Source organism: Lathamus discolor, chromosome Z (genome assembly GCF_037157495.1).
Source record: "Lathamus discolor isolate bLatDis1 chromosome Z, bLatDis1.hap1, whole genome shotgun sequence".
NCBI classification, from domain to species: Eukaryota; Metazoa; Chordata; class Aves; order Psittaciformes; family Psittacidae; genus Lathamus; species Lathamus discolor.
Genome location: NC_088909.1, coordinates 69098933 through 69387290, shown reverse-complemented (window position 1 = coordinate 69387290; position 288358 = coordinate 69098933). Strand labels below are relative to the sequence as shown.

The 288358-nt window shown below is 39.2% G+C and overlaps 3 protein-coding genes across 4 annotated transcripts; 1 reads left to right on the top strand and 2 right to left on the bottom strand.

The window, feature by feature from the left end:
- Nucleotides 1-33542: 33542 nt before the first annotated feature.
- On the bottom strand, nucleotides 33543-68478 carry RASEF (RAS and EF-hand domain containing). The gene is made up of 17 exons (XM_065662370.1): nucleotides 68129-68478; nucleotides 52006-52152; nucleotides 51138-51228; nucleotides 48765-48860; nucleotides 47723-47800; nucleotides 46981-47096; nucleotides 46117-46185; nucleotides 45151-45235; nucleotides 43065-43156; nucleotides 40861-41092; nucleotides 39655-39792; nucleotides 39417-39564; nucleotides 38399-38480; nucleotides 37014-37128; nucleotides 36086-36205; nucleotides 35014-35090; nucleotides 33543-33651 (listed from the first exon to the last, which is right to left on the bottom strand). The coding sequence occupies exons 1-17, from the start codon at nucleotides 68476-68478 to the stop codon at nucleotides 33543-33545; spliced, it is 2145 nt and encodes a 714-aa protein (XP_065518442.1).
- A 52102-nt stretch (nucleotides 68479-120580) lies between these two features.
- On the bottom strand, nucleotides 120581-262151 carry FRMD3 (FERM domain containing 3). Its single transcript, XM_065661540.1, has 14 exons — nucleotides 262049-262151; nucleotides 199734-199838; nucleotides 187130-187172; nucleotides 179030-179108; nucleotides 166789-166886; nucleotides 165468-165591; nucleotides 153332-153419; nucleotides 152116-152204; nucleotides 149602-149665; nucleotides 148709-148797; nucleotides 147416-147490; nucleotides 145313-145381; nucleotides 139802-139923; nucleotides 120581-124046 (listed from the first exon to the last, which is right to left on the bottom strand). The coding sequence occupies exons 1-14, from the start codon at nucleotides 262145-262147 to the stop codon at nucleotides 123451-123453; spliced, it is 1740 nt and encodes a 579-aa protein (XP_065517612.1). The 5' UTR covers nucleotides 262148-262151; the 3' UTR covers nucleotides 120581-123450.
- Nucleotides 262152-277527: 15376 nt separating this feature from the next.
- On the top strand, nucleotides 277528-283398 carry IDNK (IDNK gluconokinase). Of its 2 annotated transcripts, XM_065663237.1 has the most exons (5): nucleotides 277528-277769; nucleotides 277903-277933; nucleotides 278273-278359; nucleotides 279889-279932; nucleotides 282043-283398. In XM_065663237.1, the coding sequence occupies exons 1-5, from the start codon at nucleotides 277633-277635 to the stop codon at nucleotides 282386-282388; spliced, it is 645 nt and encodes a 214-aa protein (XP_065519309.1). In that variant the 5' UTR covers nucleotides 277528-277632; the 3' UTR covers nucleotides 282389-283398. The 2 variants fall into 2 exon arrangements, with proteins under 2 accessions (XP_065519309.1, XP_065519308.1); XM_065663236.1 differs by lacking the exons at nucleotides 277528-277769; nucleotides 277903-277933 and adding an exon at nucleotides 277940-278146.
- Nucleotides 283399-288358: the final 4960 nt, after the last annotated feature.

Genomic DNA, 288358 nt, shown 5'->3' with positions numbered 1-288358 from the left:
TAGTATTTTCTTTCCAAAACCTGGGAGCAGCTGCTGCTTTTACTCCTTCCCTCCTGATCAAAACATGCACAACCTCCTTAGTCCAAAGAGAAGCTCTGTTCAGTTGGTACAGCCTGCCTGAAGCCATTCATTCTCCATATCTTCAGCTAGCATAGCATCTAGCCAACATTTTCATTGGAACAATGCCCAGATACATTACATTAATTCAGGAAACTACCTTTTGACAGTGAGCATTAGATTATTACCCAAGAAGTTTTATATATATATATATATATATATACAGAAAAGTAGCCAACTTTCTGTTACAAGTGCCCAAGGGCCACATTTTTAGAGGTGTTCAGGTGTCTAAATATTCATTGCTGGCCTGTAGGTTGTTTTGAAACCCTCCACCTTGATATCTTGATATCTTAAGATCAAATTTTTAAATGTTTGTAGACGCCTAAATTTTCTCATAGATACAGGTAATGGGAGAAGACAGGAGGAGGGAAACCTAGTCCATAGCAAGAAAAAAAACACTACAGAACAGAGCAATGCCAGCTCTTACTGGTCATGCCTGCATTTCTTCTAGTGAGCAGTCCACAGAGCAGCTGTGATCACAGCATGCTTTCTGTCCAAGTGGCAGCCTGCTCTGAAGTGTCTCTCTCTACATTACACCACCAAACAGACATACACTGCTTCATGCATTTTATAGGATGCCCTCTGGCTATACTCCAGGACATGTTTGCAGGCTTATTTTCTGTACAGGCAGAAAGTTCAGTCTTAATGTCACAACATAAACAGTTGCTAGCAACAGAGAGAAAGCCTATATGTGTGTAACTAGTAATGGCCAGATACCTCAGAGTTTGGCTTGTATTTATCTGATATAATAAGATGCAGTGAACTGCAAGACCTCATTTTCAATGAGCAATTTTGCTGGGAAAGATGGGGATGGAAATAAAAAGTAGTACAGCTAGCAAACAGGGACTGCAAGAGAGGACAGCAGATGGAGATCTCAGAGTAACCATGTGTAGCAAATGGGGTTACACTTCCTATGAACCTTTAAGCAAGACCCATGCTGTTGTACTCTCCCATACTCTGCTGCTCTTCTCTGATCCCTAATCAGGATGCTTTGCCAAATATGTGCCAGTTATAGGACTTCAGGGATGTTGCTCAAAAGCTTAAGAGGAAGATATGATCTAGTTTCTGGTTTTATCCCACCAAGTGAGGCCATTGAACATTTTAGCTTCCGGAAGGTGGTGCTTTTCTTTTGAAACTGGACTATCTCGTTCATTTCAGGTTTTTTAATCCATTTTTATTAGCTGTCCAATTTCAACTCTCAAAAAATACATAGGGATGTTAAAAAAATTCTTGCTAAGAACACTGTGTAAGTCTATCCTTTACAGTGTTTATACATTATACTTTAAATCTCTAGTGTCCCTACAAGGAGCACTTGTAGATGACATCAAATACTGCATACGGAAGGATGAGACAGCTGATGCACATGAAAGGACAGCTTACTGTTTTCAAGAACAATCAGATTTACACCATACTTCTAACTAAGGACATTACTTTTGGGGAATAAGCAACTGCAAGATATTATCTAAAGATCTGCTTTCTTTTCTGGAAGTCGACAGACATTTCATAAGAAGTGTCCTATCCAATCTCATTAACACATGAAAACAGAATTCATATCTTAGTTGTAAAAATACGTTAAAAACCTCCACAGATGTTATCTCACTGACAAATCATACATAAATTCTACCCTGGTTCTCTAGTATAATTAGAAATTTAAAGTACTTTGCACCACTACTGAAAATAAGTTCAGCAAACTACTTTAAAGACCAGGTTAATCTGTCCAGGAATATAATAAAAACTTTTTGTGAATAAAAGTCATTCATTTGATTCAGCTGGTTTTGTCTTTTACTTTCTGCAACTGTTTGTACTGAACTAGATTCTGATCCTAAAACATGAGATTAATAAAACAAAAAAAAATCTATCCTTCTTGTTCTAATAATTTCATTATAAATATCTGTTTCAGAAGCTCCAAAGTCATGCAGTCAGGATAAGAAGTTATACCACACTACCTGGTAAAGCAAAGAGCGCAAGTATGCAGTGAACCATAAACAAGAATTTCATCCACTGTATTTCTAAATACTGTAATTGCATAGCTTCAGATTTTGAAAAGCACTATCAAAAAGTTATGACTGAACACCACAAAGAATAAAACACTCCCTGGTTAAGACCAGTGGTTTTTGACTGGAAAATTCTTGCATTTATATTTTGCATAGATTCTGGAGCAGCTGCAGTTCATATTTTTTTGACTATGACAATATGCTGCTGCATAGAGGTCTGAATACAACCATTATTCAGATAGGTGCAATCTGAGTCAATATAAATCATCATTTTTGCTAATAACAGTGGAAAAAAATGGACAAATAGCATCACCTGAACCTTAACAAAATGCATCTTGTATTTGCCTCTCTACAGGCATTGTGCCATTAATGGATATTGAAACAGAGACCAGATGAATCTTATTTATCACTGCCCACATCACAGTAATATTTAATCATACCACCAAATCTAAATTGTTATAAAGACTAGAATATTGAACATTTATCATCTAAGAAATCAGCAGTAAAATTTTCAAGGACAACGGAAAAGAAGATGCTCTGTAACATCCATGTTTACCCTTACTCAGAATCTTCGGGGGGGGGGGGGGGAGGGAAGCAACATCCCAGGAGAAATAAAGATTAAATTCATTAGTTCTTCATGTGCAATTAACATGTTAGAGATACTTTCTAATAGAATACGTATGCTTTATTGAAGGGAAGATTAAATTGCAAGAACATGGTTGAGTGTGGAAAGACATTAGATTTCTTAACATCCACTGCCTTTGCATATATAAAAATAAATACTTTAGTCTCAGTGAAGCTAACATCCACTGCCTTTGCATGTATAAAAATAAATACTTTAGTCTCAGTGAAGCTACCTAGGCTCCTGGAAAACCTCAGAGGTTTTAGCTTGTCTAATTCTAACTCTGCTTCAGTTTAAGTAGGCTGCATCATTACTCTTTCTTTGACCTCTGAGGCAAAACAGGCAGTTCATTACACCTTTGTGAAGATGAAACCTTTCAGTGAAGTACAATAGGAAACAGACCAATCCCACACCTGCCCTGAACCTGAAAAACACCCCTTCCCTAAATATCCCATTTATCTGCTCCCTGGATTTAAACAGTTTGTAGTGCGTTTTGTATGCCTTGCCTACAGACCACAGAGGAAGAGTCTTTATAAGATGCAGAACCATGTTAAAGGAAAAGAAAAATCATAAAAAACATGAAGGATAATGTGTCCAAAACAACATCTGATTTTCCCAGTTGCAACATTTGGTCTGACATACTGCTTCTACCTTCAGTTTCCTGTCAAAACAAATAGAATAATGTGTATACATTAGGTCATCTAATTTCATGCAGACTTTGGAAACTAAGTGTGGGGAATTCACAAGGCCTCTCTTGGTGACACGATCTGAATAGCAACAGCCAACATGATATGTGAGTAAATTACTATTGGAGAATTACTATTTTTGAGGATTAAATAAGCATGTCTAGAAATTTTTGAATGTTTAGAAATTTTAGAAGCATTTTAGAAGTTAGTTGTTTTGAATATTTTGTAAGTGCCTAGGGTTGTGGTTTCTGTTGTATTGCTGATATTGACCTTGACTGTGTAGTTCACAGATTACCAGATAATTACAGGTTGTTAATATATCAATAAACAATTATCATCTAAACAACAGCAGTTGAGCAGATTTTTTTACCCCATGACACTAACTATGACAGTGTTTATTTCCCTCAGGTGATAACTGTTCCCTCCCAGGTCACAAAGGTTAAAGACAGTAGAAAGCTTCATGGATTCCTTTCAAAACAAGGACATTTCTCTCTCCCATTCTTCTTTTGCTCTAGGCCAGTTAACTCTGAGATGGAAGTGTTCCCACAGCTGAGCAACTGCTTCTTCATGATAGAGCATGCCACATACCTCCTTCCTTCCCAAGCTCTTCTAAAACTTGAGATTTTCAGGACCTCTACCCCACTACTAGTTAGCCAAACTATTGCCTTTTTTGCTGTGACCTGTTTTCTCTGTCCATTTAAGCCACTTTCCAACACTATGCACAGGCTTGACAGAACTACAAAACAGTGAAATTATGACACTGAAGAGTCTATAGACACTGTCCCAAACAGCAACTTCACTTAATTACACAGCATAAACCAGAATTCAGTCATGGTGCATCTTTCTTAAAATCATCACAGAATATAAATAGGCTAGTTAGCTTCCAAGTCATTCAATCCTAAACTTCTAGAGCAAAAAAAAGTTTTATGTTATTAGCAATTTCTTTATAAATATAAAGCAAAAAAACAGTGCTTCCTTACACTTAATTTAATAAGAATATTGCTTATGAGTTAAGTCTAACAGAACAGCATAGTAATTGCCTTATCTGTTTACTAAAATTGCATCCATCAGCTCCTTTAATTCTGTTCTCTCCAGTTAAACAAGGCTCATGCAGAAAACCATCTTATCTGTATTTTACCCCATCAATTCAGGAACAACGATTCTGCTATTGTCTTTTCTGGTTTCCACGTATATCATATTCCATCTCATTCATCACAACTTTAGATAATCATTATTCAGTCTATTACCTTCTTGCTTTAATTTTCATAGAAAGTTTTATAATCAAGAGATACTTAATTACAGCTTAATCACAATTTTGTTCAGGTAGAACAATTAAAAAACAATTATGATGCACAATGGATAGCATTCCAGGGCCAGGAAATGAAATGGTAGAGCACCACTTTTCCTTTTTCAGTGAAACAGCAACAGAGTCTTGATTATTCCCACTAGGAATATATGAGGAATATCCATTCCTCATATTTTTTTGTTTAAAAATTGCCTTATTTAGACCACACCAAGAATTCTCCAAAAACATGCCTATCACCTCTATAGTAAGCATTTTTGTAGTCTAAGAATTTCTGAATACATAAATTCAGAAACAGCTAGCATTTTTAATATTAACATAAAGCTGAGCATGGGGATAAGAAATACTAGAACTCAGAAGAGGAATATTTATTTTCATAGAAAAGACAATGTTAAGCACAAAACAAGGTAGTAGCAAGCATTTAAGGCACCATCTACTTGGAGACCCAGCACAATAGCCTGGTGAAATAAAGTCCTCAGGTAAAAGGAAAATGCTCATTCAGCTCAGCAGGCAAAACACTCAGGAGAATCTTCAGTATAGATACTGTAGAAAAACTTCAACAACTGGAAGTTTTACAGCTGAAATTAAGGAAAGGTAGTCTTTTACATCAAAAGATTTGGGTTAGCTTCCCATTATAATCTAAGGAAAGATCTCATAGGTCTTTCGTTAGCAAAATTGAAAACTTAACAGAAATTTCCATGAGGAGTAACAGGTATTTCCATTCTGATGTGGTAGAGCTATAAAGCACTGGGCTTCACTTTAAAAATATTTCAGTTATATATAACCAATAAGCAAAAGTTCTTAATGCAAAACGGCTGGTCCTTTACAGAATTCAAGTCTACATGTTCATTAAAGCAAACTAACTTCTACAGAGTAATGAAATAAGTGAAAGAAAACTAAACGGGGCGGGGGGGGATCAATTTTGCCCACACTGTTAGGGAAGAAAGGAAAAACCCTGAAGAGAAAAAGACTAGTCAATTATAATTTCTCGCCATCAATATTAACAGTAATTTATAGACCAACACCTTGCAAAGCAGATGAAAGAAAATGGATCTAACTTAATCTAGGTTAGGTAAATACAGCTGGATAGGAATTGCAAAATTTCAATGCAAGACCAAAGTTAAGCAATCAACTTGCATAGTCTTGGAGAATTCAATGCCAATATACTTACGTGGAACAGCCTCAAATATCTTAAAACAAGTTCTCTACATGCAGTGCATAAGAAACATGCCTGCATGCAAGACAATGTTAGAGATGTTTACACAATCATCCACTACACCCATTAATTTTCCCCATATTAAAACAATGTGTTAGTGAAGTGTCATTTACTTATGCCTTGTCTGTTACCTTAAGTACAGACTATTGTTTTAGACAAAACTGCTGCAACAGACCACATATTGGGAATGGGGAAAATACCAAGTACAAACCATGAACAGACTCATCTTTCCTGTATAAACCAGGTCAAGTAAAGACAGACATCAACCAGACTGCTTCTGGTCTTGGAAATAATGAAGCTTGTATAAGTGAAGTCACCGGAGAACAAAAATCACCTGTTCACTTTTAACAGTATCGATAACATCATAACTGACAAGAGAGATTTTCACATAGATTTACAACAGTGATAGTAGCTTCAAAGTTGTGACAGCTGTCAATCATATGAATGGAACTTTTGTACTAAAGGACACCAAACAGTCCCTACAGAAAAGGGGAAAAATCTTACTGCTGTACTTTTTGGTCCCTGAGAAATCCATATGAAGAGCAGGTGTATCTGCACTTCAGCTCCACCCCTTTTATGGTACAGTGTAAGCAGTGCCCTTCTCTGGAGAGAGCCACAAAATCCCAAGGGACAACTTTACCTTGCCATGTCCCATCATTTGGGCTTGCAATAGATGTATGCCTGACCTACTGAATTTTAAACCAAATTCCTCTTATTTCTCTCTAATGTTCTTGGTAACTAAAACTCATATTTAAGATGCAAACTGTAAGGTTCATAATACTTTTATCGTAAAGTTGAAGGGGGAATTACTGAAGCTACCATTATTTGTTTACTTAATACTAATTTTCATATATGACACCTCTCAATGAATCAGCAGTGCTAAATCTAGAACCCGCTGAAAATTATTCAGGTAAATTAATGGTCAGTTTTCTAGAATGTGACGCACAGTCAAATACAGTAAATGACATGTTCTATAGGCTTATGGCTTATGCTCAGTGATGAGTATGCATTAAAATATCTATTGAAGAATCACATGATGCTTATAGATAAATACCGAATGAAAGCATGAAAAAGACAGTGAGGCTGTATTCTAAAGTGGTAAAAAATAACAGTAATTGGTGGAGAAGCAAATGGCAGAGCAGATGGGGAGGATAGCAAGGTGTTGAAAAATTAATTAATGATTGAAGCATCTTGAAGAGGAAAACTACTTCATAATTGGTAAGTACCACCATTAATCAATTTAAGTTTTTGGGTTTTTTTTTTTCAAACAGCCTGTATACTGAAAGATTCCCCTACACATTGCAGAAGGATGTAATACCCTCACCATTTCTTTGGGATGAAGCATTTGTCAACTTATCAATAGGGAATACCAGGGACATGAAGTTCAAATGCAGAAGCTCTGTAATACCTTTTACATTCAAACAAGAATGACACAGCAAAGACGTTATGAAAAAGAAGGCAAGTCTAATGAGAGGTCAAGTTTGTGCACTCTTGTGCATATATGCACACAAAAATCCTATACAAAGGAGTCTCCAAGTGATTATTACCAGTATAAATACTGGCATAAATAGACGAAAAGTAAATACCGATATCTATTGTTGTGTTAAATATGAAAAGACAGAGGCTACAGAGGGGCGGCAATCAAGGTTTTGACCATGTATCTGTGCATAACACTTCCATTGTGACAAGGAGGATGGTGCTGCAAATAATTCATGTTCCCTGAATTATGATCACAGGTTATTTGCTGATCTGTTAAGACCTGACTGGTTACATATTCTCTTTGCTAGTTATTTTCCTGTAGTTGTCATCAGCTATCACCACATCATACATTCTTCAAAAGATTACTTTCCTCTGTAATGAGAGAAATGAGAGTAATGAGACAGGTGACAATGAGCTGGTCTCAATAAAACATTCATCTATGCAATGGAGGCTACACTCTAGCATTATTTAGCACACCAAAGATATAGTTCATAGTTGTAAGTAAATCAATGCTATGACATACAATTAGTTTTTCAACAAGCAAAAATTACCATTTTCAAACACTACTTAATTCCTTCTTTCACATTTGGAGGAGATAATCCACCAACATGGAATTTCTGCTCCAGTAACTACCCCAGCATGTGTTCTGCTGCCATTGATAGCAACATTGCCCTAGTTACTAAAACATGTCCAGCAGCTGTTACAGGACCTTTCCTCTTGCATTTATTTTATTATTTATTTGTTGGGGTTTTGTGTTCTAATACAAATCTGAACTGCTGAATACTGACACCATTTTTTGTGCAAGTTAAAGGTATGATACTTTAGGCCTTAGTTATCAGATATTTGTAGATCCTGGTCAACAGACATACTTACACTTGATCCAAAAGGCTAAATCCCCTCTCTTCAACCAACAGATTTGAGCAAAAAAGTCACAAAGGAAGATTACCTTGTCAAGAGTACATAAAGATTATTCTTCTAGCTGCTGCATTGTAACACAACTACTTAAAAGCCTTGGCAATTAAAAACTTCCTTTAAACAAACAAAATTAAACAAGAACAAACAAAAAAAAAATCAACTCAGACCCATAACTTTCATATCTTTATAGAAAAGAATTGCACACATCAGCCTTAGCTTTGTCTGTTAAAGAACTTGGATGCTGGACACATTTCACCCTATGCCACAAAATAATCTTTTCTTCTTGATGAAAATAGACCAAAAAAAAGCAGAAAGGGGAAACAAACTTTAATGGCAAGTCAGTACTTATAAGATTGTTTGGCCAGATGCTTGTATGTATCTTTTTGGAGAAAAAAAAACAAAACAAAACAAAACAAAAAAAACCCTGACAGCCAGTAGAATCAAACATTATAATTACATTACACTGCCATAATAAAGCCCACAAATATAATAAAGCCCCTTTGAAAACATAAGCAATTTCTCTTCGATAGTGTTTTTATCCTTTGATAAATTGCAAATTAGTGTACCTCAAGCCAATACTGCAGTCTTCATATAAACACACACTATTGACTTATAAGCTTAAGTGATTCCTCATGTACTCAAGTATTAATTTATATTTTAACTCAACTTGTCCTTCTGCTAAGAAGATATCAAAACCAAGTGACATGACTAAATCAAAACATAAGAGAAACAAAGAAAGGACTATTTCACTATCCATAACAGAAAAAAACTACTGGTTCACATGACAGGTCCCTCTAGGCTAAGTTCTGCCTCGAATACCACCTAGTAGTTAGCTTCTTTCTGACTTCCTTTTTTTTTTAGTCCCTTCTGATCAGAGAGAACTCTGAGGTTCTGAAAGGTGACACTCATATCCAGGGAGAAGAATTTTTTTTTTAAACGTAACTTCTAACAGAGTAGCAGGTGTGGTGGGTTGAATCCAGCCAACAGCCAAACACCAAGACAACTGCTTGCTTTCTCATACAATAGGGAGAAAATAGGAGAAAGGTGAGAAGGTAAAAGAAGTCCATAGCTTGGGCTCCATCTGTGACAGTGGTTGCTCAGAACAGAAGACATGGTTGGCTGTGCTGTTGAGAAGCAAAGCCAGCACAGGCTGAATCACCACTGATTCACTAGGGAGAAAATAGGAGAAAGGTGAGAAGGTAGAAGAAGTCCATAGCTTGGGCTCCATCTGTGACAGTGGTTGCTCAGAACAGAAGACATGGTTGGCTGTGCTGTTGAGAAGCAAAGCCAGCACAGGCTGAATCACATCATGAGTTACAACAGCTTACATGTGTATCAATTACAGTCTCCATCCTCTGATCTTTTGGACCAGGCTCCTGAGTTACTACTGCAACAACATCCACCCATTGCACCTATACCAGCACAGCTCCTTCATGGGCTGCAGTCCCTCTAAAGGCTTTTTATCTGCTACAGTATGGGTTTATTCATAGGCCACAGACCCTTCATGGGTGTTTCTGCTTCAGTTCACATTTGACTTCATGCATGTCTGATATTCCATTGAAGGAATGGCAGCAATGCCAGGGTCATACGTTGGCCCAAGTATCAAAAATTCATGTGTTATCAAAATTTTAACCAGGCAAAGTAAGATGAAAGCAGATAATATATCAAACTCCAAAAATGAAAGCCACCCACTAACAAGCCATAAGATCTAACATACAACAAGGTAAATGAGCCCCGTGGCAAGCATGGGAGCCTGCCAATTAACAGCTAAGTAGTAGCATACTACAATAAAATCTGATGTAATGTCAAACCCCTTAAGCCCCATGTTGTGCAACAAAAACTCCTGTGGTGGCTTAACCCAGGCCAATAGCCAGATATCTACACAGCCACTTGGTCACTCCCCTGTCCCTTGGGAAGGTGAGAAAATGGAAAGGAGGCATGAAGTATTGTGTATCAAGACAGACAGATTATTTAACAGGTGAAGCAAAAGCTGCATGTGCAAGCAGAACAAAGGCAGAATTTATTCACTCTTTCCCACGTGCCAGCAGCTTTTCAGCCACTTCCTGTAAAGCAGGGACTTAGCATGCATGGTTTTACTTGGCAGGACACAAGCCATAACCACAAATGTCCCTCAGCCTTTCCTTCAGCTTTCATTGCTGACCATGATGTTATATGGTATACAACATCCCTTTGGTCCATTGGGGCCAGCTGTCCTGGCTGTGTTCCCAGTCATCTTCTTGGCCATCTCCAACCTAGTCACTAAGGCAGAAAGGGGAGGGAGTAGAGTGAGTAAAAAAAGAAAGTCTTGAGGTGGGACAATACTCAGCAATAGCCAAAAACATTGACGTGTTGTCAATAGTATTTCAGTTACAAATTCAGAACACAAAACCATATAGCCTCCTACTAAAAGAAATTAACTTCACCTGAAATAGACAGGGTACAGTAGGGAAGAAGAGGCTAATGAATTAAGGATAACAATACTCTTCTGGTGAACCAGTAGTTTGCAACTTAAGGACTTCCTCAGATGGTAGCCTTAAGCATTTGATTGGCTAGCTTGTGTTATTATTCAACTTTTAACTAGAATTTAGAAAATTCACAAAATAAAAACCTACTAATCTCTTCTGAATGTATGTAAAGTACAGGCATACATTCTGTATGACAGTGCTACTGTAACTTCAATTCACAAATGAAAGACATGTTTCACCTCTACTGGAATGGTTCTGTCCAGGGAATTACACATGGAAATGAGATTTCAAGCCACTTACTGCATGCCCCACACCCACCACAACCCCACCCCGCCCCCCCCCCCCCCCCAAAAAAAAAGGTATTAAAAAAAAAATTATTTGCACTGCAAAGACAGTCTGCATGCATGCCACTAACTCAGGTTATCACACCCGACGTTACCAGACCTTACCAGACCTTTGGAAATCTTGGAGGTGTGGTCAGAATTCTCATATTCTACATAAAAGAGTTCAAGGTGAACTCAAAAAAAAATAAAGAAAGCCCATAAAGCTGGTGAAGCATGCACATTTTCCCAAACATGTGGTAATCAGAACCATGGCTCTTACAACCTTCCTGGCCACATGCTTATATCTCCTCAGTGAATATTTGCATTTCTTTTCCCTTTGATCCTTTATCATGTTCTGGGAAGCCCATCTTTTCTGCATTGATTTTCTCTACCATATTTCTCACTGTTTTATCTGTCCTCACACATCCTACCAGTTCAGCAAACTTGTGTACTCTGCCTCTTGCACACTCAGCATGAAAGCACATTTCATCAGTGCCCACATGACTTTAGGTACCCCTCAAAAATCTATACACAGATCAATCCCCTCCTATCACACTATAAGATCTGTATCCACAACAATTTGAATGGAAAATTTTGCATAAAACTATCAAATAGTTCCATAAAGCCATTTTGAATATTCCATCTTGGGTATTAGGACAGTAACGCATCATGCAAACGTATGATCTGACATAATTTCAGGCATTTAAAGAAGCAATAATTTTGACACATACTTTTCTCTCCCTCTACAACAACTTGCACTTCAGTTCTAGTAACATTTACTTTCATTTGTGTTGCAAGAAAAAGGAAGGTTGCATCACACGTTTGTTAACATTCTATCCCTTGCTTATAACTTCAGCAAATTTTACTAGTTAAGAGTGAAATTTTCATGCTTTTCTCTGCTTAAGGCTATATTAAATTTATTTAAATGTATCAGCAGAAACAGCTCAACCATTTCCCAGAAAGAGGTCAGTGAAAAAAAAAAGAAAATTTGTGAAACTACCTATATAAGTAGATGGGTTTTTTAACACTGCTAACCACTTTATGATTTTTATTCTGCAGAGGACGAGCAGGCAATCCAAAAGTTATATCTGATATCTTGATAAACAGATCTGAAAAAGCATTTGGGAAACACAGGAATCTTATTTTATCCAAGCTTTAAGTGAGATATGTATTCTAATTCTTTGCAAGGGCTAGCTTTCTGTCATGGTTTAAGCCCAGGCTGTAAATCAGAACCACGTGGTCTACTCCCCCCCACCTTTCTTCCCTCCACTCCCAGAGGGATGGGAAGGAGAATTGAAAGAATTTAACTCCCACGGGTTCAGATAAGAACAGTTTAATAACTAAGGCATAACACAAATCACTACTGCTACCACCAATAATAATGTTGATTAAGGAAATAACAAGTGAAGAGAATACAACACCTCACCACCCGCCGACCGATAATACCCAGCCCCCAGCAGTGCAGTAGCCCTTCCAGGTAACTCTCAGTTACCTCTTGGGCATGAGGTGCTGTGGTATGGAATACCTTTGGCTAGTTTGGGTCAGGTGTCCTGTCTCTGCTTCCTCCCGGCTTTCCCTCCTCCCTGACAGAGCATGAGGCTCAGAGAGTCCTTGGTCAGACTAAACATTTAAGCAGTAACTAAAAACATCAGTGTTATCAGTGCTGTTCCCAGGCCGGAAGTCAAAAAACACAGTGCTGCTAGGAAGGAGAATAAACGACTGCTACTGCTGAACCCAGGACACTTTCCTTGACACTCCCCAATCACTTAAACCAGACACTTTGGCAGTCTGTTACTTACTAGCATGTAAGTTGTATGAAAAATACAGTTTTATTTACGAAGGATAATACTATCCATTTTGCGGTATCTTCTGGTACAACCAAAACAGAACTAAGTCTTCTACACGCAGAGCTATAGCATCTAGGATGAGTAGACCATGTCTATATTTGATTGTTGTATCTTCCATGAGTTTCCCAGAAGTGTTATACCTTTATGCCAGAGTCAAAGGTCAATCACAGGAACTTCAGGTATCAGCACATCCCCAGCCCACACACACTAAAGATTCAAGTAACACTGTATCTCTAGCTACTTATATTAAGAATGCAAACAATAAAATGTAGGAATATCTCCTTGTGTAAGGCAAATCCAAGGCTGAGATGTGAACCATGAGTATTACATAGGCTTTGTCCTTTTTTTGGTTTCCCTTGATCCCCTGAAACTAGGGAAATTATTAGCCAAATCAATCAAACTACAAAACCTGCATCATTGCTCTGGTAGTCTAAAGGGCTGACAACATGCACTTGCTCTCTGAGAAGATTAAAATCTTTTTTTCTTCCCCAGACAGATGTTTGCACAATTGAGGAAGAATTATTATTCAGAAAAAAATTATTTTAGGCAATTTATTTGAGACCTCACAATGTTCTATTTTACATATTACTAGTAGATAGGAGATATTACTAGTAGATACCAGTCCACAACCCACATGCTTCTCCCTTCTCACTGCTGGGGATTCAGCTGTCTCTTACCGAAGGTAATCATGCTGTAATCAAGAAACCCTTAGCTGAGCAGATGTTTGATCAGGTTGGTTGTGGTGGACTCAGCCCCAAACCCACCTGACTTACCCAGACAGCAGAAACGCAGCTTGGACAAAGATTATCACAAGTGCACAGCCCAGGGTTTTCTCAGAATAAACTTGAGTTATACAATACAGACAGAGGTCATGCTCTATCCTGTACGTAGCAGTGTAATTTATACTGAATCTGTAAGGCGGGGAGAAGGGGGGAGAAGAGAGAGGGAATGAAAAACTGATCAGATAAAACTAAATTATACATAGAGTTTAGATTTTCTGTATTCCAGTTAATGCTGACTTGCAGCAACTTCCAAAGGGCTAGAAGAGCTGTACTTTATTGCACATGCTTAGAAAGAAAATCCTCAAGAACAATGTAGGAAAAATTGTCTTCCAAGTTAAGTCACACAACAGGAAGTTCTCTTTGGAAAAAAAAAAAAAAAAAGGAAGTTTAAAGTTCTTGCTTTGAAGTCAGAGGTAGTTTACCTTCTCATAGTAAATAGACAACAGATTCATCTCCATAGCTCAAGTAGATTCTGTAGGTACTTGTGAATAATTTCCTGAACCATGAGCGGAATAGGCCTTGAAACAGTGGTCCGAAGATAACCATTAAAAAAGGAATAGCACATATCTGATGTCAACATTTCCTGCTACTTAAAAGTGGATGAAGCAAATCTTCAATCTAGATTTCCATCCATTTTTTGGCAGACAGCTACATTTTACATGCTGGGCTCTGAAGAGTACTCTGGAGATAGTACAACCACCTGAATTGCTAATGTTTCTCCTGATAGCCTGTCTAACTGACAATTATTTGGTTGCTAGGGAGAAACTCCTTAGACACTCCTAGCCTATTATTTGCTAAATTTTGAGGAAGTAAACTGAGTGACAATAACAAGCCTGTAGACATTATCTAATAGATCCCACTGACTCCAGTAGTCACAGGTAATCCATGAGAAGTGAGTTGCCAAATGCCTGTCACATCTTCTCTAGGTTTAACCAGTACCTTTCAAGCCTGGACTGAATTCCAGATTAGGGGCTTAAATTGTTAGGCTTTATATCTATTAAACTCATTTGAAAGGCAACCCTTCTCCTTTGACATGCTTGTGGAATTACTAAGACCACAGTCTGAGCTGGAACTTTGGTAATATTTTGAGTAGACACAACTGGTAAGACTTTCAGCTTCAAAAAATCTACTTTCTTACTTGTTCAGAACAACCCCTCATCTGTCTCTGGGGCACACTGAAAGTAACTGCTGAACTGGAGATGCAAGAACGTGAATGGAGATGCATGTTATTACTGGATTAGTGGAGATGTGAAGGCTAACCTTCTATATCTATTACTCCTGCATTAACTTCTATCTGACTGAGTTTCACTCATCTGCTAGGACAGCCAGTTCAACCCAGTGAGATTAATTATTCTGGAGGACTGCTAATGGTTAAACCTGCTCTTGTAGGCTAATCTAGATCAGCATCCCATATGCCCTGTGTGACTGTACCACTATCATCTTGTGAAGACTCTGTTTAGGTCACATAAATATTTGCCTACCTGAAACAAATTTCACAATCAATTCCTAAAATACAATATCAATTAGGATTTTTTTCTTTACACAAGGGATTAAGATCTCTTCATTTACAAAAACTGTATTTGCCAATAATTCACATTTCAGTTCTACCACAACACACAGCAACATTTACATGAATTATAAACAACTCATTCAGTCATATTTTTCAGTATATGTTAAAACTTAATTAGCTTCTTGTGTCAACCTGATTATGTGTTTTTAAATATCTGGTTTTCTTATTTGCTATAAGTAAGCTTTTAAACACAAAATATACTAAGCAGCATTTCATCTGAATCATATCAAGGTTATTGAAGCATGAGGTCTACATAACCAGTGAAGCAGAAGTCCATGCTATTACATGGATAAATGCTCCAGAGTTACTGAAGCAACACAAAAACAATCATAGAAACATGTTTTTTGAAACCTCATAAGCAACTCATTTTGGAAAAAAAGTTTGTGTATGTGTACATACACATGAATATACACACACACACACATAAATACAAGTCATTTGACATCAAAACTCCAGAACAGATATACCTGGCTTTGATTAAAAAAAAAAAAAATCCACTCACCTCCTCCCCCAAAACAACAGAAAAGCCAGAAACCAAAGCTGTCTACCTATGAAACTTTAAAAAAAATAAAAAAATAAAAAAATCCTTACTTCCCTATGGTTTATTGCTCTTTTTCACATGTTCAAACAAAAGAGAAAGAACAATTCACAACCCATTTTAACTTAGTAAACACCATTACCTCACAGTAGCTTCAGCACCCACCATCTTACAAACTCCTACAGGGCTCCAAGGGGTTTATGTTCATGACATAATGCAACTCATACTCAGGTGATTTGGGATTAGACCCTACCTCCTGGGCCTGCATTCTAGATAGCCAAACATATACCCATGTATGTAGGGCCTGGGGGAGCTTGCTCCTCAGAGTGACTGGAGAGGTACTTCAACCCAGATGCCCCAGCTCCCAGTCCTGCAGCAGCTGCAGCCACCATCAAGTCTATCAGGGAGGTGGACGATGGCAGGGCTGAGGCTTTTCCAGATAGTGGACATGAACAACTGGCCTTGAACTCCTCCATTTAAAACAAATAAATAAACAAATGAAACAAAAACAAACAAAAAATAAGGCAAAAAAGCCACTGTAAATCTATGTGAGTTTATATGAAGCACTACAGCTGAGTCCTGCAGAGCTTCACCCTGCTCCCCATGCTATGTGTGGGAGCACAAAGCACCACCAACACTCAGATCAAGGCAAGGCTGAATATTATAGAGAAGCTGGCTGAGCATGACATTTTAGTCGTCTTCACCTGGCAATGCAGGAGAGCACACTTAGCAGCCTGCAGCCTTGATATCCTCTCGAACATAGGTCCTGTTACAGGCTGCCCATATAAATAGCACTCTCAAGGCCTCAATTTACCTGCTTTGTGCTTTCTGCCCCCGTATTTCCCCAGCCCTCTGAGCTTATTCCACTTCACAAACATTAATTTCCACACCACCCTCACCATGGCCTTGCTAGCCTGCAGCAGGAAAACATTTGCTCTCTCACCACAGTGTGGGAGGGGTTTGGCCCACCCCAGGGCCAGGGCCCTAATTCACCTCAGGTACCAGCTGCCAGGGTGTCCCAGCCTCCTCAGCCACACCTTACCGGCACTGGCTGGTGCCTTACAGGGCTGGGACCTCATAGGAGACTGGCAGTGGCTGGTTGGGGCAGATCCCTTTTCTGCCGTTTCTGTGCAGCATCTGCAAGGTTTTGATTCAAGCCTCTCCCCATGAACCCTGGGGCAGCAAACTCTCTGCAGCCTAGCCCAGGCCTCAGTGACAGGGGCACTGGGCTGTGGGGGTGATGGCAGGCCAGCTCTCACCTCAGCCTCCACAGTGAAGGCAAAGGCTACTGCAGCACCAGGCCTCTGTCTGATCCAGGCTCACCACTTAGTAAGTAGTTTTTTCCATGTTTGCAAGTGTTTTCCATGGCATACAGTAAGGCTAGCGTGGAGCTCATTTGTTTCCAACTGCAAACATTTGTTCATTACCCCAAGCTGATCAGCAGGGTAAAGAACGAACATTTCTGCACTGATGAAGTAGGGCAATGAATAAATACCTTGGGACTAGCCAGTCTTAACATTTACAGTTGTTTTAGTTAACTGCAGTTAATTGCTAATTACCCAACCAAAAATTCTAATCAGCATAGTCCCAAAGTGAAACCCCTCTATTTCTTATATTTTAATTATTTACTTACTAAAATTAATAAATTCAGACTGTCAATATATTTAAGAGACTCTTAAGTAATCTCTAGGACAAAAAACATAGCATACATTCCTTATTCTGTGCGTGGTTGTCAGTCAGAGGAGCTAGAATGGGTTTGGTTTTTTTTTCCTTCATTCAAAGCCCATAATGAAACACTTTTCATTACAGAAAACTACCCTAAGCAATTTGTTTTTACAATAATAATAAAAGACAAATGAAAGCAATCAAAGAATGAAACTAATCCAAGCACTTTTGCAAGGCAGCAACTGGCACCCATAGCCAGGGACATACCTGCTGCACCACTAACAGCAACATAACAGCCAAACCAATGTACTGCAAGAAAAATGTGCTACAAGGCAGGGTGGGCAGCAAGATTTTTGAACATGAGGTTTAGCCAGGGGGTAATTTTTACAAGCAAGTAATAAAACCGCTCAGGAGGGCTGTCTTACTGAAAACGTTCCTGATTTTAACTAACCTATTATGAATTTTCTGCTATCCTCCCCTGCGTTTTGACTGCATGTATTTCCGACGTGGGGGGTCTTCTGTTTCTTTGCTACTGGAGCCTAACCGGAAGGACTAAGCGAGAAGTGTTCGAGTGGACATTGCTGCCCTCTAGTGACTACACAAAACAGGCAGTTGTAAGAGTGCTGAGAAAGGTTTCTGTGCTCTCAAAAGTAATCAGTTGGGTGTCATTGACCTATAATAGAATTTTATGAGAGAAATCTTAGTTAATCTTAGCCTTAAAATGTCATCCGAATAAACAAAGAACTTGAATGTAAATAAATAAATATTTATGTAAATAGAATGTTTACTGCAATAAATGATCGCGGATTACAGTCAGCAATATTTTTGTGTTGCATTAAAATACTGCATGACAAGTAACTCCAAAAAGTTGCAGCTGCAAACAGGAAATCTATATTACATGACAACTAGTTCAGTGAACAAACCGGTCTAAATTATCTAAGAAACATTTTATGTGTGTGTTAGTGTTTACACTGCTGTGGGGTTTTCACATTAAACAGCATCAGACATTTCAACAAAAAACAGGATAAATCATAAATTGAACCACTGTCTTCATTCTTCATTCCATATATTATGCATGTGCAGAGTGGCCTGAAACTTCAGGAGGAGTAGTGTAAGATTTGTAAAAATTCAAATGTTTTTTCTTTTTGGGTGTTTTTTCATACAAAATCTGTATTTTATGGTAGACAAGTTCCAGATTTCCAGTGTTTTGTGACTGTGGTTTTTGTTCAAATGATAGATTTTAACTCTCATGGGACCTTGCTCTTATAAAAACAATGCTGAAAATCATACCCTTTAATGCATTTTCTTAATGCTCAAATCTCAAATCTCTTTGTTCCACCAGCATAAATACCAGTTAAGTGGACTAAATTATAATAAACTGAAACATCACAGTAAACCACCTCAGTGCAAACCTTGGTTTTCCTCTTTATATGCAACGAGCTGGTGGAGAACATCTGAATCCTACAGACATAAACTTCCAGTTAGACTTCACGATCATTTGTAATATAATCAAATTACCACAGCTAGCAACATAATCATGTGACTAGTGTAGGTTTATTGGTGGGAAAGGGGTTTTGAAGGAGTTAATGCATCATGTAATCAGTCTTGAGAAGCTTAACCATTGGTTTTTAAACATAAGTATGAGATGGTTGCTTTATAAAATTATTGCCGATTTCTCAAATTAAACGTCCTTAAACTGTCATTTCCTCCCAATAAAAAAAAGCTATTGCCACTCAAGTATAGTTGCAAATTAGAGAAAGTAATACTGTGCTCAAAAATTACTGTTCATGGTGTTCATCTGGTTTAAGCCATTACCTAGGCCTACGTTTGATGCTATTAGGACATTAAATTCAGCCTCTGACCAAATGAGATTAGAAGATAAATAGACGGTGTATTTATGTAAACCATAATATTTCCTTTTCCAAGTTCTCAGGTGTTATTTAAGCAGCATGCACCATAGGTAGTCCAGGGAAGCTTCTTCTGGACCTCACTTCCATTTCCCTTTGCTAAAACCCAAGATGAATGTGCAAAGCAAGAAGGAAAGGAAACAAACATGTTATGAAGAGTGAACACAATCAGAGTACATACCCAGGCCTAACAGATCAAAGTCAGTCCTGAGTCCATAATGTTGTTTTGGTAGTGCAAACTTCTTTTCTGTAGTTAGCTTCAGTGATATTCTCAGATTAATACTGAAAAGAAAGATCATCTTGTTCATCCACCTTTACAGTCTTTCAGTTTGCCAGTACTTCTTCATTTCTCATGCACTTAACGCTCTGACTAGGAGGACACATCCCAGTTTTTGGTTAACCCAAAACTACAATGCTCCAGGTGAATGTAGCAAAACTATTTCTTCTGTCATTAGCAACCTTTTATCTCTGGAATGAACCTGGCAGAATGGAGGGCACTAAATTGGTCAATTGCTGAGGTGAGATAGTGGTTTTGGTAGGAGGTTTGCCGGACTGGCCAAAGATGCTTTAAACTAGATGTGTTGGGGGAGGGGAACATCATTCCATCCCAACACACCCCGTCAGTTGCCAGCACCTATAATAAATGCTCAGAGCAATACAGAGACATTGCAGTTGCTCCAGCCAATGAACCGGCTTCATTTGGAGCTCAGCTCAGATTCCTCTATACAAGTGCCTACAGCACAGGGAGCAAACAAGAGGAATTAGAGATGTGTACACATCTACAGGGTATGATATAATAGGCATCACAGAAACATGGTGGGATGGCTTCTATGACTGGAGTGTTGGAATGGAAGGTTACAGGCTCTTTAGAAAAGACAGTCTCGGGAGGCAGGGAGGGGAAGTTGCTATTTATGTTAGGGATAGGCTGGAGAGTATGGAACTCTGTCCGGGAACAGGTGAGCAGTTAACAGACAGTTTGTGGGTCAGGGTTAAAGGAAAAACAGTGATGGGAGACATTACTGTGGGGACCTGTTACAGACCACCTGATCAAGAGGAATCTGTGGATGAAGCACTCTATATACAGATAGGAACAGCCTCACGCACACAGGCCCTTGTTCTCATGGGGGGCTTCAACCACCCTGACATCTGTTGGAGCAACGGTCCAACAAGCAGAAGCAATCCAGGAGGCTCCTCAATTGTGTGGAAGACAACTTCCTTCTGCAAGTAATGGAGGAGCTGACAAGGAGAGGTGCCATGCTTGATCTCGTGCTCACCAACAGGGAAGGGCTGATTGGAAATGTGATGCTCCAGGGCAGCCTTGGATGCAGCGATCACAAGATGGTCGAGTTCGAGATCCTCAGGACAGTGACAAGAGCGTGAAGCAAGCTCACTGCCCTGGACTTCAAGAGAGCAGACTTTGGCCTCCTTAGGAACCTGCTTAGTAAGGTTCCATGGGATATAGCCCTAGAGGGCAGGAGGGCCCAAGACTGTTGGTTGATATTCAAGGATCACCTACTACAAGCTCCAGAGTGTTACATCCCAACTAGAAGGAAGTGCGGCAGGAGGGCCAGGAGACCTCCTTGGATGGATAAGGAGCTGCTGAGAAAAATTCGAAGGAAGAAAGAGGTTCATAAAAGGTGGAGGCGGCCTGGGAAGAATAGAAGGATGTTGTCTGGGAAGCTAGGGACCAGCTGAGGAAAACTAAGGTCCAGTTAGAATTAAGCTTGGCTAGGGATGTTAACGATAACAGGAAGGGATTCTGTAGGTATGCAGCAAATAAAAAAAAGACTAGGAACAACATAGGCCCCCTTTGGAAGCTGTCGGGAGAACTGGCTACACAGGATTTGGAGAAGGCTGAGATTCTGAATGACTTCTTTGCCTCAGTCTTCACTGGCAAAGGCTCTGACCACACCACACAAGTCTTGGAAAGCAGATGCAGGGACTGTGAGAGTGAAGACCTTGGGCCCACTGTAGGAGAGGATCTGGTTCGAGACCATCTTAAGAACCAGAACATACACAAGTCCATGGGACCTGATGAAATCCATCCATGGGTCCTGAAGGAGCTGATAAATGAAGTTGCTAAGCCACTGGCCGTCATATGTGAAAAATCGTGGCAGTCAAGTGAAGTTCCCAGTGACTGGAAAAAGGGAAATATAACCCCTGTTTTCAAGAGGGGGAAAGTCCCAGGGAATTACAGAGCAGTCAGTCTCACCTCCATGCCTGGCAAAATCTTGGAGCAGATTCTCCTGGAAGGCATGCTAAGGCACATGAAAAACATGTGCTAAGGCACATGAAAAACATGTACTAAGGCCATGAAAAACAACAAGGTGCTTGGTGACAGCCAGCATGGCTTTGCTAAGGGGAAATTCTGCCTGATCAATTTGGTGGCCTTCTGTGATGGGGCTATGGAACTGATGGACAGGGGTAGTGCAGTTGCTGTCATATACCTGGACTTGTGCAAAGCATTAGGCACTGTCCCACATGACATCCTTGTCTCTAAATTGGAGAGACATCAGTTTGATAGGTGGACCACTCAGTGGATAAAGAACAGGCTTGATGCGTGCATGCAAAGATTTGTAGTCAATGGCTCAATGTCTGGCTGGATACCAGTAATGAGCAGTGTCGCTCAGGGATCGGTGTTGGGACCGGTCTTGTTTAACATCTTTGCTGGTGACATGGACAAGTGGGATTGAGTGCGTCCTCAGTAAGTTTGCGGATGACACCAAGCTGTGTGGTTTGGTTGATACACTGGAGGGAAGGAATGGCATCCAAAGGGACCTTGACACACTTGTGAGGTGGGCTGATGCCAACCTCATGAAGTTTAACCATGACAAGTGCAAGGTCCTACACCTACAGCTACAGGTTGGGCAGAGAAGAGATTCAGAGCAGCCCTGCAGAGAAGGAACTGGGGGTGTTGGTTGATGAGAAAATGAACGTGAGGCGTCAGTGTGCATTTGCAGCCCATAAAGCCAACCGTATCCTGGGCTGCATCAAAAGGAGCGTGACCAGCAGGTCAAAGGAGGTGATCCTGCCCTTCTCTACTCTGCTCTTGTAAGACCTCACCTAAGTATTGTGTCCAGTTCTGGTGTCCTCAACATAGAAAGGACATGGAACTGTTGGAACAAGAGCAGAGGAGGGCCACGAGGATGATCAGGGGACTGGAGCACCTCCCATATGAGGACAGGCTGAGAAAGTTGGGGCTGTTCAGCCTGGAGAAGAGAAGGCTGCGTGGGGACCTCATAGCAGCCTTCCAGTATCTGAAGAGGGCCTATGAGGATGCTGGTAAGTGACTCTTCTTTAGGGACTGTAGTGATAGGACAAGGGGTAATGGGTTAAAACTTAAACAGGGGAAGTTTAGATTGGATATGAGGAAGAAGTTCTTTACTGTGAGGGTGGTGAGGCCCTGGAATGGATTGCCCAAGGATGCTGTGAATGCTCCATCCCTGTCAGTGTTCAAGGTCAGGTTGGACAGAGCCTTGCGTGGCATGGTTTAGTGTGAGGTGTCCCTGCCCATGGCAGGGAGGTTGGAACTAGATGATCTTGAGGTCTTTCCCAACCCTAACTATTCTATAATTCTGTGATTCTATAAATACTGAGCAGCTATCTAACTAATAATCAACCCCTGGGACACACATGTGTACTCGTTTAGATTCCTGCACTGTACTTTTCTACTCCACCCTTAAGATCTTATCTGAAAAGAATCAGTGGTAAAAACAGCTACTCACATTTTCCTATCTGAAATCAGACAAATACCAACCACTCTCAAAGTGTCTACCACCTGGGCTCTTCTTTATTAAGTTGGCAGAGAAACTATCACATGATTATCTGAGAAGTTTTTTCCCTGAGACAGAGCAGAAACAGGCGCAGGAGTGTCAAAAGACAGAGCCTTTGAACTGGGATCACAGTGAGGCAGAAAGTGATGAAGTTTGCAAAACAATAGCTATGGATGAAAGAAAAATAGAAGACATAAATAATAATTGGAAGTAGGTGAATGTGAGGGGTTTAGAAAAGCATGGAAAGAGGATAGGGAGAGTATGGGATGTAAAGGTAGGCAGAGACACAGAACAAAGTTAAAAATAAAAAGACTACAATAAAAACTAGAAAATTCCATGACGTGGAAGAACAGTAAGCCTGGCCAAAACTGCAGGTCAACTTTTTCCATTCAAATATTCAGTTAAATTTTTTGGATATATGACTTTACTTCAAAAAGAAAATATTTTTAATGTCTTGATATATACTCAGTTGTTTAAATCTCAAATTTAAGATAAAAGTTTTCAGCAAAATCATATCAGTACCTAATCACCAAGGATATTTCATGCTCACATCACCTACTTGTTCCATTCACTGGAAGTGTCATATTCTATTTTGAATCAGTTAAAAGCTTGATGTAGGAAAGCCACTATACACGAGCTGCATGACTCCTATCCTCCCCAGTACTTGTTACTTGTAAATACACTTAAAAAGAAAGAGAAAAAAAAAGAAAGACAAGTCTTCCTTTAACATGCAGAAAAAGCTCTCTCTCTGTTACACACTCAAAATGATCTATGTATGTCCCCTTTTTAGGAAGGACAGATTTTATGTCCATCGTAGCGCTTCACTGCTCCAGTTATTCATGTTCCTCTTCCAAAAGCACAGCTATTCTGTGAGACCTGTAGTGCACAAATGCTCCATAAAGTCTTTAGGAAAGATACCATTTATTCCTTGGGTTTACCTTGCAAACTGCATCATTCATGAAAACTTTTAAAAAGGGCCATTCTGAGGCACTTCTGTACTCAAACGTTGATGCACATTCCCAGGCAGTTACAGAATAGAATGAAAAAAACCTCATAGTACCTTTGGCCAGCGAAGTGGTTGGGTCACCATCCCTGGAAAATTTTAAAAGATGCACAGATGTGGTGTTCAGGGATATGATTTAGTGGTTGACTTGGCAGTGTTAGGTTTTTGGTTGGACTCAATCCTAAAGGTCTCTTCCAACCTAAATGATTTTACGATTATGACTCTATGTACAAGGTAGTCCAAAGCACTTTGCAATAAAACACAAAAACTACTCTGTGGGTTTTGAAAGCAAAAATAGTTGCCAGTCAAAAGAAGCGTGACCAGCAGATCAAAGGATGATCCTGCCCCTCTACTCTGCTCTCATGAGACCTCACTTGGAGTATTGTGTGCAGTTCTGGTATCCTCAACATAAAAAGGACATGGAACTGTTGGAACAAGTCCAGAGGAGGGCCACAAGGATGATCAGGGGACTGGAGCACTTCCCCTATGAAGACAGGATGAGAATGTTGGGGCTGTTCAGCTTGGAGAAGAGAAGGCTGCATGGAGACCTCGTAGCAGCCTTCCAGTATCTGAAGAGGGACTATGAGGATGCTGGGGAGGTGTTCGGAGTCTTCATTAGGGACGGTAGTGGTAGGACAAGGGGTAATGTGTTCAAACTTAAACAGGGGAAGTTTAGGTTAGACATAACGAAGAAGTTCTTTACTGTGAGGGGGGGGAGGCACTGGTATGGGTTGCCCAAGGAAGTTATGAATGCTCCATCCCTGACAGTGTTCAAGGACAGGTTGGATGGAGTCTTGGGTGACACAGTTTAGTGTGAGGTGTCCCTGCCTATGGCAGGTGGTTTGGAACTAGGTGATCTTGAGGTCCTTTCCAACCCTAACTATTCTATGATTCCATGATTCTGTATGCACTTAGCAAGATAGAACCTTGGATTCAGAGGACATTTACACTAATGGGAAAAGATGACAAGAACACTGATGTCACTGCTACCTTTTATGAAACCACTACGAAAGCTCCTGTGATCTGGGATTTTAAGTTTTTTGATTTTTTAGGGGAAAGACAGCAGTTATTGTTTCACATACATATATGCATGTATAACACATGTTTATGTAGTTGCATATGTGTATATAGCAGAAAAAATAAAGGTATATATACTCTAATGTGCATGTTTATGTCTATATAGGCATGTATATGTATATACCTCTCTAAAACTTATTTTCTGGAATTGGAATATTGCTGTGCAAAAAGGGGTTACTCATCAATGCTTAGCATTACACTATCACTCATCTTTGGTCGCTTCAAATGACTTCAAAATAAATGTGGAGAACTGTATGTATTTTTCTGTATTTGCTGAAACTTCTTAGAGTAAAATTTATTTCATCTATACATATTTGTTCAGATTTCCACCAGTTTAACCTATGATACAGGTCAAGAAAGGAAAGAATTACAGAGTTGGCAAGGGCTGTGTGTGGTTCAGTTAGGATGTTTGTGGCACACAACTCTGGTTAGAGGCAGGTTTAGTGTTACACATAGTTTAAATACAGGACCATCTGCTCTCACAGTCCTGGTTTTAGATTGACATCTTTCACACAGTTGTTCCATTATTTGATCTATTCAGTACGTAGAGGTTAAACAAGTTTGTTTAGTGGAAACAATCCAAATCTCAGGCACTTTGACTTATACAATGATAATTTTTGTCATAAATTTACTGCAAAATACCTGAAGGTTTTCTCTGACACTCCAATAACAGTTACCTCTGTCAAGATATATTTGGGACATCAGAATGATTCCTTAAGAACTACAAAAGGAAATACTTTGCAGGAATGGATACAGACTAAAGTGAAAAGTTACTTTCAAGAAAAAACAAAAACAAAACCAAAAAAAAAACCCCGGCAGTATTCTGTTCTAAATTTGGCCTTTGCACTTTTTTTAATTCTGTTTATCTTAAATGCTTCCATTGCTATTTTATTCTGGTGCAAACATTTTTTTTCCTCATGGAAATTCACAGCAGAACTGGGGAGCAGAAAATCCAAGCGACTCATAAGGAGGATTTTCCCCATACTTTTAAAAGTCTGTCCTTGATTCTGTCTTTGATTTTTTTTCCCTATTTTTAAATCAGATCGAAAAGAGACCTTTTGCAAAAGGTAAGCAATAGCAAGTTCTTAGAAAGTCAGTTACTATTTGCACGAAGTCTCAGGAAAGTGTTAAGTAGAACACATCAGGTAAGTATTTTCAGTTCCAACCAGTAAGATCAACTTATGTTGCTGCACCTGTCATTTTCCTTGGATTAAAACAGTAGCTTATGAACTAGAATTCCCCACTGACCACAGTATCAGTAAAAAGCTATAACTTCTTAATGCAGGGCTATAAAAACGGTTTCGGATTACATGCTGATAGTGTCAGATATCAGAAAATTGTTTCAGTTTCAACAACAGTTTATAATTTGTGAAAATTATAAAGAAGGCCACATGAAGAACAGGTTACAGAAATAAGGGAGGAAAATACCTTAAGGGGTAAATTAATTTGAAAAATAGATTTTATGTCTTAATAATTTTGTGTTTTAAAAGAAGAGAATTCGGGCTTTGAACAGAGCATTTTGGCAGTGACACACACCCCATCCCCACCCCATCACTCCAGGGCTTATTATTCTGTGGCAGAAAGTAGCCTTAGCTCTAGATCTGGTCACTAAGCCAGCTGCAAGCTTAGAACACGACTTGCTCTCACACTATGACTGCTGTCCTGGACCACACTTTTTCTGTTGCTCTAACTCCAGCTAAATTGGAGGATTTATGCCTGAGAACATAATGCCTTTATTGACTTCAGAGTAGCTACAAAACCCAGCTAAAGCAAATCTAAAGTTCCTTGAGAACTATGTAGGAGAAGGTTAAGGTTTCACTCCAAGCGTAGAAACAACAAAAGATGCAGAATGTACTGCTAGCCAATGTCATTCTGAACTCATCAAGGAGCTCAAGGTATCAAAGCAAGGACAGATGTCAGCAGTACACAGGAAAGCAGCAGCTGTTCTGGAGCCTAAGAATATACACCACAGCAGTTCTGCCAGTAAATCTAAGGACTTAACTTCGAAATCTATGGTACCTCTTTTCAGGCTGTCCTCAGCTCTTTTTATTAGAAGAATATATTTAGTATTTTGAGAATACGATGAATATATTTGTACTTACTAAGAATATATTTGTAGGAAGATAGCAGACAATAAAACGCTTTTAAAAGTTTCCATTGGAATCAACATGGATGCCTGGGCTAAAAGAATTGTGAATGGAGTTAAATCCAGCTGGCGAGGGTCACAAGTGGTGTTCTTCAGGGCTCAGTTTCAATTACCTGGACAAGGGGATCAAGTGGACCTTCAGTCAGTTTGCAGACAACACCAGGCTGGGTGTGTTGATCTGCTGGAGGGTAGGAAGGCTTTGTGAGGCATCTGGGCAGGCTGGATCAAATGCCAGTTGCATGAGGATCAACAAGGGAAAGTGCCAGATCTGCACTCGGGCCACAACAACCCCATGCAATGCTACAGGCTGTGGGAAGAGTGGCTGGAAAGCAGCCTGGTAGAAAAGGACCTGTGGGTGTTGGTCAAACAGCCAGCTGAATATCAGCCAGCAATTGTTGATTTATGCTGATTCTGTGATTCTACAGTAACATTGAAAGTTGCCCATTTAGCTGAAACAGCTTTTAATTTGGATTTTGGGGCAGTTTTTTCTTTGACATATGGACCCCTATATATTTTCAATAGAAAAATGAGGTCTAGAGCCTTATGTAGAGCATATTTGCAATAGGTTTACTCCTTTTAGCTGTTTTGGTGAGGGTTTATTTCTTACCTCACCAACATCATATATTAGTGGTTAGAGTGGATAAAGCATCTCAGTAAACAGATACAGCAGCAGAATTTCAAGACCTATTAAGGACACAGAGTGGGAAACATCTCTCAGTTCAAATCTAAGTTGATGACTGTTCATTAAGCCGAAGAATTTGGAGGCAGTCAGCGATACCAGTGGTTGCATCACTCTTGCATGGCTTTGGCCACAGAAATCGGTAAACCATGATGACATTAAGCTGACAGGTCACAGACACTACGCTGGACAGCTGCTCATGAGCACTGACAAAAAGAAAATACACTGAAGAAAAATGGCTATTGAAGCATATTTTATTATGCACATATTATATTTATTATATGTAATTATAGCAAGTTCTAATACAGAAAATGTGTACTTTTTTTTTAAACATATATATGTAAAAAAATACAGTGAATGCAGTGATCTATAGTTTTGAGGAGGAATAAACTGCATGAATACCAGTTTTAAACAGTATAAATTAAAGTTTCAAAAGTTTTCACAATTTAGATATTTATACAACATACAGACTTTTAATAAAAGTTGGCACATGCAATTGGCACCGAATTTTTTCCTTATACTACTATGAAGATACATTTTTATTTTAAATACTTTACATTCAGCGGGAAACCTTCACAGCTTGGGTTTAATTGTTACTCAGCCACCTAATGACTAATTTCTTATAAACCCAGCTATCTATAGCCATTCTTAAAAAGCAGAAAGGCCTTCTTTTTAGAGTAACACATCTGAAGCTACATTCCAAATATCCCCAGCTATCTATAGCCATTCTTAAAAAGCAGAAAGTCCTTCTTTTCACAAACTGAGTAACACATCTGAACCTACATTCCACATATCCAAGTCAAATTTTCTTTTACTGCGGGAGCGGTTTTCTCACAAACCGTATAAAAGTAATGATGATGAATATTGATTCTACTAGTCTGAAGGATACCAGTAAGAAAGGATTAAGCCTGATAGTAATACAATAGGTGAGAAACACTAAAATAATGGGAGCTGTAAAAAGAATCTCCAAATCGTAAGTAACCCAGATGGGGTCAGAGGGAAATTTGGCAGGAGTAATGGTAAAGGGCATTTGAACTGTACATAAGATAATTGGTCCATTTCTTTAATTACCTAATACAGCAGGAAACATCTTGGAAGTAGGTTTCTTTGTTATATAATAAAGTGCCTTGACTATTTGAATATACATCCCCCTTTGGTTTACGAATTAGGGATCTTTCACTGATTTTTTTTCCTAAAAAGTTAGCTATTATTGTTGTACAGCAGTTGATTAGACGCAAGAAAAAGAAAGCCTCTTTAAAAAGGTCTATATATGAACAGATTCCTTGCACTAGCGTAGAACCTATTAGCTTAATTAGGGATCTGCATGGATGCACATCTACATGATACTCCTGCAGGAGTGGCCCATAGATATTTTCCTTCAAATACATTTTAACAGGCCACACAGATTTAAAACTGTAATTTATTTTTCTTAATAGAAAATTTTTTAGTCAATACAAAAAAGTTACACATAAAAATACTTCAACCATGTTAGGCCATAGCTATACTTCTAAGAATGATAAAAAGAAGCAGCAACTTGTTTTATTAAGCCACTATTGTATGTTAAACAGGCACAAAGTGGTTACTAGAACTCAGGGGACCAAAACACTTTTGGGGCATCTCACAGAAATTATTGCCTTAGAATTGTGTACTATGCCACAATTGAAAAGGATCAAAATCAATACAGGGTAAATAACATTTCTGTGTCAACTGAATAATTTATTTGCAGATCACGTGGAAAAACAAGGCCTCTCCTTTTCAAATAAATACACATATTAAGGGAACACATACATTAACTTAGAAAAAAACCTAAAAAACAAAGAACAACTGTGCAATTAAATGGTTGTTATGTACTAGACAAAAAACATTCAAAGTACAACAGTGCTACCATGTCAGAGCACATAGCTGATGTTTGCTATTTTACATTTTAGGTAGAAGACAAGGTAACCCTCCAAACCAACACAAAACATTATTCACTATTCCATGTATAAATAGATGCTTCAATTTATTTTTTTTTTTTTCCTCCATGTTCCTTTGCTTTAACATGAATTCTACACAGTATTATGTGAATATTCAGACTTAATGGAACTGATCATCATAGGATTTCTAAAACCAGTTCCAACACAGCTATAACTATATCCCCATTTGATAGTGCTTTTGTAGTAATTAAGACACTGACCATAAAACTTCACAAAGGCAAAACTTCGATAGCAGTTTCCAGCCTTGAATCTTATTTAAAAAACAACAACACTGTTTCAGAATAAAATTGCTTTACATAACAAACAAAAACTAGGGAGCTTAAAATGGGGGATTCAGTTTTCATAATTTGGCAAAATAACATAAAAGAAATGTTGGTCATTAAAATAAATGTAGAAAGTACCCAAAATAGCAATGGCCAAATCCTTCAGAGAGAGAAAAAACAGGTGTGATGGCAGGTCCCTGAACTCACGTCCTTCAACCAGGCTCTCTACAGGCATAGACATTCACATGGCACTCTCTATATGGTAAGAACCTTAGGTATGAAATGAATTACTGCACACACACACACTGCCAATTCTGGGATGCTGGGATGTGACAACTCTAGGTACCCGTAGCAACATCTGCAAGAGGTACCTCATAACAACGTCACTATACTGGTGAAGATGAGGCCAAGTAGGATCTAACACCCTACAAATACTGAAAGGGGAGTCACCAAGATCACAGCCGAACCCTTCATGGTAGCAGGAGAAGATATGAGGGGAAATGGCTACAAATTTGTGGCCACTTGGGAAAGCGAGGTTGGACATGGGGAAAAATTTTTATGCAGAAGTGGCGTGCAAGCATGGGAACAGGCTGCCAAGAATGATGGTAGTCTTTGGGGATTTTCACAGCCTGGCTAGCCAAACCCACAACTAACCTGATCTAAGGCTGGCAACAGTGCCGGAGTGCTTGGAAGGTTGAACAAAACCACTTCCAGAAATCCTTCTAACAAATTTACATGATTTTGTAAATTCAACCAAAATGTTTTGCTCATGCAGGTGTGTCAACAAGGTTTAGATTAATATATTTCAACTCATCTACTACAGGCTAAAACCACAGAGCTGTGGTTCAGGGGACACACATAGAACGCTAAGCCTCAGCCTAAACTCTACAAGTTAACCAAAGTTAGTAATGCTGAAGGAGCAATACTTTGGAATACAGATAACAGCTTATAATCAAGATCTTTTCTTTCTTTTTTCTCTGAGAAAATGCAAATGCCTACGTGTAAGCTTACACTTCGGAAACCAAGTGCTGGATCATCTCCCACTCTCTACTACTGCGTGCAGAACTGCCTGCAAATAAAGCTTACATGAATTCTACTTCCATTTCACTCCTTTGGAGAGAGAGAGAGAAGCTTTTACACACACACCAAAAAAAAAAAAAAAAAACAAACCTCACACAGAAAAGGCCCTCATCAATGCACTCAGTGTAGTTTTCTCCTCAGAGAAGCTAATTACAGCTGTAATTTTGTTGCTTAAGTAATAAAAGGTAAGCAACAAAACAAATCAACAAAAGTAAACAACAGATACATGACCAGGCATATTCCTGATACACCTATGTCTCCTTCATTCTCTGCCGCCTGCTCTAAGTAAGTCTCAGGATTACAGTGAGGCATCCTGTACTGCTGGGTGGGAGGTTGCAACAACCCTAAAGTATCCTGCGTGGAAGAAGGTAGTGTGTAAAGGTTTCCTTAGTACTACAGAAAGGAAAACAAGCATGTTTTCTCTTCTAGGTTTGAAGTACAATACAGTGAAATAAAATGCCTTATTCCTTTTGTCATTAGATTTCTCTGTCTTGTTAAGAACAGTCTTTAAGCTTGTTACCTGAGGATTAACTGCTCTGATCTAGAGGTTTGAAAGGATGCCTAATTACACTGCTCTTCCTACTTTAAAACTGTTTGTTCAGTTGTTGTTTTTTTAATCCTGAACCATGCTGTTTCTGAGAACTCCACATTTTATAAAACTGGTAATGCAGCACAGGCTATACACCATTCAGCTATAGTGCTGATAAAATGCAGTAACAGCTGCTTGTCATATGGGTTTTCAATCACTCCATAAAACTTTATCCAAGGTTTATTTACCAAGCTAGGTGTCAGCTTGGAGATGTTTTATTAATATACACAGAAAAGACAGAAACAACTTACTGGCTCTGAAGAAGCCCTACCCCAGTCCAACAAAAATTTGTGAAAGATGAGACGAACTGGATCATGATTGTTAACTGTAGAAATACCTGCAATTTTTACTACACTACAGGGTTGTTGGGAACTGTTATAAGCAATAATAACTTGGGGTTTAGAGATACTGAGACCTAAAGCTACCACCCACTCATGAGTTTCTCAGAGTTTACCTTGAATAAGACAAAAGAGTTTTCATTAAGGTAAGTGGTTGCTGTTCATTTCAGGGATTTCTCTTACTGAAGATTTTACACAGATCTCTGTGCATGTGCAGCAATTCTTTCACCTGCAAGTTTAAAACTTAAAAAAATGCATCAAGAATATCCATTAAAAGAGACTCCTCTGTACTACTACAATCTCTCAATTAGGGTCTGAATGGAAGCTATGACAAACAAGGGAAAAATTACTACCCGCATCTCTCTGTAATACTAATAATGATCTAATCTAAACAAACAGGCAGGTGCTGGATCATTAATTCATCTTGGTAATCCTACATTATCACAAGAATTATAGTCTCTCCAGAACTTTGAGTGGTAATGGTCCATGTAAATGTTTGCTTCACTTTTGAGCTGTGTAGGATCAGATATAAAGTCTACTTCTCAGTTCTGAATCAAACCCCAACTCCCAAATTAAATAAATTCTAACTCACTAGATTTTGCAAAATTTCACCAGAACCCTATGCACTTGCCACTGTCTTGACAGAGACCATTCTGCTTCGTGCCCTGAACTTAGGGCTTACCTGGATCTAGACAACCTTTCAATGTTTGCAGTTTTCCTGGGAAAGGTTTCATCAGCATATAACTTAAGACTTCCAAAAAACTACACAAGCAGGCACGAACAAAAAGATTAAAAAAATTGAAGCTGTAACATTTTTCTTTTCCTATGAGTAATATATGACATTAAAATGTTCTGTATGCAAGAAATCTTGAGCCCTTAGAGAAACAAGCAGGTAAAGATGATAAAATACATTACGATATTATATGCAGCAACAACCATAGCATTGATTTGACTTACACTGCTTTAAAAGAGTGAAAACAAAGCCTATGGGACAAACCAAGTGCACAGATGTGAATGGACAAAAGAGTCTGGATTTTTAACATGATGTGCAATTTCTAAATACACAAACAGATAGTCCGGTATAAAAAGAATACATTATTGAAATCCTTCATTAACCTTTTTTCTTTTTTTTTTTTTTTTTTTTTTTTTTAACATACAGGTCATTTAGGTCAGGAAAAGTATCTGTCAGTTAAACATTGCAACAGTTTTTCTTGAGCACTAATTTTTTGACAGGTGTTCCAGCCAGGCTGGTTACTGACTTTGTATCATCTTGATTATCACTTCGTTTTCGCACTTCGCTGAAAAGAAACACAAAAAACAAACAAAAAAATGCATTCAATTAATACATTTTCATTCATGCTCACTGTTCTGTTTCCCCCAGTATACATTACAGAGCTTAACATCATCGATTGCATAGTCAAAACTCTGGGGTTTAATGCGCAGAATCAACATGTCTCCTAAGTTTCAAACTTGGGAATCATATTGGTATTTCTGTACAAATCACAGCTAGTGCTAGAAATATAATAATTTCTGATACAAAATAACTCTCCTCATATTAGTAGAATAAATTCATAAAGTAGCTCTAAGAACACTGTATTATTCAACATAATGGTAATGAAATATTAATTTCAAAATGATGTGCTTCTTTCAAAGAATATAAATTACCAATACTTGAGTAAAGAAATTGCAGGCAATCATTCCAGACCAGACTTCTGGGTAATGTCTAGACGGTATGAGCATCAATGTGCTTTATGAAGAAAATTTTTATTTTTGAGATTCTGAAGAGAGAGGCTCCAAGTGGCAAAATGTTTCTTTATCCTTGAAACAGTTAAACAAAGTTATCATGTTTAAACATTAGAGATAATTTTCCAGCTATGATTAATGTTATAGAACTGTGATACATATGTTCTCTAATCTCTTAATCCATAGCTGCATTCATGGCCAGGTTCTTTGTAACATGACATTTAACAAATTGGCCACTAAGTTCACGCTGACATTGACAGACAAATAAATTATATTATAATCAAGACTTGTTTGAAAAGGTAGTAAAAGTGTAATGCTTGGCTCACACGTTATCACAGAAATACCTGGTTGCTAAATGGATCACAAATTCTATCTTTTACATAATTTAGAGAAAGGGACATCAAAGAATGTACATGAGATTAGAATGGTCAGTAATAAAACTGAGTATATATGTGAAAGAATTAAGAATTGATTATACATAATTATATGTACTTCAAATTAATTTAGGAAAGAATTAAGAAAGTAAATTCACCAGGTTTTAAAATTGTGAGCTCCTTAACTGAGCTGTAATTTAAATATTAATTATCAAGACAGCTTTGTAACATTAGCAAGCAAAAATGTTAGTTGATTAAACTAAGAAGAAATCCTACCTTGTAGTTACCTATAAAGATTTAATATGTTATTAATTTTAAAATTCTGTTTGTTGAATTTTATGTTGGTACAATTTTGGATGTACATGTGCAATGTGCATGATGTGCAATTACATAGTAATACACAAATGTATAGTTTACAATAAAAAGAATACAAAGAAAAATACAAAAAAATACAAAGAATCTTTGTATGTGTATTCACATATGTCCATTTCATTAAATATACTCAAGATTTGGTTATTCAAAAATAGAAACAAAGCTACTTACCGAGCAAGATGAAGAACTGCTTCTACAATATTAGATCCATCTTTAGCACTTGTTTCACAGAATAGTGCATTATAAGTCTGTAAGTAAAAATGAATGTTAAACTAACTAATCTGAAATAGTTTCCATGTGAATATATATATTCAATTACAAACAGTTTCCTCAACAACACAAGGAAAGATGCACACATTTAAATGAACAGGACTTTTATCTCACACTCTTCATTCTCCAATATGTTCACTTTAGTACTGTGAAAAAAATCAGCGATTACTTTCTAATTGTATGTTTTTTATATTCAGTATATTCTGAATTAACAAACTGAATAAACAACACATCATAGGCTTAATGTCCAAATTAAATCTTGTCCACAAGACTGCAAAGTAGGAAGAGAGTTGCTAAAACAGGTTACTGAATCCATTTTGTTTGCTACTTACGAACTACAGTATCTGGTATTCTAAGTGAACCAGAAATATCATTCAGACATGACACTTGCCTTTGTATAACCAATCAATTGCACAAGCACTCTGAAATTCAAGACATTAAAATTTCTATATTTTTTTTCTGCAAAATAGGGGATATGTGCATCCCTTATCCCCCATATAAATACATGCACAAAACTTGTCCAGACTTCTGTTTATAGCAGAGAGTTCTTTTTTTCTTTCTGCAGACATCACAGGCATACAAGATAGTCTCTTGAAGATGAAAATACTCCTCTCAAAAGCTGGACAGACACCAGCTAGGTGAAAGCCTCATATGCTCACTAGTGTGCTTTGTATTTGCACTGGCAATTTCTCTTTGGCAGCAGCAAACGTCAGTCTCCTAGTCCATCTACTTTTCACTATAAAGGCTGATAAAACTATCCCAGCCAAAAATTAAGTGCGGCTCAGTGAAAGCTGAGCTGAGATTTAGCCCAGTGAACAAATGGGATAGTTTTCATGAGAAATATCCACGAATCCTAATTACTACATTTAAACAACCAATCAGAAAATTACTTCTGTTTACTAGTTTCTCACATGGTTCTCAGATTCAAGTTTTGAAGACCATTTTATACTAAAGAGGTAGACTTGGACCTTACCATGGCCAGCTTTTCTCCATAATTTACAGAAACACATTTTTGTCCTTGTTCTGTAACAGTTTGACGGAGATCTGCTTTGTTACCCACCATCATAATTGGAATATTCTCATGAGTTGCATCCTGTAAAAAGGATTTTATTTCCTTATTGCTAGAACACTCAGGAAACAAAAAAGTAACTAGCATCATCATGTCATATTGATTTTCTTCCCACAAAAATAATTTTCCGCACTATCACAAAAAATGACAGATAATGAGAGTAATGCCGAGAATCATGAGCTAGGTCGTATTTAACATCAGCCTGCAAAGATGGGCTTCCCAATAAGGCATTCTGTACTTTAAGTTAACCTAATGGAAATGGTTACAATACCCAAATGCTGTATAACAAAATTACTATGGGGAAAGTGTCAAACCCCTGTAGTACGATTAAAAGAAATGTGTTTCAGAAGATGAATTAAAGATCTTGCTTAATTCTTTCACTCTTATTAAATGCTCCTGGTATGAGAGAAAAATGCTCTACATTACATGCAAATTCGTATTCAAATAAACAAGAAGTAATAGTAGAAAGAAATACTCAAAATTTCACTTGAACTATAGCTAATTTACAGAATCTAACACATTGGTTTAAAATGCAAAGACTCCAAGGAATACTCAAGCCATCCACAAGAGAGTATCTGAAGTGGGCTGTCATATTGATTTCAAAAGGAATTGAATGGGAAGAGTGTGATTACATGACACCTTTTTACACAAAATCATTTATCAGTTTTAGCACTAACTGAATATGTCAGGACAAATTAGGACTTCCATGTAGCTTTTACTTCTATGCGTGTTTGCAGTCTGGCTAAATCCAACATCCAGATACTCAAATTTTATAAATAATAAAGATAAAAATGCAGTGAAACATAGCTTGTAACTTACTTAAGGTTCTTACCTCAATCATATCCACCCATTCTCTCACATTAAGAAAGCTTTTTTCACAAGTTACATCATATAGCAGTAAGACACCATCTGCTCTTCTGAAGTATGACTTAGCAATACTTCGGAATCTTTCAGAAAAAGAAAATTTGCATAAGGCCACATCATGAAAAAATTATTCAATTTAACATCATTGAGAACACCACATTACTTTATTACACTACTGAGGAGGATTTCCTCCACACTACAAGATGAGTTTTCTCATAGCTTCTTTTGTAAATAGATCTTGAAAACTGCTCCTGTAGGCCTATAAATGTGCCATAAGGACCCATAGAATCCTTTCCTAAACATCAATCATAATCTTTTATATCAAAACAGAATTATAGTTTACCTTGTACCTATAAAATATAATCTGCTTTACAGTGGAATTTTGATTAGGTAACAAGGCTTTTTCACTTACATACAACTTTAGAAATTGAGTGGGTTATTCTGCTACATTTGAAAACATATGAAACCAATAATTTGGAATTAATTCAGTGACAGTCGTCTTTGCCACTATTGTAACACAATGAACTTAACAACCAAGGACAGCAACTAGGTATTTAAAATATATTTTAAAATAATCTTCATAAATTTATTCTGTGGGAGGAGAACAATTGAGCCTCTGACTACCTACTTCACATAATTACTCATACAAGCAAAAATAAACTCAGACAACCCAATACAAATAGTGGTCAATAAACAGATTAAACTGACTTCCAAGGTGTTAGATTAACCTCTTAACAAGCCCCAAAAGCTATTAGTAAAGAAGTAATGGCTCTCAAGTAAATTTGTCATAGGATTTTGAGGAAATTCTAAACAATAATTTGAAGGACCTCGGATATACATTCATCAAACTGTATAATGTCACCATAAGTCCTTTTAAAGTCTTCCGGAATAAGTTTTCATACCCTTAATACAATGCAAATCAGGATCAGGACATTCAAGGAAAGGAGAGGATGCTGAAGGAAAGGGAATCTCTAAGATAAAGCGTGTGCAGAAATACAGGTCTTTGAGGACAAAGAGGGAAGAAACAATGTACATATACTGCATCTTTTTGTATTGCAACAGAAGGGCACATGGGTTTAATTAATTAATGCTGTGGTGAACCACAACTATTTCTCCCTGCAGACAGAAAAGATTACCTAAGGTATCACCATGGCTAACAAATAAATGTTCCACATGTCATGGGTCTCAGCAGAGCAAAATCACATCTGTTACACACACTTGCATATGGCCAAACTGACTTACTGTAGGGTCATTTAATATTTAGCGTGTATTTTTTTTTACCTAGGTGGAAAAAGACAAACATCTTTTAGAAACAAAACAACTGAAATTATGTAAGTGCAAAGAATCACTAACCTCTCCTGCCCAGCTGTGTCCCACAGTTGTAGCACTGTAGGTTCTCCATCAACAATTAGTCTTTTCATTTGAAAATCCACACCTGAAAAGAATGTGCATAGACAAACAAAAAACATCAATAACCTTAAAAACCCCACAGAAAATGTCAAGTTATGTGCCATATACAAGTTATTTCAAAATTCATCTCTTTTAATAGATTATGAGATTTCAGTCATGAACATAGCCTTGAACTGCAATAATCCCCTGAATGTATTTATCTTTAGAAAAACATCTACAGAAATATTTTACACACATATTTTCCCAGAAACATTAATACAAATGCGTCATTATGACCAGCAAACAAGAACATCTCTATTTCTCTAAGCAGCTTTAAGAAAGAAGAGAAAATGTTTTCTAAACAGACTATTTCAAATGCCAAGAAGAAGAAAGATAAATTAAAACAAAAATCCTGACTCAGAGGCAATAAAACAAATATATAACTATGATTTAATTACAGGACAAAAATTAAGTATTTGGAATCAGTAAAAAAGTTTGTCAGCTGACAGCTATAATAATACACACAAGTCAGAAATCCCTTCAGCTACATTTAAACAAAAGCTTCAATAACACTTTGAAGAAACTGACACAAAAAAAATACTATAAAATACATTAAATGGTAGTATGAAATACTAAGGAAAGAGGAAAGAGCTGAGGACAAGAAAGTAATGAAAAATGTGAAAAGGATCATACAGACATTTTAAGTCCATTACACTCAAACTCCCTTTTCTAGTGCTTGATGTTGTTCAGGAATAGGCTTTGTACTTTGCAAAGAGAAACAAAATTACAGCAATACCCTATTATCTACTCCAGCCAGCAGTGAGGCACTTCTAACCTTTAGCACTCAATTAAATCTCACATCCTAAGAAACTACATGTGTATATTCATGAAACTCTGGCAAGCAACCACAGAGGGTACTCTTTTTACCCACTTCCACAGAACAACAATGAAATTAACTTTAGAATTTTAAGAACAACTATACCCAGGGTTGCACTCGTGTTGCCTCGAAATTCGTTCTTGCAAAGTCTCATAAGGAAACTGGATTTTCCCACTGCTGCGTCTCCAGCAAGAACAATCTTGTAAGCCTTCTCTGAACTGGGGTATTTCAGGGCACATTCGGTTGCATCTGACTGAAAATGAAAAGAACCCCTCTGTTTCAACTCATATAAAAAGTATTTTCCACATCAAACACTTTTTTTTTTTCCTAAAGAACTGGTTACCTGAGGGGTGAGAGCAGATATGTATCTCCTTGTTGACACAATTGAACTGCTCCGACTTACTGGTCGTGACGTCTTCCAGTCTAATACTGCACTGCTATCATCAGGACTGTATGCATCTTCATCCCTGATCTCTGGAACCTGAAAATACAAGCTAGTGTATTAGCTCCAGTAAGAAAAACACATATTTTTTTTTAATGGTACAGCTAAGACTGCTTAAAACATTTGTTCTTGCAGTTTGGATGAAACAGAGATAAATGACCAAATAACCCATGCAATTTTAGTTGAAAAACTGTGATTATTTTGTTCTTATTTACACTTGTTCTTCATTATAGCCTACATTTCGTCCTTAAATGTGTTTGCTGTTTGGTGTACATGCGTTCAGTACAGTATTCAGATAGAGAAATCTAATTTCCACATGGAAAATTCAGCTTAAAAAATAATTACAATAAATAAATACTTTATTTCAAAACTTATTTTACAAAAATAAAATATTTCTCTACAAGACATTTCTCTCTATCCTACAACAACAGGATTTAATTTAGCTAAAGCTAAATTAAATACAGCACAGCTGTAATCACCACTATTCATAGCATTTTTCAACTGAAAACAAACTAAATGTTTCTCCTAAATGCACAGCAAAGGATCTGCTTTATAAAACCCTGTGTTCTATTGTGCTTGATACTAGCCTTGCTACGCAGTCATCAGCAAAGCTCCCCATTTTACTAACAATAAAATGGACACAATACACATTCTTACATTTCTAAATTCTCTGAGACTTACTGTGTAAGTCAATGTATGCACTAACAGTATTCTTTCTCTCATAAATGTTTTTTCATTCAATGCCACAACATAGTAAGAGAAAGTGAACAGAAACCTATTTGACTGCTATAGTATTTGCTTTCCTATCGTTAGAAAATGAACTCCTGTCTGCATGCTGTTTGACAATGTTCAAAAAACACATGTACTTCAAAAATGAAGTTATTACTTCAAATATCTATCAAAAATGTCAGAAAGAACATTTTATTTAAAAGACAAAGAACTATTTAAACATTCTTAAAAAAAAAAAGTCATTAATCTTATTTGAATGCATACAAATACAATATTAACTGGCCTTTAGGGAAATATCCATTTCATTTTAAAAACCAGGAAACTAATTTTGTCTCCATCAAGGGTCTTTTTCAGAGAAGGAGTAAGGCTGGCACTTACGTCTGTATCAGAAGCATCACCACCAAAGCTTTCTTGCATACACTGTGACCTTGGAAAAATCCTTTGATGCCTGTATTCCACTTCTGAATCATACTCATTTGAATCTCTCAAGGTAGACAAACCACTGTCAAAACAGCTCTCAGGTAAGCTGTCAACTTCACAGTTAATCCTTTGCATAGGATCACAAAGGGCTAAAGAATCATAATCTTCATCCACACAAGAAGGAGATGATCTAATAAAGAATATTGGGGGGAGGGACAATTATTCCACAACTGTTTTTTCTAACAAAATCTACACCATTCTGGAATAGTCAATACTTAGAAACCCTAACTATACAGTTTAAGGCATACGTTAATGCCATTTTTGCCTTGCTAAATAATTTATTTTTCAATCCTAAATATGCTCAGATTAAATTACATAATCTATGCTATTGATGATGATTTCCTGAGTCTCTGTAAGAAAGTCTATTTATTCATACACAGAAAAAAATCAAAAGAAAAAGAAAAAATATTCAGAAAAATTACATACAATGAAGACATCTTAGGCAGAATATGACTGCTGATGGTTTAGCTATTTTTGGCTTATTCTAAGACACACAAAATTACCTTGATGTACTATATCTAATTCAAATGAATGCATTTGCTCACAAAAGCACACAGGCCAGTAAGTAACAGCTATAAACACAGAAAAGGAGGTAGCCACATTCAGGAGAGGAGTAATAGTGGAAGTCACTGAAACATGTTTTATTACAGTTTAGTAGGCTACACAAAACTTCAGGTTTTACACAGAAGTCCTTTCTTTTCCCTCACCCTTCCTTCAAAGACCTTTCCTTTACTTTTTTCTTTCCCTTCCCTTTCTGGATGCTGTAATATATATAGAAATACTTAAATGGATGCAGCAATGACAGTAGTATGGCTTATAGAAAATAAAACTACTTTTTATCTGTGTAAATGAATCCAGAGAAAATAAAGATTAATAGAGTCATTGTTAAAGTGGCCAATCTTTTAAAAAGGTTTACTACTGCTACAGTCATTATCCTGCTCCTGCAACAAGACAGGGACAGGCACAAATTAAAGTTAGGTAGAAAAGGTTTCCAAGTCACAGTGGAGAAGAGAGGACCAGTTTGGGAATGGATGTGAAGCACTAAACTACTAGAGCAGGCCAGATCAGCATCAATCCTTGTAAAGACAGTTTGCTGCCAGAGAGGCTGGAAGCTCCCAGAGCAATGGCACACCACAAGATACAGTGGGGAAAATCACCAATTATGAAGCTGTTACTGACTCAGATATAATCCCTCCTTGCAAGTGGCCAAATAGAGGTGACAGAGGCACCAATGTTCCATGCAGCAACATCCAGAACCATCTAATTTACATCCCTTCAAGCTAATAACTAACCACATCAATGAGAATGATATTTGCTGTGAAATATCACGGCATCCATGCTATTTGTATTCATGCACCTACTAGCCTCTACCAAATCACCGAAATACAGAAGAAGGGTGCATGCTACAACAAACTTAAGTTTGTCAGGCTTTCCCTGGAATAAAAGGTCTTTAATAGCCAATTTTTAACTTCACTGAAGCATGAATTCAATGCTGGGAATTTCATACCCACTTAAAGCAGGTTAGACCAAGATGTATGATAAGCTTAAAAAAAAAATTAAAAAAAAAAACATACCTACTACTGTAAATTGCTCTAAAACATGTTAGAATGCAAATCAATATCTCTTATTGCTGATCTGATGTCAGAAGACAAAGTACTGACAATGAACATAGTTTGGGACATTCATACATCTTTCTGTCTTTTGATACTACTATGTCATACCTGTTGGGAATCAAGTTTTATTCATACCACATGAATCTTCTTTTAAAGTAGTATGCATTTCTTACTTTTATGGCAGTGCAAGCATTGCACCATCTGGCAAATATCTAATAAATACTCACAGAGAAGGACATTAGGCCCACAAACCTTCGTAATAATAATTATTATTACAAAAGGAAAAACCAGACATACTGTCTGAGGATATGACCAAAAATGCTGATTTCCCAAACACTGAGTAAGCTAAAGGTCATCAGTAGATTTTTATAGTTTCTTGGAGACACAGAGGGGAGATTGAGAATCAGACTAGAATCAGGCAGCATTTGCTCTTCTGCGACAAGTGATGCCCTACCCTTTTTAAACTTAGTAAAAGTGAACCTAGCTTACCTGTCGTACCGTGAGTTTAGAGGAGACTGTCCACCATTAAATTTAGGACTGCTTCTAGAAATGGTACTCCCCGGTGATGTGTTTGCTAATCGCTGTGACAGATACATAGCAAATGCATAAGTTTGACGAACACAGTATAAGCACCTAGATATTTCATGAAAAAAGTGCGCATCACCAAAATTACTACTGTGTATTTTCATACATATTCAACTATTGATTTTTAATTTTTATATAGAACTGGATGTCAAAAGGCCAATTACATACAGCATTTTAGGCTACACTGTTACCTTAATACTGAAAGTCCTAGCCACACTCAACCAAAAAAGACAACTGAAATTCCAAGAGCATGATTTCATTGATTACATCTGAAGACTTTGAAATGCTAAACTTTGAAAAGTAATATTTTTTTTAAAAAAAGGCATGTTGACTAATAAAGTGAAATGGCAAATGCCACTAACTGAGCTAGTTTCAGTAGAGGTACATTCTAGTTCTTGAGTTAGTGAAGAGAAGGAGAGATCTCTAACAATAGCACATGAAAGCATAATTCGTACATTCAGCTGTTCCTTTACATGTTTATTCACTGGAAACAATTTCCTCTGTATTCTCTCTTATCTGCCCCCCTTACATTTCAGGGCATAGCAGACAGGAAATGGCGTCTTTTGTTGTATCTGCAGTGAACCTCTGGTAGCCTGTATCAGCAAAAGGCACTGGTGTTCACTGGTATGGTAAGCTGAAATAAAGCAGTGACCCTATTTTCCTCCTTCCTGTCCAGTACTGTCTCTGTGGGCCCATTATACTAGCCCCATCCTTCTAAAAAGTTAGCTACTTTCCTGATGATGTAAAGGCTGCCCAATCATTATTTTAGGAGTTTAACAGATTTCCCAATATTGCAAAATGGCAAACTTTTTGTAACTTTCAAGCCTTTCTTTCTCTGGTTTCGAGGGTCCAGAGTTACACCCATTGCAACAGATCCCCACATAGTTGTCCCCATATAGTCCCCACATAGACCCAAAAGGGTCTGACTGAGGTCCTTATTATCAGCAGTCCCTGCTACTCCATTTTCCCAGTGATTTGCCTGGACAAAAGTTTAAATTAGGTTAAGGCCTTGCTACTGAAAAAAAAGCAGTTTTCTGAAAAAGTGTGTTTTCAGCGGTAGGGCACTCCCATATACACAATACAAACATACTCCCTTTTGTCGTGGTTTAAGCCCAGCCGGTAACTCAGAACCACACAGCCGCTCGCTCACTCCCCTGGCAGGATGGAGAGGAGAATCGAAAGGGTGTAAAGCCCACAGGTTGAAATAAGAATATTCCAATACCTAAAGTATAATACAAAACTACTACTACTACCACTAATAATAATAATGAGGGAAATAAAAAGGGGAGAGAATATAAAACTAAAAGGGGAAAAGAAAACAAACACAAGTGATGCACAATACAATTGCTCACCACCCACCGACCAATACCCAGCCCAACCCAAGCAGTGATCTGGCCTTCCAGGTGACTCCCCCGAGTTTATATACTGGGCATGACGTGCTGTGATATATAATAATACTTTGGCTAGTTTGGGTCAGGTGTCCTGTCTCTGCTTCCTCCCGACTTCTTGTGTCCCTCCTCTCCGTCAGAGCTTGAGACACTAAAAAGTCCTTGATTGGAGTAAGCATTACTTAGCAACAACTGGAAACATTGGTGTGTTATCAGCCTTGTTCTCAGACTAAAGCCAAAACACAGCACTGCACCAGCTACTAAGAAGGAGAAAAATAACTTACAGCTGAACCCAGGATACCTTTAGCACAAGATGAACTGATGTTTTATTCACCTCATCAGATACATTTGGTCAGCACATTAAAAAAACCACTGCTTTCCAAAGCACCCCAGAAAGTAGCTGTGTTCTAACAAAAGTCCATTATTTCACAAAACATAAGTACAATCTAACTAAATTCAACTACACTATTGTATTCTCAGAGTGAATCCACTGAATAAAACTAATTTTTTTCTGAGAACCCACTGAAGTACAGACCAATTTGCATTTGGTGTGTTAATTCTTAAACATTCTAGTATAATACAACAAAATTAAAAATACATACCAATGACCTGTTGTACTTGCTGAAACTGTTTTCAAGTGCACTTCTTAAACCATCATTGCTGTCATGCAGCTTTCTATTAGCTGATCTAACAGGGAAATATAGTTTAACTTGCAAGAGTAAGGTAAACAGAACATTATGTAATTTATCACAAAGAAAAATTAAAAAAAAACCCCAAAAAAACTAAAAGAACCCTTTTGCCTTTCTTTACATTGAAGAGTAATGTGGAGCTAGAAATGTGTGCTGTACACTCAAATGATTTTACATTAAAAAGCACTGTGAAGTTTAGCCTACAATAAGTCTACAAAACCCTGTCTCTCCCACCATGGGCTGTGGTCAGCTGAGGGGAAAAAAGACACTGTAGGAATGGCCTCAGAAAACACAGCTATGGGGTAGTAGACTGGTACAGTCATTTCTGAAATACAAAATTGCTAACCTTTAGGTGCTGCTGAAGTGACTCTAAGAACAGGTGTGATTCAGCTGCTTGAAAGAAAGTGTATGTTCAGGATAAAGCATTTAAGTAAAGCTACCAGAAAACCTGCTCATTGTGACCCCCTTGAAAGCTAAGTCTGTGCACCATTTGTGTAACTGCATGCACTTAGTACTTTCCAGATAACAATCAGACAGGGAATTACTGGAGCAGCAAATTCAATAAAAAATAGGAGCCAAGTAATATAGCATGGATAGATTCAAATCTGATTAAGCTTATCATGAAGAAATGAAAATCAGTGAGGCTAGGAAAAGACAGAAAAAACAATGAAGAGTTAGTGGCTCAGTAACACAGGAGAGTTAGCAGCACGGTATCTTCTATGAAAGTTGAGCACAGTACCTTCTATGAAAATTGAGGCCATTTTAGTACTTTTATTTCAGATTTTTTTCCCAGGTTTTTGCATACAAAAATAGGTACTCCCAAATAGGTTAGGACATATATAAAGTTTGTCAAAAAAATCTGAATTACTAAGAACTTACTGAAGTATTTCAATTTGTCTTTCCAAATTATCTCTGTCTTCAGTATACTCTCGGATAATTTCTAGGTCTCTGAAGGAAAAAAAAATATATATATATATATCTCCAATAATTTTTACTTTACAGGATATATTTTTTTATTTTTATAGTATTGCTTTTGGCAGATGACAAAACTTAACAGTTAACATTTATAAGAGGTGATAAATATACAGTGGGGAAAAGATACCATTTCAAAATATGCATGAATATAGTTTTTCTATGTTCATATTTTTCCTGAAATACATAAAAATCACCTAGTAACTTCATTGATCTCTGCCATTATATCTCCACAGAGACTGTGAATGAAAAATAAAAACTCTACCAAATAGCTGTAAGAACTGCCACTTCTCCCCTTGAAATATCTTTTTTGTTATCAGAAGATAGCCACATAATGAAACTGTCATTTACACTCCTTTAAATTAGTACCTAGAAGCAGCTTCCATTCACTTCAGAAAAAAAATGATTGAGACTGATGCGTGAGGCTTCCAAAACTATTCTCCCTAATATTCACACAGATATTCATCTGAGTGCAAATAATGGAGGAAAAAACTGATGGTAACTTTGAATCACAACTGAAATCCCAGTAAAATCAATGGGCTTCCTTGCAAGATTATGAGAGTTTGCATCATAAACAGAACTTTCTCTGTATGAAACCTGACAAGAAAAGTAAACAGCAGTCATGACATACTTTGCAGGGTGTCGAATGTGTCCTCTCATTGATGGTAAATTTACGAAATAACAGTTACCAACTGCATACATAATAACTACTACATCAGACAACAGATATTTTTCCCCTGGTGAAAATATTATCATGTAGAAGTACCTTACCTCTCAGTGTTCAAAGTCTGATCAGCATACTCGGTTTTCAAGCTATCTAATTCACTCTGTAGAAAAGCTATATTTGTCTGTGCTTCTATGAGATCTGTCTTAAGTTTCTGATTTTCCTTAAAAAAAGAAAAAAAAAGAAGATATTACACATTAGCAGTCAGAGTCACCTGCATAAGCATGTTGACATAATGGTAAAACAAAACATATCAAAATTAAACTGAAATGCTCCATCCCTGATGGTGTTCAAGGCCAGGTTGGACAGAGCTTTGGGTGACATGTTTTAGTGTGAGGTGTCCCTGCCCATGACAAGGCGGGGTTGGAACTAGATGATCTTAAGGTCCTTTCCAACCCTAACTATTCTGTGATTCTATGATACAATAGAAAATCTGAGCATAAAGGGGGAAAGAAAATGGAAATCTAAATCAAGTCAGTAAGTTAGCATGCAAGAATCACTGAATTTTTATTTTTCCATTTCAGTTACACAAAAATGGGACTATATCATCTCAAGCCATTTCTAAATATCATACCTAGAATGTGTATGCATTCATGCAGAACAAGTTTTTTTCCAAGTTAAAGATCCTCATACACTTACCAACAACTTTAGAATTTTATTTTGTGGCTTACCAGTGCTAAATGTAAAAAAAAACCAAAACAAAAAAACCCCAAAAAAACCCCAAAAAAACTCTATTGCAGAGGCTACAATGGAGATTAAATTTCAATATTAACAATAATCGTCTCTTACCAGCAACATATCATGTATTCTTTTTTTCAATTCAACCACATCTTGCCTGTGATTTACATTCTGGGACTGCTCCTCCAGCTAGAAGAAAAAAAAAAAGCACAATTAATGTAAGCTATTGACTGTTCTGATTCAAAGTACATTAAAAGTAATATAAATCATATTAAATAACCCCTAAAACTTCTTAAAGCTATTAAAAGTTTTTAAAACCCAGGATTTTCTCAGCTACATGAGTAGGCAGTATGAGTAAGCATTCATGTTTCTTGTGAGAAATTTCCATTTCTATCAATGCTCTTTTAAATTCAATTCATATGAAGAAACAAAAATATATCCTCATTGGATGATATAATACTGGTAAAACTTATAGCAAAAAAATAATGTCAAAATTAAACCCAAATTACAAAATAACCCTAACCAATATTCATAGCCAAGATTTCAGTTTGCCTTAAGCTTAGGTATGAAATTAAAAGATCAGGTTGGAGCTAGGTTCAGGCTAGTATAACCAGTTACACTAGTAATTTCAGTTAAAATTAAGAACTTAAACTCACTTCTACAGTCAAGTTTGAGAGAAATAGCTAGCTGCTCTATGGCATTGTATTACTGTAAATGACTATATTTGAGTTGCCAATTTCATCTAAATCTATAAATTACAAATATTTGTTGGCAACATATTAGACTATTTCTAATATATTACAAATTTATACAATAATATTTATAATATATTACAAATATGTTACAAATACAAGACTAGGTAACTGCGGTGTTAACAACTTGATGAACCTAGAAAAATATTCAGCCACAGAATTTGGCCAGGGGTTGGTTCCTTTCCTAAATATTTCCATAAATTACACAGGATGAATGCAGCAGCACAGAATGACAACACAACGTAGAAGATTATTTACAGCTGCCATTTACTAATACACATCAAATTAAAAACCTACAATTTAAAAAGCTACAGTTATGATTATCCATCTTGGGGAAGGCACTTTGTAAGGTCTATATCTCATAACACACTTTAAAAACTCTTGCCATAACTTCAACTTACCATTTTAAGTTTTTTTATTGTCACCTGAAGATCCCCAACTTCAGTATCATACTGGCGCCTCAGCTCATTTAGTGCTTCTTCAGCTTTTTGCTTCTCCTGCAATATTTTTAATCTTATTAAAAGTTGAAAAATGTTTAAAATGTAAAAAAAAAAATAAAAAATAAAAAATTATGCATTCATCAGTTTGGAAACCACACACCTTCCCCTTAATGTGTGTGGTCTTGTCTTTCCATGGAGTAAACCTGCCCCTTCCTTAAAATACACAGATTCTGATTCTGTAATTCCAGTCCACTTCTAAAATATTCATAGAAATAGAATGGTAAGATGAAAGTAAAGTTATGGGCCAATTCAGTGTTTGTTGCTTATGTCATAGTCTCCTGTGCTTAGTTTTCTCAGTTCCTTAAGGAAAAAAAATAAAGAGAAATGCTCATATTTTATTGCACATGAATTTAGGTGTGCACTGCATATAGAGATGTAAACATACACACCTGTTTTTCAAACCAGTCTTCTGCGGCTCTGCATGAATTGTGCTAGCATTACTGGGCCACCATGAGTTACTTATTTCTGGCTTTCTTTTACATTTTTTCACTTAGAAGTGCTGGAAAGTTACAAGCTTATCTTCAGTAAAAAGTCTGCTGATGACAGTATCTTTAGTTTTATATAGTACTTGGTCTGAATATCAAACCAAGAACAATATTCTGAGTTTCATTTTAATCAACACAAAGATTTTGAAAGGAAGTTACATCAAGCATAATGAGAAAAATGCTATGTTTTGCGTGCTATAGATGACTATGTGTTTAACTCACTGCAGTCATTCCCTAGGGACTTCAGTGCACAGTTTCACAACACAAGAAACCAGAATGCAACAGCGATAACACTGACAATGAGACAGGCTGAGTTTTTATATGGAAAAAATAGCCATGGACTTAATTCAAAATTCAGTCCTTTCCTGTAGGTGATGCTGACATCTGTGTGTTAAATTGTAATAGTGTGTTAAAACATTAATCAAAGTAATCAGATTAAATTGGATTCTCTTACTGTTGGCACCTATACAGGACTCCTAAGTAGTGTTTGGTAACTATTTAATTCCCTTGAAGAAACAAAATACAGGATAGCCTCAATCTGCAAATACTGTCATGCAAAGGCAAGTGTCACTGTGGCGTGGCAGGAGTGAGATCATTCTGACAAATAATTCCTTTGAGTACAGGCATTAAGATTAATGGTTTAGTACAATCCCACAAAGTAAATACCTTACATTTACTCTCAGGGCGTTTTAGTAGGTGGAGTATGTGGAGCTAGGAGCTAAAGGGAACAATAAGGAGTGAAAATGAAAAGAGAACTGTAAGAAAAAAGTTACAGCCCATCTTTCATATGTATAGCTAGGTGTGAACAGTAAAATAGCAATCCATGCAACTCAATGACAGTTTGAGGACTTTTCAGCATGAGAAACACACGCTAGATGTGGATAATACACAGCAGATGGGTTTTTTATATGATGATAATACATAACTGTGGATGTTCTCAGAGTGAGTGAATACTCACACGTCCCAGTCATCTTTTTACAGCAATGAAAGAGTCTTCAGGGCTTTTCTCAGTGATTTACCACTTCTGCAGAACAAAAATTTTCCAGAGCAAATGTATTTTCTGAACATAAATGCTTAGTCTCTGGAAATGGAAAGTTTATCTCTACTGAGAGTGCATTATCCTTAGTTAAATATATTATGATATGCTTTTTTTTCCAGGGTGATAAATTTAACAGTGTATTTTGTTTCAAGGAAAAAAGTTACTTTCATGGTTTAGTAGGTTTTCTCTTATCTAGAAAAATATTCCATTTTCTTCAAATCTTTCAGAATAGCGTTTACCTTCACAGATCAAATACTGTGAACTGTTTAAAATCAACAAGTTAGCAGACTTTTGCATCCGATTCTGCAAATGTGAAAGAACCCAGACCAAGTATATAGACATTCAGTATATTGTCTGTCCTACAAAGCAATAATTATGCCCTCAGTATATGTTTTAATTAATGCATTTCTTACCTCCACAATTTCACAAACTGCTATTCTTATGCATATTATCTACAATCTGTTTCTAGTAATGGTTTCAGAAATAAGTATCTCTAGGTCACCATATTCTCACAAAAGAAAAAGACTTTTTTTCTTGGTTTATTACATCTGAGCAGCCATTCCTCTTTGGGAAAGCATTAAGAGAAAACGTGTTCGATCTCTTGGATAGCTTCTTTTCGTCCAGGCCCAGCCTTTGGCAGCTTTGAGTCAGCCCATCAGGATCAAAACACACATAAAAAAATCAATCCTGCTTAATACCACTGGGAGTTTATGAAATTATTATGAAATTCCGTAAATATAAAATACTCACTTCCTTTTTGACTTTATGCTCTGTAGCCTGTATCCGTTGTTCCATCTCTTCCTCCAGCTCACTGAGCTGAACTGCCGCTTTATCCTGAGCTCTAAAATTTAAAAGTAAACACTCTCTTAGCAATTGCCCTCTGGCTTGACAGAAACACTGTGTGAAACACATCTGCCTACCTCAGCTGAAAAAAAATTACAGATAGACATGGAAAGAGATTAAGGTTACCTAGACCTTGAAACTGGTATGGTTGGGAACCAAAAATCACAAATTAATTTGAAGATACAGGCAAATCAGATTCTAAATAACAGCTGACAGCTGATGATTAGTATGAAATACATCACATCTGCATTTTGAAAATTAAGCTACAGAGATAAAAGGCCCCTCCAGTTATTCACTGAAGAGACTTCAAAAGGATAACTGCAGCATCTTGCATCACCCATACATACAAGATTGTCCTGTTCAGTTTTGACAGTAGTGATGTGAGACTGCAAATGGTGAGTATCTACAACAGGTAAATACTCCCTTTGAAGCTGAAGAAGCAAAAATATGTTTTCTAAAATGAAAGTATAATGGTTATGGTATGCTAAAACTCAAAGTTACAGCCAAGGAAGAGGAGTCAAAATATTTTAAGCCATTAAACGTAAAAAAAAGAGCCAGTAGAACTTTGGTCCAGAACTTATCTAAATTATGAACATTTGCAAGCTGCTATATGGGCTTATGCACATGTGTGCACATAAGCTAACCTTTGAACTCAGTTTATGGAAATACTCCATATGACATATTTGGCATTAATTCCCGGTAGTTTAACCAAAAAACAAGTGTGACAGAGAAAAAAGTAACTGCATAACTGACCTAGAAACATAACTTGATATACCTTTTTACTGCGATGGCCAAAGTTTCCATCTCTGTGCTTTGAAGTTTGATCTCTCGGATGAAGTTCTTAATGACATGTTCGTACGGCTGTATTAATCTTGGTTCCACTATGTGTATGTTCTGATACAGAACACTGACCTGCTCTTGTCTGAAAAAGAGAGATACCATTTTAACTCACTGGGAACAACGTTCTATGACAAGTTTGAAAACTGTATTAAAAATTAAGATATTCCCCTTTTTGCATATTTCTGAAATTTAGCAAGTTAGATATGGACTTTGAACATTCATCAGCATCTCTGAGTTCTTCTAAATTATGTTTCCCCTTCCTGCTTCTCTGCTTTAATATAGTTACTGTAGAAAAAAGCCTTTTAAGTTTTTTTTTTTTGTACTTGTATTCATGGTATATTGAAGAGTGTGCCACTGGAATAAGCCATGTTGTATATCAAATTTGTTGCGGGATCTAATGTTAATCATAATCCATGAAGAATTTTATGGCTCTAGGAGTCTGCTCAAGAAATTAAAATGGATATGAACACCAACTACCCATGCTAAAATGGATGTTTTAAAGAGGGGAGAGGGAGGTGACCATATCTCCTTCAAGGAAAAAAAGTTTGATGTTCCCTCAGCTGTTTGACTTCTAATATTTACATTTCTTCTATTACTGCATGGAAGGGGTGCGGCAGCTGCAGGGGAAATGAGTACACAGCTCTTTGATTTAAAACAAACTGCTCTGGTCCAGCCAACTGCACTCCTCATATGGCAATATAGCAGACAAAGGAAAGTTTTCCAAGGAAAACTGAAGCCAATTGCCATGCAAATACACTGGAACCTGAATAGGTATTCAAGAACTTAAAAGGAAAAGGGAAGATCAGGTCTAGAAACATGGAGGAAGCATGCCAGTAGCAGCATATCAGTGGCAGAATGAAAACAAAAAATAATGTTTTTCAAGTTCTACTCTAACACAGTATCCAATATATTATGAACACATGACCTCTTTTTGTTGTTAAAGGAAAGCCTAGACTCTGAATTAATGATCCTCCTTGTTAGACAGTTTTTGTTTCCCTATCTTTTATGGAGCTAGTGCCATTTAATACCTTCATCATGCACATTTTATCAACAGTGTATATTCTCTACATTTTTCCCCCACATAATGCAATTCCATAGACAATTCCATAGAGTATCAACAGTGCAGCAGTCTGCTTCTTCTATGACCAATGTGATTTCCCCACTGAAGATTTAACTTTTTGTATTATAAAAGTACCATAATTGCTACTATGGCTCAGACTTCCATTTTAAACAACTGAAGTATTTCAGGACACCCACCATAAAATCTGTTTCCGGCTGAAATGCTGATGCTCATTTCAATATACAGAAACATAGCACCAGCACAAAGAAATACAGATTCACTGATGCCAGGGGCATTTCTGGGTACACACGTTTCTATCTTGCAAAGGGTTTCCTTTATAGAGCCTAATGATTTAGCCGGATTCAGTATTTCCATAAGTTAAACTCAGTGTAGTGCTCCAAATAACTTCTAACGTATGCACACAATTTCTTTTTCAAAATATATTTTAGACAGAGTTATGTCAAAGTTCAAAAACAGTCAAAACAATGCCCAGATTTATCTGAACATCAGATTCTACAAGCTATGTATAGATAATATACCAATAAAGAACTCTCCAAATTTAGATTTACTAAATTAATAATTCTTATTTAGAAACACAGTTAAGGACATTTTCTTTAGCAACACCTTTGCACTAAAACAACACTGACATTATCAGCACCATCAGAAATATTAAAACTAGGAAAAAAAAAATTTGTAAACTTAAAATCTTCCCTACTTTCACTCAATGCTATTACAACATACAGACAAGTGTATTTCTGCACTAAAAGGTTTACTGCAAAAGAGTGGTTTGGAACAGTTCTGATGATAATGCATATCACAAAATAAGTCAGAGGCTTGGGTTCACCAGATCTCAATTAAATTTCAAGTGTGCAACAGATCTGTAACATTTAGAAATGGATTTCCAAGTAGACGCAGCTGTGTTCAGTGTCTCAAGGTATCAACATTTACAGAATTCCTATCGCCTTCCCATTAGGTTGGGTAGGCTTGAAACTGGAACCTGGCTGTACTTCAAACATTACAAAACATATACTTTCTGTAGTGTCTTAATTTGAAATTCCATTTATTTTTTTATATTTGGAATGACAGCTAGCAATGAATACTGTATTTCATAAATTCCTAGCACTGCAGCAGCTGTCCTTCAGACCTGCATATTGCTCACCAAAACAGCCAATAAACTAATAATTTTAGACGGAAGCAGATATATACATATCTAGAATTAGCTGCTCAGGAACATCACTTCTTCAAACACTACGAAAATACACAGCATTCTTTAAATGAGTCACATGTAAAATAGAAACGGCACTAGCCACAATGAGATGGATAGTTTATGCATTTTCCGAGGCAGATAAATTAAGTACAATCTAGGTCAACACGTACGATTTTTAGAAATACAAAATACAAACATTAAATCTGTGTTCTGAAATTTTCTTTTTTCTTTTAAATTTCCTTTAAATTTCACCCATGAGATCCTTGTTTCCTAACCTTGCTAATAACCTTGTTTCCTAGAAAGCAAGCAAACAGTAGGAAAATTACTTGTTTCTTGATGATAACAGAAAATACACATTACTAGACCAAATGTTTTCCTGATTCTCTTTCAAACCTCAGGTCACTGAAATAGGGTTGCATCCTTAGGGACCTACATCACTTTTTTCAGAAGATTACAGGGTCATTTTGATACTCCCTATTTCTCACCCCATCTTGTACAGGATTAATCAGCTGGTGCCTTTAAATCAAATAAAGCTATATGCATAAAACTACATTGTACCTCAAACTGTACTACAAATCCTATGTTCAAAAATAGCACATGCATAATGGTAATACCAGAGGCCTCCTAACATACAGGGTATTAATGGAGTAGCAAAAATTGAAGGTACAGTGTCTTATGCTGATGGGAACAGAGAAACAAACGGTCTGGCCTTTTCTTACTGTATTTTGTACCAGAAGCAGAAGACATTTGTAGTGGAATATTTTGTATATCTGTAGTGGAAAGTTGCACCAACTTTCATTCGCTTTACAAGAATGCCATGGCCACTCCCTCTTGCAGCTTCTTTTCAAAGTGTATGCAAATACACATACAAGAACTGAAGATAGAAATCAGTACGTCCCTGCTGCCAAGACTCTACCATACAGCAAATCTGCTTTACAATGCAGAAGCACAGTCATTATTGTGAGAATTTACTGTCCCTCTGTGATATAAAAATCTCTTTGTATTTATTATTCCTCCTTAGCCCAGTGATCAGCTACCATCCAGATGGATTCAAAATATGTCAGTGACCCAGTTTTATGAGGCAGTACTTAGGTGTAAGAAGCAAAACAATACCCATACAACCACAACTATGCAGGATCCTGGAAAGAGCTGGAAGGCTCTTTTAGATTAAAACTGGCCACTAAAATTCTCAGTGACACTGACATAAGTGCTTGTATGGCAACTTTATGGGAAGTCTTTATTAAAAGCATGGCTCAATAACTACTGCAGAGGAGGAATTAGAGTCATGCAACAAAATTGATGAGACTCTGCTTAATCCCTTATGCCTTCAGCAAGAAGTAATAAATTTTCATCAATTGGGAAGACTGCTATTGATCTAATCACTCCAAGTATATGTGATGAATTAGCAGCAAGCTCACTGTGATAGTACTTTACAGACATACAAGATTTGAGAAGGATGAAGCAATATACCCCCCCCCCACTTCAACATGCAATAGGTATTTGATGATAAGAGAGGAATTGCCTCTTCCCATATTTTCAATCACTCTGTTTTCACATGCTTTGGTGACACCAGGATAGATTAGTTGGAATCAATATTGCCCAACTTGTTTGTTTGTTTCTAGTTCCCCTTGAATAAATGGTATTTCTTTCTGCAAATTCATTAGTTACTCAAAATTATTTATGATGGAAGATTTCACAAACAGATCCCACCAAGCTGACTCCTGAACTCTGAATAGTCTATCATTCTTCTGGACAAAAAGGCAACTAGAATACTCTTACTTCCGTTTCAGCAAAACTCCCTCAGAAATGCTCAGGTTTGCCCTTTAAAAATGGTCTTTCTTGAAATCTTGAAATCACTTAAGTGGATTTAGCTGCATCCCTTTAAGTTGCACGCCAATACTAATACTGTGCATTAGTATTCAGGAATATCAATACAAAGAGCATTTTTTGATATGGCATGAAAGAAACTGTCCCATTGGACTGTCTGGCACCATGCGTACACCACCTACCATGCACGCTTTTCTGCTGCCTCTACAAAGTAGAGGCACAAAACACTAATACAAAAAAGTAAAGTATTCTGGTCAAGAGCTGCTCTGGCTTTACCTTACCTCATTGCAAAGGTTTTATAATGTAAGCTTTCTCTAAAGTTACCTATTGGTGAGTGTAATTAGCCATTATTTGCATAACTTGACATGAGTTAACTCACGCTAAGTTACAGTACTCACATGGCTTCAGACTTCTGAGAGTATTACAGAAAGAAAGTAAAACTGCCCTGATGATAATGAAATTTGTATTACGATAGATTTTAAATACCATGGTAGAATACAGAAAGAGCAGAAGAAAGAAAAAAAAATAATAAAAACAACCCTGTAAATCACAGATATCAAATACTTAGATTATATTAAGTGGCATAATTTCATTTAACCCACAGAGCTATGCTAATTCCTATCAATTCATGTATTATCTTGGTTTGCTGAATGTACAGTGACCATTTGCCTAATGATCCACACTCTGGCTACCCTGGATTTGGAGAAGGCTGAGGTTCTGAATGACTTCTTTGCCTCGGTCTTCACTGGCAAAGGCTCTGACCACACAACCCAAGTCTTGGAAGGCAGACGCGGGGACTGTGAGAATGAAGACCTTGGGCCCACTGTGGGAGAGGATCTGGTTCGAGATCATCTTAAGAACCTGAACGTGCACAAGTCCATGGGACCTGACGAAATCCATTCACGGATCCTGAAGGAGCTAAGCCACTGTCTGAAAAATCATGGCAGTCAGGTGAAGTTCCTGGCGACTGGAAAAAGGGAAATATGACCCCCGTCTTCAAGAAGGGGAAAATGGAAGACCCGGGGAACTAAAGACCAGACAGTCTCACCTCTGTGCCTGGCAAAATCTTGGAGCACATTCTCCTGGAAAAACAACAAGGTGCTTGGTGACAGCCAGCATGGCCACACTAAGGGGAAATCCTGCCTGACCAATTTGGTGGCCTTCTATGATAGGGCTACAGAACTGATGGACAGGGGTAGAGCAGTTGACATCATCTACCTGGACTTGTTCAAAGCACTCAACACTATCCCACATGACATCCTTGTCTCTAAACTCGACAGACATCAATTTGATAGGTGGACCACTCAGTGGATAAAGAACTGGCTGGATGGTGGCATGCAAAGGGTTGTGGTCAATGGCTCAATGTCCAGCTGGAGACCAGTAACGAATGGTGTCCCTCAGGGATCGGTGTTGGGACCGGTCTTGTTCAACATCTTTGTCGGTGACATGGACAGTGGGATTGAGTGCGCCCTCAGCAAGTTTGCGGAAGACACCAAGCTGTGTGGTTCAGTTGATACGCTGGAGGGAAGGAATGGCATCCAGAGGGACATTGACACGCTTGTGAGGTGGGCTGATGCCAACCTTATGAAGTTCAATAAAGCCAAGTGCAAGGTCCTACACCTGGGTCGAAGCAATCCCAGGCACAGCTACAGCTTGGGCAGAGAAGAGATTCAGAGCAGCACTAAGGAGAAGGATTGTTGAGTGCTGGTTGATGAGAAAACGAACATAAGCCAGCTTCAGCATGCACTAGCAGCCCAGAAAGCCAACCATGTCCTGGGCTGCATCAAAAGGAGCGTGACCAGCAGGTCGAAGGAGGTGATCCTGCCCCTCTACTCTGCTCTCGTGAGACCTCACCTGGAGTATTGTGTGCAGTTCTGATGTCCTTGACATAAAAAGGACATGGAACTGCTGGAACAAGCCCAGAGGAGGGCCATGAGGATGATCAGAGGACTGCAGCACCTCCCATATGAGGACAGGCTGAGAAAGTTGGGGCTGTTTAGCCTGGAGAAGAGAAGGCTGCATGGAGACCTCATAGCAACCTTCCAGTATCTGAGGGGGGGTTACAAGGATGCTGGCAGGGGACTGTAGTGACAGACTAAGGGGTAACAGGTTTAAACTTAAACAGGGAAAGCTTAGATTGGGTATAAGGAGGAAGTTCTTTACCGTAAGGGTGGTGAGGCCCTGGAATGGGTTGCCCAAGGAAGCTGGGAATGCTCCATCCCTGGCAGTGGTCAAGGCCAGGCTGGACAGAGCCTTGGGTGAGATGGTTTAGTGTGATGCGTCCCTTCCCAAGACAGGGTTGTTGGAACTTGATAATCTTAAGGTCCTTTCCAACCCTAACTATTCCATGATTCTATGAATGCAGCTCAGAGGGAGTTGATGGAATTTATCAAAGAAGAGTGACTCCACAGTTGCTCAGTATCTTATATGTCTTCCCTATGCACTTGCCAGAGCAAGTATGCTATGTTACATGGACCTCTTGGTCTGACCTCAAGGGCAGTATTTTCAGCATAGTTTTCCACCAAAGACGTACAAAGTACAATAAGCTAGCAGAAAACTGGAAAGAATCAAAGGCATGCCAATGATGTTATGATACCACCCTCCCTTACTCACATGGGTAAGGGTTCAGTGTTTCTTTTACTGCTATTTGCATATGTTGTCCTGGGTCTGCTTTAGAAAGCTGGAGACTGATGAGTTGACCAGCACAATTTCAGGGCCTCTTTGTGCACAGCACTGTGAGGAGCACAAAGCAGCAAAATAAGGCAAGAGCTATTTCAGGTGGGAGCTGCCTGTGGGCTGTCAGGCTTAGCTGGCAAAGGCTGTATTGAAAGGTAAGAAGACTAGACCACAGCATTCCCCAGAAGGCCTGTTACTGCAGACCCTTCTGTGTACATCTATATCATTCTCAACATCATCCCTTGCCAGTTACTGACCTCTGTCTTCTTTCTTATCCATATTCATACCTGCAGACTTAAGGTCCCCAAACATTTTCTCTTTGTTTTCTTGACCCAGACATCTTTCAAGCACTAGGAAAATGTAGTTTCTATTTTTGTAGGTGCATGTAAAAGAGAAGATAATCATCACTACAGCTAAAACTTTATTTCATGCTGATTAAGTGCTCCCGTTCCTAAATTCTAATAGTCTCTTCCCACTGAGAAGGTCAGCTTGTAAAATTACCCTTATCATTTGCAGCAACTCTGTTCTGGTATGAGCATGAAGGGATGAAACATACAGTGATCTGAGATAGGTGGTTGGAACAAAAGAAAGATCAACCATTACACATCTGATGATTGTCCTTACACTTGAGACCAATAACCTATGGGTGCTACCAAGAGATGGAGAAATACCTTTTTCTTAAAAGCAGACACACTGGACATTCCACCATAAAAGATCAACCAAAACCATTTCAAATTGGAAGGATATATTTTTGCCATGGCTAAGTATGTAACACCTTCTCCTAGATTAAGTGCCACAAGAAAAAAATAAATAAATGAAATGTTAACAGAGTGTAAAATTCAAGGTATTTCTCAACCCGAAGCACTATGGGGCTTTTTAATGCCGTCTTTTTTTTTGTATCAGCTCCTTCAGAAACAGGCTGCATTAAAAAAAGACTAACAGATCTGCAACACCAAGATGGGAGAGCCTGCCCAAAGGCTCATTCCCAGGGAGGGGATTTTTAGTGTTTTCAAGGAACAAATACTGTTCCCTTCCTAAAGGCAGAGGAGTGATTTGCAGCCAGTGGAGCAGGAATGAAAAAAACTGTGGGACAAGGAGGAAAAATGAAGTCTGTGGAAAAGGAGAATGCTCCAAAGGATATGGTTGTGACAAACAATCATATGACAGGAAAATACCAGAAAACAAATGCTACAGTGCTAAAGTTATTTGGCACAGATGCTGTTCTGATTAAAGCAAAGAACAGAAGAGCAGTAAAACCTAAGTTAGCTCAGAAAGTCTTCTAGCACACACACAGGGCATCCCTCACACTTCCAACAGAGCAGATTTGTCAAACCCCCTGTCATGAGATGTATTATAAGACATCACTCTTAGAGATCCCGTCTCCAGCACTGTGACAAAGGGGGACACAGCATCTGGTTTTCCTCAGGATTTGCCTTTATCCAACTCTCAAGGGAACACACTTTTACTTCCAAGGAAATCTCTCTAGTGTGCATATCATGGCTCATCATCTCTTGGAAGTAAACACAAATTGCTGATAAGAGTTAATGCCGTGCTCTCTGTTGACTTTGGCAAAAATCCATCCTAGCCCATGACGGCAAAAGCGCAACAGGTTTTGCACAGCTTTTTATGCAGCAGAGCCCCTCTCCTTGTTGTTGCACAGCAGTACTTGCAATGAGCATTGCCTGCTTGCACAGTTACAGTAGCACATGATAAAAAAAGCACTCTTATCATGTCCTCCAGGTCCACATTTTCTATACAGCTCCAGATGACATGACTGGGGGCAAACTGTTATCATAATCACATTAGGACACTTTGGAATTGTATGGTGCATAAAATCTCACAGTCTGGCATCACTGAAATCAGAGTCCAATGAATAGTCAGCTTGGCCCAAATTACAAGGCACACAAGTAAAACAGGCCCCAAAATTGAAAAGTAAACCAACAAAATATGCGGGCTTTCAGAAGCAGAAGAATCTAACTTGGAATAGTGGTACAAACTTTCTTCTCCAGATTCATTCACCCATTCATGCTCATATTGCTCTTTATGTGAGAGAGCAACTAGAATGCATTGAGTTCTGTCTGGGGTCGGATGAGGAGCAAGTGGAATGTCTGAGGGTACGAATTAAGGGACAGACTGGCACGGGTGATACAGTTGTGGGGGTCTATTATAGACCTCCTGATCAGGAAGAAGGAGTTGATGAGGCTTTCTACAGGCAACTGGAAGTAGCCTCGTGACTACATGCCTTAGTCGTTGTGGGGGATTTTAACTACCCCAATATTTGCTGGAAGACTCACACAGCCAATCATTCACAGTCTAGGAGGTTCCTGAAGTGCATTGATGATAACTTCTTAATGCAAATGGTGGACATACCAACTAGGAGAGCAGCGCTGCTAGATTTAGTACTCGCCAACAAGGAGGGTTTGGTCAAAGTGGTGATGGTCAATGGCAGCCTTGGCTGCAGTGACCATGAGATGGTGGAGTTTAGGATCCTGTGTGGGAGGAACAGAATACCTAGCAAAGCCACAGTTCTGGATTTCCGAAGGGCCAACTTTGGCCTCTTCAGTCAACTGCTAAGGGAAGTCTCATGGGAAAGTGTACTAGGCGATAAAGGGGCTCAAGATAGTTGGTTAGCATTCAAGGACCGCTTCTTCCAAGCTCAGGATCAGAGCGTCCCAATGAGTAGGAAATCAAGTAAGGGATCTAGGAGACTGGCGTGGTTAAACAAGGAGCTGCTGGGCAAACTCAAGTGGAAAAGGAGAATCTATGGATTATGTAAGGAGGGGCTGGCCGCTTGGGAGGAATATAGGACAGTTGTTAGAGGATGTAGGGAGGCAATTAGGACAGCTAAGGCCTCCTTGGAACTCAATCTTGCTAGTCGGGTTAAAGACAATAGAAAGGGCTTCTTCAAATACATAGCAAATAAAACTAACACAAGAGGCAATATAGGCCCACTGCTGAACAAAGTGGGTGCCCTGGAGACAGAGGATATAAAGAAGGCAGAGGTGCTGAACGCCTTCTTTGCCTCTGTCTTTACTCCTGCAGACTCTTCCCGAGGGCCCCGGATTTCTATAGCCCCAGAAGGAATCAGGACAAAGGAGGAGTTTGCTTTGGTAGATGAGGATTGGGTTAGGGATCAGCTATGCAATCTGGACATCTGTAAATCGATGGGTCCGGATGGAATGCACCCACGGGTGCTGAGGGAGCTGGCGGAGGTCATTGCTAGGCCACTCTCCATCATCTTTGGTAAGTCGTGGGAAACGGGAGAGGTGCCTGAGGATTGGCGGATGGCAAATGCCACCCCAGTCTATAAGAAGGGCAAGAAGGAGGACCCGGGTAATTATAGACTGGTCAGCCTTACCTCCATCCCTGGAAAGGTGATGGAACAACTTATTCTTGACTCCATCTCTAGGCATATCAAGGATGAGGGGGTCATTAAGAACAACCAACATGGTTTTATGAGGGGGAAGTCATGTTTGACCAACCTTATAGCCTTCTATGAGGAAGTGACTAGGTGGAGGGATGATGGTAGAGCGGTAGATGTAGTTTTTCTTGATTTCAGTAAGGCATTTGATACTGTCTCTCACAGCATCCTCATAGATAAGCTAAGGAAGTGTGGGCTTGACGATCAAGTAGTGAGGTGGATCAAGAACTGGTTGAAAGGAAGAAGGCAGAGAGTTGTGGTCAATGGCACAGAATCTAGCTGGAGGTCTGTGACTAGTGGAGTTCCTCAGGGGTCGGTGCTGGAACCAGTGCTGTTTAATATTTTCATCAATGACCTGGATGAGGGAACTGAGTGTACCCTCAGCAAGTTTGCTGATGACACAAAACTGGGAGGAGTGGCTGACACACCAGAGGACTGTGCTGCCATTCAGCGAGACCTGGACAGGCTGGAGAGTTGGGCGGGGAGAAACTTGATGAAATTTAACAAGGGCAAGTGTAGAGTCTTGCATCTGGGGAAGAACAACCCCATGTACCAGTACAGGTTGGGGGTTGACCTGCTGGAAAGTAGCAAAGCGGAAAGGGACCTGGGGGTCCTGGTGGATAGGAGGATGACCATGAGCCAGCAATGTGCTCTTGCAGCCAAGAAGGCAAATGGCATCTTAGGGTGCATTAGAAAGGGTGTGGTTAGTAGGTCAAGAGAGGTTCTCCACCCCCTCTACTCAGCCTTGGTGAGGCCGCATCTGGAATATTGCATCCAGTTCTGGGCCCCTCTATTCAAGAAGGACAGGGAATTGCTTGAAGGAGTCCAGCGCAGAGCCACAAAGATGATTAAGGGAGTGGAACATCTCCCTTATGAGGAGAGGCTGAGGGAGCTGGGTCTCTTTAGCTTGGAGGAGAGGAGACTGAGAGGTGACCTCATCAGTGTTTACAAATATGTAAAGGGTAGGTGTCAGGATGATGGAGCTAGGCTTTTTTCAGTGATATCCAGTGATAGGACAAGGGGCAATGGGTGTAAACTGGAGCATAGGAAGTTCCACGTTAACATCAGGAAGAACTTCTTTACTGTAAGAGTGACAGAGCACTGGAACAGGTTGCCCAGGGGGGTTGTGGAGTCTCCTACATTGGAGATATTCAAGGCCCGCCTGGACAAGTTCCTGTGTGATGTACTGTAGGTTACCCTGCTCTTGCAGGGGGGTTGGACTAGATGATCTTTTGAGGTCCCTTCCAACCCTTGGGATTCTGTGATTCTGTGATATTAATTTAGTTAATTTTCCAGACTCTCCAATTTGCCAAATATCACAGAAAATTCACCTGACAGGGCTTAAAGGGATTCAGCTTATCCCAGAATGATCCCATAATACACAAGAATCATAGAATCAACTAGGTTGGAAAAGACCTTTAAGATCATCAAGTCCAATCATTACCCCAGGACTGCCAAACCCACCACTAAACCATATCACTGAGGGCCTCATCTACACAGTTTGTGAACACCCAGGGACAGCAAGACCACCACTGCCCTGTACAGCGTGCTCCAGTGTCTAACCACCCTCTCTGTGAAATTTTTCCTAATAGCCAATCTAAACCTCCCCTGGCACAGCTCGAGGCCGTTACCTCTTGTTCTATTGCTTGTTACTTGGGAGAAGAGACCGACCTCCACCTCACTAGAACCTCCTTTCAGGTAGTTGTAGGGAGTTATATGGTGGCCCCTGAGCCTTCTCTTCTCCGGGCTAAACAACCCCAGTTCCCTCAGCTGCTCCTCATCACACTTGTGCTCCAGACCCTTCACCATCTTCCTTGTCCTCCTCTGGCCCCATTCCAGCACCTCAATGTCTCTCTTGTAGTGAGGGGCACAGAACTGACACACAATTCAAGGAGCAGCCTTGAGTACAGAGAAAAAATGCACACAGGACACACAGTCCCAAGTCTTTGCTTTTTCTGATTTAAGGTCTTTGGCATTAAAATTTAAAATCTATTTTCTGGAAAGATTTTTGCCTGTAATTTACAGGCCTGTATTTACACAAATAACTGTTGTAGCATTCATAAGCGCAGGTTTTCTCTTGAAGTGCCAGTGGATGCTGGATTACTCTTTGCTCAGACCAAGGAATGGAAAAGCATTGTAGCAGGAGACTTTCACACATGCTTAAAGGAATACATGCCTATAGTTAGAACACATATAGAACACATTCCTTTAGCAGCACGGAGGGAACCTTTCAATCTTTTCAATATCAAGCCAGTGAGGTTGGCCACAGATTAAAAAAGAATGCAAGCACCCAGTAATACAGTGAAGAGCTAAACCCTCACAGTGCACACAGTACACTTGACCACTCACTGCCTGATGCATCAAATAGGTTTCTTACCCTTTTTTGTCTACTTCGGTACCATTGCAAATACTCACGAGAGGACAAACTAATTAACATGCCAAACTCTCAATAAAACAAATCTCCTATGGCTCACAAAGGTATGCTCCATGTGGCAATTCACTACATAAAAACCAAAGGCACTGCAACCTTTTGTGTTTAATTACTCATTATACCTGATATATATTTACTAAAATCTGACCTCACACATTTTATTGAGTCATCAGCCTGTAAGACTTTAGACTTTCCACTTTTTTGTGCTACAAACACAACTGCCCACTAAACATATGTAAAGAGTAAGACAAACAATACTTTGACTCATAGTGAGCCACTTTACCAAGAAATTTAACTGAACTTAGACCCAAAATATCTGTTCAGATAGGAAGGGAAGGAGCAACACTGAGAAGGTTCTCTTTGATGTTACACTTCCCATTTAACTGTAACTGATACAACCACAGCTCCAGGACAAACTTGGATGTTTTAAAGTATAAGCTAACAGAACTGTACAACTGATATACCAAACTACAGAGAGGCAGGATCTATCCCATAATAAAACAAAATTTTTTAATTAGCTAAATTCAAACTATGCTTATTGATTTTAGTACTTGGAACAAGGCAACACCTGGCAGTAAGCAATGCTGCATCTAATGTCTGCTACTACACTTAAGTACTGGATCAGGATATTGATCTCTCACTGGGTTTGACACATCATTATGGAGCTTATTTACAGCTTTTAAAAGCCCTGTTGCAGAAAGATAGGCTAAACCGTGTGTATTGGTATCAGTGAAAAATTTCCCCTTGATGTCCATGGGCACTCAGTCAAGCTCAGGAATGGTAAAGACCACAGATGTTTACTGCGTCATTTTCTCCTGGCTTCAGACCCGGTTTTATCTCATTACTTCAATCTGCTGTGCTTTGTTTCTCTCTATATAAACCACAATACCAGTAAAGCACATGTCCTAGCATTTTGCTACACTAGAGCCAGAAGGCACAGCATCTTGAGGGACTGAACCTTAAAATGATTGAGGTTGAAAGCACACATGAACAAGATAAAAATTATGGACAACAGTTTGGGCAGTTTCTTCTTTTTAATTACTTTTCTCATGGTTTTCGATGTCAATGTTACAGCAAACATATGAAGACATATGTGTGTCCACAATGTGAGGACACCAACTGTTTTATAGTATTGAACATAAAGGTGTGTTCCAAGCAAGGTCTGTACTGCCTCTCCCTAAAAAATAGCAACAAACTGATAAAAGCAATAAATATGTAAGATAAGTAACTCTTCTGAAGTACCAGTTTGTACTTTACATGGTTTTGTTACTTTCTGTTGCTTAAAATCAACCATATGCCCAGACTCCTCCAACAACTGCAGTACCTTCATGACCTGCATTATTACGTGGTCCTGATGATTTTACTGGGACTACTCACATGAAAAAAAAATTATACGTATGTTTGAACAAAAAAAGTTGCAGGCCACAAATGGAAAAAGTTGGGCCGTAACACAGATCTGCTTCTAGTACTTCAGGACGGGAAAGAGAAGGAACAGGGAAACAAAGGGCACACTGTTCTCCAGCTGACGTTTACACACACACACACACACACCTAATATAGGCAGCCAACTACCAAGGATGTTCAAAGCTATTTACAAAGCTGAACATGAATAGGAAGCATTTACATCAAATTACTGCCCAGCTGATACACATGTATTTAACTATCAAAATCTAGTTATGTTTGCAATTCTGATGTATAAGAATCATAACACATATGACATTTTGTCATGATGAATTTAACAAAACTTAAGGACACGTCTGCACAATAAACCCAACAAAAGCTATTCCCCTTCCCTCCTACCATCCTCTTAGACAAACAACTGGACTATATTGAAACTGTTGGGGCAAAGATAGTAACCTAGATACTGAGATAGCCTTACTAATCATAAGGAGGGAGATGCTTTCACATGCCACCACTGTTCATGAGTCAGATTTTTTCCATCTATTGAGTTTCTGTCTGGGTTTAGGTTACGTCACAAAGTGCTTCCGCAAATTTTCAAGTGGACCTTTCTTTTATTGTTTTCTTTCTGTAGAAAGCAAACTATGTAGCAAAGACAGCATCATGAACTGGGTAAGTAAAGACCATATGAAATTACTGATCTGTCTGTAAGACTAACCATTGTTATTCGTTCTTCCAGTCCAAAAAGAAAAGAACAGCTGATTCAGGCTGTGCACATGAGTAGCAAGTTAAGTAACTGAAAATATCTCTGAATAAATGTTTAATCTCACAATCTGAACACATTTTTAAAAGTGGTTAGAAACAAATTACCGGGGTAGAAGAAAATTTAAGGTGCAGGGTATGGAGACTGCTATGATGAAAATTTGCCACTGATTTGTTACAAGTTCCTGTTAAAAAATAAAAAAACCCAAAAAACAACAAAAAAAAAAACCCACACAAAAAATCCCCAAACAACCACACACACACACAAAAAAAAAAAAAAAACAAAAAAACCCTTAAAAAAAAAGGGGGGGGGGGAAAAACCCACAACAACAAACCTGCACATCTGATTTGATTTATACAAAAGTTACACAGAAACCAACATGCTTTTTGTTAGCTTCTCTGTATCTCACAGCCAGGACCCACTACCACTACAGGTTGACACAGTCTCTTTAGATACATCCATGTAGTATTTTTAACTGCCCCTTAATTAGCTGCCAAGACCTCGAACTCAGATTGCTGGTTTTCCATCTTAAATTACAATTTTTAAATTAAGCTGAATCACTCTATTTTTTATGGCCGGAATTTATATATTAATTTTGAGCACCTAAGGTTTCAGCCAGATTACTGCAAATCACCAAAATGTGCTTCTGCAAAGTGGAACCAGCTTGATACAGACAAGCCCCTGGTAACCTGGTTTAACCCCAAACTTAACTATACCATCAACTGTCTTTATTTCACTGACACTGAAAGGCTCTCACGGACTTCAGTGAGCTCCCCAGACAGCCAGCCATAGTTGGAGACAGGGGTGGTGTAAAAGGAGACGGAAGACAGGGGTGCAAGAAAGATGCTGGGCCCGTCAGGGGGGTATCTGCGGGAGAAAGTTTCGCGGGTGGAGCTGGCTCACTCTGTATCCCGAGCGCTCCACCGGCTAGGTTCTCCCACGTGGGGCACTGGTAGAGCAGCAGAGAGGAAGCAAGCAAGCGGCTGCACGCTGATAAAAGAGCTGGAAACGCTCAAAGCCGGGGCACAGACGTGGGGAGGGCGGTGTACGCCTGCAAGCACGGCGGGTGGGAGGTCAGCCTCAACTCTGGTACGGCCGTTCCCCAGCTGGGCAATTGCAACAACACCGGCTCAAGCTGCTGCCTCCCCGGAGGGCGGCAGAGGCAGCTTGCCACCAGACGCCCCTGGAAGGGTCAGCCCTGGCACCCTGGGGCCCCGGCCCCACGCCCACCGGGGCTGCTGTGCCTGTGCCGCCTCGGACGTGGCCGGACATTACCTGGGGATGTACCTCGCCTCCTCCCCGAGCCGCACCTCGAAGTCCCTCCAGGGCTGCTCCAGCCCCACGGCGGCGCACGCCGCCTCCTCCTCGCCCTCCAGCTCTTCGCCGCCGGGCCGCCAGCGGGTGGCGCCGCGGAAGCCGCGGGCGAACTCGGGAAAGGTGATGGCCCCGTCGCGGTCACTGTCGAGGCGCTGGAAGATGGCCTCTGCCTCGGCCGGCCGCACCCGCAGCTCTGCACACAGAGCCGCGAAGTCTTCCCTTTCGATGCGACCCGAGCCGCTGGCGTCGCAGGCCAGGAAGAGGGCCCGCAGGCGGGACAGCTCGTCCCCCGTCGCTTCGGGATCCATCAGCCGGGAATACTCTGACCGGGACGAAGCGGACCGGGACAGGGCAAGCCGCAGGCTCTCGGGCTGACGGCACCCCTCTCCCGTCGGCGCAGCAGGGCGGGCCGGTACCTGCTCCGCCCCGGTACCCTGCGGGGCCGGGCGTGGCCGGGAGGCGGGGGCCGGGCCGCAGGTGGCGGAGCGTTTCTGCGCCAGGTACGGGACAAGGCCGCGGGCGCCTCCGGGCGGCCCCAAGCAGAAGACCTGCGGGTGCCAGGCCTCGCCGCTATCCCGCCGGTGGTGCCGGGGAGGGCGCTGGTTCTCTTGCGCGCCGCTCTGCCCGGGGCTGCCAGAAGCGCAGGTACCGTTCAGGAGCACCACAGGTTAAAACCCCGCCTCACCTCCTCGCAGCAACAAAGGGGAGTGCTAGTGCTGCGCTGTCACTGTACGGTGTTAAATCTCATTGTCGTTTCCCAACAGAATAAAAGCACTTCTGCTCATGGACGATGAAGAACCCAGGAAGTTCTTCCAAAAACCAGTTTCCCTATGTCTTGGTGACTATGAGTAGTCTTGGAGTTCTACATTGCTGAGTACGTGCTCACTCCTGTCCCATCACCAGTAAGTTAGAAATGTGCACAGTTAAAATACCAGCTTAAACTGAAAATGCAAATGCTACATTCGGATCAGTAAACTAAAGGAGCGGATTTTCAGTGCTCTGTGTAGAAGAACTAGCGTCTGTCTTTCTTGGCAGAAAGACTTCTCGCTCTCTTGAAGCCAGACCCAGATTTCATTGCAGGCAGTTAAATTTGAACTGAGATTCCCTTCCTTCCCCCCACACTCACTCTCGTCTCTGTCTATCTGCAAATGTAAATTGTGTATACCAAAGTTGTGATGGAGTTAAACAGAATACAAATCCAACCGTCAAAACAGTGTTTCCTTATTGACAGAAACATAGCCCAAGGCTAACTGACTGATCCAGGAAACCACAAGCAGTCCAACTAACCTTTCATTAAAATAAATCACATGAAAACTCTAAAGTTCCCCTCTGCCTAAGAAGTGGGAAATGCTCTCAATGAAAATTATTATATTTATACAGTTTTTTATTACTATTTTGTCAGGCTTAGACAGAGTCAGCCTAAAATCCTGCCAACAATCTATCCCTAGTCAGTACAATGTGTTGTGAAATGTTCCCTGAAATCCAGAGAAATACAGCTGTCAAGCAATTTGGAAAAGAAATCTTAGCTTAAAAATGTCAGATACCTGAAGGACTTAAATTTGTTATTTGATGCATATTTGCCACTGTGTTTCCGTTATTCAGTTATAGAACTAGTAAGAGTAGGAAAGTGGTATCATCTTGAGATTCTGAGTCTAGCAAAATCTAATATTTTAGTAAAGCAGAATTTAACAAAAGTGTTCCTTCTGTTCTATGGTTGCTCATCTGGCCATTAAATTTTTGTACCCAAAGAGTGTCATGAGACCTTGTGAGTCTGATGAAGGTTTGTTCAGCTATTCAAAGAGGCAAACGTATCTTGCTTACACACACCAGCTCTCTGTACATCAGTCAGGACCTTCAGCTTTCAGTGTGGACAAACTCCTGAGCTGAGCTGGAACAGCCGTATACAGGGCTGAATGTGTCTTACTAGACAGACAGGTAGTTCCTGCGCAAATTAATGCGCTCACCTTCTTGTTTGCTTTTGTGGCTGCAGGTGTATGAATTGACATTTATCAGTAATCCTTATCCTGCTCATTCACTTATTCATTCTGTTGTATCTCTTGTGGTAGTAACTACCATGTACTGCTAAGTAGAGGGCATAGACTTTGGATACATAGCCTCCATCTTTTTTTTTTTTTTTTCTCTGAGATTGAACATCATCTTTTCCCAAACTTTTCTATATAACCGTACTTTTATAAGACTTGGGATTTGACCCTTCCACTGCAGAGGTCTGCATCTTTGTTTCATTTGAAAGCTTTATATTTCTTCCTATGTAATATAAGCAAATAATAAGGAGCATCGAAAACAAATTGAAATCTTCATATTAACATACTGTTTTAAAGCAACCCATACAAAAATCTTGCAATATTGCCAATGCAATGCCTACATGGGACAGATTTCTGCCTTCATGTGCAGGTAATCCCTTGTGTATTCAGTGGCTGTCATTGTCTTTGGCATCTCCCTTGTTTCCACTGTTACAGAAGTCGCACAAATCTCAGACACTGGCATGAAGTGCAGTGTGTCATTTAGCACTTCCATGGCATATATCCTGTAAAACAGATGATGCCTGCAGTGTTACACAGTGCCACGCAATCGGTGCTTGCTTAGCAGGTCACAGCTTGGTGAAATGGTCCTAACAACAGCACAGAGATAACAAATAAAATATAATTTGAGTGAGTGCTGAGGGCAGGATTCCCAGGAGGCAATGGCAAAACAGTGCTTGGTTCTGAAATTATGTGCCTATTCCAAAAGGATCTGTTCCTTCAAATCCAGCTCTAAATTAAATAAATATGCAAAACCAAAGCACTTTTTTCGTGGACTAATGGTTATGGTTATGCTGGAGAAGTTTTAAATTCATAAGTAAGAAACCAAAGCCACAAATACAAATATATCCCATGTGTAATTTTCAGTACTATCTGTTTTACTTCTCTGTGCCATGAAACACACAAGCTAGCTGGAGGATCTTTTCAGCTGAAGAGGCAGAACAGAACATGAAATCATGCTCAGGAACTTCAGGTTTGGCTAAGAAACACATGAACAAGAAGAAATTCATTGCATCACTACCAAAGTGTCCTATTATTCTGACTTAGAGAAGGTGCTTTTTGACAATGTGACAGAGGTTAAATGAGCAGGTTAGGAGACAGAGGAACCAGGAAGAGGAGGCGTGGCACACCACATGACATCAAGACCTAGCATCGCCTCAGAAAGCAAAAGAACCAAGGAGCGAGCTGATAGGGAGATAAGCTACAGAACTCTTAAATGCTGTTTAAATACAGCCTTTTTAAAAGCTTGTCTGTACGATCAACTGAATAGCCAGTCTGATGCTGAAATAACCAGTAATGACTGTTGTCCTATTTTGGAGGTGTTAGCAGTCATCCTCATGCTGCTCTAACAAGAGTACTCCAACCCCAGAAATAACAGAAAAAGATTGTTCTAAAGACATGCTGTGATATTGCCAATTTTCAAACTCTGTAATAGTTTTGAATAACGTAGGCAGCCAGCAGTAAATACTTCATATGAATGAAGTTCAGAAATCCATGAAATGGATTTCATCTTTTAGAAGAATGCTTTCATGATGATTTTCATAATACCTTGATTATTTTTTTAATTCTGTCCTACTTTTAAGCTCTTAGGAATCCTGACAAATACCTGGCTTTTAACAAACAAGAATAGAAATGCAAAACTGAGTGAAATGCAGAAGGAGTCACCAAATCCCATCTTTGGGTATGAAAGTAACACTTCCTTAGAAACAAAGGGGCAAATTAAACTAACATGGACAGATCCACAAGCATCCTTAGAAAATCCAGGCGTTTATTCCTTTGTCTTTTCAGTCCTACTAGGCTCAAAGAAAGTAAAGCTGCTAGATCCATTCTGACATTATTTTCTTGTGATAAAGCTGGATTGCTACAACAAATTGCTCTGTGAAGAGAAAACCCAATCACTGCTAATATTTTTACTATTTCTTTCTCCTTAGCGGTAAAATAAATTAAAGCAAAATTCTCTGAGTCCATTCATAGCAAAAAATGAAAAGTTATTCCGTGAACAGAGAAATAACATGTCAATGGAAAACTCATATATTACGTTAGATTATTACATTCTGCTTACTATTAAGAATTTGAATTTCACCATGGACTAAATATTCCTTTGTGCATGGTCATAGATGGTGAAACCCGTACTGATCAGTCTTCAGAGTTTCCTACAGCAGCCATAAAAAGAGTCACAGGTAACTCTGTAATGGACAGAATAAAGTAAGGAGATAAGCAAAATAAGCATTCTAGGCTTTTTTAACTGAAATATATACAAGTTTTCAGATACCTAAGCCTTTATCGTGTTTGAAATACTACATACTCTTACTCATTCTAGCAGTCAAAAAAATTACTGATAAAACTTCTCTGGTCTTAAAATAATAGCCATCTCAAGATGCAACTCCCTGTGTGCAAATCTCATGCACAATGAGCAATGCTGAAGACAGAGGATACATGTGTCCTTTTCAGGACAAAGATCAACAATTTTAGGTCAAACAGACATTTTTCCATCCAGTTAGGATTAGCTTTGACCTCTTACCACAGAGTGGTGCCAAAGTTCTTTCAAAAACACAACAAGGTCCATGTTTTCCTTGCAAACAGAAAGGTCATGGTTTCACCATCTTTCTACCTCCCTTTTTTTGCTCAGTGTGTTGGAACGTTTCCCTGGATACAGGAGAATCACATTTAATGCACTGGTCTGCCAGAAGCAAATTAAAGTTCCCTTTTCCCTAATGCAAGCCCTAACCACAAAGCTACAAGGGACAGTGATGGAGCTGAGAAGCACCCAGCTGTTTAAAGCTAATGCTCCAAGTATCTGTGTTTTACAGTGCATTATAACTAGTTAAAAAATTCTCTGGACCAGATGCTGGATGCCAGTTTTCCCTGTGCCAGTGGATCACTGATCTGTCTTTAATTTCTCTCTGTCCAATTCAAAAACCATATTATTTTCACAGATTTCAGGTAAATGGTACATATTCAATCATTTGAGCAACTGTAAGACAGCCTAAAGGACAGGGTTGCTTACATGGAGCAGGAAATATCTGAATCTGTTCTACAGAGAAGACTGAACCCATCTCCAAAGCTTCTGTGTAATGCACTTACCTTCAGCTTGCTCTATAAAGAAAACAGACACCATTAGTAATTCTTTCTGCTTTTTCTTGGGCAAAAGAGGCGTTCACTGTTTCATTGTGTGAAACTTTCTCACGTTCGTGTTAGGCAAATTCTGTGTATTGGCATCAGAGCAAGCCCTCAAAGAATGAAGGAAGAATGTCTCATTTCTGGATCCAAAGGGGATTTTGGCTCTTCAGCTGCTCATTGCCCAGAGGGCTATTGGACATGCCCACAACTTCAGGCTTCTGGGCATTTTGGTTTCGGAAAACAGAACTGACATATACCCCATTGAAAGTAGCATTGGATGGTGTCTCTCAGTAGCTTTGACTGCAACTGATAATTTCCATAGTGCCAGAACTCAGGCAAAGGCACAGAAGCTCAGCCTCCTACATTGTTAAATTGTTTAGAACAATCCCCCAGCGTTGGATGCAGTACAACTAGCATCTCCCAAATTATTTCTCTGCCCTAATGAGCACTGTCTGGGAGACAGGATAAACCAGTTTTAATGTGGCCACCCTGTTTTGGAAGGTAAGCCCAGTTTAATAATAATGAAGTGGACACTGCCATACACACTGGCCTCCGTGTCAGAGAACAGTTCTGGTGGGTTTAACTTACTAGGGTAGAAAAATATCCTGTTTAGGCCCTTTTATTTATGAAAGGTCAGAATAACATTTGATCTTGTAATCTTATTAGAATTTATTTCCCGAATATATAGGACTTTGAAAATTGTTTCATTTAAAAAGCTAAATAAATGTGAACACAACTAATTTGACATTTTGTCCCCTAAGGTCAATTCTGTATCATGTGAAAAATAAAATGAGTCCATTCAAAACCATTCAATAACTATTTATTGCAATGTGTGACCAAACAATATTGCAATAAAAGATTGGAGAGCTGGACAAGAAGAAAGGTGTAGTAAAGCATGCCTCAAGGATCTTCTGAATAGGAAAGTGTTAAAGAAAATTAATGGGGTTTTTAAAACAAAGGAAACTAAAGGTTACGTGACTCAGAGATGAAAAGTAAATCAAACAATAAAAGAATCACAAAGTTATAAAGTCACGTTAATTCTTCTGGAACGTAAGATAAAATACAATGCTTGTTAATCTTGAGGACAAGTGAGATTTCACCATAGCCTCAGAAAAAAAGACTTGGAAAAACATCTGCCAGAGTTGCTACCAATTTAAAAGATCCTCTTTTCTAATCACACAAATTACAGAAAAGATAATTCATCTCAGCAACATACTAAAATCAGTAAGGGAAAAAAAATCTATTAGATATTTCCTCCTCTAAAAAGTCACTAAAACTAGATTCACTCTCATCTGCCTCCAAAGCATAAAAGAAAACAATTATGTTCTTATTAGCCCAAATCATTAGCAGGCTTAATATACCCTTTTCATACGTGTATTATCTTGCAGACCTTCAAGAGTTATGCAACTGGAGAAGACACAAAAGTAACTATTTCCAATGTGTTGTTTTTCTACAGATGAAACTTCTTCCACAAATAGTATTGTACCAGCCTTTGCTTAGAAATCTTTTACAGTGTGTATACTCATGTTCTTGTATTAAATACCCAAGAATAGGTATGAAAAGTTAATTCTGTGTATGTAAAATAGTTGCTTTCGATGACAGGCTGATTCTCCTCCTAAAGCACCTGACTTCTGAAACACAAAGATAACAGTAACAACTGCTGCTCACTTGGCTTCATTAAGTTATGCTTTAGCTATGATGAGATCTAAGTGCTTTAGTTAACTATGCTACAGGGCTAAAAGCTGTTGGATACATCCATATTGTATTTCATACCACTTTACAGTTATGTAACAGATAACATAATGTGCTCTGCTGACTGGAGTTTTTTTAAAGCAGAAATAGACCATCATGTTCACCCGATGAGGGAGGAAAAATATATCATCTGAAATAGTTTTCAGCAGAAATGAGGACACCTATAGTTTCAAATACTCATCATGAACTGATAACTTTCAAGTTAAAACTAAGGGTGATCCAGTGGGCAATTTTGAATAAATGGGGGTAAAAAAAAAAAAAAAAATACCCAAAAGGCAAAAGAGAGAGAAATTGTTCATGAGCGATCTAGAGCACCATATAAAGTTTTGCTCTTAATTAAAAACTACTTGTTAAATGGTTAATTACAACAGTGTCAAATGTACATAATAATTCCTACTTTCATGATAAACTTTTTTAAAAACACGGCATTTAAATAAAATGCAATCTTTTGTAAACAAACTTACCCTTAATGAATTTCCGTACTATACAGTTTTTAAAGATACTGCTTAAAATAGCTACATCATTGTGCTGTAAAATATTCTGTCCTTGAGAGGTGTAATTTTGAAAAAGGGATGTACAACCTATTAAAGTATGTACTTTAACAACAGACATTCTGAATTACTATGACATGGTTATAACACACTGTAGTGCAGTCAAATACTTGGAAGTGTAATAAAAAATTGGTTGAAGTTTAAAAGCTAGCTGTGAATGGCTTAAAAATACATTTTGCTTTTAATGATGATGATGATAATAACAATAATGTTTTCATATTTCCCATTAAATTATCAGGATCTTCGTTGCTGACATGGACAGTAGGATTGAGTGTGCCCTCAGCAAGTTTGCCGATGACACCAAGCTGTGTGGTTCGGTTGATACGCTGGAGGGAAGGAATGCCATCCAGAGGGACCTTGACACGCTTGTGAGGTGGGCTGATGCCAACCTTATGAAGTTCAACCACGACAAGTGCAAGGTCCTACACCTGGGTCGGAGCAATCCCAGGCACAGCTACAGACTGGGCAAAGAAGAGATTCAGAGCGGCCCTGCAGAGAAGGACTTGGGGGTGCTGGTTGATGAGAAAATGAACATGAGCCGGCAGTGTGCGCTCGCAGCCCAGAAAGTCAACCGCATCCTGGGCTGCATCAAAAGAAGCATGACCAACAGGTCGAAGGAGGTGATCCTGCCCCTCTACTCTGCTCTCATGAGACCTCACTTGGAGTATTGTATGCAGTTCTGGTGTCCTCAACATAAAAAGGACATGGAACTGTTGGAACAAGTCCAGAGGAGGGCCACGAGGATGATCATGGGACTGGAGCACCTCCCGTATGAAGACAGGCTGAGGACGTTGGGGCTGTTCAGCCTGGAGTAGAGAAGGCTGCGTGGGGACCTAATAGCAGCCTTCCAGTATCTGAAGGGGGCCTATAGGGATGCTGGGGAGGGTCTCTTCATCAGGGACTGTAGTGACAGGACAAGGGGTAACGGGTTAAAACTTAAACAGGGGAAGTTAAAATTGGATATAAGGAGGAAATTCTTTCCTGTTAGGGTGGTGAGGCACTGGAATCAGTTGCCCAGGGAGGTTGTGAGTGCTCCATCCCTGGCGGTGTTCAAGGCCAGGTTGGATGAAGCCTTGGGTGGGATGGTTTAGTGTGAGGCGTCCCTGTCCATGGCAGGGGGTTTGGAACTAGATGATCTTGAGGTCCTTTCCAACCCTAACTATTCTATGATTCTATGATTCTATTACTTTGTTGAGGGACATAAACCTTTGACTTTATTGGTTAGGCTGCAGAGAACTGGGATACTTTCTACATCCTGCTAATTAATTAAAAAAGGGCAGAAAGGATGTTTCCTCTTTGGAATAGCTATTCTTTATACCTAAAATGAAAGAGGAGGCATGCAAAAGCATAAGGCAGTCCTTTGTGGTCAAGACGCTACACACTTGTAGGACTACCACTTCTGCTATGAAAATATCACTGTAACTCAAGAGAAGTAATACTAACAGGAAAAATTGCAGGTCTCTGCCTTGTGATTCCACTGCAGCTTAAAAGAAATGCAAGTATTCCACAGAGTTCACAATTATACATGTTAACTTCAGAACAAACTGTAAACATACACTGGCAACATGTGGCACTTGGCATTTCTCAGTAACTTGTTCTTCACATTCAGAGGGAATAAAAGTAATTTTCTCAATATTGACAGAAATCTTACTAAAAAGTGGAATGTATCTAAGAATCTGACTTACAGAAACAAGTTCCAGCTACTTGCTCACAGCACTACTGAACACATAACTGAAAATAAGAGCATATGACAGCAGAAAGTGAGATACGGGTAAGAAACTAAGGTGAAACTGTGAAAAAACTCTGTAGTGCATGTGCTGAATAAACACGGCCACATAAAGAAATTACAAAAAATAAAATTGCAAGACATTAAGGACAACCCTTGGATTTATACTGAGCTGTAGAAGTCCAAATATGAAAAATCAATGGCCCAGCTGCAATAAAAACATCACAGCAGCTTAAAGCTGAGAACTTCTGCCTTAATGACTTCCACAGAAGTGTAAGAGGGCTGCAGGGAAGAAGGATGTGGGAGGGAAGGCCCACTCCATCACATGGGTAAGGAAAGAAAAGAATTGCCTTTCTGCAGCATCTGATGTACTGAAGGCACAGAAAGCTGGAGCACATGGGAGAGCAAGGAGAAAGTTCCAGCTTTCTCGTATTTGAGCTCTTGTCAAATGCAATGCAGGTACATTCCACCCTCAATTCTAGATATGTGGTCACATAAAAATCCAGCTCCTAAAATCATGCGCTATCTGTATGGTAAGATCACACCTAAGCATCTTTTTTTTTTCTAAATCTGTCAAATGGTTAGAACTATTGCTTGATAAAATTTAGGGAAATCACTTTTCTCCTATATTTAAGATACATAATAACATTTTTTCTTCTCTTTGAATGTCAAGCTAAGGCAGTCTATCATTGCAAAATAAACTGGTGTAGTTATTTTAGACTAAAGCATTCATGCACACATACTGCTTTGTAAGTGATGCTGAATAAATGGAAACACCTTTGCTCTGATTCTTTCAAATACAGAGAGCTGCCCTTGGAGTCAGAAAAGTAGAAGGCATTAACAGACATGAAGGCACCTTAAAATTATTCCAATAATTTGCTATGCACAGCAAGATAAATATAATTAAAACAAACAAACAAACAAACAAACAAAACCCACCATGTAGTTAACACAAATACACTGTAATTCATTTTCATCACAGAAGAAAAAAAAATGAGTTCAGGATCAACTGAAAATTTCACATTAAATTACATATAACTGGATAACATCAAATAGAAATAAAATTATTATTCTGACAGTACTAAACTCTATTAAAAAACATAAAAGATATAAAAAATATATATATTACTATAGCTACTTACAAAACACAGTCTGGAATCTTAATAGATTGTGATTCAGCACAGGAAAAAGGAAATATAGTGAAAAGCCCTTTCACACTTTTACTTATTTTGCTCACTGTATTTTAGTTAGTAAGCACTTAGCCTTTTAAGAGATGGAAGCACGATGAAAAGAGATTATATTAATTATACCTGCCAGAAACAATTCTCTCAGCATGAAGCTCTGAAACCTGTGACGCACATCAACTCCATCAGAGAAGATAATCTTTTAAAATGAAAATAATTCTCTCATCAAGAATAAATTTAACTTGTTACAAGCAGAATGCTGAGATCCACAACTGTAAACAAGTGGACTGATAATATGTAGAATGCTCCTTTTTTGTCTCCAAATCTGTAAACAGATAGTTTTTTACTCCTGAAAAATAGCAGCTTCAAGTCCTGCATGAGCTGCATGTTTTCTATCTCTTGAAAAATGGAACTGCAATGATGGTATAAATAATTATATGCAACAATTCTTTTCCTAGACTTTCTAAATAAGAATACAGTTGCAAGAAATTTAGTCAAAAGTCATGTGGGGAAAGGCATTTTCCTCTTAATGACTGAGGGAGCTAGCTGTGGACGAGCCTGTGATGAAGAGATAGCATGAAATTGTTAACTACTGAAACTCTTGTTACTATTGAAACTATTGTTACATAGGTGAAACAAATCTGGAGAGTATTTTTTTAGAGCTCAAAGTCAAATCTGAGATTTGTCATAGGTGATATCAGATTTTCTGATAACCCTTCTGGAGTTAGGAATTTTTTATTAAACTTGTAGCTGAGTACTAGCTGAAAAGAGATACAAGCAAGTGTAATAGCAGGCTTAGAGTCAAAAAAATAATCTGCAAAATTGGGTACAAATTACCGAGGACAAAATTGTCATTAATTAGATACCATACTTAGGCAGGTATGATTAACTGCACTAAATAATGGAGAAACAACTGGCTACATAGTCATTTTTCAGGAAATGATCTGGATGTGTGTGACTCTGTCATCAATCCGTAAAAAGCCAGACCTCATACTGGGATCTATACAAATAAGCACAGTCTCAGAGCCACCTAACATAAACTTCCACAGTGTTCAGCACTACTAGGTTCTCAACCGGAGAACTATGCCCAATTTTTGGTATGTAGGTTAGTTGGGAGATTCCTGAGAAGAATAAGAAGGATTATAGCCTGGGAAACATGACCCTATTCCAAAGGTCTAATTAGAAACTTATCAAAAACTAGGGTTCCTGAGGAGTAGGGAACACCAAGCAAAAGTATAACAATGTTCAGTGTAAGAGGCTATTGTGTGCCTGGAAGGAATAACCTGTTGATCACAAACAAAATCTTTCTAGCAGTAAGGAGTATATTGCTGTTGGACATTAGAACATACCGTAAGAAAGCTGGATGGGCTACATCAGGATCATCTGTCCCAGTGTCCTACCTCTGATGGGCCAATAACTAATTGCATTAGTTATGATATTCTGCCTGGGGCAGAGGTTCCTCTGTGATGCTACAAAGGGAAAAGAAAAGCACAAGCAACTTGACAGGGATATCACAAAGACTGGGGTTAAGTGGCAGAAGAATACCTAAAATAGAAGAACATTACATCCAGTGTTTCAGGATAGACCCGTCTCTCTAAGTATGTCAGGAAAAAGGGAAATAACAGCTCTGCTTGAAGGTCCTCCAGCATTCTAGGACCAAACCAAAGCATCCCTGTCAGACCCCAGCTCTTAAAACCAGAAATTATAATCAGGCTCTAAATTATGCTAAACAGAGCTGTGCTGCAACTCTAGTGTGTGTTCTGGAGGATGTCAGAATTTTACTTGGCTGAGCCAAAAATTAAACTGTGCTACTAATCTGAAGAGGTCGCATAAACAGAGTCTTGTCAATCCTAGCATGTTATAGGTCACACATGCTAGTCATCTAGAGCATGTAGCTCTGCTTGGTTTTGCAGTCCCCTGAATCTTATATACATACCATATATATATGTAGGCAGATGCAGACACAAGCACATGTGGTTTTGTGTTGGTATTTGTCTTACTTACAAATGGTTTTGGGCAAACAACAAGTACACTAATAAAAATTAACTTCTTTTCTTTTTTTCCCCAAAAAATCTTTAAAATAACTATCAAGAGAGATTCCGTATCTAGAGAAATTTCCAAAACCTACATATTTGTTAAATTTCTACATACAATAATTCATCTGTGTATGAAAAAGCATACGGATGAATAATAATATATTTTGGTTCAACTCCATACATTATAAACTAAGAAGTATTTCATATATACAAAGATTTTACCAAGACAATATGTGGCCGGTACAAGCTTTAATTTTGATTTTAAATGGGAAATATATTAACACAGTAGCAACCACAAGGACAGCAATTACAATGAACTTCAAACCGTAAAATGTTTTAAATGTTTCTTCTTCAGCAGTAAAGCTTTACTAGAAGGAAGAAGATTTTTATCACAGGTGTATATACCAAAATTTCAAATTGAGAAGAACTGAGGTCACATTTAGGAAAGAAGTTTACGGTTACATATAGGGTAGTACAATGAGGATCCCCTTGTTAGAATCATAGAATCATAGAATAGTTTGGGTTGGAAAAGACCTTAAGATCATCAAGTTCCAACCCCCCTGCCACGGGCAGGGACACCTCCCACTAAAATATGTCAACCAAGGCTTTGTCCAACCTGGCCTTGAACACCGCCAGGGATGGAGCATTCACAGCTTCCTTGGGCAACCCATTCCAGTGGCTCACCACCCTCACAGTAAAGAACTTCTTCCTTATAACCAATCTAAACTTCCCCTGTTTAAGTTTGAACCCGTTACCCCTGGTCGAACTCGAGATCCTCAAGACATTGAGAAGAGCGTGCAGCAAGCTCACTGCCCTGGACTTGAAGAGAGCAGACTTTGGCCTCTTCAGGAGCCTGCTTAGTAAGGTTCCATGGGATATAGCCCTGGAGGGCAGGGGGCCCAAGACTGTTGGTTGTTATTCAAGGATCACCTGCTACAAGCTCAGGAGTGTTGCATCCCAACTAGAAGGAAGTGCAGCAGGAGGGCCAGGAGACCTCCCTGGATGGATAAGGAGCTGCTGAAGGAAATTCAGAGGGGAAAAAGAGGCTTATAAAAGGTGGAAGGAAGGACAGGCAGCCTGGGAAGAATATAGGGATGTTGTCCAGTAAGTTAGGGACCAGGTTATGAAAGCTAAGTCCCAGTCAGAATCAAATTTGGCAAGGGATGTTAAGGATAACAGGAAGAGATTCTATAGGTATGTAGCGAATAAAAAACAGACTAGGGACAACATAGGCCCCCTGAGGAAGCTTTCAGGAGAACTGGCTACACAGGATTTGGAGAAGGCTGAGGTTCTTAATGACTTCTTTGCCTCGGTCTTCACTGACAAAGGCTCTGACCACACCACACAAGTCTTGGAGGGCAGATGCAGGGACTGTGAGAGTGAAGACCTTGGGCCCACTGTAGGAGAGGATCTGGTTTGAGATCATCTTAAAAACCTGAACATGCACAAGTCCATGGGACCTGATGAAATCCATCCATGGGTCTTGAAGGAGCTGCTAAATGAAGTTGCTAAGCCACTGGTGATTATATGTGAAAAACTGTGGCAGTCAGGTGAAGTTCCCGACGACTGGGAAAAGGGAAATATAACCCCCATTTTCAAGAAGGGGAAAATGGAAGACCTGGGGAATTACAGAGCAGTCAGTCTCACCTCCATGCCTGGCAAAATCTTGGAGCAGATTCTCCTGGAAGGCATGCTAAGGCACATGAAAAACAACAAGGTGCTTGGTGACAGCCAGCATGGCTTCACTAAGGGGAAATCCTGCCTGACCAATTTGGTGGCCTTCTATGATGGGGTGACAGAACTGATGGACTGGGGTAGAGCAGTTGATGTCATCTACCTGGACTTGTTCAAAGCGCTCAACACTATCCCACATGACATCCTTGTCTCTAAACTCGACAGACATCAATTTGATAGGTGGACCACTCGGTGGATAAAGAACTGGCTGGATGGCCGCACACAAAGAGTTGTGGTCAATGGCTCAGTGTCCAGCTGGAGACCAGTAACGAGTGGTGTCCCTCAGGGATCGGTGTTGGGACCTGTCTTGTTCAACATCTTTGTCGGTGACATGAACAGTGGGATTGAGTGCGCCCTCAGCAAGTTTGCCGATGACACCAAGCTGTGTTGATACACTGGAGGGAAGGAATGCCATCCAGAGGGACCTTGAGACGCTTTGAGGTAGGCCAATGCCAACCTTATGAAGTTTAACCATGCCAAGTGCAAGGTCCTACACCTGGGTGGGAGCAATCCCAGGCACAGCTACAGACTGGGCAAAGAAGAGATTCAGAGCGGCCCTGCAGAGAAGGAACTGAGGGTGTTGGTTGATGAGAAAATGAACATGAGCCGGCTTCAGTGTGCACTCACAGCCCAGAAAGCCAACTGTATCCTGGGCTGCATCAAAAGAAGCATTACCAGCAGGTCGAAGGAGGTGATCCTGCCCCTCTACTCTGCTCTCATGAGACCTCACTTGGAGTATTGTGTGCAGTTCTGGTGTCCTCAACATAAGAAGGACATGGAACTGTTGGAACAAGTCCAGAGGAGGGCCACGAGCGTAATCAGGGGACTGGAGCACCTCCCATATGAAGATAAGTTGAGAAAGTTGGGGCTGTTCAGCCTGGATAAGAGAAGGCTGCATGGAAACCTCAAGGTAGCCTTTCAGCATCTGAAGAGTGCCTATAAGGATGCTGGGGAGGGACTCTTCATTGGGGACTATAGTCATAGGACAAGGGGTAACGGGTTAAAACTTAAACAGGGGAAGTTTAGATTGGATATAAGGATGAGGTTATTTACTGTGAGGGTGGTGAGGCACTGGAATGGGTTGCCCAAGGAAACTGTGAATGCTCCATCCTTGGTGGTGCTGAAGGCCAGGTTGGACAAAGCCTTGGTTGACATGGTTTAATGTGAGGTGTCCCTGCCCATGGCATGGGGGTTTGGAACTCTATGTTCTTAAGGTCCTTTACAACCCTAAGTATTCTATGATTTCAGCGTATTAAAACTCAGCCAAGTGCTTTACCCTCTTTTGCTTTTTGCTGTAGAGCTCAGGGCATGACAGTGAATCTGATGACAGCTGGCTGCCAAGGACTGAATTCCTGTAGCAGTCACATTTTATAGCCACAAACATCAAGATACCTGTAGATCTCAAAACAACTGATTACTCTCAAAGTATATCTGTTACAAGCACAACATCATGAGATAAGGAAACATGCATGTTTTCAGGGTGATTTGTATAGATTTACTGTGTACTTGAATAAAGCAAGACCATGACAGATGTATCAAGTTGATTAAAATGGATACACTCTACATTGATAGGTATTACTTCTCATTTCTGCTTTTATTATGGCTTCAGATTAAAAGAACTTTGTACAAAACCTGTTAATGAGAAGGATTTTCACTAGATCAATAAGATAGTTTCTGTAGAAAAGAATGTTTAATACGCTAAGAGACTGCCTCCACTTTGTCCTCAGGCTTTTATATATGCATATTCACTTTTGAGAAGAAAAATGCAATGACTCCCAAAATATAAATTAATTGTATGCAACCGAGTGTTATAGTTAATGTTCTATAAACAAGTTGCTTCATTTGAATTCTAAACGTGCGATCCACTACCTTTGCTTGCAATTCTCGTGCCTCATGAATGTCTGTCTTAAATCATAAGACAAAAAAACAGTGGTGAGTGTTCATTTGTGAATTACCTCACTAAGGATGGATAATAAACTTGGGAAGCTTACAACTATGTCACAACATATAGGATTTTAAAGCTCTAATTTACCAATTAAGAGCTAAAATTGCAGAGTAGTTACTAAGGCATGCCTTGCACCAGAATATATATATCATATGATAGAATAAAATTTATGCCAGATCAACACATCAAATAACACCATGAAATCCTGTTATTCTAAAGAGACTGCAAGAACATTTTCTTCCTGCTAGAGTCTATTATCATGTTCCCATTTGGAGGTTGTACACCTGAGCAGCATCTGTTTGCCTAAGAATTTCACGAATGTGAGCATGCTAGAGGGCTGTTAGGAAAGTAATGCTGTATTTTCTCTTTGATACTAATTCTCATGAGAAACTAGCAGGCTCAGCTAAAACATTTCAGTGTGGTTAATGAGCATGAGGAAGGAGCACTTTGATTATTATCATGAGGCACCATCAAAATACCCAAGACAGATGGACAGAAGCAGCCTCTGCTACCTCATCATTTTCTGTGGTTCCAATTACATAGAACTGTGCAGAAAGATAAAAGGAATTATGTGAAGTTACAGCTTCAGTGAACTCAGAATTTTGTAATAGAAAAGGGAAGCTTAACTGAAGCGGATGCTGTACAGTATCTCACTCCTTTAATGAATATTGCAACTGTTTTTTTTTTTCATTTACGTACATTGAAAAGGTGAGAAAAAACAAGATTCTGTGATAAATAGTAACTGCTTGACAGTATTCATCTATAAAATAATTACTTCTCCAGAAATTTAGTAATTAAAGTTTTGCAGTCTTGCATAAAATATCATGATTTCACCAAGGAAATATCTTTACAGAGTAATAACATAATGTTTTGATTGTTCATATCAAGGTAAGTATTTCTACAGAGGACCAGTATTTCAGCATTCTTATAAACACTGTGAAGGAAAATTGATGTCTCCATCTTTCTCTAAATCAAAATTGCTGAAAATATTGGACATTCATGCAGAGGCAGGTGGCTTCTGCCAAATAGGATGTCATTTAAAAGATACATGCTTTCATTCACTAGAACTAGGAACCGTTGATTCAGGACTTGCGTGCCACCGCAGTGACATCTCTGGTAAAGAAACCACAGTCTGCTTTTGGCACACCAGCAGCACCTACATGATTTTTCAAATGGCTGAAGTACTCAAATTTACAAGAATCAGATATGGGCAAACATTTTCCTTTCAGCTTTCAAATGTGCACATCGGCATTCATAAATAGGTGCTGAAGAACCCTAGGCCTTTATCTGTCACTTGTGAAAAGGAACTGAAAACTAGAAATTCCAGTTTAGGACACTGAGTCACAATAAAGTGGAAAACTGAATCTTTCACCTAAAATACAGTACACAGAGGTGAAACTAAATACGCACATATTCTTTAGATATGTGCCTACACATACCAGCCTAAAATGTCCCTACGAGAACTCTGAGTGGCAGATGAAAACAATAAAATCTAATAGCCATTCACACTTACACAACTTGTGTGTAGATAAACATTATATAGTTATCATGATACCTAACTATCATCAAAATGTGTGTGGCATTGCAGCCCTTTAGGGTAACCAGTTCCTTGCTCCTTGTAAAATTTGCTTTTGTTCAAGGAGATACTGTGATAACAAAGTGAAATACATTGTAGTAGCGATTAAGATCTAAATTTACAACACATATCGATTCCATTAGCATGTATACATAACACAGCCAGATCCTCACATCATAATATTTGTCTCCTGTAAGACAGTCACTGTCCTGACTCACCCAGATCACAACAACCTTATTGACCAAAGACCTCTAACAATACATTCTCTGTTGCTGAACCGAGAGCCATCACTATTTCCACACCAGTTAGATAAAATGCATAACTACACATTGTTTTAAGCTACCAAAATAAATATAGAAACCAATAGTTATTTTCAACAAGAGCCCTCATAGCAACAAATTATTTTATTAATAGCAAAATTACAGTTACAATTTATTTTATTAGCATCTGTGTTCTGTTCATTATCACAGGAAGCATTCACATCCTCTCACTGAGGATACATTTCCAGTTTCTACACCAACTGTGTTTTTTTTAAAGCTCTGTGTATTGACTTTCACTGATACACAATGAGATCTGGGAACTTACTGTCTTTTCTATATACTAAATTCAGGCTACAGATAACACTCTGAAATAAAGTGTAGTTTTTAGCACATGAATGACAGACAGGGTTCTTTCTGTTATAAAACATGTAGGAGACATTCACATGCCTTATATTACACCATTTCTGTAATTCCATGCCTACAGGCCTACAGAAAAAAAACAAGTGCAGACAGTACTGTGGATTCCTATGGGCTACACAAAATGCTTCAACTGCATAGCAAATATTGATACATAACACTGCAAATACCAAAATGTGCATATAATCCAAATAATGTAGATATAATTCAGACTGCACCTAGTTGTTTTAGAACTGAGGCAAGAGAAAGAAATCAGAACTTCCTCACCCCATTGAGCCAAGTTAAACTGAATGTAATTGTTTTCTCAGATGTTTCAGAATACATGATGAACGTACATGGGTAATGCTCAGGACTCTGCCACTGTGCAGTGTTGGCAGATCCAGAGAACCACTAGCCATGGACCTTACACATTTGACAGTTACAGAATGACAGTCAAACACTTTTAGTTTTTTAAGTTTAGTGAGAAGAAAATAAAATTACAGAAATATCACATCCAAGATGATTAATGCAAAAAGCAAAAAAATCCAAAACTTGTTTTAATTTTTTTCAGTTTTCTTTCTCAAAAATAGGCTGGACATGACGTATCAAAAAAGTTGCAAACGCCAACAGAGAAGAACTGATGACTTCCTGTCATCCAGGTCTGATGTAATGGGGAAGAAACACACAAAATAGAAATTTCTAAAACAAACCCAGAGAAGAAGCAGGTAGTCAAATGTTAGTCACTGTATCTGAATCTCCTTCCCGGGGTATCAGAATGATGGAAAACAGTTCAGGATATCTATTTGTATAATGTTTTCATCTTGACAGCCTGGTAGGTTTTATAGCTGCTTTCACACGGCAAATATACACCCAGATAAGAAAGCTCCTGCTCAAATTTATCATCAGAAGTTTGAATCTGCAGTGTGCTGGAAACTTTATGATGTGCTCATTTCCTGAACCTAGAAGGATACGAAAGAGAACATTCCTTCTGAGCAGAACTTTACCCTTACTATAGTATTTTAAAGCTTGTTCTTATTCACATTTTCCTCTGACATCTTTCCTTCTCTCTGATACTTTAAAATCTATTTTTAGAAACTTATTTGTCCCATATAATCATGATCATTCTTTTTTCCCTCTTCCAAATCTTTTCATTCCATGTTAGGAAGAAAAGAGACAAAATCAGTTATTTTGTATTCTCTGCCTTTGATGCAACTTCTACTATTTCTAAAAATTAGAGGAATTTTCCCTCTCCATGTACTGCATAACGTGGTCCGTCTCTTTTCACATTTTGTAGATCATTATGGTCTCTCCTATCTAACGAAATATGGGAGACAAAGGTATGAGCATATTAGTATTTAGTACAAGACACACATGTAAGCAAAGGAACAGCTGTTCTTTTGAAAGTGGTGAAAAAGAAGTCAGAGAAGAACAGTCAGGAACAGCAGTGAAACTTTAATTACAGGATATAGATCCTGGCTGGCTTATTTATAACTACATGTTTTGTTGCACTTGGCAACCACTTGCTCTTACTTGATCATGCAGCTATATGTAGACATCTAGGAAATGGAAGAAGAATTCAGTAGTCAAGTACTCTGCATATGTCTGCCGCCCCTGCTGTGATCAAAGCTTGTGTGCCGTGCCTCAACTAGCACTGAGCAAACTCTTAAGCTGCACTGCTGCAGCACCATGGAGTTGCACTGCAGCCACTATAAACATCCAAAGCAGCTAAATACATATTTGTGCAATCAGTCTGTGCTTCATTTCTCTCTGTGGTGATCCCAATGCTCAGCCAAACTAGTTTAAAGCCACTGGGGGTATGCTACCAATCGTGATGAAGAGGTTCCTGGGGTAACTGTGACTGAGTTATCCAGACCAGAAAAGGCCAAGAACTGCTCCAAGGTGGACAGGGCGGTGTTCTGCAACACTGCCTGTGCATCTCTGCTCTCACAATTCAAGCTAGGACTTCCACAAGCGCCTACCAACATCTCCCAGAGCAGTTCAGTGCTTTTGTTTTCTTTAAACTGTGAAATCCAGTTTGCCTGTGAAATGTATGGTGGCTACACAGATTGTGCTGTGAAAATCAGGCCAATCTTAAAGTGTCTCTAAAAATAACTAGGTTTAGATGTCCAACCTTGAAAGAGGAAACAGACTGAAAATTGTGCCAAAATTACTACAGAAAATACCATTGCTATTGTGTGAGTTAGAAAGGTCTTACTATTAAAATAGTATTATTTCACCAGTAACTGTATCTCCTACTTTTGCAGCTATACTGATGAGTTCACTTTTGCATTTCTCTCTGACTTTTCTAACAAATAAGAACATTTTTCATCCTCATCTGCCTCGAAAAATGTAAAACCGTGCACACAGACAAACCAGATTGATTTCTGAGAGGCACAGATGTGCTGAGAGATAGATGTGTGTGTAACATTGGTTAGTATCCTAATGACCTCCCTTTACACTAAAAAGAGGTTTAGTTCACCATTCCAATTCACTCTGAGAAACAAGAGTCCTGCCCAACGCTTTGATACACATTAATTTATGTTACTACATGCTACTGCATAGTACAAAATAGGAAGGACAAATGAAAGGTCAGCAGTTCATCATATAAAGACATTTTTATGTCATTCTAAATAAAAAATTCAGACAAATGCTAAACTAACAAAAAACATTTAAGCATCCTCCGTGCTTTGAAATGTACCTGATTTATTTACTGAAGAAAATCAGATAGGTGGGAAAGGTTTTGTTTCCATCATGCTAATTCATAAGACGCAATCTTTGCACAGAATGTTAAACAGTTTTGATGACAGTGCAGCTGACTACTGTTATTTTCCTTTTTTCTTGACAATGTAATTTATTTAAACACATGCACCATATAACAAAAATCTTGAATTATGAAAAAAAAAAAAAAAGGAAATTATAGTCTTCTCTGGAAAAAGCAGCACAGGTAATAATAGTTTCCATTGAATGATGTTACTACAACATCTGAAGTATGTCTTCCTTACCAATAAGTTATGCAAAATCAGAATTATCAAGTATTAACAATTAACAATATGCTTCAAATAGATGAAAACTGATTTGTGGTGCTCACCTTCTGGCAATTTGTTTAACTAAAGACAACTGACATTATTATGAAAATTCCCATAAATTTTTGCGAAAGGCAACTTTCAGGAACTATGAATTTTCCCTTGGAAAGACCATATATTTTCTGGTTTTTTGCACAGATAAGTGCTTTTCAAATTTATAAGATATCTAAGACACCATCAAACTGTGTGTTTGAAAGGATCAGGTGTTAAAATGAAGAAGGACATGATGCACTGCATAGTAGGCACTACCGCATGTAATACACACGGGCTGTCGTCCCCCAATAGAGCTTTTTTTTCTCAGAAACTTTGCACAAATTGAAAAGGAGTTTGGCAATTTGTACAGGACTGCCACACTCCTGGCAGCAAGATCCAAATTACTGTTCTGTATGGCTGCCAGGCATCTGGACACTTCAGGCTTCTGCATAAATAGAGATGACACACACAGTGGGCCAGCACATCTTGCATGCACTGGCCTCTTTCCACATGTTATATTTGTGTCTGTATGGCTAACACAGTATATCCAAAACTTTTTGTATTTACTACCCATGAGCTGACCACTATGGAGTATCTATGCACACATATCTAGTATTTCTCAATTCAATACAGGTAACTGAAAGTTTCACCCGATTATTAACATACCTGAGTGAGTAAAATGCATGACTTACTGGCATTATTTTAAAATAATAATTTTATTATGTGCTGCCTTTTGCACTTAAGGTAATGAAGGTGTTTTAATGTTTATTCATTTATATGATCCTCTGCAGCATACTTGATAGCAATAATAAATGGAATGTCTGATACACACACGAAAAAATCCAACAGATTTGCATGTTTTCTGACTCCATTTATTAGAAATACGTTCAATGACAAGCCAACAAAACTATGTCAGAGTACTCCTTTGTCACAATTTGTGCCCTTGATTTTTCTGTTTATTGTTTAACTATGACATGGAAAAGAATTTATTTTATCACAGGGTGACACACATATTCTTATACCTCACTATCAAAACACATTATGTAGAAAAAATATTTTGTTTTTTAATTACCAATATATATGAAACAGATAGATTCACAATATCCTTCATCCACTTCCTAGATCTGTGTATTATAAGAAATATATAAGCAGTATATTATTGCAGAAATTAACTCATCTTCTCCCATTCCCATGCATCTTGTTGCTTTATTCAAATATGTTAACATAGCTCTTACTGTTATAAATTTTATGTTGCACAGTGTTTGATTTTTTCCTGACTAATCACTCAAATCTAATGCTGCCTATGTACTCCCAATATAAAATTCGATTAGGTTGCTACTGAGGTTGTTACACAGCATATCAAACTGAAATAGCATAAAGCCAGGGAATAAGCTGATCATACATTTAGTCCTACTCTTCCAGTTCTTATTAGCTCTGTTACAGCACAGAATTCTCTTAAAGAAAAATCTGTGCAGTCTTTAATCGGAACAGCTTGATGGTGACATACTCAATCAGAACTGATTCATGTCATGACTATGTGTAGTTTGAATGTAAACATGGCTGGAACAAAACCTGGTCTCTCACAAGTGGTTGCAAGGACAGGACAAGCGGGGTATATAGGCTACTAGAGACACCAGAGAATAGGGAAATCACGATGGATTTGCTTTATCTCTTGACTTAAGTACTAGGGGATGTCACTTACATGTAATCTCAAGGCTCAATCTACACTTTAAAGTTCTGGCATAGCCATGTGTCTGGAGTGTGAAAAACACACCTCCAACCAGCTGCACTGATTAATGCCCCCAGATGACACAATCTGGCTATCAAAACCATTAGATTATCACCAGGTGCTATTCAGCATAGGATACTGCTTTATCATTCTGCTAAACAAGCACAGTTGCAGCAGCTATATCCCAGTTTCAGAAACAGTTATGGAAACTTTTCCTTGGAAGTTAAAGTAATACCCACCTTCCAGTGTAAACAGAGTCATACCCACATTTAACGACATAACACAGATGACAAAATTTAGCTGCCATTAAGTTGAGGGAACATTGTCTCAACAAACTGATAGTATCACTGCACAGGAATATTTGAATGGTATTTGATTTTTACCATGTTTTTCAGCCAGGATATTTAAAGCATCATTGACATCTGTCAGCAGAAAAACCCTGAAAACCAAAATGCTAAAAGGAAGTGCTATTTCTCCAGCCTTGGAAGGTAAAAAGAGATGTACACATGGACTTCAATAGTGCATGATGATATGACTTAATTTACACTTTCTCCTAAAACACTTGGCCTGAAAGAAGCTCCTGCTAAAGAAACAATTCCTGAATCGGTAGATCCTGCACAGCTATTTAAACACAGAAGTAAGCTGTTTACAAAAGATACTTGCATGCAGCAGGATTGTGCACCCTCGCAGCACAGGAACATTACAGCTTGTTACATGGAATATCTAGAGATGAAAAGAACAAGCAGTTTTGTTGCTGAGCAGTGCTGAATGATCCTAGAGGAAGGCCTTGGCAAAGTTTACTTCACTAAACATGGACTTGGAAGAATTGCAGTTTTTATCCTGCTGCTGTTCTTTAAATACAACTCTTAATCCTTATTTTTATAACCACACAAAAAACAATTTTATGACACTGTATGTTGTTCTTTTAAATGGGATTCTAGCAGCGCATTTACAAAATATATAGGTATATACATACAAGCCTATATACTTAGTGTACTATATATTTTCCACATATAAAGTGTACACTTAGATATGAAAATAAAAAAAGGAGTGTGTTTGCACAACCTTACATCTGTTTAGGTACTTTTTTTATATGGTGCAAAACTAAATGAATATTTTTGTAGGTTTGAATAGCACTCACCTTAACAAAATTTTAGCTGTTTATTGGTGTTGTTAACTGTACTGCAGCTGAGTTTCAGTTCAGTATGAGTTGAAGTTGCTATACCTCACTGTAATATTATAGCAGTGCCCTTGCTTGTGACATTCAAGGACAGAATAACTTGTTCATCAATTGAAGTCATTGTCAATGATAAGAAAATAATAGATGATAGCAAAAATCATATTTGTTTCTTTGGTCTACTGTCAATTTTAAGAGTTCAAAAATCCAAAGATAAGTTTAAAGCAGTTTTAATTCAACTTAAAATAATTGTAATTAATTCTATATCCCTTCTGTTTGTCTCCTGAGCCCGCAGAACTCCTGTTCTCAGGTGTGAAGGACAGGTATTGGTGTAGCTACAGACAGTTTACAGATTATAAATTGAACTGTGTAGCTACTACACTGCTATCTGTTAATAGTCAGGAGTTATCAGGCACGAGCAGTGGTCTAATAACAGCGAATAATCACTCTCCCAGTGCACTGGCACTTTATCTTTAGTTAGTTCTCAATGTGACAGCCCTCACCATACTCACTCTTACAGACAACCAGTGTGTATTTACAGTGTGTGCGAAGATAGGCAGCACCTGGGTTTGTATCTCCTTTGCCTGCTGTTCAAGCTGTTACATCCCCATTGCAATCGCCTTTGGTGCAGTGAAGCCTGTGGGACCTGAGCTCCACTCTGAAACAGAAGCCAGGTTTGCAGCTGATAATCATATTACGAGGCTGCTCCTAATCTCTCTTCACAAAGTAATCTGAAGGCCTTTGTAAAGTCCACTGAATGCCAGTGTCTGAGAACTGTGGCCAGGTATTATGGGCTGCCCCACTCAGACATCTCCTCTGGATTTTCTCTATTGAATGTTCTGATCCCTTGGCAACTGATTTATCTCTGCCTCTGCTGTGAACCTCCCATAGCCTGAAAGCAATTGTAAATGCCAAGAACTTTACCATGGTGTCACAAATCACTTCTCCGTAAGACAGAATAAAAAATGTGAATTTCCAAAGAGAAGAAAACTTTCATGTTGGCAGGAAACTCCTATTGTGCTAATTAGTAAAAGATTTATTGGCATTTTTGTATGAAAGAAAGTGCTGAAACAGATTTTTACTGCATTTTGTATAATTTTAAAATCAATTATCTATTAACGGCTCACCTATGAAATTTTCAAATCACTAGGTGCTGCAATTGAAATGTTTCTATTGAATAGGCTCATTGGGCTCCAGTTAAATATTTTAGGCATCCTCCTTTCTCTTGCTTTCACATTTCACATAATAGGTATATTAACGATCAAAAATTATATATAATTTTTAACTAAAATTCTTCCCATCTAACAAGATAATTTTGTATTTTATGTGACTGTATTATTAGAACAATTGACAGCTATGGGACATCTTCCCGGTGGCCTCTGAGAGCAAAAGTGTCATTATTAGCCCCATTATCAGTTAATAAATAAAATCTGAAACAAAGGGATGAATATGGGAATTCTTGAGTCTTCACTTCTTGACAAGTTTCATGAAGATAGTACAAGGAGTCTGTGCAGACTCAGTAGTGCCTGTATCACAGTATTGGTGCCTTGACTGAAAATTCCTGCCTTACAGCATTTCCTGTCATCTCCTAGTTAGTTTTAGCTGCAGGTTCTCTCCTCCACTGGTAGATTTTGCCACTGAAATTAGACTGAAGACACGCACAATGGACTGAGAGCTGCTGGTCAATACCTTCTTTATTCTTACATAAATACTCTTACTCTCCCTTCTTTTAGGAAAATGAGGAGCCACTGAATAAACAATATTGAAAGAAAGAGAACCAGATAGCCCGGGCCTGGAGTTCAGAAAGGGCTTTACAGCCAGGTCTGTTCCTGCTGCACATGAAGGAACAAGTCACTACACAAATGAGCAACCAGTCAGATTTTTTTAGGTTTGCTGAGAAACACTGGGGACAAGACCCAGTGTCTTGTCTAAACTTAAGATGCACCTCAAAGTCTGTGAATGAAAAGGAAAGAAAGAACCTGTCTCCCACAGAAGCCACTAGGATCCTTTCGGTTGAAACTGTGTTCAGTCTGAAATGTAGTTTTATTAGGTAGGAGATGAGAGGGAAATTGTGGAAGAGTATGTAGTCCAAATGTCATGAAACATCAATTTTCCAGCACCAGAGTTAAGAATCAATATTTCTTTTAAATAAAAGCCTACTAAATACTAGTAAATATATCCCAGAACTGCTTTAGCAGAATAGATTTTTTCAATTCACTGATCTGAAACTTGCAGAAAAAAGGGCATATAATGAAATGATTATTGCACAAAAGATGAGCTGCTGCGGAAATGAATTGAGTTATTCCTACTAATCCTCTATGTCTTAAACTAATTCTACTATTCAACCTACAGGTCTCATTAGGGAATAGTCAGCCACAGTTAATGTTCTGAAGAAAATTAGTTAATTTATACAACTGGCAATCTATTTTCAAGACACTTGCTTTTACTGGACACTTCGGGTTTGCTGCTAAAGGATTTATTCACTTTACTTGACTGGTACCTTGGACAGGCTACCCATTTTGGATGTAATACATATATGAAGCATGTTAAATCATTTGTCTATATTTTTGTATGTGCAACTGCATATTTACACGGTTGCATAGGAAATACCTATGTCTATATAGTCTATATAGCACTATTTTTCTTCCATTTATTTTTAATACATCTTCCACCACAACAATAAACAGTAGCAGCTCTGACATTTCAACAGTCAAGATGTCAGAAGCTATCTATCTGTTCTCTTTGCTCTTTCATTTTGTGCAGCAGTGTGACATTGCTAATACATACTCAGATTTGTTATCTAATCCAGACTAGCAAATCCCTGGCAGACCTCCTTAGTTTACTGTCAACTCAGTTGTAAGGAGCAAACTGCCTACAGCATCAAAAGGATCATCACTGAAAGCTCTCAACAGTAGATGACCAAGAACAAAGACTATAAAGAACTCAAAACATTTTCTCTATACTGAAACAAATAATTTCCATCTAATCTTTAAACAGATTCCAAACATTTCTTTCACTCATTTGCGGATATCTATAACTAATATGTTTCCCTTGATTGCTTGCAAAGAACAATCAGAGAACAGTGCCAAAAGCCTATTTAGTATCTCCTGTTACTGTCTCTAAGACTTGAGAACAGTGCAGAAAGGGGTTAAGTAGATTAAGAAAGAGTAGCTATTGCGTTTTTCTTTTTTTTTTTTTCTTTTCTTCACCAGTAATAGTGAAATTTGAATATTTATCTGAAATTTCTCCAGGAATGGAAGTTATTCTTGGCACACTAACATTTCTGGCTTCCTTCTTTTAACTCCTTTCAAACATAAGCACTACTTGAGGGCTTGTAGAGTCTTCCAGTACCACTTCTACCACAATAATAATGAGGGCTCTTAGAGTCTTCCAGTACCACTTCCACCACAATAACAAATGCTTATGCTTGCAGGAGAGGTTTCATCTGCCTGCTCTTTAAGAGCAGTAGCCCAGGAGGAAGCAAAGAAGGGCTGATCAATTGCAAACATTTAAGTTATTAAGTAGTATCTAACCTGTTTCTTCTCTACGATGCTGAGCATTTACCCATTTATCTCTGTTATCAATTATTTTATCCAATTTAATGTAGCTAATTTGTGCAAAAAGTGATGTAAATATTTCTCCCTCATTGTCTGTCAACCACTTTCCTGGTCCACCCAATATAACATCATTTTTTCCTTAATTTTTTTTCCTTAATCTTTCTCGTATTACCACTTATGTAGAATGACTTCTTGTAACTATTGATAAAAGTCTACCTATATGTCCTCTGAAGTACATTACTATCTTGTTAATAAATTCATTCAAATTTCATGAAACAGCTCCAAAAAAAAAAAAACCACAAGTTTAAAAACATCAAATTCTCTATGTCATCTTTTAGTTTTGAGACAGTTATCTGGGAAAAAAATATAGATCTGAGCCCACCAGTTTCACATTATGCTCAAGTTTAACTAACAGATTTCAATAAAACAGCCATTGAAATTTATTTTCTTACTACTATGAAGCCTTGGCAATAGACTTCTTTTACTTTTCTGTATTTCTCTGAGCACTGTGTGAATACCATCACTGTAAAATGGGGTTAAATGCATTTTTGTAGTGGTAGTAGATATGACCACCATTTAATTTATGTTTCCTAGAAATTCTAGGGGAAAAAAAATCAACAGAAACTAAGGAAAGTGTGTATTTATGTGAGTTATCTTTAAGAGGCTAAGGATGAAATGCTGATTCTCAATAAGCCTAATAGGAAAAATTCTGAATTCAGTACAGACCAACAGCATCAAAAGAGTTTTCAGTACATTCTGGTTTTATTCAAAATAAGAATTTTACCTGTTTAATCCTTCCCCAGTATCAAGGTAACATTCAGAAGTATACTGCATCAGATAACTTTTCACTTCTGTTGAACAGAAGTCTGAACACCTCTAACTAGTACAGAAAAATGCTCATGTTTAACTCTCAACAGGATCACCTGCTGAGTATCTTAAAAACAAAAAACGTGGTGACATGGGCTCCCCCTCGTGGCTATTTGTTATGAAATATTTTAATTTTATACACAAATCCCTTAAATTTGCTATGACTATAACAGATAGAAATCCAAGCAAAAGAATGTTCTGAAGTTAAATGCATTTTGTGTAAGAAAATGTTTTCTCAGTCATCCATACCATATCAAAACCAAAGAGTTCTTGAACCATCGTTAATATTGATCAAAAACAACACAGAATCAAAAAATTCTATCTATAAATTTTATAGCTTATAAGAATTTTATACCAATAGAAGTTGTGTACACTAAATAGAAGTTGAAGACAATTTTGGAAAGGAATAGGTACAGGTTTAATAGCTGTTAATGGTAAGAGAGTTTCAAAGAAAATGTCAGAAATGCATGCTTGAGAAATCTAATTCAAGTGCCTTAACTTATACTATCACATACTATCTTTTTCAGTGGAAATTGGTTTGCTTGGCACAGCAGTGTTTACCTTAGTGGCAGCTGCAGAACAGGTTGTTTTACCCTAACTTGTTTAATGTCTGGTTCCATGTGCCACCTACTGCCCACTCTGCAAAGCCAGGTCTTAGATGAGACCATCACTACAAGAGAAATTGCCGTCAGCATGCAGGACTGGTAGCAGTCAGTATTATTCCCATTTCATATAAGAAATGGAGATACAGAGAGGGTAAGAATTTTCAGTCTGCAATTACAGTGTCACATTACCAGTGACTTACTGTGTGAGCAATCCAGTGTACTGGAAAAGTTCCATGTAGGCACAAATTTTTCTTGTCTCTTTACTAGTAGCTATTCTGTACGCATTCAAACACAACACAAGTGTTCAAAGTGGTGCAAACAAGGCTGACATCATATCCAAGGGCATTAAGGGAGAAAGCCTTGCACCCAGACTGTAAGTGTGGATGCAAAGTCTCCTGCAGTTCATTCTCAATGTCCAGTGTTCGATTAATAACAGCAGTGTCCTCTGCCCCGTAATCTGTCCTGCATCATTTGTTAGATACAGACATACAGTGCTTGCCTAGGACTGACAGATATGGACTTTGTTGCTGGTAAATGTGTGATATAGACATGTAATCCTAGAGGCATAAGAGTTCATGTCAAATCAATGCCTAATCCTTCCCTTCTTGCACTGTAGAGGTACGTAATGTAGGTGCACCCACTTACCATCTAATTTGAACCTTCTCTGGGATAAACTGGTGAAGGCTGTTGTCTTGCATCCTCCTGCTTGTAGCAACACTGGAATAAAACCACCAGACACTTTTCTTTCTCATCTGTTTTTATACTATCACTTTCTTAAAAGTGTTACTTCTAATTTTTTGATGCATTGGAAAAAAAATTAAAGCAAAACAAACCAAAACAACAACAACAACAACAAAAAAAAAAGAAAAGAAAAAAGAAAAGAAAAGAAAAGAAAAGAAAAGAAAAGAAAAGAAAAGAAAAGAAAAGAAAAGAAAAGAAAAGAAAAGAAAAGAAAAGAAAAGAAAAGAAAAGAAAAGAAAAGAAAAGAAAAGAAAAGAAAAGAAAAGAAAAGAAAAGAAAAGAAAAGAAAAGAAAAGAAAAAGAGAAAGAAAAACAAACAATACCCCAAACTTTCTAGTGTTTGTTTATTAGTTTTGAAATGTTACAAGAAAGCTTAGACTACCTTGCAGTTGCTAAAAACTGAAGGTATATTAACAATTTCCTCTAGGATGTATGTCAGGTTTGGCATAAAGAACAATTCAACCTCAGTCATGCTCTGCTTACTTCCCAGAATATGGTCATGTTGCTCAGGTAGTTCTTGTCAACTTCATCCACTTCTAAATATGTAATGGTTTTGATGTCAGCTAATCAGTTCTGCGCTGCTTGAGCCTGTTCAATCAGGCCCTGTGTATCTGGGCTAACGAAGAAGCATAATAAAACCTTTCAAGTAAACTCACGGTCTAAAGCCCACTTCTCAGGTCACACTTGAGAACAGATGCCAAATTCTAAATTCATATTCTGAATTATCCCTTCAACATGGTCTTGATCCATCAAAGGTTTTTATCTAGGAAGGCTTTTTTTGACTTAAAAACCTTTTCTTAATCTTGGTCTTAAAAGGATCTTAACTCCCAGGGTTTTACTTTATTTCTTTCCAGCTATTCCTTTACTTCAAGTTGCTCACTGTGCGAAAGCACACCACTGTAGCTGACTCTGAAGCTAACTGTCCTCAGATGAATACATGGGACAACACAAGGCAAAAGCTGAGCAGAAAGGAAACCAAGTTTCTTCTAAGATATATCTAAACAAAATAACCCAAACACTTGTAATACACACTCAAATGCTAATGATTTTAATAACAAAAGTAAACTTGATTGTTACCACTGAAAAACTAACTTTAAAGTTTCAAGATTTCCCACGTAACTGAAAATTTTCTGTAAAAAAGCCCTGCCTGTGTTTGCAACACATTGTATATGGTGCCCATAGCAACCTCATTACAAAACATTGCTCCAGAGCAAACTTCCGCACAATCTGCGCCCAAAGCAATCGGTGTGACAAGACACTAATAAAGGTCACATTAATCATCTCCCCTTCTTCTCTGTTTTAAATGTTGTTGCTTTGGCTGATGATCCCACAGAAGAAAACCCTCTACATAAATATTTGAAGCAGCCTTTGAATTAACTGCTTAATTTTGATAACATACATACAATGCATTTCAAGAAAAAAAAGAAAACCAAATCTCTTAGACACATAAATGAAGGAATAAATGACTGCACTTTACTAGGCTCAAAGATGCAGAAGAAACAAGGTCTAAGATGACAAGAGAAGTGATGTTTCTGTTGTGAAAGGGAAATTCTAAGTGTAACTAATTTGTGACAAAGGAGGCCCAACTGCAAGAATGATAGAATCATAGAATACCAGGTTGGAAGGGACCTCAAGAATGATCTAGTCAACAGTGGAGGGGTTAAACAGGCTGGAAGTAGGAATGCCAGAGGCAGAAGGACTCCTTGCTAGGGAGTGAAGTTTCCCTTGTGATAAGAAACATTGTCTTCTTGACCACCCTGGAAATGGGAGCACTCAGGGGCCCAAGCTCAGGGCCACATTTGGGCAGCAGAGCTGGGCTGAGGAATGGACCCCCTGCCAGGCTGAGGCACCCTATGTAATCATCAAGGGATTGGTGCTGGTACAAGTATATATGAGGAATCTGCTTGTGATGCATCCCTGCAGACTCTATGTAGAAACATGTATAGCAGTGAGACTCTGCCCAATGCGTTGTTCATCAAATTTCTCTTTTATATTTTAAGCACAAACGTGTGCTTAATTTGCCTTGAGGGGTACCATAAGAACTTCCTAACAGTCATCAAAATTATTTTAAAGACGTTACTTAAATCTTTAACATACAATGGCTTCAGCTGGTAGGACTGCTCTGCTACACCTATCTACATTCTGTACACCAATCTATATTCTGAATCCAAACTAAAGCAGTACAGGATAATAGTTGATATGGTATTTCATGTGACTTTTTATATACTCATTATTGCATAGATCTTCAGTGTGCAGCAGCCTAAGTTTATACACTCATTCTAATGTGTTCTCCAGCCTGTTCTACTAATGAGAAGTGTTTGAGGGCTTTGCTTAGACATCTAGTTGCAGCCATTTCTGAATGCTCTTTTTTCCCTTTTTTTGAGAACCTACAGCTCAGGATTTCATGTCACAAAATTGTATTAAGATCCTATTATCAGTTATTCCCATTTATTCACGCTCCTTAATTCACAAAAGATGCAGAATCTGCTATTTCTCACCATGTGTGATATTTTTAACACCTTAGCATATATAGTATATTGTCAAGACAGTGCTTTGTTTGGAGACATGGTAAAATCTGTAAAGCTGCATTCATGTCTACAGAAACCACTGGTACTCCAAGACTGGTCCCAAAGCACCTCAAAATGCATGAAGCAAAAGAGATACCAGATAAATATTTTAAAAAATTGGTATTAAAGATGAAAGATAGCTTTATAGACAGAAAAGCATGGATTGCTCTTTCTAAGGTTGTGGCGTGTATAATTTAGTGTGGTAGACATACTAAAGTCGACTGAAATACTTAATTATGATTTAATAAGCTTAGGAAACACAGTCACTTTTATGTAGATAGCGTATATATGAAAAAGCACTTTGTTTTCCAGAGTTTGAAACTCAAAGATTTGTATCTTATAGAATCACTGCTTTTATGGTAATTATAAATATACACACAATTGTGTATACATATCCTTCTATGGGTTGCGTTTAGGGGAGCTTCATGTAAAACTTGAGAAAAATATGTAACTTTGGTTAAGATCCATTTTCAGCTGTTTCCTCAAAGAGGAGACAAGGAACAATATAAATGCGCTAAAAAAGCCTGATGTTCTAAACTATCAAATACAATTTAGTCACTCAGAGTAACACTATTTCCTAAAAATAACTGCCCAGTTACATGAGATTGCCCCAGGCTCAGCTCTCAAATCCTTGCCTGACAGTCTCTGAAAAATTACATTCACCATTACCACATATTGATAAAAAATAGATCTAAATAGCAAGTTAAGAACAGAATTTAAAAGTATGAACTAAACAGTAGAAGCAGAACAAGACCTGATTTTCAGGGACATAAACTCTAAACACCAAAGAGCAGAAACTAGAGAGAAAAGTTCCTCCATTCCACTCTTGCTGCATGATGGGAGTATTGTGCAACCAGCTGAGAGATTATCAATGAACCCAAAGCAGCTGTCTGCATTTACAAGTCCAGTGGAGTGAAATGATTTAATTATTCCTAGTTGAGCCTGATGAGATGGTATAGTTATCTGCTTATAGAATACATATGATAATCTAATATAGATCTGTATTTTTTTTTCTTAAAAATACGATACTCTTAAATATAAAATACATGCTAGTAACCCGAACGGTTGGACTAACCTACAGCAGCTGGTTAAAGAAGCCCAGGATCTTCATACCTTAGTATATTCAGAATACCAGCTCCCCCATCGTGGTGTACTTTCTGTTCCAGGAACTGGAAGGGAGCTCTGTTATGATCACTGTTTTTAACACTCGGAGTTTTTCTCTCAATACCAGCTTGGCACTAGCAGGCAGATTTTTAAAAAGCTGTCTTTGGATTGGCTTCACCCTTCTATTTCCCAAATCATAATCATACCAGTTAAGAAACTGGAACTGTTAAAGTGGAAAATAGCAACACTTATTGAACATATGAATATAGGAGTTTATTAAAATCTTAAAAATACATATATAAAGTACATAATTGTATTGTCATAAGGGGCTGAACATGATATCATGTTAGTCTGAAACATTAGGTCAAGGTAAAGACAGGTTAACCTTAAAGAGCCTTTAGCTCAGAAAAAAAAACCAGCTTTAGTTGTTAGAGGCTTCCTAGCAGGCTAAGGAACATCAGCATTACTTTAATATTTGCAGACTTTGTGTACGATTAGTAGCAGAATATTGATAGCATAGAAAGACACATCTGCTATAAATCATAACAGCGTGCCTTAATCAGTCTTGGAAAATGACTATATGTGCTGCCTTTGGAAGTCATACACAACCATCCTCACTACACTGAAGCTGGCAGCCTTTTTCCTATTTAACTGATCACGCACAAATGGAAAAAACTCACTGAGTTTTAAAGTTTCAGTTCTTCACAACATGCACAACAATCAAAGCAGAATGAAATGCAAGCACCAGCAGAAAAAACTTGGGTTTTTCCATTCCTGACTGGTAAGTTTGGTTTATCTCACACATGGGAGCCTAACACAGATCCTGCATAAAGGCCTGCTGGCTTCCTCTGTCGCAAGCTCCTCAAATGAAAAACCTGGAGTCAGGAGCTGCTTGCCAGCCCACAGGGCCCCTGCCTGCTGCTGCTGCTGCTGCCGCTGCCTCTCCCAAAGGAACAGCACGCTTGGTTGCTAGAGCATTCGTTCAACACCATTGAAATGCAACACCTGACGTTTGTTTGGGCAAGGTATTTGCTCAGGAATTCACCATGAGAATGTGAGAACCTGACATAAGCCATGACAGAGGTACCTACAGCAGGTGACCTGCAGTTTTATTTGCTTCCTTAGTCATAGCCTTGAGTTTCTTCTTTTTTTAGAAGTCCCCTCCCCTACTAACTATTCAGGTCATTCAGCGCATGTTAGTCTTACCTTGTTTTGTTTCTGAACTGTTCCTCTTCAGCTTTTGGATAGAAGTTTGCTAGTGCTTTTTTCTGATTACATTTTGAATTAAATTCTTGCGAACAATGAAACAGAAGCAATGTTTGACAATGGAAAATATTTATTTTCTTTTTATTTCTTCACAATAAGTTAAACTGTCCCATGGGTGAAATATTCTAGAAAATTGTGCAAAGTGAAGAAACTTCTGTTAAATGACTTACCCCAATCATAAATTAAAACTCATGGCAAAGACCTGAATCCAGATGTTATTAATCAGAAACCTAAAATTTCCCTACTTACATGTGTATATGAACCCTTGTGGTCAAAACCTCTGCTGAAATAGAAGAGCGAGGAAGACTTTTTCATTACAGAAAACCAGTCCAAGTAACATCTGTCATATTTAGTATGTAGATCAGACCTACCAAGTTGGCACCTGTTCTTCTGTAGCAATAAAAGCTTTTTTTTTATTATTATTGGTTTACACTCATGTACATACATTTATCTTTGTACTGAATGTAAGAGTATTTGAAGTATCTGGAGAAAATCCAAAGCTATTGTGTCAAGGTGAATTTAACAATTAAGATAAAAATACAACCGGGAGAGGGCATCTTGACAAGAAATCACTAACAAGAGATAAGTATGTGGGAATTTTCCTTAATGAAAACATTTCATTTACTGAAAAAATCTAGTTAAAATAATTTATAAGTCACATTTTATCAAGGATTATTAAATACTATTTGCAAAAGTCACAAATTTAAAATTTTAAATGGCTATGATTTTATGTAAGAATATTTAAAGAACTTAACTATACATGTGTTCTGGAAATTTTTTTATTTTTTCTTTTAAATGCATTGTACGGAACAAAATAAATATAGTAATATCTGTTGTTGTTTCATGTAATGCAGTTACTTAGCCATTACATGTTAGCTTTGTCTTGATTTACAATATATGACAAAAATAAGAGACTTTGCATGGCCTTTTTGTAATGCAAGTGGTTTAGTAAATTAAAACAGTTCTTCTATGTTCCAGAAAAAGTGGAACAATGGAATATTACCCTCCCTAATATGGAAGGCTGAACACACAGCAAGCCTATGCTGAATCCAATTTCCAGTAACACTAGGACTCACATAAAAAGAAAACCAGGGCATATTTAAAAGACTGCCTATTTTAAAAGACTTAAATAAAATTCTGAAACAAAGAAAGGCACATTACATTACACAGTGCATGTGACAGATTTCTGGTAAGACTATGCCAACTAAATTCTTTTCCATCTCCCCTTCAGATAGACATATATTTCTTTTAGCCATGAGCTGCATAATTATCAATACAGAGATATTTGATTCAAACATCACTTTCTACCACAAAACTCATTAGAGATTAAGGAAATCTTTACAGTTTATGGCTTCAGATATGGGTTTAATAGCCTACAAAACATTACATTTATTTATTCCAAAACTGAGCAAATTATTCATTTCCAAAAATTTAAAAAAATAAATTAAAATATTCACCCCAGTTCTCAATGGTAACCTCTTATTTACAGCAATAACTTTATAACATTAACACAAGTTATTATTTGAGTAAATACAATATTCACAGAAGTTTATTCTACAAAAACATATAATGCATTTAGATTTAGGCCTGTATTGCCAAATTAAAATTTAGGTCTAAACACTCGTGAATACTAGGTTACTTAGATTCTAAATAACTACCTGATTGAAACACAAAAATGTCATTAGAAGTTTTCTGTATCTGTCAGTGGTTGCTAGAGTATTTCTTAGAGATTCCATTTGATACTTCCCACCAGAGGGAACATCTTCCCCTTCTGCTTAGTGATCTTAATCCAGGTATTGTAACGTACTTACAGCACAATTCATCCCTTTCAAGCTGGTGGAATCACTGGCAGACTTGTGCATCCTGCTGTAGTTCTTTAAAGTACATTAAAGCTACATGAAATTGCAAGGCCTAGCTTATAAATACATTATCATCTCTGGCAGTCAATCCTTGTCCAGGCAAACAGGCATGCAAAGTCAGACACTGAAGAGGGGAGCATTTTTCTCTGCTTTTCAGATCTATTTTAATGCCATCTGACTTTCCTGAATAAAACATGGTCTAAAGCATGAACCAGAGACTCTTGGAGATAAGATCACTAGTCCCTGCTTTAAAAACTGCTTACCACACCCTGGAAGACAGCTATTTTGTAAAAACAAGGTGGAGAACAGCTTTGCAAGTGAAGACCATGATGTTACCATTTTCAAGTAAACTTTGGTGCTCGCACCTCTGCAGTCCTAAAGTGAGACTCTTCAGGATAGGCTCACCCCCAATCCACCCCCCACTCCCGCTACCCCCCCCCAGAAGAAGCAAAATAAAAGGTGATTTGTGGCCTTGCAAAACTTAGGGTCAAATGTAGTACTTTGAACACATAGCTAAGAATAGGTGTACAGATTTGTCCAATATACTGTCCTCTCAGCAGTCTAAGTGTAGTTTTGAAGTTGAGCTGTGTGGGATCTATATCAGACAATAAAAAAATTCTCATTAAATTAGTACATTATTTTAATTTGCTCTTTATTAAAAGCTATTAGTATGCTAATTAGCACATTATGCATTAACTAACATGAAGTGCCAAATATACTACTAAAATACACTGAAGACAAAAACATAACTAAAATCATGCTAGTAGTATTTTACTAAACATACTAAGTATATTACATACCTTAACAAATAGGTCCTTCTTTGCAGAGACAGTATAATTTAATTAGTTGCAAATCCATGTAAGGAATGAGGAACCACCCTAATAGTCGTATGAAGAATTTCAGGAATTCACTATCATGTTTCTTAGCTTATTGTCTCCTTAAGAAAAGTAATTAAATTTATATTATTTAGCTTACATTGAAGGGCTGCATACGCATTCCTCCCATTAAAATGTAAGTATGAGAAGATCCAAGCTTTTATTACATTGGTTATACTGATTTCATAATCAATCATATTTTTAGTCATCTACTAGACAACTGATATTAACAGCATCTTTGTGTTCATTTTAGCATCACACAACAAATGAAACCAAATGTTAATAACTGTTCACCTAGGGATATGATCTCTGAGAACAGCATATTCAGAAGAATTCTCATTCTATCTTCTTAAAGAGGTACACCGGAAAAAAATAATGCATGTATATGGGTTTACATTGCAAGGGTTAAAGAAGCTCTAGCTTTTCTTTGTCGTTGTTGTTAATATAAATTATTGCTGCTTTCCCTTATGAATGTACCAGCAAAAATGAGAGGCAAAGTGCAGAGTCATTTCTAAGCAGTAAAGTTCATTCAAAGGTCTTTTAAGAAGCTGATGGGGTTCTATACAATATTTGCTACACTTTTTCATACATTACACACAAAGATCATTCAGATTTGGAGGTCACATGCAATAAATACTGATGGAATGAATGAAAACAAGCAGCATGGGGATAATCCAAAAACATTCAGCTTGAGGAGTTTCAGTTTGTAGTAATATCACAATATGATCAGTAATACATGTTGTCAAAAAAAAAGTGAACTAAAAAATAGTATCAGCACACTGAAGAGCCTTTCTTTTTCCTTTTTAACTCCTCAGGAAAGTTTCCAACAGAGTAGTTCAAAAAGATGCATTCATGCGTATACATTAGCAACATATGCTCATAATGGTTTAAGAATAACCTGAGGACAAACACTGCATACACGATCTAAGTTTAGAGGAACTAGTTAAACTGTTCTGGTGGATGAGTTTTCCGCTGGAAGCTGTTGCTTGAATGCAATCATAAGCTTTTGCTGAAATGCACCATTTTGACAAAACTTTCAATAAAAAAAAATCGAAGTACCTCAAAAATAAAATGTAGTTGTCTTTCAAATATGTTTTTTTTTTTGCATTATTTCTTTTATTATCTCCCTATATGTTTTTACATTGAAACTTTTCTTTAAAACATAACATTATCATAAGGTTCTGACAATAATGCAAATTCTTCTATTTTGTGGAAAAACAAGTTTTCAGCTCCATCTCAAGAGAACTAGGATGAAAAGCAGGAAAAGATTCTGAAGAAAAATAAAGGTGACATGTCTTGCCTATGTCAAGAAACTGGGAGTGTTGCCACTGTATGTCAATAAATGGGACAGATTTCCCACTATGACCAAATACTGCTCGAGTAGAAAAGGACTACTTGCAGTACTTCAGTAATCCATCACCTTGTTATTCCAGTTTTCTTGCTGTATGTTTTATGAAGTCTGCAGATGCACAACTAGAATGGGAGAATGGAGGTAAAGCCACAAGTTCCAGAGTCCTGCTGCTTTTGTGTGGCTCCATGGGCAATAATTTGGTGAGGACACTGACAAGCATATCACGACAGGGCTGGACAAGAGCTATTCAGACAATTCCCGTGCACTCTGGAAACAGGAGCTTTCAAAATACCCCACAGGGCATATTTCAAAATACAGCTCACAGGGCCTCAGCCAGTTTTTTTGCACTTCACTTCCTGGTGTCATAAGTAACCTTAGAAGAAGGTGTACAATGAAGGAGGAAATAGCTATATACGTGCTTGTTATGTAAATATTTTTTCAATGTCCTTTTCCTCACATATTTTCCAAATAATTTTTTTTCTCCCACTCTTTTCCTCCAGTGGGCTTGATTTTCCTTCATCACTAGATCAGCTACTTCAATTTTTTTCTCCTTTTAAACTCATTTCATATTAGACTTGCCTCTAGTGTAAATGCTAATCTGAATCATGCTGAACAATCTCTTCCATTTAAGTATACAGGCTTTCTATTTCTAATACTGATTTTTAATATTCCCTGTCTTAAATATTCAATTGTCTACTAAGTAAGGGCAATGAAGTTCTGAGGCCTTTGAATAAAAATTTACCACAGACATTATGAAGACCTTACAGGACATTAACAGTACAGGACTTGTCATTTAAGATCTGCTTCAAGCAGACGGAAACACTGATTAAAAGAATGTACTCTTTGTAGTCTACCACCTCAGTGCAGTGTATGTTAAAACAGAGCTCTGACAACTGTAACTCGATTTCTTAGAGTTAAATTAAATCACTTTCAGGACAATTAAGGCAATTTCAGGACCTTAAGGGCATACACAATAAATTGGCAAACATCCTAAAGTTGAAGGTAAGGATTAAGAACTCAGCAGGGAGCAAAACTTCCCCTCCACTGTAAGTCAGCTGCTTTTTTAAGCACAGGTTCACAGTTCTCCACTACGTTATGCTTCATTAAAACCAGTTCTTGGCATCATGACTTGTAAACAACACCATCTGGGATATTTTGTGTATAACACAGAGAAAATCACTAACATTAATGATTAATTATACAAGCAACTTTTATGCGTTCTTAGAAAAAAAATCCTAATGCTTAATAGTTTAAATGTTATCATAGATTTTGTAAAGTACAGCAGAGTTAATGGTTTATACTTACAAGCATAAGTAAGTTCTGTCAGTAACACACAGCACGAAATAAGAAATGGCGATAGGGAAGACAGGTGCAGAAAAACAGGTCTTGTTTGAAAACTTACTTGAAATTTTTTCCAAGAAAATAGTCACTCACTCTTTCACAGCCTAAGTTTTCTTCCCGTGTAGTTCTTTTAAGAGCCAAAGACTTGGCATTCCCTATATATATCAAGGTCTAAATGTATATATGTATATTTTTTTTTAATTCTTCAACTGCTTTTTATTCTCCACTTCTAATTTAGACCACAAGAATGATAACTGTGCATTTCTTTTAAATATTACCTTTGGTGCTAATAAACATTATCATTATCCCAGTTGCTAGCATTAAACAACTAAACGGTTGACTCAAAATCTTAACTGGCACAGCAAGAAATGCAACTCAGAAACTTGGTTTGATAAAAACCAAAAGAAAACAAATAATTAACATTCAGAAATAATTTACAAATAATTTAGGCACAGAAACAACACTCAATAACACAGAAACTTCATCTTGCAAACACTATCTGATTGGGGAAGAATGTTTTTCTATATTTTTTATAACTGTTCTCGAAAACATGGTTTTTAGGTTACCAGCCCACAGTAATTTTCAAAGCAAGCCTCTCCCTCATGCTTTTCTTTGCCTGCCTTCTCTAAGGGTAATTTTCAAATATTCTCTGATTTATTTTTTTTTTTCCTCCTAAAATGAAGTTTAAAACCAAAGCTCTCTGGCTCATTTCAGACTCTCATAGTTTTTACCAGTAAGCCCTGTTCTTCCCCACGGGGAGAAAAAGAACAAAACATAAAAACCTGATCTGTGTAGGTAATGACGTAAAAGAAGATATCATAACAATACAGTGCTTTTAGGCCTGGAGACTATCTGGAGCTCAAAACCACTCATTGTGTGTTAGTATACATGCATAGGTTGTATGGACTACTGCCCTTGCGATCAAGGGTAAAGGGCTATTCCCAGGGAAGGTTTCCACAGTATTCTGCTCTCATTTGGCCTTTGGGCAACTTGCTGTCAGGTAACTCCTTTTATAGCAACTCAAGGCTTTTTCTGGAAGTAACAGGACACCAAGGCAACTTTATCAACTAAAGTTTTCCTATAGAATTCAAGAGAGTTGCCACATAAATTGATGCAGGTGAGAATTGTCAGGTTTTACTGTTTGGTGCAATGCTGCAGTGGCATTTGGACTGCTCGTGTAGAGATCAACAGTTGACAGGGCTGACAGGAACTTTTCATATGAAACTTGCTGGTGGAAAACATTGATCCGCCAGAGTACTGCAAAACATTGTTCTTTTTAAAGTACTTGATTGATTGGGGGGTATTGTTTAAAGTAATTGATTGTTTAATGTAATAAAAAAAATACTTTAGCTTGGCATTACACTCTTCATTGACTATGCAACTATATTGTCTACATTTCTGTTCCCTTTTTTTACATGTGTACTCTCTGACACAAACTTAACCTAGAGCCAAATTTTCCAAGTTAGTATCAAAACCAGCCAAACCATGCACAACAAAAACAAAACCAAACCAACCAACCAAAAAAGAAAACAAAGAAAAAAAAAACCCAAAAACCAAAACAAACAAACACCAAAAAAAAAAAAAATCCCACACAAAGCAAAATAATCCTTAAAGTGGTTTTGTGCAAGACACCTTCTGAAGGATTATTCTGTAGTGCCACAAGAGGACACTCTAAACCCACTTTTTTTAACGAGGACAGGCACTTTACAAGTTTTGTTTGTATTCGGTTGTGAATACAAATTTTGGATACCCAACAACAGAGAAGATAGAGGCAGTTCTTCCTAGTCACCAAATCTTAATTAAGCTCATAATTCAGATAGTAAATCATTAATAAAATTTCTTATTATATACATTTCAAAAATTTTAGCTCAACTAATATCTGTAGTCCTTTATTATTTATTATTTTGGTGCCATAGCCAGGGGGTTGGATATTTAGAACATGGGACTCAATCTGGGAGGCCAGGTGTACTGGAGGCTGGTGCAGCTGGTCTGAAAATCAAAGGGAAGAGGTGCTTTGGTAGAAGGTTTGCCGGGCTGGTCAAGAAAGCTTTAAACTAGATGTGTTGGGTTCCATCCCAACACATGCAGTCAGTTACCGGCGCCTATAATAAATACTCAGAGTGATGCAGAGATATTTCAGACACTTCAACCAAGGAGCCAGCTTCATTTGGAGCTCGGCTCAGATACCTCTATACAAATGCACGTAGTATGGGGAACAAACGAGAGAAATTAGAGATGTGTGCACGTATATGGGGATATAGAATCATAGAATCATAGAACAGTTAGGGTTGGAAAGGACCTCAAGATCATCTAGTTCCACCACCCCCTGCCATGGGCAGGGACACCTCAATTGGTATCACAGAAACATGATGGGATGGCTCGTATGACTCAAGTTTTGCAATGGAAAGTTACAGGCTCTTTAGAAAAGACAGGCCTGGTGGGCAGGGAGGGGAAGTTGCACTTTATGTTAGGGATAGGCTGGAGAGTATGGGACTCTGTCTGAGGACAGGTGAGCAGTTTACAGAGAGTTTGTGGGTCAGGGTTAAAGGGACAACAGCTATGGGAGACATTACTGTGGGGATCTGTTACAGATATACTGATAAAGAGGAATCTGTGGATGAAGCACTCTATAGATAGATAGGAAAAGCCTCACAGGCCCTTGTTCTTATGGGGGACTTCAACCACCCTGGTATCTGCTGGAGAAACAGTACGGCCCGGCACAAGCAATCCAGGAGGCTCCTCAATTGAGTGGAAAACAACTTCCTTCTGCAAGTAATAGAGGAGCCAACAAGGAGAGGTGCTATGCTTGACCTTGTGCTCACCAACAGGGAAGGGGTGGTTTGAAGTGTGATGCTCCAGGGCAGCCTTGGATGCAGCGATCGCGAAATGGTCGAGTTTGAGATCCCCAGGACAGTGAGAAGAGCGTGCAGCAAGCTCACTGCCCTGGACTTCAAAAGAGCAGACTTTGGCCTCTTCAGAAACCTGCTTAGTAAGGTTCCATGGGATATAGCCCTGGAGGGCAGGGGGGCCCAAGACTGTTGGTTGATATTCAAGGATCACCTGCTACAAGCTCAGGAGTGCTGCATCCCAACTAGAAGGAAGTGCAGCAGGAGGGCCAGGAGACCTCCTTGGATGGATAAGGAGCTGCTGAGGAAAATTCGAAGGAAAAAAGAGGCTTATAAAAGGTGAAAGCAAGGACAGGCAGCCTGGGAAGAATAGAAAGATGTTGTCCAGGAAGCTAGGGACCAGGTGAGGAAAACTAAGCCCCAGTCAGAATCAAATTTGGCAAGGGATGTTAAGGATAACAGGAAGAGATTCTATAGGTACGAAGCGAATAAAAGACAGACTAAGGACAATGTAGGCCCCCACTGGAAGCCGTCGGGAGAACTGGCTACACAGGATTTGGAGAAGGCTGAGGTTCTTAGTGACTTCTTTGTTTCAATCTTCACTGACACATGGTCCGACCATACTACCAAATCTTGGAAGGCAGATGCAGGGACTGTGAGAATGAAGATCTTAGGCCCACTGTAGGAGAGGATCTGGTTCAGCACCTTATTAAGAACCTAAACAAGTCCATGGGACCTGATGAAATCCATCCGTTGGTCCTGAAGGAGCTGGCAAATGAAGTTGCTAAGCCACTGGCCATCGCATTTGAAAAATCATGGCAGTCAGGTGAAGTTCCCGATGACTGGAAAAAGGGAAATATAACCCCCTTTTTCAAGAAGGGGAAAATGGATGACCCGGGCCATTACAGAGCAGTCAGTCTCACCTCCATGCCTAGCAAAATCTTGGAGCACATTCTCCTGGAAGGCATGCTGAGGCACATGAAAAACAACAAGGTGCTTGGTGACAGCCACCATGGCTTCACTGAGGGGAAATCCTGCCTGACCAATTTGGTGACATTCTTTAATGGGGCTACAGAACTGATGGACAAGGGTAAAGCAGTTGATGTAATCTACCTGGATTTGTGCAAAGCGTTTGACACTGTCCCACACGACATCCTTGTCTCTAAATTGGAGAGATATCAATTTGATGGATGGACCACTCTGTGGACAAAGAACTGGCTGGATGGCCTCATGCAGAGAGTCGTGCTCAATGGCTCAATGTCCAGCTGGAGACCAGTAACGAGTGGTGTCCCTCAGGGATCGGTGTTGGGACCGGTCTTGTTCAATATCTTTGTCGGTGACATGGACAGTGGGATTGAGTGCGCCCTCAGTAAGTTTACGAATGACACCAAGCTGTGTGGTGCGGTTGATATGCTGGAGGGAAGGAATGCCATCCAGAGGGACCTTGACACGCTTGTGAGGTGGGCCTGTGTAAACCTCATGAAGTTCTGTAAAGCCAAGTGCAAGGCCCTACACCTGGGTTGGGGTATCCCAGGCACAGCTACAGCTTGGGCAGAGAAGAGATTCAGAGCAGCCCCACGGGGAAAGATTTGGGGGTGTTGATCAATGAGAAGATGAACATCAGTCGCCATCAGTGTGCGCTCGCAGCCCAGAAAGCCAACCGTGTCCTGGGATTCATCAAAAGGGGCGTGACCAGCAGGTCCAAGGAGGTGATCCTGCCCCTCTACTCTGCTCTTGTGAGACCTCACCTGGAGTATTGTGTGCAGTTCTGGTGTCCTCAACACAAAAAGGACATGGAACTGCTGGAACAAGTCCAGAGGAGGGCCACGAGGATGATCATAGAATCATAGAATAGTTAGGGTTGGAAAAGACCTTAAGATCATCAAGTTCCAACCCCCTGCCATGGACAGGGACACCTCACACTAAACCATGTCACCCAAGGCTCTGTCCAACCTGGCCTTGAACACTGCCAGGGATGGAGCACTCACAACTTCCCTGGGCAGCCCATTCCAGTGGCACACCACCCTCACAGTAAAGAATTTCTCCTTTATATCCAATCTAAACTTCCCTGTGTAAGTTTTAACCCATTACCCCTTGTCCTATGACTACAGTCCCTAATGAAGAGTCCCTCCCCAGCATCCTTATAGACAATTGTGACTGTTCAGCCTGGAGAAGAGAAGGCTGCATGGAGAACTCGTAGCAGCCTTCCAGTGTCTGAAGGGGGCCTATAAGGATGCTGGGGATGGACTCTTCATTAGGGACTGTAGTGACAGGACAAGGGGTAACGGGTTAAAACTTAAACAGGGAAGTTTAGATTGGATATGAGGAAGAAATGGGTTGCCCAAGGAAGCTGTGAATGCTCCATCCCTGGTGGTGCTCAAGGCCAGGCTGGACAGAGCCTTGGGTGAGATGGTTTAGTGGGAGGTGTCCCTGCCCATGGCAGGGGGTTTGGGACTACATGTTCTCAAGGTCCTTTCTAAACCTAACTATTCTATGACTCTGTGATTATACAAAATTGTGTAAGCTTTGGATCTCACAGCTTTTTCTAATAGTGTGCTCATAACTCTTTTCTGAAAGCATGTAACATATTTTACATTTTAGTTACATGTAACTAAATGAGACAAGTGTTGGTCTCAGTGCAGCAGACCTGAAGTCTTGTAGAGACGAGGAAGGGGCACCTGAGGTAACAGGAGCCACCAGGGAAACATCAGCGAAACACTCCAAAGGAATTAAGAGGTGTTCCTCTTAAGAAGGTGACAAGACTGAAGGCCCAGCTGAAGTGCCTCTACACCGATGTCTGCAGCAAGGGCCACCAACAGGAGGAGCTGGAAGCCACCATGAAGCTAGAAAGCTACAACCATTATTGAAACTTGGTGTGACAGATCTCATGGCTGCAGTGCAGCTATGCATGTATGCAGGCTGTTCAGAAGGGATAGGCAGGGTGAAGGGATTGGCCTCCACGGCAAGAGAGGTATAGAGTGAAAAGAGCTGTTTCTGAAGAATAGCCATGAACAGGTTGAAAGCCTGTGGGTAAGATTCAGGAACCGAGGCAACACAGGAAATCTTGTGATTGGTTTCTACATCTACTTGGAGCCTTCTTACTCCAGCTACAGGATGCATAATGCTTTCCGGCTCTTTTCCCACCAGAGGACTTCCACCACACTGACATCTTCTAGAAAAGTAGTACTGTGAGCTGTAGACAATCCAGGAGAGTCCTGGAGTGCATTGAGAATAACTTCTTAAGACAGGTAACAGACAGCCCTACCAGGAGGATGCGACACTGGACCTAATGGTCACCAATGCAAGCGAGCTAATTGGTGATGTCAAGATTGGAGGCAGCCTGGGCTGCAGTGATCATGAACTTACGGAGTTCATCGTCCTGAGGGAGGTGAGACAAGCAAAGAGTGCTGTCAGGACCCTGAATTTTAGGGTCCAGTTCTTTAAGGAGTTAGTCAGCAGGAACCCCTCAGAAACCGCCCTCAGGGACAAGGACGCAAAACAGAGCTGGCAGATCTTTAAGGATACTTTCTATACAACACAAGAGCTCACAATCCCCAGGTGTAAGAAATTAGGTAAGGAAGGCAAAAGGCCAGAACAAATGAGCCAATCCCTGCTGATCAAATTAAAGGGCAAGAAGGAAATCCACAGACAGTGGAAGCAAGGAACAGATATCCTGGGAAGAGTATAGGAACACTGCCCAGTTGTGCAGAGATAGATAGGGTCAGGAAGGCCAAGGCACAGCTGGGCCTGAACTTGGTGAGGGATGCAAAGAATAACAAGGGCTTCTATAGGTGTCAGCCATAAGAGGAAGGTTGAAGAATGACGTGCAAGACTGTTAAACTGGTAACATAGGACAAGGAGAAGGCTGAGGTACTCAACAGCTTTTTTGCCTCAGTCTTCACTGTCTCTCTCCCCACATCTCTGAAGTGGATGAACTGCAGAGCAGGACCTGGGGAGGAAAGTCCCTCCCACTATAAGTGAAAATCAGGCTCATGAGCACCTGAGGAACTTGAACATACAAAAGTCTATGGGACCTGATGAGATCCAGCCCAGAGTCCGGAGGGAATTGGCTGATGTAGTTGCCAAGCCACTCCACATGGTATTTGAGAAGTCATAGCAGTCATGCAAGGTCCATGGTGACTGTAAAAAGGGCAGTATCATGTCTACTTTTATAAAAGGTAGAGAGGAGGACCCGGGGAGCTGCTGACTTGTCATCCTCACCTCTGTGCTGGGAAGATCATGGAACAGATCTTTCTAGGAGCCATGCTAAGGCACATGGAGTACAGGGAGGTGATTAAAGCCAGCATGGCTTTGCCAAGGGAAAGTCCTGTCTGACCAACATGCCTGACCTTCTATGGTGGAATTACTATGTCATTGGTCAATCGAAGGGCTACAGATGTGGTCTATCTAGACTCCAGTAAAGCCTTTGCATTCTTTTCTCTGAACTAGAAAGATATGGATATGATGGGTGAACTGCTCAATGGATGAGAAATTGGCTGCATGGTCACATCCAGAGGGTGGTGGTCAATGTCTCAATGTCTGGATGGACACCAATGACAAGTGGTGTCCCTCAGAGGTCCATACTGGACCAGTAATGTTTAATATCTTCATCAACAACATAGACAGTGGGATTGAGTGTGCTGTCAGCAAGTCTGCAGATGACACCAAGTGCAGCTGACACATCTGAGGGAATGGATGCCATCCAGAAGGACTTCGACACTCCAGAGGTTCGCCCTTGCAAACCTCATGAGATTCAATGGGGACTAGTGCAAGATCCTCCATCTGGGCCAGCGCAACTCTCGATATCCATACAGGCCAGGGAATGAAGGGATGAGGAGAAGGACTTGAAGGTACCGGTGGATGAAAGATTGGACATGAGCTAGCAATGGGCACATGCAGCCCAGAAGGCCAATCATATCTTGGGCTGCATCCAAAGGAGTGTGGCCAGCAGGTCAAGGGAGGTGGTTCTGCCCCTCTACTCTGCTCTGATGAAACCCCACCTGCAGTAGTGCATCCAGCTCTGGGGTCCTCAGCACAGGAAAGACATGGAGCTGTTGGAGAGGGACCAGAGGGACACAAAAATGGTGAGAGGGGTGGAGCAACTCTCCTAGAGGAGAGGCTGAGAGAGTTGGAATTGGAGAAGAGAGGACACTGGGAAGACCTTATTGCAGCCCCTTAAGACACTTAAGAAAGATTGGGAGAGACTTTTTAACAGGGCCCCTTGCAATAGGACAAGGAGTAATGGTCTTAAAGAAAAAGAAGGGAGATTCAAGCTGGACATGCAGAAGAAATACTTTACAGTGAGGGTGACAAAATACTGGCACAGGCTGCCCAAAGATGTGGTAGATGCCCCATTCCTGGAGACATTCAAGAACAGGCTGGATGTGGTTCTGGGCAACCTGATCTAGTTGAAGATGTCCCTGCTTATTGCATGGGGGTTGGACTACATGAGCTTTGAAGGTCTTTTCCAAACTAAACTATTCTATGATTCTACGATTGTTAGAAATTTGCTATTTCCATATCGACAAATATGTGGTACCAGTAGTCATATACCTTGTCTTTACTTGCTCAAAGCAACTAGGCATGTATACTTTTTTACATATTTCCTAATTACTTGAGAATTATATTTCTAGAAAAGTAAAACTGGGTTTTTAATATTACTGGTAGTACTAAAAGTGTTGAAGTAACTATAATGTCATTGCCTTATTATTTTACAGATATTTGCTTCAAATTTTTCAAATAGAGCCCAGGCAGTATTTAGAATATGTAAATTATACATTAAAAACACCTGGTGATGTTACAAAGTCATTGGTTTGTAACAAAAGCAATACAAACTCATACAATGTCTTGCTCCTTTACAGTAAACTCTGGTGGAAAAAGTGTTAACAACATGTAGATCCTTTCTCTGTTTTGCTTATTATATGATTTGCAGTAAGTTCTGCAGCCTGAATGGGAACAAAATCTATAGTTAAATGATTAATTAATTTCTTTATACATACACTTTAAAAATAAATTCATTAAGGGTAGAATTTTAGACAGCTGGTGATACTGGTCGTATTTGAGATAAATGTGTTTCATATATAACTTGATTTTAAAGTCATAATGGATTTGAGTAATACTGTTAACAATGCTGAGCAGGACTTTAACACCTTTATTATAACAGTAAGTTGGTTGGAGAGGGGGGAGGAACCTCAAATTGCTATTCAAAGCATCAAAATTATACTTTTAACTTTGGCTTTCATCATAGCAGCAATTGAGTGGGTGCAGCAGGCCACAGTTACCTTTGTCTTGACAAATATGCCTAGCTTCTGTTTGATCCACTACAACATTTCCAACACAGTAAATGTATCACCCTGTCACCATATCCCAGAAGGATCTGGATAAAGAAAACACAAAGAAACTCAATAGTAAAACCATCAAAGGTGCTCATATTTCTGAAGCATACCCATTTTATAGCTAATGATAATATCAACCACTTTCTTTTCTTTTCTTTTTTTTTTTTTTCTCTTATAACCTATATACGAGCTGAACACTTGCATAAGTGTAGCTGCAAATAGCATTACTCCTCGCTTTGTGTATCTTTGGAGAGAGCTAAAACCCCGTAATTAGCAAGGCCTTCTGGTGTACATTCGCAGTTGTAAAATGTTTTAGCTGGATGTGAGTTCTGTTTTATTAATGCTCAGTAATGATTATATAATTTCAAATTCACTGTATTCCTTTTTCTAAGTTGTTATTTAGCGATGAATAGCTCCAGCCTCTGGAAGAGAATATCTTGTGATTTCAGAGTCCCACGGATTGCTATATGTTAAATGCTTTTCTCAGTGTCCTGACGAGGAAGTCCTGATAACTCCAGAAGTCAGTATGCAAAGTACAGCCATAAATTCAGAGGTGCTATTCACAGGCAGGAGGCTATGACACCTACAGAACCAAAATATTTGATACAGATGATTTTGATGAAAAGAAGTAGCAGAGAGCTGCAGATGGAGAGTGTGCTGGGGACAGAGAGGGTAGACAGAGCCATGGGCTATGCTGAAGTTTAGTGCAATGGTTTGGATGTCCAGGGTATGCATTAAATTTGCACATGACAGAAGAGCAAGAAAGGCTTAGAAAATTACGATTTTGACAGGAGGAGCTCTGTGGGGTACAGTTGCCTAAATCAGAACAGCAAAATTGACTTTGATCAGAAGGACAATATCTGTGAAGAAGTCATGAGTACATGGTTAGCAACAGAAACTCTGTTTCTAGCCTCTGACCTCCCTTCCCACACAAAAATACCAGCTATACTACTGTAATGGCAAAGGCATTGCTAACATATTAAAAGTAAAGACCAGTCCTTTCTCTGTTTAACCATATGATGTCATCCTCGTCAGACACATTGTTTTATCTCATTTCTGAGGCTCCAAAATAACTTTTGGGGAAAGCAATGTGTAGTGGAGAAGGCGGGGTGAAAGAAGGGAAGAATACTTCCCATCAGTCTCCGGTGGAGAAAATTACAGGGATACAATAATGGTCTCAAAGGTAATACAGTTAGTAATACCTTTTCATGGGCTGTCCAAAGAGTATAACTCAGCTACTCTCACTTAACAGTAGGTTTATTAAAAAAAACAGTAGGTTGAAGTAACAAGAACAGATAGGCAGCTATGAAGCAAAGCTGACTCAATCTTATTTTTCACCAGCAGTTGATATTTTGTTTTTATGCAGACATCTCCTTACGTTGCTTGTTACAGTTCCCTGTGAACATACCAGGGTCTCAAGACTGAAATGGCACATACCATCAGCTAGGCAAAAACAGTAAAGGAATGGTGGTGGTCATGAGGAGATCATGAGATGCTGTGCTACTGAGTTTCATATTTCCAGTAGTTATATGCTGCTGAGTGAGGATTTCAGCTGTTAACTTAGATCCCCAAGACAAGTTCTAAGCAGACTTTCTGCTCAGATGCTTTTTGTATTTGACTTTGAAGAAGTCCTTTTCTCCCATACCTGAAGCTCATCTCATTATATTCACCCAGCTCTATCTGTGGGAAAAGGAATCTAAAGATTTGATCTGAGAAAAGCAAGGGACAAATTAGGCGACATTTTTAGTTTTTACTGCCAGGTTTATTGCACTAGAAGTTAACTTAAAAATACCTGCAGCCTTCTCAAAACTTCTCTTTAGGAAACTAATTCTGTGCATAATACTGAAAATCAGAAAATATTTTAAAGTGGTTCTAAACCAGACTTTTCAGAAAACACTACATGCAGCAGATCTTTTTATTAGAGATTCTAAATAGAATAGGAGTGCAGCTGGGAGGCTTCCCGTGTTCTTTCCTCTACAGTTCTTTCCAGAAATACACGCCCTATACAATAAATATAGGTAATTATTCTTCAAAGAAATGTAGCTTGTTTCACCTGAATTTCTAGTTCATTTAAACAAATTATATTTTCTTTATCTTTTGTGACTAGCAATTGTAGGTGGTATTTGTTCATCCAATGAACAGTGTTCATATTGATGAAGATACTGAGGGCCACTTCACTTCTCCAAAGAATCATTTTATGAGCTCAGCAAACACATCTGCATCAAAATTATAAGTAAGCTAATATGGGAAAAGACAGAATGAAATAAATATAGCAGGTAATTTTTTCTCTGACTTAGCTCTCCAAGATGATGTTCAATTGCCTCTTTGCAGACTGTATCTTTCTTATAAGATGCATTTGCACTGTCTGAGCTCCAGACCAACTTGATGTAAGCAAGCTCCACCAAAAAGCTACACAGCTTTGCTTGCGTAACACTCTAGCCAGATCTGCCTATCAAAAGGTTGCAGCCACATGTCTACGGCCAGGGCCTGACTTTAAAACCAGACTTCTCAATTAGTATTCTGTGTGTAGTAATTTCATTCTGGGGCAAATTTAAGAGTGTGCCCAACTCTTACATGGTAACTGGGCAAAGCATTGGTTAGTGGATCTGAAGCCATGTTAATAACATCCTATTCTAAAGCACTTTCCTAGTGTCTCTCCAGCTGATGAATTAAAGATATGCATGTTAAAGAAAATTGTAAGAGCCCTAAGAAAGCTGCACTACATCATGTACCAACTAATTCTCAGCGAAACGCAGTATTTGTGAAACATCTTTTACCATAATAACTGTCATAACTGCATAAATCTTTTCTCCAGTGTATTTTTATTAGGGTTTCCTGCCATCATATCAACATACAAAACAATCAGGATGTTGACATATAGAAATGTGAAATTCACTGTACAAAGATAAGGCTCAAGTTACAGGTATATTTTCCCCTTAGTCTCCATTAAATAAAACAGGTTTTAATTCTTCCCAGAGTTGTGTTTACAAATGTTAGACAAATCACAAAATATATTTCAAGTACATACATTTTACAATATAATCCAAACACAGACAGAAATACACAATACTGTACCTATAGATGCTCCATAATCCAAGTCCGTCATCCTCACCAGTAAAATACTAGACTGCTACTCTCTCTGAATACACACAACCATTTCCTTTTGCACGTAATACGTGGTCCTGGCCTCTACATTATAGTATTCTTGTGCCTTTTAGTTAAATTAGTTTGACAGACCAGAAAGTATCAAGAAGGAAGTGAAGAATTTTAAAAGGCCAGGCCTGAATATATGCACATGATTAGTAAAGGCAGGCACATGTGCACACATACACTTGCATTTAACCCTACATAAAACTTCACTGCACTGCACATTTTTTGAGATTATGTTCTCATGCAACTCAGCTATTTTCTGATAGAGTTAAATCAAGCATAACAATACGCCTACTTTTGGAATGCTGTAATTTACAGGGACAAGACTATATTTTAGAGCATAGGATCTAACTTTATTCTTTTTTTTTTTTTTTTTTTTTTTTTTTAATAATTACCAGACTTACACAGGAGCCTGTGTGGAACCATGTCTCTATAGTCAGCAGGATGACAGTTCTCACAGCCTTTACCACTTCAAATACCTTTTCTGACACCTTTATTTAGAAATAATGTGAGTAATTTCCCATTAAGGCCTAACATCTACTTTAGTTCACTCTCCATTTCTAGGCTGAATGATTATTACCTCAAGGGAAAGGAACATTTAGCTGCAAGTAGCACAAGAAGAAATATACATCAAATAACTTATCAGTAATGATTCCGGGGAAGAGACTGGCAAGGGCAAACACAGTCAAGAGGAAAAAAGGTGTTTAATTTAGCATTTGTTGGTTGGGAAATGAATAGGAATCCAAAAGTTTTCAACTGAGAAAGGGAACTCCTAAGCCTGTTTTGTTCCTTTAAAAACTGGAGAAAAGGGAACTGTTTTGTTCCTTTAAAAACTGGAGAAGATCAGAAGGTATGGAGAAATCCTCTCAGGAAATTGCCATTTTCAAACTTGATATTTGCAAAGGCTTACATGAGAAAACCAAGTAAAACTTGTTCACTGATACTGAAATGAAAGAAATTTATTCAGTAGGAATTAGAGATGCAGTTACAATGTGTTAAACACACATCTAATAAAATAGCCTCAAATATATCTCCAATTCATAAATATCTAAGCAGAAGAAAGACTGTGAGGCCAAAATCAGAGTTCCCTAGTTTAAATATGAAATACATCTGCACTAAGATCAGGGAAAGGAAGGCTAAAAGCTTTCTCTTCTTAAATACAACCTCTGTGGCATATTTGAGGGACATCAAATGTTCTCAGCACTGACAAGAATTACTTAAGCATATTCTCTAAGCTATGTTGGAATACCTTTAGTTATACAAATCCATGTTACATGAAACAGCATTAGATCATGTAGCTGGATTTGTAATAACAAGGAAAGAGGGTAAGTATACTACTGTAATATACAAAACGAAGCATATTTGTATGCACAGAAAACATGTCTTAGAGATTAGTAATGACGGGCGATTAAGATTAAGATGGATCTCCTAAAGCCTTTAATGGTGAGTCAGTAGAATACTTTTATGTCAACTGTACAGCCTAATGCTTTGCTTTCAAAAAGGAACATAAAACATGTTCCTTTTCCTCTTTTTCTCTATAATTTTTAAACGTAGGTCACTCACCTACTAATTTAACTGAGGGCTTTGGCTTTTTTTCTTCCTACTTACTATTATCTACTTTGATGTTATCTAAAATAATCTACATTTACACTGAACTCACTCTTTTCCAAAATGTCTCTATCTTGTAGAGACTTTCTACAGCACTGATAATATGTAAGACAACCTGACAGATAAGAGAAAGTACCATTACTTTCCTTTCTGCTCACTTCCATAAGCTTTACAACTGTGCCTTTCAGAAATTCTTCTGCGTACTTGGTGTCCTTTCACCTCCCCCAGGCAGCCCCTACTGAACTTGAGTGAACTTTCTATGTATTTCCCAAACCACAGTCTCTCTTTATAGACCTATATTAAACTTACTCATTCTGCAGCCACTAGTTTAAAAACAAGTCAGTGTTAAAACACTAAAAACATCCCACATTCCCTTGTGCATTATTCTTACCAACTTGTACATTTAAATAACATCCGAAGTTGTCTTTTGCTAAAAAATTACCAAATATTTTAAACACATAAAATTCTAAAAAACCAAACAAACAGAAAAACAAACCAAAAACAAAAACCCAGCATAAACATTGCTTGTATAGGCATTGGTTAGAAGACTGCTGCACTAAGGAGTATATTCAAAACAGTTTTTCTTTCAGTTTCATTGGATTTAGTGTCATGGATTGAAAGGTTACGGACAACAAAACTTATTGTGACCCCATCTTATATGATGCAATAGATGAGCAGGAAGTCTGAAATGCAATTAGAATACATCTTTTTGGTTACTGAAACCTGACCATAAAAGCCTATAGCTGAACAGGAAATTTAACAATGCAAAGCAAACTTAAAAACTTTAAAAATCTATGAGTTTATCTATGTGTGGATATGAAGACAGCTACTGTCTGGAACAGCTACTGTTTCCAGGGTCATCATGGAAAGCTGGCACTAACTGAAATTTTGAATATAGCCCTTAGTTTTACCATATTTATTTAAAATTTAAAAGCTGCCCAGCATGTCACGAATGAAGTTTATTTTGCAAGCCACCCACTGCCTAAGGGGGCAGTAATATTCAATATGAAACTGCTGAAACTCAGGTGTCTGACGAATTTCATGGAGAAAAGAGATCTGAAGGTCCGACTCCAAGAGAACAAGGAGAAGAGGAAACACAAACAGTAACAGTCCAAGGCCTACAAAGAGAAGTCTGGAGAAACTCTTCACAAAGGCATTCACCTCTATGTTGCCCATTAGAAAGTCACAGCTCCACCTAAGCGCTCTCCGAGCTTCTTTCAGTTCTTCCTCCTCTGCAATCAAAAATGCATTTTCATCTGCTTCCAGTTCCTCAAATGAATCTGTATCATCTTTCTCATACTCTACTCTTGGAGAGGTATCAAAGAGCATGTCAATCTCATCATCAACAGGAGTGGGCAGCAAGCTGGCGCTAGGATTGTATACCAGTTCTGAGATGGTTAAAGGTTCTTCTTTAATTTTCTCTTCCTGTTCAATGGCAAGATCAACATTCTCCCCAGTGTCCTTAACTGGCGAGCTTGAGGTCACTGGTACTGAAATCTCATCTTCCCTTGGCAGCTGGACACCTGAAAAAAGGAGATGAAAATAGTGATCCTAAATTTATGCCCTAAAAAAAACCCACCAAAATCCTCAGCCTTCCAATAGTATCTAACAGGGATTGGAAAGAAGATTCCGCAGTCATTTTGCATATTGAAACCAGACCATACACAGTTCGCAAAAATTGGAAAAGCCTTTTGAAAAGTACCAGAGGAGAGGAACTTCTCTACAACACTGCAGTATACCAGAGCCGCTTAACTTTGTCTGATACAGCTACTGCTAATAACAGTGTAACACAAAGGAGAAAACAGAACAGCTAATTTTCTACTGGCAATCAGACTTCTGATATAAATGAATACCTAGTACCTCTGAAGTGGTACTATTTGGTGGCTAATAACAACAACAACAACAACAACACACCTTCATTTCTTTGAGGTGAATGAGGAGAAAGTGATAAGGTTGGGAAGTGATAATGGCTGAGGTTGGGAATTTTTAATACAGCATGAAATTAGAAAGAGACAGATTAGCATTATAAATTCACATTAAAAGTTGAGAAGATAAAAGGAGAGGAAGGCTGACACACAGTATGAGGATTAGATATCATTGAAACAGAATGAAAATGCCTCATCACTTTTAAAAGCTCCCTCTCTTCATGTCTTGTTTTAGTTCCAGTCACCTTTCTACTCTTCATACTTATAGTCTCTTTTCCCTCTCCTTTAAACTTCTCTCCCTTACAGAAGAGTCTTTCTTAGCCTTACTGGAATCCTTATTTCTTACAACTCCTCTCTCTGCCCAAGTTCTCTCCTCTCAAAACTCACTCCCCTTTTTCCAGGCTAATACTAACAGCAGTAAGTCTGCACAGAAGCCTATGTGTTTTGTAGCTACATCAACACTGCAGAGAGTGCTGTTAGTTGTCAGTTGTAGGACTGCAACGGACAAGAGTCAGGTACAGAGCTCAAACAAACTGATGGGGAAAACAGTTTTAAATTTATCCCATGTCCAATGCTCATTACTATCATCAGATGCCATCTATGCTCAGAAGGACTATACACATTATCACGTGCAACAGTAATATATAGTAACACTTGGTACTTCTTATTTTGTGATGTTCTGCATCTCTTCATTCCTTAGTAATGGGTAATCCAAATGCAACACACAGATAAAGATTTAGTAGGTAGAACCAATATAATGTTACATGACTTGTCCAACAAGCAACTAGGGAAATTCACACCAGTGTACTATTTATAATTCAAATTAGGCTAATTTTTTATATCAGTGAAAGATCCGCAAGAGTGAACTGACACCATCAAAGATTCTTTTCAATTTTAACACTGTAAATATTAAGGTTCAGAGATTTTAAAACAATGTGGAATACAAGAAAATGCATTATTACAGAAAAACAAGTAATTAGAAAAACAGTACATCTCCAGTACTAATTAGGCTAGACATAATGGTTTTCAGTGTGAAGTAAATGAGTCTCAGCAAGCCCTATGAAAGTTTTCTATTAAAGGATGGAAAACATACAAAAAAAATTAAAGTAAGCAAAAGGCCCATTATGATCATATTGAGATGAGGGAAATAAAGCATGACTTGAACCTTAAGATGTATCACTGCTCTGCTGACATATAACACAGGACAAAAACGGAAAAGCAAAAATCCATATCACAAAGACAGCTACAATATCGGAAGATACGCAATTTAGGTCATTTTGGATCACAATTCTAAGCTACAATTTTAAATAGTAACTCAATTGTAACTGACCAAAATTCTGCAAAGAATCTCGCTTTGAAATAAGAAGCCTTATCACATTTTTTCTTGATTTTTAGGTACTATCTTGATTTTCTTGATTTTTAGGTACTATTCACTCCACTAAGATTATTCACTTTGTTGCTGAAACCTAATTTCCTTTTATTTGACTAGATAGAAAGATAATATTCTTGTGTCACTGGCTAATGATCATTAAACCAGCAGCAGACACAACTACATTTCAGTGAAACTGGGTGATACAAACCCTATCCTGGACTTTTTCAATGTTACAAATTTTGCATGTCTTGAATGACAAGGTCTTACCACCTCAACTTTAAATTTCTTTTTTCTTTTTTTTTTCTTTTTGTTATCTACCATAACTACCATGCTCAGGACAGGACGTACCCATGAAAATCTCAGTTTCATAACTGATACCAGGTCTCTGCACTACCAGGCCAGTAGACCTGCCCTAGGTCAGCCACAGGCACATGATCACATTTCTGCCTGATCCCAAAATACTTAGTATTTGCAGAGAAATCTGCCAATACAAAATCAAACAAGCAGATCAATATTTTGTGAAAAAGGGCTCCTGCGCTAGGAGTCACTTGTTACAACATGTCTTCATGGAAATACCTACCATAATAGCCTGTTGTATGTCAGAGTGCCTGACAGTAACCACAAAATCCTCTATGAGACCTCTGCAGCTCTGTTTGTTAGCATGTTCTTCAGACACTCAAAAGGTTAAGTAAGGTACTTGCTAAGTTATCCCAGTTTATAGACTTCCCAAAAATTGAGTGATCAATGACTTTTTAATATTTGATATCTTTAAAATCATACCGAACTTGAAATACCAGTAAACACAAGATAGACTATACAGCATATTACAGATACTTCTACAGTGCATTAAAAATTATACAAAACCTGTACACTAACTTATTTACATTTAATCACTCCTCGAACAAGCTAGCTTGGTCCTTACCTGACAAGACAACTCCCTGGATCCCCTTCCTAGAGCATGCTTTTATGTGTCATGTTGCAATCATTACAGAAAACCTCTTCATTACAGAATATAATCCTCGGGAAGTGTTTCCCTACGCCCTTCAGTAGAGCACATTAACCATCAAAATTAACTTTTCCTTTTAAGCCTTCAAAATGGCCCCAACAGATCTCTCTCTCTGTTATTTTCTTCCTGTTCTCTAAGAGATACACTGGCCACACCTCCAGGTGTGGTTTCACATTCTGGCTAAGTCAACCAAAAAGACAGTTTCTCCTCTGAATAGTCCACCGAGTAAAGCTAAACTTGGAAGGCAATTGTTTTTCTTCCTGGGTTAGTTCTCTGGTGGTTTTTCTTCCTGAAATGGGTTGACAGATGTTTTTGCAAATGTAGCACATTAGCAGGGAGTGCTCCTTTCACTGGGACTTAGCCGGCAGATCTGCATAGATGAACTAAACCTTGTCCTCAATAAAATGCAAATGTCTCCTTATTAGCTTAATTTGACTGCCCAGCTAACAATTCCTTACCTCAAGTACTCTGTCCTCTTCTATCACAGCCATTTTAGACATTCAACCTATTTCAGCATGAAACATATTTTGTGCTGGAATTTATTGTCTACACCACTCTTTGCCATTAACAGACATATCTGCAACAGTCATCAAGAGGAGGATACAAACTGATTGAAAGTATATACAACAGTGTATCACCACTAAGCGGTGAGAAGAAATTTGGCTGGATCTTTCTCCTAAGCATGGTGCAATAGCAGGTAATGCTGGATCATCAAACCATACTCTGAGTCATTTGAGGATACACTCATTCTATCTTAAAACATAAAAGCCAAAATTCTTAAACTCCAGAGCACAACATTAGGCATCTACACGTATCTTTAAATTTACAAGGACTACAATTTGATTTTCAAATATGCTTTTCACTTTCTCTTGAGTAAAAGGTAAATTGATCCACTTGCTTAGGGCACTTCAATATGGATTAAAGGACCTAATTTTAACCACCCAAATTTGAGAATCCTGGCCGTAGGCTTATCTATACCTGCTCAGCTGCAAGGTCAGTAACATCATCATGTTTCTCATCATAAAGAGGACAGCTGTGGCTACTGCAGAGAAAGGTCACCCCAATTTATGATTCTTGAGCCTTCTCTCCTTCTCCAGAGTAAATTCAAACATGCATAACATACATAGTGAACATAAATAAGAAAGATCATATTAACTTTCATTAAAACTGTATTTTTCTCAAGTATCTGGCAAACTTTTAAATTTGTGATTAACCTGTAGACAGAAGGCAGAAGAGGAACACTTTCAGATCAGGGGTTTTAAAAATGGAATGTGTCAAAGTTCCAGAGCGAACATTAACTTTATAGTCCCCTGTGTAGTTTGTGCAGATATGAATTTTCAACTTGTTCATGTTTTCTTAAAACATATTAAATCAAAGTAATTGCATTTTACATCAGCCATACACAAGTGTAAATAAATAATGTTTTAATTTTAAAAAACTGAAAACAGAATGGGCACTAACTGCTGATGCAAGCTCATTTGGTATTAATATATATATTATATATAATTTTTATATATATACACAAAGCTGTTCTTTTCATTTCTTCCTATGCGTTATAGCACCACAACGTTTCTAAGTGAATGACTGAGGAAACAATTATATATTAACCCTACTCAATGTAAGTCCACAGCAAAGTTCCAGTCATGTTGCAATATACAGATAAGTATGTTGGGCAACTCAGATTTTGATGGTTTGATAGGACATGTGTATCTTCATTATGACACATATAATTTACAATGCTTATGCAGGCATAAGAATATCGCATTAAAGCACCAAAATTCAAAATCACTCTGCAGTACAATAAATATTCCAGTGACCCAAATTTAAGAAAGGACAAGTTTTTCAGATTATTTACTTTTTGGACAGCCTTCAAGAAAGTCAGCTATCTGAAGCAATACAGACACTTTGAAACAAAAGGAAAAGATCCTCAATATCTTCCAATGAAAAAAGAGAACATAAAACCCAAAGCAAGTTGAAAGCTAATGTCCTTTAATTACTCTACAGCACTGGTGTAAATCCTTTACTCCTATCCATACATAACAATTATTTTGCTACCACCCTTATAGGAATAATGTATAATCTTTTAGGCTATATTTTGAAATGCCTACTATTTTTTAGTAATAATTGAAATTTGTATTGTGTTTAGATTTAAAGGAGAATGACTTGAGCATTAAATTACATATAATCAAGAAGAACTTCTTCCTTTCATTCTTCGTTTTATATTTTTACAGGCAGCTTACACTCCACAAGTCAGAATCTTTTAATACATATTATTGGAATATCAAGTAGACTAGCTCAATTTTATTTCTTATATTATACACCCCTAGCAAAAACTTGCTACACTTTTCTGGCAACTGGACAAAATTTACAGAGACAGACAGTTTTCATTATGCTAGCCAAAACTCAGTACTTCCCTTCCATCAAGTATTGGGATTGCTCCAAACTTCTAACTTGCTACAGCAGATAGGAATATGAACAGCTTAATAAAACATGACTTTACAGTGTTCATCTGCTGCGAACATGAATGTGCAAGAGGTCTGACAAAGATTGTCAGCTGCTAGTGTTTCTAAAGGTGCCAAAACCAGCAGCTGAGGATTAGCTGGATGAAGGGCAGCCCCAGCTCCACCATTCTTGAGAAGATTCAGTTGCTGGAAATATAGCTCCCAGAAAAATATATTCTCTGCTTATTTAAAAATTCAGTTCACACACTGTCTGGTGGCCAGATATACTGCATACAGCTTTACTGTATTGCGAACACAACTACATGCCTGTAAAGGCTTTGTATAGTGGAGAAAGGAACAAGAGTGAGCATTTTGTTCTCTTAAAAAGAGATCTGAAAAATTAGACATGGTCTAAAAAGAACAGTGCTTGGAATACTTCATGTACATGTGTAAATTGTATATGAAGTCGCCAGCCAACTGCAATTAGGACAGTTCCTTCTTATCCCTTTTACTACTTCCTCTAGAAATATTGTGTATTCCTTTGCTTATTTTCAATGTGGATAAAATTTATTTTATGAATAGAGTGATCTTTCAGAGGGGAGAGGGTGGCTTTCTCACATGAGCAAAGTGCTCACATGTCACAAAGAAGATGTAGGAAAGAGAAACAGAATCTAGAACTGCAGTAAACTCAATATTTCCCTTAACAGGATCTATATCAAAACAGAATCTACGTCACAGTCAGATGTGTAGCCCTCAGAAGTAGGAGGCCATAGATCTGTACCTTACCCACATCCTGTACCCACAGAAGACACCTGTTCTAGCTTTGCAAGGAGAATAACCAATGACAGTTTATAGTAACTCCTATTTAGGTAGTGGCCTGGCTTTCCACCTGGCCATTCCCATTTGTTTTACAAGAACTTCTTGTCACAAAGCCCTGTCACAGCTGCCAACTCACATCAGTTGCAAACAGTGTGATCCTGTGGTGTTACAACTTACCCCCCAACAGCGTTCAGCTAATGTCACAGCTAGTGCAGCCATTAGTTCTGTTTATAGGATACCACCCCACTTTTAACACCCTGCAAAGGACACCTAACTCACAGAGGCAGAAGCAGAACAGACCATTCAGCACAGTGGATGCTCTGGAGTCTGTCTCTAGCCTCCCTCTGACCTGGAAGAAGCCCACCCCAGCGTTGCTGACCTCCTTCCAGAACCAGGATTAAGCAGTGGAAAGGCTGAAGAGAGTAGCAGGAGGAGAACTGAGTGTCATGGGAGCAGGAATGAGAAGGCAAGGTACATTTGACAACAGCTCAGAGAAATCAGAGGAACTGGTGAAGGGACTGCAGCGCATCAGTGTCTAGCACCAGTCCAAAGAGAGCAAGGCTGAAAATAACTGGGCACTGATGTGTAAGCTTGGCGCCAAAGGAAAGGACAAGCTGGTCATTTCAGCATCTCCACTAAGCTTGGGGTGAGCCCTTCCAGTGCAAGACAGCGTTGTTCTGAAGTGGTAGCAACCACAGTAGGGTTTTCCGAAGAGTTGTGCTCCCTGCCATGAGTTTTGCAGAAGCTAACTTAAGCCCTTAGGTTTCATATCATATCATGCTGATATACAGGCTTTATGCATGTGTACACCAAAAGGAGTAACATCCTATAAATGGTACTGCAAAATCAAGAGTTTTAAGAATCGATGTAGCCCCAATTCACAAATCTGCTACTAGACTGCTGTCATCTTAGAATCATAGAATCAAGTGTGCTGGAAAAGATCTTTAAGATTATCAAGACCAACCATTACCCCACGACTGCCAAGTATCTATTGTACCTATTTGGAGCAAACATTTAACCTCTGAGGTGTAAGAAGACAAAATATGTAAATACTAATGCTTTTTCAATCTTGCTCTCCATTTTTGAATCAATGTTTCTCATAAACAATATAGTTTCCCCTTCATGAAACAAAGGCAACCAGGAGCTGCTGCTGCTAAGAGGTAAATCACTGCAAGGAACAGGTACTACTATAGCTACTGTGCTTACTGTTTTCTGATTTTCAGGAGCCAAAAGTCTGAGTTAATTATTCAGTTAATTCTTCTGTAAATACTAGTTTCTAAAATGAAGATTCAATACAAAGGCATAGTTTTATATAGGTGCATGGAAACTGAAATCTGTCAACCACATATGCAAAAATACCAAAATTAAACAGTACCACAGAAAGCACGGAGAAACAGTTTTTGAAATGTCTTAGTACTGTAAGGAAACAGAGACATACAGATTGAGAGAGGGACCAATTCATCTTTGGCAAAGGGATTCAGTATAAAAACAAGGGGAAAAGAAACAAAACCACAAACCAGCTTTGTTTTCGTTGCTATCCAAAGCAATATTGAATACTTTTTGTTCCTTGGATTGCACACTGTTATATGTAGTGAAATATAGACCCAGATTAGACTCCTTTCCCCACTGCACCCCAGTACTATTATTCAGTATATTAAATTATTCAGTCTCCAGAAAAATAAACCCAACAAAGTTATGATCTGGCAACCCACTCCAATGCAGTAAAACACTAAACTGTATCCACTACTGTATTCAACTGACATTCAAAAGCTGCTACCAAACTATCTGCTAATTTAAGAACTATTTAGGTTTGACAGAAATTATGACAAAGTACTTATCCACCTCAGTCCAAGAAAACTACAAGGGCAAAATCTGAGTCACTCATTTTTCAGCAATTAACAAAAGAATCCACAATTTACAAGATACTTCAACAAATGTCATTTAAGTTTTGTCTCATACATTCCCCATTTGCAACTTTGCTCCTGTCAGTAATTCGTCCTTATTCTCTGCTGTACTTGATGTAACATTGTCATTTGCAGGATAGTTCCATCCCAAGAGACCATTATTAGCATAAAAGATACGAGAAGAGAGAGGGGAGAAAGGTTTGAGTAAAATAAATGTAAATTTACCAGCCCTTCTGGCTGTGATCTTGGAGCCATGCCGCAGTAATCGAATGCACACTTCCTTGTTGCAGTGGTTAACCATCCGCAAATGAATGCTTCTCTTGGTTTGGATTTTTACAAGACATTTCACCATTTTGACTATTAATTCCTCTTCTCAAAGTCTTCTAAAGGCTCTACCCATACCAGCTTTGACCTTTCATTAGGTTCCCACTGAGTTTTAAGAGACTAACACAAGTCAGTCTCAATGAATCAAATGACATGCTCCTAACATGGCCAACAAAAATATCCCAGTGGGGAACAGAATGAGAGGTTATTTTTAAACATTTCCAAATGCCTCGTAACATACAATACAAACTTCCACAGCATCCATCTCAGTTAGCAGTTGCTAGCATAACAGCTGAACCACGCACAAGCATAAAAATATCCAAGGCATCAAAACATAGCACCATGAAACAAAAAGCCAGCATTTAGGATCTGTTTTTCAAAGAGTAAAATGACACTGTGGCCATTATTTTTCTGAAGAGCTTCAATTTAACTACTGATGTCGGTTCCCCACTGCTGCCTGGAAAGTAATCACATAAAATGCATAGATTCAAAAGAAAAAATCCTATGCTGTGCTTACAAACCTTAGTCACAAGGGAACTGATAAGATGAAGCCTAAAATCAAAGCTGATCTGCCTGTGTATGAACAAAAGAAAATTCCTAAGTTTGGGAAAAATGTGTCTCTGCATACGTGCTCCAGTTCCCACTTGTGGACAGCTACTAGACACATTATGTATACACCAGAAAGAAGTGATCTTCAGAAGGCTGGGCACCTTCCCTGACACAGTTCTGCAGAGATATGCAGGCTCCTAAAAAAGGCATGACGCACATAGGCTGGCTGATAACTTGCTCCAGCTGGAAGCTGGAATGCAACCACGTGCACAGCTTCAAACTGTCTTAGTGGGAAAGGAGCTTTTACTGGGCCCACTGAAACCACAGAAAGGAGATAAACTGGAAGGAGTGGGCATGTGGGGAGCCAGTCTCTCACTTCCCAGAATCCCTACCTTTAATATTTATGACATGTGTGCCATCTGAGTGCTCATTATCTGACATGCTTGTTTCCTCTACAACATAAAATGAATGATGTGCATGTGACTATGTGGGAAAAAAGGGGGCAGGGGAGAGAGCCCTGAAAAAGTGCATTTTACATAAAGAGATTTCTCTCATGATAAACATCTGCTTCAACGGAGCTTTGGGAAGAGTCCTTACAGTGGTTCCTCTGCCCTGCCTGGCCCCCATAATATGAAATTCCAGCAGTCCTCCTTTTTACACACTCCCCTGCAGGGGGAACTCTCCACTTCTTCCTTTCCTTCTCTGCAACCAGTCTCAGGAAAGATCAAATGCCCCTTTGCTTCCTATCTCCATTTTGTCACCACTTCAAAAGTAAGATTCTGTCTGCTTTTCTTTTTTCATTCTCACAACTGTTGTAACAGCCAAAAGAGCATTATTAAAATCTCACTTAAAAGCATTGAATATTCACTTTTTACACAGTTACAAGAACTGGAAAACACCGATTCTTAAAAAAGCCTAACCACCACCATGTTCAATATGCAAAGGACAGTCTAATCAAGGACAGAAGTGTCACTTGGACAACAGGAGGAATTCATGTTGATAAATAAACATTCATCATTTATGTTTCATGTGACCATGACCATGCAAAACAGAAATGACTGTGAGATGTCAAGTCACCACCCACAAAGCATGCATACAAAACTGAGTGAGATCTATGTTGAAACCTTGCAGCCCTCTGTTGCTACCAATAACTCTCAGCAAGTAAAGCACAGGCTTTGTCTCCTGAGAGAAAAAAGAATGCATGATTTGACATTAGCCGCACATTCTGTGTAATGGTTTGAAGATGTTTTTCCACAAAGATTTGCAAGACAAGAAGCTTGCTTCTCTCTTCCACAGCTGCCCAAAACATTCTGTATGAAAAAGAGAGCCAGCAAGACAAAGGCTCCTCTCAGTAGCTAATTGGTTTTCCAGCTCTTATCACTCTCCCCCTTCCTAATTTTCTACTTTATATAATACACAGCTGATGACTACTGGTGATAACTGTGGCAGAGAGACCCTTGCCATTTGTGAGAAGGCAGAACACAGCAGATGGTTAGGTAGCGCCTATTAAAACCAGGAAGTACGGTTTACGAAAGCAAAACCAGTCCCCTCCCAAAACCAGAAAGCTAAAACTGAAAAACACTCCTCAAAACTAGCATCTTTCCATCACAAACAGAAAAATTCTGTTCAAGAATAACAATTTCAATGTATTTGTGAAAAGGAGGTACATCACCTGTCTTCAGATTTTAGAGGTATCTTATTAAGGTGATGGGAGCGATGTTGTTTAGTTTGTGACAAAAGTAGTGATCTTATTTTGTAGACACATGGCATAGTAAACACCTAGAAATCTGAGAATTTGTAACTAAGCTACAAAGGAAAGCTGGGAGAGCTATTTGTTGTTAGCACTAGTATTGTTATCTTGAAGCAAAAGGTTTGTTTGTTAAAAAAGTTGGTTTCAGACCTTGTAGGGCTCAATTATATGGTTTGAGACTGTAAATCCAAGTTTGTTGAATACAGACATGGGGATGAACTCAGTGATGTTAAAACTCCTGAGGCCAGAACACTCTTTGAGAGAGTCCCAAAAGGTTGCACGACAAAGTGTGCAGGAGCGAGACCAGATTTCATTCCATTAATGGAATAATGATCCATAAATGGGAGAATGATCTCAACATTTGAACATTGCCAAAAACTAGTAGAAAATTGCATTACATTCAACCTGCCCTACAGATGCTCACTTTGGCCTCTACTAAATTTAATGGAATATTAACAGAATATTAGAACAATTTACCTCTACACACCAAAGAAATCTAAAAATGGAACTGCTGTTTTATTTAGAAAAGTCACTAAGAAATCTGATGAGCTCCTATACATTTACAGTATTTGTTATACACACACAGACACCCCACGTACAATCAGCTAACAGGAGTATTGCTGATGATGATTTCACAGGGAGAAGCTGTTTGATGCTGCATGATACAAGACGTTTCATGATTTTCTCTAATGTATTAAGATGAACTTTGTCTCATATACAGCAGGTATGATTTTAAAAATATGATTGTTGACAAGCTGTATATTAGTTCTAACCAGAAACACAGTCAGGACTAATTAATTTTCTTTTTCCAATAAAAACTGAGTGCAACATTGAGCTGTGCCCAGGGAAAGAGGTGAACTTGATTACCTGTAATAGTCTTCTTGCTCTACAGACATGACATGTGAACAGTTACTTAACATTATTATTTTGCTAGCATTTTTTAAGTATTTGTTCATATTTTTTTTCTTATGTGGCAAATTTTTCATGTGGTGTTGCCTCTGCTATACCCATAAAAGTTCCATATGCCTCTACTCTACAACCAAAGCTTACACAGCTGAGAACTCACACACAGATGCACAGACACACATCTAGTCTGGTAGTAGCTGCTGTGTGTTCATTCCCATACATGCTTTTAAGATGCAACAAAGACCCTGCAGTGTAAATGAAATGTGATTCCTGCCAATTAATTGTTGTCAATGCAATATTTCTTATATGTGAGTGACACACAAAAATAAGTTCTCTAAAGGATAAGAGCTCTCTGTACGCAACTCAGATGCACAAGCATACAGTTTCATATGAAAAACGAATTCTTAAAAGATCAATGAGGACATCAACTTTTTTTTTTCTCAGATACAGTACAAGGTAGATCAATTAATAGAACTACTGAAGCATGCCACTTTCCCTTTGGTTGCTCCAAAGGCAGAAGTCAGTATTACCAGGAAAATAATTCATGTATGAAACCTGAGCACACAGGTATCAAGTAACTTGAGTTTGCATCACTTTGTTAAAGCCACATTAATATCCTGTGACTCAGGAGGTGTGGGTTTGCCTTTTTTTTTTTTTTTTAATTATTTTTTTTTTAGTTGGACTACTCAAATATGTGAGGTCCTCTACTCAAATATGTGAGGTCCTGATAGCATCTGGTGCTGGAAAATCCAGACAATGATCTACCGCCTGCAAAACAACTGCCAAGTGATCAGGACAGGCAATAATCTACCTCACCAAATTAGATGGTGAAAGAAGGCAACCATACAATTCTTACATCAATACCAAAAAAAATACAATGTTTTCAACCGCTTATGGAATACAACCATGCAAAGGACCTAACAGGATCAACAGGAAGGGTCCAATTTTGCCATCTGTGACAAAGATGAATTTTGAAATCACACTTCTGGATACACTTAAAACTTCTTTAGGTAGGTGCCTTCTGAAGAATATGTTTTAGGTTCAGAACATAGAAATGATCTTCGAACCACACCTGACAATGACACATGTAAAATCTAATTCTCAGAATAACATCTTACACATGACAGTACTTTATGGTTGTACCTTTACAATACCATGCCTCTTTCTTCTGGAGATAGAATGGACATTAGTGCAAAACAAGAGTCAGTAACAAGCAGTGCGAGAGCCTGAAGAATCTTAAGCTGTAGCAACAAAGGACTGAGAGATGACCTACAAAAACTAAAGCACAAGGACTTGAGACTTGTTGAGACTAGTTTTGTAATTTGATAAAATATGTATTTGCTGATGGCAAATCTCTTAGGTAAGTTACATTACTATAATTTAAAACAGGAATAAAAACACATTTAGGTAAGAATGCCAATTCAAATCTTGGTGCTTAAATTAGTAACCAAATACCTGTATATGGCCTCTAAGTGCAGACTGAAGATTTACCTCTTGAAGAACGAGACACCAATAGACAAACTCAGGATATTTATGCTTGCCATTCTAATAAAAAATAAAATGCCTTTACTTGTTTTCAAATCCTCTTACATAAATGTCAAATGCTAAAGTAACTATTACTGTGATATCACAGGCATCTAAAATCTTTCTTCCTACAAACAATGGTCATTTATGAGCATACCCTTTCTTACATGTCTGCAAAACCACTGGACAATTTGTGCTTTTTTTGTAGAACAGCTTCACTTCAGCATGATAGCCATAGTAGATTTGTAAGACAGAATTTCATATGAGCTCCAGCTGTTTTTATTTTCCATCTGAAAGGATTATCCTAAGGAGAGTAAGGCAGGCTAAAGCTGCTAAAACGCCCCTTCAGACTCTGCTATTACCATCTTTGATGGCTTTGTCCCCTAGCAACTGGCAAGTAATTGGCACAAAATCATGTGAGAGTTTTTGTTGGTCGAGTTTCATACCACCCAGGTTCAGCCAACTCAGAGTTCATCTCTCCAGAAGTTTCAGGAAGAAGAGGTATTTAGTCAAGACACTGAGGCCACCATGGTTTTGGCCGTATATTTTGCTCATAACAGATAAAGACAGTTTAAAATTAAGAACAAGTAAGTTTTACTCAGTTAAAAGACAAAGCTGTGCATTCTCCTGAGTCTGCCCAAGGTATGCATATCTGATAGTTCCATAATAGCCAGGCCTGCTAATATGTTGCTTGGGCCCACCTACACAGCACAGTGCAGCATTCTATGAAGGTCTCGGCCACATCAGCAGCTGGAACATTGGTATGCAACCAGGAGCACCTTGCAGAAATATCAGCATTGGTCCTGGAAGCTGCATTAGCCAACCCACACAGTGAAGGGACATCTGATGTAGGTAGGGCTACACCATACTCTCAATAGCATCGGCAGGCCTTTTAGAAAGCACCCTATCTCAGCCCCAGACATTTAGAGAGATGCGAAGGCTGTTCACATGTAGCACACTAAAAAGAGTTTCCCAAGGCAGTTCAGTCATCCCCAGGGCTATCTGCCTCCCTTCTCCCTACTCCTGCTCTTGCCTTTGGCGTTGCACAAGACTTTGCCTGATCCTTTTTGGTAAGCCACTTAGAGGTTGAGACAGGAGTAGTGGGACATGGTACAGTTAGGAGGTTGGGGGGGGGGGGGTGTTGTTTTGATTGGTTGGTATTTTTTATTGGTTTGTTTGGGGTTTTTTTTCCTTTTAACTCCTTTTTCAGTTTCCCTCTGAGGTGATTAGTGCTAGTGCAAGGGAGAAGATGGGAGTCACAGAAGTGGACTGAGTGCATGTGACAAAGAGAGCTAGCATCAGTGCCAGAGAGCTGTGAGATCAGTTCACACTGCAATTTGGTGATATAGCCAAGTTCACTACAGGAAAATACTGTAAGAGAGCTAAATACTGTTAACGTAGCAGCTGGTAGTATTTAACTATGCATAACATTCTACAGGAAACCCATCAGCAAATGTTTCTGTTAAATTGTGGTAGTAATAACAATTTTAAAAGAAACATGACTTTCAAACTTAAGTAATACACATTTGAAACCAACACTCTCTGCTGAGCATACAGCAACAAGTCAGCAGTTTCCAAAAATGAGTGTCATTGCTCACAGCTGTGTGGCAGAGCAGTCTTACAAGCAGCAAGCTGTTGTTACTCTGAGGTCGTGGCAACTGCCTAGCAGGAGCACAGTGTTGGTATTTTGGTGCCAGAATGCAAATTATCAGATACAGGTATTTCACAACAGAGGAAAACAAGTACTTGTTAAAATTAACTGCATGTTTTGCAGCTCCTACTAGTAATTACACAGACAAGCTAACTCACCCTGTTCTTACTACATTCAGCGTTGAAGCTCAAGTAAGAACACCGCTGTTAGGTTTTGTTTGGTTGGCTTCCTTTTTTTATTAGGAAGAATGCAGTTTTCCTCATTTAAGATAGCTAAGATGTTCATACCATTCTTTGTAATGGCTGGGTCTCAAAAAGATAGGTGTTGAATGCTATTTTTATAATATCAAGGAATAAACAAATACATGGAAAACCTTGTTCTACAAAATACATTCAAGCTGATCCTCCAATAAGCTTCCTTTTTTTATTAGGAAGAATGCAGTTTTCCTCATTTAAGATAACTAAGATGTTCATACCATTCTTTGTAATGGCTGGATCTCAAAAAGATAGGTGTTGAATGTTATTTTTATAATATCAAGGAATAAACATATACATGGAAAACCTTGTTCTACAAAATACATTCAAGCCAATCTTCCAATAACATCCCTTTTGTCAATGACATTAAATTAGCAGAGAATCTTTCCTTCGTGACCTTCAAATAAATCCCTTTTTGTCAATGGAATTAAATCAGCGGAGGGTTTTTCATAACATTAGAACAGAAAGAATCTGAAAGTAAACTGAAGCAAGAAAAACAATGCACCTACCAGTAAACTGCCAATTTTTACTCCGGAGTAACTGCAGTTAGTATTTAGTAAAATTGTGCAATGCTGAGATTACTTATTTCCTGCTAAGCTCCTTTCACCTGACAATCTAAAAAAAGATTCTAAAACTGAAAGCTTAACAGCAGTAACTTTTCCCCCAAAATGTCTCTTGCATGAAGCTTGTTCCTTAAGCTAGTGATCATTTCTCAGTATAATGTGCTTTTTAGTGGACTTCTAATAAAAATTACTAGAAATTTTCCATATCCCTGAGCCAGTAACATACCTTTTTCGATATGTGTAACAACAAACACTGGTAGTGTTTGGCATGAATCAGGTAAGTGACTCACCTTCATCTAAAGGAGCCTCTTCCTCCTCACAGGGAGAAGGAAGGAGAGGTTGTAGAGGTTCCATGTTGATTATGAGTTGCTTGTTCCAGGAGGGAGAGCTGCGACTCTGGGTAATGCTGGTTCTAAAAGAAAGTGGAAAACAGCATCAGCTTATTCACAAGGAAACAACTGAAGTCCAATATGTGTCATCTTAGAATCATTTTGCATAAATTACACTAGGCTTTGAGCTACCATAACAAGCTTTGCATGCTGATCACTGTTTTAAACCATATTATGTTGAACTCTCAGCAGATATAAATCTTTCAATATCTGAAGTGTAAGAGAAGGTTTTGTGCTCGTTTACTTCCTTTTACAGAGCCTGACTCCTTCATCTTACATAAGATTTCAGCATGTTGCTCCTCTCCATGCTGCACAGTACACATCAGCATTCGGATTCAAGGAAGGTGAAGGTAGAAAGAGTACAAAACATTTTCCTCACGTTGCTGCATTGCCTCCAGTAATGAACCCCCAGGGAGGATTTGTTGTTATAGTTTGAGCACTGCAGACTAAAGACTAAAGCAGGAACAACTTCGTCTTCACTGTTTATCTCTTAACACATAGACAGTGCTCTCATTCTCACCTACCCTAGACACTCTCATTCTCACCCACCCTAGACACTATCTCTACGCCATGCCTCCAGGTGCTCAGGCTGGTTTTCTTTCTTGTCTAAGTTGGTTTTAACAGGCTTTCCTGGTAGCAGGTGTTGAACTTTCTCAGGGAAATTTGAGGAATGCTGTTGATCCACTTCAGTCATGAGGCTCATTAGACTAAAATCACATTACTGAAAATGTAAAATTGTTCTTTAGAATAAGTTATCTAAGACTTACATGATACAGGCCTGAAGCAAGAGTCCTGCAATGAATCTGAACCATTACATTATAAAACATAAAATATTTACTCCAGCAAAGATGAAAGGGAAGAGGATTTGACTTGACTTCAAATGTACATAGGTACAGTGCTGAAGTTTCACAAAATTCAAGTTTGCACAGTCTCAAAATTACACAGATTAACAAACTCAACAAAGTTCCTATGCAAGTGAAAAGAAGGAACTGTGTGTTCACAGAATCATAGAATAGTTAGGGTTGGAAAGGACCTCAAGATCATCAAGTTCCAACCCCCTGCCATAGGCAGGGACACCTCACACTAAAACATCTCACCAAACGTTCTGTCCAACCTGGCCTTGAACACTGACAGGGATGGAGCACTCACAGCCTCCCTGGGCAACCGATTCCAGTGCCTCACCACCCTAACAGGAAACAACTTCCTCCTTATATCCAATCTAAACTTCCCCTGTTTAAGTTTGAACCCGTTATCCCTTGTCCTGTCACTACAGTCCCTGATGAAGAGTCCCTCCCCAGCATCCCTATAGCCCCTCTTCAGGTACTGGAAGGCTGCTATGAGGTCTCCATGCAGCCTTTTCTTCTCCAGGCTGAACAGCCCCAACTTCCTCAGCCTATCTTCATACAGGAGGTGCTCCAGTCCCCTGATCATCCTCGTGGCCCTCCTCTGGACTTGTTCCAACAGTTCCATGTCCATTTTATGCTGAGGACACTGGAACTGCACACAATACTCCAGGTGAGGTCTCACGAGAGCAGAGTAGAGGGACAGGATCACCCCCTTCGACCTGCTGGTCACTCTACTTTTGACGCAGCCCAGGATACAGTTGGCTTTCTGGGCCACGAGCGCACACTGAAGCCAGCCCATGTTCATTTTCTCATCGACCAGCACCCACAAGTCCTTCTCTGCAGGGCTGCTCTGAATCTCTTCTTTGTCCAATCTGTAGCTATGCCTGGGATTGCTCCAACCCAGGTGTAGGACCTTGCACTTGTCATGGTTGAACTTCATAAGGTCGGCATCAGCCCACCTCACTAGAGTGTCAAGGTCCCTCTGGATGGCATCCCTTCCCTCCAGCATATCAACTGGACCACACAGCTTGATGTCATCAGCAAACTTGCTGAGGGCACACTCAATCCCACTGTTCATGTCAGTGACAAAGATGTTGAACAAGACAGGTCCCAACACCGATCCCTGAGGGACACCACTCGTTACTGGTCTCCAGCTAGACATTGAGCCATTGACCACAACTCTTTGTGTGAGGCCATCCAGCCAGTTCTTTATCCACCGAGTGGTCCATCCATCAAATTGATATCTCTCCAATTTAGAGACAAGGATGTCGTGTGGGACAGTGTCAAACGCTTTGCACAAATCCAGGTAGATTACATCAACTGCTTTACCCTTGTCCATCAGTTCCATAGCCCCATCATAGAAGGCCACCAAATTGGTCAGGCAGGATTTCCCCTTAGTGAAGCCATGCTGGCTGTCACCAAGCACCTTGTTGTTTTTCATGTGCCTTAGCATGCCTTCCAGGAGAATCTGCTCCAAGATTTTACCAGGCACAGAGGTGAGACTGACTGGTCTGTAATTCCCTGGGTCTTCCATTTTCCCCTTCTTGAAAATGGGGGTTATATTTCCCTTTTTCCAGTCGTTGGGAACTTCACCTGACTGCCATGATTTTTCAAATACGATGGCCAGTGGCTTAGCAACTTCATTCACCAGCTCCTTCAGGACCCACGAATGGATTTTGTCAGGCCCCACGGACTTGTGCACGTTCAGATTTTTAAGATGGTCTCGAACCAGATCCTCTCCTACAGTGGGCCCAAGGTCTTCATTCTCACAGTCCCTGCGTCTACCTTCTAAGACCTGGTTGGTGCAGTCAGAGCCTTTGCCAGTGAAGACTGAGGCAAAGAAGTCATTCAGAACCTCAGCCTTCTCCAAATCCTGTGTAGCCAGTTCTCCCGAAAGCTTCCTCAGGGGGCCTATGTTGTCCCTAGTCTGTTTTTTGTTTGCTACGTACCTGGAGAATCCCTTCCTGTTATCCTTAACATCCCTGGCTAGGTTTAATTCTAAGTGGGCCTTAGCCTTCCTAACCTGGTCCCTAGCTTCCAGTTCAACATCCCTGTACTCTACCCAGGCCACCTGTCCTTGCTCCCATTTTTTTATAAGCCTCTTTTTTTCCTTTGAATTCTCCTCAGTGTTGCTGAAGGTTTAAGTAAACCTGAGATGCATGTCCTACTCTAGGTCACATTACATGTCATTAAATATTCTGTGGGGATAAACAAGCTTTCTTGCTCAATTGCCATGATTCCTTGCTTATTAACATATGCCTAAATCTACTTATGTCCACTTTTGCATTCTGTAAGCAGTCTCTAATAACTATTTAGTTTAAATTTTCAGTATCCAAAGAAGTTTTTCAGAGTACTGTAACTACAAGCATTCCAACTCAATGGTACCTCCAAGAGCTTGTTATGCAACCCCTCGATCTTTGTGCTATAAAGAGCTAAAAAACTAGTCCAAAATAGAAGCTGTGCTATGGAGCACACAGAGGGCTCCTACTCCATATGCTCCTACTCCATATTTATTTACCAAGATCCCTCCTTCGGGCATGGTCTGGAAGCAAAATATTAAATTATCCAGTGTGCATTTTTCAGAAGAACTTGCCACTGCATTAACACTGAATGACTACACACTCCAAGAGATCTTCAGTCTGTAGTGCTTTCAGTGTCTTTTCAAACACAAAGAGACTGAACAATAACCTCCTCACAACTGCATGTTTCTTTCTCAATGCAGTCATGATACCACTGAATTGAACTTTATATAGAAATAATTTACATATATGTATATATACAAAAAATATGTATATTTACCTTCAGTCATATCATCTAGATGTTTTGCATCTGTAAAACTACCATTTCCCACCCCAAAATTTTCTTTCACAGAGTAACTTGTTTCTAAAGCCTACTTTTTTTGAGCTAAATATTTTCTGTGCTTTTTGATGACTTGTGCAAGGACAAGCTATTTACCTCTGTCTCCCATTTCAAAACCCAAAAATATATTTCAAAACTTTCAAAAGTATAAGAACACTTGAAATCATTAGATTTTTTCTTAGTCCTTCTAAGAAACTGAACTTAGAGCTACCATAATATTGTGAATGCAAGCATTTTAAGAAGGTTAGGCATTAAAAATGTATTTTATTATTTATGGGTATTAAATTCATACATCACCACTCTACAAACTCATTTGCCCTCTGATCTGTTTCTTCACATACACTAAGAGTTTTAAATAATATGTTCAAAACAGTTTAAATACGGAAAACAAAGAAAAATAAAATACAAGATAAAAAAATAATTTTACATTAAAATCTTTTCTTATCCTATGGAAAACAGAAAGCCTACAAAAAGTAGACAATAACCTATTTCCTTATGTGAATTTTTTTCTTTTAAAATACATTTGTGTGCCCAAGTAATCTACCCTGCCTCAGCAGCAGACCTATATTTTGCCTTCTGTGTTCTAGTTAACACATTTTAGACCGTCACTTGCCCCATTTTTAAATGTAATCTGCAAAAGTATGTTCAAAAGCATCCCTGCAAGTCCTTGCTATTAACTACATTATAGAGCTGAAAACATACTTAAAAAATATTTGCGGCAACTATATTCCTACCCTCTAGTAAAGATAATCCACTTTTCTCTCAAATCTAGATGAAATACCCACACTCAAAAATAAAACAAACACACACACAAACCCCTGAAAAATATCACAATAAGGGTGTAGAATGTTGTCCTAGGTTCAGCAGTAGCAGTCATTTTTCTCCTTTTTGGTAGCTGGTGCAGTGCTGTGATTTTGACTTTCAGCCTGGGAACAACGCTGGTAACACCGATGGTTTTAACTGTTGCTAAGTAATGTTTACTCTGACCAAGGACTTTCTAAGTCTCATGCTGTACCAGGGAGGAGAGGAAGCTGGGAGAAAGCAGACACAGGGCACGTGACTCAAACTAGCCGAAGAGGTATTCCATACCACAGCATGTCGTGCCAAGTATAGAAACCGGGGGCAGTTACACGGAAGAGCTAGATCACTGCTCGGGTAGGACTGGGTATCGGTCAGTGGGTGGTGAGCGGTTGTATTCTCTTCCCTTGTTATTTCCCTTATCATTATTACTATTGGTGGTAGCAGTAGGGATTTGTGTTATACCTTAGTTACTGGACTGTTCTTATCTCAGCCCATGGGAGTTACATTCTTTTGATTCTCCTCCCCATGCCTCCAGGAAAGAACTTCTTGATTTTCAATCAGGCTGTGTTATGAAAGACTATCAAATACACTTTTAAACATGCCCATATACATACAGAGAATCTTTCAAAACCAGGCAAGATCTATGAATGAAATAAGAACATACATTTCTGTCATGCTCATGTAATAACATTGTATGTACAACTCAGATAATAATCTAAGCTACTTATCTAATTGACTGATTAAACCCAGCTTCCCTTATAGCTTCACACATATTTCCCAAGGCTTTCATACCTCACTGTGGAAGCCATGATGACAGCCATTACACCTCACAGTAAAGAGAATTTCCTTGAAGAGAACAATAACCTTCCTTAGTCCTTAAATTTTAGTATCAAATGTGAAGACATACCTGTGAACTTCAGGAGGTTCCCTTTGGATCTTAGAGCTTGCCTCCACAACCTCTTTGGCTACTTTTCCGCTGCATTAAACAATGAAATAAATATTCAAGGAAATGCAAAGCACTATACATACATGAACAATTAAGTTACATTCAAAAGTGGAAAAGGAAAAATAAATAAATAACCGCATGAAGTGAAAATACAATGTTGCAGATTGAAAATGCTGCCGACCACTTGTCTCCAAAGCTACTAAAAAAAGCAACCTTTTGTAGTAGCGCACTACATGTGATTAGACTGACCCACTAGTGCTCCCCTGGTCCATAACTGCCCAGTTACAGGGGTCATACAATCTCTGACCAGGCCACGCATCCTTGTCTTTGTAGAAACTCCATCAAAATGGAGCCCTCTTCTGGTGACACTGATCTCTGACAAAAGTCTGCACGAAGGCTCCCGTTTATTTACTAAGTGATGCTAAAGAGGTAACAGTAAATCTTTCGAATCCTGATTTAGAATCATAGAATCATAGAACAGTTAAGAGTTAGAAAGGACCTTAGGCTCATCAAGTTCCAACCCCCTACCATGGGCAGGGACACCTCACACTAAACCATCTCACCAAAGGTTCTGTCCAACCTGCCTTGAACACTGCCAGGGATGGAGCATTCACAACATCCTTGGGCAACCCATTCCAGTGCCTCACCACCCTAACAGGAAACGGCTTCCTCCTTATATCCAATCTAAACTTCCCCTGTTTAAGTTTGAACCCGTTACCCCTCGTCCTATCACTACAGGCCCTAATGAAGAGTCCCTCCCCAGCATCCTTATAGGCCCCCTTCAGGTACTGGAAGGCTGCTATGAGGTCCCCACGCAGCCTTCTCTTCTCCAGGCTGAACAGCCCCAACTTTCTCAGCCTATCTTCATACGGGAGGTGCTCCAGTCCCCTGATCATCCTCGTGGCCCTCCTCTGGACTTGTTCCAACAGTTCCATGTCCATTTTAATTTTATGCTGAGGACACCAGAACTGCACACAATACTCCAGGTGAGGTCTCACAAGAGCAGAGTAGAGGGACAGGATCACCTCCTTTGACCTGCTGGTCACGCTCCTTTTGATGCAGCCTGTCCTGGGTTGAGCAGCAGCAGTCATTTTTCTCCTTCTTAGGAGCTAGTACAGTGCTGTGTTTTGATCTTTTGGCCTGGGAACAGTGCTGATAACGCCGATGTTTTCAGTTGCTGCTCGAATGTTTGGTCTGGCCAAGGACTTTCTGAGCCTCATGCTCTGCTAGGAAGGAGGGGAAGCTGGGAGGAAGCAGAGACAGGACACCTGACCCAAACTGACCAAAGAGGTATTCCATACCACAGCACATCATGACCAGGATGTAACCGAGAGTGACCCGGAAGGGTTGGGACTGCAGGGTTGGATGAGGTATCGATCAGTGCTCTGCTGGGGGGAGTGGGGCGAGTTATTGGTCAGCTGGTGTTGAGGTGTTGTATTCTTTCCTCTTGTTATTTCCTTTATCATTATTATCATTGGTGGTAGCAGTAGTGATTTTTGTTATACCGTAGTTACTAAACTGTTCTTATCTCAACCTGTGGGAGTTGCATTCTTTTCAGTTCTCTTCTCCGTCCCTCCAGGAGCAGGGGGAGGGCAAGAATTGGGGGAGTGAGTGAACGAGGTTTGTGGTTGGGTTTAAACCACGACACAGCTCAGGATACGGTTGGCTTTCTGGGCTGCGAGCACACACTGGAGCCGGCTCATGTTCATTTTCTCATCAACCAACACCCCCAAGTCCTTCTCTGCAGGGCTGCTCTGAATCTCTTCTTTGCCCAATCTGTAGCTATGCCTGGGATCGCTCCGACCCAGGTGTAGGACTTTGCACTTGGCATGGTTAAACTTCATGAGGTTGGCATCAGCCCACCTCACTAGAGTGTCAAAGTCCCTCTGGATGGCATCCCTTCCCTCCAACATATCAACTGCACCAAAATATTAGGTGTGAATGTGAATTAGGTGTGAATGGATCCTCAAGAAGGAAAAGCATTCAATTTGCCATGAATAATTACGGACATTTTCTCTTACTTTCTGAAATGGTTCACCATGATAAAGAAAAGCAAACACCTACCTGTATCGAAATCTACTGCCTTTAAAAAATATCTTGCTGCTGGACATGGTCTTGATTTGACTGGATTTTGCATACCTTTAAGAAAAATAACATGTCACATTTTCAGCACAGAAGGAACCTGATAAGCAGAACTGAACAAGGGAAACTACAAGCTTTGTTAGTTTTAGAACACAAAGTAATGTTCAATAACTGAGCTTTGCAACTTTTCTTTAAGGCTTTATACAAATTAAAATATAAAGCACACATATAATAATTCAGACAGCACAGAATGACTGAATGTAAACCAAGTGACTACCTGGATAAGAAAGCAAGAAAATTAAATGCAAACACCTGCTGTATCTCAAGGGATTTTCATTCAGAGGGTGAAGGAATGACTGTGGTAAGCCCCTAGGACAAGTTTACCCTAACACCACCTTGTTTATGGGAAGATAAGGCTATTTCCACTTTATCAATAGTAAAATAAACACCTAATAAAGAAATGCTTCTCTCCCAAAGTAGTCGCATTTCTCCATACAGTCAACTTCTTAGCAGCCTGTATCATATGCTACTGCTCCTCTGTAATCATGAAGCTACCTTTTATCACAGTCTTTTATCACAAGGATCATGAAAGAGTACATCAGACACACCATCTCCTTGATGTTCTTTGCCTTCAAAGTGGCAAACTGATTTTTTATGGAATCTCTCATTCCCAGATCCTAATACATAACTTCCTATAATCTGTATCTACATGAAAATAATTGCAACAGTCAACCCTGAGCCTGTACTGAGACAGGACTTAAAGTTCTGCTTTTCAAGAACATTTTCTTTCCTAAATTATTGATTTTTTTTATTTCCAATCAACTCTTACTAAATCTTAGACTGGAAGAACATTACCTAGTGGCAGGATAGCCCAGACAATCAAGCATAGCAGATTTCTTCCTCCATTCTAATTTCTCCATTCTAGTTCTAATCTATTCTATGATTCTAAAGGTATTCAACAGCAGGGCTAAATTAACAACTATGCTCCCAGACATAAGTGCAGTACTGTGTCCATCCCATGACACACTACAGAAAGCAAAAACTGTGTGCTGGGAAAAGTGTAATTATTCACCACCAAAACTCTCCTGCCTCTTGCATATTGTAAACACTTTACAATACTGGCTTGAAATGAAATAATATTCCCCATTAACTTGCATATTTCTTTATGGATTTTGAATTCTGCTAATGAAATGGAACCTTTCACATTGAACAATCTTCTACTCACATGCACATATTTTTACTTTCATCATAGGAAATTATTTCACGTTTACATACTTGTAAAAAGCCTGGTTCTCCACCCCGCATTTCCAAAGATGCTTGCAGGCTGCTGGTGTAGAAGTATGGAACGACAGCACAGTCTTTTTCTGAGTGCAAGGAAAAGAAGGCAAATAAAAGTAATGAAAGCACTGAATTCTCAAAGATTGAAGTATCTGTACCTAACAGCATCACCATGAACTGAAGACCAAGCTTTCCTGTGTAGCCTCAATCTGTGGTTCATCCACACAAATACAACTCATACACAGCTGATAATTAAACTGCCTAGGCAATTGTTTTAGAAATAAAAGAAACGACATAAACAGCCCCTGATATCTCTGGAATTATTGCCTTCCTCTGTTTTATGTTCGTCACCTAGATTGTATGTAAAGCCATAGTCTTGAGCCATCTCATTCTACCCTAGTGGAAGAACTGATTCTAGCATTCAGTAGGCAAAAATCTTTACAAGTTCAGTGGCAAAACAGAACTCTTATCTACCTAGAACAGACTCCAACCTCTCCAGCTGACCAAGATTTGAGAAGATTATCATAATTAGCCAAAAATTCCTCACACTGATCCTGAATTTTCAACCATATACAGATATCACTCATGTTTTAGCATGGATATAGCTTAAGAGCTTTAAAGTCTATTAAAACCAGACTACATGGACAACCAAAACCATGAGCAATCAACACAGTACTGCATGAATGTTAAGTGATCAGTGTCTCAACCCTTTGCAAATTTGACATTCTTTTGACAGCAGCAGTATTTACATTCACTCATCTTCTATATTTTAGGTACAATGGGAAGTACAATTATTGGTTGTTTAGATTTTTTTTTCATTGAAAAATGATGTTATATCTTAGTTGATTCTAAATCAAATACAGAAGTTCTGTAACAGTATTAAACCTGACCTCTTTCTGAGCTCCAAACACATAAAAAGTCTTCCCTTCAAATTTCAATTTATAGACATCACACCTAGAAATAGAGAAATAATTTAAGTATAGGAAAAATAGATCAACAGGTAAGAAAAGCAACTTACATGCAAGTTTCCCCAAATCCAAAGCCAAGTGTGTCAAATGACAAAAAGCCTCAACATACCTTTAGCATAAAGCATTTAATATTCTAATTTTCTTTAGATTACAGAATATAAACCCAGCGTATTTATTTTGCATCCCTATGCACCTTCAAAGAATTAACTTTGACTGCTAGAAAATGAAGAGGAAATTAAAAGTAGGTAGAAGCTTATGTTTATGTTCTATATACTACACAGTTTGTAATTCCTCTTATATTTTAAAATTTTGGAAGTTCTAATGTCATTAAATTGAGGGAAAGACAATACTCTTATGTCTATCCTTATTTATTTGTTCTTTTATATCACACATCTTAGTAACTGACTACTCACAGATAGAATACACAGGAAGAAAATGTTTTACAGCAGTTATTACTGGGGCCTTGTGAGTTGCAAACCTGTGTCAAAACTTAATATAGCAATAGCTGAAAGCACAATTTACAGACAGAATAGCAGTACACTGCTGTATGGAATATAAAGGTGATACAATGCCTCTGCTTAAAACGTAGTGGAAATTTTGTCATAATCACAGCTAAAACAGAGACACTGTAGCTTCATAAACTTCTCTAAAGATTTTGGATCTTTTTCGGTTGAAATGGGAACAATTCTTGAAGGAAGGTCCATGCTACCCCTGAAACTTTGTAATAAGAGTTTTACTTTAACATTAAAAAACAAAGAAAAATCATTCCAGTTGAGAAAGCTTTCCCATTGAAAAGAAAATCTCAAATATTAATCTGAGCTAATTTCAGCTAATATCAAAGTAATGCACCAATATTTTTGAAAGGACATATGATCTTTAAGTAACATGTGAAAAAACAAGTGCTGTGAAACTCATTTCCCACAGTATGATAAATGTTTGGCAATTGCTGTTCTCTCCTCCCTGCACTGTAGACTAAAATCACGGTTATATTGTCCTTCTGCCAAAAGCACATACCACCAAAGCACAGTGACTAAGGCTACCTGAAATTAACCCCAGGGAAATTGCAGCCCAAACCCAGAATCACAAATGGATGGTATTTGACAGACATATCTCCGGAGGTCCATCGGGAACCAAATCATACAGACAGGACTGTATGGTATGACACTGCCTTTACATCTCCAAGAATTTCAGGTTATCAACCATCAGGGAGGTTTCTATGGATATTCAGAAAATAGTCCAGTTCTACACAAAAAAACACCTCACCATTTCTTCACTTTCTGCCCATCTTCTTCAACAGGCTGGGAGCACTGAGATAAAGCAGCCACATCTACGTAACTGGTGTTGGCATCTGTTTAGCAGCAGGGCTAAAATGTGATTTATCAATGTGTAAGCATGCTTGTGCTCACTCTGCACCACACTGCTGAAGGCATAGCCAGCTGCTGTTACCTTACCTGCAGGAGGTTTGTGTTATCTCTCCCTCAAACACAGCTGAGGCTACCCAGTTAAGTCAAACATCTTACAGGAGCAGAAAATAAAGCAGAAAATAAAAATAACAAAAAAAAAAAGGGGAAAGGAAAGCAGGAGAGGAGAGAGAGGAAAGGGAAAAGGAAAGGGAAAAGGAAAGGGGAAGGAAAGGGGAAGGGAAGGGGAAGGGGAAGGTGAAGGGAAGGGCAAGGGCAAGGGGAAGGGGAAGGGAAGGAAAAAGGAAAGGAAAGGAAAGGAAAGGAAAGGAAAGGAAAGGAAAGGAAAGGAAAGGAAAGGAAAGGAAAGGAAAGGAAAGGAAAGGAAAGGAAAGGAAAGGAAAGGAAAGGAAAGGAAAGGAAAGGAAAGGAAAGGAAAGGAAAGGAAAGGAAAGGAAAGGAAAGGAAAGGAAAGGAAAGGAAAGGAAAGGAAAGGAAAGGAAAGGAAAGGAAAGGAAAGGAAAGGAAAAGGCCAGACAAACCAAGGACAACTGTGTAAATGTCCACTTCTGAAAAACAGAGGCTAAAAAATAAAAATTCAGAGCACTCTCACCTCCTCCTCTGCTTACCAAATAAATCTTTCTACAGTGTTCAAATTGAGGTTAATTAAATGAGAAAGTAGCAAGAGTCAAATAAAGATGCAGGTGGACTCCTGTAAAGTCTGCCAGATATCTTTGCCAATAAGCCTTCCTGGTGATTTACAGCATAGCTGAAAAATTAACTCACTCAATTTTAGCATTAGTGCATTATCTTGATTAATACACCCTGTGACATAATTTTCGCTGGAAGAAGAAAAAGACCAAATTATTATACTTCTCATCTAACATCCTTTAAAACAGAAACATGATCAGAGAAGCGAAGGAATATTCACATGGTTCATCTTAAAGACAACAAATGCAGGTGACGAGAGTACGAAGAAGGGAAGACACAGGAGAGAAGACTTTCATATTTATCTCCTCTTACTTCACATGCTTACCATTTTAACAAATGAATTCTTTTATTCCCCTGGAAAACTACAAATCCTGCAGCTGTGAATCCTAAAAATGTAGTCATCCCCATTGAGTCCTTGAAAAAGAAAAAAGGAAAAATAATTTTCCTCTCAGCCAATGAGTCATTTCTTACTTACAGTACAAATTGTTCCTCCACTATAGATTACCTCCATTTTATTTTCCTTTCAAAATCAATTTTGCCTTGAAACTGAACACTTCTAAAGAACCAAGACTGCTCTTGGCAATACAGGCCTTATTTATTTCTAGGCCTTTAAATGAATGACAGCAACTTACGGTTTTTTTTGGTCTACTTCTAGCTGATGAGACCAGGAAATCCTTAGGTATATTACTAATTTTGTTGAAAATATACTTCTGTGTATGTAATTCGTAACATACAGACTAATTACAAACCATTGACTGATTCACATCTGCTTCAACACTGATATATTTAAAGATTTCACAATATGTTTTTCCTCTGCAAGATGCTGTTGGAAGTATTAATGACAGTGTTTGCTACAATAAGCAAGAACTCTTGAGTACAAACCAAAACATACAGTGCACTTGCCTTTCAAATAGAAAAGATCATTTTTTTTTCATTTAAAAAAAAAGTACTGCAATTAAAGTAATTAAAAATGCAGGTGTAAGGGATAATCAGAACTGATAACTAAAATCCCCTACTTATACAGAACCATAAAATAGCAAAGCAGAGGAATACACAAATGCATATTTGTTTCTCTCTTCTGTACATTTTGCTTGCTGTCCTTCATAAGATCTGCATATTTTGAGGGCATTTGAAGAACTAATCTGCCAAGGACTGACAATTTGTTGCACCTTCTGGACAGAATAATGCTAAATCCTGAAAATCTTGGCAAACAAAATATTTCACACTTGGACAATTTAGAGAAATTTTTCACTAGATGCAAAGAAATTATGAAGTATAATCAAAGATTTTGTCATGACACTCTACTACAGTCTTCTATGATGTTCTATTTACTTTGGAGAGACCTTTCCTTTGACTGATGCAGAAATGTTGAGCAGTTAATGTTCTTCCAAGCCTTAAATGTAATATGTAGTTTCGGGGCAAGTTCTTTTACAGATTACTTACTCCATATTTGTGATTGGATAAAAAAACAGATAAATGCATTTTTGTTAAATGTTAGCAAAAAGAACATTTTATTGAATGTTAGTAAAGATAACTGTTACCTTGCAAGGATGAGGATCAACACCGTAAGTTTCCAAAGAATATGCTTTCAGAAGCAAATTTAATTCAGCAACAGCTGGGCTCTGACCTCTGAAATTACAAAAGAAACAGTACTTTCATAGAACCATACAACGGTTAGGTTTGGAAAAGGACAGGAAAAAAAAAATAACTGGAGAAAAAGACTTTTTTACTGGGGAGTTTAAAACCTAAAAAAGTAGGAAAGAAAAGATCTTACTGAATACAAACTATTTTAACTATGTTTGGTTTTTTTTATAATATACAGATAGAAAACTTTTTGCATGTTTTCTCCTGCTGGTTGTACAGTGATGTTTTTATGTCAGTCCTGAGATAACATCATGCTATTGCCATTAACCACAGCTATCCAATATCCTGCAAGTATTTCTTGTCTTCTGATGTACATGCACATCAGCTTGAATATGAAATAAACCTCAGTGTCTGTTTTCCCCAAACTCCTGCTCGCCAACTAATGTAAAAGGATTGTGCAAATTAACAAACATTCCTTGCAGTGCAGGATATAAACACGTCAATCATAGAATCACAGAATCATAGATCATATTACACTGTCTACTCAGATGCACGCCTAATTATAGCAGTGCCTGTTACTAACATGATAGTTCAGAATCTGTCAGCATTTCCATTATATGCCCCTATTTTTAGGGTGTTCATATTTAACCATGAATATACACATGCAAGACTTGAGTTTTACAGCAAGTTTTGTTATTTGGTTTTTTTCTCTTGTAATGCCTTCATTTCTAACACTGTTACAATGAACTCTTAACACAGATTTACGATGCCTGTTTGCAAGTGAACTCTTCTGAGTATTATTTCTGTATTTGCATGACTAGAATATATGATTCTGATACATAATACTGTTTTGTGACAATTGGCAGTGCTTAGGACCTTTAGAAAACCAGGCCTCACAAATGCTTCACATGCAAAATATCCAAAAAATAAGCCATCATCAATGGGTAAAAAAGCTAGCCTCTGTTCTTCAAGGAACACAGCAACAGTCATAATTTATCTTACACCTGCATTTTGGGGTCCAGTGTTACATTATGACTAATGGCACTTGGGAACTAGCATTTAAAAACTGCTCCATGCACTGGTGTAGAATAATTTCCCTGTAATCTGTTATCTTCAAGTAGCTAGAAACTTAACAAGCATTGACATATGAGATTCAGTACGCAGCCAAAGTACAGTTTAACAATTAAGACAATGTCTAGCATGCTTGTGAATGTCAAATCCCATCTTGAACCTAACAAGCTAAGGACCCATGGCAATGCTAAGTGTCAATAAAATTTTCTGTGACAAAGTTTAAACTTATGCTCATATGTACTTCATTGCTTGTCATCTCTCAGTCAACACTATGATACATCTTTTGGGGTCTTCCATATGTCTTTTGGTCCTCTTTCATACTACACTATTTGCACTTTATTTCAGATCACATTTTTGTTGATATTTAGCTTCTAAAGAAAAAAACCCACACAAGATTATAGACTAAGTGCCCTTCTGTTTCCTTCCTTTTTTGGTCTCTTTCTCAACACTTTTCAATGGAGCAGAACATGTTCAAGTAGAACAACAAAAATTATAGATGCATATTTACACAGTTAAATATTTAAGGGGAAGACACCATGAAAATAGCAAACAAAACAAAAATGCTTATTTTCCCAATCAGCATTTAGTAGTAATGTGCTAAACTGTTCTTCTCCTTTTTCAATACTAATAAGTCACAACTTTAAGTGTAATCTCAACTGTAAGACCATAAATGAGCCTTAAAAAGGCAACAAGTTTGTTTCATGTACCAACCAACTGCATAGGACAGACGTAATTAACTGACTTGACCTAAACTACTTAGAACACTTACGTTGCATAGTAAGAAGCAAAAAAAAACAGATGGTCTGATTGCTTCTTGGAGACCCTGGGCCTCACAAAAAAATAAAATCTTAAAATGCATCATTTTCTACCTCCCTTTACTGATACAAAGGAAAGTAGCAAGTGTTCTGGTTTGAATGGACCCAAAAGTGACAATTAGTTTGGAAAATGTGATTGAGGGGTTTTGGCATAGAATCACAGAATGTTTTGGATTGGAAGGGACCTTACGATCACCTGGTTCTAACACCCCTGCCATGGGCAGTGACACCTCACCAAAAATACTGAATTGCAATTCTTATTAAAGAGAGACATTAAAAAAGAATTAGCATGCTCTTCTCAACTATAGCTTCTGAAACTACGCTGTCTTTGTGCGTGTCAAGTGGAACAAGCTGTGGTACTTGGGGAAAAAAAAAACCCATAAGTCATGGACAAGTTTGGTCTTATCAGATTACAGGCTAATCAAATAGCTACTGTGCAAAGCCTTAAAAGAACATCAAGGGCAATATTAAATGAAAAAATCCTCATTCATCCCTTACGAAGGGATTGTCAAGCCTTGATAATACACTTTTCATCTCTAACTTACTACTGAAATTTTCCTTTCTAAATGAAAATGTAACTATAGCAAATCCTATCAGCAAAGTCAACATCTTTTTGTTAATCACTGATTTACATTAGATATGCCTTTGATAGGCTCTGTTAAAAAGCCTTTAAGCTTTCTGTATGCAACAAACAGCCTTACACAGTGCATCTTTCCTGTTTTGTAACTCAGTTCTCTCAGGAAAGTCAGGTTTCTCTCTCAAAGCATTCACTCCTTTTGACCTTATACGACTTCCCAAAATTTTCAGTAAGTGTTCAGCATTATTTCCATATGTTGCAACTACTATAGCACACAGCTGGAGTTTGCTGAAGGTTCTAAACTGGACCAGTAAAGGAAACCAGTTTCTGTATACCATATGAATAATAAAATGTGGATTACTTGTGAAATTACAACTCCACAATTATTAGCAATGTATTAATTATTCAACCTTGGAATCAATGAATCTAAGAATTCCTGATAAAATTTTAATCAAACAAAGACTTTAACAGAAGACTTAGAAGTCTGCAACACGCTCCACTTTTTGCTTTAGGCTCATGAGAAGTACACAGTAGAGGATGTGCAAGCTCTGTTTATTCCCCACAGGGTCTCCAACTCTGAAGCACTTCAAAGGCCAGAAGCTCAACAGGGAATACTTCCAGGGTGTGCCACAGCAATAGTCTTCTTGTTTTGCTGTCTGCTCACACTAATTCACTCTAGAATTTTCTCCCCTTCATACCTTTCCTTTGAGGTATGTATCTCTTACAAACTGAAATAGTAAAACTTAATGAAAGTCAAGGATGAGAAGCACAGGATTGAGCATTAATTCCTTTAAACAAACAGGGAAGACTGTATAGCAATAACAGCAAGTAAAAACCATTTTCAATGCTATTCTTGGTTTCTTGGTTCCTGAATTAGCTCAGTGAAGCCGCTTCATCTGTCTTCCCTGATTCCCCTACTGACTTACAAAGTGCTGTGAGATACTCTTATCAACATACTGTTCATAACAATAATAAAAGACATAATTATCATCCCTCTTTTTGCTTCATCTCTATGTCAGAGTTACTTGCTGCAGAATACAACAGCAATCCTGTACTTGAGCATGCCCCATATTCGATTAAACGAGAGGGTGTTTCAATAGACTTAGTTCAAAGAATACATGTGTACATAATGATCTGGCCTCTGGAAACATTACATGTTCACCTCCATGCAAACCAGGGAAAAGTACCAGCCATAAACCTTTAACTAACTTAGGCTCAGCCTCCATCATACATCCTTCACCCTGTCCTGCAACTGCAGACATACTTCACTGCGTCCTCAGGAGATCACAGTAACTATTTCAAGAAGGATCTTCATCTAGGAAATATTCTCCTTGCTATATTCCAGATCTTCTCTCTACAGAAAAGGCTACCTGGGTTTCCTTTTAACCTAAAAAAACCCTGGAATTCTGCATAAAGAATCAACAGGTTTAACTACACCATGTAACAATCACAGAACTGCTTACCACATGGCTGAGGTTTTGCTGTTGTTTCTTCAAATATTTTTACAGGTGGTTGAGACTCCAATTGCTATACAATTACAGTGTTTAAGGTCTTGAATAATTTTTACTTTTCCTTTAAGCTCAAGAGATTTTGGCAGACAGTGGAGATGTTTCTTTGCTAGCATTTTTACTCATGATGAAGGTCCTAAGGAGAACTATGTGGTAATGAAACACAAATCTGCTACGATTATCAGTATTTCAGTTGTATTGGAGACAACAGCACAAGCACTAAATGAAGACACTGGTAAGCAAAATTGTGATGCAGGCTGTTTCTCAGTTTGTCAAATTAGTGAGGCCACGCTTTGCACATTGCCCACGCAGCAGCACTGTTTCCCTGAGAACTGCCTGGGCCACCTCATCAATAGAACAGCCTTTAAAACGGTCTGCATATGAAAAGAGACCCTATCACGGGCAAGTAGCTGATTTGCTGAAATATTGCAGGAACATATAAAACTTGAAAAACTGAAGAACACTCAAATGTCAATTTTAACTTGTACTGAAAAACTGTTTTTTTCTCTCAGATAGATGAGAAAAACACAAATAATCTCTTTGAAACTCTTTTACCAAGTCTATTAATGCTTATGGGTTTAATTTTACTCCATGCACACTTTTATGACATGTGCCACTTACATAACTCCTTCTACCAGAATATTTCAAATGACCTGTGTGCCTTCAGAAAGGCTTAGACAGTAACTCTGAAGCCTGTGTTTCGGTATTTTTATTTCAACTTTGCTTCTTAAATTGATGCAGTAAGCCAGACAACTTTAAGCTTACTCAACAGAATATATTCATGGAGTAAATGCTGTATTAATTTACCTGTTATTAATTTGAAAACCATTCCTACGAAACAGAGACATCTCGTTAGCTATCTGGTTTTAACATCACTGTAGATTCACACCCAGCCCATAAAGCCTTCTCCCAGATAAAGAAGAGGTGGGAAGGGAGGAAGAGGGGGGAGGGAGGAAGAAGGCAGAAGAAATAGGTCCTTCCAGCTGATGAAGAAATCCCTACATTGCAGAAATTCACACAGACATCTGAATTCAGTAGTATGCTAAACATCCAGAATGTGAATCCAAACCCCTCCATGAGATAAGCGGCAGCTAGCTTGGTAAAGAAAGCAACAACATTTTTGGGTCATGATTATGACTAGTCTTCACAAGAGGAAGGGACGAGAGCGGAGTGGGGAAAAGTCTGTGCACATACACACATGCACTAAATCTTTCCTAAAGCTAAAAAATGGTCGCTTACAATAAAAATAGATACCTTTTTCAATTTAAGTAGGTTATCCTTTCCATGGAGTACTTCTTGGAGTTCCCATTAAAAGAAAAATCATGTCTTTATGTGTCTTTTCAGTTTTTCATTGTATCAGAACTCTGGGAGTAGAGCAGGGAGAAAGACACCTCTTTTGTCTGTGAAGCTCCTTTCTCTAGATTACTGCCACAACTCTATCTCCCATTAAAATGATGCTCAGCTGCTCCTTACCATAAACCTTCAGGAAATACTCTCTTCTGGGAAAGGACTAGGTGACCAAGAGAATCTGTTATTTCAAACTTCTAATAAATGTATATAAATGTATATTTAGTCAAATTACAACTGGTAAGAGTTATGGAGCAAAAGAATACACTGAAAATTATAGCAGAATAGAAACAAATTATTCCCTTTTACAGCAAACACTATGGCATCTTAATATGAGATTGCTAAATGAGAGAAAATTAGATAACACTGAAGTTTCAGTGACGTAGAATCGTAGAATCATAGAATAGTTAAGGTTGGAAAGGACCTTAAGATCACCTACTTCCAACCACCCTGCCACAGGCCAATGTACATGTGCCAACTTAACAGCCTCATGGATAAATCTAAATGCCTATAACTGCAAAATTGTAAATGAGGCAGCTTGAGCTGTCAAGGCTGAAATGAAGAGGACATTCAGTGCAGCCCCGGGCTGTAACATAGGTGGCATTGTAAGCAGCTGTCACCACTATCTGCCTCTGAAGCCCACTACACATCATCATCCTCCTCAGCTCTCCAAAGCCCTTGGTATACTTTGTATAGCTGTGAACTACAAAGACATTGGGTCCTTCAGCCTTGAAGTCAGCCTATTCCTGTTCCAGCCTAACTCCGGCTCTTTTGCAAACTCCTCTCTCCCTTTCATGTAAACTTCAACAGATCCTTAGTCCCCAGCAAAGAGACTTCTGTGTCCAGCAACATGACTTGTAAGCTTTGGAGCACAATGTGTGTCCTTCTGATAGGATTCCCTTCGTGCATATGAGGCTGTTAGATACCAATGTGATTAGGGTAGTACAAGAAGCTAAATTTAAAGCACAGGGGAATGTGCTCCCAGCATTAAATGCATAAGAGCAGATAATACATAGTTTTAATTGCAAGAACCTCTTAAGTGAAATACAAGATCCACCTTATCCTGGACTTGCTACACGGGAATTCAGGTTTAGCACTTTTTAATGTATTCAACAGCATGCAAGAAGTTGCTTTAATCTTTGATCAAATGACATTAACACCCACACAGAGAAGCATTTTCTAGCAAGTCTTGCCAAGTCTTCTAGGACAGCCTCCCAGAATATACTCTGTTAGAAACATTTGTAGTTATGCTTGCCAGTGGCTCCGGTGGCAGCTCCATGTCTGCATAAAAGCTGGAGAGCCAGAGCAGCAGAGAGTGGGAAATCCTGTACTCCTGCTGGCACCAGAGTCTGAGCACACATTGTAACTGATTGTACAGTGACGGGAATACAGTACAAGTTAGAGCAGCAGAGGGAAGTTAGAAGTGCTTAAACCCCCACTGAGGAGTTACAGTACAGATGATACAGCAAAGGATAAAAATGTCATACGCCTTTTAAATCAAATTTAGACAACACTTTTCATTCAGCTTGGATAAAAGATAAGCATTCATTTGCTACTCTGGCTTTCAAAAGAATAATACCCTTTAGCTCAAAAGTTTAAATTGCTTTTGAGATAGTTAATAGCAGAACATGGCAGTGATTTCCTGCCCTCAGAGGAAACTTCTTCTCCCAAAAGATGTTCTCCCACATACGACTTTTGCAAAAACCAGCATATTTGATAAACAAAATGGAGACAACAGCCAATTCAGTAGCACTCAACTGTCTTGAGCCTGTACCCACACTGGCCATACCAAGCAGGTCCCAGGTCAGCCTGGGAAACAGGCATTTGAACAGGTCATGTAACTCTGTAATTTACAGGGAAAAGTCAATGTTTGCATAGGGCTTCCAGATAACTTAATCACTGTTTACATAACACTTTCATATAAATTACATGGCATAATATTTCTTATTAGAAAGAACAAAAAATTGATCATCAGTTTCCAGGTGGGATTCAAAAAAAAAAAAAAAACAAAAAAAACCTTTATTTTCAACAACTAAACCCTTTCAAAAAAAAGAAACAAAGGGAAAAATCCTTTCTGATTCCTACAAAATTCTCTTTATAGGGATTTATGTGGATCTTCTCATTGGAAATCTCTGTATTTTCAGCTGTCTGGCTTCAGGGAGTTCTGGCTGGCAGATAGCTGCCAAAAGCCAGGGAATTTTATCAGAGTAACAAATGCTCTGTTAAAGGACATCGGACTTGATATAAATTCATAAGGACTATTTGTTGTAGAAAAGGGAAAAAGGAATGTGACTGCACTGAAAACATCTGAAGCTTTGTTTGGTTGTCTGAAGCAAATTTCAGAGTTTGTTACAACATAGGTGCCAGTTTAGAACTAGTACTGACAAAGGTGCGTAGATACATATGAAGTCCATTGTTTTGTAAGAGGATCCCACAAAATCCAATAGCAACAGCTAGAAGCACAAGTTTGCTGGCTATTAATGCCGGTTGCCCGAATAAATGAGCACTAGTAATTCTGCCATGGAAAAAGTACAACTGTTTTGGGAACATCTGAAAAGAGCAAACTCCTAAAAAAACCCCAACAAAATCTCAAATCTCTAAGAGATTATGAAGATCATCTGAGTGATCTTTCACATAAAAGCCCAGTATTCCTAATAATCCCTGCTGTCATGCTTGAAGAATTAACCTTTCACTCAGTATTCCTTTCCTCTACCTAGAAGATGTCATAACTCTGCTTAACTTGATTTGATGGGCTAGCTTTGGTTTGGTTTTCCACAAATCTATACAGAATTTTTTACTATATTTTTTTAAGATGGAAGCTTTTGGTAACAAGAAATCAAAATTAACTCCAGCTTTATATACTGAGCACAGTGCAATGTATTAAGTATCTTTAATACTGCCAAATAAGTGAGAACTGAACATAAGTGTCTTTAGTACTGCCAAATAAGTGAGAACTTCCATGTACTTTTGCATGGAAGTCAAGTAAAAGAAAGTAAGGTATTTTTTAACTTGGATCATTTCATTGATGTGATGTACAATGCAACCTTACAAAAAACTTGCACATATCTAACAAAAAGGGATAAGGGACTTGCAAATGAACAACCTTTATTTGGTTGGGGAGGGACCATAGCATTCAGTTCACATGGAGAAACAGGTACACCAGAATACATTCACAGAATGTCTAGATTTGTATGGTCCAAATTTTTCTCAATCTGTTAAGAGTGGCAGGGAAAGAGATGCAAGTAGCTATTTCCTCAGTAGCTATGCTGTGTTGCGACCATACCCAGAAATATGACACTCAAAACAATTTCGAATTCTTTCAAGAACAAGTCTCCAAGTCTCATAAGCTCCTAGTACATCCTCACATACTCTAATTTAAGTCACAGAGCATTATCTCTTCACTTCCCAGCAGTATACCATGTTTCAAAAGAGGACTTACTTCAAATGACAAGGAAATTAGCATATGTATTGTGATTAAATCAAGGCATGTGTTTGCCCCATTGCTGCTGAGGTTAAATGAAGTAATTCCTGTACCTCTCCCTTTCCACATAAGGGAAGAATAATTAATTAAAATTCAGAAGGTAATCACAGCTCAATAAAGCTGACACGCATTTTTGTCTGTCCATTTATGTTTTTGCAATTAGGTGCACTGGGAAGTCACATAGAAGGTCACATTTTGCTAAAATCCAGTGATGTTTTCACAGCAACAAAGGATATAGGGGCATGCATGTTTTAATTAATAAGAACAAGGCTTCTAAATGGCACACCATGAGTCATTAAGTTACTGGAAGCTGTCACAGTACCCTATTGCTGCCTCCCATGCACTCCCCTCATGGTCTTCATGTGCCTTTCCAAAGGCAATTTCTCACATCACCCTGTAGAAGAAAAGATGTGCCCAATGTACGGGCCTTGAGGATGTTAAGACAGGATTCAGTGAAGAATTGGCTTCTTCCAAGCCACAGGTCTTTGGTTACTTGGAACCTTGCTGCATGATCTTTTTTTGTTTACACATCTGAAGAAAACAAAGAATCAAACTCAGTTGCAGTGCTGAAATTCACAAATAACTCTTCTGCATGTAGCAAAATGGCAGCTGGATTAAAATGGCTTAGTCTCTTACACTCTCCTCATGTTCGTTTTTAGCTCCAGTGTTGGCTTTCAGCTAACATGTGATTCAAGTATTTTGTTTTAAAAAAGGCCAGGGAACCTTTTGCAGCATGAAATTTCAAAAATACTCAGCAAAATATCGGTTCTTATCAGAAAAGTCAACTTGCTGAATGCAGTGAATCAGTTGTGCTAATCAATACCAGACAGAAAACTATTAGCTCAATGCTTTTTTTAGCTATCTTTTTCCAGCTAGATATAGAAATGTGATCATCAGGCTCTGACCTCTCTATGTATAGTTCATTATATGACAGTTATGTTTTATTAATTTGTACTCCTAGAATAGAGATCCGTGGAATAAAATATCAAAAAAAGGTAAAACTACCATGTGAATAGTGAATGTCTGATGTAAAAAAAATGTAATAGGATGATCAATTTTTGGAAGACAGAACTATAGTACTGTCCAGACAGCTCTGAAACTGTCTTTGTAACTAGGCTAATAGGTAAGACACATCAGATACTGCAGTAAGTGAAAGAAAACTGCTACTTTTTCAAATGACACCACAAGCCAGAACCTGGGCAGAATCAAAAACTATAAAGACCTGAGGGTGCACGTGAAAAATAGTGGTGCCCAAGTTATCTTTTATTCCATTCTAACAGGTAGAGAGGATTCAGCCAGAAATAGATGTATAATGCAAATCAACTCCTGGCTTCATGACTGATGCTGTCTTGAGGATTCTAGCTTTAATGACAATGGGGCATTCTTTGATGACTATAGCCTGGTAGGGAAGGATGGGATCCACCTGTCTAAAAGTGGCTAGCTTGGTGAGGTGGGCTTTCAAATGAAGTCACTCATGGATGGTATCCATAGTGGCATCACTCATGCCATCACATCCAACTTGGGAATAAGCCAGGCCAGCCAGAGCAGTGATGAAGCTCCTTAGTGTCTCCTGAGACACGAACCAGAAAGCCAACCACCTCAAGAGTGTGTATGGCTATCACGAATCTTCTTGCACCCCTCCTGAATAGTATGGATGCTCAATTACCTCTCTGAAGTGCCTGTACACCAACACATGCAGCATGGGGAATAAACAGGAAGAATTAGAGATTTCTATACAGTGCAGGGACACAATCTCATTGCAGTTAGAGATATAAGGTGGGATAGCTTGCATGACTGGAATGCTGTCATGGATAGCTGCATACTTTTGAAAGACAGACTAGCAAGGCAAGATGGTAGACTCGCTCTTTGTATGTGAGAGCAACTGGAAGGTATCAAGCTCTGCCTAGGGGTGGATAAAGAACAAGACAAGAGGTTATGGGTAAGAATTAGAGGGCAGGCTGACATGGGTCTTGTGGGCATTTACTACAGGCCACCTTATCAGGAAGAGGACAGAGGCAGATGTTACTGCTAAGCCACTTTCCATTATCTTTGGAAGGTTGGAGAACAAGCCTATAGAAAACAAGAGGTTCCTGAGGACTGGCAAAAAGCCAGTGTCACTCCAGTCTTCAAAAAGGGCAAAAAGGAGGACCTAGGAAATTATAGGCCAGCCAGCTTCACCTTCATCCCTTGAAAGGTGATGGAACAGCACATCCCGAATGTCATCTCTAAGCACACAGAGGAAAAGAAGGTTATCAGGAGCAGTAAACATGGATTCACCAAGCAGAAATCATCCTTGACTAGTCCAATAGCCTTCTATAATGAAATAACTGACTGAGAAGATGAGGGGAAAACAGTGGATGTTGTCTATCTTGATTTCAGCAAGGCTTCTGACACGGTCTCACACTAAGTATTTATACATGTTGCAATAAGAAAACAAATCACAGGGGTTTTAAGCAAGTGCAAAGGGCCTTGTAATCTTTGAATAAAAATCATCCTTCTACTTTATGCAATTAATCGTTTGCTTTAATTTGATTTTCTGCACATCCTATTTCTTTCTCTCCAGGGTTTCCGAGGACTATTCCCAACCAAGCAAACCGCCTGGGGCACCGAGCAAGCTTCGCTGAGACCACAGTCCGTGTCATTTGCTTACAATCCTGAAGAGGGTAGAGTTGCACAACTCATGTCTACATCTCTCCCAGAAACACAGTACTTGGTACACGTTCAACTTGGAAACTAAAAGACTGATCTTTGGATCTGTGTCCATCCCCTCTGTCACACTATTTAAAGTTTAGGACATAAAAAGAGCATGCAGAGTTCTGAATCTCACCTCCTTAGTCTTCCAAATATGTTATTTAAATACATTTCCGTGCAATTTGCCACCATGTTAACAAACTACAGATAAGATAACTTAGTTTCTGTCAGGTCAAAATCTATCAATAATTTTATAATTGCACTACATACAGAAATTTCACAGCAAAAGACATGTGATCTCTAAATAAAAGATGTTATCCCACTAATCAACCAGAGCAGCATTCATGATGTGAGCCACTCCCACTAACCAGATCTACATTTGAAGCAAATGTAGTCCAAATTACCAGCACACATTCAGGAATCAGCTATGATTAATGAAGGCTAACAGGAAAAGAAAAACCACTATGATGAAATGGCATATTTGACTGTATACTGGTAGAGCATCTATTGTAATCCAAGGAACAAACCCCCCTGATTTAACATCCTCCATTTGGAAATATAAAAGTGTTTCTTAGCTCATTGCCAAACAGCTTTCTAAATTACCTGAATTCATTTTTATGCATTTCAGCTATTTTCTTCTCTAGTTTTTGTGACTGCTTGGGAAAAATCTTAAAATCGCTGATGTAATTCTCTGGGTGTTCCTCAGGATCATAATCACCAAGCTCAGCTAAACAGATCCAAAACACAAGAAAAAAATACATAAATTGAATTTCAACATTAGTTAACATGGAAAAAAGTCACTCAATACAGTGTAATTCAAGATATTCCCATGATTGGTAAGAATCTAGCATCTCTCAAGAAATGCTGCTTTAAAGAACCAATAGTTAACTGAAACAAAAAAATCCTTATAACTGCCACTCCAGTCAATGAGTTTCAAGTGAAGTTCATGTTTATTAGCTGCAGCAGTAATTAGGAATCCTAAACTACTTTCTGTGTCAGAAATGTGCTCTGTAAAACAGAGGCATAAGAAATCTTTCTGCTTTAAGTACCTGTCATTCTGGTATCAGGCAGAACTGAAGCAATGCACTTCAGATTCTCCTCTTTTTTGCACCAATTTACCCTAGCCGATATGCACTGGTTTAATTCTGTTCTAGCAGAGACGCACAGGCTGTAACATTATACATGGCAGTCCACAGTATTTTATTCCTCTTCTAAAAGATGTGTCACTTAGGTACCCAAACATGGCATATGGTATTTTAGCTTTCTAAATAAGCCTCTTCTAATAAAGTCCTGACACAATCTTGGTTTGGATACTCTGCCTTATAACGCACTAAGACCTTCATTCATGTTAAGGTAAAAGGAAGTGAACTTCCACACATACAATGTGCCTAATCAGACATTTAGTTATTTCTCTGTGTGCAATTCATGACATATTCCTGTATTTCTAAGGAAATGATGGAGAGAGAGAAGGGGAGAATTAAAAAAAAAATAAGAACCTTTCTCCTTGAATTATGTCTACTCTTTTACCCAGGTATTGCGGCATTACAGAGGTCTTCCTTACCCTAAGAAAGGGCACTGACTGACACTTTTTCCTGCTTAGGTCAAATGGAATAGGAATTTACATTCAGGATTCATAACAGAATTTTGCTTTGTTTGTAACTGCAATCTAACATTAATGCCGTAATTTTTCACTTAAATTCCAAAATAACCCATTAGGATTTTTAAGTTCCAGCTTGGTTTTAATTGGCTAAATGGCTGAATTACTTGAAACGCTACAGTGCATGTCAGTGTAAGAAAACAGTGCAATGACAACAACCAAAAAAAGGCTATTGCTAGCTATATTCCCTCAACAGTTTTGAGTTTCTTTTTATACTGAACACTCCTACCAGTTACATATTTTAAATAGCCTGCTGCTTGTACTTACCTTGGACAATACAGGCACCCAGGTAGGCAGCATCAGAAAAAGAACACAGCAAACGGCCATGGAAAATATCCCTTTTTATTTGTAGGTATAAGAGGTACCTGAAATATAATTAAAAAAAAAAAAAACAGGAAACTATGTGGCATCTTTTTGTAACACATTTAACTCACCAGCGTGAAAACAGCTGTGTGTCTCTCTGAAACCCTTTTGGATCTCTCTGTTGCTGCCTTAAACGAGAGGAAAAAGAGGCAAAGTGCAACCACAGGGAAAACTAAATGTAAGACAAGATATTTTTCTCAATAACAATAAAGTAATGACAGCAGGAGTAATAAAACCCCACTAAGAGATAGCATGGAAAGAGTCTAAAATGTACACCTGTTACAATGCTCATCAGTAATCTGAAATAAATTACAGTGTGTTTTCTTGAACACACCCCCTCTCATTAAATGCAGGTATACACAGAAAATCTCTCCCTTTATCACTGTACACAAAATAGCACATCGGCCACAGTGCAGAGGATTTCTTTCCTTTTCTGTTTTTTAATCTGCTAAGAATCCTAGATGAAGTTTTGAGGTAAAAGCAACTACCTCAGGCCCAGGAAGAATCAGGCACAGGTGACCTGCCTGGGAAAAACCTGTCCCATTCCTCTCAGAGCTGTTCTACCTCCAGGAGGACTTGGGAGAAGAAAACAATAGCCTCTTTCTACCTGCCCTCCGACTCCTACCACAGAGAAGCATTGTTTCTAAGTAGCAAGAGTAGAAGAGCAGCCACAAGGCCATCACTGTCTCCCCCCTTCTCCCCTAAAGAGCAGCCTCCCAGAGATGGACCAGCTCACAGCCCAGTGACTCACTTGGAGCTCCTTTCCCAGACACCTAGCTAGTTACCATTCAGCAGCTTCACCCCTGTGGGAAAATTAAACCACTTCAGCATTGCTTAAGCCAGATAAAGTCAACTATTTAGAGGGTGCTATCAGACTCAGTGGCTTCTGCCAGGAGCTTCAGGACATTCCTTGATGTTGCCAGTCCTCTCCAACCTTGAGCTACAGCGTAGACAATAAAAATGTGATATATGAATAACACTGATGTCACACATATTTTGCCCAAGTTACTTGGATCTCTATGCACCATAAGCTCCTGCACCAAGTATCTTATCTGAAGCTTACAGTGCATTCTAGAAGACTGGAAGTAGTATCTATGTGAAGAGCAAGAGGAATTTTCCTCCTTTCCTTGGATTGATACTAATTGCTACATAAATACGAGACAGTTACCACAGAGAAAAGCAATTTATTCTCATTGTGAACACATCCCTTTACTCCATTACAGTATTAAAAGTTTCTACAGGAACCTTCCACTTCAAGGCCTTTTTCTGTTATCTTGCAACTCCCTTTTTTTCCTGTAATGAGTGTCCAATAACAGCTCACTAATTCACTGCCATGATTGGGTACTGTTACAGCACAAGCAGTTCCCAGAGAATAACTGCATCAGGATGCACCAAAGGCCTCAACGAGATGCAGTAAAAATTCTTAGTCTGCAATGACAGCAATGACAATAATCTGCAATTTCCAGACTACTGGAAAAGGCTCAGTATATTGGTACGGATACCATACATAACCTGGGCAAATGAGCAGTCCACACCCTAAAACTTTTGGTAAGTCTTTCCAGGGTGAAAAAAACTGGGTTGCGGTTCTTCAGGGTGACCACTAGCCTGAAGTCAAACTCAGTTCACTTTTTAAGAAGTGCCAAAACCAGCCACCTGTGAAAAGGCATCCCAAGACTCCGCAGAATGGCTTGTTACTTGAGCTGTAAGGTCAAAAGATCTCCACAACACCACGCTTGTGGGTCCTGAGTTTTAAAATTACTGTAATGATATACAAAAGTAAATAGGCTTCTGGAAAAGAATACTAACCTTCTACTCCTGGCCGACATTTGCAGACATGAGGCTGAGATTACAACTAAGAATTTCAAGTCTCAGGGCTATGCCAAGTCCAACTCTAGAGCTGTACTGATGAAAGCAACACTATGAACTCCACCTTTTCCATTAATAATTTGGTATTTCAAGAAGATAAAATAGTTTTGAGGTAATTATTTCCCATGTAACAGAATTGGGAACCAATACTTCACACCCTGCATCTATTACAAGACCATCTATTATCTTCAAAGCCCAGGGAGAAATGGAAAATGTTCCAGAATTGACTCAAAGCATCTACTCAAGAGTCGGGCAGCACCTCTCTCTCTCCCTGTCAGATGCTATGCAATAAATCACAAGTTAAGATTCCTGAAGTGTGATGGCAGGGAGTCCCTTTCCCCCTCCAATATACAGTTATTTTATGAGAACAAACCTGAAAACACACAGACATGAATTCATTAGAATCCAATCCCCCCCCCTTTTTATTTTTTTTTTCTTAATAATAAAAACAGCCATAAATACACCAGTTTGTGATCGATCACTAAGCACACTGGCACTTAGGATCTAAGGCAACAGCAGCAGCATCAGAAACCCCTCAGAATGAGGGCAAGAACTCATTTCTATGCGTTCCACTAAAATTCTGTGTGGATGAACACGGGAGTCTGGGTGGGAGTGTGCATACTTGTGGCATTTCTAAGCAAACAGTTTGCTGCTGATCAAAGAGGATCAAAGATCCTCAATGTCGTTATTCAATTTCTGCATCCATAATAGTCTCTGAGCTAATCTTGAACAAGAAATGCATAGCTTTATTTTCTCTGTAAGAAATGAGTTTCTTGTGTAAGCCTGTTTGCAATCTGAAACAACCAAAATTTGTCAAAAAATACTCCTCAAAGTTAATTTTATTACAATATAAAATAATGTATACTCTTTAATCTAAATTGTCAATATATGCACTTTTGTCAATTACGTGAAGCTAATAACAATGTATTATTGCCCATTTCCTCCAGTTAAATCACTGGCTCCACAAGTTGTTAAGAATTAAAAATAAAAATAAAAAAAAATGAAAAATTAAAAAAGCAGAAAATTTCCATAATCATTTTTCAGTAACTTCACATAGTATATTTTTTATTGTCTTGTCTCCCTAAGATAATAGAAAATACTTCTTTTCTGCAACAATTAAGGAAACAGAAATACATACTCAATTTTTGCTGAGAGGTATATTAACAGAAAACAGATAAGAGTAATCATGGGATATATAACTGAAACAGAGCATAAGATATAATTTTAGGTAAAAGAACATTTGTGCCTCAGAGCTGATTTCTCTACCAGTGATCATCCTGGGATGACAGAGCTGAGCACAAGCTTCTGTCACAAATGGGGGCCACAGATGTTATTCATCTGTCTTTGCTTTAAAATATAACATATATATGTAATGTATAAAATATATACTCCCTAGTGCTTGCTAGTCTCAGGAAGAAGCTCTGGCTACCCTCCCTTGCATGAAAGGGGTTTAGTTGTCTCTTAAATGGTTCATGTACCTTCCTATTACAATTTTTAAAACAAAAACACTGATGTTTATTTTTTCTGTCACTAAGATTCTGTGCTACTGAGCTGTTGCATGCATTTCACAATTGAATCCTTAATTAAATAGTTCAAAATTGTACTTCCAAAGAATTATTTCACTTCTGAGGAAAAAAAAAAGTGCAAAAAAAAAAAAAAAGAAAAGAAACATCTCCAAGACAGAACGCAGCAGTCAAGAAGGCAAAAGAGGCACAGAGCACAGTGGAGACTGGAGAAACTGTTAGATGGGACACAAGACAAGCACTTGCACTCCTAAGGAGGGCAGGGAATTACCCATGCAGAGCAGAATCAGAGTCTGAATATGTTTTCCAGAGACTACCCACACAGCAAGCTGTATGGGATGCTGTTCACCTACAAAGCAAGAAGGGCAGTTTGGAACAAGACTAAGGCACTACTGAGTTCTTTCAAATGAAGGAGATCTATGCACTTTGGACTAAAAGCTAATCTTGCAAGCTTTGCCAGAGGCTGGCTCAACCTCAGACACTTCCTATAATCCTGATAAAGTAATTTATGTCCCAGGTCAGCAAAGACCTATGAATGTGTACCTGACTACTGAAATCAGTAAGGTTTCTGCATATACTTAAAGTTGCCTATACCTACAGAAATAACTTGCAAAATCAGATTTCATTTTGCTGCTTCTCGTATCCTTCCACCACAGCTGTTTTTCCAAGCCCTGGCACAACTTTGTAGCCTGATTTACAGTCCTAAGTACCAGCAAGCTAGTAAACATATGCTTCAGTGCTAGACTCTATCATTGGAATAATCTCATTTTCATCTATTATCTGTTTGTAATGCAGATGACTCAACTCCAGGTTAGCCAAGCCGCTCCTGCAACTGCAGCTGAAGGGTCAGCAATATGTATCCTTGGTTTAAGCAGGCTTTGTGACCCCCAGAGATCATGTTCCTAGCTGCTTATCAGTCAATTTATTTATTGACTTTTATCTATTCTATTTTTACTTATCTATTTTAAGATGCTCACTGAGGCAGGAAAGCTTTCCTGCTGCCAAATTTTGTGCAGTTTTTCTCGTGTTCAAGTCACTTCACTCATTTTATTCCAGCAACAAGCATTTTTCCCAGTGTTGTCGCAGCCTTTCTAATTGAAGGACATAGTCACCTCAAGAGATACAGCAATGTTTCAAAATTGTTATCTCAGCATGGTGTCTTTGACTGCACTGCTCTTTCCCATGCTACTGTGCATACTCAGGTGCAGAGTAGCAGAGGGCAAATGAATGTGTTTACAATACCCCTGGACTGGGTGCCCTTCTCTTGCATAAGAATTTATGATCATTTTATGTGTAATATTCTGGACACTAACTGCATATTCCCTCTTCTACAGTAGATATCAAGTACTCTGCAGGAGCACTGGTTTCCTTACAAAGTCTATGAATCTAACCTAAACACTAATACTTAATAGTATGTACTACCAGAGTTAAGAGAATGATCTTTTCTGTGCTTTACAGTACCACCTAGATAAAAAGGCTAATAGAAAAAATAGTTATATACTCTAAAATTATATTGCTTGTCTACATAATAATATTTGAGGAGTATTTTGATATTTTATAAGTTAAAGAAAAACCATCACTCTAACAGTTACTGATAAAACACAAAGCTGACAGGTAGATCTTGTAGTCTTCAAAGACAGGTCTCTGAAGTTATCAACTCAGGGTGGAGCAGCAGCCAAAAAAGCCATAAAACATTGGGCAGCATCAGGAAAGATATTGTGAGCAAGACAGAGGGCAATTTTGTCACTATTTAAAGCCTTGATGTAATCACACCTTGAGTGATTACACACCTAGCTCTAGTCTCTGCATCCTAAGTTGGATGTAGTTGAGGTTAATACAAAGAACAGCTAAAATAAGTGACAGAATAGAGCCTCCCTTAGAATGAGAGATGGCGACTGAGAGGGGGTAAGAGTGAGTCTTGTGAAATCTTGAGGGCAGTGGGAAAGGCAAAGGTAGAACTGCTGTTCACTGAATCCTGAAAAACTAGAGCTACAGGGAAGGCATGGGAATCAGGAAATAGTTTAAGGCAGACAAATGAAGTACTTTACACAGCAGGTAGTGAACTAACTGCCTCAGGCAGCTGGGAAGACAAACATTATTACCAAGTACAAAAAAAGAATGATTAGACAAATTCATGAGCAACAGATCCAGAAAATAACACTAAAATGAACAGGCAGGAACGTAACTGTTAAAATCCTAATATAATAATTCCAGACCTTTTAGTGTATTTGGATGCGGAGAGTGTCTATTTGTTTTCTTATTTTTCTGGAATACTAGCATGGCTTAAACCCATCATAGCATTTGTAAAACAGATACACATGTCAATAAGCATGCCGCAGTAATATCAGTACAGTAGTTGCCCTTTCAATCCACCTAATCAGTCATAAGCCAAATTCTAGCAGACAAATTAGTAACTAGGAGCATAGCCATCATCACTTCAAAACATAATCTTCATTCCAACACAGGAAAAAAGAGAAAAATCTATTTATCTTAAAATATCTAACATCAAAAGCAGTAGCAACTACTTTGTTAATTTATTTAGGAAATCGCATGACTTTCTTTCATGTTAACAGGCACCTGCAGGAAGAACCATCCTTCTTGGTCTGTGCCTTCTGGAGAGAAGTACTAATGCTAAGCATTCAAACACAAAAGTAACAGCAACCTGTAACTTCATCCTGAATTTACATCCCTCCTGGGTGGCCAAAATCATCAGAGAAGCTCTGGATCCACAGTATTAAAAAAAAAAAAAAAAAAAAAAAAGGAGAGAGAGAAATTAAAAAAAAAAAAGAAAAAACCAAAAACCAACAAACAAAAAAAACCTCAAATAAAACAAAAAACCAACAAGAACAACAACCACTATTCCCTCAGAAATAAATAGTCTGTTTTCTGCCCTGTGGTGGGGGTGAGAAGGTCATTTGAATAACAGCTTTCCAGTAATCTCAAATATCTGACTTTGGTGGTCAGGATGATGACTGCTGCTTGGATCTAGTAATACATGGGCTTGGCCCTCTGCCTTCAGAGCTGGCCAGTTCCTGCATTACAGTGTATGGTCTTCCCTTGGGAAAAGTGTGGAAAACTGTCATGCCATCCAGCTGCTTGACAGCACTGGCTACAGACAGAAAAAACAGAAAAAAAAGCTTTACTGGTACACAAGAAGTCATTTCACCAATGAATTAAGAGCACAAAGGAGTAGTAAGACACAGCTTTGTTTTAGATACGGGATACCTAAAAGCCCCACAAAAATGCAGGGATAGATTCTATTCTGCAAGCTTCCACAACTAAACTACACCTTCTCAGCCTTCGTCCCTTCCCCAAAGAGGATCACAAGAGGACCTGTGAACGTGTAAGCTCTCCTTCTATGATAGGCACAAGCGTCACCAAAAAATGCAGGACTGTCCTGGGTAATTTTTTTCCCCACCCTGAATGATTTCTGCAAGCCTGCCAGCACTATGTGCTCTTACTAACGACCTCATTCATTTTTAAGACTTGTGCTATTCAATCTAATTGTGAATCCAATACTATTAGAACAATAAACTCATTTGCAAACCAGCCAATATGGCCTTGAGAAAGCCAAAACAGACTTGCAGAGGCACTAAAACATAGCTACCATTGCACATCGCAAGAGCAGGACAGGGTACCCAGAGAGACAGATGATGCTATTCTAAAGGTGCCTGGAACAGGGGTCAGCAGCACAGGCTCACCTCCTATTCACTCACCCTTGGAAGGATGAACATATTGCAAGGCTTTCCAACTTGTAAATAATGGTTTGATATTCAAATATCAACCAGCTGGAGCACTATCAGTCTCAACTGCCCTCCTGCTTCTGAAAGGAAAGCACCAGGCTTTTCCAACAGAAGGCAGTAACAAGTACAACTGCTTGAGGTAGGACCAGTGGAGCATTGCATACATGCATGCAGCTGTATTGCTGTTCCTCGCCTAAGCTAGCTCATTCAGAACTCTTGAATTTGCCATGTTTACATACCCCAAGTCTTTGTCATTTTATATGACTTCCAGTTAAACATTTTTTATCTGCTTTTCTTGTATCAAAGTACTCATTACACTGTTTTATGACAGCCTAGTGATTGAAGAACTGCTTCTTGGATTAGGAAATATGGGTTAGGAAAAAATGGCATGATGGAAGCTAGTTGAAATAATCCATCTTTAGTAAATGCCACCAGCTATTCACCCATACCATTTTCTAGGTCTGTTTTTCATACAATAATCATGGATTACTGCTGATACAGTATTATCTGTAGCATTTCAGATTATTCCTTTGGGACCTCAAATGACTTCATACTCCCTCATTTTAATTATACATACAGTATAATGTAGGGATTTGGAGATAAGAAGGCATGAGGCCTTGAGCTGCTTTATTACATAAGAAAGAGCAAACACTGATTTATTTATTACTTAAGCAAGAACCCTGAAAAAAAAAAATAACATAGCAAAATTTTGTGCCCAAATATGACCATTCTTTTGATTCATCTGTTCACACTCTCTTAACTGTTCCCATTCTGTTCACATACAACATCTCAGGCTTTCCCAGCTATGGACCCTCCCAGGGTGCTGATCTGTGACAAAAGAATAGGAAGAGAGGCACATAGCAAAAATACTTGTGGTTTCAGAGAGCATAGTGGGAAGCTGTGCATACAGCAGATTGAATGACCTCCGTAGTTACAACTTCCCTTATGACAATTTTGCATCTTTGTATGCTATGCCAGCAGAATAATCTTGACTGTCATAGTGAACTCTGGATTATCCTTTTCTCTGCACATGGTTCTGTACACATAGCTAAAGAAAAATCCCCTCTCACCATGAAGCCTACCATGCTCTCTGGGAAAAGAGACTGGAATGTACCACAAAGATGGGGGGAAAAAAAAAATGGAAAAAGAAGAAAGAAAATTAGCAGAAAAGGAAATTAGCCGTAATACCGAAAATGTACTGAAAATGTATGTATTCAAGGTCTCTACCCGAATCGTGTGCAGCATCAACCAGAAAACAGACTGCAGAGCAGATGTTGATTTAACAGGAAAAGAAACTGAAATTCTGTTTTACAGGTTTGCATAGTTTTATAGGAAACAAAGGAGATGGGAGGACCTGGTGTCATGTTGCTGATGCCTACTTTAAAACTAGCAGTGATTACTCTCATTAGGGATGCTCAGTGAAGCCAGTTAAATGCTGTTTTCTGAAACTAAAGTACTTTGTTCTGACTCCATGCCACCTATAAGTACTAGACAATCAGATCTAGAAAGCCACAGGTACACCATTCAGAAGACCCTGACACCTTCCACATACTACACATGAAGCAGAAGTCAAACTCTCAGAAATGGCCACAGCATAGAGAAACATCACACTTCTACTGAGGCTGAACACCTCTCTCTGCTTAAAAGATACACAAACTCTTCAAAAGTCTGTATTCCCTGTTAGTGTTGCAATCTGCTAAACCTCCAGGGCGCCTGAAATAAATTCAGAGGCCAAATCACTTCAGCAAAATAGGTTAAATCCTTGCCACTTTCTCGTCACGGTTTTTAAACATACATTGAAAAAAACTGCCTGATTACTTTAGCTATTGGAAAGAAATAGTGTGTCTTTAGGGTCTCTCAAACATGTTTCAAACGTGTATGGCTTCGCTGTCCCACTCAGCAAGCAGTATTTCCAAAAATAAGGCCAGATCTTCTAAATCCATCCTGACACAAGTTAAAGAGATGAGTTAAGGAAGTTAAGCACTGATGTGCCTTAAGATTTGGACTTCGTTGACAAGTCAGGATTCATGTAGTCTGTTACTACACAAACTAGAGAACTCGGGATGACAAGCCCATGGCCACTGAAAGTAACTTGTGAATTACAATCCTAACACCAGCCGACTATTTAGCAATAATACCTCTAAATGCCTTAACAGCCAGAGGCAGGCACTGATTTTATTTCAAAAGCATAGCTATGAAAGTGATTATTAATTAAAATGAGGGAAGATGAAAGTAAGCAGCTGGAGTAGTACGACATGACTAACAATATCCACAGGCATCCTTAGCAGTAGAACAAAATGACAGGCAAGCACATGGATCGGTCCTTTGCCCGAGGCACTCCTGGCCTCTGAACACAGTGTATGCACACTTTTTCAGGTTTGTACAATTTTTTTCCCTACAATATCAAAAACAGAGGGATAAGTTCAATTATGTAATTCTCCATCTTTGTTTCCTGAAAATAGTTCCAACTGTAAAACCACAGACTAACTCAAGAATTACAGTCCAGCACAGGCCACCAGAGGTAGGATAGAAATGAAGTGGGAGTAATCTGAGGTGAGAAATATTCAATTTTCTCACTGTCAGTGATGTCTAAATCCTCTATAGCATTTCTACACATGTAATACTATTTTCACAGAAATCAAATAATTTACCCCATACACACACAGCTTCATGTACTGGATAGAATTTTTTTTTTTTTTTTTTGCATCAGATATTGCTGTGTAAGAGTGGGGGAAACAGCTCTTTTTAATATTTGGATGTCTCTTTGAGGCCTCTATGGTACTTGATTAAAGATTTATTCCTATAAAGCTTTTACAAAGACTGCATCGACAATAATCCACATGGGGGATTTAGACAGGGTTAATAAATATTCTGAACCAAAGCATCCAGGACAGGATGTCTTACTGTACCTTAATTTCGTTGTCTAATTGGGACTACAGACACCCGTCAGATTTCTATCCAATTGAAGAAGCAAGAAAGCAGCTTTCTTACATGCTTAGACATGCAGAATAGCAGCAATGCAAAGCACTAGTACTCAGACTCAGCTGACTTTATATACAGCTATGAAGTACAGATGGCTTTAAGCCAAAGGGTGGCAACGTTCTTAATTTATTTTCAAATAATCTTAAGCACACACAGAAATAAAGATGATTGCTCAGTGAAGACAGCAGAGATTAAAAAAAAAAAAAAATTACATCTACCAAAAAGCCGATTAGCTTTCAAGTTTTCATTGCTTCCCTCTGTCACACACTTAACAGGCATTTTTCTTCTTGAATTTCACCTATCACTGCAATACGAGAAAAAAAAAATAACTGAAGCCAATTTAGAGTGTCACCTTGAATCTGACCCTCTGCTTTAGACGATGAAACAAATTCTCAGAGGTGAATTACATGACTACACATCCCTCACTCATCTCAGGAGCATTACCTGTACTTTGTTATTGTGTAAGAGACCTGGGCAGACACAAAGCAAAGCCTCCAAATAGAAACACTGGGAAACTATAAAGCTGATAATATATGAAAAAGCACCATGTGCACAGGGTGGACATATGAAAAGATTAGTTATTTCTCCTTTTTAAGTCTTAATAGTATTGGTTTTAACTGAAGACCATAAAATATTTTTTCATACAGCAGCTGGACTTTAAAAATTAATTTGAAAGGTTCCAGCAAAGGCTAAAATGAACTGACAGCACAATACACTTCAGTGAGCTAATTCTAGAGTCTTTGCATTTCAATAAAACTTCTCCTGGGAGGGTATCCAAGTAGTTACAAAAAAAAAAAAAAGTCAATTAATTAAGACTCTTCAATGAGGAAGGTTTACATGAAGTTTATACTCTGGCTCATAACAAGTAAAATGTTCATCCAAGAACAAAGACAAAAAAAAATGAAAAACCATTGATTTCCTGGTTTACAACCTGTTCACTCAGTTAAACAGTTTCAGTACTCCACCGAAGATAAATAGCTATAATGTGAACTGTATGTTCCAGCTGCTCTATACAAACTATAAACTTCCCATTCAGCAGAATACAAGCTGTTCCTGAAACTTCGAGAATGAGACCAGTGATAATGGGATCACTCCCATTCATGTGATGACTCATGAGCATAAGAATTTGCAGGGACTGGGGAAAGCATCAGTGAAGAAGTCAGCACAAGTGCTCAGGGGCTCCATGCTTCTGCGACATGCAACTGAGGTGCAACCTCCTGACTAGCAACATGGCAAGGCATATGTATATGTAGTTCTGCACAGCTGGTGCACAGGTCAAAAGAGCTGTTGTTTTCCTACATTTTTCCACAGTTGCATTTCTTGAAAAGTACCCAAAGCAAGAAAATAGTCACAATGGCTAGTAGGAAGGACAAAACTACCATTTGTTAAGTATGACTTTATTTTGACATACGTATGGCTATTTTTACAGCATAAACTGGAAAATCCCAATATAAGCAAAAAGAACTCTTAACTTCCGGAACAGCTTTACTTTAAAAATACAAATATATTACAACTCTACATCAGTTTGCTAAAGGTTTATCAGTACGTTAAAAATACTATCTTGGTTGTGGTCCTAAAGATATACACAAGAGAAAATTCAGTGGGACTATACATGCTCCTGTTAAGAGAGTAACTCCTGAAAGAGTTAAGGCCATTACTGAATTAAACTTCATAGATGATTTCAGTAAGCAAACCAAAACTAAGACCCAGAAGGAACTTACACAAGACCACAATCCTTGCCAGGGTAAAAGTCAGAATAAGCCTTGTCCAGTTATTTGACCACTGTTTCCCTTTCTGAAAGTTCTTCAACAACGTGACTACTTTGCTGTATGTTACAAAAAGGTCACCTTAAACTGTTTTTAAAAATCGATAGGTACCACAATAAATAAAAAAGCTACCAACAGTGCAAATGGCTGTTCGCTCTAGTATTTTAGCATAAAAAGTGAGAACCCTGCCCCACACAATACAGTCTGATTTTGAACTTGTTAGAAGACATAAATTAAATGCACAGCAAACAAACAAAACAAATACCTGGTGAGCTCTTCTTTAATCTTCAGGGGTTCATGTGGGTAGAATTTCACTCTGAAGCACATGGTAAATGGTGGATGAGCTGAAACATTATAAAGATAAAGCATGAGAACAGTAGCAAACATTGTCTCAGCCACTCGGAAGGCGTAAACTCCAAGAGTCTTAAAAAGTAGCTGGTGTGATGGTTAGCTCTGAAGCATCAGGCAGCGATTCAAATAAACCAATAAATACTATACATATGTATATATGAAGAGAACATATGACAAAGGTGTCCAAAGCATGTGCAAAATAGACCTAACGTAAGCAAATCGATTTATAAAGGGATTTGCACCTCACAAGACTTTTTGTTTAATATAAGAAGTACAAAATACATTTGGACTGCTTTTTTTTTTTTTTTTTTTTTTGATAAACAGGAAGCAGTTGCATCTTGTCACAAAGAGATACAAAAGCTGTTATCTATATTTGTTATTCCTGACAATGATAATACCTAGACTACAAAATGGAAGAAACCATTAATTAAATTTGGTTAATGAAGCTAGAGACAACAGAAATTATATTGTTTACAGTATTTAGTAAGACTACATTACCTACTCTTGAGCTATGGTAACAATACCAGGCCTTAAGTACAATACTTTCTCTCAAAAAAAAATAATAAAAATTCTCAACCAACAAAACAAACACACAAAAAGATGTAGTAACAGGAATTATTTCAATTCTGCAATCAGTATCTCTCAGTTTTACATTAATGAGCACAGCTTTATATCCCACTGTTGTATCTCTGATAGTATTCAAGATATCTTATCTTAGGCCAGTTGATCTTTCAGTGACTACAGGAGGGACAGAAAACAAATTGAAGACTATTAATCCCACCAAAGAGGTATCTTGTGATAATCATGTTAGGCTAAAAGATGTGTTAAAACCATGTAGAAGGCTTAAAAATATCACATCACGCACAATACGCAGGTAGGCAGAGCCCTTATAACTATCTGTAGCCAGGTAATGTTCATGTTTTAAATTCCAGTTCTCATTTTGCAGTGAGAAGGAAAATAACCACATCTTCAAAAGGGGAAAAGTGTGGGGGAAAAAGTAAGCTGGCAGGGGTCCTTTACCAAAACGTTTACCAGCACAGCCAAATAGAAGAAAAGCTGAGACTTCAAACAAAACGGGAACATGTAATAACTGTGCTCATTTGGGAGTGTCCTACAGACCTGAGTGCAAGATTATAATCCTTTTATTGTAATATTTAACTATGAAATTAAGTTTCTACATATTTATACCCTCACTCAATATTTATAGACCTTTCCTTTGGGGGGGGGGTAGTTGGGTGGGTTTTGGTTTGGGTTTTGGCTTGTTTTTAGTTGTTAAACGAAGGCATGCATGTAACTTTAATTCACAGTAAATTACAGAATTATAATATTCTAGTTAGATTCAAAAATCCCTTGTCTTAATGTATTCTGAATACACTCAGTTGATCTAACTTCCTAAATCTGGAAGAGATGGTGCTTTCACATGAGAAAAAGAATGGAAGGTTGAAGAACAGGGCAAAGAAAATTACAGAGAAAATGAAGGAAGAGAACAGGTGAAGCAGAGGATTACGGTTTAGTCATTATAATATATAAAAGTAATCATTAAGATACCACAACATTTTATTGTACAATCTCCTCAAGCTCACTGACTTGTATAAACTGCATGTGCAAATTAATTCAATAAACATGATACCTCTTCAAGCTACTCTGACTGCCGTATTTACATGTATGTTGCAGTCTTCCAGAAACTCAGGTCTGGAGATCACATAGTTCCATGTGATGTACAAAAGCAACAGAAAATAAAAATGCATTACATCTTTCATTATGGTAGGTATCTTTTGAACAGTCTGACCGCTTATGACAATGTAGAAATATTTTCCCCTTTCAAGACCTCATGTTGCACTTTTTTTAACTACTTTCTGCCTCAACAAAAACTGCTGGTTTCACTGTTTTTTTACTTGTTTAAATAATTGTTCACTGAAGACACAAGAAGAAATATCAGAAGAGATGGGGATGAAGAGATAAAAAGCAGGGGAAAAAAACCAGAAAGTAAGGAAACAACAAATAGAAACAAACAAGACAAACTGAAGGAATAAAAATAAGCCTTAATTGTTCTCTAGAGATGCTTCAAACATTCAATCTAATCAAGTCCTCTGAGGGCAAGAGAAACACTCAGACTGCTTTCTGTGGGCTTCAGCTTCTTAGACGTGACTGCAACAGTGTCTTACTGTAATTTGATGTAGACTGCAAAACAGAGAACACTGTTACATCCTCTCTGCCCTTTAGTGGCAAACTAGAAGGTAAACCAAATTCAATACCCAAGAAAGTAAAACAGCCATCCAGAGATTAAGGAGTCATGTTGCCTGGACAAACCAAAAGATAATGTAAGTCATCCTAAATGGTTCTGTCTCTTAGCAGTAACATTCTTAAATCTAAGCAAGGGATAAAACTTGGACTTTTATAATGCGGTTGCATTCACAAATCATGTTAGAAGAACTAACCAGTATTAACCGAGCAAGAGCTCTTCTTCAGAAAAAAAAAAAAAAAAACAACAAAACAAAACAATAACAAAACAACCCACAAACCTTTACCTGTCCTGGAAGATTAGAAGTAGTTTATGCTTGAAATAGGGATGCAGACATAAGAACAGCTAGTGCATGGCTCTGCAGGACCCTAGCTAGTACAAGCATACTGCAAGACCCTAAAAATGTATTGAATTTTACCTAAATTTTTGGATGTCAATGAAACAATTAAAATTTTGGCTGTGGTAAAAAGAAAGAAAGGAATATACATATATATCAGAAGAGCCATATTCTGGCAGTCTGTGGTAACCACAGAAAAATTGCAGCTGCCCTGTATGCACAGAGTATCATAGCAAGGAAAGGACAGCATACACTGGACTAAATAAAATAGCCCAGATTCAGTTAATAGGAAGCATTTTCCTTGTAGACAGAGGCGTACACCAGTGCACAGAATATGCAGATTAGCAAGATTTGGCAAGGCAGTTTGCAGCCTACTTTGAAACACTTCCTAGACTCAAGCCTCTGCAACAATATTCCTCCTCAGCAGTGCAGCAAGCAATACGAAACAGGGCTGCTGCAGACTGACAGAGGTCTTCCCTCAGCAACTGCTGCAAGTATGGCAATTTGAAATTTTAAAAATAATATGATCCCCTCCAACCAATTCATCTCTGGAAATGAAATAAGAATGTACTCTATAACTACACAGTGAAATAGGATCCTCTTTTTTCTGTTCTTTTTTTTTTCCCAGTTAGAAAACCAGCCCTAAAGAATGAGCACTTGAAAGGGGAGGAAGGGACCCCCACAGCTATCTACTTTCCTCTCCATCTTCATTTTAAAATGGATCATAAGCTTAATGTTCCTCCAAACACACATTTGATGTTATGTAGACATTTAGTAAGGTTTTTGTCTTACAGATTTTATAACATTAGAGAAACACACATGAGAACCTCATATTCTCTCCTTCACTATATTCTTGTAGTGGAAAGCAAGACAGGTACGTATGAATTGCATAGCTCAAGAAATGAGATTGTCAAGCCAGACAATTCCTCAATTCCTTGAAAACAAAATCACTTTCTACTACTTACTCGCACATTAAAGTGGAAACATTAACAACAAATCTTCCCAAAACGGAACTCAATTTACAGAGGAACATTTCTTCAAAACTAGCCTGAATATAATTAGTTTTAGAGCAGCTATAAGCTTTTTCTTTCAGACTGGTCCTTTACCTATCAGATAAGGAGCAGCCATTAGTGAAATGCCTAAGGCTTTTGTCAGAATTTCCTACCATCACAGGCTTTGCTTTTTCACTAAGAAATGTTCACAACTACAGTAACTGCAAAGGACATTAGCATGGAAAACAGTACTGACTGCAAACTCCACTGAATAGGGCTATTAATTTGCCAGTTTATGTGCTAGCAGAACATAAAAGATGAAGGCAAAAGAATAAATAAAACCATTTAAATTATACCAAATGTTCAGACCTGTCCTGACCTAGACCCCGATGAAGGAACTACACATACAGCATGAAAGTTTCCTAGGCAACTCATGTGTTTTCAGGGTTTATTTCAGTTGCATTCAACTAAGACAAACTATCCAATGTACATGAAACAATAAAGATCTCCTACCTAGAAAATGGAACTCTAACACCCTGATCAAAACAAATGGGGAGATGGGACCTGCACCCTTCAGCACATGTATCAATGTATAAGAGACTGCATCTTCCATGCATTCATTTTTAAGCAACACCCACTGAATCACACTTCTTCTGTGTAGATCAAAAGGTTATAGATCTTATGCCTAAGAAAATTTGCACATTTTCTTCATAGAAAAACTGAAATACTATCTTTTTGTAAGAGAAAAATTGCTTTTTTAAACAACAACAACAACAAAAAAAAAGCTGGTAGAAAACGTGGCTGAAGTTTTAGAATTGTGAACCAAAGAGGGAGAAGGACAGAAGATTCTCAGCTGCCACTTTTGGGAAGGTTTCCTGTTTGTTTTTAGCAACTTGCTTTTCATCCAGCACAAATACTAGGTTCTGTAATGAGCTTTACTGGCAGCGCTGTTTTTTTTTTTTATTAAACATGGATTCAGATGGATACTGAAAGCCAAAAACAGATGTTTAAATTACCTTCATAGCCCTGAGAATGCAATGTTTCAGAAAACTTCTTGCATCTCTCTTTGATGTTAAGCATTCTCTATATGTATACTCTATACCCACCAAAAGGTAGTGAACATCAGGAAAAAAAAAAAAAAACAACCAAAAAACAAACCCAAACCAAAAAAATCATTACACTGAAACAGTCTTCATGATCACTGATGATGCAGAAGGATCTCTGGGACACTGTAAGACATATATTGCTGTTTCCATATACTTCTTCCCTTACCAAACAAATCAGCTGTTTGACCATATCACTTCGTGAGCATGTTTAAGACAGAGCACTACTCAGTGTTTTTATTTTATGCGTAAGAGATACAGGAAGGAAGGAAGGAAGGATGGAAGAAAAGAAGGAGAGAAAGAAAGACAGAAAGGTGGATTTTCATCAACCAGTTATAAAAATGCTTTAAAGCATGTTAATAAGAATCATACATAAATAATATACATCATTTGAATTAACACCAGAAGAATCACACAAATCTTAATGTTTTCACTGTGCATGGATTTATGAACCTGACATCTGAATAAACTCTTTACATTTGTACACAAAAACTGATGACAACTTTGAGATTTAAGAATCTTTAGGGGGTTTTGCACAACCCATTTCTGCATCCGGGTTCTTGCTTTCCCATTAATCCCATTTCTTTTCACACTTTATAATAGCATTAGAGATTCAGGAAATTAACAAATTCCGGTGGCCTGACACAGGAAAGCATCCTCTTTGGATTACTCTCTCAGATCAACTGATATGTAAAGCAGCAAGAAAAACGTGTGAAATTTGAACTACTGCACACCAAAGCAACAGAATTGATTCTGTCATCAAGATCAAAACCCATAGAGTTGGACATTTCCCACAAAGCAGATTACAGGATAGATGCATACTTATTATGCAGAATAACTTTCAAAATTATTGAAAAAAAGAGAGAGGGAAAGTGCATGGGAAAACTCTGTTCTTCGCTTAAACATTAGCGCTGATGTAACCAGCACTAGGATTTACACTAAGACATTCCTAGACAGAAAACAAGTAAAAAATGTAAGATGGCCAAATGGTGAAGAGCGTTACTGCCAGCATCTGGGAGATTACAGCATACACAAAAACATGCAAAACAGTAGAAAGACAGGTTTTGAAAATCTTGATATAGAACCACAAAGATGCAGCTACCTCACGCAACCTTTCAGTTTCTCAACACACTGCTGGAAGCACAGTGCTCACAGCTATCAATCGCTGGCCAGCAAGAGCCTTCAACTTGTAAAAGAAGACCAGCAGTGGTCCAGAACATTTCTCACAGCCTAAAATTTCCACTCTCCGGCAGAACTAGTGGTAAAAATTAGACCTAGATTTTACACATCATGTATTGCCACAAACACTTGAGTGAAGGTGGAAAACGCAAAGGTAGAGGTTGACAGAAAAAAAGCAACATGTTTTAATTCTTCTCTGTTGAACCAGGTTTCATACGTGATTAAGACAAAATTTAAAATATTTTGGAAGATTCTGTCACATCCCAGAGTTATTATGAATTTAAAACAATTTTTGCAAAAGCTAAGGAAATTAAAATCTTAGAGCACCACATAAGAGCCTATGAAGACTTCAAGCATGCAACATTCTATCCCACCAACAGAATCATATAACTGCCGAATTGTGATTTCTGTACAACGTGACTATATAGAGGGATTATACCTGAATGATTCATATACTACTGAGCCCCATGAAACCTAATACCTACTGAAACTTGTATTAGAACAATACTCCCAGTCATTCATTTTCTGTTCTGTATATTTTTCAATACTGAGGTGCATGAATAAACTGAAAAGCTTGTTACTCTGCTGGGAGAAAATGGAGCTCCTCACAAATAGTAGCTGAGATCAAGCATGCAGCAAATTTTCAAATTTGCCATAATCCTATGAAAATCTGAGCATTCAACTCAATTCAGAACATTTTGAATCATTAGTATTAATATAACCTACTCTTGCAGCAGAGGAGATGAAAGTCCATTCTTACGTACAATCACTGTGAACAGCTTTCTGCCACCATTTCTCCTACAAGTCATATATACATAATGTATGTTCTATTAACCATTCACTTCATGGTTTCAGTTTTTATACTTTCCACCTGATTCTAATTTCAGTCCTCACTTGTGTCACCTGAGACTCTGATGCTTTTCAAATGAATATGGTTAATTTCTTCTTCTGAGTCTAAACCTTTTCCTAGAAAATTGTGTATTTTTAGATAAAATATGAATTAACCTTGTGTACCTTTTAAAAATTTACTGTCCTACATTAATACAGCATATTTTTACAAAAAAAAAGAAAGAGGTTCCTGATGTGAAATGCTTACAGAAACATCCTTGAAACCTGTGGGAGAAAAAGATGTATTTACCTGTAATCACCATGAAGTCTACGCATGCATATTTTTATATATGTATGTATGTATGTTTTGTTTCCTTAAAGGGCTATTGTAGCAACTGAAGTCCTTTATCTGTGACAAAAAATATAGTTAAGTTACACTAGTATTAACCTGAAATTGCTTATAAAAAGCCAATCACAGTAGTTAATTCTACTCCTGTGTCCTGAATCTAAGGCTGATAGCAAAACTCCTTTGTTAGCATCTCATTCTCTGCTGCTGTTGCTGTTGAAAAATGTTCACAGTGACAGCTAATCTCATACTAACTGCATTCTGTTTTGTTATTTCCTACATGACAAATTTTCAGTCTTCAGAGTTTTGATTAGGATTTACCCAAAAGCCACACAAGTCCTCTGATAACACCATCACATCAGTGCATCTATGGAATTTACGGAGTACAATCAATCACATCTAGGCACCATCTCTATGCAGGTAGCAGGTAGAGTTGTTCTGAATAAATCAAAACACCCTCAGTGTATCTGGTGGCGGAGTTCCTGAATATGTTGCTATGCAAAGTGCAACTAGAAACATGAGCTTCACTTTGTCGGGTGAAAGCAGTAATACACAGCACTTGAGTATGCTGGATGGTAGGAGTAATCTCAAACCAGTGCTCTGCATTGTCAGGAAGCAGGAGACAGCAGAAAGGGAGCAAACCAGAAAGACCCAGAAGCAAATTTCCACACTCCACGTTTCACTGCCATCTCCCAGTGGCATCTGACTGAAAACAAGAGCTAAGAACATACTTGGTCTTCCAACCAGATCTGCCACCCTACACACATCAGCTGACCTCTGCCTCTAGCTCTGAGCAGCAAGGGGAAGCTCTTGATATGCAGAGCACTGTGAGACAGTGTAATGAGAGTATCCTGAGTTTTTAGGAGCCTATATAAGACACAAAGGGCCTATTTGCATCAAGAAACAAATTAAGCATATTCTAAGTTACTGTGTGGAAGCACAGGAAAACCTTTGGGAATTTCTAAAACATGAACTCTCAACACTCACATTTCATTTGCTTGATGATGGACTTGTTGGGCTCAAGCCAGTGCTGGAAAGACAAAGCAGAGAGCAGAGGTTAATACAGATCACATCAGACAACAACATCCTTGTACAGCTACATAGTACCAAAAATAGGAAGTAAGATTTTTGTTTCACTGAGATATATATACACTGGAAAAGCATCTCCATACTGTTGTAATGTTGGAATTGCACTGTACAAGCATATTTAGTGTTACCACTGCTTAGTAGATACATTCAAGGTAAAAATAAGACAAACATTTTATTTTAAAGATAAATTTAAAAAGACATTCTCTAGTGATTTCTTTGTAACAGACTTTTCAGACTTACACTTTCAGCCATTTTTTTCCAGAAATATGACCATTTGGGCCAGTAGGACAGTCTATTCAGAAATGTTAATATTGTTTGTTCACTAATGCTGTCTTCTACAGGTCTTATAACTAAAGCATGTAAAAATACTGTATTTTCAGCTAACAGCTTCAGAACACAAGCTACTGTTCTCTTCTAGCAAGAACGTAAAATCCGAAGGGAAAAAGAGTACTTTTCCATGAAATGTTTACGCTACAGGCAGTGAATGCACAACAGAGACGTATAGATGGTATAGTTGGTGTTTAACTTTCCAGGGAAAGACTGCAATGACAGAAAAACTTCAATTTTTTTATTCCTCTATAAAATCAACTCAGATGCTTCTGTGATGAAAAGCCAGGCTCACATTTTCGTTTAGAGCCTTAGCACATCCCCTGCTACCACTAGCTGAACTGTTCAGGAGGATGTTCTGATTGACAAAAGAACATGCTGATATTCAAGTGCCACTTCTAACCACAGCCAACAGCATTTGTACTAGGATTTTTCCTGTAAGCAAAAAATTTCCACAGTAAAATGAGATTTGTGCTGCAGAAGCAGCTGGTCAGAAAGCACAGTATTCAGCTTTAATAAGCATAATCAACGCTGGCAGGCCTTGCACTAAGGGGTTTCATTTTTAACCCTTTTTATTCTAGCTCTGAAACTCTACAAAAGCTAGTATTTTTTTTAAATCATATGCAATATTTAGAATACCCTACATCAGCTACTGTTTTTCCTCATAGCTTACAGTAATTCTACTACAGAGAAAGGCTAAGGAAGATAGTTTGTATGAATTGTAAAAAGGTGACAGAAATTATTATTTCAAAAATCACGATCTCTCAAGACTTCAGTCAAAATCAGGGATAACTGTAAATTAGTTTTCTGGAACAGAACTTTTAAGAAAACAAATAACCTGGAAAGAACAGTTTTAAATACCTGCAGCTGACATGCTATAGCTGCTCCGAAACTACTGCATACAGTTTACAGTAATACTGGTGATCAGGACTGCCATGTATTTCTGTTTGAAGCTTACTTACAACTGAGAGACTGGTATGGAACCCTTCTGCTCAAAAGACAAACAAAACAAAAAACCAGCAACACCAAACTTCAAACAACAAACTTAAAAACAACAAAAACCAACACATGATTTCTTCACATCTTCCCTCTTCCTAGTATGTCTCTTTTTTGAGTAAAAGAAGAATGAAAAAAAGAGAAAGCAATAAATGCTTCACCAGCTTACCAGAAATATCTACCTCATTTCATTCTTTTTTAGATCAAACAGATACATTACTTATTCATTCTGCTCTGAATAATGTGGGGGTGAGGGTTGCTCATAAATAGGTAAAGCAAGTTAAGAAATTGTATGTAGTCTGCAGTACTTTATAGATAAATGATCCAGATGAATTCATAGATATGAAACCAGACACACAGATAGAGTTTACTTTCTTTAATCTCTTCACACACCCATCCCACCTCCACCAGGATCTAGGTGTCCTAGCTGAAGATTCAGTCAGCAAAGAGAAACTTAGACAGTGAGCTGTGCTGTATTGTTCCCAGGGAACTGAGAGGTAAGAAGTATCTCACACATTTAATCTAGCAGAAGCACAACACAATTTGTTTGATGTTTCTCTTTGAAAGGCCAGGCTGAAATATTAGCACAGACCAGGTCAGCATTTACAGCTGCTTGAAAAAGTCAAGTTACCTATTCTAACAAAAAGTCAGGTATTAATAAAAAAACAGATTTGCAAATATGAATACCTCATAATTCATGAATAATTCATGAATAACAAAAAAAGGGGAAACATGAATGAAATTCCTCCTGCAATACGCTAAACCCCCAAGAACACAGATTTAGCTAACATGTCCGAAAGCAAACTGTTTCTAATGTTTCACCAAGAGCTGGCTTTCATGGTTTAAAAACCGATTGAAAAGACACTGAGCAATTAAGCTGTCTAGACTTTCACTTGGAGGTCAAGGAACTGACAGGCAGGTTTCAGAAGCTCAGATTTCTGTAGTGACCTTCTGTTGGTGGAAGACTGCAAGCATGTAGGAAATTCAGCTGAACCTTCCAGAAAACTGAGCAGTTACTTTATAATTTGTGGACATTTTCTAAGACACAGCAATTAGGTGCTTAATGCTGTCTGAGTGTCAGGGGAAGATAAACACCTAGTCACTGCTAGTACTTCTGAAAATAGCCACCCCTATATTTGTTTGCATATTTCAGTTTGAGTTTTAGGAAAGATTTTCCCCTGAGTACTTATCTTCTAGCCTTACAACACTGACTAATAATTAATAATTGTGCCTCATCTCTACACTAGAGTATTCATGCTATATTTATTCCAAGATTAATTAGCTCTTACAGCTAGGACCAGATAAAAGCTCCTATACATTCATCCAAAGGTTTTTGCAAGAATTTTCAATTGAAAAGCATATGGCTTTGCAAAATGTTCTTTCCAGGTATCAATCTTTTGTTAAACAACTTCCTGAAAAGAAAGAAAAAAAAATCCTCAGACAAAAAGAAAATATAACATTTTGAGTTCTCAGACCAAACTTTAAAATCATTCAATTCTTCCATGGCAGAAAGATGTCGTTGCTAAAGTGTGCCACACTGCTTTGCAGGAACAAACCACAGGTGTTTCCAATTTTCTTGTAAGGCTAGCACCTCATTTCTAAGATAAATAAAAAAAGAGAAACAAAACAAGTCAGATGTAAACTTGGAACCAGAGACAGGAATCTCTAATTTCCCTCTATGGAGTAAAATGTGCAAACTAGGGGAAGCAAAAAACCCATCAACCTTATACAGTCTCATTTTTGCCTCATGTATTTCACACCGTTGTCCATAAAGACTGCTTTAATTGGATGATAGCTTACACCCTCAAACCAGCTTGACTTTTTACGTGGCAGTACTTAATGATGATAAGATATCATTCCTGCAGAGGCTGAGAATCCTATTTCAATGGTGGCATATTAGCAACATGGTTGTTTCCCAATGGAGTCGATAAGATTTTGATCCTAATCCAGGTAACATCTAAGGATCCTTTGAGGAGATTTCAGTTCAGCACTGCCAATTTCTAATTCCTTCTGCCAAAAGACATCTGGGTAGGAGCTGGGCACATAGATGATCAGGCAGATGTCCTCACGGAAGCAGAAAGCAAAAAGAAAGAACCTAGAGATCTTGAAGGTCAGTCATGGGATAGCTAACAAGTCTCAGTGTTTCAAGCATCAGTGGTGAGTATGCAAACTATTACATATCACTTTTGGTCCTGGGATCTTAAAATATCCTGAGCATTGCATTCTGACTCTTATTTCATTGTGACTACATGCTGTGTTTCAGACTAGTGCAATTTTTACTTTGTGAATACAGCCTTCACTTCTGCTCAGCCTTTAAGTGGCACTGACTAGTCATTAGCAAGGCCAGGTGTGTTCTTGCTTACCCACAAATTCTCAGCAGCTGATGTGCTACCAGCTTCCACAGCAAAAGCTCAGATGAGCAAGGACACCACATAAGGATAAAAACAGCATTCTAGAAAGTCAGTTTAACTCCACAAACACTAATGTCTTTTAAGTAAAGACACTTCAGCCAACAACCTGTTTTGAACAGTCATTCACTGAGAAGCTCAGACAGGACTGAGCTTGGTCTCACTACAGCACAGGGTTAAGGGTTTTAGAATAAGATGCAGGGAGGAGAGAGGACACAATGTCACATATCTATTCTTACGGTCCCTGTAAAGGGTCAGGTGTCATGAAAATGCCCAACTGTTTTTCCTCTAAAATGCAACAGTCGCCTTACAGTGCAAACGTGTAGCTCAGTCTCCTCATCCTATGGACTGCTGTGTAAGACTGGCATAAACCAAACCCCTCCTCCTAAAAACCTGCCAAGCCAAAGGCAGGTGCTTGGGACCTGACAAACCAGAAGTCCAAGGAATTCAGTGGAAAGTCTCTCCCCTCCTCCAACACAACAGGTTTACATTTAGCCTCTGTGTTTGCAACAGGAGCACTAAAGAAGGGGCAACCAAACATGACTAAATGCTATGAATATTTAACTCCACCTCAGCAAGCAATATTTAGTCAATGCTCAGATGTCCATATGGTAAAACAGAACCTGAGAACCTGCAGATGTCATAAGACTACTCTAACCAGCATTTGAAGACTTTGTTCAATGAACAGAAGAAAGCAGGAGAATGGAGATATGCACTGAAACACTGCTAGAAATGTAATAAAATTAATTTTATTTAAACATCTATCCTATATTAATCTTGAAAATGAATACCTAACATTTTCCTTGAATGAAAAGCAAAATCAATACCAATTTGCTTTAGCTTCAAGGCAGTGACTTGAACCAGGTCACTGCCAAAAGTTAGACTTAAAAAAATAGTAACAGTACCCAAAGCTAATGGAAGCTCAGACACTGGAGTTAACTAGATACACCTCTACACCAGCACAACAGATAACAAATGGCCCAGGGCACCCTGCATGTCTCCTTCTTCAGGCCCTGAGGCTGACATCATTTCTTCCTGATTTCAGGAACCTCTATACCAAGAATATCTGCTAGTGGCTGCTTAGTTGACTTAGGACACGAGGATATGGAATGAAGCTGCATCTGGGAAAGTTCAGATTGAATGTTACGAAAGGGTTCTTCTCTGAGAGGGTGGTCAGTCACTGGAAAAGGCTCCCCTGGAAGTGGCCACAGCACCAAGTCTGTCAGTATCTGAATGATGCTCTGAGTCATATGGTTTATTTTTAGGTAGGCCTGTGAGAAGCAGGCAGTTAGACTTGATGATCTTTATGGGTCCCTTCCAACTTGAGATATTCTGTGATTCCACAATATTGATATTGTCCCGTTGCAGCAAAGGAGCCATTCCTCTGTACTACTTCCAAAATAAGGACATTGGCTCTGGGGTATGCTAAGCAGGAAGAAAAAACATTCATCATTATAACAAAAATTAATCTGGTCCTGAAATGGTACCATACACTGAAACAGAATTACCATTTGTATGATTCTGAGCTGGAATTTATTAAACTAATTTCCAAATTCTCACTCTGTTTTTCCTATTAAAGTATTCAGAGAGACACCAATGATGTAAGTTGGAGTAGCTCAACTGGCTCACAACCTCTAATATCAGCTGAACATTTGGCCATAAAATCTGCATATCACAGAATCACAGAATGATTAGGGTTGAAAGGGACCTCTGGAGATCATCTAGTCCAGTGCCCCTGTCAAGGCAGGTTCACCTAGAGCAGACTACATAGGAATGTGTTCAGGTGGCTTCTGAAGATCTCCAGAGAGGGAGACCTGATGAGTCTCCTAGGCAATCTGTTCCAGTGCTCTGCCACCCTCAACATAAAGTTTTTTCTTATGTCGAGGTGAAACTTCTCGTGTTTTATATGTTGATGTGCTCCTGAGCCAGCACGTCCTCACAGACAATAGGTTCACAAATGATGGAAAAAAAAACCACCATTATTAAAATAGCCTGCAGAATCACTTGGTGTACAGGGTTATTAATCTTCACACATGATACTTTGGTTAGCAGCATTACTGCTGAATGAAGTTTATATGTACATTCACACTACTATTCATTTGTGCCAAGATTTTGTTCAGTACATAAATGCATCCCTACTGGTAAAAGCATCCATTTAACTCACCACTTTGTTCCTAAAAATGGCCTGAAGCAAACACTTAGAAAAAGAACAAGAGTAGTAGCTCCCATTGTGTTCACTGGCTTTTTCCATCAGCCTCCATTATACTTTGTTTATAAGCTTTTGTGGACCTTCACCAATTTGACTATTAACTTTTTTTCTAACACTTTCTTTTGTGTTTTTGACATCTACAACAATAAATTTTTTCAATAGGTATGGTATTTTAGAAACTACTTCTCAATACCAATTGCTTTATATTTTCTCTGAGTGTGTTTTAGTTCTGTCGTAAAAATTACAGGGCAATCTTTCCCTGATCTCCTTCTCCAAGCCATTTTACATCATATCTATTTCTCTCACTTCTCTTGTTCATTCTCTTGCTCTCTCTCAGTCATTCTCTCTCACTTAACTCTTTTCCTAGCTGAATTTTTCTAGTCTAATCCATCTCTCTTTGTGTGAAATCCATTCTTACTTGATATCATGGCTTTGAGCAACATAGCCTAGTAGAAGGCATCCCTGCCCGTGGCAGGGCAGTTGGAACTAAGTGACCTTTATAGTCCCTTCCAACTGGAACCATTCTATGATACTATGATTCTCTGATCATTCTCATGGCCATCTTTGTTTCTTTTCTAGTTCAAATATAATTTTTTTTGGAACAGCGTGACCTGAACTGCACACAACAAGCAGCGTCACATCAACATTTTGTGCAAAAGAATATATTTTTTGTGATAACTTTGTCCGGGAGAGCAGATTCATATGTGTAGTGAATCATTGAAATTATAATTAACCTACAGCCCAGTGACTCTGATGTTCAGAGTGTAAGAGTGGAGAGCTCCCAGATAGCCCTCTTTGCATAGCTGTATGGAGTCTTGCAATGCATTACCCAAAGATACAGCTTTCTTCACCTGAAGATGCAAATTATCTGTTGTCTCTTTCTGCCAGCCTTCTTTGCCCTCATGTTGAACTAAGTGCACATTTTGAAGAACATGTATTAAATAGCTATTGGTTGCTAGAACAGAGATCAGGACACCCAAGACTTGCTGACCCTTTCAAAAGTCCACTCTGAAGAGTAACTGTTGCAGATTTTGTGTACATGTCCCATTAAAAACAGAACTGTTACTTCATGATACATAAATTCATTATTCACAGACAGCAGGCTCCAGTTTCCTTCCCCATTAAATACTGGGGCAGTGCTGAACAGCTTAGCTCATAGGATTAAACAAATACTCTGCCCAAGTCCATAGTAAATGATGTAAACTGGAATAGAAATGGGTCTCCCCAGCAGCCTTACTAGTGAAATAAGTATGTAATCAGACAAAAAACCCCAAAACTATCTGCATGTAGAGGTGCCTACAGTCTAACTTAAATGCAAAACAGTATTTGCAACAGTTCTTTAGGGGTAGACTGGCAAGAGTACCAGCAAATCTGTAGTGCACAATGTCATCTTTCTAGCGACACACAGAGCTGGGCTCTACATTCTGGGGAAGTCAGAAAACCCCAGTGTACTCAACCATTCAAGATCAGCTGCAGCAGTATTCCTACAGCAGTTTCGCCGACCTGAAAGCTTTGCTTTCATATTGCCACACATACACACACAAAGCTAAAGCCACTGCACTATTGTGCCACTCCCAGACAAAACTGCAGCACATCCAAATTAAAGCATCTTATCTCTTCAGGGTGATTACAATCTCAAACATTTCTACAGTGACTGGCAAGGCTTCACAGTTGCTCCATGCTCTTACAAAGCCTTTTCATAATACCTAATGCTTCCCCATGGGTAGCTCCAAAGTATTTCTGCCACCTCCTACTTTCACATTCAAAAACATAATCACAAGCACGTGTTCCAAGCCAACTACTGGGAGTAAAAAAACGTAAACATAAGTATTTCCAATTTTAAATCACTGCTCAGATAACTCCTGAAGGGACTCAAAGAATAAATTTCACCACACTGCCATCTTCCTTCAGCCCAGTCCTCCATTGCTCCCAACACCAGTAGCCTCACTCAACAAGGGACCATCTCCAGTGAGAGTTGCTGAACAGTAGTTGCATTACATCATCCTAATTCCATCTCTCACGAGCCCAAAAAAGACCCCACACAGAAACGTGCTCAGTTAACCCAGGGTTATCTGGCACACTATTAGCCATACTGCATTTCCTTAAGGATGACAGTGATAATCGGCCTTGATATAATATCTATTACATGAAAATGTACCAATAGGTAGTTCCTTAAGTAGCAGAATCTAGCAGAATCAGTAACACTTCCTTGAGTTATGTCTCGTGTTTGAAACTACTTATTTCTAAGAAAATAAACTATGGTTTCTGGGTTCTTCAGAACAGCTCCCTCTGGATTCCCTGTGGAGTGGGTTTACCCTACACTATTTACCCCAGTGAGAAGAATAACAGGGTTTTACCACCAATGTGGTGGCTTTTCCTCATGAAACCTTATAGACAATTTCATCCTCAGCCAAATTTGACCAAAACTGTCTTCAAAAGTTACTATAGATGAAAGTCAGGGAGAAAGGCAATGTGATCCCATACACATGGTTTTCTCAGGAATCCAGGTGAAAAATTCAGCAGCTAATATATGAACAGAAGGAACTCGTTCATTGTCAGCATAGTACCATTAGACATAAAATGGCACACTGCAATTTACTGCATTCTTTTAATACAACCCTGTATATTTCTGAAGCTACCTTAAGGCACAGTTTCCTCAAAGGAACATCTAAATGTGACACAAGAATGCAAATATGGTGTAGAACCTAGCACTTTTAACTGCTAGTTCAATTTGAGTTCATTGGCACTTTTATTCTCCTGTAAATGCAAAGATAGGAAAAAAAGCTACCGTGCTGCCTTCTGTTAGAAATCTCTTCCAGAGTTTCTTTTTTTTGGTCTAGAATAGAAAATGGAAAACTATAGAAAATTTTACAAAGTTTAAGCTTCTCTAAAATATCCGCATGCATTTACTTATGATGTACTGTAGGTTACCCTGGACTAGATGACCTTTTTAGGTCCCTTCCAACCCTTGGGATTCTGTGATTCTGTGAAAGAAAGTACTATTAAAAAAAAATATGGCTAAGGGGGGGAAGGTTTACATTAAAACCAACATGAAAAATAAGCTGTGGTAACACAGCTGTTTCCTACCACAGTTTTCCCACATTTCAAAATTTTGTTCCAACCTAAGACAATTAGCTCAATTATCTATATTTTTCACATAGTCAGAAGTTCTGAATGTTTTAAACACAAATATTGAAACAGTTAATTTGAAACTTCTGAAATACTGTAACAGTTAATTTTTTTAATTCTCAAACTCAGTCAAGTGTTTCAACACTTCTAAGTCAAGCTACGTTTTGGTATCATACTCTGAAAGAAGACATTTAGGATGAGTTAAAGCTGGTATTTTTGCCTGCTTGAGCTCCCTCAATAGACTACAAAACAAGAGGACTGCAAATTAGCTTTTGGAGCAACTCTGCAACCTTCACACAATAAATAACATATAAAAAAAAAGGGAGGCAAGTATTACTGGTAGAATAAATGTCAGCAAGAGTAATTTGCAAAATATTTATATGTATATATATGTACATATGTATATGTGTACACTATATAATAACATACTATTATGTCATACAGCTTAACTATTGAAACAGCCAATCAAGAATAATTCAGTGAAAGCCAGAATTAAATGCATGATCTTGGCACTTCCATTTGGAAACACATAGCTCTTTCTGTGCAAAGACAGACACTATGCAGTGAAATATAAACTACAAAACACATTCAGCAATTCCAAGAAAATGGGCAAAGCAACATTAATTTTATGCTGCCGACATCAGAATCGATAACTCTTATGAAAAAGGTTATGCTATATTTTTTGAAACTTCAGAAGATGGTGCCTAGTCCCTGTCACTGTTTAATATAAACCCCTTCCATAAAATTAGAGAGATGTCTTTTAAAATTCTTTAATAATCCAGTTAAAAATTTTGCCCCATTGCCTCCATTATAGATGCTCCAGTCACTGCAGCTTACCTTGGCTTAATTAAGAAACCACTTCTCTTGCTTAAATTTTATTCTTTCTACTCTACACTCTGATGCATGTATGATCATATCCTCTTATCCTTTGCTTTGCTGTACTAAATGGGTTATGCCCTTCTTAATATCATCTCAAAAACAAGCCCTCCATTCTCTTTATCTTTCTAATACTTCTTCTCCCAATTCAGTTAAACTATCTTTCTTAAATACAGGCATCTAGATCAGAATAGCTGAGGTCTCATTAGGGTTTAATGATATTAAAAGTTTCCTGAAAACACAGTCCTAAGAAAGTGCAAACAAGGTGTTGTCTTTTGCCACAGCCACATCATGCTGATGGCTTATTGCCAAAACCAGATCAGGCAATATTAATTTTATTCCAGCATAAGCAATCCATGAGGTTCCTCGATTGTGTGGAAGACAACTTCCTCTTGCAAGTAATAGAGGAGCCAACAAGGGGAGATGCCATACTTGATCTCATGCTCACCAAAAGTAGGATCTGGTGGGGAATGTGATGCTCCAGGGTAGCCTTGGCTGTAGCAATCATGAGATGGTCGAGGTCGAGATCCTCAGCACAGTAAGAAGAGCGTGCAGCAAGCTCACTGGCCTGGACTTCAGGAGAGCAGACTTTGGCCTCATCAGGAACCTGCTTAGTAACGTTCCATGGGATATAGCCCTGGAGGGCCAGAGGCTGAAAAATGCTGATTCAAGGATCACCTGCTCCAAGCTCAGGAGTGTTGCATCACAACTAGATGGAAATGCGGCAGGAGGGCCAGGAGACCTCCATGAATGGCTAAGGAGCTGCTGAGGGAACTTTGAAGGAAAAAAGAGACTTAGAGAAGGAGAAAATGAGGACAGGCAGCGTGGGAGGAATACAGCGACACTGTCTGGGAAACCAGGGACCAGGTCAGGAAAGCTAAGGCCCAGTTAGAACTGAGTCTGGCCAGGGATGTCAGAGATAACCAGAAAGGCTTCTATAGATATGTCGCTAACAAGACAGACTAGGGACAACATGGCCCCCCTCCAGAAGCGATCATGAGAACTGGCTACCCTGGATTTGGAGAAGGCTGAGGTTCTCAGTGAGTTCTTTGGCCTCAGTCTTCACCAGCAAGTGCTCTGACTGCACGACTCAAGTCTTGGAAGGCAGACACAGGGACTGTGAGGATGAAGACCTTGGGCCCACTGTGGAGAGGATCTGGTTCGAGACCATCTTAAGAACCTGAACATGCATAAGTCCATGGGACCTGATGAAATCCATCCGTGGGTCTTGAAGGAGCTGGTGAAGTTGCTAAGCTACTGTCCATCACATTTGAAAAATCATGGCAGTCAGGTGAAGCTCCCGACGACTGGAAAAAGGGAAATATAACCCCCATTTTCAAGAAGGGGAAAATGGATGACCCAGGGAATTACAGACCAGTCAGTCTCACCTCTGTGCCTGGCAAAATCTTGGAGCACATTCTCCTGGAAGGCATGCTAAGGCACAAGAAAAACAATAACGTAGTTGCTGACAACCAACATGGCTTCACCAAGGGCAAATTAGATGATCTTAAGGTCCTTTCCAACCCTAACCATTCTACAATACTATGATTATTCATTGTTCCACATCTCTTTATTTCCATACAGGACGCTGAAGTATATTGTCACATACACTGTTGAACTGGTTTACAATGCATTATCACTTCCATTCAAAGTGATTGTTCGCAGTCAAATTACCAGATTTAACTTTAGAAAGAAGCTCTCGGTGAATTCCACCTACAGATCTTCACTAAACTACTGTTCCTGTTTTGTAATACAGCTGTCCAAGCCATAAGAATGTACTGCAGGAAATGGCACTCCCTTTTTCCTTGGTGGGAGCCACATGAATTCCACAGTGGCTACAGTGATGTGATGTTCCTTCAGCAAGCCTGTTACGTCTTATACTTGCTACAGCTTATCTCTATAAACACATACCTAAACAACTACTCCTCTGTAATCTTGTGTTTGGGTTTTTTTCTTAACATGAATTTCAGACAGCTAAGGTCACAACTGCTAAAATACAAAACTGTGGGAAGAGCCATCACCTAACTCATCATTTCAAAGTCATGATTTCCTCATCATCCACAGCATTTAAATCTGTGTAAAGAATTTCCTCTTAGAACTCATTTCCTAATTCATGAGCTTAAAACCAAGAAAAGTGGACTAGTAGTGGACTACCACTTTTGGCTGTTAAAATCAACAGGATTACTGCCTACATTTCCCAAGAAGCATACTCTACAGAAAAAAAGAAATCGTGAATTCCAGTGAGGAGCCTAGAGCTACTCTGTGCCACCGCTCAATCATGCCTATAGATCTTTTCTATCTTCAGTGCCCAGGGGAAGCACACAAATCAGAATATATCAATTTACCTGAAGCTAAATACATGAACTGAGGAGAAAATTAATTTAATAATGCCACTTTAGGAAGCTGTATGGATTATGGCTACAGTATAAACCCTCAGAGATACGTAACTTTGCATTAGAACTTCCCTGCTAATTGGGGGAAAAAAAAAAAGTTAAAAAAAAAATCAATCAATTTAGCATTACTTACGAGCAAATGTAGTCAGAGTTGATATACATACCCTTTGTTTCTCAGGGTCAACATATCGAATGCCAAAATAGTCTTTTTCCAGCAAGCTGTAATAGTTGCAGATGTGATCTATGAGAAACTGACCTTTAGTTTCCCTCTGTAAAGAAAAAAAAAAAAATTGTTATATTATTCTGAGTACTCTGACCTTGCTGCCTACAAATATTTAAAATATATAACTGAAGTATCAAGGAAAACAGCACATGAAATTTGTTGTTACTCAGATGAGAACAAGGTTTTGAGCATTTATCTCCTCTAAAAGATGAAGGAGATTAGTGATCAATATACTCCCTGCACATTCACAAATTGATATGTTAGGGAAAATACCACCACTACTCTTGCCTCAGGAAAACTCATGCCACTTTAATAGCTACACATTCATAACATCCAATATATTACTAACAACTATATTTCCACCTGATGTTACAATGGCATAACAGATACCCACTTACATATGGAATTTCAAAGCCGTATGTGGGGTTTTTTGTATCCCCCAAGTTTGCAAGCAGCTTTGGCAGTGAGTATCTTACCAGATCTTTATGCAATGCCCACAGAAAAAGAGAGCTGATCCTTAATTCCCAGACAGCACTACAGTACAAGAATGAGATGCTCAAATGACTAAAAGAGATCTTTTCATTCCATTGGGTAGCTACAGCCTTATGGAAAATTACCGTACACATGATGTACTGTTAACAATCTCATTCTTTATTTCAGCTTTCTTGAATCAATACCGTGTTTCATTTCTCCTTAGTCTACTGCCTGATGTGGAGAACCCACATGAATTTTCATACTTCTACTGATCCATCTACTGTGATTCTTCTTTTTTTTTCTAAATTGAGATGTGCGTGAGTATTAACACTGGGCCAAAGCTATTCACCTAAACCAGTCCACTTTAAGCAGACAAAGGTACTTCACTACATTGCAGTGTCAGGTCTCTGCATTTCTTTTCCTCTGTCTACCCAGGTCCTGCACTGAGACACCTCTGCTGTGGATCACATAGCAAGTCTGCAAGACTCTACCCTTTGATGACATAAAACAAATTGAACTTAGCTCTTTTATGACTACAAAATAGAAACTACACAGAATATGCTATCACATTATATAAAAAAATCACTGAATTGTTCCTCAAAATGACTCCCTGAGAACTTTGATACTATGCCTTAATTAACCTTTCTTTAAGAATCTAACAGGCAATTTTAACCATAAACAGAACAGCTGGGCAAAAATGAACAGGTATCTCCTGCATTTCTCAAGGTAGTATACAAAATTGGACGCTGTTACCATCTTCATTTCACTTAGGAGCTGCTGAGGCAAAAATAGTGCTGTGATCTGTCCAGGGTCATTCTCTAAAGGACAGAGGAAGCAAGAGGGCTTCAAGACCACCATTGTCCACTGAGACCTACTGCTTACCACATTAAAAATGAGACATACTTCAAGACTAGAGTGTTAGAAAAGAATACAGTCTGTGAACCACTGCTCTATTTTCTTATCTTTACAATTAATAAGGAATTCTGACATGGATAGTGTTACTCATTTGTTCAATCCCATTACTTAAGGAAAGACTAAATAAAAAGCACCTTCAGTTATGCCACTGACAGAGCTCCATGGCCCTTCCAGTACACCGGGGCTCCTGCAGCCATCCCAGTCCCTGCCATATGGATGTTCTCTCCTGAATTCAATTCCAGCCTCAAGGGAGTTGCTAATTTCTCTATGGATATCTTTTTCCTAGACACAGGGAGGGGGCTCTGCTTCTCTTCCTGCTGTGTAAGCCACTTACTTCCACCACTCCTTTGTTCCTCCACCTTCTGCCTCCTATGTATTTACCCTTCACTGTGTGTCCTTTACTCTCCCATATGCTGCTACTTGCCTGGAGGGTATCATTGCCTTGTCTACACCACAGTATTCCTGTACTTTGTTTTCCTATTTTTAAACAGCCAGTATCAAAGGATGTTAACCTGATTTGTCTGTTTTCTATACATGCTCATTCAACCTTATGCTCTGTGCCCTGCATTGCTACCTTTTTCCACGTAATACACCTGCAACAGTTTTCTATCTGCAATTGGGGTTTTTTTCCAGCTTGAGAACATTTAAAAAACAGCTTCTTTGTTGTTAAGAATGATTAACACACACACTGACATTTTTTATGCTGCACCCAGTACAAGCATGGGCATGCTTGTGACAGCATAGGGAGAACTTTCCCCAAAAGGCAGAGCTGGTATCAAAGACTGAAAAGTAAGGAAAGAAAACCGCCACTCACCATGTGACTGACATAAAAATAGTCTATGCTTACACACACACATCTCGTTAATGTATTTTCTAGCTTAAAATCTTAGAAGTGTCTGCAAACTTTTGTGACTATGAGATAAGCAAGGCCATCAAAATATCAAGATAAAATTGCACAGTGACGTTTCAGTACAAAGGCAGTAGGAAAAAAATTGAACTCAGATGTGAAATCCAAGCTGCATGCAGTTTTAAGATAGATGTACAATGAACTAAACAGAACTGGGGAATAACAGCTATTGGGTGACTCAGGTACAGTCAAACATGAACACAGGTATTACTGACAACAGTGTACAAAAGAAATCCAATTTTTAAATCACTGGATATGAGGAAACCAGACCAGTTGTATTTTCATCTGAAAATATTAGAGGGCGTTCCTGGAAAAACAGCCAGCTAATGAACTAACTTCTATAGGTTCACATTCTAAACTGTTCATTTAAAAAGCCCTTTGCTTCACCCACTTAAATCATCACAAAAGTTTTTTTGAGTTCTTGAGGAATCTGATAAAAGGCTAGGGCATGTACAGTGTTTTTCAATCCAGTAACAACACTCGCTTTCTAAATTTACTTGATGCCCTGGTTTTCTTGCTTGAAAGATAAGATGATAGAAATGAACCAAACATAAAGAAAAGCAAATGAACAAAAGCCTCTGAGCTAAATTCATGCTCTAGGAAACCTTAAGCCCTCCACAGATACATAAAAGAGACTAGTTTAATAACCTCACCCTTGGTTAGTATACACTTCAGTTAATATTGCCACTTAGTCAGGCTTCACCTTCCACGATTCATTACCAGATACTTAAAAGGATTCAAGAAGTTCAAAAGTGGCTAAATGGGCACATACATAATGTAAGGAGTGTTCTGGTAAGAAACACTGTTGTAAATGTTGCACTATTGTGCTTTTTAAATACCTGAAATATGAAAAAAATTCTGATCATAACTGATACACAGGGAAAAAGATGTGATATGGCATAGAACACCTCAAGTATGAATTCATAACAGAGTGTGGCAAAAAGGATAGACAGTGTTGTTAATTTTGTTTTCTGTAAACAGCATCCATAACTATATTCTGCATTTCTCTAACAATGCTCTGAATTTTCCTGAGCTTTAGAATCTGATGATCTTTCTTGTCTCCTCTGTTCTTTGATAGACTTATTAAATATTATAATACAAAAGAATGTATCAAATCTATAGCCTAGTCCCATTTCTGAAAGAATATGGACAAATTAAATCGGGAACTGCCAGTCAGCCACAACAGAGCATGGGAATGGATTTAGGTCACAGAATAATGAATATAAAACATTGCCTGAAATTCCAGACAGTTGCTATGTAGCTTTCCTAATAAGTGATCCTTCAAGGGGAAAAAAAAAAAATTCAAAACAAACAAAACCCCAAACAATAAAAAAAAAACCAAATAACCAAACCCCAAATCCTGCTATATCAATGAAGTATTCTGCAGCAATTCAGACTGATAATTTTCTGTTATATTTCAGCATGTTTGCAGAACATGAGAAAATGACATCATAAAAAGCACCATTATCTGAAACACTACTGAAAAAAACAGCAACAGAGCACAGGAATCTGACAGCAAAAATCAAGTCAGATCTTTTAAATCTTCATAGCTGAAATCTTTGATAATTATACCACAGTTCACACAATAGTCATCAAATATTCTCAAGTGAAAAAGACCAACCCAGGCAGAAACAAGAGTCACTAAAGTGACATAACCAAATGTCCAAGATGGTAGTCAACACAATGTTTTAAAACAAAGAACACCCAATTCAACTAGCCAGATTTTTGTAACCCATATTCTATGAAAAGCATTTTTAAAAGGTCCTTAAACAAAATCCTATGATATAATTCCACTTGCTCATATAAAAATGACTTTTGGAGGTTCCCATAAATAATTTGAGAAACAACTCTCTGATTTGCTCATATGAACTTGTGCAGACAGGATGGGTATGTTTTTCCTGATACTGCATTTGAATATCTGACTTTAATACCACTAAAATCCCACAACAAACCCCAACACACATTCAAGGGATATAATGCCATGCGAAAGACAGAATCCCTGAACACAGAAGGTCAACTTAAAAACAACTATTAAACTCTGCTTTTTAAGCTGGTTCAAAAGTATTATTTTCTACTGAAACAAACATGTATCCAATTCAACTAGCAGCTGTTGCAAAAGAATTAATAAAATAAAGGACATTCTCCACTCCAACAAAACATGAAATTGTGATCATACAGGGTCTCACTCACAGACTGACAGGACAATCTAAGTTTCTGCCTTAGCTCTAGGAACCAAGTAAGACACTTCAGAGATGCTTCATTTTCACTACTAAACGATATGATTACAGCTTCCGCTACTGCAACTCTGCAAATTTATGACTGAGAACCCAATTCCTTGGTAACTCCTCTGTTATGCAGAAAATAATACAAACAATAATCTCTATGGCTCTTGAGCAGTTTCAGTCTAACAATATCCCAATTTCATGCTTGTGTTGGGGATTTCTTTTCTTTTCTTATTCCTAGTTTCTATGTGCAAGCTAAACAGCAAGGAAGAATGAATCTTGTTCTGCCAGTTTTACTGTTCTCAGATGACAAAGAATGACACCATGAAACGTTTGTGACTGCTTCACAATTCTGAAAGTGAGAAGAAAGCCATTTATAGCAGTTTAAGAACGTGCGTTCAGTGAAACATCTTCCTTATTTTCATCTGCTTCACTGTGTTCTGTGTCTATTTATCTGAACGTCACAAGAGCAAGAGTCAAGCAGATTAAACAGTGCTTCTGCTCTGTTATCTAATCACTGAAGTCCTGCCAGCTGTGCTTATCACTGTTAGGAAGCCACAGACATTACTAAGAAGCAGTGCAGAGTCATAAACACAGTGTTTATCTGTACCAGGGATTTCAATCCTCATCCCACAAGTGTCTTTACTTGTGTGAACAGCTCCCAACAGTGACCCCCTGTGTAAAGCTGCTGACATACTTTTAAGTACTTACTTAAATGTAAATCCACTCAAGGAAAAAAAAAAAAAAAAAAAGGTAAATTAAATCCGCAATTACAATACTTCTGTTTAAGCAAATTGAAAGTTCAGGCTCTCAGGCAAGCCAAGAATAAGGTCTGATTCTGTATGCTTATTTTCTTTAGTATGCAACATGTTTTGAAGCTCTATGGATTTAAAGAAGCTAAATATGTGAATTCCAGAATAATCATAATACAGCATAGCATGAAACCTAACCAGGTCAGAAAAGCATAATTCAAAAAGCAGCTTTACCCATTGAAGACTGAAATAGTACAATTCTGTTGACAATGCTTGACAAAAATTATAAAAAGCAACAGAGATTTACAGAGCTAAACAGCCTCCTTGACTGCCATCTCTCACATTTCTGACTTCTCTTCAAACATCCTCCTCCAGCAGTGAGAGCATACTTTTAGGCTTTTCATAAAAGAAATACCTTGAATCTCAACAGGCACATATCTTCCATTTCATCCACAATTACTTTACAGTTCAGTATCTGGGCCTGCTCTCATACACATAAGTGTGGCTGTAAAAGGACATCTGGTAGCAACTCTCATGTCCATTTTGCGACAGCTGTCGTTGCATTTTAAATTGTTTCCAGTGACACAGCAGAAAAGTTCACTAAGTATCACCATCGGACTGAGGCACATCCTATGGGAATCAGACTGAAGTAATTCCAATCCTTCAGAGCAGAATAGGGAGGAGAGCTGAGGGCACAGAGGAGGAAGGCAACCTGGCATATCCAAATGTTGTGGTATCTTCCAGATAAATTTTTAAGCCCCTTCAAATAGCAACGTCAAGAACAGAATCCTCACTGCAGCAATCAAAGGCACCGAGGTGGAACAGTCTCAGCTCCAACCTGGCAACATTGAGCCAGCCCTTTACTCCGACAACCTCCAACACACTCAGCAATTTCTTATGGCTTTTTGGATTTTTGGCTTCATGGAAATTACAAATGACAGTAACTACTCACAAGACAGATAGAATCATAGAATCATAGAATCATAGAATTATAGAATAGTTAGGGTTGGAAAGGACCTTAAGATCGTCTAGTTCCAACCCCCCTGCCATGGGCAGGGACACCTCACACTAAACCATCCCACCCAAGGCTCTGTCCAACCTGGCCTTGAACACTGACAGGGATGGAGCACTACCAACACTCCTGGGCAACCGATTCCAGTGTCTCACCACCCTAACAGGAAAGAATTTCCTCCTTATATCCAATCTAAACTTCCCCTGTTTAAGTTTTAACCCATTACCCCTTGTCCGTCACTACAGTCCCTGACAAAGAGTCCCTCCCCAGCATCCCTATAGGCCCCCTTCAGGTACTGAATGGCTGCTATGAGGTCCCCACGCAGCCTTCTCTTCTCCAGGCTGAACAGACCCAACTTTCTCAGCCTGTCTTCATATGGGAGGTGCTCCAGTTCCCTGATCATCCTTGTGGCCCTCCTCTGGACTTGTTCCAACAGTTCCATGTCCTTTTTATGTTGAGGACACCAGTATACACAATCTCTTTGCCTTTTTTGCTCCATCTTTGGAAATAGTGATAAGAATACCCTTCTGCGAAAATTTTACAAGAGCTGGACATTACATAAAGTTTTCAAAATATAAAGACAAATTAAAAATATGCCTGCTTCATTCCTCAACTACAATGCTATAACCTTTCAAAGGGATTTCCTTCCTGGTCATAACCAGGACCCTTCAATATTTTAAGCTACTTGAAAATACAGTGGAAGTCTATTATGCAGCATTTAACTGGAAAATATTAATGATTGAAAAAAGGGCCAGCTGTAATTCACTTTTTTGTTGTTATCGAAGTTGTAAAATATAAAGACAACAAACTTGTGTTGATAAAAGTCCAGCTTGGTTTTTTGGCAGATTTTAGTTTAGAAGCAAATTATTTATCACAGGTTTTTCTTTTGTTTATAGTGAGGAATTAATTGTATCTCTACAAAGGTGAAACAAAGGAGAAAAAATCAGTGCTTATAATTTTTAATGAAAAACACAAAAAATGACATTACAGTAAAGCCGTTCGCATTTACCAACCCACAATAGCCCTCTTCCAACACCACCAACTCACTCAAAACTAAGATGAGTAAAACTGCAAATTTGAACTAGCATCTTATTTTACCCTCATTTGAAGTGGGAAAGACTTTTTTTGGTGTGAGGAGAAAGTATTGGAATACATGAGTGCAAGTATTGAGAATTAATGCCCATTTTGTTTTATATGAAATTTAGACATCTGTAGTGATAATCTTTGCTCAAAAGAACACTTCATAGCAGTGTTTAAACTCATATTTCAGAGCCCTGATTTATCAGCTGAGCCCCATGTTCTACGTAATAATAGAACTAACTTTAAAAACAAACAAACAAAAACCAAACAAATTTAAAAAAAACCCACCTTCACAACTTCTTCCTACCATTTAATTGGGGCAACAAATATACAAATACATCTCAAAGATAAAAGGCAAAAGCAAAGGAGAAAAAAAGAAGAAGAATATGCTGAGAAGAAAAGAAATAAGTGGAGAGAAAATTCAAGGCTGTATATGTGAATGCAGCTGTGGAAGCTCTATTAATCTTAAATGAAACTGCATAATTAAATGTACAGGGCACTGAAAATTTACCCAGAAATACCTGCTGTGGTGAGGTCAAAAATATATTTGTCAAAGATGGTTTCTTTCATGTGCCATCTTGGCTGGGAAATGAATGGGGTTATTCAAGGTTGCTTGTTTTTCTTTAGTTTTGTACTACTTACTTGCAACAGATGGACACTTGCCGCCATACAACAGCACATTTTTGCCCTCTCCTGAATTAGAGGTTATTGTAGGATGATAGTGGTCAAATAATAAATGATGAAGGGGAAAAAGAAATAATCAGACCACAGAAAAATTATACAATGCCAGCCCCATGCAATGGAAACTATCACATATGCAAAATCACATGGAAAATTGAAATTGTATTCTACTACATAGTAAAACCTGGACAGCAGGAGTGAGCACAGGTTAACAGCTTTTACTCAATCAGTTCTCAACCTCAGTGCTATTGTGGAAGTGAATTATTCTGACCCATGAGTAAATTATAAATGACAAAAAGAAATATTTATAGTTCACATACTGCAGTTCTCAGAAGTCATCACCCGCCAGACAGGCACTGAAGAAACCACAAATCCAATATTCATTTACAAGGGCTTCTCACAGTTTTGTGTCCCTCTGCATATGGGCAACACTTAGCCATTTAGGTTTTATGTCCCTGAAGTGATGGCCTCACTGAAGGCTTGCAGCATTAACTGCTCACTTCTGGTAACAGCCTCCATTAGCTCAGCATTTACGATGCTATCAGAGGCACTATTGATTTCTTAAAAGGAACTGAGTGCTTCTGCCAACAAATCTATCATTTCATTCAATAACCAGCATTGTTTAGCAAAGTTAACTCTGCTTTATCTCCTGAATCCTCAACACCAAACCTAACTTGGAAGATACAGCTAAGGCAGACCATCTACACATGGACATAGCAGGCTTAGCAAAAACAGATGCCTCCTAGTACAAGTGATCGTCAACAATCCTCCCTTGGCACCATGCAATACTGAATCTTCTTGGTGGGTTCAGCAGACCCAGAAAATGAGATCTCCCCCATATTGTGCTCCAAGTACTGTTCTTTAGCTATACCTTTTATACCAGATACACACCAGTGCGCCCTTTTTATAGAAAAAAAAAAAAAGTATTTTAAAAAGAAATGGACCAAAAACACTCTTAGTCAAACAAGACACTTTCTTAAGCACAGGCAGAAGAAAGAATGGTGTGATACAGCTCAGTTAAGGTGCTCTCAGCAAAACAACCAGCTGGTGAGGGCCGAAAATGCGCCTTCACAGGTACATTTCAGGGCCCAGTGAATGTATTTAATCCCAGCCACAGTAAGAGTAATGCTGGTACAGCCACACCCTTGTTCCCACACCAAGTGGGAAAGTATGACCACAGCAGAGAAGGGTGACTTGGAAGAAGAAATGGACAGAGCAAAGGAGTTCCTGTAAGCACTAGTAATGGCAGCTCAACTAGTCTCCCTTATGCCCCAACTTGCGGTTACCCCCTTAAGTTCCTCTCCTCTCATGGCGAAATACAGCACGAATGCTTGCAAGCATAACCTGGGGAGTGCATGCACTGCATGGACGTGAAGGAGAACGAGAAGGAAGATCATGGAACGTAATCCCTAGAGGAAGAGATTTCCTAACTGCTGAATTAATGCCCGTTTGAAAGGCTATTGGTGATGGGTGAGGCTAAGAGCTCACATTAAGAACAAAATATATGACTAGATATTACGGGACTTGATCCATTGTTACGTGGGTTACTCCAGAATCACAATTCCATCTGTGTAGTCAGTGGCCTGGCAGGATCAACCCTGAAGCACTATGAATCTCTGTCAGTGTTGCAAATCACAGATGAAGTCTCCTGACAGACAAGACATTCAACCATGTTGATGAAGTCAACAGCTTCCACTGAACCAGCTGAAACTGTAAGTCAAACACTGATCTGATGTGATAAGGGCCTAGATGAAAACTTCCAGCTGAGAAATCCTCACCATGCTATGCACTTGAAGTGTCCAACAGTCATACATTATAATCATACTATTAATGCCTCAGAGGACACCTGTAATTCGTGCTGAAGATACCCAAAAATGTTTTTCTCGATTGCAAGAAGGTGAGGATGCACAAAAAGCTCTCTCACATTTTATTAATTTAGAATCCATCAACATGCTGTCTTCCAAATACTCATTTTTCTCACCTGCCCAAAGTAAGTAAATCCCTTCTGAGAAAACGATTTGGTCTTTATTAATACTGCACTATGATCTCTCACTTTCCCCATGTGTTCTGACTGCAGAAATTTTGCAACTTGAAGGATCATATTGGGTCATTTCCCACTCTCCAAAGTGGTTTATTCCTTTATTCTCTTTGGGAAAACTGAAAGAATAATTTTACCGTGTAAAACCACTTCCAAACTGCTGAACTATTGCTTTGTAGACACACTATGTATTACTCTGTCAGAAATAATTACACAGAAAAAAACTTTTAATCAATACTTTTTTCCACCTTGCAATATGTTCCCCCCAGTTAAATGCTTGTTGTGAAGGAAAACAAACAAAATTAACTACGTGAGATTAAACATCCAACCATCAAAAAAACAGATTTATGGTAGACTGAAAACACTGGAGAAAGAAGCCCTTCAGAAGCATTCCTTGGACATAGTGCCTACACCAATACAGCCCAATTGTATTTAATATAAGCCAGTTACTGGCATCAGAGAGGGAGCTCATTCTCTCTGCCTTACAAGCTTCTGTCCCTATGCCAAAAAAGAGTTCCCAGTTCACAAATATTTATTTTTTTTAATAGGGGGAACAGGACTGATATTTTTTCTTTCTCTCTTTCTGGAGGTTATTCAGTCCTTGAAAGCCACATAAACTGTCTCATTAGCCCTACCTAAAATAAGACCTCTATTTGATAGGACTGCCAGAACTTGCCACGCATTTCTAATTGTCACCTCACAAAATTACAACTATGGCAAAACTTTCGGTTGGTTGATTTTTATTTTTTTTTTCTCTTTGAAGAACAATTATGTATAATCCAGATTTTAAACAAAATTTCTTTCTACATTTCTCTTAAATATCACCACAAAAGACAAAACACATTCTAAATCATGGCTGGCAAAAATCCAGATGGAGGGTTCTACAGGCTTGTTCCATTATCCACAGCTGTGGAAAAAAAAGAAGATAATAAAGCAATACATTTCCCATTACAAATTAATTGTTTCTCCCTTACTAGATCCACTTTTCTCCCTTAGCACTTCAGATTCGTTTTCATTTTTCTGTCATGTGCCCAGACCTCCTGTTCCCATGCACTAGCAGAGATCAAAGACCAAGGATTTTTCTGTTTCAGTAACTGGTCTGTTTTCTACATCTTTGAGTCCTGGAATATATCAACACACTATTAAAATGCGTCCTTTTGACTAAGTTGGAAATTCATCACACTTGATTCTACTCAGCAGTAGTTACTCTCATTGTTCAACCCCTAGGACACTGCAAACGTTTCTTACATCTAGTAACTGGAAAGCAAAGCTCTGAATTACATACCAAATGACAACTTACTTTTCCCAGCACAAACACTAACCTCACAGAATCATTGTATACATCTATTCAGGACACAATTTTCTGCATTTAATATTTATGACATTATAGCTCTCTGCCAAAACTGAAGGAAAACAAAAAAAGGACGTCAGAATATATGTTTAAACACTGGAATTTGTCTTAACATGTTCCACAGCAGCTGGCATTTACAAAAAGCACTGTAAAGTCCATCAGTTTTTTGCATATGATGCAGTGGATGTTTACACACGCTGACCAGTTTCCCTTACCTAGCCACATTTCCTATTACAACTGAACACAAAATTCATTAAAATAAGAAAAGACCAGAGGAAGCCACTGAATGGATGGATCACTTGTATTCATTTTACTTCTTGTAATGCTTGATAAGAAAGCCATACAGTGAAAAATACATTCTGTACACAATTAAGCAGTGCATAGTTCTCCCGAGCAAGTAAAACTCTAACAAAGAAAATTAAAATAATAATAATAATAATTGAAAGTGCCTTGTTTACACATATTTAAGCACCAAACCAAGTTTTTGGAAATAAAATCTTGTTCTCACACAGGCAGTTGAGGGACAGTAGGAGACCTGTTAAAATCTTTAATATACAGTAACATTCATCGCATCATCATACAGCTGCTTTTCAGGTCACCAGTTACATCAGAAAGGTCTCCCTTAACATAAACAATAAAAGCACAGCTGCAGCAAACACCAGAACAAAAACTGAGCAACTTGACAAAGGATTGAACAGCTTTGAATTATTTCCAAGTTGAAAAGTTAAATGAGATTTCTTCTTCTCCCCTCAGAGTGTAGAAAGATCTGTGCTGAGCCTCTGGAAATCTGGGAGCAGACTAAGCCTACATTTTCCCTTCTCTTCACCCAGACCATTTATGGCTGCTGTAGGCTTATGTGAAAATAAAAAAAAAAAACATCTCTTAAAAAGTCTCTTAAGAAAGATCTAGAGGCAGCACAAGGCTGACATGCAGATTATAACAAGCAAAGTTCTGATAGCTTCATACCTGCTGTGCCAAAACTTACTGGAATTATTTTATAATGATCCTTTTTTTCAAAGCTAGAGAAGTTACATAAATGAGCAGACAACACCAAAGGAAAAAAGGTACCTTCGTCTTAAAGCACAAAGTAACTTTGCAGATTGTTCTTTCTGCCTGACACAGCAAAGGAAAAAGGACTTTTGGGAAATAAAGCAAGAAACAACCCCACATGGGGACTGGCAAGAGAGCAAGCAGACATTTCACTGCCCTTACACCTTTCCTGTGGAACGCAGCAACCAGTTTTAGCTATGTACAAGCATCGGGAGAAAGCAGAAGGAGGGCAGGGAAGCATTGAAAGTCTTTATCACCAGGTGCATTTCTGCCAGTTACCCAAAGTTACCCATCTTCGTTTGTTCTTCGAAGGAAAGGACTAGATTCCCAGCTCAGCTGAGAAAGTATCAGAGTTAAGCTTAACCATATCAAAGATACATGAGAGCCAGTAAACCAGGATGTATCATTCTAGGTAAGAAGATCCCCTTTTTTCCAAGGCATTTGAACCTTACTCGAGGAGTTGCACCACACCCTGCACTTCCACCCTTCCCGGTCCTGCCCATCCTCCTCTTTGCCACTCTTTGCAAGCCTCAGGCCACGTGGATGGGAAGAGCACATGGAGCCACCCAACAGCCAATATGCTCAGAAGCTTTGTCTTTGCCACCTTCTCTCAACAGAAAACAGTAACCCAATCAACGTAAATGAGCATCAGCTTGCATGCTCTAAGCATTTGACTGTAACATATACTGAGTTACAGGTAAAACACAAAAGCAGGCACAAGTGGTTAGCAATGCACAGCTGTTAGAAGGCAATGAACTACTGAAGGAAACAGCTTCACAGTGGGTTTGAAAGGTGTTTCAATAATTAAATACCAATATTTTTTTCTACATATGACTACCTATTTAAACAATAATCCCTGAGAGTCACTGCAATACATACTCATACATAGCCATCTTGGAGAGCAGCAGATATTAGTCCTGAATATTAATGTAAGATCCTATAATAGCAGTGGCCAATAGATCAAAAATGCTGACCATCATCATGTATTCAGCTCATTAAAGGCACTTCCTTTTCTAGCTTACAATTCATCTTTGATATATCTTACACGTACACCATGCTTTTGTGTGTGTCTATACACAAACATGCACACTTCATATATAAATCTGTAGGAAAGATGTCAAGAAAAATTACTAAAGGATTCTAAAATTAGAGAAAGCTATTAGATCATTTGTCTGGCTGTATAATTTCGAATATACAATTTCATCCAATTTATGTCTCATACTAGCAAGTGTTATCTTTTCTGAAGCTCAGTAATTCCATTTCTTCTAAGGCATGTTTTCAGCCAAGGCAGTCAATCTTGATTTAAAGCTTTAAAAAAAAAAAAAAGAAGAGGTTGAAGAAGAAATTGAAAATCTGCAGATTCTGTTGCTGGTTTGTTCTACTGCATTACAAGCTTTACAAAACACACTTGGAAAAAAAAGTGCTTCAGTTAGACTGTCAGCATAGCACCATAGAGCACCATAATTCCCTACAAACATTGTTACTAAAATAAAAATACTAAAAGAAGAAGAGCTATATATCTGGAATAATCTCATTTGATCAAAGTGATTTACTGAAGAACCATGATCTATGTGACAGCATTCAAAACCTGTTACTTTCAAAACTATATATGCTCATAAATAAATATGTCCTATTTAATAATATCCACTTTCTCACAAACCAGAGCACATTCCAAAGTTTTAAGCACTGCTTTTCCCAAAAAGTTTTAAAATAGAGAATCATAGAATAGTTTGGGTTGGAATGGACCTTGGAAGGTCACCTCGTCCAACCCGCCTGCAATGAGCAGGGATATCTTCAACCAGATCAGGTTGCCCAGAACCACATCCAGCCCAGCCTTGAATGTCTCCAGGAATGGCGCATCTACCACCCCTTTGGGCAACTTGTGCCAGTATTTTACCACCTTCACTGTAAAGATTGTTTTCCTCATGCCCAGCCTGAATCTCCCCTCTTTTTGTTTAAAACCATCATCCCTCACCCTGTCAGAACAGCCCCTGCTAAGAAGTCTCTCCCCATCTTTCTTATAGGCCCCTTTCAAAACCTGAAAGGCCACAATAAGATCTCCCCAGAGTCTTCTTCACCCTGAACAACCCCAACTCTCTCAGCCATTCTTCATGGGAGACGTGCTCCACCATTCCGATCAATTTTTTTGTGTCCCTCTTCTGGACCCTCTCCAACAGTTCCAGGACTTTCCTGTAGTGAGCACTCTAGAGCTGGACACAGTACTCCAGGTGGGGTCTCCTCACTTTATTGAACCCCTACAACAGCTATGAGCAGCCAACTGAAGGACCATACTGGATAAAACTTTTTACAGACCAAGCTACAATCTTAAACATACACAAGAATCTATTTCAACATCTGCCTGGTTGTTCATTGTTATCCTTAAAAATTAAATAAAACTTCACTATCTAACAGCTCATGGTGCTTTGAACAGCTGTGAAGTTTAGATAACCTTTCTTCAAGAAGTATGAAAGGAGCAACAAAGCAGTCAAACTTTTGAAAAATCTGATATGACAGTCAGTTCAGCCAACTACTTTATGCTGATAGCAGTTAATTTGATTTATATGTCATTTTAGGTGAGAGTTACAGGCTTGCGGTGTCTAACAACTGTGAGGCAAAGCCATTATTTGATGTGAGAACAGCTCTCCTGAATCCAATGAGTGTTCAAGTTCAGATCTTATCCCCATGCATTTCAAGCCCTATCCCCATCCCCAAAAGCACCTGTGCACTGACTCTCACTGGCTGCATAGATGCCACAGGCCTAAAACAGTAATACACACAGTTGCAAAGCAGAGCAATTTTCCTGCACTTGTGCCTACTATTTTCCTGCACTCATGCCTACTGCCCTGCCCTGCCCTGCCCTGCAGTAGCTGATGCAGAGCGAGCACTAAGGAAAGAGTAAGGGGTATGGATACCCTTTTTGTATTGACACTGAAAAAACCCATTTCCAGTAAGTTCATGACAGATTAGTGAAATATAAGGGAGGCAAGCAGCTTGCCCTGGGATGAAACTGTGCACTCGCACACCCAAAATTGTATAAGCCAATCTTGCAATTTTGGGGGTGATTTTCATGTACTATTGGCCATATTGGACAAGAATAACAAAAACACTGTATGACACACAGTAAATGAACTAGTGCAACCAAAAAAGTATCAATAAACAATTAGCCTTCAACAACATCCTGCCAGGACTACATAAATTAGATTAAACTCAGCTTTTCTCCTGAACACAGACATATTAATCAATGTCAAGGACAAAGTTTCAGCTTCCCTAATACGATACTCTTCTGCCTAGACTGTGAAAAAGCAACATCTATGGGTCATTTGCATCACAGATTTCAAATTTTAAATTAAAAAAAAAAAATAAAGAATACATTTATTACAGCATTTTATCTGATCTAGAAATGAGTATGACACATTTTATTGAAATGTCTTAATGGGTTCAAACAATAAAATACAAATTCCTAAAAAACTGTTTTGCTGTGAATATCACTCAACATTGCTTTCCAACTGCAGCAGCAAAACAAACCAGAAAAATATATCCTGTCTGAGTACTATACCAAGTGTACAAATAGCCTTTATTCTGATAATTTATGATAAACATCTGATAATCTTTTCCATTTCATTAATTTTAGTGCTTGGTAATAAAAAAAGTTTAGTGACAAATTGCCTGGATTTAATTAATTCTGTTTTGACAGTTTTCTGTCTTACTGCTTGCTTTCCTATCAATTTCTCTCTTCATGTGCCAAAAAGGCTGTATTACACTTCCTCATGTTTTGATGCCTATTTTGGTATAGTGAGGAACAATGTACTTCCAAACCCTTTCCTGTTACGGTCTTCTAAGCACTGCATACCCTAAAATACAGCAACTAAAACATCTGGGTCTTGGTTGTATTATGCAGCTTGACAATCTGATCATCCACCCATTCCATTCACTTAACAACAGTATGCCAGTCTTGACAGTCGCATTCAGGCTAGTCTGGAGCAATGAATTGCTCCAGAGGAGCCCCTCTGCAGAGCGAAAATTCTTATTAACTTTACATCTGAATAAGTGGCATTAGGATTGTCTTCTGGTGATGCAGAGAAAAATCATAGGTAATATATAACCTAACTTCTCTGAAAAGTTGCTGCATTAAGGGTGGACCAGGAAATTTATCTGCTTATAAGAATATCTCATGGTTGTCCAGTACATTCACGGAAAACCTCTAAGTAATAAAGTTATGGGTTGGTTTGTTGGCTTTTTTTGTTTTCAAAAGCAAATTCTTATTAAGATAATCAAACAGCCAAGAAAAGTAGCACTGAAAAACAGAGCATGTCTCCCCTCAGAAACATAACTACGGAAGGACAGTAGTTCTTTCCTTCATGTGTCTTAAGCTAAGAAAAACCTTAACACCACCCCCACCAAAATCACCACAAAAACAAACAAAAAAGGAAAACCACAAAGTTTCTTGCCTATACTAACTTCTCAGAGAATATCACACAAAATTCAAAGTTCTATTCTGATCATTAGTCTCAGTCCAACATATCCTAAAGATCACATGAAGGAAATATGGATAATATTTGTATTCCCCAACCAGTCGTTTGGGTTACATCTGAAGACAGGCAGATGACTCTGCTGACAGGACACATGTACAGCGCAGAGGAAAGCAAAACCATCCCGGATATCAGAGAAGGGAAGCATTACAAGCGCACTATGGGATGCATACAGCACCAGATTCAACTTTGCCTTCACAGAGTTTATTGAGGCTGGGTCTACACCAGTTTTACCAGTGAGATAGAAAGCAATGACAACCTTCATACATTCAGTACTAATCCACTCAAGGGTGTTGATGCCTAAGGCACATAACAGTGAGAGCAGCAGCAGAATCAGTATAAAACAACATACCACTACCGCCTCAGCAATGCCAGCTTCAGGGCTAGCAAAACAGACTTTCAGGCTACTATGACAATTTTTTCTTTGCTTTCAAAAATGCATGGGTGAAAAGTATTTTGAGAAATTTGTTCTGAGTAAATAATATAGTTTAATATGCTTGCCAACTGCATTTTTTAGATACTAGCTCCAAGACTGATTTTAGGGGATTCCTCCCTCAAAAGACTAAGTTATTTATTACACATCCTGAGCCCACTCTGCAAATCTTACTGGCTTTATTTTTAAAAAGTCAGAATTGATGCTGCAAGGGTTAAATGCCCCGTAACTTCACATTTGGTGGAAGCTGAGTAAGTTAACAGCTAGGAAGACACGAGCAGAAAAAGAAGCAGGAGCCACACAGCATCTTGCAGTCTCAGGCTAGCATCTCAGCCTACAATGAAAGCTGTTATCTGAACATCACAAAAGGATGTCTTCATGCTAATCTATGGAGCTCAAACTTGTACACAACTCCTAAGATGGAATGAAGAGTTCAGTGCATAAGTTTGCTTTCCTTGGTCTCAATGAAATTCAAGCTATATGTAACCCAGCAATCCAGGATCACACTTGTACTTCCCTTTGCATTAACATGCTTACCTATTTTCTTTACATTTACTTAATTTTTTTCTGGTTTCAAGGACTTAACATTGTGAGAAGCAGCACCGCACATCGTGCAGACTTCTGAAGGTACGACATACATGAACGTTTCATGGTAATATCACAAGCATACATGAAGTGTTCACAGGAAAAAAGTACAAGGAGGGCCAGCCACAGATTGGCAGAGGGGAAGATGTATGCCTTGTTTACCCTGTTCACTTGCATGTCATCCATGCGGGGCAGGGAAAACTGGAAAAACTGTTGGTAGTCAGAAGACCTAGCAATATCCCAGAGGCATCCGCTTGAAAGAGACAGAGCAAATACACAGAGCTTTTTACCAAGAGCTAGCTGGCAGCTAAGAGTGTTACAATGTACGAGCGTGCAGGTGCAACACTCCCAGCCTGTTCATGGGAACTACCAAGGATGAGACAGCTACTTACTCAAGATTGTTGGATTCCTTCAACCTATTGCATCAAGAGCCTTTGAAAAGTTTATTTTATTCCCAAAGGGAAAACAGAAAAAGTAGGTTTGTTCCCAGTATCAATTGGTGAAGTCATGGGAAATTACATCGGAGCGTAATTGTTCAGTGAAGGGATAAACTTGAACCAGCAGAACAAGAAGAATAACGTCTTCAAGGCATATGATTGAGTAAATTATGTAATAAAACAGAATGCTGTAGCCTCAGTTCTTCACTCTCTTTTCATGTAAACCAAAGACATCTGTGTATTCATTTCATTAATTATGATTAAGTTTAATTTTAAAGTTTTCTAGAGATGAAAAAGCTAAGTAATTAGTTCTGCTTCATTAGTTCAAAAATAAGCTGACCAATAAGCTGCATAAATCTTAAATATTTTAAAAGTAGCAGGGCTTGAAATTTACTTTGAAATTCCCTAGGAAACTGGGTAATACAACTGATCTCTTACTTTGCACAATCCTTATGCTCTTTGATCTTTCCTTTCAGGAAATGCCAGTCTTTCCCCTTTATGTTTTGACACACCTAAAGCTACCAAAGACATTTCAAATGAGAAAGGACACATTCTAAAAAACTCAGCTATAGAAACTTTATATTGATTTTCTTTATTAAAAACAAAAAGTTCTAAAAAGGGAAAAAAGGTCTCTGTAACTAGCATTTTAATAAATTTAACTATATCACCGAGTATTTATTGAACAATCATTGCTTAAAGCCAAAAAATAAAGTCATTACAATAAAATAACAAAAACAGAAAATCCATCATTTAGAATAATCTAACAGAAAATCCATCATTTAGAGTATTTTTTTCCCCTCCACTACGTGAAGGTGAACTAAATGGGGTTTGCATGTATGATTTATGCAGAAAATGAGGAAATGAAATGCCTTCCCAGTTCAAAGTAACATTTTGGCATTACTGCAGCCACATCTCCATGCACTGCCTCTAATGAAAACTGCCCCATGGCTTCATGCAGTTCAGTGATCCACTCGCCACCATTTCCCCCTCAATTCTTCTCTGTGTCACTGCACCAAGAGCTAACATGGAACACCACATGCTCCACAGCTCATGGCAAATACAGACCTCATTCTGATCTCAAGGGTAGATCCTTATTTCTTTCACAGGAGATTTGGCACTTGTAAATGCCTTTAAAAAACAAGCAACCAAAAAAAAAAAAGAAGAAACCCAAGAAACCCATCACAGAATGGATCATGATATTAAACAGGTGCCAAAAAAATTAAAATTAAACCAATTACCAATCAAATAAAAAAACACACAAGTATGCAGTGGATACTAGAATTTTACTACAATCATGATGTACTTTAAAAGACTTCTTTTTATAGCAGAAGTGACCATTATGGACAGGCAAGAAAACTGAGCATGTTACTAACATAAAGTGCATTCTTCCTATGTTCACTTAACTGGAACAGTAAGATTTTCTTCTTTTCTGTTTTAGGTAAAACTTGTAATGGACAGCAGTGCTGCCAGCATGGCCCCTTCACCTGTTTTCATGCTCTGTTATCACTGAACAAGCACTGGACACTACTTGACAGCACTTACGCTTACCAAAATACAGGGAAAACTAATTATAATACATATTTACAAGAGCAGATCAGAAATTCTTTTCTTTTCATATGTATTGATGGTTCTGGCCATTTTTATAGCTCACACTGGTACTGAGTGGAAGCTAGCAATTTTGCAAAGAAGATTTAAAGAATATGACGCTAAATATACAAGCAAATAAATTATAGTTGCTTTTCAAATTTTAAAAATCTCATATTGAATACATACTAAAAGTGGACATAAGAAAGCAAAATGCATTACTGGTGGTACTAGAAATGTTCATTGTGACCATTTCCTTAAATCATTCAGTCACCATACTGGTCAACCTTTTAAGTGCAGGGCTTTTACTTACCTTCTCAAAGAAAGGGCAATTTTCTCTCTCAGTGAAAGGAGCAATTTTCTTTAGAGCAGCAAAAAATACTTTCTTCTTTCCACTCCTCATCCAGAGACGGGTTAAATTAAACCTAGCATTCAATCCAGCGCCCCATTAGATACTGAATTTCCAAAGTTACCTCTGTGATTAAACGATGAAGCAAACAGGAGATGATACTAGCTTCAGAAGGGCTCTACAAAACATAAATATCCACTCTGAAGAATCTTCTTGGAATCCCACATGCAGTGGTCTTCAATGATCATCAGTTTCAACTCAAAAATCTGACCTTTTCCACATAATAGGCTAGAAGCACATGGGAGGTTTCCATGATTCACTCCAAACACACCTGAAGTCAGTTGGAAATTATTTCAGCAAGATTAGAGCCAAAAACCTGATTATTAGCACTGAAAACTGCTGACCACATGTAATCATACCTCCTACTATTCTCTACATTTTGGTTTCATATTTACCTAAACCTCCTTTTAGCTTTAAGCCACAGCCATTCAGTGTAGCAGGCACAGCATAGATCACATCTACTGGGGACTCCTGTTACAAAAATACAGGCTTCTTCCTGAAGAGCTAACAAACCTACCTCCATCTGAAAGCAAGACACACCCCTTACTGCTCATAAACCATTACTTGCACAGATGCACATACACACATTCATACACTAGTTAGTTTTGACTTATTTGTGAGCTGCAATGATGCTGGATAAAACAAGCAAATTTTTCACAATGAGAACAATCAGCCACTGGAATAATCACCCCCTGAAGTGGTGGATTCCCCAACATTAGACACTTCTAAGATTTGTCTGGGCAGGGTGCTGGGACATCTAGACATCTAGTCTAGGTCATGCTTTTCCAAGAAAGGTTGGACCAGATGATTCTGGTCCCTTCCAACCTGATATTCTATGATTATATGATTCTATCATATACACTACATTCCTTACCAGCGTCGTGGTTTAAACCCAGGACAACCAGTCTCTTCCTTTTGGTTCTGGTTAAGCCACAAGAGCTATAACAAGTTTATACATTAGCTGATATCCGCAATTAATTTTCCATCTTTTTGTAAAGTAAAATATTGTCTTCTGAAAATCATATACAAAAAATAGGCTCACAAATAGCCAGTAATTTAAAATATTCAGACTATTAAGCATCTAAATGGTCTAGAAGACCATTTAGTCATAGTTTAAATCTTCATTACTTCATCTGAAGTAAGTTTCTTTTACTGTCCAGAAAAAAACTACAGACTTCTAGAAACTCAAACTTGCGCAAGATTATGGGCATGTGAGAAAATACTGCACACAAGAAGAGGAGAGAGCTATATATTATCAAGTTGACTTGTTTGTTTAACCTAGCCATAAAAGAACTGTCTTGGGTACACACATTATTCTTCTCCAGTTAGTTTGTCTCTACGTCGGGATCTTTAGCCCTGTGACAGGCGCTGTACTATTAGCAATGCTACAGTACAGTAGATGATGAAAATACCACCATGGTTTATTGGGCCAGTTCTCAAAAAATTACAGTCACCATGGGAATGGAGTGAAAGCCCAAGGCAACAGAAAATTGAAAGGGGAAACAGTTCCCAGTGCCTGCTCTCTAAGGAAGTAAGATGAACAAGGAGGGGAGGAGAATACTGAATTAAATACCTTTCTGGTTCAACAGCAAAACTCAAAGGTTGTCTGGGTGGGAGTATTCCTCCCTCCCCAGATGCTCTCCACCTCTCTAACAGTGTATTTACCTCACTAAGCTTTTATTTTTTTGTCCAGAGAGATTGCTTAGCATTTTCTGGAGAAAAAAAAAAAAAAAAAAAACAAAGATTGTAACCTTCCTACTTAAAAGCCATGCAATAGATTCTCACCACTGTCCCCTACAGCTCACAGATCTACAAGTAAGGAGGTGAAGTCATCAAGTCATTGCTGCTGATGGAATATGCCTGTAGTAAAAACATAACTAGAGATAAAATATCACAGAAAACAGCTTTGCTCTTTTTTTTTTTCTTTTTTAAAGTTATTTTTTAATACGTGGAGGCATAAAATGAATGGACAAGTACTAGAAAATTGAATGTGGGAAGGGCAAATGGTTGAAACAGTCCTTATACACACCATTGAAAATTCAGCTCTTAAACATGAAAGTAGTTTCCTCAGAGATGAAGAGTTCAGCATGTGCCTTAAGTTTCTGCAGACTGAAAACCATAAATTTCCTAGGTAAAAGCTATCTGTAGTACAGCATCCCTTTGCAGGATCTGTATGCATCAAACTGCAGAAGCTAGGTTAACCAAGGTCTCCACTTCATTAGCAAATTTGCCATATATTGCAATATTGCAAAAATATATGTAAGAAGTTCTGCAGTCCTTCATTTTAGAGCATTATAGAAGCACCATCATTGCCAGATAAATACACTTCCAATAAATACTCATAGATTCACCTCTCTTGTGGCATTGTCATGATGAAAATTAGCACCATGACTCCTATTTCAGCCGGGAAACCAAGACACTGAGGTTAGTCTGGGAAACTGACATAAACATCGTTAGAGCAAATGAGTTTGAGAAGCTGTGATTGCCCCTGGTGAAGGTAAGCTCAGTATTATGTCTGCCACTCACCCCTGTGCGTTTACACCCTGAGGATTTGAGACTTTCCGGTTTTGAAAACCACAGACACAGCATTTGGGCCTTGGGGTTTTCTACCCCCAGAGGCACTGTCCTAAATTTGATGTTTGTGAATTAGCAGAGATCCTCTCTTTACTCATAAACCCTTCCTTTTCCTCTTTCTCAACTACAAACTCGTTCCTAGTGAACTACACAAACATTTCCAACAGGATGCCAACACAGACAAGTAGCTGCTGCTGGCAGTGTAAGCTTATATTTGCTGCTCAATTCCTCAAACACATCATTCTCCATACCAGTTCTGGACCCTACCAGCTCACTGCCCCGAGGCTGTTCAGACTATCTGAAACAAGCCCCAACATTTTGCAGAAATTCCAGTTTGTATCCCCAGCTGACAATCCTGCCCAATTCCCCCACCATCATTTTCCTACAGAAACATTCATGAACAAGGAATCTACTCCCTGCTAAAAATACCATAACAGAAATAAAACAGAACCCCACTGTTCTTTAACAGGATGATGAGAGACATTGTTCTCATACAAGCTCTGCCAAACTCTTGGGGATAAAGGATAAAAACCTCCCACCACTCATTCAACTTCCTACTTGCATACCAATTTTCATGTGTAAGCACAAGAATTTAACCCCTGCAACCCTGTGCTACAGTGATGTGATTCAACTAACAGAGATAAACACCTTTTTTCCACATAAATGCAAATTTCACAACTGCTTCTCATTTTGCAGGTTCTTTTAAAATAAAAGGGAACTCATTATAACTAAACAGTCTACATACTATAACACATGACCTTAGCACAAAGAAAACGTTTAAATATTGGTATAAAAGGGCAAACTGACTGCATTCCTAAAATTTACCACAAATAAACTTATAGTAAACAACTATTGATGCCTAATGAGGGTAAGTTCAGTAAAATCATTATGACATCAATATATCAAAACTCATGAGAATGTTCTACAGATTTTTAAAATATTTAGCGTCCTTCACTCCATGCAAACAGCATTTTTTAAAAGAACATTAGCATGGAATTTAAAGAGTACTTTCAAAAACAGGATTACTGTGTTTTGCAAAAGCACACACTTTTAAAATTACTCCAGTGGGAGTCAATGCAAAGCATGAGATAATAATAATAATAATAATAATCAGGATATGCAGCCCAATGAGAAACCATAGAAATGGCATGCAAGGAACCTTTCACCTGGCAGCAGCTAAAAGCTTCACTTTGAAAAATAAAAATTTCTCAAAATATCAAAACCCCAGAAGTGCTATTTTGATGTATTCTGAAAACAGCTGGAAATACATCTATTTGTGACACAAAAAAGTAAGAAACAAGAGCATAAGGGACAAAGCTTTACATTTCGATGATTCCTTGCAACCAGATAAGTTCTTACTGTTCTATGGTTTTGTTTTGTTTTTTAAAAAGGAAGAAAAAGGCTACATGATTTGTGGAAACACAAGAAATCATCAGCAAAGGCAGATGAAACCTGAGCTTTTCAGGCCTCTGCTGTAGCTGCACTACCTTTCCTCTTTGCTCATTGCAGTTTCTCAATTTCTGTGGCCTTGACAAGAAAACATGCATTTAAATGAGAGCACAGACTGCAGAGGACAACATTTGTCCAAAATGTTATCCAAGGAAGAGTCTGAAGTAATTTTTTCACAGTTTTTCAGGAGCCCTTATGCAAAAAGTTTACTACAGATGTTGCTTTAAACACACAAGGAAGGCAGACTTCCCTATCCCAGCCATCAGACACTGAGAGCACGGTGTGCACTAATTCCAGCACATTTCACTTTTCAGGCGCTATGTAATAACACCCACAGAAAAGCATAAGAAAACAGGGAATACTGATGAAATGATGAGTAGTTAATCCAAACATATAATAAGTTAATAAATTACAGGTATATCATTTATGTCATACATAGTAGCAGGCAATTCCTGATTCATTGTCAATTAAAAAGGAAGCATAGGAAACAGAATGAAGAAACAGAATGAACCCTTGCACAGAAGCACTGTTAATGTTAAGTGCGTAAATCAAAAGATGACTAAATATGCACCACCTGCAACAAAACAATTATCTATGGTATCTACGTTAACCACCAAGGTAAAAGCTATGTAAACTACAGAAATCTCTCAATGTTTTAGCTCAATTATTTCTTGCTTCAATTTCTTCTGGATTGTATAGATTTAGTTCAAGATGGTACACTGCTTACTTTCCTCAAATCACCCCTTAAAATGAAAGTGAATGCAGCTGCAGATCTGTTCTTCTGCTGTGTAATCCATCAGTCCAGATCAAAACTGCACAAGAAACTCTACAGCCTTTAATTGGAAAGTCCTGGATGTTGTAATTCATCAGTACAAGCATACTTACGAAATGAGTGAATAAGACTGACACTGAGGCTACTGTTTAACTGTAAAAATGACATTTTAATAAAAAAAAAATTCCTTAAAAACTATCTAAACTGTATACAAAAAAAAGTTTCTTCCTTTGCAGAATGCAATTACAGTTTTGTTTCCAGAATATCCTCCACATTAAGTATCTCCCTGTTAGCTAGTCTGAAGCTGACTACCCCTAAACTAGAAACACCGTAGATGTTGCCCTCCATTTAATTTCCAGTTTTTACTATATTTTTTCCAGCAGCTTTTTGGCTTAAGAGCTACACCAGATGCTACAGAAACAAGTTTATAACTCATTTTCAAACTTCTATATTTGGCAAAAAAGATTTCTTAAACAAGCTACTAAAACCTGAGTTTCACTTTAAGGCACAATTTTGTTTTATAAGACCATATTTTATGTTTAGAGAGCAGACTTTGGCCTCTTCAGGAACCTGCTTAGTAAGGTTCCATGGGATATAGCCCTAGAGGGCAGAGGGGCCCAAGACTCTGGGTAGACATTCAAGGATCACGTGCTACAGGCTCCGGAGTGTTGCATCCCAACTAGAAGGAAGTGCAGCAGGAGGGCCAGGAGACGTCCTCGTTTGGATAAGGAGCTGCTGAGAAAAATTCGAAGGAAAAAATAGGCTTATGAAAAGTGGAAGCAAGGACAGGCGGCCTGGGAAGAATACAGGGATGCTCTCCTGGAAGCTAGGGACCAGATGAGGAAAGCTAAGGCCCAGTTAGAATTAAATCTAGCAAGGGATGTGAAAGAAAACATGAAGGGATTCTATAGGTACGTGGAAAATAAAAGACAAACTAGTGACAACGTGAGCCCTCTCCTTAACTTGTCAGGAGAACTAGCTACCCTGGGTGTGGAGAAGTCTGGGGTTCTGAATGACTTCTTTGCTTCAGTCTTCACTGGCAAATGCTCTGACCACACCACACAAATTTTGGAATGCAGATGCAATGACTGTGAGAATTAAGACCTTAGGCCCACTGTAGCAAATAAAAAACAGAGTAGCGACAACATAGGCCCCCTGAGGAAGCTCTTGGGAGAACTGGCTACACAGGATTTGGAGAAGGCTGAGGTTCTGAATAACTTCTTTGCCTCGATCTTCACTGCAAAAGGCTCTGACCACACCACACAAGTCTTGGAAGGCAGACACAGGGACTGTGAGAATGAAGACCCTGGGCCCACTGTAGGAGAGGATCTGGTTCGAGACCATCTTAAGAACCTGAACATGCACAAGTCCATGGGACCTGACGAAATCCATCCACGGGTCCTGAAGGAGCTGGCGAATGAAGTTGCTAAGACGCTGTCCATCATATTTGAAAAATCATGGCAGTCAGGTGAAGTTCCCCACAACTGGAGAAAGGGAAATATAACCCCCATTTCAAGAAAGGGGAAATGGAAGACCCAGGGAACTACAGAGCAGTCAGTCTCACCTCTGTGCCTGGCAAAATCTTGGAGCACATTCTCCTGGAAGGCATGCTAAGGCACATGAAAAACAACAAGGTGCTTGGTGACAGCCAGCATGGCTTCACTAAGGGGAAATCCTGCCTGACCAATTTGGTGGCCTTCTATGATGGGGCTACAGAACTGATGGACAGGGGTAGCACAGTTGATGTCATCTACCTGGACTTGTGTAAAGCGCTTGACACCATCCCACGTGACATCCTTGTCTCTAAATTGGAGAGACATCCACTGTGTGGATAAAGAACTGGCTGGATGGCGGCATGCAAAGAGTTGTGGTCAATGGCTCAATGTCCAGCTGGAGACCAGTAACAAGTGGTGTCCCTCAGGGATCGGTGTTGGGACCAGTCTTGTTCAACATCTTTGTCAGTGACATGGACAGTGGGATTGAGTGTGCCCTCAGCAAGTTTGCCGATGACACCAAGCTGTGTGGTTAGGCTGATACGCTGCAGAGAAGGAATGCCATCCAGAAGGACCTTGACACGCTTGTGAGGTGGGCTGATGCCAACCTCATGAAGTTCAACCATGCCAAGTGCAAGGTCCTACACCTGGGTGAGAGCAATCCCAGGCACAGCTACAGACTGGGCAAAGAAGAGATTCAGAGCAGCCCTGCAGAGGACTTGGGGGTGTTGGTCAATGAGAAACTTAACATCAGCCAGCTTCAGTGTGCTCTCGCAGCTCAGAAACCAACCATACCCTGCATCAAAAGGAGCGTGACCAGCAGGTCGAAGGATGTGATTCTGACCCTCTACTCTGCTCTTGTGAGACCTCACCTGGAGTATTGTGTGCAGTTCTGGTGTCCTCAGCATAAAAAGGACACGGAACTGTTGGAACAAGTCCAGAGGAGGACCACAGTGATGATCAGGGGGCTGGAACACCTCCCATATGAAGCTAGGCTGAGGAATTTGGGGCTGTTCAGCCTGGAGAAAAGAAGGCTGCGTGGAGACCTCATAGCAGCCTTCCAGTATCTGAAGGGGGCCTATAGGGATGCTGGGGAGGGACTCTTCGTCAGGGACTGTAGTGACAGCACAAGGGGTAATGGGTTAAAACTTAAACAGGGGAAGTTTAGATTGGATATAAGGAGGAAGTTCTTTACCGTGAGGGTGGTGAGGCTCTGGAATGGATTGCCCAGGGAAGCTGTGGATGCTCAATCCCTGGCAGTGTTCAAGGCCAAGTTGGACAGAGCCTTGGGTGACATGGTTTAGTGGGAGGTGTCCCTGGGCCATGGCAGGGGGTTGGAACTAGATAATCTTAAGGTCCTTTCCAACCCTAACTATTCTATGATTCTATGATTCTGTGTTTAGTTGCTTACTTTGTCTATATTGATCAATACTCCTCATTTTAACTCAGTTTAACTTGCCTGAACTGATTCTTGTGCACCAGCAGCAGCTTAGTGTAAACGGCTGTTCAGCTTCTGAGTCAACCTGTGAAATATCTTTGAAGACATATAGTGCATCAAAACCACCAATCTCCATCAACCAATAGCAAGATTAAAAATACATCAAAATAGAAACTCAAAATATAATTAGGCTGAAGAGGCATATTTTCTTCCACCTATTCTCAGGAGCTGTCACAAACGACTATATGCAAAAAAGCTCTTTGTAAGTATGGATGCAGGAAATATTTGTCCTTTACAAACATGTGACAAAGCCCACATGTATATAAACCCTAAGGCATAAACAAATCCTTTGAGAAGCATAGTCACATCAGAGTTCCTCTGATTTGCACATTTAACAACTGACAGAGGCAAGAGGATGAATTATTATAGCACACTTCTCCTACAAACACCTAAAATAGTTTTCAAAATACTGGATGAGGTTTAGCTATGAGAAAAGAAAAACAAGTACTTTTTTTAAGACAGAAAAAAATTGCTTTTGTCAATGGTCATTTCCAGAACAAAACTACCATGAAGCTTCTTAAATTCTGAGATATTGGTATTGGTTAACACAAGATGCATCTAAAACACACACTAATTTTGATTACAGGATAATTGTATCTACTATATTTGAAGTTCTTTGTATGCAGCTTCCCCAGCAACTATTATTAAATATCACACCTAATATGATTATAGAAACACACAATATGCAGTACACTAAATATTCCTTCTGCACTGCACCTTCAAGGACAAAAAGTATATGATCCCACTACACCCATTTTCACAACCAACCTCAATTATGTTTGATCTAACTCTTAACCCACCCCTCCCCCCCCCCACATTTTTCCTTTCTAAAGGAAACAACCATAAGTTAAATATTTCACCTGCTTTCCTAAGAATAGCAGCTAGAAGTTATACAAAAAAGCTAACAGAAAAATTTCCCAACTCATTATTGCCATCATATCAGTATTAACAGACATCACAGTGTCCTCAAATCATTAAAGAGAGGGATCTCATCCTTGGAATTTGAGATCCTTAAGGTAAAATATTTGGAGTTGAAATCATACAAGATCAAATGGCTCAGCACAACCTTAAAACACAGAGAAAATACAACTGGTTGCAATCCAGCCTCAAGTTCATTGTTGCGTTCATATTTCTACATTTGGAAACTTTCTCTACTTGGCCTTCAAAAGTGTTTTCCTGAGGAAAATAAGTATTACTAGTTCACATGCTTTACTTTTAGTACTATTTAAGCCTCAGAGCAGCTTGAAGTAGTTGGGTCTTTGCTGCAGTTTTGTTCAGGGAACATTTCATTTGTTCAGCATGTAGCATGGCCAGAAAAGCTCAAAAGAGGGTTAATTTTCTCTTTACTAACAGCAAAGAGACCAAATACATTGCTTCTGCAAAGACTGTTATGCAGGATATTGTCCTCAACAAGCTGCTTGCAAGAATTACAGCCAGCCAAGTAACATGTGGAAAAGGCTGAAATTAATGACAAGATAGTAATGACAATACTAGATTGACTTACAAAATATTTCCTTTTCATTTGCAAAGTTACACCAGCTCATAAATGTCCTTTCCATCCCTCAAGAGATGGTTCAGCATCTCTTCAGCAGTCAAGGGCTCTTATTTGCTCTTAACAGTCCAATTATTGCAAAGCTATCTATGACAGGATTTCAATGACATCCTCTGAAAATGTTTCTGAAGGATACAATATGTGCTGCAGACAGAAATTGCACTAAAACAGGCCTAGACACCTTATTAAACCATCATTACTCAGTGACTCCACTGCAGAGTTGATGTTCGTAGAAAAAATTCACAACACACCCCACCAAATTGCTTCTTTAAGGTATTTTTTTTCAGAACAGAACCTCAGCTCCATACTTGCTGAAGATGCAAATAAACAGTTAATGCCAACAGGCTAGATGGCTCTGTGCATCTGGGCTTCACACAGCAAGTCTGGGATACAGCCAAAAAAGATGCATGTATGTATGCATTCAAGTTTCCACGAGTCATTGTAAGAGGTATTATTAGGTGTAGAGGCTGTACTTAGAAGCTCAGCAGTCCACTTGCATTCAGGCAGAACAAGGCAACAAATGCCAACACATTTTTTTATTATATTGTGAACTTCTGAATTTTACAAATCTGATCCTAACAGCTAAAGCTTATTATTTGAAATATATTATTCTGGATAGACATGGATTACTAGTCCCCTTTTAGAGTCACTTCAGAGCTCTATAATTAGGTCTAGGAACATGCCGATATAAAACATTATCATTTGGTGTGGACTGTCATTACTCCTCCCTTCCCTTTTTACCCTGCCCTAGCACTGTCCATAGCAAAAATACTTTTTGCAAGTTTTTTTAATGAGATTTTACTCCTTGCTAGAGAAAATTTTCATAGTGGGCCAAGAACAAACAAAAGTCTTGTTCCCAATCAGACTGCAGGATAGAAACCTTCAAGGGACCCCTTCAGCTGTGATGGCCTACTGCAGCTATGATAACGTCACATTCATGCAGAATATTCTATATGTGCATACTACACATGCTACTTTGTCACCTGGCTGCAGCTCCTCAGAGGCAGGCTTTCACAGCACCATTGATGCTGCCAGTGTGCACAACAAATGCTCTTCAACAGGAGCTCTCCAACAGCTTCAAATGAGATGGTCTGACAGCCATATGCCTTAGGACACCTTCTCCTCATAGGTCTGAACCACCAGAATCTCAAAGAGATCAGGCAGAGCAGGAGCTCAATCCAGCTGCTGTGGTATAAATTTTAGTTTAGTAGAGAATAAGCCTTCTCCCAAGGCTCAGTTGTTAGCGTAGCTACAACCTTCTTTGATGTCAGCAGAGATGCCTCTGTCTGAAAATTGTTTCCAGCTCTAAAACTGTATCTGCTCCTTCTCCCTGCATGCACACATACATAAAGATGCTCGTGCATGCATGCACACGCACCCCTGTACTCTTTCTTGTTCACCTTCAGCCCTCTTTGGTGTGTTACTAAATATAGCAGAGCAACCAAAGGAAATGGAAAATGGTTTGAAACATGAGACTAACAGCATTATATAAATCTGAGCGGAATATACTAGAGTTACAACAACAGACAAGAAATATTCCCCAGCAGCAACAGTATTTTTGAGTCCGATAATCTTTTACAGTAAATTTTTACTTTATAAAAGATTTTTGGGACAATCACCCCACTCAGCACCCGGATTCATCTTTACTTGTGTTTCCTCCACAGAAAAGCAGCAAACTGACTGTTCTCAGGGTATCCCACAAGATTAGGAAGCCCTGATACAGGGCATTCCAAAGTCTTTGCTGTTGTCCTGCAATTCTCTCTCAGGAGCCAAGCATGATTGCCTGGAAAATCAAACTGCTCTTTGTCTCTTGTTTTGTCATAAAGACTATTGTGTCATGATAGCTGATTTTACTTTGCAAACCCACCCTCCCCAGTACGTATCTCTAAAAAATGGTTAGCACCAGTGCAGTGACCACTTCTAAGGAAAAGATCGAAGGTAAAGCTCTAACTGAAATTACTCAGTGTGGCCTGCAAACTGACTAAACAAAATCCAAATTAAGAATACAAGGCTACCTACGCAGGATTGGTTTAAAAGCTGCTGGACATTCTGGTGTCAGCATCTTTATCTTCAGCACGGACTTGCAGATTCTAAACAGAGAAAATTACCTGGAACACCCATAATTCCTAATTCTGAAAATAGTTCCCTAGAATTCTAGGTTGAAAATTAGATTTAGCAATCTCCATTACCCAATGGACTTTACAATAGGAGATTTCTTATTTTCAGTTCTGTTTTCTTTTCCTTCTACCCTCAATTTATTTCATGAGGCTGTTTTTACAGAATTGATGGAACTAAAGCAAATGTGCATTCCAGCTGGAAGCTTATAATCACAGCTTTCAGAGAAAATGCTGTGTTAATCTCCACTCTAGATGCAATGATAATGTCAGCTAGAAGTATGTTGAAATTACAATGGCAAAACATGAGGTAGTAGTCATACTGACCAATTCAAATAAAATCATTTTCTAGTGTATTTGTAAGTGACTTTCTGATGTTTTGATTATTGAATTCTTCTCACAGATCTTCTCAGCTGCTTTTAGGAATACTGGAAGTCACACATGTAATGCCATTTCTCGGAAAATATGCAATAGCCACTTGAGACCATGATACTTTATCAGCAACATTTCCTGTTCCTCCAGTCAAGGGGAGGTATAAAGGGAAATTACTGGAGCTAAGAAGGAAGATAATGAAATTTGGGCTTGCTAACATCTCCTGCAGGTGCAGCTTCTCCTTCTCTTAGATGCAGAGAAGGCACATGCTACGTTAGCAGTAGCAGCAAGGGAATCAGCATTTGGCATACATTAAAGTAGCACAGTGCAATATCAGGTAAAGATACTCCAGCAACTCTAAACAGGACTCTTGTCTCAGAAAATCAAAGGACTGTTTGGATTGAATCCAAGTTTCTATGCTGGCTTAAAATTAGCTATACTGCTTGTCTGTCTAAGGAGATTCAAGTACCACCAAACACAGAACTAAATTGGTTGCCATTTTTGCAGTATACAAACTTTGAGTGTGAGGTGGAATTTGCACTGAAAAGCTAAACATAATTCATCTCGTCATTTTCGTTTTTATCACATTTCTATATCTTTTAAACACAGTCTTAATTGACATTCAATATTCAAATTATTTTCTTTACCTTATCACATTTTACAATAGTTCACTCGATTCCATTTTCTTTGGGGCTACAGTACTTAAAAATTATTTTAAAATTCCCTGAAGAGTGAGTTTATGCATTGTTATGCATATTATGACTCCACAGTTAACCTGTACCATCTTCTCCATGGCTGTAACCAGTTACTACACCAAGGCCTTTCAGTGGGTCCTAGCAGTACATATCTTGCCTAGCAAAAAGTATTAACCATGCTGATTGAGCTAAGCAAAAAGAGATTATCTCATGAGAAATAATGATTCAACGAGATTAGTGCTGTCCTTCGCAAGAATTACAGAGCAGATGCTGCCTTTTGCTAACATGCAACTTGGCCAGAGTTCAGCTGGTCATGTCTGTGGTTCCCCATATGCTGTATTTTATTTTATGTTTTTGTTAAAAAGACCTCACCTCCATGACAGCAGATCTGACTCCTCCAGTGGCTCTTTCCATCATCCCTTGTTCCACACGGGAACAAAGAGGCCTCATTCACGTGAGAGAGAGGAATCAAGTTCACTCTGGGAAAACGTGTTTCTGAAAATTGCCTTGAAGGTAGCAGCTGAATGCACCCAGGTATTTTCACTGCTCACCCCACTTGCAAGTGCAACTTTTACCCATGTACTACAGCAGCAGATCAGATCACACATAGCAGAACAGGTACACATGAAGCTAAGTGAGTTACATCTTCAAAAAAAAAACAATCTAAGGTCTAATGTATTACAAAACCACTGACCTTTCCCTCCATGATCATAACATACATTTCAACTAAGGAGACCACACAAGGAAACAGTGCAGTGAATTGCAGCAATTGTATCCCACCCTTCAATGAAATCACTTACAGAAAAAGAGCGATAACATAACATTTTGTAAGAATTCATCATAATAGGTGGTGGAAGTTGCATGGACCAAGCACATCGGGGTGAGCTGGTAGTCTCAGCTTCAAGCTCTTCCTTGTTCAGATGGATGACTTGTACATAAGGTCACAGGCCATTAAAAAAAATAGCAACAATTGTAATACTGTAGCTCTGCCCATGAGGCAGCAAGATAATAGCTTTTTCCCAACTCTGTGTCATCTCAGGCAGGTATACACTCTCTTACAACTTGCACAGACCCCAAAGCTTTTGAAGCACATCAACAAAAATGTCAGAAATAATTGCCCACACCGTGTGTAGTACTTGACATCTACACTAGCAGCTAATTGAAACTGAACAGCTGAAGCGAGAAAAATCCTTCCCAACGAGCATACAGCTCTTGCAAATCAGCGAATGAGCATCAGTGTGTCCCTTTCAAATTCCATACTTGATAGCTTGAGGTGGCATTGAGAGAAATATTCTCAGCAGAAAACTAATTAAAAGGAGCAGTAAGAGATGATGCCAGAAAGACAGATACTTTTTCTTAGTGAGACCAGGAAACAAGAAACTTTCTTACAAGCCATCTAACCTACACTAAAATGTTAGTGTATTAGATTTAGATTGGATATAGGAAAAATTTCTTCACCAAAAGGGTTATCAAGCACTGGAACAGGCATATCAGGGAAGTAGTTGAATCACCATCCATGGAGGTATTTAGAAAACATGGTGCTTAGGGACATGATTTAGTGCTGGACTTGGCAGTACCAGGTTAATGGCTGGACTTGATGATCTTAATGGTCTTTTCCAACTTAAATGATTCCTATGATTAACTACAGAAAATGCTGCTAGTACTGTCCTTTTGTAACTGTTCATACAATAAAATTCATAGTGTACAAGGCACCTACTATCCAACTATCCAACAGGGGAAAGCCCAACAATTTAAAAAAAAGAAATTTCAAAAAAATCCGGTCTCACCAAGATAATTTCCATGATACCTATCTGCCCCTTTTATGAACATGCCATGTAAACGTATTTACAGGGTTAAATATAAAGTTCTCTAATAAAAAAAGCTGGTCTATTTCTTTCTTAATTGCACAAAATTAAGTTGTACAGACACAGGTTTCATTAAAAAAAAAGATCATTTCATCAAATATGAAGTTTTGAAGAAAGTGTTACTGACACCAGTTCTCTGTCAAAAACAGAGAGAAACTCCTGACATCACATCAGGACATTCACTGAGAACACACAAGACCTAGGGAAATCCACATTTACCTGAAAAGGGACTGTTTCCCAAGAAAGGAAGACCCTAATTCTCAATTTGTTCATCTAAGATGCATCTCATTAAGAAGATGAGACTTATCTCACCTCTGCTGAAGTTGCACATAGTTTTTTAAATAAACAAATATATGAACATGCATGTGTGAAAGTGTCAGAAATTAAAGATCACTAAACCAATAATATTAATATATCCATATATATTAATACATCTAAATTTATGACAAACAATTAGGAAATGGGAAGAGTGTGAGTTTGGGCAGGTGGAAATTCAACCTAGCCCCAAATCCAGTCCTGTGTCAAAGCATTGGGAAAATGTATTAGTACTATTACTATTAAGCCCAAGACTGAAACATGCTGTCCTCCACACTATGGGGAAAAAAAAGGAAAGAAACAAAAAAAAAGCCATTTTACTCTTCATTCACCTTTATTTCTTACATTTCTTGCTTTCTCTCAGCTATCTTCCCTGTTTCTTTTTAACATCTCCAAATAAGATTCAACAGTAACCGTCATTACAGATTATTAAAAGGGGGCACTACAAAGGAAGAAGAATACAGAAAGAAAGAGAAATGAAGGCGACCAGCAGCAATAGCGGCTGTATTTTACATTTTAACTGTAGTGCTGTAATATGCTGTAAAATGACAACAGCATCTGCTAAGCAGTGCAAATACAAATCTAAGCCTGCTACACACTCAATATCCTACATATATTTTGAGGTTTCTTTAAATTAATTCCTCAGTGTTTCGAAGGCAGTGGCTGATGTTGAATAATCATACTTGCTTTCTACTTGCTACTGGTTATGGGTTTCTAACATGATAAACCAGGCATGAAATGGTTTTAAATGGCAGATTCCGGTCCACAGCCAGCTCTGTATTTTGTCAAGGTTCCACCAGAAGCCCAGATATGCAACGCCTCTTATATTCTGCTCTCTGTTCTTCTCCTGCTCTCCCAGGGCTTTGGGAAGTACTTGTAACGTGCTGCTCCAGTTCCCAATCGCTTAGAAAACATGCAGTGCCCTTTGGTGTTGCAAAGCTAGAGGCAGCATATGGCAACTATTCCCTAATGCCTGACCTCACAGTGAATTAATCAAGGTCTACTTTCAGCAGATACAAATTAATTCTGTAGTCTTTTGCTAACTATGATATTTACAGAGTAAACATCTCAATGACCAAGTGAGTATAATTCATGCAGCAACTAGAGATCGTCAAACAGACACAAAATTTTCACCAAAAGCCTGTGAATTAAGTTTGTTTGAGAAGTTTGTTCATGCAAGCAATTCAGGTGCTGCATCCAGCCATCATGAAAAAAGCCTCTGTAATCTCTGTAGAACTGGGAGAACTAGCATCAAAATAAATAATCTGTCTCCAGTTTTTTAGGGAAGTACATCTAAGCTTTACAAATGAGTTTTTATGCTGGGAGGGGGCGAGATGGGTTGGGAGAAAAGCAGTAGTGAGAGAGGTTAAAAAAGATCAACTAGTGATAGTCCAATCAGTGGCTCCAACTAGAAAAATTTAAAATATGTGCTGAATGAGGCAGCAGCAACTGAAAGAAGATGTATTTGCAATTGCAAAAAGTAAAGTCTGGACCAGATCAGGCTCTGAAACAGACCCAGACATGTTTCCATGACTGCATCCGGTATTATGTCACCCCATGCAACTCCTTTGAGAAACAGACTTTGTGGAGACGGGTGTACTGAAAGGAAATGCAGAACATAAGAAACACATTCAAGTGAAAATCCTCACTGCTGGCACCGTTTAGCAGGCACAGTAAGGGAGGAATAAAGTAGCACAGGTTACAGAACTGTCCATGGGGGATTCTCAGTAGACTAGGTAATAATATATTTACACCTCATATAAAGCCAGGATTATGAAAACATGGACCACATTATTTAAATTAGACAAACAAGAAGGAAGAAATAAATTACATTACCATTGGACATTCTGACCTGAGCTCCACAAGCTGTGCCAAATATATGGTACACATCAAACTTAACACCCAAATAGCTCCACATTTCTGCTTAATCTGGTCTATGTAACTGGAACCCGTCCTGGTATACATAAATTCATAATCATAATAATAAACCAGTACTATACATTCACACATAATGATAAACTGACAGTATAGTATCAATATAGAAAGGCCATTGTTATCATGCAGCAGTTACTACTTAGTATTTTGACACAGCTGTATCATGGAAGAAAACATACTCAAAAGAGTTTTCACAGTTCAAAAATCCAGAGATGGAACAGTTTCTGGAAGAGCCTATATAAATCCCATAAATTGAAAGAACTGAGAAGTGCTAGCTATCAGAAAAGACCTGTTACAGAATAAACTAACTCCACCAAAACTAACATCAGAGATGGTTAAGTGTAAACTGTCATTCAGCCTTTTGTTCAGACATACTTGCTCCTCATAATAAATGTATACCTGGAGTTCTGACCATTCCTCTCTGATACAGCTCACAGAAAAGAGGGGGGCTCTGTTTAAACTTTTTAAAAAAGGAAATATGTAAATATTTAAATAACTTTTTTTTATGAGAAACATTAGTCATAACAGATTATTACTCCTAACATTCAAAAATAGCACAGCTTCAAGCACAGCAAAATCAGCATTTTGATCATTTGAGTTCCATCTTAATTAACAAACACCAAATGCTCCAAATAAAATACTCTCACAGAAGAATGAAACAAGCTTTTGAGCTTGGTTCTGGACAAGCAATCAAATATATCATTTGCCCACAGCTGGGCAACAGAAAAAAGACACTGTAGCTTTCCTTTGGCATCTCAATATACTACAACCATGAATACTAATGATTCCTTCAATTTCTGATTGCAAACAGTAAGAATCTATTAAGGGAAGAGACCACAACTGATTTTCTCAATCCTTCCTGTTATACCGTGGAATACTATTTCCCTATTCATTTGCTAATTTTCAGAAATCATAGAAGCTAGACTATTAGGCTCAATCATTTTTAAGGCTACAAAGGTATGCAAAGTCTCTGTGGCACTCTGAAACTAAACCACAGGCAAAAGAAAATCAAAACAAAACCAAATCAAATAAAACCCTGAAAAACAATAAACCAAAGCATCCCAGGAAACATTTTGGAAGATTTGATTCTTTATCCACAGATCAACCATAATGGGAAATACAAATCTTAGAATATTATATATGAATGGATATATTTTACCTTTTGTGAAGGTATATGCAGCATGTAATTAAAAAAAAAAAAAGACTGACAATTGAAAATATATTAAAAAAAAAAAAAAAGGAAAATCCTAGAAGTAAAGCCTCTGGATTAGTAAATGATACAAGTTAGGAATAAATTGGAGAACTGAGATTAATATAACAAGAGTCCATAAGATCTGGCCCAAGAATCAGCCATAAAGCAAAGAGGTAAAGGCCCAGTTCAGATGTGCTGCATTTCACCTATCCGACGTTACTCAGTTTTCAAGCATTCAGTATGGCTTAAACCAATGGGCCTGTCACATTCCTAAATACCCATTTATACTCTAAACATATCCTCGAGGCAGACACAGTACTGATACTGGAGTGGAAAAATTTCCAAGATACGCTGTTTAACTGAAATGAGAAGAATATGAATCTCACATTGAAAAAAATGTTCTGTGGATAACTTTTTTGGCAGAAATTGCTCACTACTGAAAAATAAAAATGTAAACAACTCTTAACATTCAGGCTACAATTGTACCTTGAGACATGCTATTGTGACTGGAATGGAAATACATCACCTTTGTAATTTGTAACTGTGCACCTACCAGCTTGAAATGTCAGAAATAGCACAAATAGGACCAAAACCTTTATGCACAGCACTTTGTCGTCCCAGAGAATGAACAGCCATGCAATGAAGTTGATAAAAAATGAATTAACCGGAAGGAGTCAGAGACAGCTCAAAGGTTTCTGCACACAAAAAAGTTACCATCGTGTCCTTGTCCTCTACACATGCAGCAGCAGCAACAAAGCAAGTCCCTGGGGTTCCAGCTGATCACCCTATGGACCTATACCTAGCAAGATACAAGAGGCCCACCCACACACAAACCTCTCCCCGTGGACACCCCTACTGCCTAGTGCAAGTGTGCAGCCAATTATCCCTAACCCACACGGCCTTTCAGCTCCATTCCTAATCAACCCCATCCTTCTCCAAGCTACAGACAAAGCACCCTCCCCTGCCTCAAGGAAAGGAAGTATCCATAGCAGAGGCCATCAAGAGAGGGCCTGTACTCCTGGTGGCACAGTCACAAGCCACCACTGTCACCCCTCCAGCAGAAGATGCTACTCCTCATCCACTTTTGCTTGGATCAGCAGAGGGCTGTGCAACCAGAAGAGTTCCTGCTAGTTGCCTGCTTACTGCCTGTCCAAACAACAGCATCTCCCATATAGCAGCTTTGAGACACGTCACTGCAGTGGGACACAAAGGGACATGTGAAGCAATTTTAGCAATGCCAAGGCTTCTATTCTTAACACCATCCTGCTAAAAACTTCAGCAAGGGCAGAATCTGGGTCCTGCCTCCCATCCCAGGAGGGAATGCATCCGTATAAAGAGTGGGTGTGTGTAAAGAGATGAAAATACTCTCTGAAACACTGTCCAACAATACCACAGATAGAACCGATTCAAGGCTAGAGATGTCAAATGTTTGTGACTTTAGTCACACATCAGAAGCTAATGAGCAGGGAAGTTTTCATTTTTAATCTACCAGCTGGTTCCGGAGTCAAGTAATTGAACTGAAATTTCTGATGATTATGATAGCAGCTTCTAGCCTTCATAAATGTTCAGTACAGTCTGAATACACTGCCCCTAAATTAAATAAAACCTAAAAGTGTAGTTTAAAAATTAAAAAAAGCTTAAAGATTAAAAAAAAAATTTAGGTCCTTCCCACATATAGCCAAGGAAGACCTCAGTGCAGAGCTTGCACATACATAGTATGCAGGCAATGCTGTGTAACACTACTTGATGAAGGGCTTCTTCCCTAAAGTAAGGTAAGTTCCATTAAAAATAACAAATTCTTCACAAGTGCAGATGTTGCTTCTGCTTTTATCCCCTCGGGCACCTTTGCTGCTTTTAAAAGAAACAAACAAATAAATATAATGTGCTGCTAAATAAACAAAGGTTTTTGCAGCTAAGTAATAAAATGTACTCATTCACATTTGCCTAAAAACCTTTGCTGACACAAGGACATCCTCTGTGACCACTAATTCAATTTTAGTATTATCATGAGGCATTCAGTGAAGCACTCAGCAAGAACCAGAAAAAACGTCATAATAATCCCTTCTATAAATTATGCTTTATGACAGTTTGCATGCCCCCAAATTTCACTCTCTTCAATAAAATTGCATATGTTTACAGTTTCTCACTTAAATAATACACTTTTCTTAGCTGTTTCATACAAGATAAATCAGGTTTATGTGACTGAAAATGGTAGAAGCAACGTACCCATTCTTACAATAATTACAGAAATTCATATTCTTAATGGGTTTCATTCTTTCCAGCTAGTTCATAACCAGAATAAGACTTGAATCTCCAGAAACACTTATGTCCTTATTCTCAGAACATTATTTATTGTTAAAAGGAATTTCCAACCCAATGCTGTCTCTTTTCTCAAAGTGCTTTCAAACATCACTTTGTTGTGACAAAAGGAAGTAATACAAATATAGGACTGACACACTTCTGTGACCCTTCTGTAAAATAAAATTACCTACACTGAAAAATCTATTTCAGTAAATGTGAATTCTTGTGACCTTTATATTTGTCTCCTCCTAAGCACAACAACTTTAAAAAACAACACACAGCCTTGCAAATTCTCTTTAAATTGATTTGCTCTGGTTTACACGACTGCCCGGAACAGAAAGCAATACAGCACCACAGTCAGTACACAAGCCCAGAAGTCCACAGCCCTGACTTGCTCCACATTGTGCAACCAGTGACCAGCAGACAGCATTTAGAGGCAGATTTTAGCCCACAAAATAAATGGCAAAGGTAGAAACATATACAAAAATCTCTCCTCAGGCACACCTTCCAGTAGCACCTCTCCATCTCCAGCTCCAGGGTAATCAGGATTTTTGCTTGCCTATTTTTACCAGTAAAACCTGAAGACAAACTGGCACTGAAACCATTATGCGCATTGAAAACCACTGCACAAATATTTACAATTTTTACAATTTACAATAGCAACCAGAAAAATACTGACAGGCAAAATATAAAATCTTATTTCAGTATTTGAACCTTTTTTCTTTAAATTAGCTTCCTTTAGCTGATAATCCTTGAAAATGACAGCATCACCATGCCATTGTATTGAGCAACTGCATTAAGCAATTAAGTATCATCATGCATGAGTTCAACCCTCCATTTCCATTTGTGTTCTGCTCTGATGGGATGGGCACTAATATTCAACTGAAAAATAAACGAAATAAATGTTGAGTAATTAAAACCATACTACGAACTGGAAAAGAATCCATCAAGTGACTTAAATGCTTTATATATAAAAACAACTGACCAAAAAAAGAAAAGAGTATGTACAGTTGGAGATTCCGACTGTATATGGTTACTACTTTCATGTATGTTTCTGAACTAGTATGTTTTTTTATAATTTCATTCACAGTGCTAAAGAGGAAAAAACCTTTCTTCAGTTCTCAGTTTATGAAGTTTGCACAAGTTACTGAGGTGAGCAATCTGTATGATTGTTCAAGGAAAAGCTATTTTGTAAATAATGGATAAAGAAATACTACCACAAAATAGTCAACTTTCATAAGTCATTGGAAATTTTGTCATTTTGGAAAGCTGTGGGGTTTTTTATTTTGTACCACTGAACAGGTCAAATTTTAGATTCCACTAGGTATTACATTGTCTAATCTTTAACATACTGTGGAGATAAAATGAAGCAAAACATGGTTCAGCAGCTTGTGACAATGGAATGGTTTGTAACTTTCCCTTTTTCCTTGATTGCAACTCACAAATCATGGCTAGATCTAACAACATTACCACAGGAAACTCCAGTGCATTATCTGTTTGCACCAGGCGTAAAATCAGCTTTGTTTTTTGTACATAAAGCAAACAACCTCAGCATTCTGAGTGCTTGCAAAAGAATGTCTTCGTGAGAACTACATAGCCTCATACAAACTATTTATTTGTTCTGACAAGAGCTCAGAATTGTTACACAAAATTAACTTTCAAAGCTGACTGTGATGCTCATGTGATCTTGGTAGAGCATCCTTGTTCTCTTGGAAGAACAGTACTGAAGGTAATAGCTGTAACACTTAAAGCAGCCACTACTGCTCTTGCCCAAAATCCAAGAGTGTCAGTACATCTACACCAGCAGAGCCAGACACAATATTCCAAATGTCTTCTCTGTTAATTTCAATAAAGCAAACTGGGAAACTGCTTACAGTATAGTTAAAAAACAAGATGAGGTCACGCCTGCAAGATAATTACCCTGGTCAGTGTAAGCATAACAAAATTATAAGAAAGCACATGTATCTCAGAGCAATTGCTGTTATGTACTGTGCATGTGCAGTCCCAGACACCAACATGATTCAAGAAATAAAGGTAACTCGCATATAACCCATGCACTTTCCATAGATCATAGAATTATAGAATACCAGATTGGAAGGGACCTCAAGGATCACCTGGTCCAACCTTTCTAGGCAAAGCATGACCTAGACTAAATCATACTCAACTGTATTGATTCCACTGATTTCACCGGGACCATTTGATTTCACTCACCTTAACATACTTTGGAGGATTTTTTGAAAAAGAAATGACCATTTCTCCAAACTAAAATTTCTGTATATAAACTTCTGTCTGCTTCCCACCCTGAGCTTTTGAAGTGCTCGACACCTGAAAACTGATCCATTTCCTGCATGATGTTTTGCATTGAAGATCTGTTTCTAAGTGATGTCTCTAACTGGTTAAACAAATAGAAGGTGTACACACCTTAATCTAAATTTTAAAAAATTGCCTAATCTTTATGTATTATTCATGATACAGTTTTGCCTAAAGCTGATGTAAATTATAGCCCCATTCCCACAGTAACGTAGATTAGCTGTAAAGCAGTACACATACCTTCTAACTTCCCTCCAAATCCACTCTGCCAAGAGCAGAACAAGCATGGATCCATCCAATTAGTTACATGCTAACATAACTGGCATGAGTGCGCCCTCAGCAAGCTTGCCAATGACACCAAGCTGTGTGGTCCAGTTGATATGCTGGAGGGAAGGGATGCCATCCAGAGGGACCTTGACACGCTTGTGAGGTGGGCTGAAGCCAACCTTATGAAGTTCAACCGTGACAAGTGCAAGGTCCTACACCTGGGTCAGAGCAATCCTAGGCACAGCTACAGATTGGGCAAAGAAGAGATTCAGAGCAGCCCTGCGGAGAAGGACTTGGGGGTGTTGGCTGATGAGCAAATGAACACGAGCCGGCTTCAGTGTGCGCTCACAGCCCAGAAAGCCAACCGTATCCTGGGCTGCACCAAAAGGAGCGTGACCAGCAGGTCAAAGGAGGTGATCCTGCCCCTCTACTCTGCTCTTGTGAGACCTCACCTGGAGTATTGTGTGCAGTTCTGGTGTCCTCAACATAAAAAGGACATGGAACTGCTGGAACAAGTCCAGAGGAGGGCCACGAGGATGATCAGGGGACTGGAGCACCTCCCGTATGAAGACAGGCTGAGAAAGTTGGGGCTGCTCAGCCTGGAGGAGAAGGCTGCCTGGAGACCTCACAGCAGCCTTCCAGTATCTGAAGGGGGCCTATAGGGATGCTGGGGAGGGACTCTTCGTCAGGGATTGTAGTGACAGGACAAGGGGCAACGGGTTAAAACTTAAACAGGGGAAGTTTAGATTGGATATAAGGAGGAAATTCTTCCCTGTTAGGGTGGTGAGACACTGGAATCGGTTGCCCAGGGAGGTTGTGAGTCCTCCATCCCTGGCAGTGTTCAAGGCCAGGTTGGATGAAGCCTTGGGTGGGATGGTTTAGTGGGAGGTGTCCCTGCCTGTGGCAGGGTGGTTGGAGCTAGATGATCTCGAGCTCCTTTCCAGCCCTAACTATTCTATGATTTTATGATCTTGAAGTACCCAAACTTCTGTCCCTTCATACTTACAGTTCAATGCATCTTTTGCAGTTAATGAACTTGTAATCCACCATATAGACTAGTTACAACTGACAAAAAAAAAACAACATTTTAACTACTCTAAAATTCAGATGTAATAGAAGGTATGTGCATTTGCATATCCCACTCTTGCATCTCCAGCATCAGCAGTAGCGAGAGCACTATGTGCACTTGCATTCACTTCTGATTATCCAATACAGGAGAAATCTGTTGCAAATAAGAAAGCCACTTTCATAATTCAGGTTTGCCACATTAAACATAACACATAGTATCTCTGAGTAATTCATGAATAATGGAGTAAGCATGCAATCAGTTTTCCTTCACATTTTTGGTCAGGAATTGAGAAAAGTCACAGTCTGTTGGCATTCTTCAACACACAATCCTTAATCACATTAAACAATCTTTTAAAAGCCAAGTGTGAAATGTTCACTAAAAAGTATTTAAGTTCTTTTACTTATTAATTTTCCAACAGACATTCCTTGTCTTGCAGTCTTTCAGAACTAACATTTAAGCTGGCTGCCTCATGCTAAAAGTCTGTTATCTACTCTAATTTTACCTATTCTAATTTAGTAAACTAATCTGGCTTAATTCAACTTAGTCAAATACCTAATATAAATCAACAGAAACATTTACATTCTTTTTTCTGTATGGATTGTCATTCTCCCTAATGTCTCAACTTTTTTTTCCAAAGCAGCAAATTACACTGGAACACAATAAGCAGCTCACCAGCACTTTTACCCTACTGCACTGTTCCCTAACACCTTACCGAAACCTCTGAGTTTTTCACAATAAAACTTCAGGCATTTTTTATTGAAGCATGAAAAGCTGCTTATTGCACTGAAAATCATACAACTCAAGGTCAGAATGCACATAATTTGTTGGATAAAAATACAGCAATTCTGTAGAAGTTGAAGAGCTCAACACAGTTGAGACTCACCTTTCAAGCTGGTAGATAACATTATGGACGATTTCAAAACAGGTCGAGTCTAAATCTGGGTAATATCACCTGGAAGACTATGACCCTGCTAGCACACAACTGGGCCTACATGTCATTCAGGATTCTCCATGCCAAAATCAAAACAAAGAAGTATTAAAATACCATTTATTGATTGAAAATGGGGCTCTACTGTTAAGAGTCACAAGATTTATTATCTTCTTGGAATCACACATAGTACACAGTAAGTACAACCGACTTCAAAGCCCATGCATCCTTGGCCTGTCAAAGAAGGCTTTTAAAAAGCTCTTACTTGCTCAGTTAATTTTAAAGTATGACAAAAATTATGTCCTCCTAACACGCACCTACTTTTTTCCTGAAATTACATTCTTATTACAAATAATCATTACTCTTCCTAGCCTCTAAGTAGGCAAGTATATAATAAAACAAGACATTATTTCATTACCATCATTTTGTGACTGCATTATCCTGATATCATACCCTCTGGCCTGTCAAATGTCACTTTACTGGTATCTTTCCAAAGAATGATGCAAAGATCTTCTCTCTTGTCTGCTGCTTCAATGTAACCCTTTGTGCATCCCTCCAGTGATTTCTTCCAATTCCACCAGGTACTCTTCATCCATCTGTTCCCAGTTGTAATTCAGCCAGTTGTAATCCTATCTATCAGGACCCTCCCAGTTTATGCCTCCTTCTTCCTGCTGAGGGAGAGAGGGTAACAAGTCACCTACCCTCCTCAGCTCCCACACTCCACTTCTCAAACTTCCAAACTGAAAGGCGGTATGTTCCCTTCCAGGTAAGCCCTTCTGTCAGGAGGAAGGGACCACAAAACACACTCCATTATGATCTTCTAAACCCTTCTTTTTTTTGTAAAGATAACAATGTGCAGAGACAACTACATCATGTTGCCCCGTACTGTTTCTTTATCTGCCCATCCCACCTAAGCAACAGTCTTATTAAGAACGTGGGCATGGAATGTAACTCAGCTTCATTTTAAGATTTTATAGATTAATGCCTGCCTTAGCGAACATGTCCAACTTCAACATAGTAAAATGTGTAGGCAAAAAGGCTTCAGACTACTGTTTTCCCTCTTGGTTGCCATGAACCAAGAGCAGATGAGGATTCAAGTATGACTTCTCATCTAAATTGAGGCAAGCTGGTTTATTCATATAACATACTATTCAGCTACGTCTCTGTATCCTCAGACATGGAAGTGTATCTCACTTTGTGTCTGCATAGCAAAATGGGGTCCTTATCGATGACTTAGGCTCTGAGGCAATACTGTGATAACACAGTAAACCCTGTTATCACTGTCCATGGAAATGCACTCCACATGTTTCATTCTCTGTGTCAAGCTGCCATATGCATGCTGGCTGTAAGCTCCTTGCATTCATTAGATATACTGAGACAAGTGGAGCATGAGTTCTGGTTGTTTGGTGTCTTTTATTTTTTTAAACTACAGAAATGAAATAGAAAACATTCTTAAGAATAAAAGTCACCCAAACTTGTAAGACACACATTTGTTATTTAAAAATGCCAAATCCTGGAAAAAATAAGATAGTAATATGGTAGAGAAAAACAAATTACTAACATGGAGGAAAACTACTGTCAGCCCAGTTTGCAAGAAAGCAGAAGGGGTACACTGAAAATCCGTGACTAGCACTAGCACTGAGGAACAGTGGGCTCTAGAAGAAACATGACTCTACTTTCACCAAATTATAAGCCTCTGAAAGGCATATGGTGTAACTTTTGGAAATTCTGAATTCCTCACGCGTTCTCTACTTATCCTCCTGAATGGTTATCTTGTAAACCAAACAGAAAAACATAATTCTTCCAGTTACCTGGAGTACCTGAGGTCTGGCAGGAGCACTGCTGTGCACTGGGTCAGAGCTCTGCTTGTGAGAATCACAAGACATGGGAAAGCTTAACACTTAACATCCCTCTGGGTCACAGTGTCTATACCCTCCAGCTCTGAAGTAGCAACAACACAGACACAGCCTGACTGGCTACATCCTTCAGCTACCCAGGCAGCCAAGAAGGCTAATGGCATCCTGGCCTGTATCAAAATAGTGTGGCCAGCAGGGCCAGGACAGTGATCTGTACTGGGCACTGGTGAGGCTGCACCTCGAATCCTGTGTTCAGTTCCAGGCCCCTCACTACAAGAGAGACATTGAGGTGCTACAGCGGGCCCAGAGAAGGGCAGTGAGGCTGGTGAAGGGTCTGAAGCACAAGCGTGATGAGGAGCGGGTGAGGGAACTGGGGTTGTTTGGTCTGGAGAAGAGAAGGCTCAGGGGGAATCTTACCGTTCCTGTAACTACCTGAAAGGAGGTTGTAATGAAGTGAGGGTCAGTCTCTTCTACCAGGTGACAAACAACAGGACAAGAGGTAACAGCCTCAAGCTGCACCAGGTGAGGTTTACTTATCAAGATGATGGTTAGACATTGGAACAGGTTGCACAGGGCAGTGGTGGAGTCACTGTACCTGGAGTGTTTAAAAACCATGTAGATGAGGCCCTCAGTGATATGGTTTAGTGGTGGACGTGGTAGTGCTGAGGTAACGGTTGGACCTGATCTTAAAGGTCTTTTCCAGTTGATTCTACAATCCTATCTCTCCTGAACACTTGGAGGGACACAATGAGCCTGCAAACTCGGGAAGGGTGCTACAGCTATGCTGTGATCAGTGCAAACTCCGTTTCCTCTCTCTGCAAAGTGGGAGAGGCTCAGGAGGCAGATAATAAATATGAATGATAATTCGTTTTTCCAGACTGCACCTAGCAAAACACGTTCTCATTCATGAGTTCTGCAGCAGGCACTCCATCCCAGATAGTCACCTGAGCAACTGAATGTTTCTTAGGAATCTCAGGGAAGATGTTCCCACATGAATGTATCTACATGTACAGAGGGGAAAGCATTAGTGTTTCTATCCCAGATTTGAGAATTCTCTAGTCATTCTTGCAGAACTCACAAAGCCTCTCTCCCAACAGCAGCTTTTATCCTTAAAATCCAAATATACACCTCTCAGCATTCCCTGTAGGAACACTATAAATAGACATGGGATGTGCCCAGGGCACAAAAATCAGAGTTTTAAACATTTTCCATTTACTTAACAGAAAGCACGTTACATGTGGAATTTGTAGTCATAGTTCACATCCTTCTATGCAATCCTTATTTGTGATCTCCCTACATAAAGAATAAAATCAGAATACCAGCATAAGCTCTGTTATGTTCGGACCATTAACAAGGTGAAGGATGTCATCAATATTACAGCAAATCTGGCACCAGTTAAAGCGAATCTGCATAGATGGAGCAAACATTAAGACTTTACAGATTCAGTTTCCTCCAGAGTGTCAAAAATCCTCCCCACATGCCCTCAAGTGCTGGGGTTCAGTTTGATTTCTGATTTAGCTGAAAGTTGTGTAAAAGCAGACACAACATTACACATTAACTAAGTGCCTCAGATAGTCCTTTGTGCTGTTTATTCCAGTGAGTGCATAAAATATCTTGCGGTCATTAAATGTGTCAGAATGATGTTTACTTTGAACAGAAATATACCATTATCTTGTTCATTAAGCAGAAACCTCTCTCTCGGCAAGAAAATTCAACTTACGATATTTCTGCAAAGAAATACTGCTACGGGATCCCAGTGCACCTTTGGATGGACAGTATTTTCCCTTTCATTCCCCTCTTCTTTTAAACATATGGTTAGCTGTTCTATTTCAGGAATGCATGGGAAAGGCTACATAGTTCAAAATGAGAAAAAGAGTATTCTGTAGAAGCATATCCAATTTTAATTACAAAGCAGTATCAAATCTGTATGGACACAATAGGAAAACGGAATTTGTTAAACTGGCTTCCCTCTGGAATCATAACCTTTTTTCATCATTCAGCCTGCAGGATAAAACACTCACAATCCTCCTCCACCAAACACTTCGTTTCTGCATAAGCAGTGAATCCTCTGGAGACAGAGGAGGCAGAGAGAGGTTAGAAAATGCAGTTCCTTCTGTATCTCTCAGAGAACTGCCAAACAGTATGTAGGGCACAAACCAGCTCTGCAGGTTCACCGTGAACATAGTTCTTCTTGTCTTGCCTGCATACTGTCAAGTCAGCGAATTAGGAATTTCAAAAAGCATTTACATGTCACTGTGCTTTCCTGCTTGCTCTTAAAAAAAGCCTGCAACAGGAACAGAGGGGGAAAGAGCCACTTTGCTGCAGTGAACAGAAAAAAGAAGTTCCTTCCTCAACAGATTAGCTGTGTAGCTAAGTCTGAAAGCAAAGAGGCTTACTTTATAGGGGAAAAGGGTAATACAAATAATTCTAGTAGTGCTGAGACAGGCAGCCAGTAAGAAAATCACAGAGGTCAGTTTGGAGCATGAAGGGAGTGAAGACAAAACAGGCATAACTAGCAACCTGCCTGGACATCAAGAAGAATATATTACCACTTGGACCATACCCGCCAGCACCTGGTGGAGTTTTCATCTTTCTTGGACAACCACCGAAGCACAGCTTGGCTAAGCAGAAGGGCACCAAAATCACTACTAGAGACCAGGGCTCTCAAAATAACCAAAAGCTCCACCTATAGATGGTGGTGAGAAGAAGGAAGAAGGGGAAGGAACGTGAACCCACTTCTGCATCTTCCCTTTAATTTTCTATCAATAAAAAATACAGCTAGCCAGAGCTCTTAAAAGCAAGTTAATGGAAATGCATCATACGCAAAAAAAGTTCTATTCTCAAAATACCGGCTATATATATGGAAAACTGAAAAGGAAATACAACTTTCTTGTGGTTTTGGACTACAATGATAGCCCTGATCACAAGGCAATAACAGCACAAATATTCACAATAAAAAAAAAAAAAAAGGACTATAAAAAGACATATTTTGGCATTACGAATCGAAAAAACATTCAGTTTTAGCTGTTTTTTTTTTTTTTAAGGACATGAGATATCCACTATTTTTCCTCATGACAAAATATATGTATCATTATGCATCATTTCCTGTAAACAAGACAGGATGTGTAAATAAATCCTAGGGGAAAAAAAAAAAAAAGATGTGAATATTCATGCAGAAGAGTACGGTAGCAATGCTAAGAGTTTTAACAGGAAATTCATCTAGGGAGGAAGGAAGGCGTAGCTTTCAAAAATTGTTTGTTTCCTCCTGCTATATGAAAACCCCTGCAGAACATAGAAACATTTCCATTTTTCCTGAACCACAGCGGTATCATTCAGGAGTTCACATAACAGCACAAATTTAATGAACAGGCAAAAATCTGCACTATTCAGACTGAAAGTGGTGGATCTCAATTTAAAAATATATAAATTCCATTCAGACTTTGGCAAAGGCAGAAAGAAACATGAGTTGAAAGGGGACAGCCTTGCAGGCCATGAAAACATAAAGATTTTTCTGATTTTATAATTGAAAAGAAATTAAATTGGTAAGAATAAATTAGTTAATGAGTAGGAAGGTGAAGAAACTGAAGTTTCCAAGGTACAACCTGTTTTTCATAAAGAGTTTCTAAATAACAGGAAAAAAAAAAAAAAAAAACAAAAAACAGGTGCGAACACTGGAAGGGTATAGTCAATACTGCCATCTTCTCTGCAATGCACCATATAATCAATGAACACAGCTGGAGCCTTGCTCTGTTCCCCACACATACCACCACCCAACTCCTGGGATTTCTTCTCCTACAGTAGTATTTTCCCCCCCTTTACATAAGTTAAAATTTAGGTCACCTACAAAGATTACTTTGTACATCTTCATCATCACAACATGAATTAAGAACTCCCTTATAGTGTTTTCCCCAAAATTACACCATAAACTCTCCTGGGTAAAACAGAAACCAGCCTCTGATTCTCAAGAAGCTAGAGGATGAAAATTGCTGCTTATTTGGTGCACGTAATCCATGCACAAAAATAAACAAAGCTGTCATAAACACACTGTCCTTAAACTGTGCAGATTATTATTAATTTCTCACTTAGGTGTGCCACTCTTTTTGCTTTAATGCCCCAGACCAGCAGCATCATTTGGTCTGGGAACTGACAATTCCTGCTCAAGTCTTCTGATAACTGTGAAGTCCCAACAGCCAGACGGTATGAGAAAACTAATCTGGAAATCCTGGCAACGTGAATGGATTCTCCAGTCAAAACAGAAAAGCCTCCCTGGATCTGTACCTAGCAACTGGCAGGGGCACCGGGAGCTGATGGAGCAATTTCATGTGAGCAGCTGAGTCTGCATGCTGAATCACTCACGGCACCATCTGTAAAAGCCTCTGCTGTTTCCTCTCTTTTCCCAGGATGGAGCTAAAGAAAGTTCACACAGAGTAGGAGCAAATAGGGTCTGTGTGTTTGGCACACTGAGCATCTCCAGGTCACCCTGAAGTCAGCCAAGTTCAGGCTAGTGCTGTACAGCTTCAGAGTTCACCTTGCACGCCAGGTAACTATTCCATCTAACACAAGAGCAACCATCATTTTCTGACTACACAGTATTCATCTTTGTTACCAAATTTTAAAGTAACAAAGTGAAAGTGAAGGATCACCTGTCTTTTACCCTGAAAAGCCTAAAGAAATGGGATTAGAGGTATGTGCTGTAGATCTCTGTGGTGTGCACAGCACTACATAGAGCATCTCATCTGCACTTTTGCAATTAAAACAATTCAAATAAACTACCATGTCTTGTTTCTGACTCCACTACATGGGTAGTGTCTGCAAAAATAACAAAAAACCAGCCCTAACTGATATCCTGATCCTGTGGAATACTTTTGTACTACTCTCTTGATAAGAGCATTTAAGAAAAAATAAATATCAAGAACCTGTCATCCCAGAAGAGATTGCAGGTTCAGATCCAAGATCACAACCACAGATCCTAAGCACAGCTACTTTATACACACCTACTAAAATCAGCGCTATTCTTCCCACCAAATGTTTAAGATGGCCCACAAAATACTTCAGATTTTCCACTTAAAGGACAGCATTATGAACACAGTTACCATTTCACATGGTTTAGTATCTGAACTGTAAATCATATCTTTAAGTCATTCGCAAAATCTTTTTTTCTTTTTCTTTTTAAAAACAGAGATTGCATGCATACAAAAACTACTAAAACCCTCCAAACATTTTGGGGTGCTGAAATCCACCACCACTGCTAGCAAACTGCAAGGGCATTGCCTGCCAAAATTCCAGTCTGTGCCAATTAGCATTCTTGCTGACCAATTCCCAGGCATTGCTTGGCAAATAGAAGGGTCCAGGATCCATTCCCAAAAGGCAGCTCACATGAGAACTCTATTTTGGAGACAAAAATGTTAGACTGGCTTCCAAGCCTGGAAATAATGCAAATACACCATTGCAGTCTGAACTTTACGTATCTTTTTCCACAGGATTTTACCATTAACTTGAAGTTGTTTGTGACTGCTTTTTGTTCTCTTTATATTTAATAAATTGTTAAGTCCTGTTGTAATTTCTTTTCATAATGTTTGGATTTGGGGGCCTCAGGGAATTGAGTATTTGTCTGTTTTAATTTTGAATCACATTTCTTTTTTGCTTCTGTTGCAGATGTATAAAAGACCAAAAAAAGTGGGCATACAAACTAATTGTATTAAAAAGGTTTTATGCAGTGTTGTTAGAAATACCCGAAGTTATTTTTGCAATGTACGCCCTGTTAAAGGAAGTTTACATATTACAACATCAGGACAAAAAATGGCCAGGTGCAAATCTTTTATTTAAGGCACAATTCTCTTGCAAAGAGAGCTGCTATGGGACAAATATCATTGTGAGATAATGTACTTGCAAGCAGCAAAGAACTTCTTCAATCCAGATTGAAACTTTTTATCTCAAGTTTCCAGCATTATTTTCAGTCAGGAGAAACTTTTCCTCTAAATGTAGTAGTACTAAAACATCAGCATTCATTCTCCATCCCTGAGTCCTCCTCAATCAAGTCTCTCAGTAACTCCCATGAAGAGCAACCATGAGTAAGATGGTTTACTATCACATTGTAAATGTAAATTACTGTTTACACTTGGTGTCTAGTCACTTTGCCATAATTAATCATTAGCTGGAGAACAGCATCCATCTCAAATGGCAAGGGCTGATTACCAACACACCTCCATCAAAGACAATGTGTTAAACCCTGAAAAGATGAAAACAGGAAAGCTTTTATGGACTGAATACCAGTAGCTGGAAAGGATATAATAAACAGCAAAGGAGTAAAGAAAGAAATGTGCCTAGGGGCTTTTTTTGTTTAGGTTGGTTTGGTTTTTTTGGTTTTTTTCTTCTTTTTTGGGGGGGGGATGGGGGAGGTTTTTTGGGGGGTATTTTTTGTTCTATGACATTAAAGAAGATATTAAATAAATTGCTGCTGAATTATCCCAATTATGTTTTCACTGTCAGACAAGGAGTTAAAACAAAGTAAGAACAAGTTAATCCAATGTGAACAAAAAGATGATTCGCAAGTTCTAGAATGGGTCTCTGAGAAAGCAAGGCTTGCAAAAAAAGTGAGGCTGTATTTGAGCAAACAAGGAATGAAGGAACAGGTAGCAGCTTCAGCTGAAGGAAGAACTATGAGGAGATATTTTCCATATGCAGCCGGGAAAGATACTGCAGAAGTCATCTGGCAACAGCTTGACTTTATCAGGAAAAGGAGAGAAAGACACTATGAATGCTATAAACCTTGCCAAGAGGTTGATATTATCCACACTGGGAAGTGGAAGGGAAGTGCAAAAAGAGAGAGGGAGAATAAGGAAAATACGAAGAGAGACATTTTCAGATTTAATAAGCCAAAATATGCAGAAGGACAGTCCTGGCTACAGAAAACAAGCATTTTATCACAGAATTACTCTCCAGTCCACACATGCCACCTACTTTTTTTGAGAAAGAACTAAAACAATCAGCTGTCATTTCTCTCATTCTTTAACCTTAGTGTTTAAACCTTGAGATTTTAATATACCGTCTGTTCCAGGGGACCAGCCACAACCAGTAACAACCAGGCAAAATCCAGACTCACAATTTCACCTTCCCATAGAAAAGCCACTAATCTTTTCTTTTGTTAAAGGTAGTACAGGGAGCATTGATACACGTTATTAAATCATTCCTGACCTAGTCAATCTATGCAAATACAATCAAAAGAATACAGTACTTGCTCACCAATTATCCATTTTAGCGCTAATCTTTGGCCAATTAATTCTGCCAAATGATTGCTTTTCAGCTGCCCACTGTATCAGATCTGTATCAGTGCACTGAAGATGCCTAGACAGAGGAGAGCATTTCAAGGTGTAAGAGGTCTAAGCTTCATGAGGTGCCAAAAGTCCTTTCAAGATGAAATACTGTATAAAATTCCTGCAAGCAGAAAGTACCCTCTTATCTCAGAGGAGCCAAATTCCACCTCAGGAGATCAAGTCCACGATATGAAGTTTGGAGATCTAAGCTGGGCTGCATGGTATTATTGATTTTTCCAGCTGCTTTTTATTATAACTACAGCTCCACCCCTACTGTTCAGCCAGCATTCAAACATGCGCAACAGTAAAGAATGTAAAAATTTGCATTCAAAGCTGTGAGAAACACAAAAGGTGGGTAAAAGTGAAAATATTATACTTACATTTTTAAGCAGTAACTATCCTTTCAGCTTGTCCCTGTTAACTAGTTAACTTTGCCTGAGGATACCTGCATTTTTCACATTTTTTTTTCCTCCACACTGCAGCACCAGGCCTCACCAATATATTGAAATACTTAACATCTACACTGTTCATACTTACTGAAATACATGTTCATCTTCGACCCTGGATCAGACAAGTCCTTAAGCACACATCTAAGTTCCCCCACCTTTATTTACTAGCAATCAAAACATGAATTACAATGTCAATTGCAATACACAGGAAATCCACAGTTAAAAGGCAAGATCATCACCATTAGGATAGAGAAATTACAGACTTTGTTCATTAATAAGACAACATGGAGTGCAAAATAAACCTAATCCAACATTATTAATAACCCTTATCTAACACAAAAGTAGTTTAGTATGTATTGGATCAAATCCTGCATAAGCCAACTTTTTATTTAAGGAAAACAAGAAGGAACAGAGTTTGCAAATTGATAGCAACATGGAAATACGACAAGTACATATGTGCTTTTACCCTACCAGAAATACAGAAACCAATGTTAAGCAAATGCTGACCTCCACAAGTACCTACCAAAATCCGTCAAGACAATTACTTACTTAGTTTGTAATGAGAACTCCCTACACCCTAGTAACTTTCTAAGAGCACTTTCTATTCTTATTTCCCTTTCAGCTCTGGAAGGAGCTAACAGCACATCAACAAGTGATATTGGAAAGAAAACAAGTTACTGCGAATTTAATCAAAAGCGCAAAATGACAACAGAGGTAGCTTTAACCCATCAGCTTAGCTTAATTAGAGAGGCTTCTCATCTGCAACTGTCACCAACAGCACTTGTTGTAACTGTACAATTAGAGGCTTAAGCATGAAGTGAGGAATACATGCCTTAGTATGCAGTTTCCAATATGCGCCAACAGAACACAGCACAGAACCTATTCAAACTTGCATCTCCTTCCTCATCTTGTCTTACTATTTTGGACTGTTACAGCATCATCCCAGCAGCTCAAGGCACTTGCCGTTTACAGTTCTGACATTGCTTACAGGATAAATATATATTCACTAAATCTCCTGCCTGCTGTCTACATAATCCCTTAACCTTTCCGTTTCCGCAGCTATGGTTCTCTGACGCCTTCTCATTTCTGGCCTCTCTGCTCTTTTCATGCTCATGCTGCCTTCCCTTTCCCACTTCTTTTTCCAAATTGTCAACATTTTGCATATCTTCACACTGAGATTCTTGGTCACTGTTCTTTAGCTTCACAGCCCTCTTCAGTGCGCTGTTTTGGTTTTTACACTTTATTAAGGGATGGGAATGTTAAAGAGATGTTAAAAAGAGTTCTTTGGTTAGCAGATTTCTATTAAATTTAGCATCTGCCTGCAAGACGCAGACCAAGCAGAAAGTATTAAAAAGAAGGCAAGTTTCAAGTCATCAATGTGCTACAAAAAGACCTAGACAGGATAGGACACAATTAAAAAGGGGGAGAGAGAGGTGAAGGAGGGGAGGGGTAAAACAAAAAATCAAGCAAGTAAATTTTTAGCCAAACTGAAAACGGCGTTATTCATTCAAACTGCACGGAAACTGCTCCTGAATTGAGACAGAAAGAGAACCTAAGAGGCCATCTGACACTATTTGACCACCAGTGGCTTTCCCAGGTGAACCTTCTCAGATTTTGTCACCCTCATTTCGACTTTGGCAAAAACAAAGGTAAAAGGTCTAAGAACAGACCACAAGTAAACCAGAGCTTTCCTCTGCTTGTTTTCTTCCGGACTTCTAAACAAGCTTTTAAAATTACATCTTCTCCTTGCTCAGAAGCTGGGCACACTTAGAAAATCAAGTTTGTTCTTCTGAACAGCAATCAAATAATCATTTAGGTACATTAAACAAAAAGTCAGTAGTATAGCCAGGGGATTCTGGGGGATACCTATACCAGTTTTTGTTTGGGAAAGCTCACACAAAGGAAAATCTGCATCATTATAAAGGCCTGCTTATCACACAAGTTTACATATGAGGCACAAGAAGATCCAGTCATACAGTATTTCTACAAATAAACACACAGACAACAAAGCTCACTACCACTGTCAATAACAAGTTCCAGCTGAGAGAAAAGCCTCATTCATGCCAACTTTACCCTTGGCTGTGCATAAGTTGACCTCAGCAGCTCAAGAAGTAAAGTAAAACTCTCATTCATTTCAAAAGTAATATATTTAACATAGCATTTTTCAAGAATGAGCTTTTAGTTTTGTATCAACCTCTTATAAAGAAATACATTTTGACTTATAATGGTTACTAATAGACACTTAGATTTTTAAAAAGTTAAAGAAACAGTAGCAGTAGTCACTTCACTTAAATGAGGTATACTGAAACCCACACCCTAAAGCATGCCAGCGGCACCACTGAACCCAAGGTGTACTTACATATTTAATAGCAGTCTATCATAATGACAGTTAATTTTACTCAGAACTGAAATAAGCACAAGTAATCTTACAGGATAAACCAAGAAAATAAATAAATAAATAGATAAACAAACAAACAAACAAAACTAACCATACTATTTAAGATACTGCGCTGGTTTTGGCTAGGGCAGAGTTTGTTTTCTTCATAGGATGTAGTATGAGGCTATGTTTTGGATTTGTGCTGGAAACAGTATTGGTAACTGTTATCAACAGATGGGATGATGTTTTAGCTACTGCTGAGAAGATGCTTACACAAAGTCAAGGCCTTTTCTGCTCCTCACCCCAAACCACCAGCGAGCAGGCTGTGGATGCACAAGGACTTGGGAGGGGACTCAGCCAGGAGAGCTGACCCCAGCAAACCCATGGACTATGCCATACAATGTCATGCTCAGCAATAGGAGCTGTGGGAAGAAGAACGAAGGTGGGACATTGGAGTGATGGTGCTTGTTTTCCCAAGTCACAATCACATGAGATGGAGCCCTGCTGTCCTGGAGATGGCTGAACACCTGCCTGCTGATGGGAGGTGGTGAATGAATACCTTGTTTTGTTCTGCTTGTGTGCACAGCTTTTGCTTTACCTGTTAAGCTGTCTCCATCTCAATCCATGAGTTTTCTCAGTTTTACCCTTCTGATTCTTTTCCCCACCCCACACTGGAGTGCGTGCAAGTGGCTCTGTGGGGCTTAGTTACCAGCTGGGGTTAAAACACAACAAATGTTTAGGCTATTGCTATTAAAAGGTTAATTAAATGTGTGAAGTTACTACATGAAGCCCAAAAAAACAGAAGTGCTCATTATGCCAATGACTCAGAAAATAAGTATCTCATTAGTATCTCCAGAAAGGAGGTCTTCCTGCTGCTCCAGACACATTTCCAATAGTTTTGAATACCTACTTCCCCCAGTGCCCTCTTTCAAGCCTTGGTTCTGTGCTTTATCAGGCAGGCTGCACAAGCAGGTCACCTCTCTCTCTTGCATATGGAAATAAACAGTGGCCCCTGGCCCTCCAGGCTGTTTTTCATAACCTCTCAATTCTAGCGTTGCCACTATGACTTCACCTTACTGCTGCTGTAAGACTGCATGACATACAGGTCTCAGAGAGGCCTCACAAACAAACAAAAAACATGGGAAAATAAATATCATCACAAGAATTAGTTAAACATCCCTTGGGCCCTAGCCCTTTCCTGTGTCTGTCACCACTTCAGCTAATTTGCAGTAATGAATTCTCTCAGATGAGGAGGATGACACACTGAATCGTGACCTTTGAGTTGCAAACCTAGCCTTGAGCAACTTGGTGACCTACATGGCGGCTGCACAGCTCAATAACTAGTTGGCTGGAGTCTGCAAAAGCAAATCCCCACAACACCCCACATGCTGTCACTACACTGTCTGCTATAAAACTTAATTTCCAAAAGCAGGCTTTATTAGCCTGTTGGCTTGCTGAAACACTGCTTTGAAAGAACTTCAATAGTAAAAACAAAAGCATATTTTATTTCCTAAACACTATGAAATTTGCATCAGGAGACAAAAACAAACAAATGAACAAACCCCCCACCCACCCACCCCAAAAACACACACACACACACACACACACACACAAACACACATATATATGCAGCACCTGGGTAGATCTGCCCCTGCCTTCTTTTCCTAAACTACATCCCAGTATTTTACCTGAGTAACACACACTTCTAGTTGCACATTTTGCAGGGCCAAAGATGTACAGTACATCCGCAGAGATTTTAATTAGCTGACATCTCTGCACTGAAGTCGTACTGAGGCACTCTGATACCAGCCTATGTGTGCAAGCCAACTGCTGGAAAGATATACTTGAAAAAGTAAGGTTTGGCAAAACTTAGTGTGCTAAAAAGCAACAAATAATCAGCTACATATATCACCATCCAGACTAGCTGCGTATCTCCCCTCTTTTCCCCCTGAAAATGCATAGCTAGAGTTTCAGTCATCACTGGTTTTTACTGCATCCCATGTCCTTAAAAGACTCTGTTGGCATGTCTCAGTGTTGTAGAATTAGGCTTTCTTATCTTCTTAATGACCAAAACACAGCTGTCCAACATGCTCCAGCTGGCACAACCCTGGCATCTCTGCTGCTAACCCAGCAGCACATCATCTGGGCTATTTGTCCTGCTGCATATGCAGCAATATGCATATATACAACTCACAACTTCTATTTTTTCCATTCAAAAATGAAATTAGCAAGTTTTGTCCACATTGTGAAGTTCAAATAGAAATCTGATTGAGAGGCTACAGACAAGAAGTTGACTGAATTGAGATTTGTTAGTCTAGTGTCTTCACAGCTATGCACATACAAGAGGATAAATCAATAATACAGCTAAATTATATCTCCTCTATAGATACAGCAATAGGTAAGGGGTAGCTAGAGATAGAATTTAGCAGTTCAAAGCATGTGGCATAGGAAGGAGTGAAGGGTAAGTCAAAGCTATGAAATGTCATCATTAATTGCATGTTTCTGCTGAAGTGACAAAGAGCAAAGTAATTCCTCATCCTAGGATCTGCATTTACATGTTCAGAATTTCAGTACCTAAAAGGGGAAAAAAGAAGACAACAAAATAAACAAAAAAAAAAAAAAACCACCACACCAGGAGCCATTCACACCTTTTAAATATTTCTGCTCAGTGTGCAGACTCAGGAAAACAATTCTAGATGAGTTTATAACAGAATTCAATTTTCAGGATTACCCTTAGAACTACAATAGTGAAAAAAACTTCAGCTGTAGCCTAAAACACTTTACATGTGGGATAAGCCACCAGGACACAGTAAGATTCAACTTGTTCTGAGCTCATTACCTCACCTTGCACAATGTAACACCTGAAGTAATGACTATTTCTTTCTACCCTGTGGGCATCAAAGGGTGTATTCTACCACTGGTAAATCTGTTGAGCACTATAAATCTACAGAACTGTAATGACACCAACTCAGATTCTGACTTTAAAATCATCATTGTTTAAAGACACTAATCTTTAAAGATGCCAAACTGCATTGGGCTCAGAGAAAATACTCAAGGACCATTCTGCTTCCTACCCACTATGCTACAATCTCTTTACCATGCCATTCATTAACAAGAGCACTATAAAGACACAGGTACAAGTTTTAGTAATTTCTTGTTACTTCCAGGCTGCATAATATTTGAGCGAAAACTAGTATACAAGTACAGATTGCGAGAGGAGTGTCTGTAGAGCTGCCTTGCAGAAATGGATCTGAGGGTGCTGGCTGACAGCAAGGCTCAGTGTGAGTCAGCCGTGTGCCCTGACAGCCAGGAGGGCAGACCCATCCAGGGGTGCATCAAACACTGTCACCAGCCGGTCAAAAGAGGTGGTTATCTGCTATACTCAGCGTTGGTGCAACCTCACCTCGAGCACTGTGTGCAGTGCTGGGCCACACAGTTTAAGAAGGATGTAAAGGTCCCTGATTGCATTCAAAGGAGGACAACAAAGCTGGTGACAGAGCTGGAGCTGTGTCCTGTGGGGAGCAGCTGAGGGCTCCGAGTTTGTCTAGGCTGGAGAGAAGGAGGCTGAGTGGTGAATTTATGGCTCTCTGCAGCTTCCTAAGGTGGGAACATGGAGAGAGAGCTTCTGATCTCTTCTCCCTGGGATCCAGTGACAGGACACGAGGCAATGGTTCAAAGCTACTTGATGGGAGGTTCAGATTGGGCGTTAGGAAGCATTTCTTTGCTAAGAGGGTGGTCAAACACTGAAACAGGCTTTCAAGAGAGGTAGTTGATGCCCCAAGCCTCTAGGTGCCTTAAAAAGAGGCATTTGGACAATGCCCTTCATAATATTCTTCAACTTTTGATCAGCGCTTAACTAGTTAGGCAGTTGGACTAGGTTATATTTGTAGGTCACTTAACAATCATTCTAGTCTAGTCTAGTCTAGTCTAGCCTATTTTCTTTTGGCCCAAGAAAAAACTGTTGCTTGCATCTCATGGCACTTAATTTTTTTCAGCCACAGTAGGTTTCTGCATAAGACCGCCAACTTGATTTAAAGCTGTGGATATTTTATACTACCAGAAAGACAAAAAGACCTGCTATGAGTGACAAACAACATCCTAAAAAGCTACTCACATCTTCTGATCTGGATGCCAAGTTTATCTCAGTGATTTTATGAATGCCATGGAAATTTACAAGTGTAGCTTGGTTTCTAACACTTGCAGTTTAAGAATCAGTAAGGCTTCCACAACGCCTCAGAGTTTGGATCTTGTTAGGACACCTGAAATACTTCTGCTTTCACACACTACAAACATTGCTGCTACACCAGAAATCCACACTACCTTACTCTTCGCTCTCTTATCGTTATTACTTAAAGGAATAAAAAGGAACTAAGTAATTAGGAAGAGGGACTACAGCAAGTTGGGCTTTCTTTCCAACAGCACAACTACTACCACTGAAAATCCTTCCATAAGTTATCTTTTGCCTGGAACGAAGCGGAAAGGGGAGCAGCACTTCATTTTCAACTCTGCCTACCACCTCGGTAACAGCGTTTCCTCTATGTGCACGCCGCGGGCCTTGCTCTCGGTGCAGGGCTTTCCCGGCCCCGCAGAGCAGGTCCTCTGGCACACCACCTCCGCCGCAAGATGCGCCCACCGGGCGCTCCGTTACCGCGCTGCGGGACGGGGCGGGCGGCACCGAGTTCTCCCCTCCTCGCCGGGGACCGCCTCTCCCGGAGGTCGCCGCAGCCCAGAGGGCTCCTCCTGCCCGCGGGGATGCCGTGCCGGGGGTACGGAGCACGGCGAGCCCGGCGGCTCCAGCAGCGGCCGGACGGGCTCCGTGCCGTGCCGCGCCGTGCAATGCCGCGGCGCACCGCCGCGGCGGGAAGCTACGAGAAAGGTGCAGCTGCCCGCGCCGCAGGTGCGCGGAGCCCCGCGCAGGGAAGCGGGGCGTGCGGAATGCTCCCTGCGCTGCCGCGCAGAGCCGCTGCCCGGGCCCTGCGACCTGCTCTGCGCCGGAGGGCAGCCGCCCGAGCCCCGGCCCGGCTCCGCGCTCCCGTGCTGGGGTGCCGCTGCCCGCAGAGACTCCCCGCCGCAGCCGCCGCCCCTCTCTCCCCGCCGGCACCTGGATGTGGCAGGAAATCTCGGAGTCGTCCAGCAGCCGCACGGTGCATTTCATCTCCGCGCTCAGCGACCTGATGCTGGAGCTCCGGAACCGGATCATCCCAGCAGCCCGCCCGCCGCCGCCCCTCAGGCAGACGCAGGGGGCCAGCCTGCAGCGGCGCCTGGCCGACCGCGGCACGGCGCGGCGCGGCACAGAACGGCACGGCACCGAACGGCACGGCAGAGCGGCGGCGCCGCCCCTCAGCCCCGCGGCGCCCAGCCACCGCCCGCCATCCTCCCGCCCGCCGCGGACGGGGCCGTCGCTGCGTCAGGCTGCGCTCCGCTGGCCGGCCTCAGCATCCTCCCGCGCCCCCCCCCGGCACGGCACCTCTCCGCCCTCACCTGCTCCCCCCCCACACTCCTCCTCCCCGCCGACCCCCGCTCGGCTCCCTGCGGGGCTCCGCGCCGTCGGGATGCAGGAAAAAGGCAGCCTCGAGAGGCAATGGTCAACGCGTCTGTGTGCCCTCTCCGCCACAGGCGAGCAGCGCCTGGCTGTGCGTGCACCTGAGCCAGTGGTACCCCCGTGGTCCCCTGGTACCCCAACACTGCCCGACCCAGGAGGAGGGCCGTGTGAAGTATACATTTGTATATACACGGTTTGTTCCACATATTACAGTTAGCACAGGAGACGGGTACGCTGTAATGAAACAGAAGAAAACAATGCAACTTCATGTAAGAGTGCAAGTCTTGGAAACTTGTTTCCTCAGGGGAAAAGAACGGTCCATTAAGGATGAGCAGTCTCACCCTCTTTGTTGCATAAACCTTGAAACAGGGATTAGCACTGTGCTGGAAAAGAAGCACTTCCTTTTTAAGTCTGAAATGAAACACAGCCAGTGCACAATGGGATGTGGCTGAAAGTCTGCAAAGAGAAAAATAGTGTTGACAGTCACACAGAAGGTGTATTTCAGTCATTTCACCTTGTTGTCCACGGTCACATACTTTGAAAGTAGTTTTGTGTGAATGTAATGTTCTTTGAAAATCCAGTGGAAAAGTCTAAACACCGCTACTCCTGTAATCTCTTCCTTTGGCTTCCTGCTGAACTGCTAACAGCAGGAAATACAGACAACCACAAACAAATGAGAAGCATATAATTCTCACTGGAGTCAGCTAATAAATATGCAAAGTCCTTTAATATGCAACATGGAAGAAAGAATGTAAGTATATGCTTCTTGTAAATGATAAATGCTTCCAATTGTGTGATGAAGAGTGAAGCAAACCAGTGAGTACTTAAAACAGATTATTCACCTCAATAGCCACAGTCAGCCTCAAAGTTTAGAAGAAGGTCTCTATCACTCACGACACCTGCTGTAGACACACGCTCATCACTAATAACATTTTTTGTTCCACAGTCCTTCAGCAAGGGACCTCGGTAGGGGCAGGATTTCAGCCCACATGTAGAGTGACTCTCCCACAACACAGATTTTCCTGCTTACAGGAGAGAATGAATCTTGTATTTCTAAGCCTTTCCCTTCAGCCTCTGCTGCACACCTTTCACCATTCAAAAGGGGAACTAGGAGAGGAAGCTGAGCCAGATTAAGCTTTAGGAACCAGGTCAAAGCCTACCGCTGTCAGGGTGGGGTTTTTCTTGTCTGTTAGAGTGGTGAGTAGAGGAATGAGCTGCCCAGGAGTTCCAGGAATTACACACACAGTGATGACTGCAGCATGAAATTCACCTCTCCAAACTGACAGTTGCACAGCAAGCGTGAGCTGGTGTGTACCAGCAGCAGCATAGTGGCAGGAGCACAGATCACAGCAGAATTTTACTTGCCCGCTTTAAAGACAGGTCACTGATGTCTTATTGATACTTTAGTTGCTTCTGTGATACACCACACCATTTTGACTTGAGGTGCCTGAGAGCTCTGTGAGACAAGTAACAGATTCCTATGTTTCAGACCACAGAAATACTAGCACAGAATATGGCAGCTGTCTAGGCGGATGTCACCAAATCCATGAGCAATCAAAAATTAATGTTCTACCCCACAGGAAAAAAAAAACAGGCAGTGAAAGCAAATGCTCTGCCCAGTTGGAACTGCAAAATGTAAATCCATCAGATGGATTTTCCATCGGATATTAGGACTGCCATCCCTTCCTTAGTCAAAAATCATTATAGGCCTTTTTTTTTTTTTTTCTTTACCCTACAAATAGGAGGCTCATGAATGTTTCAAGTCATTACAAGTTATATCAAAAAAGTCACAAACATATTTCAACTGCCATGCTTGACTGAGTGCGCCCCCTTTTGCCGTATCTTGGAGGCCAAACAGTCCTTGGAAATATCACCTGAAAAGTCAGGAACTGGCACTAAATAGTATGGCAAATATAGAAAACACAAATCAATACACAGACTAATTCAATCCAGTTGCCAGTAGATGCTGAGCCAGTGGAGTATAAAATACAATTATAAAAAAAAGCCACTGCTTGTACACCTATCCACTTCTGACTCACTGGAAGGTTGTTGGCTACTGCTGTTGTTGCCAAGACCACAGCATGTTGTAGAGCTCTACTCAATCACTCACCTGCTTCATACTGCAGAGTTTGGGAGATCTCAATGCCAGGTAATTATGGTTGTAATAACAAATGCTGATGGTCAGGCACATGTTTGAAATGCACTTGAGGTTCATCACTCCAAGGAGGGTCACCAGCCAGTCCGATAGCTTCATTCCCACTCTGATTTTCTAACAGGTTTCTTTGGGCTGAGGATATCTGGATGGAGTAAGGGTCAGTAACCCGCACTTTCTAGTTACCCAGGAATTGCCATCAGGTATGAAGTTAGATTCAGGAATAGTAGGGAGCACTGATGAGCTTGAGTAGTGCTTTGATTTCTGGAAGCCAAATGACAGAATGAAACCAAATTACAGAATGTAAGTCAAGGGTTTTTCCTTCAGTGACTAATCATCACAGCAACTTTAGTTCTTCAAGTTAATGTTTATAATTTGAACAGGTACACACACACATATTTCCAAACACTCGAAGATTAATCCATAAATACAACTGCTGCAGCTGTAAACACACCTGCTTTTGGTCAGATTTTGTGCTCCAGGATGAGTAGAGCAGGTACACAATTCACTGTCCTCACAGGGCTGCCCCCCACAACTCACTAATCTCCTTCCTGCAGGCCCACACCTACCCACTGCCTTTGGCCCCCTGGGTTCCCACAGCCAGCCCATACAGCATGTACCGCAATTAGCTGCGGCTCAGAGATCATGGTGCCATGAGGAAACAACGGTAATTGTGTTAATATTAATGAAGAACACCACAGTTTAGATTTTACTAATTTCTCTTCTGCAACAGGATTAGGATCTCCATCTAAATCATCTAAAATATTTCAGCTACAGGATGGACATTAGGCTCCTCCAGAACATATTCTAGAGAGTGGAGAATGGGGGTTCAGCTAGCAATGAACTGGTATTTCAAGGGAAGTTTTACTATAGTCAGGGAACGGTTTACTATAGTCAGTGAAATGTGAGTTTTGCTCTGAAAGTCACAAGCTCCACAGGAAAGCTAGCCTCCTAAGTGTCCTAGAGGCCTCACTACACAGAAGAAGGTTTAGATGCCTTCTGAAGCATCCAGTACACCAGGCAAACAACTTTTTCATACCAAGGCCCAATTTTTGGTGCATTTTTGTTATTTGTTATCTTCAATGGAATTGCCTTTAAGACATGCACTGCATTTGTGTCAAATATATCCAGAAGCCAAGCTAAAATTAGCAATGAGCTAGTTGAATAGAGCTAATCATTCTGGGTAGCACCCAAAATACGAAAACAAACAAGCTTTTCAGATGTATCTTCAGAGAGATACCACACCTACAGAATGCTTTTGTTTCAATCTTAAGTAAGCATTTGGAAGACAGAAAAATCATTATAACTTTAGAGAAAAAACAATCATAAAGAAAAAGGGGGGAGTTGTCTTGAAATAAAAGGTTTCTCACACCTCAGTATTACACCCGTAATTTCAAAACTGTATCTAAAACATTAATACATATTTCCATAATGCTTCTCACGGTGCTTACAAACCCTAAGAGTATTTAAAGATACATAAATTACAGAGACAAAATATTCAAAGAGAAAAAGTGACACTAATTGCAGTGAGGGCAGAGTTGAGTCAGAAGCTGAAACTTTAATTCACATAGGGTTTATACTTTCTTTTGCATTAGAAAAACATCACAAAACATCACATGTTCATTACATGGATGAGAAGGCAACAAGATCTGTAAAATATTATATTATTTGATAGCAGTACCAAAGTACTTGTGATTTTTATGTTTGTACTTCAAAAGAAATTTCTGTTGTAAGCCAAACATGCTCTCACTCCAAACCCACTAAAAAAGGCAGACCTATCAGTTGTATCTTTGGCCACAATTACCCCAGCAACAAGACCTAGTGACCTACTGAAATCCATAGGGATTGCATGGCACTGATACTGCTGGCATCCAAATTCCTTGCGGGTAGTTGCAACGGCAGACACAACCATGGCTCACAGGGGAAGTAGGGGTGAGTTAGAAGCATTTTCTTCCACTGCTGAAGTTTATCAATTTCGGCAAAGATTCACAAGTATGGGAAGGACATACTCCCTTCTACCACAAAATGATGGGTTGAATTTACTGTACAAACTAGTAAGCAAACCTCCTGCAGATGTCACCTGGAAGCTTGAATATCCATCAGTGTTTGTGAGTTAAACTATATTGCACAATACCGCACTTGAAAGCTGCTTGCTGGAGCAAGTTTTACACTGATTTTAATTCACAGAAGGCTACCACCGTGACCGGAAATGTCAGCTCCCAGACTTTGGTTCAGAGCTCACAACGTCAGCAAGATGTTTATCAGGGTTCACTGCGTCCTGGGAATTGCCAAGTTGTTTTTACCAGTAGGGATTGAACCACTGCTTTGCTACAGTGTTGTCTTTTCAGGGAACATTTAGGAGGTCCTGTTTTCCTAACACTGTTACCAGTAAAATTACAACAGGCTGTGTACAATCTCGGCTGCCTCTCCGAGGCATCTCTCTCCCCTGAGGACCATGTTGTTCTCAAATATTTCTTTCACTACTGGTTCTCTCCGATTGCTTTCACACAACCCATGCAGCAAGCTTCTAGGCTTGCTAACACCCTGAAGAAACCCTGCAGCTCACACCACTAACGGGTTTTACATGTGACACAGCTGACGGTTTCAGATGTCTACAGTTAATTCAGTACCTACAGGAAGCTGACTGGCTCTCACTGACTGCAAGGTGGCTGCCGTATCTGTGTATATCTCCCCAGTCTATGATGAATTGGAAAAGTATTCCCACATCTGTGACTTAGTAATCTGAATACACGTACTCTTCGTCTCCTGATCAAGCTGAAAACCAGAACTCTGCTTTCCTTGCTGTATTTGTACAGAGATACATCTGCCCATGAAAGGGTTCATTTTTTAAGCAGGTAAAGGTATATTTGCAGACAGTGTTGGCAGGTGAAGAAAAGAGTTATTACCTGTATCTTGAACAGCTCCTCTTTTTATAGGTCCTTTTCTTTTTGGGGGGTTATTCCAATTTTTTATACTCCCATAATAAAACTTTAAATCCTTTGTGTGCACTGGTAATTGTCTAATTTTAAATGTCTTTAAAGCATTTTTCCAACCAGGAATGATCCTCAAAGTTGTGGTCTGTATGAGGAATCAGATTTTACATCACGTCTAGTTTGCATAAATCAAGATGAAGTCCAGCAAGTAAAACTTCTGCTTTGCACATGAGGTAAGTCAGGTTCCTAGTACATTTTGTGAACAAATCAAGTAGTACAGGAAAAACGTGTATCATATACAACAAGTATTTCAAGTTTGTTAATCTTGCCAGCATCTAATCTCTATGCAGAGTCTGTTATTAAAGTAATTAGCCACAGGATTTTAAAATAATGATATACAACAATATTCAGTTTCTGACATAGGTCTCTTTATAGCTTCTGATATTTGTCATTAATTTCTTTCCAAATTGCTGCAAGGACTATTGTTTTTTATTGATCTGGTTCTTTTAATTATGTAGAAGCTAATAAGGACAGGATTTAAAGTTGCAATTATCTTTGTTGCCAAACTTCCTTGCACATGAGAGGCTCTGTGGCGTAAGAGCTAACTATGCTTGTGATTGAAGAATGAAAACTTGGCTATCCAGGGAAGAGATGTGGACTAGGAAAATGCGGTCAGAGACTCTAAGAAAGCACACTTCAAAAGCATTATTTAGTAACTACTCTGTAACAGTAATCGCATGACTTACTTGCAGGAGCAGTATTTCAAGATACACAGGTTTCCTCCTTGCCACTTCCCAAAGCCAGCAGGTGGCTATATCATACTAACGCTTTTGAGTGTTTTCAAAATCAGTGGTTCTACATCACTGCATACTGCTGCTATTGGAAGTAATGTTGAAATACAGAGAAGTTTTACACCCTGGGTATTAGGAGGTGAATATAAGATGAGAAGATAAAATAATAAATCTGTTGCAAAACCTGTACTTCCAGTGGAGGACAGAAGCTTTCAAAGTGACTAAAGTAATCCTGGGAAAGCTACCTGTAGTTTCACTTAGACTAGAATAGAAATAGCATAGCTCTCCTGAGGTCTTCTTTAGCTATGCTTAGTTTCTTTTTGAAGAGACTAAAGAAAAGAAAACTATTTTCCCATAACTCTGTGGTTGTCTTTATTTCCAGTCTGCTCCAGCAGTAATACAGAAATGACTCCAGATGTTACATGTCTGTGGCCTGTGAGCAGTAGCTGTGCACTCACTGTGAGTGCTATGTACACTGGCACCCTCCCACAGCCAGGCAGAAAGACCCATGACTCTGGTCAGGATCATCAGGTACAACTCTGACTTTCACAATCAGTTTTGAATCACACTGCTGCTATTCTAGTTGTTACTCTGGACTGAAACCACTGTAATTTTACCATTTTTCTACAATCTCAACATGGCAGAAAAATAAAATGTTATTTTATGACCTCAAGGTTTCAGACATATTTTGATTTGTTAAGATTTCTCAGGAGCCTTTATGTTGGTGCACTGATTTTGGTCACATCAAACAGAGAATTTTTTACATGCTAAACCAGACTCTGATTTTTTTACACACAATTAATTAATTTGATAAGATTCTTGCACAAACCTGGAACTGGTATCAAAAGATTTACTCCAGATTACACTGATAAAGTACAGCCCATAAAATGATGATGTCTCCAAAACTGTCTCCAAAACCTAAAGAACAACCATGTGGAAAAGATAACTAATCTTCCACCGCTCATCTACATTAATTTCCTTGAAAGTGAGTCAACTAGCCACTGCATAAGCATATTATGGTATTTCCTTAGTTGTTCCTAGAAAAATAAAAATTAATTAACAATAGCTTCTACACCTTTAGAATTATGTGTATTTCACTTTTTGATCAACGTTTTCTTAGGCTTCTCTGTTCAGAAATTAGAGCTAGGACATGTACAGGGTATAATACGGGATGAAGTATAGCATTCTTTTCACCTTTGCAGTTAATTGCAACCTTCAGCTTCAGAATCAAGGTGAGAACATACTTATGACACTTTGAAGCAACAAAGTTGCTCCCATTCCCTCTTACTTGCAAACCAAAAAAATAAGGAAAGTTACTTACAACTCTCATTTTTTATTTCATAAACGTTGTGCCTGAAATCTCTGCACTTCAGTATTAAAAATATGTGAGGAGGTGGCATGGAGACATTCCTGTGGGGATCTGTTACAGGCCGCCTGATCAAGGACAACCTGCAGATGAAGCACTCTATAGACATATAGGAAAAGCCTCACGCTCACAGGCCCTTGCTCTCATGGGGGACTTCAACCACCCTGACATCTGTTGGAACGACGGTACTGCCCAGCACAGGCAATCCAGGAGGTTCCTCGATTGTGTGGAAGACAACTTCCTTCTGCAAGTAATAGAGGAGCCGACAAGGAGAGGTGCCATGCTTGACCTCATGCTCACCAACAGGGAAGGGCTTGTTGGAAATGTGATGCTCCAGGGCAGCCTTGGATGCAGCGATCACGAGATGGTCGAGTTCGAGATCCTCAGGACACTGAGAAGAGCATGCAGCAAGCTCACTGCCCTGGACTGCAAGAGAGCAGACATTGGCCTCTTCAGGAGCCTGCTTAGTAAGGTTCCATGGGATATAGCCCTGGAGGGCAGGGGGGCCAAGACTCTTGGTTGATATTCAAGGATCACCTGCTACAAGCTCAGGAGTGCTGCATCCCAACTAGAAGGAAGTGCAGCAGGAGGGCCAGAAGATGTCCTTGGATGGATAAGGAGCTGCTGAGGAAAATTCGAATGAAAAAAGAGGCTTATAAAAAGTGGAAGCAAGGACAGGAGGCCTGGGAAGAGTACAGGGATGTTGTCTGGGAAGCTAGGGACCAGGTTAGGAAGGCTAAGGCCCAGTTAGAATTAAAATTGGCCAGGGATGTTAAGGATAACAGGAAGGGATTCTCCAGGTACGTAGCAAACAAAAAACAGACTAGGGACAACATAGGCCACCTGAGGAAGCTATCAGGAGAGCTGGCTACACAGGATTGGAGAAGGCTGAGGTTCTGAATGACTTCTTTGCCTCAGTCTTCACTGGGAAAGGCTCTGACCACAAAACACAAGTCTTAGAAGGTAGATGCAGGGACTGTGAGAACGGGCCCACTGTAGGAGAGGATCTGGTTCGAGACCATCTTAAGAACCTGAACGTGCACAAGCCCATAGGACCGGATGAAATCCATCTGCAGGTCCTGAAGGAGCTGGCGAATGAAGTTGCTAAGCCACTGGCCATCGTATTTGAAAAATCATGGCAGTCAGGTGAAGTTCCCAATGACTGGGAAAAAAGGTAATTTAACCCCCATTTTCAAGAAGGGGAAAATGGATGACCCAGGGAATTACAGCCCAGTCAGTCTCACCTGTGTGCCTGGCAAAATCTTGGAGCACATTCTCCTGGAAGGCATGCTAAGGCACATGAATAACAACAAGGTGCTTGGTGACAGCCAGCATGGCTTCACTAAGGGGAAATCCTGCCTGACCAATTTGGTGGCCTTCTATGATGGGGCTACAGAATTGATGGACAGGGGTAAAGCAGTTGATGTCAGCTACCTGGACTTGTGCAAAGCGTTTGACACTATCCTGTACGACATCCTTGTCTCTAAATTGGAGAGACACCAATTTGATGGATGCACCACTCGGTGGATAAAGAACTGGCTGGATGGCCGCACAAAAAGAGTTGTGGTCAATGGCTCGATGTCCGGCTGGAGACCGGTAACAAGTGGTGTCCCTCAGGGATCGGTGTTGGGACTGGAGGGAAGGGATGCCATCCAGAGGGACCTTGACACCCTTGTGAGGTGGGCTGATGCCAACCTTATGAAGTTCAACCACGACAAGTGCAAGGTCCTACACCTGGGTCGGAGCAATCTCCCACCTGGGTGGGAGAATCGGTTGCCCAGGGAGGTTGTGAATGCTCCATCCCTGGCAGTGTTCAAGGCCAGGTTGGACAAATCCTTGGGTGAGACGGTTTAGTGTGAGGTGTCCCTGCCCATGGCAGGGGGTTGGAACTAGATGAGCTTAAGGTCCTTTCCAACCCTAACTATTCTATGATTCTATGATTCTATGTGCATATACTTAATGGCTTTTTAAACCTGTAACAACTTTAGTTTGATTTATTGATCCCAAATGTCTGAAAGTTTCACAAATTCATCAAACTGATAATTTTTTTTTCCCAGTACTGGGAAATCTTGTTAGGTAAAAGAGAGTCAATTTGTACTACATTCTCCTCAATCCCCAAAAGAGCTACTGTACAACCAAAACAAAAGGATTTCGGAAGGTGTATTGACTGACTTTGCATGTGCTGTGGTTTAAGCCCAGCCTGCAACTAAGTATCATGCAGTTACTCATTTACACCCCACCCCCCCAGTTTGTGGGATGAGGAGGAAAATCATCACAAGGTAAAACCAGTCAGCTGAGATAAGAACAGTTTAATAATTCAAATAAAAATAAATAAATTATAGTAATTAAAAGGGAGAAAACAGAGAAAGTAATGTTGGAGAAAGGACGGTGGAGAGGGACTCTTCATTAGGGACTGTAGTGACAGGACAAGGGGTAATGGGTTAGAACTTAAACAGGGGACGTTTAGATTGGATATAAGGAAGAAATTCTTTACTGCGAAGGTGGTGAGGCACTGGAATGGGTTGCCCAGGGAAGTTGTGAATGCTCCATGCCTGGTGGTGTTCAAGGCCGGGTTGGACAGAGCCTTGGGTGACATGGTTTAGTGGGAGAAGTCCCTGCCCATGGCAGGGGGATTGGAAGTAGATGAGCTTAAGGTCCTTTCCAACCCTAACTATTCCATGATTCTATGGTTTTATGATCAGTAATAATAATTCATTTTCTATAATGCTCAAAATCTAAAGGAAAACACCAGAAAAGACTCCAGCTTTAGCACCTGTGATAATATTGTGCATCACAACTGCTCACAAGTGAACAATGCCCAGCTTATCCCCAAGCAGTGACCCATGACTCCTGGCCAACTCCCTTCAGCCTGTACACTAAACATGATGTGCTGTGATATGGAATACCCCTGTGGCTAGTTTGCGTCAGGTGTTCTGTCTCTGCTTCCTCCCAGCTTCTTGTGCCCCTGGCAGACCATGAGACTGAAAATTCCTTGATCAGGGGAAGCATTACTTAGGAACAACTAAAACATCAGTGTGTTATCAACATTGTTCTCAGACTAAAGCCAAAACTGTACCAGCTATTGGGAAGAAATTAATTGCACACCAACTGAACCCAGGACAACATTGCATGGAACAAACTGAAAATTGTCGGTACAGTTTTGATTAACACGGCCATAATTTCAAGCTGATACACTTCATAATGAGCACTATCTGTAACAGAACACTGCAGTATAAGCTACTTCAGCAACTCTCCTCACAGTGAACACATCTTATTAGCACTCTCCAGCTTTCATTTACAGCCAATACATAACCAGGATTTAATTCAAACTCCTAAAAGTCTACATAAATCTGGGCTTTGGTTGCTTGAAAGATAGTCTTTCTCCCCCTAGGATTCAGGAAATTGAAATTATTCAATGTATCCAAGCCTTCTTTTATAAAAGAAACAGACATTCATGATGCTGGATGTTGCTGGCAAGCTTTAAGAGGTCTGTTCACTTTTATAGTAGTTTACCATTACACTGTAATGAGCTTCAATTAGGAATTAGGGTGAGAATGGGTTTTTTCTACTTGAATTTGGCAATATTCTGAGTACAACAGCCCTTTTCTAGTGTCTTTGGGAAGGAGGCGGATACAGCAAAGACACATAGAAATAACTTCAGGAAAGTAAAATTCTTTCATTCATATTTCATGTTACCCTCCTCTAAATTTAGGTAGCTAATTTAAGTAGATGATAAAGCTTTACTGAATTCCATAAATTCATTATCAGACAATTAGTCAAACCAGAGAGGCTCAGAAAGACACTGGTAAGATTCAAAAAAGTTATAAAATAGCCTAAATACTATTTTTAAAATTATTTAAAAACACAGTATCTAGAAAATTCTTTAGGGGCTAGAAGTGCATGATGGGTTTTCTGGCAAGTATTCTTGAGGGTTTTTTTACCTTTTAATTTCTGACTATTCATCCTTCACCATCATATTTTAATATCACATGTTATTAAATACAAATAATAGAAAATAAGAAGACATTTACATTCCATTGTCTCCTATTTCAGCTACGTGATTGTAGTCTGGAATTCATGAAGCCACACAGCTTTTTAATGTAATTATATCGGAGCTTCAGAATCAAGTTACATATTCTGCCAACACTGGAAGTAACAATAAAGTTAAGTGCCAGAGAGAAGGCACTCATGCCAATTGTGGCAAATAGTATTCAGTGAAACAACAGCATCACAACACATTTCCTAAGATGTGCATGTGTCATTAAATGACAAAGGCTAATATGAAGCTCCTCCATGTTATTAAAGAAAAAATAGAGGGGAAAATATTTATTTTGTCTTTGACTAGGATAGACTGGAAAAGAAATCTTCATTCCATTCAAACCAAAAGAATACACATATCTTACTGGATCAACAACTTAATTAAACACATCTTAAGTGGATACTGAAGCGTAGGCAATGTTATCCTGTCAAGTCAATCATTTGTCTGAGTTTTATCCAGTCGTCTCTCCAGTTGACTACTAACATGAATTAGACCTGCACTAATCAAATGAACCTCACCAGCAGGAAGTCTGAATGTAATTGACTTCTTCGCATTGCCTATGGGCTCCTATGTTTGTGCAATTTGATTAGTTTCTCTCCCTCCTTTTCACCAGCAGAGTGCACTGGCGCCCGTACAGCTCTGTCAACGCATGCTCATGGTTTGTTAGCTGAGGCTTGGGTGAAAGAGAACTCCTGGAAGGAATTCCTGCAAACACACTGATATAAATTATCTTTTAAATGACATCAGACCAGCTCATCATGGAGGTTTTTATAAAATGCAAAGTTATGTGTTATGAAAAATAGCTGACAAATAGAGAAAAAGATGTTTACTCTGCTTCCTGGCAATCAAGCTGGATACAGTTCGAATAATCTGGTTACACAGGCTGTTTGGTGGGCACTGTAGGTGCGATATTCAGTTTCTCTTGGTATTAACAAAATCTCAAGGACGGTTGTGACAGAGCAATTGAGGGTTTAATTCTGGGAATAAGAATAGCAATCGTGAGAATGCTTCCAGAGTCAACGTGACCACAGGTATTTTTGGGTTTGTTCATTTGGATCTCCCAAGAACTCTCACCCAAATGAAACATTCTCCCCTGCCTCACAATTAATCAGCCAAGAAATTGAAAAGATGCAGGCAAATTCAATTACTTCAGCAGAATCACACTGCTGTTACAGCATAATTTGTATTCAGTCACCGGGTACCTTAAAGATATCACTGTGGTCTCTTAGTAATTTGAGGACTGGGCTGTTTTGAACTTTGAACTTTCTGGTCTTTGTTAAGGGACTCTTCATAGGTATGTGAAATACAGGCAGTTCCAACCTCAATTAAATGGTCAGAGACAGATAACAGTAAGAAAAAATGCAAGACATCCATCATTCATAGCATTATTTGAAGTGCCCTACAAAGGAAATAATATTTCATGCAGAGTGGGAGATTTAAATGTACTTCTTGAGAATTTCTTCCAAAGCTGATTCACATAAGGTCACATTACCCCATTAGCTTCAGAAACTGGGATTGACTCAATATTTCTTTTGGAGATGGTCTTCCAGTTGAGAAACTAGTGACATAACATACTTAACTGATACACATTTAAAAAGTTAATGCGTTCAAAAGAGGAGCTAACTTAAAATACAAGTAAATAAAAAACAAGTTTAATTCATTTCATTAAGAATCACCATCATCGTCAGATCTCTTACCTGAATAAATTTTTGGCATTGGGTTTTTGTTTGGTTTATTGGGTTTTTTCTCTACAGTTTAATGAACTTACTCATTTTGCAGTCACCAAATAGCCTTTCCTTACAGGAAAACACTAAGAGGAAATCCAACGTATATAATGAAAACAGGGAGATACTTTCCCATAAAATCAGATTTTCAAATTTCAATACCTGTTTTTTGCTATGGCACTGCCTATTAAACTGGTGGAATTTTTTTTAATTAAAGAAAAAAAACCACTCTTCTATCTATCCCTATGCTACCAGAGAAACCAGAAAGTGGATTGTAGAAGGAAAGATTTATAACTAACTGGATGGATCAGTATCATTAATAACATATTCACTTCAGACCTCTGATTTCAAATCACAGATTTTCATGAAGAAGCATGAAGTTGTGGATAAGTAAGCAAGATGCATAATTTCAAAATCTGTACGACAGCATGCTTGAGAATATATTATGAAAACATCATTATTTTTAAAATCTAGGGGTTTTTTTTAAATGTGGAAAAAAATCTATCACATTATGTCAAATAATCATGTCTGTACAGGAAACATTACATCGATATATTTAGAATTAGCACTACTGTGGATTCTGGAACAACTCAGTATCTGTAACCTAAAGAACATACTTAACTGTGTGCTACTCCAGACTGATAAACTGCGGTCTCTAAGACACTAGGAGCTGACTTCCTCAGCTACAGTGAAAGGTGCAGTATTACATAACCATCCTTGATGTCTGACCAGTGCTGACAGTTTTTCACAGATACTCTTCTCTTCCCGACAGTCTAGTGTCAGGCCACCTACTTGAGGTACCTGCTAAGGCCTTCTCTCTGGTGGGTTATGAAATGTCTGAGCTTAATTGACTGTCACCTCTTTTTCCACCTGCAAGGTGTGTGTAAGTAGGATATAAAGACCCTGGAGCGGATTTTCCAGATATTTGGTTGTTTGGCTGAAGTGTCAGTTAAAACCAACCTACGAAAGTCCGTAAGTCCCTGCCATGCCCACCAGGCATGGGCAGAGCACTCATGTATGGCATACATGGTCTGTGCAAGAGAAACAAACAATGTCTACAGGACGCAACCCACTGTGCAGGCACAGGCAGTCAGTCAGGAATGTGAGCTGCCGGTCTGGGACATCACACACTCATCAGGTGTGCCTAATTCCCTGCCTTTCCCAAGAGTGTTGTTTCCTCCTACAGACCTACTACGACACTTGGGAAAAGGAAAACTGAAAAAAAAAAAAACCCAAAAACCCCAAACCCCACATTGCCCCACCTGCACATTCTTGTCATCCATACTCTCTATTTAGACTGTGACCTTTCCCATGAAGAGACTGTCACCGGAGTCTTTTATATGTGCAGGGACTCCTGTTATTCACAGCTACTACCATGCTGCAGTCCTCTTTGCAGCACCAGCCGTAGGTCGTCTCTCCACGTGGGGTACAATGCGGTCCTGCAAAGATGAGTTTTAAGAGAGAAGGCTGAAAACAAACAAAACACACAATGAGATTTTATTGTCTGTATTTCCGAACTAAGGTCTGTGAAAAGCAGAAGCTTTCTGTTTGCCCAAGAAGGCCGGGCCCACACTGCGCTCCCCTGAGGCCGCCGGCTGGAGAGGCTCCCGAGGGCACTCTAAACCCGCACTCACATTCGGGGGGACTGCCGCGTCCCATCCTTACACACCATGGACGGTGCTGGGTGGTGCTGGGTCAGGTACACCTGCGTGCTCACAGCGGGAATACTGGGTGTCTGATAACAATTCCACAGTTCAGAAATAGGACCTGATTTATCCTTAGAAAACCCTGAAACAGAGTTAGCCGTGTCATGGCTGACGGGTTAATCACATTTTAAAGGCAGACCTTTTTGAGCAGAGAGTGAAACAGTGTCCAAGGCGCTGTTCAACACACACGGCAGAGGCCGTTTTCCCTGTTAGTGGGCGTGTGTTGCCAAGGCTGCAAACTGAGCACGGCTCTGGAGAGCACTGGGAAAGAAGCGCCGGGCCGGGCAGAAAAGCAGCAGGCAGAGCGGCCGGGGGAAGGAGGGTAAGACCGTGGACACTCAGCACAGGGACCGACACCGGGCTGCGAGAGAGGCGGACACACGCCGGCGGCCGGCTCCAGGAAAACGGAAGCAGAAGCTGCCGAAGCCACGCATGGTGGCGCCGCCGAGGCAGGAGGAGCTGCCCCGGCACGCACGTCCCTGCTGCTCCCGCCTCCCGCGGGAGGGGAGTGGGGCGGCCGGGCTCGCCATGGTGCTGGTGGTAGTGATGGGCGTGAGCGGCGCGGGGAAGTAGGTACCGGGCGGGGAGGGCGGTGCTGGCGCTCCGGCTTGGCCTTGCCGGAGGGTGCTGCAGTCCGTCCGTGCCGAGGTTTTGCGCCCGGCCCCGGGGGAGCTCTGACCGAGTCTTTGTGCTTCCCTGCAGGACCACGGTTGGGTCGCGGCTGGCAGCGAAGGTACGGCCGCGCCACGCCGCCGGTGTGCGCCTCTGTCGGCGTCGCTGGGAAGGAAGCGCACACACCCACCCTGTCTTTATCCCCTGCGCGGCTCGGCCCGGCTCGGTTCTGGTCGGCGGTGGGACGCGGCTGCCGGCCGGGCTGGGTGCGCCCGCAGGTGGTGGTGCTGCGTGGCTGAGGTCGTCGCTTTTCCTGAGCACCATGACATATATGGTGATTCATGCTGTGGTGTAACAGGCCTGTAACTGCTTAGGTGTTATCTTTGTAAGTCTTGGGTCCTTGTTAGCTCAGCTGGCTTGGCTGAATGATCCCTCTTTCTGTTTGTTTATGTTCCCGTAGCTGGGGTGGAAATTCTACGATGCGGACGATTATCATTCTCCAGAGAATAAAAAGAAGATGGCAGAAGGGATGGCACTAAATGATGAGGTACCATGTACAAACCTTGAAAGAACCGCCATCGGCGTATTTACCTTTGCAACCTCAGGCACCTCATGTTAAATCAGGTTGTGCTTCACGTAGGCAAGGCTGGCTGTAAACACAAGCTCAGTTCCGATGTCTGCAGTTGGTGCGACAGGGAGGCTTCTTGAGTTACAAAGTATTCTGCATCAAAAAGTAGCTTGTCAGCGTGTGCTTGGTAGCTCACAAGGAGTTGGCTGCTGATTCTGGATGTGTCAGAAATCTCTCCCTCTACATCAATATGCAAAATTGCAGCTTTAGGTTACATGCTGCTTCCTTGAGTTAGATGAAGACAGCCAAGTGTCTCTACTGAAGTACATGTCATGAATTTCAGTTACTGCAGTGATTACACAACAGCCTTCTGTTCTATAAGCTCCTACTTGACATGTGCTTCCTTCCCTTCAGCCTGTTGTTCATCCTAAACAGGTGAAAAATTATCAAGTTTAGGTTTTCAATACTTAGGAATTCAGAGACTTGTGTAAAATTAGGAAAGTTACGAGATGACGCCTCTTGAACTTTTCTTGGTAAATGTTGGGAAATGTAAAGCAGAATTAGGAAGTCCTTTAGAGCACTCTCTATAGGCTGAAAAAAACCACTCTTGATTCTTGTTAAAAAATCTAATCTTTCACTAATAGTTGGAAGTACGTATAAGCCCATAGTATCTTGTCTAAAGCAGCATTGCACAGTTGAACTACTAACCCGTGGGTGTATTGTGCCCAACAAGAGGGAAGCATCTCTTCTGAAACACCAGAGATGCAAAACCGGGAGGGCCACCTGGAATGCCAGTGAAGAGTTATTCTGTACTGACAAAAAAATAGTTGCATTTATTTGTCCATGTTACCACTTGTGCTCACCCAGCAGTAACAGCATTGAAAGATGAAATGGGAGCAGTTGTTTAGTGCTCAGTAGGTATCACAAAAGTTTGGGGGAGCTTAAAATTTAAAGCAAGATTATAATGAGAAGCTGATCAATCACTCGCATTGTGTTTGTGTAACTACTGAGCAAAAGTGTTGCAAAATTGTGGCTATGATTACTTTTATTTGTCATTGCTGTTGACACAAAAATGGTAAGTGTTTGCAGGTAAGTAAATTTATATCTCTCTCTTCCTGAAAACTTGAACTTTGATCCAAAGCATTATAAGGAAAAAGAACAATTTAGGCCGTACATTTGAATTCTGTAATAGAAGCAGGAAAGAAGTTGTCTGTCCTTCGAAGGCTCACAGGGTGCATGCTTTACATGAATACATATTACTTCCATCAGATACTTGTAGGTATCTGTAACATAAGAAGCACTATTCCACTAAAAATACCTTATTGATAATATGAATAGCAGTTCCTTTAGGCAGTAGTAGCAAATCTACATTAGGAAGAAAAGAAAAACAAAACTTAATTTGCCATACAATTTTAGGCTAATGTTTGTCTCGAGTCAGATGCTATAGGTGTGAGAAGCAATTGTTGCAAAGCAATTTCATAAATAACTTCAATTTGTTTTCTTTCTAGGACAGGATTCCCTGGCTTTGTGCATTGCATGATATACTAAGGAGGTAAGAGAACATCTAGCTTTAAGGACGTTGGGCTACAGACAAAAAAAGTATCACAAGTATTTTTCCCCATTGCGTGCCAAAGGAGAAATGTGTGTAGTACTGTACACACATTCTACAGGTACTAAGGCCATTCTATTTTCAGTAATCTTAAGATGTCATAGTAGTTTCTGAGGGTGGGATAATCCCTGAATAATAGTGTTGGAAAAAATGTTGCCAGTGATAGTGATTTTTTCCACTGTGTGTGAAAAATAGTTTCAAGTCTCCAGTTCCGTAGTAAGCCTGACATTAGATACTTACAAAGGACATAAGCTCAGAATACACCAACAATGCTGGTAGGATAAAATTTTGTAAACTATTGTTATTTCAAATAAGATACAGTGTCAGATTTGCTTGACACCATCTGTCATAGGATCCTCATAGAGAAGCTGATAGAAATAAGGACTGGATGAGCAAGCAGTGAAGTGAATTGAAAACTGAACAGTCAGGGCCATAAGGTGGTGATCAATGGCACAAAGTCTAGCTGGAGGCCAGTCCCTTGCAGTGTACCCCAGGGGTCCAGTCCTGTTTAACATCTTCGTTAATGATTGGGGTGATGGGACAGAGCATTTCCTCAGCAAGTCTGCAGATGGTACCAGACTGGGAGGAGTGGCTGATCCAGAGTGACCTTTGACAGGCTGTAGTCTGGAACCTCATGCAGTTTAAGTGCAAATTCCTGCGTCTGGGCACCAGTACAGACACTGGAGGGTACCCGGCTGGAAAGCCACTTTGCAGAAAAGGACCTGGGGGCACTATGGTGGCCATTCAAGTTGAACATGAAGCAGCAGTGTGCTCTTTTGGCAAGGCAGGCCAGCACTATCCCAGGCTGCATTATGCAAAGTATTGCCAGCAGGTCAAGAGAGGTGAAACTTCCCCTCTCCTCAGCAATGGTGAGGCCACACCTGGAGTGCTATGTCTGTTTCTGGGCTCCTCATTATAGTAGAGATACAGGCATACTGGAGAGCACCCAACAAAGGGCCATGTAGATCATGAAGAGACTGGAGCATCTCCTGGATGAGGAAAGGCTGGGTGAGCAGATACTCTTCAGCCTGGCTTTACGCAGTGGCTGTTGCTTGTGCACATCAGGTGAGTGTACTGCATTGGAGCGTGGGTTAACTCACTGAGAAATTTGGGTTGTTATGCTGGATCCATTGCTTTATGTTAGGTGCTGTCGTACTTGGCTGAACCCAGAACACCTGCTAGCCCAAGGCCACTGCCCAGCTTCAGAAACTTGCAAAATCAAGTATACTTTAAAAGAACCTAATGCCAGTGTTTAATTACAGGTACTTCTAAGTAGCTGAGGCTGGCATTGGCTCACCTAGGTGGTAATAGTAGGTATTATAAATTCTTGTTTCCCTGTGAACCAGAATACAGTGGACATAACATGATCTTTATACAGGTTTATACCAAATTTTAACTTGATTACAGAATGCGTTTTCTTAGGCAGGCACTTGAGCCACTCTTCGTAGAGACAACTAATTCTGGATCTGCTTTCCAGTGGAACAGACACACCCATGGTTTAGTGCTCGCCTTTAAGAAACTTTGCCAGCAAAAAGTACATATGCAAGGCATTAATTTACCTGCACCCAATCCCTTGTTTAACTTGAAGTGGGCATATATGCAGTGCTGTCAGTGAGCATGGTTACAGGAAACATATTACAGTTAAATCTGAAGACAGGTATTGGAAGTATACCTCCATATGTATGTAAGAGCAGAGCTCTGTACTGTTTAGTAGTCACTTACTCTGTGGACAGATTGTAATAGTAATTTTACAGAAAATGGATGGGAGTTTGCATTGATACTCAGTTGCTGCCCTTAATAAAGAAGGTCCCCAGCCCTGAGGTGAGGTTCTACCAGGGGGCTGGCCAGCCTGACCTAGCTTTCAAATCAGGTCTTTACCTACATTGGAAATTTAGTTTCAATACCCTGACAAAGTTACATTAAAAAAATGATACTAGTCTCAAGGCTGTCCTCTGCAAGGTTGCAGGGCTTGTCTCTCTTGGTCAGCAGAACTAATGAGCTGTTTTGTTATACCACATGGGGATGTATTTATGCGTTTTTTTCTTTTTGATAGAGAACACTTATCTAGACAAGATGCAGTTCTGGCCTGTTCTGCACTGAAGAAGATGTATAGGCATGTATTAGTTAGTGGAGCATCTGCAATTGAAAGCAACCACCCAGAGCAACCAAGAGAAAGCCCAGCACTGCAGATCCTCTTTGTTCATTTAGATGGGTCTGTAGACACCATTGCTGGCCGCCTGGAGACACGGAGAGGACATTTTATGCCACCTGAACTTCTCAAGTCTCAGTTTGAAACTCTGGAGCCTCCTCGTGCACCAGAAAACTTCATCACTGTCAGTCTAGAGAAGTCTCTCCCTGAGGTGGTGCTGGAGATTGAGCGTGCCATTTTTTCAGGATGAAGCTTTTCCGAAGTAGTTTTCAGAATTACACATGCAGAAATTCCCCTAAGGGCACGAAACCGAATTTTAATTATTAAATTGATTATTAAATCAAAACCACAAATCTTCCCTGATACCTGCATGGATTGCTGTATCAAGAACTGGTTTACTGCTGTTCGTCACAGCTCCATGGAAGACATGTAAGGTGAAATTTTCAAAACCTCAGCTCTAAGCCCTTTGCCATGTGAAGTTAAAGCCCCCGTTTGAGGAAGAGACTGCTTTTGAAAGTCTTGCCAAGGGTTGCACCTGATGATTTGTTTTCTTCATTTTGATTTTTACTGCGTCGAACAGGGAGACGGGCACATCTGCTAGTAAGTGAGGAAATAATTTACAGTTTTGTTAGATACAACTTGTTTTCTGCCAGAGACAGGAACATGCATGATGAAGTTCCGTGCCTGACGCTACCTTTGTCTTACTGCCAGATATTTGACAAGTGGTAGCTCCTCTGTGTGTGTCCTTGCTAACCTCACCAGAGCACCAGTGACTTCATCAGAGCTTTTGAGAGCTTTACTGTATGCATTTAACATCAAGCTGAACAAACGTGTGGAACAGGCAGTGGCAGTGAGGTGATACCCAAAATACAATGGTATGGGAAGCTTTAGAAATACAGAGTAAGGGGCGTCATTCTGTGTGGATAGACTTTTAGCAAAGAATGGCTACGTTCCCAAGTCAGCAAGTGCCTACATGGAGTTTGACATGAACAGAGGATGAAGGAGCACAGGGGTAAGGAAGCAAGAGTAACGGTGCAAGCGAGATAAGAAGAAACTGGAACGTGCTAAGATACAAAATACTGAACTGTTAGCAAGTTTTAAAGGTTAAGTTCCCACACTCTTCTTTGACCAATTGTGTACTAGTCGCTGTGTGCTACAAGAATATGTATCCAATCATAATACACCAAGTTATTGTAAGCAGATGCAGACAACAGTATAAAAAGGATAGATGCTTTGTAATAAATGGCTTTTATCTGATCACACTGATCTCTGACTGTGTCCATTTCTGCAGCTGGATCTGAAGTTGCACCTTTTATGTACAAAGCATACCCATTGGTGAAGTGCAGTAGAGTCAGTCAGCCAGTGATCTAAGATACTGAATACAAGACTGATAGATATTTCCTTCTTTTAGGAAGGGTAACTTAAGTCTTACTGTGTTGGACCTTCATTTCCCTTTTTCTGGTGTGCTTTAATTTTCCACCTTTGTGGTTTACCAGCCAAACTACAGTCCCTAGATCAGTGCAATAAACAGGCACTCTGTGGTAGAAAGTGGACATTTTTAGATACAGATTTGTGACACACAGATATTAATACACAGTAATGGTCTTTTCCTGGTTGGTTGTGACCTGGAGAGAGAGTAGCAGGCAGTTAGTTTCAGTCCACTGCTGTACATACAGCAGCGTTAAAAAAATACTTGTTCTCAGTTCCGAGCCTGGTCATTCTGAGAGCCAAGGTGCAAACTAAAGACTCGGAGGCAAAGCTAAGTGCAAGAGTCAGGTATGTCTGGCTGATTAACACCCTCCACTTTCAGAGGCTAAGCATCTCTTCAGACTGAGTGACTCGTCCAAACTATTGACAGTGTGATAGCTATGAACGTCACAGTAATGGCACCCTCTTGTGGTACCTCTGTTTTAGCGAAGTCTTCATACTTTCATAATACACTATTTTACAAACAAAGAGCTTTACTAATGTTTTACCCATCATTAAACACAGATTTATACTCACTTATTTCAGACACAGTAAACTAGATGAGGACACTGTACAGGGATGGGAAAGCAGCTTTATCCTGTCACAGACAGACATTATCAGACCTTCAAATAAGTTTACTTTTTTTGAAAAGGGATGTATTTTCAAGTGTGACTTCCAGGAAGGCTAGACTGTGATTTTCAGATCTGCTGGTCAGCGTTTATAGCACACTCACAAAGTGGCTGGCACCAACACAAAACTGCACTCCACACTTGAAACATTCCCTTTTAGAAAAGCCTATGTAAGCACCTTGGATTTTTGGAAGTCTGTATGATCAGAGTAATACGTTCTTACAGGCAGCTCATGCTGCTTCAGATTAGGTTGGGATATTCCTCACTCTTTGCTGTTATGACAAGAATACTTCTTTCCCTTATCCTTTTAATGTATTTGCCTTTTGCTTTTACTTAAAGCAAAACCAAGTATTTCCACAGTTCAAATGATGCTGAAGGACAACAAAGTGGCCAATTAAATTAACATTCCATTAATCTTGCAAATGACAGGTGTAGTTTTCACTACTGCAGTGTAGTTAGTTTAGTTTGTTACGTCCTAATTAGGTGGTTCTCGAAGGTTGTAATTCCCACCTACATCCTTCCTTTGAAGGAAGACACCTCTGTACCTTCACTATTCTAGCCTCCACAGTAACTAGAAATTATCAAAACGTAAAGCTACTCCTATTTTGCAGACCCAGTGTTCATGAGAACCTCCTTTTTCCAGGAATGGGCAGCTGGCAGCATGTAGGTGAACACAGCAAGATGTTAAACATCAACCAGTTCTTCTCAGCTTGGTGATCCGAAGATAAAGCCAAGCATCAGCATTTCTCTCAGTCTTAGAAGAAAAGGAAGTTTGCCTCCACCTTGCTCTAATCTCAGAGGAGGACAGACGCAGCCCAAAAAATTGCAGAACCTGCCCCTCTCAATACACAAGTAGAAACCAATAAGCCATTACTTTCTCTGGAAAGTGGAGGTGAAATCTTCAGGAGCACAACTTCTAACAGATGCTTTTCCCTCTGCATGCTTCCTGGCTTTTATTTAGGAAAAGAAGATTGCAAGACTCCTGGGAAACTTTTCATTAGCGGCACCTGATGTCCTGTTTTATTTTCACCAACACAGAAACAGGCTTGTGTAATTAGCTGGGCAGACTGTTTCAATTTACTATTTCTTAAACATCTACCACAGTGCCACGTATCTGAGCTTCACACGCTAAATCCACAGGGGCGTGCAGGAGTGGTTGGCTTTTTCCCCATTACAGGTTTCTGTTGGCCTTTTCACATGCACCTGCAGGAATGCACAAACTGCTTAAGAAAGAATACTGAACTTGTGTTTCACAAAGCTGTCTGTGGACCCCAGCTCCACAGCTTGAGACAGTTTCAGGTACTGCATAGAGAGTTGTTGTCAACTAAACTAGTTAAATAGTCTGTTACCTGCTATTCTGAACAACAATAAGGCATTACTTCTGTTCACTTAATATTGTAATTTGTGATGCACAGGATATTAGGATGCCAATTATCCAAATGGTAGCCATATAAAACCAGTCTCTGATTTTAATGAGTGTGTCCTGGGTTCAGCTGTAAGTTATTTTTCTCCTTAGTAGCTGGTGCAGTGCTGTGTCTTAGCTTTAGTCTGAGAACAGTCCTGGTAACACCGATGTTTTAGCTGTTGCTCAGTAATGCTTACCCCGATCAAGCACTTTTCAGTCTCATGCTCTGCCAGTGAGGAAGGGCACAAGAAGCTGGGAGGAAGCAGAGACAGGACACCTGACCCAAAGCTGACCAAACTATTCCATACCACAGCACATCATGCCCAGTTTATAAACTGTAGGGAGTTATTCGGAAGATGCAGATCACTGCTCGGGTTGAGCTGTATAGTGGCTGGTGATTGTGAGCAACTGTATTGTTCATTACTTGTCTTTCTTGGTTTCTTTTCCTCTTTTAGTTTTATATTCTCTCCCCTTGTTATTTGCCTTATCATTATTGGTGGTAACAGCAGTGGTTTGTGTTATACCTTAGTTACTGGACTGCTCTTACCTGATCTGTGGGAGTTACATTCTTTTGATTCTCCTCCCCATCCCTCTGGGAGCAGGGGGAGGAAGAAGGGGGGTAGTGAGCAAGCAGCTGCATGGTTCTGAGTTACTGGCTGGGCTTAGACCACGACAGAGGGTGTTCACATGTACAGCGGAAGGAAAAGATCACGGATACAATCAATCCATGTCCATAACCTCCATTTACCTGCCCAGACACAACCCTGCATTTCTTTCACCTTTTTTATTATGAATGAACGTAACACTGTATTAGGGATGTTGCATTCAGGTTAGTTGGGCAGAGGTTATATTTAGCACAGAGTATTTGGATGCAAGTTTTTCAGTCCACATTTTGAAATACATTTAGCAAAGGCAGCAAAAACTAAGGAGGAAGCATCTGGAATTAGAAATTACTTTTTTCTGTCTCTGCTGCAAACAAAAATTACCTATGTATGGTACATGCACTATATACCCTTCTCGAGAGTTTGTGCTAAGCAGTCTGTAACATGCTGTGTAAATACTGTTACAGCATAAGCATTTTACAAAGCTGTGAAGAAATAAAATTGTAATGTTAAATCCCAATAGCAGTATCCATTCATACATTAAACACAGGAAGGGTAAAGTCTTCTTAAACTGCACAGATAATCTCTACAGGCCAAGGAACTGATGCAGCTGCCTGCCAACACTCTGTTCCAAATTGGTGGCTATTTTGTTATGCAGGCAGCAACCCAACAGAATTAAAGAGACCACATCCTCTACAAAACCATCCATTTTGTTGTCACATTCCCACATGTAAGTGTTCGATTCGAATGTCTGCATCTTTCAAACGGTACTTGTCAGTTCACATTACCATGATTTTCAGATGTTTTACTTTTTGCACCAGTTACTTTCTCTAGCAGTAGTTTGATGGTCAGGCAAGGCAGTGTTGCAGACAAATCCTAACAACTTCATCCAATTCAGGTGAAGAGAAACAAGTAGGAAAACAAAGAAACAAGCTTCAGGCACACATGCCCTTCTTCTGGTCCAAAACACAAGCAGCAGATCTCAAATACAAGTTACCGAAGTGCTCAGAGTTAACTGTAAGATTGCTTTTCAAAGAAGAGGTAGATAATACTTCTGAAGAGAGAATTTTAAAGAAGGACAGGAAAAGCCACAAGGGGGAGGCTTGTACACAGCATATTGTAATACGCTATTAAACCAACAAGTGTGAGCTTTCTTTTATTGTTAAAAGACATATTAAAAAGTGTGTCCCACCTATAGACCTGTTTCCTGACAAACCAGAATTCTTCCTATGCAAAAGATATTACTACTTACAAGAAAGTTAGTAGCTGTTGTTGCTAATTGACAATAGTTACTGATAAATACCAATTGACTTCAAGAAGAAAACTTACCTTAAGGCTCATTGTGCAATTTAGGTCGAACTTCGCCTCTTGTTGAATTGCAAATCTGACCTCAAACATAGCGTCTCTTCGTTTGTAATGTGCAATTAAAATGCACAGCTGAACTCAGTGTTGTCTCAAGGACGTCTTCATGCTAGATTGTTTCAGTGCCTTGGTTAAGGTTGGTATAAATTACTGCCTTCCCCACCTCACCCCTTCACCTGACAGCAGCCTTTTTGTGTGTTATGGATTATATTCTCAAAAGGACTTGCCTTCTGAATGACGAGGGCTTTTAACTTTCTAAAGCAAGGCACATAGTAAAGTCAACTATACTGTAAAACACTATAACATCAAGTCAAATTATTTAGGATCTTCATTGTGGTAATAACTATAAAAAGGTAATGATTACAGAAACTACTTCCTGTCCCTTCCCCATCAGTCTCGTACTACGCTGCTATGAAAACTGCTCCCAGTAGGAGTCACTGTGACAGTATGATGATGGGTCTGGTCACTGGCTACATAACAGAAGTAGTAAGAATTTTGTACCCAAAGTAGTTATTTCAGAAAGGTTTGATTATATCAAATTGGGCTTATCAACAGGTTCTATTTTCATTTATTTCCATCTACTTAACACCATGTTGTGCTTCACTGCTGTTCTGGGGACTTTTATTGTTTGTGGATTTCTGGTTTTGTTTTGTTGGAGGTTTTGGTGGCTTTCTGTTTGCTTTGGTTTATCTTTTTTTGGTTTTGTTGGGGTCTTTTTGTTCTCCCTCCCTCTCCCCCCCCCCCCCAGGAGAAGG

What these genes read in the sequence shown, in the direction of transcription:
- RASEF (XM_065662370.1), bottom strand. Translation starts at nt 68,478, where the DNA reads ATGGATCCCGAAGCGACGGGGGACGAGCTGTCCCGCCTGCGGGCCCTC. An exon ending in CAGACTTTGAACACTGAGAG is followed by an intron (nt 46,186 to 46,980) that starts GTAAGGTACTTC and finishes TTTTTCCTTCAG; the next exon opens with AGACCTAGAAATTATCCGAG. An exon ending in CTAAACTCACGGTACGACAG is followed by an intron (nt 41,093 to 43,064) that starts GTAAGCTAGGTT and finishes ATTCTTTATTAG; the next exon opens with ATCATCTCCTTCTTGTGTGG.
- IDNK (XM_065663237.1), top strand. Translation starts at nt 277,633, where the DNA reads ATGGTGGCGCCGCCGAGGCAGGAGGAGCTGCCCCGGCACGCACGTCCC. An exon ending in GGTCGCGGCTGGCAGCGAAG is followed by an intron (nt 277,934 to 278,272) that starts GTACGGCCGCGC and finishes ATGTTCCCGTAG; the next exon opens with CTGGGGTGGAAATTCTACGA. An exon ending in TTGCATGATATACTAAGGAG is followed by an intron (nt 279,933 to 282,042) that starts GTAAGAGAACAT and finishes TCTTTTTGATAG; the next exon opens with AGAACACTTATCTAGACAAG.
- FRMD3 (XM_065661540.1), bottom strand. Translation starts at nt 262,147, where the DNA reads ATGATCCGGTTCCGGAGCTCCAGCATCAGGTCGCTGAGCGCGGAGATG. An exon ending in TGTTTGGAGCTCAGAAAGAG is followed by an intron (nt 148,798 to 149,601) that starts GTCAGGTTTAAT and finishes CCTTGCACTCAG; the next exon opens with AAAAAGACTGTGCTGTCGTT. An exon ending in GGCAGTAGATTTCGATACAG is followed by an intron (nt 145,382 to 147,415) that starts GTAGGTGTTTGC and finishes TGTTTAATGCAG; the next exon opens with CGGAAAAGTAGCCAAAGAGG.